The sequence below is a fragment of the Phodopus roborovskii genome, unplaced genomic scaffold, assembly GCF_943737965.1.
Source record: "Phodopus roborovskii unplaced genomic scaffold, PHOROB, whole genome shotgun sequence".
Taxonomy (NCBI): Eukaryota; Metazoa; Chordata; class Mammalia; order Rodentia; family Cricetidae; genus Phodopus; species Phodopus roborovskii.
This window is the reverse complement of record NW_026126407.1, coordinates 12533937-12822294: the sequence shown is the minus strand read 5'-3', so window position 1 is coordinate 12822294 and position 288358 is coordinate 12533937. Positions and strand designations below refer to the sequence as shown.

General features: G+C 44.2%; 3 protein-coding genes across 10 annotated transcripts; 2 read left to right on the top strand and 1 right to left on the bottom strand.

Annotated features, from left to right (window-relative positions):
• Positions 1-18310: 18310 nt before the first annotated feature.
• Ccdc42 (coiled-coil domain containing 42) lies at positions 18311-30205 on the top strand. Its single transcript, XM_051180331.1, has 7 exons — positions 18311-18496; positions 18792-18897; positions 19321-19425; positions 21837-22034; positions 27453-27674; positions 27877-28035; positions 30089-30205. The coding sequence occupies exons 1-7, from the start codon at positions 18414-18416 to the stop codon at positions 30164-30166; spliced, it is 951 nt and encodes a 316-aa protein (XP_051036288.1). The 5' UTR covers positions 18311-18413; the 3' UTR covers positions 30167-30205.
• A 79939-nt stretch (positions 30206-110144) lies between these two features.
• Myh10 (myosin heavy chain 10) lies at positions 110145-232286 on the top strand. Of its 5 annotated transcripts, none has more exons than XM_051180318.1 (43): positions 110145-110296; positions 116833-117208; positions 137566-137722; positions 149308-149335; positions 161148-161250; positions 161775-161804; positions 167625-167717; positions 177290-177353; positions 179580-179678; positions 181077-181220; positions 181516-181611; positions 182946-183064; positions 183739-183891; positions 187414-187587; positions 189549-189722; positions 190297-190411; positions 193865-193927; positions 201747-201940; positions 202032-202153; positions 203440-203509; positions 203689-203849; positions 204144-204252; positions 204341-204472; positions 205709-205915; positions 208437-208574; positions 208975-209098; positions 210492-210663; positions 211736-211948; positions 215210-215354; positions 216203-216409; positions 218599-218703; positions 219413-219565; positions 219929-220177; positions 220672-220884; positions 222323-222535; positions 224601-224762; positions 225156-225284; positions 226597-226685; positions 227374-227497; positions 227576-227784; positions 228846-228954; positions 229814-229986; positions 230660-232286. In XM_051180318.1, the coding sequence occupies exons 1-43, from the start codon at positions 110238-110240 to the stop codon at positions 230802-230804; spliced, it is 6114 nt and encodes a 2037-aa protein (XP_051036275.1). In that variant the 5' UTR covers positions 110145-110237; the 3' UTR covers positions 230805-232286. The 5 variants fall into 5 exon arrangements, with proteins under 5 accessions (XP_051036275.1, XP_051036276.1, XP_051036277.1 ...); XM_051180321.1 differs by lacking the exon at positions 110145-110296 and adding an exon at positions 110403-110563; XM_051180319.1 differs by lacking the exon at positions 161775-161804 and having other exon boundaries at positions 110146-110296.
• A 4900-nt stretch (positions 232287-237186) lies between these two features.
• Ndel1 (nudE neurodevelopment protein 1 like 1) lies at positions 237187-286350 on the bottom strand. 4 transcript variants are annotated; one of them, XM_051180330.1, is made up of 10 exons: positions 271153-271329; positions 261502-261599; positions 259965-260118; positions 257166-257314; positions 254431-254567; positions 251749-251922; positions 250386-250477; positions 244828-244979; positions 241562-241596; positions 237187-238367 (listed from the first exon to the last, which is right to left on the bottom strand). In XM_051180330.1, the coding sequence occupies exons 2-10, from the start codon at positions 261585-261587 to the stop codon at positions 238360-238362; spliced, it is 987 nt and encodes a 328-aa protein (XP_051036287.1). In that variant the 5' UTR covers positions 261588-261599; positions 271153-271329; the 3' UTR covers positions 237187-238359. The 4 variants fall into 4 exon arrangements, with proteins under 4 accessions (XP_051036287.1, XP_051036285.1, XP_051036284.1 ...); XM_051180328.1 differs by lacking the exons at positions 241562-241596; positions 271153-271329 and adding an exon at positions 286225-286350; XM_051180327.1 differs by lacking the exons at positions 241562-241596; positions 271153-271329 and adding an exon at positions 276380-276495.
• Positions 286351-288358: the final 2008 nt, after the last annotated feature.

Here is a 288358-nt window from a genome sequence, read left to right as displayed (position 1 = left end):
ACACATACATGAATGCAGGCAAAACAGTCACACAACATAAAATACTCTTTAAAAATCTTCCATTTAACAAACAAGAAAACAAAATCATGGCTGAGACATCACCTCTGGCCTATCTTCTTACCACAAATTTGGGGTGTTCTCTTCTGTGCCAGAATCTCCCAAGCTTAGCTATCCCTGCGAGTCTCCCAGGTGGGGGCCAGAGCCCCCAAGTGGTTCTGATGTGGTTAACCAAGTCTTTGTCCACTTGGTTCCTCTTTCCATGGCTATCTGGATCACCAGATGTTTTCCTGGTTACCGCAGCCAAATGCTGTCATTGATGCTAGCTCATTTAATCCTTACTCATGAGATGTAGTCACCATTATCAGTGACAAAGCTAATGGGTAGCTCACTTGAGGGTCCATAGCAAACAAGCGGCAGAATCTGGTGACTGACTTTAGGACCTGAGGCTTATTTTTGACTTTGAAGGTTGAAAATACTATTTTTGAGGAATTCTTTATTATATATTTCAAAGAGCTACGTAAGAAAAGAAAAAATAATGTTAATCTTCCCTCATCCTACAAGTAGACAAAAGCATATACTTTCCTAAATGTTGTGTGAACTCTCCCTGCTGAGATGAACAGACAGATATCTGTCTACTCAGACAGGGTACCATGACAAACCCAAGTAATGGTTCTACTCAAGTCTAGCTTGGTGAACCAAGGAGTTAATTAGTTACTTAAGTGTGGGTAACTCACAAGTAGCTACACCAGTGAAGAAACTGTCTCACAGCATCCATTAACTGCCTAGATATTCTTAGGGAGGGGCTGGCGCTTGTGACCCCTTCCCCACCAGCATCTATCAAATGGCCATATGCCTTCCAGGATCCATGACAAGTCTTATTAGGTCCATCCGTGAGCAGGCAATCCTAGCAGCTCAGCGCTCAAGAAGACAGAGGCCAGCATTCCTCTCATTCTCCACACTTGGAGGTTTATCACGGAGGGACAAAAGTAGAGTGTTTATTATGTACTTTGGATCCCTCTGCTTGGAGTTTTCTCCCATGTGATACTAATATTTCTTCTTTCAGTTCGTATTGCTGAAAACAGGACGGGGAGAGGCTAGGCAAGGAAAGCAGATCTGCTGGATGCTGAAACTGGAGAGGATGCAGTGTGGGGACTGATGCCAGCATTCATGGATCTCCACTTGCTGAGAACAACTGGTCGTATCCTAAAGAATAATAGGAAATTCTCTAATGTCCAAGCTTTGGTTTTAGTGTTCCTCCTTAGTTTCAGATGTTTCTTGGTGCTGGTAAGGTCATGGCTGCGCTTTTCCCCTCATTTCCGAGTGGTTATTTCTTTAGGTCCCCCAGCTGGTGATGAAGATAATCCCAGGGTCCCTCAGCTCTGCCCTCCTGCTGGTGGCTAGGGCAGGGTCTTGGGTTAGTTCCTCACCTGCACTGGTCTCTTTATGGTCTTGGGTAAAAGCATTTGGCTACATGGGTGGTTGTGGGGATGCTGGTATTTGCAGCCAGAAGATGGCTGGTTTGGACCATCTGCTACTGGCTCTCCGTCTCCCAGGCCACACTCTGGGTTCGGGTAGGGTACGGGAACTGAGCTGTCGATCAGACTAGCACCAACAGTAGTGCTTTCCTGGCATACAAAGCTAATGATGCCACTCTATTTGTGTGGCTATGGAAGCTTGAACTCCATGTTGCTGCCGTAGCAAAACCTGGCTGGGAATCAAGCTGACAACTTAGAAGGAAAGGGTAGACTAAGAAGTGGTACTCGAGCCATTGAGACAGGACAACTTCATTTAAAGTGGATATTTCAAGAAGCGTGGGGCAGATGGGACATGTGAGTGCAGGGGTGTTCAGAAAATAACAACAACAACAAACTTCATGGAAGGGGGTGGAGAGATGACTCGGCATTTGGGAGTACTAGCCTGCTCTTCCAGAGGACCAGGGTTCAATTCTCAGCATTCACATGGCAGCTCACAGCTGTCTGTAATTCTGATACCCTCACACAGACATGCATGCAGGCAAAACACCAATGTACATTAAATAGAAATGAAAACAAAACAAAAACCTCATGGAGATTGCAAAATAAGCCAGCATATGGTGGGAGCAAGTGCAGGGTCCAAGACTGGACTTTGAGACTTTGAATTATGATTTACATTCTGTCAGTTCCTCAAACCTGTCAGCCAGGTGCCACAAGATCAAAGTCCATGTGATCCTTAGCTCCTAGCTGATGGCTCTCCAAGATGGCAAGCATGATGATATTCCAACAAGTCTTGGTTCCGGCTAAGCAGAAAGTCAATATTGAATGAGCCACAAGCTGCTATGTTCACATTTACTCAGAGTGAGCTTTGTAGACTAGGTAATCCTAGTAGGGTGGAGTGTTAGGGAGAGTGGTCAAAAGGACTCTGCAGCCCCACAACTTTAGAAAATGATGACAATTATTGACACCTCTTAGAAATTTCTTCTTAGCAACTCGGGGCTGTCAGGAGCTCTGTAGTCACTAGCTCTGGTTAGCTCTGTTTGGTCTTAAGTTCCCTCAGGCACTTGGCAACACAGCCTCTTCCTACACGGCACAACTGGACAACACCCAAAAATGCTCCCTAGAAGACTTTTAGGAATCACTGAAGTTAGCAGGTTCAGGGTGACCTGGTGCTTAGGGACAACTCTGAGCCACTAGACTAGTAAACCTCCCCGACATTGTGCTAAGAGCCTGGCAAAGTTTATCTCATTTAGCCAGAGCACCAACTTTATAAAGTGTGCTACAACCATGGCCTCATGATATGAGTGACATGACTAAGTTTCAGAAATATATAAGTGCCAAGTCACACTTGTCTGACTTTGAAGGGTCAAACCTCTCAACTGCTATACTAAACTGATTAAGTAAAGTTGCTAATTTAGAGTAAGTAATTTAGAGTAAGTTGCTAATTTAGACAGGCTACTCTGAGTAAGGAGTGGTTATCTGGTGTAGGAACACAGCAAGGGTTTCTGGAAATATGTGAGCATCCTGTTAGCCAAAAAAAAAAAAAGAAAGAAAGAAAAAAGAAAAGGAAAGAGGGGTGGATGCATAGTGGTTGAACTTTGCCTCTTTGCCAAACACTAACATGCAATAATGTTTGCAGTCTTTTTGATTTTTGAAGCAGGGTTTCTCTGTGTGTATCCCTGGCTGTCATGCAATTTGCTCTGTAGACCAGGCTGGCTTCAAACTCACAGAGATTCGCCTGCCTCTGCTGCCCAAGTTCTGGGATTAAAGGCAGGCACCACCACCACCCAGCCTACAATATTGTTTGCAATCGCCTCCAGTAATGTTCAATTTACAGCCCAGGGAAACTGAGGTTCAGAGAGGTTAACTTAGTTGCCCAGGATTGCAATAATTAGATGGTAGACCCATAGCGTGGCTGGAGATTCGACACAGCAAATCCCACAGCCCTTCTTTGGTTCTGATGCTGTCTCTGGGAGGCAAAGATTTACCAGCCAAGCAGTTCTGATGCTCTCCTGAGGCCTGTGCTGTAAATGGTGAATCTGAGATACACAGGGTGTGGCAGACTGAGATGTCTGTTTTGAACTGACCATGGTAATGTCCAGGAGAGAAGGCGCTGAATCCTGAGAGAGGGAAAATGCTAAATGGCAACAAAATCAATGGAAATGAGTCCCAGTTGGCCTGGTTATTAACTAAATAATGAAACAAAAGATGAGAGAAGGTGTTAACAATCATGGGGGGGGTGCTCAGGCAGCTGTCAGTGCTTGATCTTAGAGGAGCAATGCACAGACCATAAAACCAAAGGCACTACAGTGGCTGAAGGGTTGGCTCAGTGGTTAAGACCACTTGCTCTTTTTCCAGTGAACCAGAGTTTGGTTCCCAGCCCAACTGCCTGTCCACCCAGCTGTAAGGAATCCGATGCCTTCTGACCTCCATGGGCACCTGCACACACCTGATGCACACACATGCATACACATAGATAAAAATAAAATTTAAGATGGTCCCCCAGAGAAGGGGAAAGAGACAGAAGCTCCTGAGCAAATTGGGAGCAGGTGGGGGGGGGGGAAGAAGGGAGGAGAAAGGGAAGTGGAGAAGAGGAGACGAAGGAGAACATGAGGAATCAGCAAGATTGAGTCAGGGATAGAATAGAGAAGAACAAGAAAAGAGATACCATAATAGAGGGAACCATTATAGGTTTAAAGAGAAATATGGCACCAGGGAAATATCCAGAGATCTATAAGGATAACCCCAACTAGCAATCTAAGTAATAGTGGAGAGGCTACCTTAAATGCCCTTCTCCTATAATGAGATTGATGACTACCTTAAATGCCATCCTAGAGCCTTCATCCAGAAGCTGATGGAAGCAGAAGCAGACACCCACAGCTAAATACTGAGCTGAACTCTTGGAGTCCAGTTGCAGAGAGGGAGGAGTGATGAGAAAAGGGGTCAAAACCATGCTTGGAAAACCCACAGAGACAGTTAACCTGAGCAAGTGGGAGCTCACAGACCCTAGTCTGCTAGCTGGGGAACCAGCATAGGACCAAACCAGGCCCCCTGAATGTGTGTGTCAGGTTAGAGGCCTGGACAGTCTATGGGGCCTCTGGCAGTGGAACCAGGATGTGCATGAATGGACTTTGGGAGCCCATTCCCTATAGAAGGATACTCTCTCAGCCTAGATACATGGGAGAGGGCCTAGGCCCTACACCAAATGACAGATGATCTCACACACACACACACACACACACACACACACACACACACACACACAGAGAAGACCTCACCCTCCCTTGGAAGTGGATGGGGGATGGGATGTGGGGTCAGTGGGGAGCATGGGAGGATGGAAGGGAGAGGGAACTGGGATTGATATGAAAATAAGGTTGTTTCTAATTTTAATAAAAATTTATATCAAAAAAGTTAAAATATCATCTAAAAAAATTCATTTCTGAGCCCTAAGCACAGTCTATAGGCTAAGGTACCTGTCCTCAAATTTGGGGCCCTGCAGATGGTAGGTGAGTCTGAGGAGCAACCTATGAGAGTTGATGCTGTCCGCTTGTGGTTAGGACTCCAGCATGGGGATCACTGTGCTGAGGCAGATAAGCACCTTCAGTGCGAGGACCTTTTCCTAAGGCATTCTGTAAAGCTTTGCACAGGTCAACCAATCCCCACTGGCTGCAGCCCTCTGCCCTTTACAAGCCTGGAGAACCATTTTTCCACCTTTCCCCTAGAGGTCAGACTGTATAAGCTCAGCTGGAAGAGTCACCTAAAAACAACGAGGGGGAAAATCAAGGGGGAGCTGGGCTAGGAGGAATGGGAGTGAACCACTAGGGGGCACCAAACATACGAGGATTCTCGCTTCCCACTTATTTGGACAACCTGGTTTCATGCCCTTCCCAAAGCTCCAGCATATTGTGCAGGGCTACCTTCTGAAGTCCTTTAGCTATCCGAGGCTGGGAGTATAGGAAAACGTGAGATGAAGAGTTGAGTTATATTTGTGAGAGGCAGGAAGCGAGTCAGAAAGGGATCTGGAAATCTGCAATGAAGAGTCCCATTAGGATTGGCCTGTAAGAAACTGGTCTTACCAGCTCTGCTAGTTGTATACCTGGGTATTCTTTCCTGAGGACACAGGCCAAAACTGTTTTCATCTTGATCAGAGTGGGGTGGGTCAGTGCACTGTGTCAGAAGTGACAGAATGTCCTAGGATGGTTGAGAGGCCACACGGGGTCAGAAACACAAATAATGAACCAGTTTGATAGTTGCTGGCCGCCAGCTCCTCAGGCCCTTCCCCTCCTACATGGCTTCCTCAGTTTTCTGTGAATGATTTTAAAGAGGCTTCATGACGGCTACAATGAGTCCAATCTCACTAATCGTTCAACGGATCCTCCATGGAATGGAAAAGAGATTTGTTGCCAAACAAGTCGAAGAAAATCCCGAGGTGCTCCATTCCCACCGAATTAAAATCTCTTGCTTTGGGGGTGGCTGAGACAGCTCAGTGGGTGAAAGGGCTAGCACGGCGAGCTCAGAGGCCTGTGGTCAGAATTCACACAAGACAGCAACCTTCGCTAAGACTCCGATGTGGCTTGCATTCTTCAAACTTCACCTTGGGGTGACATAGATACCGGTTCTGGGATACTGAGAAGCGGGGGTCGTGCTAAATCTAACCGTGGTGTTTTGAGGTGGCACTTCAGGGAGGTCATTAGGATTATGTAACTTGATGGAGGTGGCTTTCCTGTGGTGGCCTTAAAAGAAGAGAGGGCCTGGAAGCGGTGGCCCACGTCTTTAATTCCAGCCCTTGGGAGGCAGAGGCAGGCAGATCTCTGTGGTTTACAGAGTTAGTCTTAGAACAGCCGAGGGTATACAATGAAAGCCTGTCTCAAAATAAATAAATAAACAAATAAATGGAGATAGAGAGACGGGGGTGGGGAAGGTAGAGGACACCCACATAAGTGATTCCCTCTACTGGTTCCATACTAACAACAGGACACTGTCAGGGTAGGTGAGATTGCAAAAGAAATTCACCCAGGCCCTAAAATTGGAGCCAAACGGTCAAAAAGAACCATAGAAAGAAACACAGTTTGGCTCTGGAATTGGAACCAACTCTGCTCCTGACTCAAAACTAGCCAATCACTGAGCTAGAAAAACTGACCAATCCCAGGGATCTCCTCAAGCTGGGGGCTCCCCTAGACTGGGAATTGTTTTGTTTTTTTAAGACAAGGTGGTGGCACACGCCTTTACTCCCAGCACTCAGGAGGCAGAGGCAGGTGGATCTCTGTGAATTTGAGGCCAGCCTGGTCTACAAGAGCAAGTTCCAGGACAGGCTCCAAAGCCACAGAGAAACCATATATATATATATATATATATATATATATATATATATATATATATATATAGAGAGAGAGAGAGAGAGAGAGAGAGAGAAAGAGAGTTTTACCATGTATTACAGGATGGCTTTGAACTTGCTATATAGCCCAGGCTGGATTCAAACTAAAGTAAATCCTCCTGCCTCGGCTTCCTGAGTTCTGGGATCACAGGTGTATATCACCACACCTCATTTATACCACGTTTTTTGATAATTGAATCAGCATCAGAAACATCACCTTAATTTATCTACTCAATGCCATCACAGTAAAAAACATTCACTGAGCTTCACTATTGTTTATTTTATTGCTTTGATTGGAAGTATAAATGCTGATTCTAGAATGTTAGTGGAATGGGGAAAGCTGATTCAAAAGTAGCTATGAAGGCTGAAAAAGGAAGCTTAATAAAGCAAGACCTGATCCAAAAAAATGTGAACACACATGGAAAGCCTCCATGTATAAAGGCAAATCAATCCTGCCTCATAATATATACCAAGATGGGCTCCAGCTGGCTCAAAAATGATAAAAATATTAAAAATTTACATCGTGAGGTAAATGAGCTGGGGCAGTGCAAAGATGAATAGAAATGGTTTAATTTAAGTTATAAGAGCTAGCTAAAAACAAGCCTAATCTATCAGTCAAGCTTTCTTAATTCCCGTGTGGTCATTTGGCAGGCAAGAGAGAAAAGTCCACCTACAGGGACTAAAAGGCTCATACCTCCATACTAGGCAAAAACTAACTTTTCAGTATATAACTTTAAAAGACTTTTTTGAATTATGAGAACGAATTATTCTTTCAAAGTAAAGATTTTAAAAAAACTGTCTAATTAGTAGTGGTTGGAGAGATGGCTGAGTGGTTAAGAGCACGGGTTGCCTTTCCTAAGGACCCCAGTTCAATTCCCAGCACCCACACAGCAGCTCACATAGAGTTTGCCTTAGATCTGAGACAATTCCTCCTCCTCTGTAGCTCCAGTTCCAAGAGAGCTAATGCCTTCATACAGACATGCATGCAGGCAAAACACCAAAGCAGATAAAATAAAAATAAATCATTTTAAAAAATAAATTGTCAGCCAGGCTGTGCTGGCACATGCCTTTAATCTCAGCACTTGGGAGGTAGAGGCAGGCAGATCTTTGTGAATTTGAGGCCAGCCTGGTCTACAGAGAGAGTTCCAGGACAGCCAGGATTGTTTCACAGAGAAACCCTATTTCGAAAAAACAAAAACAAAACAAACAATCAAAAAAAGCTGTCACTGGGCAGTGGTGGTACATACCTTTTATTCTGGCAATTGGGAGGAGGCAGAAGCAGGTGGATCTCTGAGTTCAAGGCCAGTCTGATCTACAGAGCTAGTTCCAGGTCAGCCATGGCTTCACAGAGAATTCCTGTCTTGAAGAACCAAAAATATATAAATTAATAATAATAAAATAATCTATTTTTCTTTGGCATTCCTAAATCTTATCATACTATGTCTACATGTGGTTGGACTTCTCTTGGTTGTTATTTTGGTTTGGCTTTTCCTACAGATGAACTTCTCTTTTTAGCAATTTATCATCACTTTAACCCAAATATTCACACACATCCCTATCCCTTTTCCCTGCATGAGAGGCCCCTTATCACCAGGACTTTACAGCTCCTTCCTCTTCATCCTGGTGTTATGCTTTGAATATGGTTTTCCCCCAACAGTTTCATTAGTTGGAAGCTTGGCCTCGGTGTTGAGACAAGGACTTTAAGAGAAAGGGTAAGGAGATTGTTACTGGCTCGTCCTTGGACTCTGGTTTCCTTTCTTGATATGTAACATTCCCCTCATGTAAGAGCACTCCTCATAAGATCATCTTGTCACCAGTCTTAATAAATAAGTCACTTTACTGGACTTCATGTATTTTATTATAGTGACACAAAGTAGACTCAGGAACTAGATTTTATTTTACCTCTTTCTGATGTCCCCTGGAGAGTCCCTAAAGACAGTCTTTTCCTTACAGATTGTTCTTAATTTCTATTCTGCCAGTCAACACTTGGTTGGCATGGGTTTCATGCGCAGTATGTCCATTCAAACCAGCACAGTAAGGAACTGCCTGACTTGGGCTTAGGGTTAGGGTGTTCCTCTCTTCTCCCTCTGTTTCTGTGCCCTTGTTGATTATTTTCTTGTGGCCACACAGAGGCTAACACACACACACACACACACACACACACACACACACACACACACACACACGATCACTTTCTGTCTTGCTACCATTTCCTTGGGTTTTCTCAAATACAGCATCCATCAACCTCCTTCCCCCTCAGCCTCATCTCCATGACAGGAGACAGGAGACAGGAGCCTTCCCTGGTTTGCATTCTTGTGGGAATCCTGTAATTAGCCTTGTTTCAAATCCTGGTGCAGCCACGGCTGAAGATGAAGTTATCCTCTGATTTTCCTTTTGTTCTTTTTCTCTCTCATATAATAAGAAGTTTGGGATAGACTATCTCAGATTGTTCCAGCTCTGAAATCCTGTGAGTCTACATGGTAAATGAAGAGGGAACAGGTAAGGGATACTGAGACACTTCACACTGTTCCCAAGAAGGTAAAGAGGCTTAGTTGGGAAGTACCCAAAGAAGGAGAGTTATCAGCGGGAGTAGATGCCAAGTTTAGAAGGAGGAATGCCAATCAATATTTGGGGGATGTAGAGAAGGGGGAGGATGTGGGCAAAGGTTCACAGGAGGAAAATGACTCATCAAAAACAGGCTCAGAAATCAGGCATGATGGTGTACTATAATCTCAGACCCTAAGGCAGGAGGATCATGAGTTAAGCTAACTTCGGCTCAAAAGTAAAGCAAATAAAAATAGTAAAACAGTGGGTCTAGAAATATGACTCAGCTGGTAAAATACTTTCCGATAGTGCATGAAGCCCTTGGTTCAATTCCTAGCACCCCATAAATAGGACATGGTAGTGTGCATCTGTAATCCTAGCACTTAAGAGGTAGAATTGGGGTGAGTGTGTTGGGAGGGCAGAAGTTCCAGGTCATTCTTGACTACATAATAGTTAGAGGCCAGCCTGTCATGCATGAGACTCTGAAAAAAACAAGAAACAAATAAGGAGGCACGGAACATGCCAAAATGATGAGCAAGTATGGGAGTATACACATCATTATTATTCAAAGTTATCATTATTATTCAAAGTTATCATAAATACTGAAGTATATGGCCTTTTAGAAGTTTGTTCATGAAATAGAAATTTTCCAGAAACCCTAAAGACACACCATCTCATGTAATAACCCCACCTCTCCTGAGCCCAATTTCAAACTTGACTTATCACCCACCCATAGTAACCCTCCCTGGTCCTATGCCCCTCCCTTCACCACCACCATGAGGGAGCGCCCACGACTCCAAATCTGTTGTTTATTGTTTATCATTTCTAGTTCTTTGCAGTTTCATTCCACATTCACGTGCAACATTTTATTATTTTATTGTTTTTAAGACAGGGTTTCTCTGTGTAGCCCTGGCTGTCCTGGAACTTGCTCTGCAGACCACGCTGACCTCAAATTTAGAAAGATCCGCCTGACTCTGCCTTCCAAGTGCTGAGATTAAAGTCTTGTGCCATCACCGCCTGGCAAATATCTATCTACTTATTTATTATTCATTTATTTTTAATTAGATATCATGATTGAAAATGAGAAATGTGACTATGGAATACAGGCAGCAAAGTCAGGTGTTCTTGCTGAAAACAGAAAGGAAAAGGCAATGGACAGGGAAGCCCCTCTGCCTTGATCCGTCCCTTGTGATGAGGTCACTGCCAAAGCCTTCCACAGTGCTCATCTGATGCCAGGAGAAAGCCATCCTCCTCCAACTGAGCTCAGGTGGAGATGGTGAGCTCAGCGGCTGATCTGTTAGTCTGGACCCTTGAGGATGCTCGTTTTACAAACACCAGCCCTGGGAAATCAGGATGACCAGGGAGCCAGCCATTCAGCATGGCAGGGACAAGCCACAGAGCCCACTCCAAGACCAGGGCCAGCCTGCAAGTGCACTGGAAGATGAATACAATGGGTCCCCCTCATGCTGTCCCTGCAAGTGCCTTTGAAGCTGCCTCTCAGTGGGGCATCCTCAGCCTCAGCCTCAGCAAGCTGCTGAAAATGAAGCAGAAGAGCTGCTCTGTGAAAAGATGGCTGCAGGTGGATGCTGTATATCTTGTTACTGGTGTCCTTTTGGTCATTAGCAGAGATTTAAATGATAATAATAATAACAGCTGTTTTCAGGGAGGGGCACGGCATGGAAGCCTACCATCTACAATGCTAACACTTTTAAAAATGTGTTTAGGGGCTTGGGAGATGGCTCAGCTGCTAAGAGCACTGACTGCTTTTCCAGAGAACAAAGGTTCTGTTGCCAGCACCCACAAGGCAGCTCACAACCTTTTGGAACCCCAGTGCCAAGGGCACTTAGTGGGCACTGTGTGTGTATGGGGCTTAGACAAAACACCCATCACATAAAATAATTTTTCCAACATAATATTTTTATTGATTATTTGAGAATTTCATACAATGCACCCCGATCCCACTGGCTTCCAATTCCTCTCAGGTCCAGCCATCAATTGTGAAGAGCTACATTTCAGCATCTTTGTGACAATTTCACCACTTCTTGGCCCTTTGATTAAAATCAAGTGTAGTATCTTAAAATATATTTTTAATTTAAAAATATGTCTTAGAGCCATGCGGTAGTGGTGCCTGACTTTAATCCAAGCACTTGGGGGGTTCAAGGCCGGCTTGGTCTACAGAGTGAGTTCCAGGACAGCCAAGGTTCTAAGAGAAACCCTGTCTTGAACATACAAAGTGTGTGTGTGTGTGTGTGTGTGTGTGTGTATAGGTCGGAGGACAACTTGTAGGAGTTGGTTCTCTCCTTCCACTTTTTTTATTTAACATTTTCTCATTTATTTTTCATACTGATCAGTTTCTCCTCCCTCCTCTCCTCTTGTCCTCCCTCCCGCTCCCCTTCCACTTTTATGTGAGAATTGAACTGAGCAAGCACTCGCTTAGCCATCTCGCCAGCCCAAGAGTCTCACCATCTTCTACCACCCAGCCCTTCAGGGAACATAACTAAGCCCTAAATGTTGCCATAACAAACAGATTAAAACACCACGCTAGTCAACATTAAAAATACTTTGGAGGGAGAAATGAAAGGGGCTTTATAATTCTGCTTTAGAAATTACATGTCTCTGTAACTCATTTAATTCACAATTTGCTTTCCTTTTATTCCTCGTAAAAATCCATGAATAATTAGGAATCCTTAAGAAGTGAAGAATCAAAACTACAGATTACTCTGAAATGTGTGAGGCGCTGTGTGAATGCTAACATGAACGATTCATGAAGCTGGCCTGTTACACTCTTCCCTAAACAGCTCATCTCTGGGCTGCAGTCAAAGACTTTGTATTTTAAAGCCAATGATTTTTTTTTTTTTTTTTTTTTTTTTTTTTTTTTTGAGACAGGGTTTCTCTGTGTAGCTTCGGAGCCTGTCCTGGAACTCTGGAACTCTCTCTGTAAACAAGGCTGGCCTTGAACTCACAGACATCTGCCTGCCTCTGCCTCCTGACTGCTGAGATTAAAAGCGGTCACCCACCACCACTTAGAGCCAATGATAACGTTCAAGCTTCAGACTTTCAGACAGGGCCCCAGGTTGGGAGAATCAGCAACCAATGGGATGCTGGGAGCTGCCAGGAGCCAACTGGCTCCTACGCCATTTTCCCATGCCCACCCACAGTCACTTGTGGTGGTGGTGGTGATAGCAAGAGCAGTACCTTGCAGATATTATCCCCACATGTAGTCACCAGAACCTGTGTGCCTTTTGTTGCTTCTGGATGGTCAAGACCTACTGCCCACAGTCGAGGTGCTGGGTGGAGATGGTTTTCCTGAGAAATGCTTTTTAGAGTTTGTCTTTACAAGTCAGACTTTCACCCAACCTGTAACCAAGTTAACGTGCTGTGGGGTCATTTATAACCATATGTTCAGTCTGCTTATGCTGTGTAATCAAGCCATTCAGCATTAGTTAACTTCTTTATTATTTTTAAGTACATATGTGTGTTTGCCTACATGTATGTCTATGCACCACATGCATGCCTAGTGATTGTGGAGGCCAGAAGAAGACATTAGGTCTCCTAAAGCTGGAATTACAGAGCAACAAAGTAGGTGCTGGGAACTGAACCCTTGTCCTCTGGAAGAGCAACAAGGGCTCTTAACCACTAAGCCGTGTCTATGGCCCCCAGAATTAACTACCTGCTAAGGAAAACATTGAAATCCCCCTTACTACACTCTGGGCTTGTATAGTTCACTCCTACAAGCTCAGCTGAATCCGCAGCCTGAGTTCTACCATGCTCCCTAGTCTTCCTCTGTGGCCCAGTCATACTCCTGACTCAGATCAATGTATTTGTTTGTGAGATGTGGTGGCCAGGTCTAAGACCGTGTGCTGAAGTCAGGAAGGCATTGAAGGCCCAGAATGCCAGCCATGTTAACAACATGTGGGTTATAGGGATAATACCTGATGGTGACTTTGTGTTCTGTTCTGAGTCAATAAGGCCAGAAAAGCCATTTCTCCCTCATGATACTCCTGTTAAGGATTCATGAAAAATAAGCCCCACATTTTTGGTTGTTACCATATTTACTGTGTTGTTCATTATATAAAGAAGAGGGCCTTTGTTGAGGATGCCTCCGGTTCTCTTGGATTGAATTTCTTCTACTCCTTAGATGAGATTTCTTTTTGATTAGAACAGGGGACACCAAGACTGAAAAAAAAAATCGGGCCCACTCTTGTTGTGGAAATTATTTTAACTATGTAAAGATGTGTCTCATTTGTTTGTGCTGCAGAATATTACTTTAACTGTGTAAAGATGTTTATGCTGCACTTGTTTAATTATAAAAAGCTGTGTTGCTGTTTCACTTTGCCTGCCTAAGGCACCTGATTGGTTCAGTAGCTAGGCAGAAAAAGGATAGGCAGGGCTGGCAGGCAGAGAAAATAAGTAGGAGGGGAAATCTAGGTAGAGAAGAGAGAAGGCCAGGGCAAGGGATAAAGATGGGGACACTCCTGGGGCTGGAAGCCAGACAGACGCCAGCTAGCCAGACACAGTGAAAAATAAGTTATACAGAAAAAAAAAGAAAGATAAAAACTCCCAAGGAAAAACATAGAGGAAGAGAAACAGGTTAAGTTACAAGAGCTAGTAGGACAAGCAAAGGTAAAGCTGAGCATTCATAACTAATAAGTCTCCATGTCATGATTTGAGAGCTGGTTTGTGGCCCCAAAGAAAGCCTGGTACACACCCTTGTGCAAAAAAGACCAAGTATTGGTCTTTTACACATCACCACAGCAGTAGACATAAGTGTTTGGTGAGTGCATGGTCACCTCTGACACACAAGACTGGGTGATGGGTAGAGTTTTGATTTTATATTGTTCAAACAATGGATAGTTGAATAGATCCATTTATTACCATTATTAAAAAGGAGCCCCATTTTACATTGCTGTGTCCCAAACCATGGCAAGGATACAGAGAAATGTACTTGTCACCAGTTGTGGGAATGTAAAATGATGCAGCCATCATGTGAAACAATATGGTGGATCCTCAGACATGGAAGGCAGAGTTGTACCAGGCATGGTAGTGCAGGTCTGTAATTCCAACACTTAGAAGGCAGAGGCAGGTAGATCACTGAGTTTTAGGTGAGCTTAGGGCCTGCTGTGTATGTGTGTATAAGAAGTAAGGTTTTTCTTCCCGCTGCTGGTCTTGTCTGCCGCCGCACCAGCCCCAATTAACACACTGAGCCTCTGTATTAGATATAATGCTGTTGGCCAGGTACTAGTTTCTTATCGACTAGCTCTGTCTTAATTATTAACCCATTTCTATGTATTTCCACGTGGTCTTATCTTACTGGGGAGAGCCTGCTGGCAGTTCTGCTCTCTCCATCTTGACTCCTCCTTACCAGTTCCTCTTTTCTCCTTGTCTCTTAGTCCCTCCTATCTTCCTTTCCTAATGGCCGGCAGTGCTTTATTCATTAACCAGTATGAGAAATATATTTATAGAATGACATTTCTCATCATTTGTGTGTGTGTGTATGTGCTTATGAAAATTAACACCACAAGACAATATAAACATACAAAATGGAGAGTATAAATTTTTAAAAACTGATTCTGAACAGCTTGACCACCCCATGCCATTCCCGTCTCCAGGGCTCTTGTGGCGACCTCCCCCAGCCTGCCTGTTGCCCGCCTCGAAGGCGCACACGCTGCATCCTATTAGGCATGCTGCTCTGTGGCCCCCTTTTGTCACTTCATCTGTCACCGCTACTTCTCATGTCCCTGCACACAAATCAGCTCCATTCTCTCTGTAAATTACATAGTACCACATTAAATTCAAATCATCAAGATTAACCATCCCCTTGAATTTTCACAGTGCATGATCACAGCATCTGCCATTGTGTTAAAAAAAAAAAAAAGAAAGAAAAGAAAAACTTAATTTTCTTGTCGTTTTCACACTAGCTAGAGCATCCAAAACAATGTTAAGTGGTTGTAGTGACAGCAGAAAGCCTGTTGCATCCCTAAGTTTAGCAAGAAAATCTTTGACACAAATGTTAATGCTATCTCTCAGGTTCAGAGTCTTTTACACATGTTAATAAAATACTTCTCTCTGGGTAGCCCCAGCTGGCCTGGGACTCACAGATATCTTATCTTCCTACCACTGTCTCATAGGGCAGGAATCAAAGGTGTGTACCACCATGCCCGGCAAATTCACAAGTTTCTTTTAAAAGGGTAAATGTAGAAGTTTCCGATGCCACATTGACATCTGTCACAATTGCAATTCTTCTCTTGAGAATGTCAATAGAATTGAGTTTATTAATAGATTTCCTAACATTTGAGAATTTTGTATGCTGTTATTCTCTTTTCTTTTAAGAGGGAGGCCCCAGTAAATGTATCTTGAAAGCAGCACTCACCCTGGAAGGGGCTCAGGGATCTGACCACTATGTGACACAGACTCTCCCAGGAGAGGCAGGAGACTGTGTGAACTAAATTACATTTGCTAAAGCTGCCACTAAAATTGTACATATGAGATACGGTTGGCCTATTTTCTTTCTTTGTCTACTATTGGGCTCTTTCTTAAGCTTTGCTTTCTGCTTACCCCAAATGCCCTTTTCAGTTCTCAAAAAGAGGACAGCACAGGCTGTTTGGATGCTTTTCAAAGTAATTTCTTTTTCTTGGAGACACAGCAAAATAGTGCCCAGCCTGTTGCAGTGCAGGGAGCCATCAGGGGGATGGGGGGAGACAGTGATGCACTTAGGAGCAGAAGGAACGTCTGTGCATTTTCTCTTTTCCTTCAGCAGTGGTTGGGCCAACCCAGATGAATACAGTGGAGCTACAAGATGGAAGGGATTTGGACCCCTGGTCACTGCTGGAAGAACATCCTCTAGGATATCTGGGAGATCATGTACCCAGCACTACCCCAGCATAATACTTTCAAGATGTTAACCTATGTCTTTTATTTTCTGCTATTTTTTCTTCCCCTTTTCCCTTTAGTGCTGTGTGTGTGTGTGTGTGTGTGTGTGTGTGTGTGTGTGTGTGCCAAACCAGATTCTTGTGGGTGTTAGGCAACCCCTGTACCCCTAGGCTAGGTACCCCAGATCACATTCTCAGAGGATAATGGGACAGGACAGAAAGCCAAATATCCCTATTGGTTTCCAGCATCTAAACCCCTTAGATAATTTACTTAACCAAACTCAATAGATTTTACCTCAGAGACAAATAGCAAGACAAAAAGGGCGGTGGGTGGTGATATGGGGGAGGCCAGGGAAGGTAAGATGAGGGTGGAAAGAGATTTCTGAAAGAGAGTGTAGGTTGGGAGGCAGAGCAAAGTTGAGAGTACAGCCTCACTCTCTAATGCCCAGGCAGGCGGTAACTACCAGCTGCCCTCCAGGGTAAAGGTCTGGAGTCAAGATTGATTCATGCAAGGCACCAAGTGAAACAGCGCAAAGAACCTGGAGACCCAAGGGGGCTGCACGGGGAGGAGAGGATGTCTCAATTCTTGTATTGACCAACCTGGCCCTGGCCCACCTGATTTGACAGGCAGAGTCCAGAGTAACAGATGAGTCCAGGAGCACCCAACGTCCTCAAGGGCTGGCACTGTCACACCACCCCTCCATACTGAGCCACCACCTGGGGAGAAAGGGGGAGGAAATAGAGAAGTTCCTAATGGACTGTGTCAGACTATTTGGATAAAGAACACACACACACACACACACACACACACCTCTGTGAAATTTAAAATCGTTTGTCTAATTGCCATCCCTTCTGGGTCTATCTGAGACTTGGGATTAAGGATTTAGGGTGATTTGGGGGTGATGAGGGGATGGGTGGGTGTTTCTAAGTGGGTGGAGTTTTTTCTGTTGTCCCAATGAACAACAGAGGGTGGAATGGGGTAGGACAGGAACGGGCTGTGCACCCTACCCCTCTTCCTCACAATGGGGACATGCCAGGTGACCCACAAAATGGCTCGCAAGCTCTGTCCCAGGGGACACATACATGGCTTACCAGCTCTGTCTTTGGCTCTGGTGAGAGCAATCCAATACCAGCCAATCCCATCTTGAACTCTATATTTAGAGAGGAGGAGCAGGGCGGGGTGAGCACCAGGTCCTGGTGCGAGCAGAGGTCCCTATAGAGGTCCCCACAGTGCTATCTCACATAGGGCTCCAACTTACACAGGCTTAACCTCGAATCAAATAAGTATTTATGCATGTGCCCCGCGGAATGGAGGAAGGCAGCCATCATGAAATAGACCTGCCAATCAAGGGGACCTTTCTATTACTGTATTTTGGCGTCCCACCCCCTTTTAAATCTCAAAAGTGCATTGTGTCTGTACTTAATAAACTCACTCTCATGCTACAAGGGTCCTTTCCACATTCCCAGTGGCCACTCTCTGTATCTGCCTTCCTATCCTTGGCGCACTACTTGGTTCTAATGCGTCTCAACTTCCCACCTTCCACACTTCTCTGCCCACCTCACACACTCCCCCTCTGGGCTTGGCTAAATACATTGTCTTCTCTTCTGCTTTTCTACTTTGTCATCGTCTGTTGCCCAGTCTCTCCTTCACCCTCACATATCCCTAAACCTAGGAAGGAAGCTGCAGGAGCCAGCTTCACACATCCCGACTCTCCTAACAAACGTCCCTTCTCCGCGGTGGATGGCCATATCCGGCCTCCCTGCCTGGTAAGGGAGCCACCAGAAATATAACCAGGCCTAACTTCTTCCCAGAGTTCCTCAAGGGTGCAAGCAGGAACAGAGGTGACCTCAGCAAGAGGGTGGGGTTAGTAGGGACATAGGTCAGAGGGCAAAGTCTGGGTTCCAGATACGAGCAACAGAACCAGGCAGTTTGTTGCTAAGTAACCAGATGTCCTATTACCAGCAAGAGCACACCATACTAAAGCAGCCTCTGGGGCCTTCTGCTGTGTCTCTAGGACATCCACTCTCTGTGGGACTTGGAAAGCAGGAGAGGAGGGCAAGAACCCAGCCGCCTCTCCTGGGTGCCCTGTGGCTCTGCCACTCATCGTTTCACTCTGAAAAGAAGGCCGGCTGGGCTGTTAGGTAGCTGCCACCATGAGTTTGGGCATCATGGAAGAGGAGGACCTGGCCGAATATTTCCGGCTGCAGTATGGGGAGCGACTGCTTCAACTGCTGCAGTGAGTGTTTGGGAGCCTCACCTCCGAGTTTGGGACCACCCAGACCCACCCACGCCCCTCTGCCGGCTCTTTCCTACAGCCTAGTATTTCCCAATGGCCTGACCAGGTCGCCATTTCTCGCTCCCTCCTGAAAGCCCGCTTAGCCCTCTCTCCTTAGCACACTGCTCCTTCACTAAAGTGAGAGCAGAGACCCCCCTTTCCTTTCCGTGGGCATCTGTCTCCCCGAGTTAACTCCCTACCTCAGCCTGCTCCAGCCTCAGGAGGTTCTTGTCTCTCGTTCGCACTTCTCGGGCAGGAAGTTCCCAAATGTTGAAGAGCAGTCAGACTCTCCGTCCATCCGGCTCCTGGAGAAGAAGAAAGAAGCCAAGATCATGCACCATGCCATGGAACACAAGAAGCAGGTGAGGCGGGGAGCTGCGGTGATAGAGGTAGGGGTGCAGGATCGGAAAAGGATTGCCTGGGCTCAAGGTTAATGGATAGTGGCGCCCCGTTTTGTGGGTGGAGTGGTTAGAGCTGGGATTCTAGGTGGTGGTTCTGGTCTCTTTCCTCCCCAGAGAACAGAAAGGGTGTGAGTCTCAGGGGAACCAGGGTCCCAGGACACTACATGAGGATCACAGTACAGGATCGGGTGCAAAATACAAGCCCTTCTGTAACGACATTTTGTTTGAGGTTGGGGACTGGATCTATTCGGCAAATGCTATCCCACTGGGCTGCTTCCTCAGCTTTTCTAGATGCTTCTGGGCCAGAGGATAAAACACTAAGAATCTTTCTGAGCACCAGTGTCAGAAGGCTCCCTGACTTACACCTTCCCTCATCCCCCAAAGACATTCCAGAGAAGAATGGAAACGCTAAACCTGCGCTGGGAGGAACTGGGCATCAAAGAGGAGCAGCTCAAAGCCCACATCCAGAAGTTTGAGCAGTTCATTCAGGTATGAAGCGGTGTGGCTGCAGCAGGCTGGAGATTTACACTCTGCCAACGGTGCCTCCTCAGCACTTGGTTTTGTGGGCTCCTCACACCGGGTAAAGGGCACCATCTGTGTTCAACAGCGTCTGGTGCTTTCCAAGGCATCTTCTACACACCATGCTGTTTGTAACGTCCTATTTGCCAGCCAGTGTCTGCTCTCTGGTTGGCTCTTCCTCATTTCCTTGTCCGTACCTGACACATTCTGCCAAGTGGATGGGTGGACGGGTGGATCAGCAGGTGTGATGGAGAGATGGATGTGCCCCTGCCAGAGATGAGTATTTGTGGGTCCAGCAGTAAGTCAGAGGGCTTTGATCTACTCACTCTCTCTCTCCATCGTTGTCCTTGTGTTGAAAACGGGGGACTGATGAAGGCAGGGAACTGTTGAAGGACCATGAATCAAAGAACCTAGCAAGACACCCCCTGTTTGAAGAATTTCTGCCCTGGGTTGGGGGTTGGACAGTGTTCTCCCTCTTCCTTCTAAAGTCTCAGGGACCTGGGGGGACCAGATAAGCAGGAGTGCACATGAGCTTAAAACAGAACTGGAAGGTCTGTACCCAGCATGGATGACGGCTTCCTCGTGGTTACATAGACCTCTCCCCTAGTCCTTCCCTACCTGTATACACCAGCCCCAGAGACACTAGAGCTGCATGCAACTAAGACAGAGTTGCGCACAGTTCGTCAGAAAGAGTGGCTGAGGGCCCACCAACAGTCAGCAAGACCAGTTGTGATGATCTTTTGTGACTTGTTACAAAAGATGGCTGCAGTTAGGCTCAGTAGATAGTCCTGTACAACACTCACCCTTAATCAGTACTTGGAAGGATGAGCTAGTGGTGCTAAAATCCTGATTGGGCCGGCAAGATTCCTCAGTGGATAAAAACACTTGCCACCAAGCCTGACAGCTTGAGCTAGACCCTTAGGACCCACATGTTGGAAAGAAAGAATTGACTCCCATAATTTGTTCTCTGACTTCTAGACATGCACTGTAGCGTGTCCATACTCATACACATGCACACAGAAAAATAAAGAAAATGTAAACAAAACGAAACAGAGCAGAACCTCCCCAGACAATCCTGGTCAGCAATCCTGGACCAGCACTAGAGAAGGCCTGAAGGGTTGGGCCCTGCTGTAGGGGGGCCATTGCTGCCCTCTCCTGGAGGAACTCTGCTTTCAAAGTCTTCATTCCACTGTAGGCACAACTGTGCAGAGCAGGGAAGTTAATGATACAGACACTTTCTTCTGAGATGTAGCCTACCTGGACCAGAGCAAAGTTGATGGAGTATTTGGGAGGACAGGAAGTTTGAGGATTAAGGACTATCTGAATGTCTCCCAGGCAGTCAGCAGCTACAGAATCTCATAGAACTTGTTGCAAATACAGACATCAGTAACTTCTGCCTCAAGCAGGTCTCTATAATTTTTAAAAACTTTCCAGTCACTCAGATGTGACCGATTTAGGATCCCTCAGGCCTCTCTGATGCTTCGTGGCACTCACCTGGTGCCCTGCTTTGTGGTACTCCTCCATGTCCCCTAAATGTCACCACCCTATGGGCTGATCCATGCGGAATCATGGAGCCACAAAAGGAGCAAGGAGATACCTGGTGACACCTGGGGAAGTGAAATGGGTGGCTTGCCCCTTGTCCCGAGGGAGGATGCTGTGGATGGGAGGGGCAGCCGGACTGAGGTAGCTGAGTCTTGTCTTCTGTGGGTGCAGAACTGCCTGTGTCGTCTCCTCCAGCCCAAGCCCATGCCAATCTGAGCTGTGTCCTCCACGTACCGATCTGGTGTTACTGCCTTGGGTTTGGTAAGGCAGAGAGGGCAGTCGACAGGTGGAGAAATGGAGGCTCTGTCAGGAGAGCATGTGGGCTTCCCAACCCTGGATGAGCCATCTGCCCCATGACAAATGGCCACCACTAAAAACAGAACCACAAAAGCTTTGTCAAAGACTTTCTGCTTCCACCCAGCCATCCTCTGCCTCCTCAGAAGTAAGAGAGATCTTCCTCTACCTTCCTTTCTGTGTGTTCTCTTCCCAGCCCCCACTCCCTGAAGCCCAGGGACCAACTCCCACAGCATCTGAATTTCCTGCTTGTATGCCCCCTAGATCCCTCTCCTGACCTTGAGCTGAATTTCTGCACTCACAGCCTCCTCCAGCCACAGAAGCCCATTAGCTTTACTAATTCCTTTCAAATAACCAAAGCCTCACCAAAGTCTTCCTTCACACCTCCTCTCCAACATGGGCAGCCTGGCAAGCTCTGCCTACCCTTCCCGTGGTCTGATCTCAGCAGGTAGAAGGGGCTTGGGGTGTCACCAGCCCCAGGTAGGCCAGGATCTCAGGGAGAGAGGGTGAGGCTTGCTTGACTCCTACGGCCTCCCTCATACCAGGAGAATGACCAGAAACGGATCCGAGCCCTGAAAAAAGCCAACAAAGAGCGCGAACTGAAAAGACAGCGTCTGCGGGAGCTGGCCAAGGCCAAGCAGGAGATGGCCACTCTGAAGCTGGAGCACCAGAGGCTGAGCGTCAAGCTGCAGGACTATGCCATCTTCAACAAGTACCTAGAGAAGGTGGTGGAGAACTCTGAGGTGGGTCCCAGGGTCCCAGCCCTGCAGAGCCCCCCACAGCACCCTTTTCTTCCCCCAAGTTAAGGGAATAGAGCTTAGCTCCAGCTGGCTAGGGTTTGGGGCCCTTGGAATGGTTATCTTGCTCTGGGGAGAGGCAGCAACCCTGGGGGACAGTCAGTCAAGATCCCCCAATGGGTGGGAGGGCCCGATGGTATATCTGTGCACAGCTATATGTGAACTGAGTGTTTACATATGCATTTGTGTATGTCTGAGTCTGTGTGTGTGTGTGTGTGTGTGTGTGTGTGAGAGAGAGAGAGAGAGAGAGAGAGAGAGAGAGAGAGAGAGAGAGAAGGCAGGTGGGGAGGAGAAGAAACATGATGGGAAAGCACCTCCCCTCCAAGGACGTCAAGCAAGCTAATTGTGAGTTTGCACAGGCAGCCTTCTTTCTGTTGCCAACCACTGGGAAGAATAAACAGACCATCTCTTTATGGGGAGATAGAGGCTCAGGAAGGTTAAGGCACCTGCTCACAGCTTGGAAATGGCATAGCTTGTGGTTTTCTCCACTCTACTGAGGGCCCCTCCGGGCCATAGGTGCCCCACCCGCTGCCTTTGCAGGCCCTGTCACCCCAGCTCAGGTCATTTCCAGTCCCCTTCCGGCAGCACCTCTTGCAACATTTGATGTTGGCGTTGCTCCTCTGTCAACTCCTTCGGTCTTCTGCTCCTTCCTTCCCATGCTCCTCTGGGGTCTCCTCTTCCCAAGTTCTTCCTTTAGCAAGACTAACTCTGCCTGAGACTTGGCACAGTACAGCCAAAACTGTGTTTCCTCCTTACCCCATCCCCCTGGTCCTGTAGCCATCAATCAGATAGGGTCTATTCTGCCTCCTAAGTATTTCTGGAATCCAACCCCTGCCCCTTCCTCATTCCTCATGCTGTGTGCTTCATCTGGTGTTACCTCTGCCCTTTGCTCTTTTGCATTCTCCAGCCTCCTCCTCCCTCCTCATTCTCTTCCTCCACCTCCTGTTTCTCCTCCTCCTCTCTCCCCACTCCTCACACTGGAAAGCATAGAGAGAAACTTAACCTTTCAATAACTGAACACACAGCTTTGTATAATGTTAATTTTCCCCTCATTTCTTCTTCTCTCTCTCTCTCTCTCCTGAAATAAAACACTACTGGTAATTTAAATCCCTTACATGTCCATCCAAATTTCAATCTTTCTGTCATGTCTTCGGGAGTCACCAGTATCATAATTTTTAAATTGCTCATTTTCATACATGTTTATATTTTGTGACTATCAGCTATCCATAAACTATGCATTGTATTACGCATATCCTTCTATGTCTCGGTCTTTTTTGTTTTTCCAATTGATTTTATTTTCATTTTCAAGATCTTGTCTTTTAGATTTGTTTTTTATTTATTTTGTGCATATGAATGCTTCAGCCTGCATGTACGCTTGTGCACCAAGTGCATTCCCGGTGCCCTCTGAGGTCAGAAGAGGACACTGGAGCCCCTGGAACTGGAGTTAAGATGGTTGTGAGTTACCATGTGGGTGCTGGGAACTGAAGCCATGTCTCCACAAGAGCAGCCGGTGCTGACTTTTAACAGTCATCTGTCCAGCAGTGTTATTAAATATTAAATATTAAAAATAGTATTTTTAAATGACACATGACTGAATACGTCTGTAGGATACAATGAGATGTGTGTGTGTGTGTGTGTGTGTGTGTGTGTGTGTGTGTGCGTGAGCGCACACACTTCATAGTGTTCACATTGGGGTAAGTAACTGACATATTCATCACCTCAAGCATCTATGATTTCCTTTTTGTTAGGGTATTCAGATCCTCTGTACTATTTTGAAATATACAATTCAATATTGTCAATCATAGTTAGCCTACCATACTACCCAGAATATTAAAAATTATTTTCTTCCAACTGCCCATAATCAGTTAATGGTACTTTCAGGAACTTTTTGTTAATGAGAAATTTCAAACAGACAAAAGTGGAACCATGCATTCTAGAGAACACTTATCACTCATCACCTAGCTCCAGCAAAGGCCACGGTATGACCCACACCTTGCCACTGCCACCATTGTGCAGCAAATGCTATTTCTTCAGCCATGGGTAATTCAGCATGTATCTCTAAAGATGAGAGGAAAAAATGCAAAACAAACAAACAAACAAAAAATAGCCCACATCCTAGCTTCAAAGACAAGAAAATAGGGCCTGGCATGGTGGTGCATGTTCCCGGCACTAGGAGAGACCTGGGTTTGATTTCCAACACCTATTTGGTGACTCACAACTATCTGTAACCAGGGGAGCTTATGCTCTCCTCTAGCCTCCTTGGGTACTACATGCATAAGGTATGCAGACAGACAGACATACACTTGGGCAAAACACCCATACACATAAAGTGAAAATAAAAATTTAAAAGTACACCAAAATAATCAAGACCACAATGTCATTGTCAAACCAGTTAAGTTATTCATTAGTAACAAATACATAGCTAGTTGATATTTAAGTGTCCCCAATTATTGCAATAAGGCCCTATGTGCACTTGTTTGTGGGGATTATTTGTTTTTGTTTTTTGAGAAAGGCTTTCTCTGTGTAGCCCTGACCGTCCTGGAACACACTTTATAGACCAGGCTGGCCTTGAACTCACAAAGACCAGCCTGCCTCTGCCTCCCGAGTGCTGGGAATAAAGGCATGTGCCACCACTGCCTGGATTGTTTGTTTAAATTTAGCTTTGAGATTATAATATAATTGCATTATTTCCCTTTCCTCCTCCCAAACCCTTCCGTATAGCCCTCCTTGCTTGGGGTCAAATTCATGACCTCTTCTTTCATTACTTGTTATTGCATGCATACATATTTACACATATATATGTATATGTGTTCAGCTCTGCTCTGTCTATATAATGCTACTTGTGTGTATGTTTTCAGGGCTGACCATTTGGTGCTGGATAACCAGGTGCTGTGCTCTTCCCAGGGGAAGACAGTTTCTCCCATTCTCAGCATTTCTTAGTTGCCTGTGGTTCTTTATGTGGAGTTCAGGCCTTGTGGGCTTCCCCCCCATCAACTTTGCCATTTCTAGAATTGTCCTGTTGCACTTGATTTGTTTTAATCAAGGTCCAAACTAGTTTTCCCATACACCTTCTTACATTTCTTAAGTATTATGGACATTACACTAAGCAAAGTAAGGCCAGACTCAAAAGAGAACGCTAGCAATAAGCTCGAAACCAGGTAAAACTAGTCTTTGCTGGAGAAAAATTGTTATATCGTGTTAACAGACAAAAGCTTTACTACAGTTCCTCATGCTGCTGTGACCCCCAACCATAAAATCATTTTGTTGCTACTTTATAACTGTGGTTTTGCTATTGTTATGAATCATAATGTAAATACCTGATGTGCAGGATATCTGATATGTAGCCCTGTGAAAAGACCATTTGACTCCCAAGGGGCCGTGACCCACAGGTTGAGAACCAGTGACATAAGGCGCTGGACTTTGTAGAGAATGTCTTTGGCTCCTAGATTACTGTGGGTCTTAGGAAGAAGCTTGTTAAACTCTTTTTGAGTCGGTGTCTCACTCCAGGCTAGCCTCAAATTCAAGATCTTCCTCTCTCTGTCTCCCAGTGCTTGGGACTGCCATGCCCTCCCTCATCAAACTCTAGATTCTTCATAGTGTTCAGAATGACAAATTAAAATGTCAGCAGCCTCCAAAACTGACCCTTTAGTGTCATTATGAACTCTCATGGATTTTAATCTATGTTTCAGTGTTTTTGTATTTATTCTTATTGATGTTCAAATTGTTCCCTCCTTGGACAAGCTGGCACCTGAGGCTTTTGACATCAGGATACAATTGCAAGATTCCTTCCTGGTAGCTCTGATTGAATTAATTCTTTTTAACTTTGTGGTGTTTGCTGAAAGAACTGTAGGAAATACAAACAGGATATGGGCTCCCTCTTCTTAAGACTAAAATTCTTCATGGATAAAGTTCATACTCTTTTCCTAGTTTTCTGGAGTACTCTGTCTCTCTGTCTCTGTCTCTGTCTCTCTCTCTGTGCACACACGTGTGCACATGCATGCACTCACATGTGTTTCTAGCCACTAAACCCTGGACCTTGTACATGCTAGGTAAGCACTCTACACCCCCAGCCCTCATTTTAGTTTGACACTGGATCGCACTAAGTTATCCAGACTGGCCTCAGACTCACTGTATAGCCCAGTCAGGCCTTAAACTTGCAATCCTCTGGCCTCAGCCTCCCAAGAAGCTGTTGGGTATCCTCCCCACCAGGTCCAACTCCTCCTCTCTGTCTCTGAACCTCAGGCCATTTGTGTTAACTTGCTCTACGTATTCTGAACATGCCCCTAAGCCTCCACTCATCTTTACTCAGGCTTCTCCCTCTACCTGTGACATGCCTTGCATCCCCCACCTGCCTTTGTTTGCCTGCTTCTACTTGGTTGCTTCTCATTCAGCCTTCCTCTCCCCGGAATACTTTTCTGGCTGCTCCTACCTCCTCCAGCACTGCCTGGAGTGGTCTTCCCCATGAAGCTCATTTTGAGAAAACACCAGCCTGACAGTTCCTGGACACCAGTCTGCCACTGACAACTGAGTGGGAGCACTATGATAACCCCTGGGGAGGCACATCAGTGTCATGGAACTGGAGGTCACATTGCCCTCTGTGGAGATGCTTGCTGGGCAAACTCTGTGCTTCTTGGCTCCGCTAGAGCAGGTGATCTGGATCTTGCAAACCCCCTGACCCAGTGGCCAACCCTCTCCAGCCTCACTTGTGATGCAGATGATGGTCAAAGGCTAAAGAGCATCCTGTAGGGAGTGAGTGCCTGGGCTCTGTGCAGTCCCACTCCTCAGTCCCAAAGATGGCTTATCATTGACTAGTTGTCTATCTGTCCTCCTTGTACCCAACCACCCTGGAGGCTATAAAGTTCAAAAGAACCGGGGTCTGGTTTTTTTATCTCCCGCTCTGTCAGTAGCCTTTTAGCACAGCTCCTGGTATGTGCATGGCCCTTGGAACATGCTTGCTGAATAGGATCATTGTTGCCTTAAGAGATAAAGCATTTCCCTGCAGTGGCTCTCAACCCTAGTTGTGCCTGGAAGTACCTAGAGATAGTTTGCAAAATTCCAATCTACCACAGACATGCTATTGATCTGAATCTCTGGCAGCTAGCTGTCTTGTCTAAGGAACCCTAGATGATTCTATTATGCAGCTGGTGTTAGGAATCTCAGGTCCAGGTAAGGAACCCTCCAACATATGAGGCATAGCCCATACAAATCCAGAGTACCAGACATTCTCACAATACTCATGTATGGCTATGGCTCGCCTGCCCTGGTGTCCAGGTGTCCAGGTCAGAGGTGGTGGGCTGACATGGCTGCATCAGGCCCTTGGGAGCCAGCTATTCATTGACCCAAGCCCTTTGCCCCCCCCCCCAGTTTGAAGAGATCCATGAGGTGATTGCACGTTACAAGACACTGGTGAGCATGCACCATGACCTCATGCAGTCAGCGCAAGAAGGCCAGGAGAAGATCGAACGTGCCAAGGCGCGGCTGGCCCGTTACATGGAGGAGAAGGACGATGAGATCCTCCAGCACAACAACGAGCTAGCAAGACTGCAGATGCGCTTTGACCGGGCCCGCAGCGACGTCATCTTTTGGGTAAGCAGCAGGTCCAGTATAGGGCTGGGGGAGGGGGTCCTGGCTCTGGGTACACAAGGTCTGTATGTGTGCACGTATACATACAGATCACACACACACACACACACACACACACACACACATGCGCGCGCGCGTGCGCGCGCGCGCGGAGGGGATCTCCCTCTACTGTGCTATACTTACAAGCTGCCACACCTCTCCCCAGGAATCTCGCTGGGCACACATCCAGAACACAGCAGCCAAGAAGACCCTCCTGCTCGGCACCATTAAAATGGCGACACTGAACCTCTTCCAGATCGTGAGCAAGCAGCTGAAGGAGACCACACAGGTGTCCCTGGAGGACACACACAAACAACTGGACATGGTAGGAGGGGGATGCAGAGCTGGGTCCAGCAGGGTGGCAGGGTCAAGGAGGTTCTGAATTGGCCAAGTAAAGGAATGAATCAGGCAGAGCTTGGCCTTCAAATGTTCACAGTGTCAGGACTGTGGGACTGGGGGATAGCTGGGCACACCCAAAATCTCCAACTCAGTCGATCTAAGATGAGCACTCATGAATGAATTTGCATCTTTCCCCAAGCTATGCTGCTGGTCAGGGCTCCACACATTGAGACCACTGCATTAGCTCTAAAATCCTTGTTGGCTAACATGCCTGCTAATTCATACATGCTAACAACTCCAGGAGGTTTCAGGTGGGCTCTGTTATTCGAGGGAGGCTGTGTGCTGCCTTCTCCACTTGGGCCTAGGTCTGGAGCAAAGCTGGGCACCTTCCTAGAAAGCTGATTGCATCCACCCTTCAGTTTATGTTCAGAAATAGTTTTTCATTCTCTTAGGTTTCCAGGGAAACCTACTGCTAAGGCTCTGAACTTGAATCCCCATGCTTGTATAGCAAGCACTTTACCAACAGAGCCACCTACCCGATCTTTGAACTAGCACGGCTGATTAAAATTTCTCCTTTGATTGCATTGTTGGACACTGGCAAATCCCTTGAATGTCTGCCTCAGTAATAGGTAGACTGTGCTGTTTGTTCCTGTTGCTCGTTCTGTTCTAACAGGATAACAAGGGAACCCTGCTATGGTAAATGGCACTATGTATACAGAAAGAGACAAGTGCCATCTCGGTGTTATGGCGACCTGGTTTCTGAGATCCCCTGGTGTGCTCAGCTCCTGTCCTGCAACTGTTATGGGGAAGGATGCCCTGGGAATTGGTGACCTGCCACTCTCTGTCCTGACCTGTGTATTCCCTGAGCATTCTGAATCCTTGACAAGTTTTATTTTTCTGAATCATACTTCCAGAAGTTCTCCTGGCAAGGAAAATCTGGGCTTGATTTTCCTTGCCAGGAGCACCTCATGTTGCCCAAAGGATATCTTAAGAGACCCATCTTCATTCCCACAGAATATAAGCACATTGTCAGGAAGTCAAATGGCCAAGCAGCTAAAATAATAAGTATAATGCATGAGAAAGTATAAGTAAAAGGAGAGGTTGAACACACATTCTGCCCTTCTGGGTCACCTTGTGAAAATGAGAAACTGGGCTGGGCGCGCAGCTAAGTGCCCAGCATGTGCCCAGCATGCGCGAGTCCCTGGCTTCCATCCCCGGAATCAGATATTTCTTCAGAGCTGTTGTGTGTGGAGTCCAGCTGGGTCTTCTTAGCCTCTGAGTCTATGCTCTGTCACTCTGACCACAGGCTTTTTAAAACAGAAGGCTGTGAATAGAATTTAAATTTCCCCTGAGGACACAAGATCATCACAGTGAACATCAGGACTGGGTTCCCTCAAGCGTGTTAATGTTGCCTGAGGAGACTTTACAGTCCTGTCTGCAAAACACCTTACCCTGAGGCCAGTTGTGGCCAGCTTTCTTGTCTTCCCTGTGTGTGACTATCTCTAAGCAGGTCCCAACTCCAACCTTACTCTATCTCTAGCTTGCTGTTAGCCTTTGAACCTGAAATGTCCCCATAGGCTTGTATACTAAGTGCTTATGAAGCTGGTTTGGGAGGGTGCAACCTTTGCCAGCAGAGCCTGCCTGGTAGACCTGGGTTTGAGGGTGACAGCTGATCCACCTGCTTCAACCACACCCTGTGCTTCTCTGTCCCCTCCATGTGACCAGTCACTGCCACATGCTCCTACCGCCATGGACTAAGCCACTCCGCCAAGTCTTCTACAATGGAGTGCAAGCCTCTGAAAGCATAATTCCCCCTTTAAACTGCTTCTGTCATGTATTTGAGCATAGTGAGAGAAAAGTAACCAGTGTATTTGCTAAGCCTGATTCTTAAGGTCACATAGAACATCTGTGAAAGGAGACAAAGCCACCTCTGGAAGTTAAGAATGAGATGGATGAACTTCCTTTCAAGGAGATGCTCCATCTTGGGATTTAGGGAGTATTTGCTGAGTGAGGTTAATGCTGTCCCTTTGTCTTGCTAGATCCAGCAGTTTATACAGGACTTGTCAGATATCTGGACAGAAGTAAAGAAGAAGGAACAGCAGCAAATCCGAGTGTAAGGAAGCGATGTGTTTGCTCTAAGACAGAGAAAACGTGAGAGAGAGGCCATTCCTACTGAGCTTGTGGTCCGGTGCCCTAGTCCAGCTATTGACGACCAATGGCTTCCTGATGACATTTCCCCTGTGGTTTCCCCTGTGGCCTCAGTCTATCCCAGTCCTAAAAGCATTAAAGGTTATAAGAAGTTGACCCTGAAGTTGCTTCTCCTTTTGAAAATCGGTTCATGGGGGAGAGCCAGTGAGAGGAGAGCCCCACAAGCACCCCATCTAAGAGCTGGTCACTTTTGGCCAGAAGTCCCTTGGGCTTTAGACTTAACCTCAAGTTGAGCACAGTGCAGGGCCCTTTCTCTCTTCTAGCATTTAAGGAAACAAAACAAACAAAAACAACAACAAAACATGCAAACTGCTTGTTCCTAGCCAGGGGGCAAGGCTCCTTAGACTCTATGAAATCAGCATCCCAAATCAGGGTTCCATAGGTGCTGAATCATTGCACCCCAAAATATGCAACACAGTATATAGTGTTGCCAACACCAGCGCAAGAAAAGCCTGCTGGCTGCCTAGAAGCTAGCAAGGGACCACTAATATGCCCTCACTTGCCAGACATGTATTCTGTGATTCTAGCTCAGAGACAGTCTTAATCCAGAAACCTAGACAAGTCCTCTGCACAGTCCTGATGCTCGCTCAAGCCTGATGCTGTGGTTGATGTCTCTCAGCTACTTTGGGAGGTGGTGCCCAGAGAATCACATGGACCGGGAGTTTAAAACCAGCCCGATATGGGGAGCTGAGCTTGGAGAGAAAGAATACTTGGCTGAGCAAGCATCCATATCTGAGTTCAACCTCCAGCCCCTCCAGTGTAAAAAGCTAGATATGGGTGCACACACCTGTCAAGTCCAGCACTGTGTCGGGGTGGAGACAGGAGGCTGACTGGGGCTTGCTGGCCACCAGCCTAGTTCAGGTTCAGAGACTCTGCATATCAGTGACGTTTCTGTTGCTGTGATAAAGCACCACAGCCAAAGGCAACTTGAGGAAGAAAGGTTTGGGTTATTGTTCCAGAGGAAAAATCTCACCATGGCAGAGGGACATGGCAGGAGAGCAGGAAGCGGAGAGATCACAGCTCTCACCTCAAGCCAGATGCAGAGAACGGAGTACAAGTGGGCAAGGTATTAAATTCTCAGACTTGTCACAGCAATGTGCTCCCTTCAGCGAGTCTGCACTGCCCGTAGCCTCCCTGAACAGTTTCACCAGCTGTTCAAAGGCCCGAGCCTGTCTCTCATTCAGACCACCACAGCCTGTCTCAGCAGACTAAGTAAGGTGCGGGGGAGGGGTGGCAGAGCAAAACAACCTATGTCCTCCTCGGGGCCTCTGCAACACAGGTGCATGTCCTAGCACACAATGTGAGCATACAACACACACATGACACACACACACACACACACACACTACATATACGTGCATACACTGCACATACACATATACACCACAACACACCATGCACATATGTACAACACATATACTACATACATACACCACACACACACCATACACATACACTATACACACACAGAATTGCTTTATAATCTGGAGAAATGACTCAGCAATTAAGAGAACTGGCAGTTCTTTTAGGGGGCCCAGGCACAGTTCCCAGCACCCACATGGTGGCTCACAACTATCTGTACTCCAGTTCCAAGGGCCCAAATGCCCTCTTACGACCTCTTCCCTCACTAGGCATGCACATGGTACACAGACATACATGTCCGCAAAATATAAAATTTTTGTTTTGTTTTGTTTTGGGTTTTTCAAGATAAGGTCTCACTATGTAGCTCTAGCTGCCCTGAAACTCACTGTGAAGACCAGGTTGTCCTCAAACTCAGAGATCCTCCTGCCTCAGCCTTCTGAGTGCTGAGATTAAAGTCATGAACCACTATGTCCAATTTACATAAATATCATTTAATCAAAATATTTGGGTTAAGAGTGGAGGTGTACACATCTTTAGCCCCAGCACTGGGAGGCAAAGGCAAGCCTGTCTGTGTGAGTTCAAAGTCAGACTGGTCTACATAGTGAGACACCTCTCCCCAATTTTAGAAACAAAAAACAAAACTGCTTGGACCATAAATGTTCCAGATTGTAGTATTTTTCATATTATATAATACATACATGTATATGTATGTAATGTATATATATTATCTGTATAGTGAGATATCATAGGGATGAGACCCAAGTCTAAACACTACACTCACTTGTTTTATATATGCCTTGTATGTAGTCCAAAGACAATTTTATTCAGTATTTTTAATAATTTTGTGTGATTCATCACACTAGGCCAGATGTGGAACTCTCCACTTATGTTGCCATGTCTGATCTCAAAGAGTTTTACACTCTGAAGAACTTTAGATTTTGAAATTTCAAGTTAAGGATGTTCAACCTGGACAGAGACGTGCATAGAGAGGCGCAGGTGAATCTTATTACCTCGTCTTATGTGCACCCACGCATACGGCATCTTTACAAGAATCTGACTGTGTGCTGATCAAGCAGTCTCTCTCTATACATGGCTATATTTACATCTGATGCTAGAGCTTGAAGTCTCAGGGGAGGTGGGTGGGAGACAGACAGAGAGGAAGAACTGGGGGGGGGGATGGCTCAGTCCGTAAAGCATGAGGACCGGAGTGTAACCTCAGGGACCCAGTGCCATGCACCTGCAACCCCATTGCTGGGCGACAGAGGCAGGAGAATCCCTGGGTCTTGTTGTCCAGCAAGTCCGTCCAGCCAAGTCAATAAACTCCAGGTTCAATGAGAGACCCTGCCTCAAAAAAAAAAAAAAAAAAAAAAAAAAAGAAGCCAGGGAAATATCTCAACAGTTAAGACTGATGGCCAGAGTTCAATCCCTGGGACCTTTTTGCTGACTTTCACGTGTGTATGCTGGTGTGTGCATGAATGCACATGTGTGCGTATACACATACACTAATAAATAAGAATATAATAAAAAGCAATCGGGGAATACCACTTGATGTCAACATCTGGCCTCCATATAAACGCACATACACACACATGCACACAGACACATGAGAGAGTTAGGAAGATCAAGAACATGGCAGAAATCTTGTGGCTTTTCCCCTGAGGACAGACAAAAACCTATGTCAGCTCTTGTAGCCTCTGAACTGAGTGATAGGAGTATCTGGCAAAAGCTAAATCCTTGGACTCAGAACCGAACAGGGTAGGAAGAGAAGCCAGGGGAGGATCCATGAGAAGAGGAAACAGTGTACTCCATCACTGAGGCAAGTTAACAACAGAGCAGCAAAAACACATGTGAGCCCATCAGAGCTGCTGCTTCCCACCACCCAACTCTCCCTGGGGAGCCATTCTCGACCCACCTTCCCGGGAAACACCCAGGAAAAGGAGTGCTGGATAATGTAGCTCAGCCTAGTGGAGCTGACACATCTGAGCCTCCTCACTTCCACAACTGAGGAAATGGAGGCTTTCACTTTTCAGAGAGACCTGGAGTCTGGGAGGCTGTTGCAGAGCTGGCCCAGTCTAAACAAACCTCTCTCTGGAACAGGTTGGAGGCCAGAGGGAATCTCAAACCCAGGATGGGTTCATTCACGGGAGTGCTCAGACGGAAATGAATCATGGCTGGCCAGAAATGGGTACAGCGAGTGGGGGGATATGTCTCTGAAACAGCTCCCACAACCACTGGGCCCCAGGCTGGGGCTGGGGAGGCGGGAGAATGTGGAGCCGACAGTTTGTCCAACTCCCAGATACACAACACCCTCTGTCCCTCAGCTTCCTGCTGTCCCTGTGAGGTGGTGTTTGAGAAGCCAGGCCTGTTAGGATTACACACACTTCCTGGTGGGCCAGGCCCCTCAGCCCCACCCCCACCTCCAGTCCTGTGCCAGGAGCCACAGTCTCTCTGCCTCCCTCCTTCCACTGCACAGCCTCCTCGCAGAGTCATGTTTCTGGCGTGAGTGAAGTGGGGAACCAGGAAGGGTCACACTTGGAATGCCTGTGATCACACAAAGCTCATCTTAACCCTTGCATGGGCATACTTGTCTATACCTCCTTCTGATTCTGTTGCATTTTCAGGCTGAAGATAATACCCAGTCCTGCGGCAGAGGAAATTCTGTGGGTCTAAGCAGATCTCTTGAATACAAGAAGCCACAAACGTATAAACTTATTCCCAAACCTACAGGAGGAGAGAACAATCCAGAGGGTTCAGAGGCCTCAGTGTCACAAGTGAATGGCTTTCCCATGGCTAGGAGGTGGTGGGGGACAGGAGGTGGCCATAAATAAGCCTCAGACCTCCTTCCGAGAGACCCCTCTGCCACTCCTCAGCCCCTTCTTGGTCCCTCGGCATTGCTACCTGGGACCCAGCATTCACATAAAGAAGCCCAAGGCTACCCAGCCAAAAGACTCAGGCCCCAGATGGATGATACTCCGTTCCAAGAACAAGAAGTTAAGAGGCTGATTGGAGAATTCCCAGCAAGAAAAGACATGAGCTCATCAGAGCAGAAGTAACTGATTGGTTCCAGAGATGAATGGTTCTCATCAGCCAAGGCAGGAAGCAGGGGCTTACACTCCGTGCTAGGGTACCCTGTCCCCCGGCAAAATGTTAGCTTTTCCTCAGGAAAAGGAATGGGGAAGGGGAGGGGAGAGGGTATTTGGGGACTCAACCTTCAGGCAGTGGGGTGGACATATCCCATGTCTGTTACATAAAGCAACCACAGACTCTGCCACTGGTACACACAGGACCAAAAGCCCTGTGGCCTGGGGTCTCTCTAGGGCAGTCCAAGAGACCCTGTGTCTATGGGATTATTCCTCACAGGGTTTATCCCTGGAGTCCTTTGCCACTAGCTTCTTGACAGGTGAAGGGACCCCAGTGCCATTTTGTTACATGTCACTAGTTGCCCAGAAAGCTGAGAATGCTTCTGTCTCTGGACTTTTGATCCTTAAGATATATTCTGGAATCTCCTGTGTGCACCAGCAGGGTGCTGAGGCCACACAGAGTCTGTGGAGAACAGCACCCTCCACCCCCACCCCGACGCCATCCCTGTGCGTGTGCAGAAGAAAGAGCCATGACACTAGCCAGACTAGACTTGGCCTCAGCTTTCTCTCTACAATGGCCAAGAATCCACTCTGCTTTAGCCTTTGAAAGGAGGAGGAAGTAGAGGGTATGGCATAGGGAATAAGCCAGACCCAGGGACGTCCAGGGTGTGACATCATCCTGGGGAGTGGGAGGAGAAGCAGCTGTTTTAAGAATTTTATGAGGAAAAGACCAGCATCTAGGAGCACCCATCAGGATGACAGCCAGCTGCACCACGATGCGAAACTGATTCTATTAGTTTTGTAGCCTGCATAACGGATTGCTGTAGCTAAGTTCTAAACCATACTCCTTAGTGTCTCACAGCAGAGGGATGCTCATCTGGCGCTGGGGGTGGGGTGGGGTGGGTTGGGGACTTTACTTCCTTGCTCATGCAGGCTGTTGACATAACGCAGTCTCTACAGCTGTGGGTCTGAGGTCCTATTTCCTGGCTGGCTGTCAGCCAGGGTCTACTCTCTGCTCCCAGAGGCCAACTGCATTCCTTGTTACATGTCCCCCTTCATCTTCAAAGCAAGGGCAGCACATGGAGTCCCTGTTGGGCTTTGAATCTGCCTCTTCTGGTACCAGGCAGGGCAGCTCTCCCGCTTAGAAGCACTCCTGTGGTTAGATCAGGCACACCCAGATTAACTTTGCAAATAACTGAGATCCATGCCGGGGCAGCCTCGGAATCTGCCTACCACACTCACCAGGGAAACAGGAGGAGGTACCTACCCCATGTTCATAAACCCAGCACTTGGGAGGCTGAGGCAGAGAGATCGTGAGTTCGAGGCCAGTGTGGGCTACACAGTGAAACACTGTCTCAGAAAGAGGAAAAGAAGGGAAAAGGGAAGGAGGGAAATAGGAAAGTCAAAGTGGCTGGAGGAGGGAGAGAGGGGCAGGGAGGGGTTAGATAAGTAATTAAAGGTCGCGATGAGGCACACACGTGTTGACTGTGCCTCATACCCACTATGCCCACTCCTCTATACCCACTAATAGTCACTCCCATTTCTTTTCAGTCTCCAGCTCAGAAAAGCATTTATTTATTTACTTCTCTTCCTACAGTTTTGCCTCTTCTGGATATGTCAACCGCCTAGACCCACCTCAGGCACTGTCTTTCTGTGTTGTCTTAGTGCAGTATTTTTTTACTTATGGTAATAATACATGACATACATGTGTCCCTGCATCGCTCCTCTTTTTAAACTGATTTTGAAGATTATTTATGTCTATGAGTGGTTTGCCTATGTGTATGGCTGTGTACCACCTAGTGCCTGGTGCCTGAGGAGACCAGAAGAGGGCCTTGAATCCCCTAGAACTGAAGTTATGGACAGTTGTGAGCTACCATATGGGTACTGGAAACAGAACCTGCGTACTCTGCAAAGTAACCAATGATCTTAACCACGAGCCATCTCTTCAGCCCCTGTTATTCCTCCTTATGGTTGAAATAATAATCATTATATGGATTATAATGTCTCATTAATTCAATAATCAGTTGATGGGCATTTAGGTTGCTTCTGCTCTATGGCTATTATTAATAATTCAGCTTCATATATTTTTCGCATAGGCTTTTTTTTTTTTTATTTCTGTTAAGTATCTACCTAGCAGTGTAATTGCTGGATTAGATGATAACTCAGTGTTTAACTTTTGAGAAAATACCAAATGGTATTTCATTTTGGGATTTTTTTGAGGAATATATTCACTTCAGAAATTAAGAGCAAATTGGTTTTAAAAAAAAATAAAAAGCCAGCTTGACAAGAAATTGAAGAAAAAAAAAAGTCAGGATTTGATGAGGCAATGATTAGGAACAGGTCAAAATAGGTGATTACAAGACTCAATTTTAGACTTCCCAGACTCCAAGGAAGAGTAAGTCGTTATAATCCAAACCATAATTCACTGTCAGAGGTTAAATAAATAAATAAATAAATCACTTCCCATCCCTTAACACAGCATCCCTTCCCATTTTACGCCGGACTCCACACAGAAGGCAAAGCCAAAGGGACAAACCGGTAAACAACTGGTACAGTTGCTGCCTCCTGGAGCTGATGGCCTCTAAACAAAAGGAATCTAAACAGATGGTTCTAACAAACCATAGTTAGTCATCAGGCAATTTCACCACACCCGCTGCCAAGCAGTGCTTGGTGCCATGGGGTCCCGGAGTGGGAGAAGAACCCAGAACTGACAAATCTTTCTGAGAGAGCCACTCATGAAATGTTTAGGAAGAGATTTGCATAAATAGATGATTTTTAGCCAAGCAGAAGGAAGAAAATGAAGGTGTTTTAAGACAAAAAAGAAGGAGCCCAGGTTTGAGGAAGGGGTGGGTCAGAAGGGGGGGTCAGAAGGAGGGGTCAGAAGGGGGGGGTCAGAAGGGGTGGGTCAGAAGGGGTGGGTCAGAAGGGGTATATAGTTAACTCATGTTGGCAAAACAGCAAAGAAAATGGGAAGAAGAGCTGGGGTTTGGTGGTGCACACCTTTAGTCCCAGCACTCGGGAGGCAGAGGCAGAGGCAGAGGCAGGTGGCTCTCTGTGAGTTCAGGGCTTGGTGGTTAAGGGCAGTTACTGCCTTCCAGAGGACTGGGTTTCATTCTCAGCGCCCACACGGTGACTCATAACCATCTGTAACTCCAGTTCCAGGGAATTTGATGGCTCTTCTGACCTTTGTTGACACCTTTACACACGGCACACATACAAACATTCAGTCCCACACATACACACAAAACCCATATTTTTGAACTTATAAATAAATAAAAATGAAATGTGTAAGAAGGGCTCCTCTCTCTGCTCCATGGCCCTGATCTCACCTCAGAGCCTCTGCTGTTGTCTCTCCATACATCTATGGCAACACATACAGGCAATTAAGAATGCTAAAGCAAGTTTACGAAGAGATGCAGAAAGGCTCTTTCCCCAGGGCAGAAATCAACTGCATCCCTGTATAAGACTCATTTGAATTTCTATTCATGGCAATCAGCTGCATCATCTCCATAACTTAACTTCCGTCTCTACAGAGTTGCAGATGGTTTTTAAAGGAGACAGACAGGGGGAAAGGCATAAGCCTCCAGAGATTCAGATAACCTCGAGAAGGATGCTCTGGGGACCACACCCTTGAAAGGAACCCAGCCAAGCACATGCCCATTTCAAAGCCTTGTGCAAAATTTCCTGGAAACCTGAGGTTGCCACTGTGATCGGGGTGAACTTGGACTTATGTGGATGGATATTATGGGAGGTGCTGTAGTTGAACTGAAGCTATGGGATTCAAAGGTTTCTTTGGTTCCTGACAAGCAGATCCAGACACTATGGGTACTTGGGACCCTTGAACCCAACTTAAAGCAATGAAAGCCTTAGTGTTTCTTTCTTTTCCTTTCTCTCTCTCCCTCTCTCCCTCCCTTTCTCTCTCTTTCTTCTGTTTCTGACACTCATTTTTTTTTAATTTTATTAAAAAAATTATTTCTCATTTTACATACCAACCCCAGTTCCCTACCCCCTTCTCCTGCTCCCCCCACCTCCCCCTTCTCATCCCTCATCCACTCCTCATAGGGGATAAGGCCTTCTTTGGGGAGTCAACAAAGTCTAGCATACCAAGTTGAGGCAGGACCAGGCACCCCCAGCCCCATATCAAGGCTGAGCAAGGTATTCAACCATAGGAAATGGGTTCGAAAAAAGAAATTAAAGATGATATCAGAAAATGGAAAGATCTCCCATGCTCTTGGATAGGTAGGATCAACATAGTAAAAATAGCAATCTTACCAAAAGCAGTCTACAGATTCAGTGCAACCCCCATCAAAATCCCAACACAAATCTTCACAGACCTTGAAAGAACAATACTCAACTTCATATGGAAAAACAAACAAACAAACAAACAAAACCAGGATAGCCCAAACAATCTTGTACAATAAGGGAACATCTGGGGGCATCACCATCTCTGACTTTAAGCTCTACTATGGAACTACAGTAATAGAAACAGCTTGGTACTGGCATAAAAACAGACACATGGGTCAATGGAATTACACCGAAGCCGTGGTATTTCTAAGGTTCTGAATTTTCCATTCCCTAACTCTCACTTATTTCATTTAGGTAGCACCTCCCTCCTTATATTGAGAGGCTGGGAAATTTTAAAGATGAATGGTGGGTTTGTTGGCTTTTTAAAGTTTTTTCTTAATTCAGAGTCAACACCAAAGCCCTTACTAACTAAGGCTTTGAGGCCCTCCACAGCGGGCTCCCTCTCCCAGCTGTCCTCTCTGGGTTCACCATCCACTCTCCCCTTATCTCTACAGTCTCCTCCACTTCCTCCAGCCCCCAGGCAGACTCACACCATAGCCTAGGTGTTTGCTTGCCCCCAGGGTGTAGATTTTCCCTAACCCTCCCTCTTTGAAGGCAGTTTCCCAGGGGGTCTGCTAAGAGCTACTACTTCAAATTCCAGTCCTCACCCTGATACTCCACACGTGTCTATTTTTCTCCATAAACACATCCTCTTCTAACACATCGCACAATTGACTTGTTGATTCCATTTCCTGTCTCTATTATGAGAACGCAAGCCGCAAGAAAGCAGGTGTTCCTTTTGTTTTTCACTCTGTAGACCAGGCTGGCCTCAGTCTCACAGAGATCCTCCAAAGGCAGGTGTTTGTTTCTTTTGTGTTGACTGTAGAACCCCCACTACCTATGCTAATGTCAGGAACAAAGATCAAAGGATGCTGGATGGGTGAATGGGTGAGGTGATTTAGGGAACCCCACCACACTGGCTGATGCCACCACCCTGAACACCTTCCTTGTTAGGGAAGACACACACAGCAGGAAGCCTTGGTAGCTACAGAGAGACTATAGAGTGGTGTGTGGTAGTTATTTTAGCCTTACTAGTAGGCTTATCTGTGTTCTAAGTCACACTGTACTCTGCCTTAATTCAGGACATTACTCTTCTTTAAGGAAAGGTTAGTATTAATCACTCTATAAGGCAGATGTTACCATAAATCTCATTTTACAGATCAAGAAAAGATGATTCAGAGATCTGGCTGACTTTTAATGTTCAGGGCTGGAATGATGGCTCAGTGGTTAAATGCACTGGCTGCTCTTTCAGAGGACCTGGGTTCAGTTCCCAGCACCTAGATAGTGGCTCATAACCATATGTGACTCCAGATGCAGTGGATCTGGCACCCTCTTCTCGCCCCTCGGGCACCAGGCATGGAAGTGGCACCCATACATTAAAAACAAAATTACTTTTTAAAAATGAGAAAAGAAAGAAAATTAATAACTAATGTATTGAAATTCAGAAAGACTCCCTTCTCTATTTGTGACTACTCTATTTGTGACCATTGCATTTTATCCATCACTTTTTAAAGGATTTTGAATGGCTGACTCCACTTACAAAGCTAACCCCTTTTTAGACATGCAAATTACATTCAAAGATGGTTATTGTATTCATGTTTGTTTTTGTACATTATTCATCTGACTTAACAGCATCTTTTGAATTAGTCACATTCAATTATTCATACAATAAATCAAATGTATAAATAAGATAAACTTTGCATTCTCTTAAATACTCCAATACAATATTTACTTCTTTCAGAAGATCAGGAAGCTTTTTAGTTTAAAACTGTGCATCTAAATCAATTGAATACTTAAATTTTAATTGGAATTTCAAAATTTTTTTTTGCTCAGAGTTGGTAAATATTCCCAAGCACTATAGATATATAAACGTATATAGATTAGTTTATATAAAACAATAATATCATGCTTTGTATTCCCTTAAACATTATACTCCATTTAATTAATTGATTGATTAATTAATTTGATGACAATGTCTCTGTATTGCCTTAGCTAGCCTGAAACTCACTACATAGAACGGGCCTGGCCTCAAACTTATGATTCTCCCACCCCAGCCTTCCAAGTGCTGAAATGACAAGTGTGTGCTTCCTGTTCTTCATGCCTGGTTCTTTACTTAATGTTAAATCTCTATGGATTTAAGAGATTCTTATTGCTGGGCACGGTGGTGTGTGCCTTTAATGCCAGAACTCAGAAGTCAGAGATAAGTGGATCTCTGAGTTTGAAGTCAACCTTGTTTATATATTGACAAGGACAATCAGAGCTACAGAGAGAGAGAGAGAGAGAGAGAGAGAGAGAGAGAGAGAGAGGGATCGATCATTTCCAGTTTGGAGGACTGTTTTCTTGAATCTCCTAGGATTACATAAAAACACTGTCTTATCTACCATTGCTGTGCCTATCATCCAGTAATTCAAAGAAGATGCTGTATAACCCAAACTGCCTAGACCTAAGTCACTCTACCCTGACAGAAGGTCTGCTACCTGATTTGACCTTACATGCCTTTGGCTTTTAAGATTATCAGTCACTTCTGACAGTGAAGACGCTAGAACCAGATAAAACCGTGTACTTTTTTCATAATGGGGTCTTTAGATCACACATATCTTAGAGGTATTAAAATCCATTAAATTGCCTGGCAGTGTTGGTACACACACCTTTAATCCCAGCACTCAGGTGGCAAAGGTGAGTTTGAGGGCAGCCTGGTCTACAGAGTGAGTTCTGGGACAGCCAGGCTACACAGAGAAATCCTGTCTCAGAAAAAAAAAAAAAAAAAAAAAAAAAAATTCAGATTGAATCTAGATTGAATCATAGCTTAAGAATCAGCTATTTTCAACTTGTGAACTGCAGTCATCTGTCAGGGATGGGAACGGATTTAAGGGGTCATGGGTTCCTTCCCAGGTTTTGTGGCACCACATCCTGTATTTCCCTGGCCATGGAGGTCAGTCAGGAAAAGAGGGAGACTTCCTTTAGGAATGTTATGTTGGAATCTCTCCTTGTCTAAAAGGGTACAGTTCACACAGATGGGACAGGCGGACACAGAAATAGCAAATGTCCAGTTAGAGCCACTCTAGAGGAAGCCTGGGGGCCCCCAAGCATTTCCCCTTTCATCTCTTCCTTTGATTCACTCTTGGAGAGGTAGGTAGAAGAGGAAACATTCTCATTTTTCATTAATTCACTCAGTAAACACTTATTGCCTGTTATGGGGATGGTCCTTCAAGGGACTCACTGTCTATAAAGGAGTCAAAGCAACAGTGAGTTCGGGCCTGAATGTAATCTGCATTGTACAAAGGGACTTGACAAAGGAAAATCAGTGAAAGGCATTTCAGTATCTAGGAGGCAGAGACCATCAGCATCTCCATTCTGTAACCACTAAGTCCACTGCAGTTACCTGTGCAATATCTGCCCCCAAAATCGAGTGACTTAAAAAGAATCATCCCTGCAGCGCCCTCCCACCCATGATTTTGTGGGTCAGAAATTGAAGCAGAATTCATCCACTCTCCAGTGCGCTTTGCTGGGAATGGAGAAGTAAGATTGCCCACTCACTACAGAGGAGCCCCGGGGCTCACTGTCACTGTCATCTGGGGCACTTCAGTAGTCACTGACATTTCCCATCTCTAGCTGGACAGTAGGACTTTCTCTCTAGTGTGGTTAATGTCCCAGAGCACCAAAATAGACATTTCAAGTGACAGTTTCATTTCTACCACATTCAGTTGCAAAGCCAGCCCCAGGCCCAAAGGGAAGGAAAATTGACATAGAGGTTTGGCACAGTCATTCTGCAAAGGGCATGCAGAATGGAAATAAACACTATGGCCATCTTTGGAAACAATCTTCAACAGAAGTGAAGCTTAAATAACTTGCTAAAGGCCATGGGACTAATTAGGCTCTGAAGCTCCGCAGGAGAAAGGTCAGTCAGACATGCAGAAAGATAGAGAAGGACCTTCCTAATTAAATGATATGAGCATAAGAACCCGCTGACATGAAGATCTGGAGTGTGGTTGTCCAATGTTCTGGAACACTAGGTGGAGAAGACTGAGGACAAAATACATAGGCTGTATTGGGACTGGGTAGATGGCACAGTAGTAAGAGAGCACGCGCGTGCGCGCGCACACACCACACACACACACACACACACACACACACACACACACACACACACACAGTAGCTGGAGGACAGATGGACTTAAACACCAAAGTAAACTATTTACACTTGCTGGGAAATGGTGGTGCATGCCTTTACTCCCAGCACTCGGGAGGCAGAGGCAGGCGGATCTCTGTGAGTTTGAGACCAGCCTGCTCTACAAGAGCTAGCTCCAGGGGAGCCTCCAAAGCCACAGAGAAACCCTGTCTTGGAAAAAATAAAAAAGAAGACTCGCCTTCATTGGCAGTGAAGCAGGGAACCGGGGGAGCCCTGAGTGAAGTCCTGAGCAACTGTGTGTTGTTGACATCGGTGTGGCCACGTCAATGCCTCACCCTCACAGGAGTGACCAAGCCTCATGCAGGTGAGTCTCAAGAGGGACAGCAACGCTTTCCTGATAAGTCTGAGTTCAAGTGAGTGACCAGTGTGCACAAAGACTAGCAACTGCAGCTTTCTCCCACAACGATTAGGGCCTGAGACTCCCCCTCTACAGATGCATCCCCTGGAGACTAGCTAGGCCCCGCCCTGATGGGAGATGTCATTCTGTATATGTTTTTCATACTGGTTAATAAATAAAGCACTGTTGGCCAATAGGAAAGGAAGATAGGAGGGACTAGGAGACAAGGAGGAAGAGGAAGTAGGAAGGAGGGGCAAAGATGGAGAGTCTGGAGAGAGCTGTATGCGGCAGCCGGCTCCCGGTAAGAAGACCACATGGAAATACATAGATTAACACAAATGGGTTAATACTTAAGACAGAGCTAGCCGATAAGAGAGTAGTAACTGGCTAACAGTATAATATCTAATACAGAGTCTCTGTGTATTATTTGGGGCTGGCGCGGCGGCGGGACAAGACTGGCGGTGGGAGGAAAAACCCATACTCCTTACACCGCCCCCCACCCCCACCCCCACCCCCACCCCCACCCCCACCCCCGTGCTGTACATCTAGAGCATGCTGAATCCTGCTTTCCGTGGGCTATCTGCATCTGAGGGTTAGGACCCAAACTAAGTGGATAAGTGAAGAGCTATGAAAGGCTTTCAGCAGAGTGACTTGGTCAGGGATATACCTTAGAAAGACCGTACCTTTACACCATACACTATGCCTTAGTAGCCTTGTGTGCTCCAGGTGAATGGAAGCCACCTGATGATGAGCCACAAAGGCCTGACCTAGATAACACATGTGAGGAGAAAGGATAGCTAGAAACAAGAAACTTCCGAGGACTGGATTTGGCACACAATATTTCATAGATAAAATTTAGCTCTCATATGCTAACTGTCTACAGAGCAATAGAATGGCAAAGGCAGACAAGGTGTTAGACAGTGTGTGGGGGAGGGAGGGGAGAGATGACTCCGTGGTTAAGAACACCCGCTGCTCTTCCAAAGAACTCAGGTTTGGTGTCCAGCACCCACATGGTGGCTCACACCTGCTTGTGACTCCAGTTCCAGGGGCTCCAGTCCCTTTTTGTGCAGGTACTAGGCATGTACAGACTTAAACAAAGGCAAAACACCCATATACATAACATAAAATTAAATAAATCATGAGAGAGAGAGGGAGAATGTGGAGGGTATGACCGAGGTTGGACTCCAGCTCTTTGCACTCTGCTCATCCAAACATAATGAGAGTGTTTGTGGTGGAGAACTATAAAATGAGGGAGTTATAGTAACTTTATTCTGGGTCTCATCAGCTTCAGTATGTAGGTACCTGCAGAAACGAATGTTTTTCATCGCTGTGATTAAATACTGACAAAAGACCTCCTAAGGCTGATCGGCTCCTGGTGTTGGAGGTTCTAGAAGCCATGGTTGTTTGTCTTGTGAGCTTGGGCAGAATATTATAGCGGCAGGATCGTATGCAGATCTTTATCTCATATCGGGTAGGGGACAGAGAGAAGATGGATGCTGATGCACAACTGGCTTCTCCTTTTTTCCTTTTACTCTGCCCTAGACCTCCAGTCCATGAGATGGCACAGCTCACATTCAGTCTTCTCCTTAATCCTCTCTGGAAACACTTTTGCAAACATACCCAGAGATGTGCCTTACCGATCCCTTACGGGAGTCTGTAGTCTTGAGGGCAATGGAGATCAGACATCTTAGCGTCAGTCCCCTGAGTTGGCTTGAGCTAACAAAGTGCCCACTGTGGTGGGTTGTCTGCATCCTTCCTGCCATGAGATGTTCTCTCAGACAGGAGCGAGATTTGGGACATGTCAGCATTCCTCAACCCTCCTAACCCTGCCACCCTTTAACACAGTTCCTCATGTTGTGATGAACCCCAGCCATAAATTGTTTCATCGTTACTTCATAACTGTAATTTGCTACTGCTATGAATTATAATGTAAATATTTAATGTGCAAGATATTTGATGTGTGGGGTTGCAAACCACGGGTTGAGAACTGCTGGTCCATGTGGAGTCAGATAGAGGCTGAGTGTAGAGGAAGAAATGAAATCTTACCCAGTGCCTCCTTCCCATACCCAGAAGTGCTCTGAATGTCTCTCTAGTACAACAACTTCTAAAAGGAAGCAGGGCCAAGAGAACAGAGGGTCTGATGCTCAATTCCATCAAAGGGCTAACTTTGAAAAGACACAACCTATAAAGGAAAGAAAGAAAGAAAGAAAGAAAGAAAGAAAGAAAGAAACCTGGTTCCTCTGTCTTTTAGTTTCTCTGGCTACAAAGGAGCCCCACCTCCACCCCCTCTCTGTTAGCTGCCCCCTGGGGTTTGTATCTCCTATTCTCCTGACACACTTCATGCTAAGAGAGCTCATTTTGGCCTCTTCAGAAATTGGACTCTAAATTTAGAATTGGCCTCAAAACTTCTGATCTTTGAGCTCAACTTGTCTGGGCTGCGACAGGCACCTCTTACCATTGACGTTGTTCCTATTTGGTTCCCTGGTTGTCTTAGAAACATGGATTGGGATAATCTGTCACAGCCAAGAACTATGAACCAGAACCCACGCAGATACCCTGGTAGGACCCTGTGCCTGGTCTTTTCTGGTAAATAGTGTTCCCTCCAAGCAGAAAACTTCATCTTCTAAGAGCTGGTCCCTTGGTCCCAGTCCAAATTCCTTCTGGTCTCCCTTCCATCTGTTATAAGTTCCTTTCCTGACTTCTCATCTCCGGAAGAAAGAGGTAGCTTCGGTTTGTGCCTCAGTCCAGCTGCTTGCCATTAACCCTTGACCTTCAGCCACAATTTTACCTGGGGCCTCGCCTCACACGGTCAAGTCAGGAGAAGGCACTGGGAGGCGAGGGGCCTCCGTCTCCACAAGGTGTTTCTCCATATGCTGATTCTAGTCAGTGAGTGTCCAGCAGACCAGAAGCTTGTTCTGAGTCCCAGGATCTATCCCCCGCCCCATTCCATACCTCCCTGGGAACCTCACTTGCCTTTCTAGCTGGCCCATCTGCCCACTGTTACAACGAAGGGCCAAATAAACTGGCATCTACATTCACATCCTTCCCTTGTGTGCCCTCTAAGCAGTCCCTACTCCAACCAGACTTCACTGGAGAAAGACTCCTTTAACACAAAGGCACTAGGGAATCTCCTGCAACATCCCCAATGAGCACATGGTCACAAGCATGTCAGGGAGTTCCAGAATCCTTCAGTGAAATCCAGAGACATCACTCTCAGACTCGGAATGATTATGCAGAAGGCCAAAGACATCTGGGTGCTGTCTGTCTGTGGTAGTTTTGAAGGTACATACGCTCTCAATATAAAAGCAACATCGCTAAAACAGTGTTTCCCAAGTAACTTTCTACAGAACACTAGGGCCCCACGTGGGGCAGCGCTTCACAAACCTATTGCCAAGTAAGTTAGGGGACTTTAGGGTCTTCAGAGCCTTTAACAGACTAATGAACCTTGAACCTACAGCCACTACTAGAGACATTGTGTTTAATCCTCCCATCATAGCCTGTTTGGTTTCACTCTTTTGCTATTTTCATATTACAGATGAGAATTTAAATCTCCCAAAAGTTGAATGACTTGTCTTAGAGAGTTTTAACCTGGAACTGCAGGTGCAGAAATTTGAACTCAAGTCCAGTCTAGGGTAAACACTAGAGCCCATAGTCCTTACCCTATGTTACACTTTCTATCCGTGTGAGTCAACTCCAGAAAGACGTTACCTGCCCCCTTTGCTCATGTCAGGGAAAATGGGACAAAGGGCAGGTTTCTAAGTGAGAGATGGAAATAAGAGGGTACCAGATGACAGCATATACAGCCTCAGTATAAGGACCTGTAGCTGTCCCCTAGGTACAACTTACTCACCAGAGGGACACTTGAGCATCTGTACTATTTCTCATAATTTTGTATTATATTTACTTGTTTATTGCATGTGTGCATGCATTTGTGTGCACGCATACACATGTCACACCAGACGTGTAACTCCAGCACCAGGGGATCTGATGCCTTCTGGCCTTCACGAGCAACCATACATACATACATACATACATACATACATATATACACACACATACATACAAACTACACACACACACTTAAAAATAAGAAAGATACAAACTTAGGGGCTATGCTAGTTAAGTTATATTAGTATATACTATTCTTAAGAAGAACTAGAGGCTAGAAAGATGACTCAACAGTTAAGAACACATAACTGCTGTTCCAGAGGACTGGAGTTTAGTTCCCAACACATTCTCAGGCAACTTAGATCTATCTATAACTCTAGCTCCAGGAGATCTGATATCCTTTTCTGACCTTCATGAGGAACTACACACACACACACACACAATTAAAAACGAGAAGAGAGAGTAGAAAAATGGCTCAGTGGTTAAGGGCACTGGTTGCTCTGTCAAAGGACCCCAGTTCAGTCCCAGCATCCACATAGCATCTCATGACCTCCTGTAACCTCAGTCCCACAGGATCTGATACTCTCTTCTGTCTTCTTTGAGCACTGCATACAAGTGGTGCACAAAAATTCACTCAGAGACATATGTACATACATAAAATTATAAGTGAATCTTAAAGAAAAAGAAAAAAGGAAACCTGATAAAATGTTATTTAAAAGTAAAATGAAGCCAGGCAGTGGTGGCACATGCCTTTAGTCCCAGCACTTGGGAGGCAGAGGCAAGTGGATCTCTGTGAGTTAGAGACCAACCTGGTTTACAAGAGCTAGTTCCAGGACAGCCTCCAAAGCCACAGAGAAACCCTGTCTCCAAACAAACTAACAAACAGACAAAACTAAAACTAAAAATGAAAATAAATACAGGGGGGAAATTGAAGGTAGAGTGGAGTGTGGTGGTGACTTCTTTTTTTCTTTCTCTCCCTCCCCCTCCCCCCGTTTTATTTTTTTGACACATGGTATCTCTGTGTAGCTCTGGCTGCCCTGGAACTAGCTCTGGCTGCCCTGGAACTAGCTCTGTAGAGCAGAATGGCTTTATACTCACAGATATTCACCTGCCTCTGTCTCCAGAGTGCTGGAATTATATGCGTGTGCTACCACCTGGCTAGCAGTAACTTCTTAAATCCTAGCACCTGGGAGGCAGAGGTAGGGAGATGTCTTGGGTTCAAGGCCACTCTGTCGAACTCAGTGTTCCATGCCAGTCAGAGCTATGTAGTGAAACCCTGTTTCAAAAAATTATTTTTAAATTTTAATAAAAAATTTTAAAAGGAAAAGAAGAGCCAGCAGACAGGGGATCTATCTGATAACAGTTTTAGCCCCTTGACCCAGCTGACATTTGTAGAACATTTCAACTATCCATTTTATATTCAACAAGATAGAACATGTTGAGCCATAAAAACAGGTCTCAGAAAAATTCAACTTACTGAATCTTCTCCAACAGCAGTGAAATTAAATATGAAACCAATTACAATAAGATGTCTGATAGAGCTCAACTATTTGAAAATTAAGCCCATACTTGTAAATAATCCATGGACAAAAGAAGAAACCATGGTTAGCTGAGTGGGTGAAGGTGCTTGCTGCCAAGCCTGAGTTCAATCCCTGGGACCCACATGGTGGAGGAAAGAATCAACTCCTACAAGTTGTCCTCTGACGTCCACACGTGTCCCATGGCATTCAGATAGATATATAGAATGATAGATAGATAGATAGATAGATAGATAGATAGATAGATAATAGACAGATGTTAAAAAGAAATTACAAGGAGCTGGGCATGGTGGTGCCTGCCTTTGATCCCATCACTACAGAGTGAGTTCCACAACAGCCAGGGCTACATAGAGAAACTCTGTCTTGGAAGAAAGGGGGGGGGGGACCAAAAGGAAAAATAGAAGTACAAATATATTTTTGAACTTAACAATGAAGGCAAATGCAATCTATCAAATTTTGTGGCACACAGACAAAGAAAGAAAATACTTAACTTTACTAAAAAAGGATGATTTGAAGTTCCAGTGTTAAAAACAGATGACCAGAAGATAGACTGAGGTGCTGTCTGATAGAGTGCTTTCTTACCTAGCATGTGTGAGTACCTGGGTTCAATGACCAGGACCCATATGATTTCCCCATGCCAGGGGGGTGGAGACAGATGGGTCCCTTCACTTGACTGGCAAGTTCCAAGCCAGTAAGAAATGCTATCTCAAGAAAAAAATGTGAATGGCACCTGAAGAATGAACCCAAGGTTGTCCACTAGGCTCCCCATTGACATACAAACAGGTACACACACACACACCCCACAAACAGAAAGCTTACAAAAAAGAAAAAGAAATGGTGTGGGGCAGGATAGTGCATGCCTAGAATCTCACTACTCAGGAGGCATGGGCAGGAGAATCGCAAGTTTGAAGCCATCAGGGCCTCTTTGTGACATACCTTGTCTCAAAACAAACAAAAGCTAGACAAAGAAGAGCAGAGGAACCATAAATGGGGGCGGGGGGTACTGCCAAAAGCAAATATTTGTGAAATAGAAACCATTAACAAAGGCAAGAGTTGGTTCCCTAAAAGTAGCAGCAAAACTGGCAAACTCTTAGCTAAGGAGATGGATCCAGGACAGGGGAAATGAAAAAGGAAAGGGAGGAAGAGAGAGTGGAGACAGGGAAGTAGAAGGGAGAGTAAGGAGGAGAGAGAGAACGAGGAGAGGAAGATTAAAGGATGAAAGAAGAGAGATCACATCAGAGACTAAAAACATTAAAAGAGAAAGTATTGTGCTGACCTCAACTTACAGAGACCAGCCTGCCTCTGCCTCCCAAGGGCTGGGATTAAAGGCGTGCACCACCACAGCTTGGCTCTCTACCTTATTTTTTTGACACAGGCTCTCTCACTAAACTAGGAACTTGCTGTTTTGGCTGGACTCATTGGCCAGTGAGCCCCTGGGGTCTGCCTATGTCCATCACCCACTGCTGGAGTTAGTGGTGCACTGCTGTGCCCCGCTTTTTATGTGGGTGCTGGGGAACCAAGCTCAGGCTCTTATACTTGTGCAGCCAACACTCTACCCACTGAGCCATCTCCCTAGCTCTCCAGATAGCTCTTAAATTAAATCTCTTTCTCTCTATCCTCTCTCTCTCTCTCTCTCTCTCTCTCTCTCTCTCTCTCTCACACACACACACACACACACACACACACACAAACACACAAGTAACTATTAGAAATGGCAGCTACATTAATTATCTGGCATATAAGGGTCATTAGAATACGTGACACGAAAACATCAGGTTGTATACTTTAAATACATGTAATTTTATGTATCAATGGCATCTCAATAACCGTTTAGAAAAGAAAGACTTTTCTAAGCAAAACTGGTTCCCTGGCGAATTCTCTCAAAGGAAAAGAATTCCACCAGGGAAGGAAATAACACTATTATCAGCCAAATTCCTTCAGAAAATAGAGCAGATGGAAACACACCCCAATTTGTTTCATGAGATTAATATTAACTGATACCAAAATATAACAAAGAACATATAACCAAAGAGACAATCTTGTCTCACTCGTGACAGTAATTCAACAAGATGAGTTTCTGCCACATCAAATGTTCAGAACAGATCACAAGAAAGATTCATCTTAGACACCTGGGTAGCAGGCCAGCAAAACTCCCATCTCAGCACTGTGTTCCCACTATCACTGAGGTAGAGCAACGGGACATAGTGAAGTGCTTGCTGATGCTGGCCCTTGTGTGACAGAAATTTGAAAAGATACTGCTGTGGAACAATCTTTGAACCCTGTAAATATGTATTACACTCACTGGCTAATAAAGAGCTGACTGGCCTAGAGCTGGGCAGGAAGAGACTGGGCGGGAGAACCAGACTAGAGGACACTGAGAAGAAGAGGGCAGAGTCAGAGAAGTTGCTAGCCAGACACAAAGGAAGCAGGTCATGTACAAAATGAGGTAACAAGCCATGAGCCATGTGGCAGCAAGTAATGGAATGGGGATGAGTTAATTTAAAAAGTAAGCGTTAACTGGTAGCAAGCCTGAGCTATTTATTGGTGGAGCATTTATAATTAATATTAAGACTCCGTGTGGTTTATCTAGGAACTGGTAGGCAGGAAGGAAAAGTCAGCCTACAATACACCAAAGCTGAGAGAGTAGTGTGGGGACCACCATTCTCACTTCTGCCCATAGCTTCCTTCTCCAAACAGCTTTCTAGCATGTCTACACATCCCTTTTGATAGTCAATAGCCATGTGGTCTGTAGGAAAACTCAGTTTCAGCTAATCTACAAACAAGCAGTCTCCAGACCTTTCTGTTACATGTGTGCTATGTTCAGGTCTCATGGTCATTAAAGGTCTACATGGTAAAGGCCTGGATCCCAGAGAAGCGCCATTGAGAGGTAGAAGCTTTGAGAGAGGAGAGGTCTTTAGGTCACTGGAGACAAGCCCTTGAAGGGAACACCAGGATCCCAGCTCACTCTAGTTCATTCCAGATATAGTCAAGTTGACAACCAAGAATAGCCATCGCACAGGGTTAAATGTGGCCTTCCACCCTGGGACCCAGCACCCTTTCAAAGATATCCACTACTGTATCTGTTATCTATGACTTTATGACCACGCACCCCCTAGTTCATCAACTACACAACATCCAAAAGCGGCCCTTTAAGATCCCTACGCAGTGTTGCTCTGAAGGGAGTAACAGAGGAAGCCTTTGCACGTGAGCCCACGGAGCCAATGCTGCTCCTGCTAACTCTGCTTCCTGGCAGAAAAGCTTCGTGTCCCATCCCTCTGTCCAAGAATCCTACACCAACCTAGCCCTGAGAAGCCACAGAGGAAGTAATGTCTCTTGTCCTCCTCTATTCACACGGGGTATTCTGGTCTCTGAAGATATGGTCAGTGAATGACATTTTTTCGTATCTCGAAACAGTGTTTGTTGATGATAGGGTTTCACTATGATGCCCTGACTGCCCTGAAAGTAGTCTGTAGACCAGGCTGGCCTCAAACTCAGGTATCTATCAGCCTCTGCCTCCTGAGTGCTGGATTAATGATATGCACCACCACACCCAACTAGAAGATGTTTTTGAGAAATACTAGGATCATGAGGGCTCCATGCATTGATGAGTTCATAGTTAAGGGACTATTGGGGGAGGATGGAATCTCAGGATGTGGGGCCTAGCTGGAAGCAGTGACTGAGGACATGCCTCTGAAGAGTGTATCTTATCTAGAGCCTCTTCTTCCCTCCCACACCCTTTGCTGCCATGTACTTCCTGCCTCATCACAGGCTGGAAGCAACAGAGCCAAATGAATGAAATCTCTGTAACAGTGAGCCAACATAAATGTTTGCCTCCTTGAAGTTGTTTGTCACAGGCATTTTGTCATAGTGGCTGAAAGTTGACTCTTACACATCCTTTTGAGATGGCCTGTCAGTGTCTGGGGACATATCTGGTCAGCATGTATAGAAACAGACTCAAACCCTAGTTCCCATCTGGGCCACAGGAATATCATCTCTGAGGCGTCCTGTAGTCAGTACCCTACCTAGCCTCTATGGTCAGCTCAGAGAAACTTGTCTAAAAAGAGAGCCATAGTTTGCATAGGGCATTAGTAAGGAGTGTGTGTGTGTGTGTGTGTGTGTGTGTGTGTGTGTGTGTGTGTGTGCGTGTGTGTGTGTGTGTGTGTGTGTGTGTAACCTATGCAGACAAAGAGGCACACACTTTTTGTGCTGAGCTGGGCTAGGAGGCTGGGCAAAGCAATGCTTTGCTCTCTCAGCCTCTGTTGGTTATCCGGCTCCTGTCTGTGCCTCCCTGAGGCAGAGGAGCCTAGAGCTTACAGCCATGTCCTTGCCTTCTGAGCCACCTCTGGCTTCTTACTTCCCACTGGCTGGTCCCTTCCCTGCCCAGGCTTTACTCAAGCCTGCTTTCCCTCTCTGGCTTCCCTTTCTAAGTCACCCATTTCTTCCTTTCTGCTAAATTGTTTTGTTTATGTATGTGGCATTAGCAAGCATCAACACACACACACATTCCTTTCAGATCTCTCTCTCTCTCTCTCTCTCTGTGTGTGTGTGTGTGTGTGTGTGTGTGAGACTTCCCCAGCCAATCACTAAGTCCTTTAGGTTTCTGGAGCAAGGTGGGGGCCCCAGAGAGGGGCTGGAAGGGGTTTTGAACCGGACAGACTGAGTGCTCCTAGGGCCAACGCAATTGTAGAATTTTGCTTCTTTTTTATCACATATATCATTTTGCCATATATGGTTACTGAGAGCTACTGGCAGCGAGACTCCTGCCCAGATGGTGGGCTCCCAGAGTGAAATGAACTACATACCAGCTCAGGCAAACAGACCATCGCTCACCCGACCGGACAGGTGGGTGGGCCCGGAGAAGGGTTATATATAGTTCTGAACACATTCCTTCACTAATGCGTCTTGGCCCCCAAATGCACAAACAATCTCCAGTTCTGGCTCTTTTTTACTGAATTTGCTAATTGCTATTCTTCTATAACCAAGGGAACGACCAAAAATTTCGGGAGGAATGTTGGGGGAGAGATCTGCTAGCCCTCTCACTCCCTTGATCTCCCAGCCTCCCCCATCTTTCCCTCTAATCTCCCTCCCTCCTAGGCGCCCTGAAGTCTTTCCCATCACCACCCCCATCTCAGAGAGCCCCTGCTACCTCTCCCCCTCTCGCCCCTTGCATTATTCCCCGTTCCCCTGGTAACAACCCCTTGCCCAGGTGGAGCTGGCCAGGTAGAGAGGGACTACAGAGGCCAAGAAGAATTCAGAGAAGTTGGGCTTATGGACAAAATCCCCTCGCTTCCAGATCCAAGAAGGCTCACACTCTTCCCACCCCATTAAGTCGGGCAAAAGATGCCTCCAGCATTGCCTGGGTGCAATCGAACCTGACTTGAAGGTGGAAATCTTGGCAACACAGGAAGTTGGCCCTTCAGATTCTAAAAATACCCAATCCAAATCCGTGGTCCCCCAAAAGCAGAGCAGAAACAGTCCCTGTCTTCCTCATCTTTTGGAGCATCTTTTCCCTCTGAGAGCTTCCCTTATATACCTAGCCTGAGGCTGCAGGATTCCCCAAGTTTACCCTCTCCCAGGTTTCTAGAGCACTAAGTGCAAAGAGCTTAAGGAGCTCTTAACCTTGAATGGGCAGGCGCAGCAAGCCCAACGCTTACCTGATAACATAGGGTTTATTGACTGCCCCCCAAACTCCCAGACAGGGTCTGTCTGTGTTACAGCCCTAGCTGTCCTGTAACTTACTCTGTAGACCAGGTTGGCCTGGAACTAGAGATCTGCCTGCCTTTGCCTGGGATCAAAGGCATCCACTACCACAACCCAGCAAGTTTATTGACTCTTACGAAGGTGCACTTTTGGATGCTCTCAGGGTGCATCTAAATCTTGGATGTTGATGTCAAGGGCAAGGAGAACACCAAGCCTCCTGGCATCCTGAGAGTGAGCACACTACAAGTAAAATATGTTTTCTAATTTGCTGCAAATGAAAGATTCTGCTTACATCAGTGCACTCCCTGGGCCTCTAGCTCAGAGCACTCAACCCTATTTCACATAAGCACATTAGTAGCTTTAAAAACAACCAGTGCCTGAGTCCATCCTGGAGACTTTGATGCTAGGGTCTGGGCTAGACCTCAGGCCCATGATAAGATACCCAGTTGACCTTCCTACCAGTAGATTCTGTACCTGTGTGTTCAACTAAGCTCAGCTCAAAAGTCCAGAAAGATTTGTTTTTAAAATCCATAAACAATGACAGAAACCTTGGTCAGGGCATACATAGCTCTGTGGTACAGCATGCATGAGAGGCCCTGGACTCCATTCCCAGCACAGCCAGAAAGGAAGCAAAGTTGGAATCTGTGGCACACACAGCCCTACCCTGAACCCTTTTGAGTAAAGAGATGTGGTATTGGCATTCCCAGCTGTACCCTCCGACCATTTGACACATCCTCCATCTCTCTCCAGCACCCATTGCTTAAGCACTGTTTGTGAATATCCTGGGTGTGTTGTGAAGTTAGGCCTACGGTGATTGTGACTCTCCTAAATGTGGACAGACTGTATTTTTCTTGTCATTATTCTGTAAATAATGTAATATAATGACTGTCACATAGTGTTTATATTATGTTGAACTTAAGTAATCTAGAAATGAATTGTTTGTTTGTTTTTCATTTATTTGAGACAAGGTTTCTCTGTATTGCTTTTGAGCCTGTCCCGGAACTTGATCTGTAGACCAGGCTGGCTTTGAACTCACAGAGATCCTCCTGCCTTTGGAGCGCTGGGATCAAAGGCATGCGCCACAAATGCCTAGCTCTAGAGATGATTTTAAGTATACTGGGTATGCATAATTTATATTCAAGTACCTTTATATATTTAATTAATTTTATTTTATGTGCATGAGTGTTTTGCCTGCATGATTGTCTGTGCATCACATGTGTGCCTGGTGTCCATGGAGGCCCAAAGAGGGCTTCTGATAGCCTGGAACTGGGGTCTCAGACAGTTGTGAGCTACCATGCTGAGTGCTGGGAATCAAACCTGTGCTCCTAACCACTGAGCCATCTCTCCAGCCTCAGATACCTATATATTTCATGTAAGGAACTCAAGTGGCACGTATTTTGTTCTCCACCCATGCCCCATCTGCCAAAGATCTGTTTCCAAACTCTTCCCAGGTGATTCTGATGTGTGCCCAGCAACAGAGCAGGCTGGTTCATCCGGAGCCCACTTGATTTCCAAGTCAGGAGGACCAGGACAGCCTCAGATTCCCCAGGTAAACCAACTGGTCAAGAGATTAAGGAGTCTTGTTGACTGATGAGGAATTGCTCATATGGTCCTGGTGTTTGTTTGTGTGCGCACCCTAGGCCACAGTCTGCATTAGATTTCTTCCTAGTCATTCTCCAGCTAAGTTTTTGAACAGGGTCTGTAATTGAACCCAGAGCTTTCTAATTCAGCTAGAGTGGCAGATCATTGAGCTGTAGGGATCCTCCTGTCTTCCCCACATACACACCCCTATTCCCTACTTACTAAGGCCAAGTCTGGATGATTCTTGTTCTTTGTTCTGATGATTTCATTGAGAGGGAACCTTGCCTCTTTGTGCACACAGAGAGTAAATAAATACATTTCAAAAATTAAAGAAACCACATGAAAACGAGTACTGTTTCTTGATCATATCCGATACAGTGTAAAGGACATAAGAACCCCTCACAGTAGGGGGTCCCCAAAAGCTGACTCTGAGCTAAGCATGGTAGTGCATGCCTCTAATCCTCAAACTCAGAAGGCTGAGGTAGAAGAATGAAGAGTTAGAGGCTAACCTGGGGTACAAAGGGAGACCACCTTAAAAAAACAAAACAGACATTGGTGGCGCATGCCTTTGATCCCAGCACTCCAGAGGTAGAGGCAAGTGGATCTCTGTGAGTTCAAGGCCAGCCTGGTTTACAGCGCTAGTTCCAGGACAAGCTCCAAAGCAATACAGAGAAACCCTGTGTCAAAAAACAAAAGCAAACAAACAAAAAATTCAAAAAGAAAACCAGAGTTGAGGCTTCAAATCCTTATGGATCACAACATTCTTTTGAAACATTTTCATTAGAATTTTTAAAAACATACCAGAAGAAAATGGAGCCCAGACCCCACACATCCAGCACTCAGTTTCAACAGTCCTCAGTGTAGCCTGGCTTCTTTAGTCCTTCCCATGATTATTCCTTCTTTTACTGGAATATTTAAAGGCAATATCAGATATTATTTCACCCTTAAATGTGTCAATATTTATCACTGGCAGATAAAAACAGCTCTGAGCACAATCATGCCAATAGTACATCCAACAGAAATAATCCCTTCATAGCCAATCATCTGTGTTCAGTTTCCCCTTGTTATATGCAAAATGTTTTCTTCAGTCATTTCAAATTGGGTCCAAACACAGTTTGTACACTGCATTTGAGTCTTTACCCATGTTTCTACTCTCCTGCTTCATGTCTCTCAGGCATATTTTTTTTTTTTTCTGGTGAAACTGGGTCATTTGTCCTTTGGAATTAGTCGAACTGGCTGACTGACTGTAGCTCTGGGCAGTTAAGAGGTTTTATATTTTGTTTTGTTTTGTATGTTTTCTTTCTTTCTTTCTTTTTTCTTTTTTTTTTTTTTTTTTGAGAAAGGGTTTCTCTATATTGCTTTGGAGCCTATCCTGGAACTTGCTCTATAGACCAGGCTGGCCTCGAACTCACAGAGATCCTCCTGCCTCTGCCTCCTGAGTGCTGGGATTAAAGGTATGAGCCACCAACGCCCAGCTCAGTTAATAGTTCTTTAAACCTAAAGTCCTATATTAAAACTCAAGGCCCAAGATGGTGTCTGAACTCTGAAAGCACATGTCAGAACTACTAGGGAAGTGTTTTTAACATTTTGGAATTTCTGTCCTTTCTCTTGGTAAATTCTATTCCTCAAATCTAGGATAGAGCCTAGGAGTGCGCTTAGAATTTATTCAGTTTGAAGCGGTTCAAGTGACTCTCTTATACACACTGGAGCTAAGAATTACTGACTTTGCCAGGGAAGGTGGCACATGCCTTTAATCCCAGGCCTGGGAAATCAGAGACAGGCAAATCTCTGTGAATTCAAGGCCAGTTTAGTCTACATAGGAAGTTCCAGGCCAGCCAAGGCTACACACAGACACACACACAGACACACACACACACACACACACACACACACACACACGATGGGGGGGGTAAGTGAGGGAGAGAGACCCTGTCTCAAACAAAACATCAAAGACCAAAACCAAAATAAAACAAAAAGAATTACTGGCTTTGATTGTGCCATTTTCTCAAAGGACTATAGAGTGTATAGAAATAATAATGATATAAAGGAGGAGAAAAAGAAATGAGGGAGCTGAAAGAGGAAGATGGGGGAAGGGAGGTGTAGGAGGGGGAGAGAGGACAGAGAAAAAGGGAGAGGATGGGGGTGGGCGTGGGAACAATACTTACGGAGTCCCAAGCACTAAGTTAAATTGGGAATGCATTAGTGAGAGAAGTAAGAGATTCAGGTCACATGTTTGCTAGTTTAGATGAGGGAACCAAAATGCTCACTTTATAAGTGAGCATGATGTAATGTAACAGACTTCAGGTATAAGGCCCAGCCAGTGTTCTAGCCCCTGTCCAACCAAACAAACAAAGCAGAGGCCTCTGAATGCCCAGAATGGGATTCTCCCTCCCAGAGGCCTGTGGGTACCCTCTGCCTGTTTGTTCTAGGTCCTGCCTTGAAGAAAGGTTCCAGCTTTTCTTTAGATAAACTCGTAACAAGTCTTTAAAGACTATCCATTTGAAGCTAAATGTAGGGGCATATGCTTACATCCCCAGCATTAGGGAAGCTGAGGCCAACCTGATCTACAGAATGAGTTTAAGGCCATCCTAGACTACAGCCTGTCTCAATAAAAAACAATAACAACAGCAGAAGAAAAAAACATAACATCAGTTTAAAAAGATATCCACTATGGCTGAGTATGGCAGGTTTCTCATTATTCTCAGTTATGAGTAAATAGACCTTTAAACTTTGACACTGGAAACCCATAAACAGGAAATTGAGAGCTGGCAGGATGTCATTTGCCAAGACTTACACCTGAGTTCGATCCTTGGACAAAACTTCTACAAGTTGTTCTCTGACCCCCGCTCAAGTGCCAAGTGCCCGTGCACACTCATACAATATATTTTTTAAAAACAGAGGAGGAGGATTGCAAGGCGCCTACCACCAAACTTGGTGACCTGAGTTCTCTGGAACCTACATGGTGAAAGGAAAAGACAAGTCCCTGAAGTTGTCCTTTGAGCTCCTCACATGTATTGTGGCACATTCTTACACACACACACACACACACACACACACACACACACACACACGCATGCACACACACGCATGCACACACACGCATGCACACAAAATAAAATGTAATAAAAAAGTTAAAAGAGTAAATTCAATTCATTAAATTATGAATTATATAAAACAGACTGGAAAAGCCCATAAACAAATATAAATCAAAAGAAGCAGTTTAAAAGAAAACATTGGCCAGATAGTTGAAAAATAAAATTTTTGAGCACTTTATTTTATGTGTATGGGTATTTTGTTTCCATGTATATCTTTGTAACACATGTTTGTCTGGTTCCAAAAGACAGCATGAGATCCCCTGGGACTGGAATACAGGCAGTTGTGCCCTGCCATGTGGGTGCTGGGAGCTAACTAAACCCAGGTCCTGTGGAAGCGCAGTCAGTCAATGCTCTTGACCCCTGATCCATCTCTCTAGCCTATGATGATGTTATTTTTTTTTAACCTACATAAATAAAAATGCCCTCCAGGTCAGTAAGATCACCACAAGCAACAAGTGGGGTGAGGAAGCATGACAACAAGCTAAAGCAGTGACAGAAAGGGATTCTCCAAAGGCAAGCAACAAAGTGTGTTTGCTGTGGGATGAATGTGTCCAGCAAATCGATTGCCAAGAAATGTAATCCTCAGTGAAGTGTTGGGAGATGGGCCTCTGGGGAACGTGCTTGGGTCATGCAATCCTTCTTTGACATGAGAACACAGTGTTAAGGTGCCATCTTGGAAACAGCAACTGCTGGCACCTTGATCTGCAACTCCTTGTCCTTTACTGCTATGAGAAATGCATGTCCTTCCTTTAAGTCACCCAGTCTCCAGAATTCCATTATAATGGAACAAGACCATTTAAAACACTGGCCAAATGCAACAACAAAATTAATAAAGTGCAAGTTCAATCAGCAATGGACATATTTTTTTTTCATTTGCCAATTGGGCAAAAATTGTGAGCAGCTTATGAAGGTAAGACCAATAAAGTTCTCGTATGTGTCACTTGATCAGATTGCAGGTCCGTTCCGGATCTGCTGAAATTGTAAATGCCAATGCCCTTTGAATCAGAACTTCCACTTCTAGTACCTAATTAGAAGAAATAGCAACATGTTCTGCCACAGAGCCAATCACAAGGATACTTTTTCATGAATCCATTTTCATCCTAACTGGGTTTCCACAATGTGCCAGACACAATGAATGTAGGCTAGGAACAGCATAGAAAAAAGGCCTTACTGGTTCACTGACTTTTTGAGGCAGGTTCTCTCAAGTTTGGAAACTACAGGCATGTGCCACCACATGTGACTCAGAAAAATGTTTTGTTTTGAAGAAGTTGGAGTGTCAGTGAAGGAAAACCAAATCAGACAGAACAAATGAATGACCTCACTAACAAATGACTAAACAGAATACAGTTAAGTATCAGTAAATGCTGAGAGAAAATACTCAACACAGCTTATTAGTGAAGAAAAAAACAAACTCCCTTAAGAGAAAAATCACTTTGAATAAAAATATTTGTTCTAAGGCCGGGCATGAAGGCACATGCCTGTAGATCTAGAAAAATGAAACAGGAGGATCATGAAGAGACCAGCCCAGACTACAGTAAGACCCTGTGAGATGACTCAGAGGGTGAAGGTGCTTGCTGTCAAGCCTGACAGCCCGAGTTCGATCCCTGGCACCTACATGGTCAAAGGAGAGAACCAAAGTCCCACAAGTTTTCCTCAGACCTCCACACCCATGGCATGGTATATGTGCCTACATGCATACAAAAGTGAATTAAATATATACTGATATATGTCTTTCCATTATGTGGAATATTATGTATTTTTAAAAATGAGTAGTTCAATGAGATAGTTCCATATGGATTAGCATGGCTAATTCTCCAACCCACAAATTTAAATCTAAAAAAAAAAAATGTAATATATTAGGTTTAAAAAGTACCAAGTGATATATATATGTACATGTATATAATAAAATGAAAGTTCCAGAAGCAATCAGCAGATGGATAACAGTGATCATTTTAGGCAGGCAATTAGAACATGAAGGGAACGGCCAAGAGAATTTTTGCTTTTTCTGTATGATTTAAATTTTTTATGAGACTGTTTCTGCAAATGCCTCACATATTAAAAAGGAACAAAATAGCTGTTACAGAACACAAAAAATGATGGAACGCTTCCCAATTCAATTTACAAAAGTAGCATAACCCTGACATTGAAACCCTTAAACGTTAGTGCAAATAAAGACGGCTAGAGATTGATTTCAGTTATGAATATGGATGGAAAATTCCTATGTAGAACACTAGCAAATGGAATCCAGCAGTATATAAAAGCCATGACTAAGCAGGCTTCATTCCAGAATCACAAGGATGAATGAATATCAGGAAATCTAGTAACACAATTTATCAAGACGATCTGTACTGTGCTTGGCCCCCTCACCCTTACCCTAGCCCTGCCTCTCCTGCTACCCACACATGATAAATCCTGAATCCCCTGGGCTAAGTGGTGGATCTATCTGGCATTTTTCTTCTCTTTAGACTGTCCTTCCTAATGTAGGGCCCCCAAACTGTCTGTCTAACTTCCCCCAAATCCATTTCCAAGATATCTTGGATCTTGTGTCGGAGTGTACACAGCCCTAGACCTGAGGGAATGCCAAGGCAGGGCAGTCTGTGGAAGACTGCAGAAGGTTTTATGTAGGGTGTCTCTAGCCATGGACACCAGGCCCCTCGTGAGGTGTGATGGAGGTGGGGATAGAAAAAAAAAATGATGTCCTGTGGCTGAGTTTCTGAGCCTCCCAGTCTAATCTCACATGATAGTCTAAGAAACAGAAGAATCTCTAATCTGAACCTGATGTTGGAGATTGTTCTGCAGGTAAGTAGGTAGATAGGTGTCATGGTTACTGTTGTATTGCTATGAAGAGAAACCATGACTAAGGCAACTTATGAAAGGAAGCATTTACCTGGGGCTTGCTTACAGTCTTAGAGTTTCAGAGAACTAGTTTATAATCATCATGTCTGGGACCATGGTAGCAGGTAAGGTTGTGGAGCGGTAGCTGAGAGTTTACATCAGGTCTGTAGGCAGCAAACAGAGAGAGATGGAAAGAAAGAGAGACAGGCACACACACACACACACACACACACACACACACACAGAGAGAGAGAGAGAGAGAGAGAGAGAGAGAGACTGGGCCTGGCAAGGACTTTTTTAAAACTTCAAGCCTGCTCACATTGACACAATTCCTCCAACAAGGCCACATCCACTTCAATAAGGCCATATCTCCGCCTCCTGAGTGCTGGGATTAAAGGTGTGCACCACCTCCACCCAGCAAGGCCCTGTCTCCTAATCCTTCCCGAATAGCTCCATTAACTAACTGGTTACCAAGTGCTCAAACATGAGCCCATAGGGACCATTCTCATTCAAAGCACCACAGTAGGTGACAAGGATGTAGCTCTCCAGTTAGATGCCTGACTTGCAACTTCTAGATACTTAGAAAGCCAGCAGGGTAGGTTCCACCTGTACTCTTGGCCCAGGGATCACAATTCTGAGGAGCAACCCAGCAATATTAGAACTCAAGAAAAAAGAGTGATGCCAAAAAACAGAAAGAAGAGAAATGTATGAGGAAAGATGGAAAAATAGACTGTCCAGAACTCCTTCACTAGGGACTTAAGATCCATTTACCAATTCCTCCTTTTGTAAGTTGAAATATCAAGGTGAGGAGTAGATTAACAGGCATAGTGGCTCACAAATAGTGTGTATTATGCATGCATGTGAGCATATAGAATGTGTATGTGCACAAGGAGGCAGGTGTCTTCCTTTGCTACTCTTCATCTTATTGCCTTAAAAGTCTCTCCCCGGGCACTGGTGGCACACACCTTCAATCCCCAGCACTCAGGAGGCAGAGGCAGGTGAACCTCTGTGAAATCCAAGGCCAGTCTTATCCTCAAGGAGAGTTCCAGGACAGCCAGGGCTACATAGAGAAAACCTGTCTTGAAAAACCAGCTAGCTAGCTAGCTAGCTAGACAGATATAGAAAAAGAAGTTACTTTACCTAAGCTAGCAAGCTTCCAGGATCCAATTGTCTCTGCCCTCCAGTTCTGGGGTTACAGGCACACAAAACCATGCCTAATTTTTCACATGGGTGCTGGGGATTTAAACTCAAGTTCTCAAATATGGCACAGCAAATATTCTTACCCTCTGAGCCATCTCTCTCTAGCACCTCCCCCCAGGAACTTTTCACCATGAAATGTAGGTAGGTACCAAGAGCCTGTCCTAGCAGCAGGCCCATAACAGCAGAGAACTGTACAGCTGGAATTCCTTTCCCGGAGACATCAATTTAGGTCTTGGATTGAGAATCGATGAGGAATTAGAGTGAGGTAAAAGTAAACAAATCACCGATGACTCAGTCTTGAAAGGAAATGTCCCCATCTCCATCCCTGGGTGAGAGCAGGGAAAGTTAGTTGCCTGGAGAGGAGCATATGGAGCAGCTCTGCAGGAACGCTAGCACAGGGTGAGCATGACATTGTCTCCCTGCCTTCTCTTTCTCACAGTCATTGTTGCCCTCTGCAAGGCTCGCAATCACAACCCAGGATGGAACCCCAGATACTGGTGACTGTAGGATGGAACCCCAGATACGGGTGGTGACTGTATGTGCTTGAAATGACCAGATCAAATGACATTCAGAAGAACTGAATATTTCAGCCAGTGTGCTGATGGCACATGCCAGTCATTCTAGTCCTGGTGGGGCTGAAGCAGGAGGATTGAGAATTTGTGGCCAGCTTTAGCTAAGCTACAAAGAAAAATCCTGCTCCCCGAAACCAAACCAAAGCAAACTCTGAAATTTTGAAATATCACTCTCAAAAACAACATAAATGTCCCCAGTTGAGTGTCTTAAGTAGAGATTTCCTCATGAATCCATGGCATTTGATAGATTAATTATTTTAGACAAGTCTCTGACTTATGTATTTTAAAGTTTGTTCAGCTTTCTCAAAGGGTAGTTGGCAATAAGATGTGTGGGTTCATGACAAACAACTCGATGTTTTCTTCTTTTTTTCCCCCTGTAATTTTTTTATTGATTGTTTGGGAATTTCACATCATGCACCCCAATCCTACTCATTTCCCAGTCCTTCCATATCTACCATCCACCCTTGTAACCTCGCCCCCCAAAAAAATAGAAAATAAAAATTAAGGACCAGGCAGTGGTGGTGCATGTGTTTAATCCCAGCACTCAGGAGGCAAAAGCAGGTGAATCTGTGAGTTTGATGCCAGCCTGGTCTCCATGGCTAGTTCCAGGGACCAAAAAAGAAAAAAGAAAAAAAGATCTTGCCATGGAAGTTTTGGTATGTCACAGTGTACCACACTTTTGTCCTAACAGCTTTACTTGCAAATTTCATTGCAATAAGTCATCAATCTGGTTCCAGTTTTGGTTTCTCCTACATCATTAATTCTGGACCCTCACCCAGACTCCTCTTAGATACCTGCTGTTGCTCTGAGACTCTACAGCTTTGGGTCTGCAGGACCAGTCCCCTTACACACTTCAGTAGCTCATAGATGGGGTGAGTGTTGGGGGGTGTTGAGGTGGATGTTGGGGTGGGTGTTGAGGTGGATGTTGGGGTGGATGTTGGGGTGGGTGTTGGAGTGGGTATTGGGGGGGTGTTTAGGTGAATGTTGGGGTGGGTGTTGGGGTGGATGTTGGGGTGGGCCAGCTCAATGCCCTGGATCTGGGCCTGGGTGGTAGCTGAGCTTGTCAGCAAGCCAGCTGTTCTGCACTGCCCAAGCAAGGAGATGTTTTGTTTTCTTAAAAATAAATAATAAAATAAAATTTTAAAAAGGAGACAAGGAAGGAAGAAAATAAAGGAAAGAAGGAAGAAAGAGAGAATCATGAGGCTAGAGAGAGGCTCAGCAGTTTAGGGAACTTGTTGCTCTTGCAGAAGATCAGGGTTCAGGTCCCAGAATTCACATAGGAGCTCACAACCACCTGTAACTCCAGTCCCAAGGGATCCCATGCCCTCCTCTGACCTTCCTGGGCACCGGGCAAGTACATGGTACACAGATATATGTGCAAGCAAAACACACATACACATAAAATAAAAAAAAAACTGAAAAAAATAGTAGAATCACTTTATTATCATGAGCAAATGAAAACATCACATTTCTAGACTAAAGCGGCCACTCAAACCCAGAATGCTGTGCTTTTCAGCAAACCTCTGTACGGCTCTACGGGCCATTCTGAAGGTGTGGCTCTTTGCTTAGGGCCATGACACTTTCACTGTCAATTTCATCCTTATACACGTAGTCACCACAGAAAAGAAAAGCAAGCGTGTTCTATCTTCTCTCGTGGCTCTTGTCTTTCTGCCTTCTTTCCATCCTCTGGCATTACCTGAGGTTACTCTCTCTAGGTGGCCTTCCTAAACGATGTATGCCATCCCCACATTCAGCCGTTTGCATATATGTATGTATCTATCAACTTAATGTTTTATATATGCATACACTGTGAGATGTTTGCCATGAGCATGCTAATTGACATACCCTTGCCTCAAATTGTTAGCAGGTTTTTCTTGGGTGGGCGTGCTGAGAACGTTTAAGGTCTACTGTGGGCTGGAGAATGACTCATCAGATAAAGAGAACCAACTTCAACCTCCACGAGTGCTCCACAGTTCTGTGACCCCTGCCCCTGCACAAGTTTAATAATAAAGTTAAAAAAAAAAAAAAAAAAAAAAAAAAAAAAAAAAGGAGCCTAGCCAAAAGGAGCAGCCTCAGGTTCGGGGAGTGACCCTCTCTTGAGGAAGTAGGGTGGAGGTTGGTAGAGGAAGACGCTTGGCCTTTGCACGCACATACATGGGTGAACATTCTCCACCCTTCCATGCTACTCCCTTTTTTCTTATTTTTATTCTCAATCGACATACAGTAGTTACAACTATTTCTGGGGTCCAGTGTAGGATTTCAATGCACATGTACAATGTATAGTGATTGCATCAGGGGAGTTGGTGGATTTATCACATTTCTTTGTGTTGAAGTATCCAAAAGTCTGTCTATAAAGCCCCTTTGAAATATTCAATAAATTATTGTCAGTCATTGTTGTTCCACTATAGTATCATCCCTGGAGGACAGCGTTCCACCCAATGACCCTTTCTATTTTGTAACCAATGAATCTTTTGTAGGAAAGCACTTTGAGACTACAAACATCTGGCTCTTTATTAAAATTTTTATTTATTCATTTTTAAATTTATAGCCTCAAAATTTCCTGTTTTATTACCATGTAACTTCTTATACTCTGGAGGGTGATTGTGTAAATGTGGTAAGCATTGAAACTGATTTTTTTAAAAGTGTGTTTGTGTGTGTGTTTGTGTGTGTGTGTGTGTGTGTGTGTGTGTGTGTTTGGTGTTTTGGGTATGTATGGGGGAGAGCATGTGTGTGGAGATCTAAAGTCACCTCGAAGGAGTCAGTTCTCTCGTCCACCATGTGGGTCCTGGGGATCAAACTCAGTGGTAGGCTTGGTGGCAAGCACCTTCACTCACTAAGCCATCTCACTAGCCCTAAAATAAAAATTAAATGGCAAGGACCTGAAGTATAAATCCTCCACTGAGCCCAGACCTTCAGTAACTCATCACTAGTATCCTTTGGTAAAGCACATGCCACTGAGGTTCTTGGGGTGTGTGTTTGGGGGTGAGGCTGGAGGTGTGGAGGTGGAATGTTATCAATCCTGGTGGGAATGGGAGTTGGGGTGCATTTCCCCAAAAGGAAATGAGTAACAAGAAGAATGGAGAGAAGATTTCCCCCATGGAAATAGCTTTAGCTGGGCAGTGGTGACTCATGCCTTTAATCCCAGCATTCAGGAGGCAGAGGCAGGCAGATCTTTGAGTTCAAGGCCAGCCTGGTCTATAAAGCTAGTTCCAGGACAGCCAGAGCTGTTACACAGAGAAACCCTATTTTGGAAAAAAAAAAAAAAACCCCACAAAAAGAGACTGGCATTGGCACATGGATTTCCCGGAATGGAAATAGGTACCATAAAGTAAAGGCATAAGCTCCCCAACCCAGTGGGCAATTAGATCCCTGTCTGCATGCATTTAGAAGCCAGACCACTTGGTGGGGTTGAGCTCAAACAGAGCTATGGGCAAGTGCATCCCGCTGAGGGTGCTATTGGAGGACAGAAGACCAGTGGGTGACAATTCCTCTCAGAATAATGCAAGTAAGAGACACTATGGAAAGAGCATGCTGTGATTTGGCTGGAAGGTCTTCCCAGGGGTAGCCACCCACTTGTGTTGGGGTGCTGGATGTAATATGGGTAGCTAGCCATCTCAGAGCCCTCTGGAAGCTCCATTTTTTAAATTCAGGAAGTATCTGCCACTTTACACAAATTACGCTTAATGCCCTCGTTCTCTTTTGCTCCCCCAGGCTTTCTCTCTCCACTCCTCAGCTACAAATCTACAGACTCTGCTTATCATTCTCGTACGTGTGGGCTATTTTAGGAAACTGTTTGGGTATTGGCAGCTGTCCCTGGCCTGACCAGAACACACCTCCACAGTCAGACACATTCTGCAGATTTCCAACAAAGCAAATATGTTGGTTTTGGCACAGATTTGCCCCAACATATCAGACTATATTGCTTGGTTGACTAGGAGAAAATATGCAGGGAAAACACATTTTATGACTTTAATTGTTATTATAGGTGCTTTCAAAAAATAAATCTGTGACCTGTAATATATTTAAGTGAAAGACCTCACATCTGGTTCTGATTAGCTCTGGAGTCTGTTGGCTGACTTAGCATGGGAGCCTTTTCTGGAAGTCAACTCTGTGTCTGGGGACTTTGTTTTCACCCCAAGAGGCACAGTGGAGACCTTGTTCCTACACAAAGGCATTAACTGTGAGTGTGACCCCTCATGAACGTGGCAATGCTAACCAGGCCCCTCAAGGCAGAGTCCTGTCTTGGAGGAGCACACAGGCAAGGCAGAAGGACAAGGCCTGGATAGAGAGGGTCTCAGGGCAGTGTGACAAACTAGGCCCTGGATGCCATCACTTTAACCTCCATTCACAGAGGCGTTGGCACAGCCAGCATCGCTATCCTTATTCAGCACAGGAAGACAGAAGAAAGGGTGAACGCGGTGGTAGAGTTGGTGTCATTTCTAACAGATTCTTCTCATGAGACAGGGAGTGCTGTAATGAATGCATTTCACTTTCTTTATGGGGAAGATGGCAGGAGAAATGACAAGAAGTTGGGTATGCTACTGTGTGCCTGTAGCCCCAGCTTCTGGGAAACATAAGAGTTTGAGTGTAGCCTGGGGAATATAGTTAGACCTCATCTCAAAAAAGTAAAAATTTAAAATGTCCATAAGGATGTGCTGTAATGAATCCAGCAGCTGCACTGAGGCCAAGGACCTTGCCACCACCATCCTGCCCAGTGTTAACCTGACTTGTACTCTTTGAGTCAATACACTTTGACCTAGCCCAGGGACTAGGCTGTGGGAACTCAAAACTGAAATGACATAGTCTCTGTCTTCAAATTGTCACAGTGAGAGTATACACTTATAAGGCAATGTGAAATAGAAAGATAATGGTTATAAATGGGTGTGGCTGGAGAGGCAGTGCCTGCCTCTGTCTGGACATTAGAAAGGACTTCACAGAGAACGAGTTTTGAGCTGGGAGAACGAATGTAAGTGTGGGGGATTTGCCATGGGAGAGAGTTCCAGGCAAAGGATGAAGTACACAGGGACAAGGAGGGTAGGTTGTACATTCAGAGATGAGCAAGCAGCTAAGTCTAGCTGGAGAGTAGAATATGATGAGATGTACAGGAAGCTTATAAAAACCCTTTCTGAGTGGACTTGTTACATGGATACAGTTCTAATCCCAGTTTACAAAATTATTTCTATGGAAATAGAGATAGAATAACAAAAAAAAAAAAAAACAAAAACAAAAACAAAAAACAAAATTTTTTTTAAGGCTGATAAGGCCTGGGGAGGCAGCTCAGTTGATACAGTGCTTGAGGACCTGGGTCCAGCACCACACATATAAGAAACCCCGCCCACCAGTGAGCTCCAGATTCAGGGAGAGACCTTATCTCCAGCCCTAATAAAAACACATTGTTGTATTTCTTTGAAAACAAATTGGTAGACATTTGGTTGATGAAAAAACACCCAATGTCCACCTCCCATCTCAACACACTTGCACATACGTATGCACACACACACGCATGAGAGAGAGAGAGAAAGGAAGAATGCAAAAAGAAAAAAAAAACCCCCACTGCTTGATTTGGTCTTTAGACATGTAAATGTCTAAAATTTGTGGTTGAAACTGTGGCCATGGTAGGAATTTGAGGACAAATAGACGGGTAGAACACAAAAGCAAGGGATGGACCAGGTACTATTTCCAGACTTGTGAGTGTGTATCTGCATTCAGATCAGTGTCGAGCAGTGGGTTCTTCAAAGGATAGTATTGGAAGACTATTTGGAAAAGTTGTTAGATTCTTTCCTTCCTCTTTGTTCACAAAATAACCAGGTCAGCAGGGTCTTGTGCTGAGACGCTGCAAACTCCTTTATAGCTATGTTGTGGTTAGTGGCCTAACTCTAAGTAATTACTGAACATCTTAAATGGAGCTCATGCATGAAGGGATCACATTTTCTGTCTGAATGGACTGAAGTTTAAAATTAAACAGTTACTTGTGGTTAGTGGCAACCACGTTGAAGAATATAGCTCTTTACAGACTAATAGTTCTATTAATACCATAGGAAAGAAGGCCAGGAGAGATGGCTCAGTGGTTAAGAGCTCAGGATGTTAAGAGCACTGGCTCTTGCAGAGGCTCTGATTCAATTCCTAAGCATCCACATGGTGGCTCACAACTGTCTGTGACTCCAGTTCCAGAGGATCAGAGCCCTATCTGACTCTCTTAAATACCAGGAATGCATGTGACATACAGACACGTCTGTATAATTCATACACATAAAATGAAATTTTAAAACGATAATTTTGGTAGTTTGAATGTAACGGTCCTCAGTAATCTCATAGGGAGTGGCACTATTGGGAGGATACCACCCAGCGTTTCAATTGACTTCCTGTTGCCTGCAAGATGTAGGACTCTCAGCTACTTCTCCAGCTCCACGTCTGCCTGCGCGCTGCCATGCTCCCTGCCATGATGATAATGGACTATACTAGCTGGTTTTGTGTGTCAATTTAATACAAGCTAGGGTCAACAGAGCAAGGAGCCTCTGTTGAGGAAATGCCTCCATGAGATGTAGGTGTAAGGCATTTTCTCATTTATTGGTCAATGGGGAAAGACCCAGCCCATGGAAGGTGATGCTGTCCCGAGGCTATGGGTCCTGAGTTCTATAAGAAGGTGGGTTAGAGCAAGCCAGGGAAAGCAAGCCAGTAAGCAGCTCCCCTCCATGGCCTCTGCATCAGCTCCTGCTTCCTGGTTCCTGCCCTGTTTGAGTTCTTATCCTGACTTCCTTCAGTGATGGACAGCAATACTGAATTTCCTCCCAACTTACTTTTTGGTCACAGTGTTTTGTCACAGCAATAAAAATCCTAGCTAAGACTTGGACTGAACCTCTGAAGGTATAAGCCAGCCCCAACTAAAAGTTTTCATTTATAGGAGTTGCCATGGTCATGGTGTCTCTGCACAGCAAGAAAAACCCTAACTAACTGGGGTTATTTCCTGGGAATCCAGGAATGGACCTGGCCAGAGTCCATCATTTTGGCTGGTATTTAATTAAAGCTTGCTTCAAAAAAAAATTATAGGAAAGAAAAACTACTATACCAAAGCATGGAGGCACATTCGTAAAATTCTAGTAGTTGGGAAGCTAGGGAGGGAGATTGAGAATTTGAGACAAATTTGGGCTGCCTTGCCTCAGAAAAGAAGGAAGCCTACCAGAATAAAACCTAAGTATATATTTATGTAATCTTGAGGCAAGAGTAATTTTGTTATAATATCAGAAACAGAAACCATAAAAGAAAAAAGGCTTTAGCTACATAAACATGAAAAACTTTAGAGTACTTGAAATTTGGCATATTAAAATATATGTATTTTTAAAAATTATCTTATCGTAGACCAGTAAAAGACTAACATTTTGTGTATAAATATTACTAGTTGGTTATCATTAATTATGAGTTGGTCAATAAAAATGAAAAGAGCAAAAAAAAAAAAAAAATGAAAAGAGCTCAGAAGAATAAGTGAAAGGCATAAATAAGAAAATGATAGACGTGTGAATGGCCAGGGCCAGAGAGCGGGGTCACCAGATGAAGGTGGCTGTCACAAAGCCAGGCAATCTAAGTCCACTGCCCAGGAACCTCGTGGTACAGGGGTGAGTCAACTACAAGTCGTCCTCTGACCTCATAGGTGCACCATGGCGTATGTGTCCGTGATTTCTTTAAGAGACTTCTATGGGGGCAGGGTACATCAACTGTAAGGTGTGCATGTGGCCCAGGGTTGGGAAGTAGGTATTTTCCTACCTTGTGTGCACAGTGAGTGTAAACTGAGCACTTGAAGCAGCTTGGAGAGGAATTTAGCAATAAAGACCAAATCATATGTTTTTAGGTCAAATTTCAGTTGTTTGCTTTTTTTTTTTTTTTTTTTTTTGGTTTTTTTTTTTTGTTTTGTTTTGTGTTTTTTTTTTTTTTTTTTTGTTTTTTTTGGAGACAGGATTTCTCTGTATTGTTTTGGAGCCTGTCCTGGAACTCGCTCTGTAGACCAGGCTGGCATCAAACTCACAGCGATCCTCCTGCCTCTGCCTCCCCAGTGCTGGGATTAAAGGCATGAGCCTCCAATGCTCGACGCCAGTTTGTTTTTCAATCCATCACATTTATTTTACATAAATTAGGATCCCCAGATTTTGCCTCCACAATAGACATCATCCAGGTGCCACGTTAAATTTCCACACAGCGCTGGGGAGCCAGGGAAAGCCGAGTTCTGGGAGTGCCAGGAGGCCACAACCCCTACCTACTACGCTCCTGTGGTTCCCTAAACCCACACCACCTCAATTTCCTAAACTGTGTGTCAAGTGCATCCCTGGCAGCAACACCTAGCCCAGCCTCATGCAACTGATACTGTCTCCAGATGTGGAAACAGACCCCGAGTTCAGAGTGAACAATGCACAGCTAGAATTGCAAGAGGCTGAGACTTCAGGGCTACAGAAGACACAGAGACCTCTTACAGGGTGCCTGCCTAAACAAAGACACTTTTATCCCCACCCTGCCCTCCTGCTAGGAGCCACCACTTACAGGAAACAGAAAAAAAAAAAAAAAAAAAAAAAAAACGGGACCACAGTATACTGTGACTGACAGCTCTCATAGATGCTTGCTCTCTCTTCCTGGGCCCTAAGATAAAGAGAGCAGGAGCTGGGTTTTAAAGATTCTGACAGACTCACGGATTCAGTGGGGGCGGTGGGGGATGAGGGGGTGCTGAGAAGGGTAGAGCTGTCTGAAAAGGAATTTGGGGAATTGAGTGTCCTCAGACTTTTCCATCTGCTTCTCCACAAGGACCTGCCAAATGACAAGGGAATGCTGTGTGTGTGTGTGTGTGTGTGTGTGTGTGCCCCGCCTTGTCTTATCCATCTCACACACTGAGCTGGGGTGCAGGCTCACCCTGAGGGAGGGGGAGGTGGGTCCCTGTGGAGGGAGATCTGGAGGCTGCTGAGCTGGAGACAGTCAGTGCTCAGGGAAAAGAGTGGGCGTGGAAAGCCAAACACCATTTGGTCTCCATCAAGGCTCAGAAAGCAACTTAGGCCAGCACTGTAACCAAGAATTGGGTTTATAGCAAAGCAGTTGGCAGCTGGGACATTTTCCAGAGCGGCCGGACTTGCCTGAATGCACAGGTCAAAGGCTGGAGACCCTATATCAGAGCGATCTCTCCTGGGTCTGGCAGAGCAGAACAAAGCACAGTTTGCTGGGCTAAAGACACAAGTGTGAGGAGGTCATTGTTTGTTTGTTTGCTTGTTTGTTAAAAAACAAACTGCAGGCCTGCCTCTTTCTTCATATAAATGTCTTTTGCTCTTGTTTCTGTGTTTTAAAGACATTTTTCAAAAGTGGCTATTTAAACACAATCATGTCTGCTCTGGTGAGCCTTCGCTGCTGTTGGTAGAGCAAGGCGCTAAGCCAGGAGGTATCCTGTTAAGGCCAGGGGTTGTCATACTTCCTCCAGGAAGGCATTCCCTGGATGTTTGTTTAAAACATTCCCAAGTTCCTCAGCCCTACTCTGTTGGAGTCTCCAAGCCTGGAGACAAAGCTCCGTCTTTCACATAAAGAGATATGCTCTAGGTAAGGCAACCCAGGCATGGCTGGTAGGTGACAGCATACTTTTCCAACTCCCAATTTTAGACAACAGGGAGGCTGAGCCTATGGTCGCTGAGTCCTCCTGTCCTCTTTGTGTTCCCGACATGCTGTTCAGCAGCTCCCGGGCTTATGTGAACTCCTTCCTAGGTCTGGGATACACCAAGAGCTGCAGAGGCCCAGCAGTGGGGTAGAGGACTCGGCCCTGAACAGGGTGTAAGATATGGGAGTCTTAGCTTGGCTCCATGACAGATATGTGACAGGGCATCTTTGTGAAGCCATTAGATTAGGACTGGACTTTTCTGGGCCTCACTTCTTCATTGGTAAAATGGAGACCATAAAGCAGGTCATTGGCTGTCCGGTGAGCGTTCTTAAGGTCTGACTGGTAGAGATGGGCATCTTGTAGACCTCTAGTACTCACTGAGGCAGCGTAGAAGAAATGCTCCAAGCAATGTGAAGCTCTTTGCCAGCACGCCCCAAGAATGAACCAGGAATGTGGCTGTTAATTAGTGTCCCAAGAAAAATGAACATGGTTCTACAGTTAGCAAAGGAAATGCTTGATTAAATTGAATTAAGCAGTCTTTTATTTAGGGCCTCTCTGTGTCTTTTATTGAATGTGCATTGTGACTTGCCAGGGTGAGAGAGCATAAGTGTGTGTGTGTGTGTGTGTGTGTGTGTGTGTGTAGGTCAATCCAGCAGTGGGAAGCATCCCTTCTTATACTTCCCTTTGAAGATTATGGTAATATATGCAGGTATGAGTGACTTACCGAGTTGCCTGATCAAATACGTACCAAAGGAGGAGGGGCTTATTTGGGCTTAGAGTTCCAGGAGGATACAGCCTATCATGGTAGGGAAACCATGAAACCACGACAAGAAGAGAGTGAGGTGACTGGTACACCCCAGCCACAGTCAGGAAGCAACTTCAAGACCCTCCCCAGTGAGTCACTCACCTCCATCTCCAACCCCAGCTGGGGAGCAAGTGTTCAAACATGAGTCTAGAGGCACAGCTCACAGTCAAACTACAACAATACATAACACATAGTTGACTCTCCAGTCCCTTTCTGTTCTTGTTCAAGTTCAATCCATCTTCAGAACTTTCTCATTTTCCCAAACAGAAGCTCTGTTGCATAGTAACACAAACTCCCCATTCCCCAGCTAATTCCTATAAGAGAAATCCCAAACGGCTTACCCTGTAGCACACTCAAGGTTCATCAATGTTACAGCAACTGTTAGACTTCCTACTTCTCAGGCCAAATACTTTCCTCATTACATGAATATACTACACTTTGCATCTCTTGATGGACATTTGGGTTGTTCCTGTCTTTTTTGGCTGTTGTGAAGTTCCCTCCTATGAGCAAGGAGGGGTATATAAAAATATGTCCAATTCAGAAATGACATGGCATCTCTTGGGTTAGAGTTGTGTAAAAACACAGCCTTTTGTGATTCTGAGGGGAAGGTACGAAGTGAGAACATTCCCGAAGTTTCCAGGAATCTGTCTGCTCTGAGTGATACTGTGTTGTGGTGGTTAGATCAGATGGGTCTCTGTAGGGCTGAGTTTCTGCAGTAGGTAAATAAATGTGATACACTAGATGGGCTTTTGAGCTCTGACATTCTTTGGCCTAATGACTGAAGGGTGAAAAGGGAATATGAGCTTGCAACAAGGAATCACTTCACATCTAGCTCCAATGCCAACATTTTGATTTCTTTTTTCCAGTGTTGAGTGCTGGAACTCAGGGCCTCATATGTGCAAGGCAAGACTCTACTGCTGAGCCTCATCCCCAGCCTCTCACTGATGGATTGTGCACGGTAGTCTACTGCTGAGCCTCATTGGTGGATACGAGGACCCCGGCCCCTGTAAGTATTTATCTTTAATTGTGTGTCTATATGTATGGAGGTGGCTGGGTATGTGCTCTTGTGAGTGAAGGTGCCCTTGGAGTCCAGAAGAATGAGTAGGATACCCTAGAGCTGGAGTTCCAGGCAGTTGTGAGCTTCCTGACATGGGGAATTGGGAACTGAACTCAGGTCCTCGGCAACAGCGGGAGGAGCCATCTCTCCAGCTCCACCTCAACCCACCCACAACTTTCTCTAATGCTTCAGACTCCACACTTCTTCTCTAGTCCCCCCCAGAGATGTTCTGCCTCCAGAGCTGGTACCCCAGTGTTGGACTTGCTCCAATCTCAGGGCCTTCCCCTCTTCAGTCAGCATCAAGGCTTATGAAGAGACCTTTTTTATCTGGCCGTTCTTTCCTCTGGTCCCAGTGGCCTCCCTATAAGCAGAGTCCTCCCACAGGTTCACACCTGCACCACTGAAGGGGAACTTCAGGAATTCCTACTTTCCTGTGGGAGATGAGGACTTTTCCACTTTCTTCTCAAGAGCAGAGTCTACCCTCTCCCGATAGGAATCTCTGGCTGCTGTTTGAATTTTAAATATAATAACCAGGTTTATACATTAGGTAGGCTTTGCCTAGTTGCCTTGGCAACAGCTCTCTCTAACTTGGAGCCCTTGCCATAGCACACATTCCATAATGATAACATCCCACTGATCCAGAAGGGAAGAAACCTCAGCCTTTCAGAATGGTGGAAGTCTGGGAGGAACCTCAAGGCCAATCAGTACCCTCTGAACCCCTGAAATAAAGTCAGGAACTCTACCTGAAAAAGACAGAAAAAAAAAAGAGGCATCTTTAGATTTTAGAAATTGTATTGACTCTTTAAATTTTGTTATTGTTGTTGTTTTTCAAGACAGGGTTTCTCTGTGTAGCTTTGGGTGACCTAGAACTCCCTCTGTAGACCAGGCTGGCCTCAAACTCCGAGACAGGCCTGCCTACCGGTGCACTACCACCACCTGGCTGATCCTTTAAATTTTTTTTTAAATTTATTTTCTTCTCTTGTGTATGTATGCACTATGACATGGGTGTGGAAGCCAGAGGACAGCCCCATGGTGGAGTTGGTTTTCTCCCTCCATTGTGTGAGCCCCAGGGATTGAACTCAGGTCATCTGGCTTCATCCTCAGTGGCAAGTACCTTACCTGCTAAGCCATCTTGTTGACGATAAGAATGTTTTTAAAACCATCTCTGTATGTGGAGGGGATCAGATGACAATTTGGGGGGAGTCAGTTCTCTCCCTCCACATTGTGGGTCCCAGGTCCTATGGCTTTCTATCAGACACCTTTACCTACTGAGCCATTTCAGTGGCTCTCAAGGATCTTTATTTTATTTAACTCATTTTTTTTTTTTTTTTTTTTTTTTTTTTTGAGAAACTAGGCACTCAGGAGTTGGGGGCAGGAGGATAGAATCCAAGGCCAACCTGAGATCCCATCTCAAAAATAATGTATTAACATGAATTAATTGTGAAAATCAATTCAGTCCAGTGTAATATTTCACCATATACGTACAGTGTATACTGATTGTACCCAGCCTCTCTTTCACTACCCCTCCACCCTTTCCAACTTCCAACAATTCTTTATTCAGCTACTCTTGCTAACTTGCACTTGGCATTTATTCTTCTTTAACACATCTTCACAGTGAATAAAAGGCGGGAGGGGCTGAAGACAGACACATTCTGCTCTTCACAGCATTGTCAAACCATATGGTAGCTTGAAGACAAAAGAGACAGAAAAACTGAGCAACAAAACAAAACCAGGCATAGTGCTGGAATGTGACTTTTGTTTTGTTTTGTTTCAGAGATAGGGTTTCTTTTTGTAGCCTTAGCTGTCCTGGAACTGGCTTTGTAGACCAGGCTGGCCTCAAACTCACAGAGATCCACCTGCCTCCTCATCCTGAGTGCTGGGATTAAAGGCACATACCACCACCATCCAATCCTGCCTCCCCACCCCACCCCCAGCGGAATGTGACATTTTTGACACATTCCAATCAAAATGAATGAAACACTCAAGGGTTGCTTTTTTGTCCAGATAAACTTCAGTTATCTGGAAGGCACGTTTACATTTGAAGAATTAACAGCTGGTGCAGCTTCATAATTGAGGAAGCCTAGGTACTAAACTAAAACAACTTATGAAGGTGTTCAAAGATTTCCAGTCTGTGCTTGCTTTTGTGGAGTGCAAATTGGTGAGCAGATGGGGTCTTGGCTGTGACTAAAGAGTTACATTTTATGAGAGTTAGATAATTCTGTATAGAAAGATTTGATGGGGTTTTTTTGTTTGTTTGTTTTTTGTTTTTTGTTTGTTTGTTTGCAATGTCTGGGATCAAACCCAGAGCCTTGTGCATGCTAGGTAAACACTCTACCACTGAGATGCCTCCCCAGCCTCAAAGTTACACAGTAACTGCTGGGGGGGAGGAGTCATCATGTTTAGTGGAAAGTGAGGGATAGCCTGCTGTAACTTGTGGTGTGAATTTAGGAAGGTAGCTTTAACAGGTCTTTCATCATGTGAATGCAGATGTCCAGGCGTGACGTGGGGCCTGCTCTGTGTGGCTCTGTACGATCACATAAGCATCTGTCTTTCCAGAAGGCAAGTCCTGTTTCTGACATTGTTTTGTTCTGGGGATGAGGTCATATCCACACCAAGAACAGGGATCCAGAGATGACCACTGGGGAGCCTCACAAGCTGACTGAGGTCTGCCCAAAACTGCACAGCCCAGAGGCAACCTGGACACTCCCAAGCCAGACTGTGTATATGGGAAAGAACAAGTTCTTTGCACGTGGTTCATGGGTCTGTAATTAGTACAGTCATCATGGAAACGAGGATGGAGGTTTCTTGAGAACAAAAAATAGATTCACCATATGTGGCAGTTTGAAAGAGAACAGCCCCATTGGGCTCATGTATTTGAATGTTTGGTTCCCAGTTCGCGTGGAGCTGTTTGGGAGGGATTAGTGGGTGTGGTCTTGTTGGAGGAGGTGTGTCACTAGAAGTGGACTTTGAGGTCCAAAAGCCCACATGGAGTCCTAGTCTCTCTCTCTCCCTCTCTCTCTCTCTCTCTCTCTCTCCCTCTCCCTCTCTGTCCCCCCTTTCTGTCCCTCTCTCTGTGTCCCTCTCTCTCTGTCCCCCCCCTCTCGCTGGCTCTCTCCAGCTTGTGGATCACATGTGAGCTCTGGCTACCAGTTCAGCCCCATGTCTGTCACCATGTTACATGCTATGATGATCATGGAACCGTAAGCAAGCTCCCAATTAAATACTTTCTCTTATAAGCCACCTTGGTCCTGGTGTCTCCTCACAACAACAGAACAACAACCAAGACACCATATGACTCAGAAATTCCACTTTTGGATGCTTACCCCAAAGAATCAACATTAGGTTTTCTGAGAGATATTTGTCCATCAACAGATGCATGGCTAAAGAAAAAGTGGCACGTAAACAGTGGAACACTGTCAGCGTTAAAAAGCAGGAATTGCCTGTCATTCATGACAACATGAACAGACGCAGACAGTGTCACACTAATAAAATAAGCCAGGCAGAGAAAAATAAACTCTAAAATATTCGAACTTACAGAAGGAGAGAATGATAAAATGGTGACTTCAGAGACTAGTGGTTGGGGGGCATGGGAAGATGCAGCTTCTAGTTAGCTCCAGCTATCACCTTGACACAGCCCAGAGTTATCTGGGGATTGCCTCTATTGGTAGGGCCTGTGGCCACATCTGTGGACTATTGTCTTCACTGATTAATTGATAAAGGGGGGGTCCAGCCTACCTTTGGCACTTAGGAAGAAGAGGCAAGCAGATCTCTGAGATTTTTCAGGCCTCACAGCAAGTTCCAGGGACTTCCATGTGTACATAAACAGACTCTTGTGTGTTTCCCCAAATATAGGTGGCCCGGAATCTCAAGGCCAATGTAGTATAAGGGGACAAATTTGTAGCTCTTGTGAACATTTCTTCTCAAGGTCTATGAAATTTATAGAAAAAAACCTGGTAAAGCACAAAGCTAAGGAGGGTGGACTCTGAGCTCATGTGATTTATACATTAAGTAACAGTGTGACTGACTTCACGTCAGGACACTTACTTGCAACTTGAGGAACTGAGCCATTTGTAAAACAAGAGTCTCCTTTAGTTTCCAATTAACCATACTGGGATGCTAACATGCAATTTTTCCAGTGGCTATCTGCCTTAGCAGAGACCCCAAGCTAAGAACATACGATGTGATGTCAAATATTCATGTACTCTCAAGGAAGGTTCCAAGCCATTTATGCAAGCTCACTAAAAATGGAGCCAAGGAAGTCACCACTGAGGATGTGGGGAGGGGGTGGTTGGAGAAAGGAATATTTCATTCAAATTAGATGTGGTGTAAGGGGCAAGAGGCTTTGCTGTCCTTAACTTCAGGACAAGTGGAAGACTTTCTGCTGCTTAGAGAGTTTGCATGAACATTCTAGAGTAGCTTTCCTTTGGCTACCGACATATTGGAAAAACAAAAGATAAAACCAATTCAGGGCAGCTGCCCAGGGACAGGCTATACTTGCATTGTGACCAGTCACAGATGAGTGGACTTTCCCCTGGGCTCTGTGCACCCATGGAATTAGCCCATCTTATGTGATCTTGAAAATGGATGTCATCATAAACCCCAAAAGAGCTATGCTGTATGAAATGAGTCATTCACCCCACCCCCTGCAAGAGAATACGTAGTCTATATATTCTATAATGCCACTTACATAAAACCAAACCGATTGATAGGTCCAGGAAGCAAAGGGATTAGGATACCTGAGGATGGAGCCTGAGCAGAACCCAGGCATGCCATAAGTGGCCAGTCAGAAAGTTACATTGCTAAGACCAGAAAGTGATGCCCAATGGGATGTTCTCTGGGGAATAAAAGAGAAGGAAGAGGAAGAGGAGGAGGAGGAGAGGTCCTTGTCACAAAAAAGACGCACCTGCTACCACCAGCAAAGCACTGGAGCCAAGTAAGACATTCCCTGCCTTTTGTTCTCTCATCCCACTCCAGTCTGGCTTTTGCAGGAGCCTGAGGCTGTCAGGTGAATGGAGGAGACATGGAAGATTACCGTGTGGAAACCAAGAAGATGTCAACTGTGACTCTCTTCCCTGCTGCGGATTTCCAAACCCCGGGGCAGGAGAACAGCCACTTGATGCTTCAGAGACTGAAATTTTGATATTAGATTTGATCTCAGTTTTTCATTCTCCAATGATGAATAGTTCATTAATTCCTGCAAGACGGGCAGCATGGAAAACCAAGTTGTTTCCTGTTTGGCATACCAATGAGTCTGGCTCCTTCAATAGCCAGGTATTCTTTTAACACAGAGACTGCCTACCTGGCCAGCCGTGCCTACTGAAGATCAAAGGAGCTGTAGGGTGTTCTTAATGACCTCCACAGGAAAGGAAGCACAAACAGACGCATCGCCAGCTAGAGGATTCTAAAGGATTCTGAAAGGAAATTATAGGCACCATACACTGAACTAGTTAAGAGCATTGTCTGGATTTGAACCCTGGTTCTTTCATTCCTGGTTGGATGACCTTGGGCAAGTTGCACAATCTCAGGGCACGTTGATTCACTTGTTTTCAAAGATGGGAATGACACTAGACAAGTTAGGCTAAGCTATTCTACAAACACGAACCCCAACAATTCAGTGGCTTATGGCAGCCAAAATTATTTTCTTGCTTATTTCACAGTGACCTAGCTGTGGCCACCACTGTCCACTTTTAACTTTTTCTTCTGGGACTAAACTGAAGTAGAAGCCCTTATCTGGAACATTTCTGTTAGCATGGCATCAAGAAAAGAGAGGCTGGTGGTGGATCTGTGAAATGGTCCTTAAGGCTTTCTCTCTCTCTCTCTCTCTCTCTCTCTCTCTCTCTCTCTCTCTCTGCCTCTGTCTCTCTCTCTTTCTCTCTCCCTTCCTTTCTTTCTTCCTCTGTCTCTCTCTCTCTCCTTTTCTTTCTTCCTTTTTTCCAAAAATAACATTTATCCCTTCTGTTTACATTTCCTTGGCCAAACAAATTTACAGAGCTAAACTTCATGTCAACATGGTAGAAAGCTGTGAGTCTCCCACAGAGGTGCAAGAGAATGTTTGGGACAATAATTTAGTCTACTGCAGTACCTATATAAGAAAAATGCTTCAAATATCTCATGACAAGACCCTGCGAATGCTGTGTAATGCCTATTTTACTAGTACACCATTTTCTACTTGCGTTTATTTTTCCTTAGTAGGCCAATTGCTCTCAAACCCTGATTTAAAACAGCCCCTTACATCAGGAACTGTCCAATTTAGCAAGAACCACCAAATGCCAGGAAGGAACGTGTTTGAACAAGCAGTTGGAATCTGACCCAAAGACTGATTCAGGGTGTCATCGAAACATTTCAGTGAAGGGGGAAAAATGCTATGTTCCTGGTCCACTCAGCATGCCTCCCTGAAAGACAGGCATCAAGGTAACAGGCCATCATGTCTTAGCTATTTCAGGATGACTAGGCTTGTGTAGCACAGCCTCTGCAAAGCTATTCTTAACTTGCTTGTCTGGAGGCAGACAGTAACAGCTCCACTTCTGTCAAATGCTTAGACTATGGAGAGAGCGAGCCTGGGCCCAGAGCCAGCCATCCTGTTTCCTCTTAATGTTGGGAGTAGCATTATCTGGGTCCAGTGTGTAGCTGACAACTTTTCCATGAATTTCTAAGGGCACACAGGCTGTCCTGTGATGGGGTGTGGCACAGGTAAGCTCATTCTGGCATAGGTTTGGTTTGGGGTTTTCAACTACATGGTCAAAATCTGAAGCTGGGAGCTGACACTGCATCAGGGGAAGGAAGATCTGTGTATACATGTGTGTGTGCGTGTGTGTATATGTGTTTTGTTTTTTGTCTGTTTTTTGTTTTGTTTTTTACAGATGTGTTTTTAACACAGGATTTTATTAGCCCAGGGTTCCCCAAGTAGGCTAGCTTATCTGGCCAGCAAGCCCCTGGGATGTGCTTGTCTCTGCCTCTGCAGTGCTGGGGCCGTAAGTATGAGCCACAAGGCCTGACTTTTAAACGTGATCTCTGGAATTGAACTCAGGTCCTCATGCTTGCAAGGTGAGCACTTTGCTACTGATCTTGCTCCTCAGCTGTAGGCAAGAGGATTTGGTCTTGTTTTGTTTTCTCCTACGTGGCTCTTGAGCCTCAAATCCAGAGTATGGGGGTCTCAAAGACTCTTCTCAGCTTCCACGAACCTCCCAAAGCTCTGCCATTGAGAGGGCTCTGACTACTGCAAGTAGAAAACCAGAAGGAATGGCTTGTTTCAGAGGTTTTTATTATGACAGCTTTGATCTTATTTCCTTTCTTTGCATGGCTTCCAGACCATTCTAGAATGCTCTCCATAGCTAGTCTTCCACCTTATCTCCTTTCTCCTTAGCAGTTCAACTCAAAACTCCCAGCATTTATAGATTGTTTACTGATGAATGAAACAGAGTCTGACCGAGGTCTTTGGACTCTGTCACTCACAAGCTCCATTAGTCAGTGCTCTGTGTTAGACAAGTGCAGAGCCATGGCACTTTGCAGAGCCAAAGGTGACAGCATTCACTGCCCAGAGCTAGGGAGAGCTAGATGTTTGTGATGTAAGTGATAGAGGCACCTAAAGAGGGTGACATTTGATCCTGTGGATTGAATCATGTTCCCTCAATAAGATTTGTTCGAATTCTAATGTCTGCTGTCTGTGAATGTGGTGATATTTGGAAACAGGGTCCCTACAAATGGAATCAAGTTAAGATGGGAATCATTTGGGATTAGTGGCTGGCACCCCAATACAGAAAGAGAAGTTTGGGTACCAATGTAGATTCATGCTGAGTGCCTTGTGACAACAGAAAGAGTAGGGAGGTGCATCTCCAAGTCAGAGTTTGCCAGTTACTGCTGGAACCCAGTGAAAGCTAGAGAAAGTAAGGAGGGAGCATCTCTAGGGCAGTGGTTCTCAACCTTCCTAATACTGACACCCCCCCCACCATAAAATTATTTCGTTGTTAATTCATAATTATATATGCAACCCACAGGTTGAGGACTATGCTGTAGAGCTTTCAGAGAGAGCACAGCTTGCTACCACCTTGATTTTTATATTTCTGGCCTCCACAAGTATAAGAGACAAATTTCAGTTGTCTTTGAGGTACCTGGTTTGTAGTGCTTTGTTATTGCAACTCTGGGAAACTGGTGTTGATGGCAGGGTTTGGGGTTGTTGGAAAATACTCTGTTTGGACAGCCACAGTGAGTAAATGCAACAACTTTTGAAAGCATATGGAACCTTTGGGAAATAAATTAGTGTTTTAACTTGACTATAGCAAAGGGAAGAGGTAGGAAAGGAAGAGCTGACCCGAATGAACTCTGAGGATGGAGATGCAGACCCAGACCTTTAATGCAGGCTAAGGAGCTGGGGAGCCTTGAGTGTTTCTGATTGACGCCGTAACTGTGCTTAAGATAAATACTTTCATTTTTCAGGGGTCAGATATTGCCATGCCAGTTTCTTTTTTGTCCTTGCCTGGTTTTGATCCAAGGCAGGGCCTGATTTATCATTGCATCCTTAGCACGAAGCATGGCGTAGGTAACATGTTGTGTTATTTAAGGTGTGCATGAGGGAGTCATCATTTTGCTCGAGGAACCAGGAAATTCACTGATTTACCTAACGGGAGCACAGAATGAGAGGGTGTATTCATTCCCCGGAGTTGCTGTAGCAAATGATCACACACGTAGCTTCAAACAACAGAAATTCATTCTGTTCTAGGGGCTAGAGGTGACTTTTTTTTTTTTTTAACTTCATTACATCTACAGTGAATCTAAGACAAAGAGAAAGTCACATTCACAGGTATCAGGGCTGGTGACTTCAATATATATTTTTCTGGGAGAATCTTAAATAAAGGAATAGTTGGTTTCAACGACTCAAGCGGCACCATCCAGAGTTCCTCAGTGCTTAAAGGCTTCCTGGCTGGTGGCACTGGAAACCCATAGATATACTCACACAACAATGGCACCTAAGAGGCGAGACAGAGGGGAGGCAGTGAGCAGCTGTGATTCACGTTCACAGAGGCTGAGGGGGTAATACATCGGGGAGAGAAGAGCAAGGCATGGTTGTCAAGTGCTACTGTTTTGCTGTTGTTTATCTCCTCAGAGATTGTGTGTTGGAAGCTTGGTCTTCAGTGTGGTGACACTGGAACCCCAGATTAGGAGGTGATCCTTAGGTCTGCCGGGGCCTGTCTCAGGATCTCAGGATCGATTGTGTGACCCCACGCTCTTTCCTTCCTGCTTCAGAAGATGATTCTGTCTCCCACAGTGCATCCTACCACTGTCCCTTGGGCCTTAGCCAGAGGCCAGGCCATGTTATTCAGACTTTTATACATTTTTCTTTAGAATGTTAACCTGTCTCAGGTGTTTCGTTAAAGTAACACAAAACCGATGAAGAGGAAATGAGATATTTGGGATGAAGGGCAGAGATAGGGTCAAGGGTGGCGCTGATGGAGTAGTGCTGTTACATGTCCTGCACACCTTGTTACCTGGTTGGGCTAGATCTCGTTAAAGGGTTAGGTCAGGAACACATGTCCAGCATCAGGCTCGAGAAAAGCCTTTTTATGCAGAGTTTGGTATCTTCTGCCTGGACTGGTGGTGCAGGATCTGCCCCCAAATTCTGTTTGCCATTCCTCTTCTGATATTGGGGACAGTGCTGTTCTTTTCCTTTAGAATAATTCTCATCACCACCAACTCCAGCTCCCAGTGTCTTCAGGTATTTCAATAGTAGGCAATCAGAAGAGCTCATACCCTCGGCCATTGTGTCAGGCTCAGGGAAAGGCCTCTGGATGTCTAGTGAGTCCTAATGCTTAGACTTTTTCTGGAACTTTTCCTGAGAGAGAAGTGCTCTTTTCCACTTGGCAGAAGGGGTGCAAAGCTTGCAGGATGTGTGGAACTGCTAGGAACTGTCTGTGCCACCACATGAGATGGCCTGCTGCCTCAGAAGCAAATAGAGATAGAAGAAAAGAGAGTTTAGAGTGGTCCTAGCTTGTACGAATGCATCTGGTCCTGGCCTAATAAGAGTGTCTTCCCAGGCACTCTCCAGAATCCACCTCTGGGTTTCCTCCTCTGATTTAGCCGTGTGGATATGATTTCTTGGATATTTAGGAGAGTCTGTATTCCATTTCACAGTGCTGCTGCTCTTGGCTGCTTCATCTTCGGGCCGTGGTGAACCCAAGCAGCCTCTGACATGTTGGACAGGAGGCTATCGGATTCTGTTTCTCCTCTTGCCCTCAAGTATCATGTTAGATGAAAAGAGAGACTGTTAGAAGTTCCTTGATAACCATTTACCCAAAATCTCCTCAAGCTATAGCGATGTGGACCACCCTAAACTTTGTTATGAACTGTAAACATAAGTTACATTTGTTTATTCTGTGGAATATTTGTTTAATGATGCAAAGATTGTTGCGTTCTTTTATGTTGCATTTGTTTAACTCTGTGAAGCTGTGTCACCTTGCCTGTCTAAAACACTTGATTGGTCTAATAAAGAGTTGAATGGCCAATAGCAAGACAGGACAAAGGATAGAAGGGCTGGCAGGCAGAGAGAATAAATAAGAAGAGAAATGTGGCAGGAGAAAAGGAAGAGCAAGAAGAGGAGAGGAAGACACCAGGGACCATCCACCCAGCTACACAGCAAGACGTGGAGTAAGAAATTAAGAAAGGTATTTAGAGTAGAGAAAGATTAGAGCCCAGAGGCAAGAGGGACACAGGATAATTTAAGAAAAGCTGGCTAGAAACAAGACACGCTAAGGCCAGGCATTCATAAGAAGGGATAAGCCTCCATGTGTTTATTTGGGAGCTAGATGGCAGACTCAAAGAGCCAAAGAGTTTAAAAAAAAAAAAACAGCAAGCAACAACAATGAACTCTGTATCCTGCCCTGGCTGAGACATCAGTTGCATTAATTATCCTTGGCTTTACTTGACCCCATGTAAGTTCTTTGCATCAATGCTTCTTAGCTTTTTAATCTCATTTTATCTTTAAAGCAACCATGAGACAGAAGCAGGACTGATGCTATAGCTGATGTTATTTCCAACAAAGTACAGATGAAGAAATGAACCCAGTGACCTGCAAGAGGACAAACCTGGAGAGTGTGCTGCCGAGCTAATAGCACAAAGCGGGGCTAGACCCAGTTCATCACTTACCCAACACTCTCTTCCAGAGATACTGATTGAGGATTTGTAAAAGCCAGGGTCCTTGGGAGTTTTATTTTGACTAGTTTCAAAAGAGACTTTAAAATAAGTAAATAAGGATCAGGAGGTCAAAAAGATCAGCAGAAAGCTAAAGATGTCTTGAACAAAAGACACCCAAAAGACAAGAGAGCTTGGAAAGCTGGGTTTAGGGGAAGAGTTTTGGAAGGCAGATGGTACTACACTGAGGTGGGGATGGGCTCTGCTGAGAATGATATATTGTACATGTAGTGAGTGTGTACAGGTGTGTGTGTGTGCGCGCGTGCTATGGTATGCATGTAGAAGTCAGAAGACAACCTGTGGGAGTCTTTCAACAGGCGGGTTCTAGGGATTGAACTCAGGTTGTCAGGCTTGACAGCAAGTGTATTTAGCCACTGCACCATGTTGCTGGTCCCAGTGATGGAATGATTTCTCTCTCTCTCTCTGTCTCTCTCTCTCTGTCTCTCTCTGTCTCTCTCTCTCTCTCTTGGCTTTTTGAGACAGGGTTTCATTGTAACTTTGGAGGCTGTCCTGGAGCTAGCACAGTAGACAAGGCTGGTCTTGAGCTCAGAGATACACATGTATCTGCCTCCCAAGTGCTGGGATTGAAGGCATGCGCCCCCACGACCTGGCTTTGATATAAGACTCTTATAGTAAGGGTTATAAGAAATAAGTAGAGCCTTATTGATCCCTGGGCCCAGAGATTGTTGGCAGTGCTTCTACCACATTTAGTGGCAGAAGCAGGTACAGAATCTACACAGGTCCAAGGAATTGGACATTTACTTAGTTTTCACCGGGAGCATTGTAAAATAATTGGAATAGTCTTTGACTTAATATGAGCAGTCTCTGGAAATGGACAGAGTGACCGATAGGATTTAAACTGTAGGGGAGAATTCATAAGACCTATCAACCAAGTAGAGTCATTTATTTGTGAACAATTTTTTTTGAGTGTTTGCTATGTTGATTAATATTATAAGCATTGATAGCATAGTGGTAAATCTAACAGAAAAAAAGTTGGATAGGGAAAGATATGCTAAACATCCTGGCTGTCCCCAACAGTTCAGTAGTGCCATTATCAGGACAGGGTGTCCAGTAGGCCAATTTGAATGCAAGTGTGATAGCATAGCCAAGAACCTAAGTGTTCAATTCTCCTGGCACTGGACTGAAATCATAACCACAGGACTGGTGCCTTCTGACTCCAAGTTATTGAGGAAATCTAAGACTTTTTACTGCAAACCACAGCAGGGCCTGAGAGATTAGAGAGAAAGACAGGCAATTTTAACAGCCTCAAAGATTTCCTGCCTTCCTTAGGCAGGAAAGGCATGTGGAATCATGGGAATACCACTGCAGTACTAGAAGGAGGGCTGTCTACAGTTGGAATTTACCCTCAGTTTCACTCACTCTGGCACTGTAACTTGAGAGCCTCTCCCTAGATTCCTCATCTTCAAGAAACTGAAAAATTTATGATCTTAGAAATTTATGTCACTATTTGGTGGCATTTTCAATTTTAGTTTTATTGTACGGTAGATTCAAATAGCTACAAATAAATTATTGACCTTAAAAACTAAAATTGCTACCAGCAGGAAGTAGTTTGGAAAGAACAACGCCCAAATTCCCAAATATTGTGTATAAATGTTTGTTTTCATTTAATTGGACTTTGTTATATAAAATTAAATTAAAAAATTATAAAAAAAACTCAAATTGCAAAATGTGTGTGTGTGTGTGTGTGTGTGTGTGTGTGTGTAATACATTTTTGTGCAAAAATAATTCAGTGTATACAATCTGTATTTATATGTGAATAGGAAAAAGTATGGGAGGATTCCACAGCAGTCCGGGTAGAAAATCTTATGGCCCAAGACTAAGCCTCTTCCAAGCTCAACATTGTGTCTGTCTTAGGGTTTCTACTGCTGTGATAAAACATCATAACCAAAAGCACATGGAGAGAAAAGGGTTTATTTCATCTTATACTTCCAGTTAATAGTCCATTACTGAGAGAAATCAGGGCAGGATGCGTGGTGGTGGGAGGGAACGGGGATGAGGGGTAGGTGGGGACAGAGACTGAAGAAAAAGCCATGGGGGAGTGCTGCTTTCTGTTTGTCCTTTGTGATTTGTTCAGCTGCTTTCTTATAGAACCCAGGGCCACCAGGTCAGGGGTGGCACTGCCCTCATTGAGCTGGGCCCTCTCACATTGATTATCAATCAAGAAATGCACTATGTTGGGTAGTAACGGCTTATGCCTTTAATCCCAGCACTCAGGGGGCAAAGGTAGGTAGATCTCTGAGTTCAATGCCAGCCTGGTCTATAAAACAAGTTCCAGGACAGGCAGAGTTACCCAGAAAAACCCTGCCTTGAAAAAAAAGAAGAAGAAGGAAGAAAGAGAAAGGAAATTAAGGAAGAGGAAGGAAGGAAGAAAAGAAATGCACCACAAGCTTAACAATAGGACAATTTGGTGGAGACATTTCCACAAGTGAGGCTCCCTCTTCCAAAATGATTCTAGCTTGTGTCAAGTTGACATAAAACTATCCAACACAATTGACTCCTTGTCAACTTGACACACAAGTACATCACTATTCAACTAGATTCCTTCCTTTCTTATTTGTCTCCAAGATGGCACGCCCAGTATAAATCATTCCAGCTTTTCAAAGTCCCACAGTCTTTACAAATTCATATTCTCTTTAAAACACTCAGAGTTCAAGCCTCTCCAAAATATCCATAGTCTCATAACTGTAGGTTCCTATAAGATTAATAATTAATAACAATAATAATAATGAATTAAATATTTTCTTAATCCAAGAAGGAAGAACCAGGACACAGTTACAATCACATCAAAGCAAAACCAAACACCAACAATATAAAAAGCTCAGTGCTTCACACTTGGGGCCCACTCATACTCTGGGCTCCAAATGGCTCCACTTCTTGGACCTACTGTGATAGTTTGAATGTAATTGGCCCCATAATTTCATAGGGAGTGGCACTATTAGGAGGTGTGGCTTTGTGGAGTGGGTATGGCCTTATTGGAGAAAGTGTGTCACTGTAGGGGCAGGCTTTGAGGTTTCCTATGTTCAGGATACGACACAGTGTCTCAGTCAACTTCATGTTGCCTGCAAGATGAAGGTTTCTCAGCTACTACCCCAGCCACACGTCTGCCTACACATCACCATGCTCCTCACCATGATGATAATGGACTGAACTTCTGAAACTATAAGTGAGCCACCTCAATTAAATGTTTTCTTTATAAGAGTTGCCATGGTCATGGTGTCTCTTCAGAGCAATAGAAACCCTAACTAAGATGCCTGCCATTTATGATACACACAGCTTGTTTCCTAAACTCAGGCTAGGTCTATTCCATGGTTGCTGCTGTCCACGGTGGTTGTCCCATGATAATAGCATCTCCAAAATGTTATACAGTGGTCTTTGCAAATGAGCTGTACCTTCATCAATACCTTTTCCTGAACTCTCTTTAGGGACTCTGTCCCTACCACATGGTGCCAAGCGTAAATTTCTCTCCATGACCCCTAAAATGCTGGAGCTTTGACTGCAATTGAGGCTGCAAATTTACCAATGTCCTCTCCCAACCCATCTTCAAAGACTCTCACCCTGCCACATCTCTCCAAGCCTCCTCTGCTATCTTTGATCCATTCATGCCTTTAAAACAAGTATCAACTGTGTGACTCATACTAACAAGTTCTACTGCTATCATGAAGTATAATCTTGACCTCTTCTGGAACACAGCTTCTGTGTGCTGACCCTGAGAAAACATCTTCCAGATTTTCCCTCAATGGTGCTAATTTCTTCTTAATCACAGCTGACTCTTCAGCCTCTACTGACCAGTATTGACTGTCCTAGCAAAGTAAAGTTTGAGTTTAGTAGGTATTATTTGTTTTTTTTGTTTGTTTGTTTTGTGTTTTTTTGTTTGTTTTGTTTTTAAGACAGGGTTTCTCTGTGTAGCTTTGGAGCCTGTCCTGGAATTCATTCTGTAGACCAGGCTGGCCTCTAACTCACAGAGATCTGCCTGCCTCTGCCTCCTGAGTGCTGGGATTAAAGGTATGTGCCACAATTGCCTGGTCTGACTTTAGTAGTTCTTTGTTTTTAATTGTTTAATTTTAATTTTATTTTGTATTTTTTTTCTTATTTTACATATCGATCCCAGTTCTCTCTCCCATCCTTCCATACCCCCTCCATCCCCCTCCTCTGTCCCATTCCCCATCCACTCCTCAGGGAGGATAAGGTCTTCCAGGAAGGATCATCACAATCTGTCAAGTAATTTTGAGTAGGGCCTATGTGACTTTAGTTGTTCTTAATTCAAAATAGCCCCGACAGTTTTTGAAGGACTCTCAAATGATGCTTTGAAATTTTATAAGACAAACCTCCATTGACTGCATTTCTCTCAATGTTCTTATTCTCCAAGCACCAACAGAATAACACACTGAACTCTGAGCACTCAATGGCTTTTCTAGCCCAAAGTTCAAATGCTACTACAGCCCTCCTAAAAACACATGGTGAGGCCTGTCACTGAAACACCCCACTTCTGGTACTGATTTCTGTCTTAGTTAGGATTTCTATTGCTGTGATAAAATTAATAAAACACCATGATCAAAACCAACTTATGGGAGGAAAGAGTTTATTCCAGCTTGTAACTTTCATATCATAGCCCACCATTGAATGAAGTCAGGATAGGAACAGATACAGGGGTTACAATGGTGTGCTACTGGCTTGTTCTTCATGGCTTGCTCAGCCTGCTTTCTTATGGCACCCAGAACCACCAGCCCAGGGATGGCTGTCCTCACAGTGATCTGTGTCCCCCACATCAATCATCAGTAAAGAAAATACATCACAGGCTTAACAGCAGTTAATGCAATCTTGTGGGGACATTTTCTCAATTGAGATTTCCCTTCCAAAATTACTCCAGTCATGTCAAATTGATATAAAACTGTCCAGCATAGGGACACATATATGCAATCTCAACACTCAGGAGGCTTAGTTAAAAGGATCAGGAGCTGTAGGCCTACCTGGGTTATTTTGCAAATCCCAGACCAGCCTAGACTATATACTAAGACACTGTCTCAAAAAGCAAAGGGTCAGGGCTGGAGTGATGGCTCAGTGGTGAAGAGCACTGGGTGCTCTTCCAGAAGACCTGGGTTCAATTCCCAGCATCCATATGACATGGCAGCTCACAACTGTCTGTAACTCCAGTTCCAGGGAATTTGGCACCCTCACACAGACATACATGTAGGCAATACACCAATGTACATAAAATAAAAATAAAAAAATAAATAAATCTTAAAAAAAAAAGCAAAGGGCTGGACAGATTGCTCAGCAGGTAAAGGTGCTTGTCAGGCAAGCCTGTTGACCTGGGTTAGACCCTCAGATCAGAACCTATATAAAGGTGAAAGGAGAGAATTGACACACAAAGTTGTCCTCTGAACTACATACATATGACATAAACACACACACACACACACACAAAATAGTAATGATTTAAAATTTTTAAAAACAAATCAAATATTTTGACCTTATAAATCATAATAATGGGGGGGTAGGGGGATTGCTCAGTGGTTAAGAACACTGACTACTTTTCCCGAGGACCCTGGTTTAATTCCCAGCACTCACATGGTAGCTCATAACTTTCTGTAACTCCCGTCCTAGGGGGATCTAACACCCCTCACACAGACATACATGCAGATGAAACACCAACGTATGTAAAATACAAATAAATAAATTATTTTTTTAAAAGTCACAATGTAAGGAGTTGAGAGATGATTAATAGGACTTACTGCACTTTCAGAAAACCTAAGTTCAGACCCAGTGGCTCACAACCACCTCTAGCTCCAGATCTGGAGAATGTGACACCCTCTTCTGACTCCTGTGGGTACCACATGTGGGATACACAGACAGACACAAAAACAAAACTAAAACATCACTATCATTTTTAAAACCTCAGGCTAGTTATGATGGTACAGCTCTTTAATTCCAGCACTCGGGAGGCAGAGGCAAGTGGATCTGTACAAGTTTTAGGTTAGCTCTGTCTATATAGTTACTTCCAGGCCAGCCAGGGCTACAAAGTGAGACTTTGTCTCAAAAAAGAAAAAAACAAAGTATTCCTTGTCTATACAGAAAAACATTTTAAAATTTAACACACACACACACACACACACACACACACACACACACACACACACACACACACACACACACCTATTGAACCATTTATAGGTCCAGGAGTGGTGATTCAGTCCTGTAATGCCAGCACTGGGCAGACAGAGGCAGGGGGATCTCTGAGTTCGAGGCCAGCCTGGTCTACATAGGAAGTTCCAGGTCAATCAAAGTTATATAGGGAGACTCTATCAAAAAAAAATCTATCAACCATTTTTCAGGTGGATAAGGAGCTGAGGGAGATTTTTATTTTTATTTTTTATTTTCCACTTTATAGAAGTGGAAGTACTTGATTCTGCTGAAAAACAATAAAAGGAAATGTTAAATCTTAGTTCCTTTTTTCTGGACTCCAACTTGCTATTTAGCTGAGGATGGCCTTGAACTTCTGATCTTCCTGGCTCTACCCACTTAGTACTGGAATTACAGGCCTGTGCCACCACATCTGGTTTGTACAGTTTTGAGGATCAACCTCAAGGCCTAGTACATACTAGACAAACACTCTACCAACTCAACTGTATACCAGTCCCTCTTTTAAACACACATTTATAGAAGTATCTAAACACATGTAAGAAATAGTTTTATGATGTCTCTGTTACCACCTTCTCTTAGTCAGTGTTTCTATTGCTGCAATGAAACTTCATAGCCAAAAAGCAAGTTGGGGAGGAAAGGGTTTATTTAGCTTACATTTACACATCATTGTTGATCACTGAAGAAAGTTAGGGCAGAAGACTCGAAACAAAAGAGGAACCAGGAGGCAGGAGCAAATGCAGAGGCCATGATGGATGCTGATTACTGGCTTGCTCATCATGGCTTGCTCAGTGTGCTTGCTGAACCCAGGATCACCAGCCCAGGGATAGCACCACCCACAATGGACAAGGCCCTTACCCATACATCACTCACTAAGAAAATGCCCTACAGGCTTGTCTACAGCCCAATCTTATGGAGGCATTTTCTTAATTGAGGTTGACTCCTCTCAGATGACTTTAGCTTGAATCAAGTTGACATAACATTATCCAGCACACTCCTATTTCATCAATTCTTTTTGGTTTTTCTATTTTCCATGCTGGAATTGAACCCAGGGCATTGCACATACTAGGCAAGCATGCTACCACTAATTTACATCCCCAGCCACCATTCACCAATTCTTTTTCCTTTTTTTCTTTCGTTTTTGATTCAGGGTATTCACTATGTTGCCTTAGCAGTCTTGGGGCTTTCTATGTAGACCAAACTGGCCTTGAATTTAGAAATCTATCTGCCTCTGCCTCCCAACTGCCGGTATTAACTGTTGTGAAATATTATTTTAATGTGTGCCACATTTGTTTATGCTCTGGAACTTTTGTTCAGTGATGTAAAGTGTGTTGTTTTGTTTATGCTGCATTTGTTTAACTCTGCAAAGCTGTGTGACTTTATTTGTCTAAAACACCTGATTGGTCTAATAAAGAGCTGAATGGCCAATAGCAAGGCAAGAGAATGGGTAGGCAAGGCTGACAGGCAGATGGAATAAATAGGAGGAGAAATCTGGGAAGAGGAAAGAGTAAGATAGAACACAGAGGGGTGAACATCAGGGGCCTGTCAGCCAACTACACAGCAAGCCATGGTGTAAAAGTAAAGTTTAAAGAAGTAAGCAAAAGATAAAAGCCCAGAGGCAAAAGGTAGATGGATTAATTTAAGAAAAGCAGGCTAAGGCCAGGCATTCATAAGTAGGAATAAGCCTCCCTGTGTGTGGTTTATTTGGGAGCCAGGGCCCCCAAAAGAGCAAATTGAGTTAAAAAAATCCCACCACACCAAGCATTGTAGGGAATATTTTAAGGTCAGAGGTCAGGTGTGGTAGTACAGTGGTGCATGCCTTTAATTCAAGCATTTAGGAGACAAAGACAGATATTTATGCATTTAAGGCCAGTCCAATCTACATAGCAGATTCCAGACTATAGTAAGACTCCATCTCAAAACATAATAACAATGAAGTTGGGGTTGTTTTGCTTGTTTTTTACATTGTGAGTCTGTGTACTTAAATCCTTCTAATGCCTCACTTTATTGCCATCATCCTAATTTTGACACTGAACTTGCTCCCATCTTTGGCCAACAGGGTTTCCTCACATTACTTTTTCAATCCTTTTGTCACAGCTTGGTCATATTTCATTTTCTCTTCCCGTGTTTTCTATTATGACAAAACATTCCAAACTTGTATGTTTTCACTCGGATGTAAATTCAGGCTCTTCTCTAGAAGCCCTGGTTTTACCAGTGGGAAACCCAAGCTTATAGCCCTGGGGATTCCCATCATTTTAGGACTTTTCAGTGGACCTAGTTGGGACTTTATTTTTAATAAAAAAAAATTATTTATTGTCAACTCATCTGAAAAAATTATAGTTCAATTTCAGTACTATGAAGTATTAACCTCATCTGTCTTGGATAGATACCTATTTCTCCTGCACGGAATAATGAAATAGAATTATTCGTTTGCTTTATCCCACAGTATAAGCATAGAAGCTTCAGGATAAGGCTGCCACCGTTGTTGTGATTACTTAAAGTGAGTCATGATTTCTTTTGCCTTCCTTCCTTTTTGCTTTTCTTTTTCTTCTTTTTGTCTCCTTGTCTGTTCTAGATAAGTTTGCTCACTTGTTTGTTTGTGTCATTAAGATTCTACTAAGACCATAACTGACATTTCTTCGCTAATGTCACTTGAAGCAGGAAACAGTGGTAACAGCTGAAAATAGTTAAGATAGCATGGTCTCACTAAAAGGACAGACACAGAGGCAACGTCCACAGGCCTATAACCCCAGCACATGGGTGGCTGAGACCGGAGAGTCATGAATCAAGACAAGGCTGAATTACAAAGGAGGAACAGTCTTTAAAAATCAAATGAAGGAAAGGAATTCTTTGGAGCTGACGAGATGACTCAGTGGATAAAGACGCTTGCCACCAAGTGTGGTTAGACCCCCTAGGCCTCACACATTGAAAGGACAGAGTCAATTTTTCTAAGTTGTTCTCTGACTTCCACATGTGTACATCCAGTCTTGCACCTACATGTGAATGTATGTGTGCACAAATATAATGAAGTATGTATTTATTTATCTATCTATTTATTTATTTAAGACAGGGTCTCACTATGTAGCCTTGGCTGCCCTGGAACCCACTATGTAGACCAGGCTGGTCTCAAACCCACAGAGATCCATCTGCCTCTGCCTTCCAAGTGCTGAGATTAAAGGCATGTACACACTCTACCTGGTGCAATAAATAATATAATATAATATAATTAAAAAATATCTATGTGTCTGTGCCCATGAGGTCAGGTGACTGTAGCAGCCAGAGTTGTCAGATCCCTGGAGCTTGAGTTATAGGTGGTTGTGAACTATCAGGTACAGATACTAGGGATTGAGTTCAAGTCCTCTACAAGAGCAATAAGAGCTTTTGAAGATGGCTCAGTCATCTCTCCAGAACCCAATAAATGTAATTTTTAAATTATAAAAAGTCCCTTGAAATAATTTTTCTTATGTGGTTGGACATCAACTTGCATAATTTTTTTTAAAATTTGCTTTAGTTTTTAAGAACAACCTGTCTTGCTGGGTGTTGGTGGTGCACACCTTTAGTCCCAGCACTCGGGAGGCAGAGGCAGACAGAGGCAGACAGATATCTGTGAGTTTGAGGTCTACAGAGCAAGTTCCAGAACAGGCTCCAAAGCAATACAGAGAAACTCTGTCTCAAAAAACAAAAACAAACAAACAAAAAAAGAATTCGCTTTCATAGGTTTTATGTAGGCTACTGGGTGGGGTGGATGTTGTTATTAACAGTCTTACCCAACTATGAACTACAATAATAAATAATGTGGCCAATATATGTCCATTCAGTGGCATGAATTATGGTGATAGCCAATGAATTTCTGATTTAGGTCCCACTCCACAGGCTGAAACACATGACTGGCCAAGAAACTGTGGTTGGTGAGCTCACACATCTTAATGGCGAACCTACTATTATTATTCTGCTAAATGGTCATGGTATCAAATTGCCTTCTAAGTTCATTCTTTATACCCACGGATGAGTTTACCTCTCAGACCTCATCAATGGAGTTTCTATGTTGAGTGAACAGTGGTTAATGCAGAAACTTACAACTGATTAAAGTGCAAAGAGTAAGTGTTAGCAGAGAGCTTAGCAGTTAGTAGAATGTCTATATCACACACACCTAGAGATCTGAGAGGACTGGAGCTAAACTGTCTTCTGGACATGACAGAATACTGCACTCACGGACTCACAGCAACTGTGCTGCTGGCACAAGATGAATCAAGCCAAAGTTCTAGCATGAAGGGGAGAGGGGTTCAGGAGCCTCCACCCCCAATGGAGGAGTACAGTTTCTATATCTCTCCATGCTAGGTCTTCTCTTTTCCTGTACATGTCTTATAAAAATTTGTAGTTTTCATTTTGCAAACACACACATGCCACACACCGTTCATAAATTCTATGCATACCTTTCTCTGCTTACTTCTTTGGAATTCCTATTTTGGGGCTGTGGTGGTTTGAAAGAAAATGACCCCCATAGTCACAGGGAGTGGCATAATTAGGAGGTATGCTGTTGTTGGGAGGAGGTGGGCTTTGAAGTCTCAGAAGGCAAGCCACACCCAGTGTGGCACTCTCTTCCTGTGAATAAAGATGTAGACTCTCAGATCCTTCTCCTGCACCGTACTTCCTGACATGATGATAATGGACTAAACCTCTGAACTGTAGGCTGGCCCCAATAAAATGTTTTCCTTTACAAGAGTTGCCCATGGTCATTGTGTCTCTTCACAGCAATAGAAACCCTAACTAAGACAGGTCCCTTCCTGACCCCTGCCTTTTAGAGGACTGCACTTATAGATGCAAGTAACACATCACAAAGAGCTTACAATTGCCTTAGGAAATCGCAGTCTCGCTGTCTTAGTGAGTTGACTAGCCTGCCATCTTTCTCCTAACTACCACTTTTCAGCCTGTAGGGCCACATTTCTCATCTCATGTCCTTAGGCCTGGAAACAGTGAGGACCATGTCTGCTGCTGTGAATGTGTATGTCTTCAGCTGCTACCAACAATGGAAATGGGCACGGCTTTGCAGTTTAGGGAGGATTTGAGCAAGGAAGAGTGGAGACAAGAAAACTACTGCATCAAATCCTTCTGCCTGGCACATATATAATGCTGGGGATTGAACTCAGATCCCCACGTTTTCATGGTAAACACTTCAAATGAGCTGTCTCTCCAGCCCTTGCAGTAGCTTCTTACAGAATAAAACAAAATTTCCTACTAAAGCAGAGTGAGCCTATTTTCTACTGCCTAGCTTAGAAAGTTTAGCCCATCTGATAAGTTAGAGATAGTATCTGTGTAGTTTTTTTCTTTTAGTTTTTGTTTGTTTGTTTGTTTTCCAAGACAGGGTTTCTCTGTATAACCCAGCCTGTCCTGGAACTAGTATTGTAGACTAGGCTGGCCTCAAACTTTGGTTCTTCCAGAGTGCTGGGATTAAAGGTGTGTCCCACCACTGCCCAGTTCTTTTACCATTCTTTTTTTTTAATTAATTTATTTTTGTTTTGTGTGCATTGGTGTTTTGCCTACATGTATGTCTGTGTGAGGGTGTCAGATCCCCCAGGAACTGTAATTGCAGACAGTTGTGAGCTGCCATGTGGATGCTGGGAATTGATTGCTCTTAACCACTAAGCAATCTCTCCAGCTCCATCCTTTACTATTCTTATGATGAGATGAGTTGAATATTTTTGGTGGTATTATAGCCAGGACCACCTTCCCATGGAATAACACAACCCACAATGAGCTAGGACCCCCTACATCAATTAACAATGATGACTGTCCCTTACAGACATGTCCATAGACCAACCTGATAAAGACAACCACAAAATTGATACTCTTTCTCAGGCCGAGGCTTTGTCAAATTGATAGTTAATGCTAACAAGGACAGACACTGAGGAAGAAGGGGAGATAAGTTACAGTGAATATAACAAAAGAGATCTGTATTTCCCACACATCTCAATTGCATCATAAACTACAGTTTTTGACTCTGCTGGTTCATCATCTCCAAATCAAAAGTCTGAAGCTTTTGGGAAGTAAGACCATGATACCAGGAGGGAAAAAGTCCACACATGACCTCATGCATCTCAGGTTGCTGTCAAAATGAAAGCATATGAAAAATATTGAATATAATTGCCTTTGGACTATATGAATAAAGTATACATGAAACATAAATGAATTTCATGCATACACTTGGATCTCATCTCCAAGATAGCTCAGCATGTGTATGCAAATATTCTAAGATCATAAAAATTAAAATCCAAAACGCTTCAGGTTCTAAGCATTTCAAATAAGAGATAACCCAGTCCACACTCTAATAGTTAAAATGTGGCCTGTCACTCCAATTTACATGTTGAAATGTTACCCCCGATTGAATAGGTAGGAGGTTCAGTAGGTAGTTGGATCATCAGAATGGGGCCTTCATGGGGGGGGAGTTATTATAAAAAAAGACTCCCAGAATCTCTCTCTGTCTTTCTGTCATGGGAAGACACTGGAAGAATTGTCGTTCTAAAGAGGACGCTCACCAGAATGCAGTCAAATTCTTACCTTCTTAGACTGCAGCCTTCAGGACTGTGAGAAACGAAGCCACACACTCTGAGTATTCAGCAGCCTGTGCAGACAAAGGCACACACTCATGTCACAGGACTGTTAGAGGGATGGCGTGAGACATGTAAAGTGCTTAACACAGTGCCTGGAATATGAACACATGTTAGCTGTTTGACATTTGATCAGAAAACAGTTGCTTGGGGGCGGGGCTGGAGTGGAGCTCAGTTGCTAGAGCACTAAACTAACACACAGGAAGCCCTGGGTTTGAGTCTCCCTTGGCACTGCCTGAACTTAATATGGTGGCACATGTCTGTAATCCTGGTACTCAGGGGTGGAAGCAGGAAGATCAGGAGTTCAAGGTCATTCTTGGCTGCACAGTGATTTCAAGACCAGCCCGGGATGCCTGAAGCCCTGGCTCAAAAAGTAAGACCGTTGCTGGGCGTAAAGATGGCTCAGAGGTTACACGTGATTGTCTTTCAGAAGACTTGGGTTCTATTCCAGCATCTACATGGCAGCTCAGATCCATTGACAACTACAGTTTCAGGGGATCTGACACTTTCTTCTAGCCTCTGCTGGCACCGAGCACACATGTTGCAAATATACATGCAGAAAAAACATCATACACAGAAAATAAATCTTTATAAAAAAAAGTATTTTTAAAAGATATTGTTGAGCTGGATGAAAAAACTAAACACAAGGATGATTGACAGTTGGAATGGCAACAGTCTTTGGTGGTAATGAACAGCTATGAGCATCTGATGATTCCAATGTCCCTGTGCTTTCCAGGACACAGCTACCTGCTATCTGGACCCAAACTTCCCTGAGCAGGAATCAGTGCTGGTCTGGCACATGGATCCCCTGATTATACTTGTTTGGCAGTTTTAACTGAGGAATTCATATAATTTGGGATGAAATCCCTGGAAGTCCAAGTTTGCATTTCAAACTAGGCGATGCAGCCACATTTTCCAATGAGTAACTCCTTCGAATATAACTCCTGGCAAACGATCCCGTGTGTATCAGTGAGAAATGTGCCATCATATGTGGTAAATAGTCAGCCCTCTGCTTGGGGCTTGCCTCATCCATGGGAGCTGGGGTATTTTGGAAGCTTGACCTCATTTGCAAACATGTGTCTGCACATACCTTTGGTCAGATGCAACTTTTCCGTTCCCGATTTAGCTCCTCATTTTTCTCCCCTGAAATGAAAGCCGTGACTCTGAAGGGATGGACTTTTAATAGATCCTTATTCCAGGTATGTTCTGGGGGAGCTCCCCAGTCTCTAAGCTAACTTCCTGTTAACTCAGGATGAGCCAGGCTCTGGAGACAGCAGGAAAGTAGCAGAATGATAAGGGCTGTCATTAGCGGGAGGTTACTTGCCTGTCAGACAGGGTACAGTGGTTTCTTCATGCTTGCACTGTGACAGGGACCTAGAGAACTTAGTGACTTGCCTGAGGCCATGAGCTATTACACACGTGCAGGCTGCCTGTTTTGTAAGTGCCTCTGTTTAACCCCTGCACCAGGGCTTGCTTATCTGTGTCTTTCCTGTTTTTACAGCATTAGCCATGAGCCTTTTGCTCTCTGGGTGGGACCTGGAAAAAGTTTTAAGCATTTCGCCACTGGCAGGCAGTGAGAGTAAGAGGGGGCTTCTGTGGTTGTTAAATAGATGCTTTGGGAAAAGTGTGGACAGCCCTTCATGTAAATCCCCCACAGGCTTCTAGATCAGGCTGCCATCCCTGTAGCACCCTGTGTCCACTCAGCCTGGATTAGGTGTGAGTTCTGTCCCTCAGTTCTTTCCCATCAGGCCTCAACAGCCTGCTGAAACACGTAATCATTTTTTTAGGGACTTTATTGAGACCCGCTGTATTTATTTGTCCAGTGTACAGTTCAGTGTTCCGTACGCAGGAGATGTCCCACCCAAACCTTGCAGCTGATAAGGATGGCACGCAGAGGACTGTTGGATGGGCAGTGGACAGGAGACTTCGGACTCAGTCCCAGCTCCCTCCCTGTCTCCACACTTCATTAGCGAAGTGATGACTTGGGAAGCGTCTTTGGTTTCATCTATGTGAAAAGGTCTGGGTTCTGTGAGTCCTACATATTTATCTGAAGGGAGGGCTGGGCTCTTTTTGGACAGGGTTTCTACGTCTCCTGTCTGCCAGCCACTCGACTTTCATAAACCAGGTATGGAAACAGTGTGAGTGGGCTCCCAATACTGTTTCCTAGTTTGACTGCAACTGCAGAGCCATGACACTTTAGGGAGCCGGGCTTTTGCTTCCTAGTGATCCATCTCATATTGTTTGAGTTATTTTTCTCACCTCTCTGACAAAATACTTCACAAAAGCAACTGAAGGAAGGAGGGGCTTGCTTTTAGCTCACAGTTTGAGGATACTGTCCATCGTGGCAGAAAAGGCACAGTGACAAGAGCTTGAAGCAGCTTGTCACATTGCATCTGTAGTTAGAAGAGAGGTGAAGGCTGGTGTTCAGCTTGCTTTTTCCTTTGTATTCGGCACAAGGCCCCAGCCTGTCGAATGGTGCTGCCCATATTTAGTATACACCTTCCCATCTCAGTTCATCAAATCCACATACACCTCACAGATAAGACTAGACATCAAGTAGACACTTGATACTAATTATCACACAGACCAAGAGCTCCAAAGAGTCAGGAAGCAAAGAAGAGTCTCTCAGACTTCCAGACCTGGCTATACTTGGGGTGGCTCCCTAGGCCATGGGAAGTTTGGGGACAAATATCTGGACATCACCATGATAAGCTCAAGGGGAAGGGATGTTGATGACTATTCTCTGAGACCCATGGTAGAATTGGCTACATGATCTGCCAAGACCCAGGGTCCATCCTCATACAGACTATTGTCGTAAAAACCCAGCCATATGCCGGTCAGTGATGGTGCACACCTTTAACCCCCAGCACTTAGGAGGCAGAGGCAGTGGCCAACCTGGTCTACAGAATGAGTTCCAGGACAGCTAGAGATGTGTAGAGAGAACTTGCCTCAAAAATAAACAAACAAAGCCACAACCCAAATGTGGATATGTGTACACTGTGTGACGATATATTGCTGTGATTGGCTTAATAAAAAGCTGAATGGCCAATAGTTAGGCAGGACTAATAGAGACAGTGAGGTCATAATTAATAAGTCTCCATGTGGTTATTTGGGAGCTGGCAGACGGGGCAGAGAAAGACTCATCACACCCAAGCAAACAAAAGAACCAGTCATCGTTTTAAAGTGCCTACAATATTGCACTGTTGAGTTAAGAATTGAGAGGGGACTGAGGAAATCGAAAGCCTGAGACACCTATGTTTTCATGATTGTCCTAAGATATTCAGCGCCTGTAAACATCTGAAAAACTGCCTCCTGCTTCTGGCCCACACAAAAAAAGAAGCAAAGAAACAAATTAGAAAAGCGAATATGAGGAGGCTAGAGAGCTGTCTCAGCAGTTAAGAACTCCTGTTGCTCTTATAGATAACTGGGGTTTGATTTTCAGTCCTCATGGTGGCTCACCATCATCCATAACACTAGCTCCAGTGGATCAGATGTCCTCTTCTGGCCTCCTTTGTACCAGGTATGTATATAGTGCACAGATAGTTGATTAACCTCATGGTTATTAAACCTGAAGCTACAACAATGGTCTGCCCATTGAATTTGACTAAGCACAACAAATTAAATAACATCACATACTAATTAACCACACAAAGTATATATATCGCAATGAACTTCTATGAACTTAAAAATAGCCGTTCTGAAGCTGTGGAGCTTCACAACAGATTTTGCACTTTCACTATTGAAAATATTTTTATGTACATATCCACCAGCAAAAATGGAAAATCCATGATAGCATTAGAACTTGAAAACAATGATTTTTAATTGGCTATACATTGTAACGCTATATTCTTGATGCATTTGAATTTGGTAAGATGATTAAAGTGAGCACACATGATGTGGTTTTTCTTTTTTAGGTGGAGCTACTAAAACTTTTAATTAGCTATGTGGCTTGCAACGGTGGCTCACTGTCTATATCTGGTCCTGCAACAGGCTACACAGGGATATACACAGATGGAGAAAATCAAGTTATTGGGACTAGTCATGAGTGTGTTTATAAAAGTGTAGGACACAGGGCAGGATTGTTTTTAGTTCATGAAGCCATGAGGAGGAAGGGTATCAACCTAAAATGTGTCATGCATTGTGCTGGGCACTATAAATACCCTCATGTGTGATGATAGGCATTTAAATATCTTCACACATTGCTTGGCACTTTAAATATCTCATGTAATCCTTGCAACAGCAATCTCCTCAATCTGACCTTGTCTCTCCGGCCTGCTGGTTCCTCCCTCATCCAAATACATCGCCTCTTAGCTGCATGGTTTGCTGCAGCAGACATTCAGAACTCCCCTCCCAGACTGTCTTTCATCTTCTTCCTATGGCCAGATGATTTCAATAAAACATGAACTTCAATGTCACTCCCCAAATTAAAATTCTCTCACAGTCCCCCATTGTCTTCTGCCATGTTATTCCACATTGCAGTGCAAAGGTGATATCTGACTCCTGCCTACAACCCTCCTGGGCTTTCTATCCCCTACCTTTTCTGTAAGAATCCCCCTTTCTTCATCTGGTTAGCACTTTACTCTTCAAATTATGTCTTTAGTATTACTTCCCCTGAATCACTTTCCAGGGCTCTTTCTCTGCCACTCTCCTGGGTGCCCTGTCTTTATCACCTGTCCTCAGGTCCTGATGTGCTTCTGTGATGAACTGCTGTGACAGTTCATATTCTTCATCAACTTGGTTGGACCCTGACATCTAGATCAGTAAAATGCACTTCTAGATGTGTCTGTGAGATCATTTCAAACCTAAGAGGAAAATACCCACCTTGGGATGGGCAGAGCAGTCCAACAGACTAGTGGCTCAAATGGTACAAAGATGGGAGTCATGGGCTAGTCAACATGAACACTCTACTCTTCCAACCGAGATTACCTACTCCTGCCACATCATCTGTGGACACCAGACTGAGCTTCTTCAGTTGTTGGGTTATGTCCTACTGCATATATGTTTCTCTTATTGGTTGATGAATTAAACACTGTTTGGCCAATAGAGGTAGGAAGATAGGCAGGACTAGGAGACGAGGAGAATTCTGGGAAAGGTAGGCAGAAGAGACCTCGGAGACACCATATAGCTGCCAAAGGAGTAATAGCCAAGACCACGTGGAAATACATAGATTAATAGTTGTGGGTTAAATAATTAAGAGGGAAGTAGCCAATAATAAGCACTAGCCATCGGTCAACAGTTCTATAACTAAGATAGCATCTGTGTGCTTATTTGGGGCTGAGAAGGGTGGCAGGAGCTGACGGGACAAGAAAAATTCCAGCTACATTCAGCCTCTTAGTGTGAACTCACACCAGTGAATCTCCAGAAGTCTTTCAGGACTTTAGCCTCAGGTGGGCACCACGTCAGTGGTCCTTCTTGGATTGAGGCTTCCTTTTGCTGGATTCTTTAAGTCTCCAGAATAAAGATGGCTACCATTGGACTATTTGTTCTCTGATAGTGTAAGCTAATAAAATAAATTGCCTCCTTTATAATCAATTCTGTTCCTCTAGAAAAGCCTGAATTTTGTTGAATTTTTTTTTTTAACTATGTAAAAGTGTGTTGCAGTTAATTATGTAAAGATGTGTTGCTAGTTTACCTTTCCTGCCTAAGGAACCTGATTGGTCTAAAAAAAAAAAAAAAAACCTGAATGTCCATCAGTGAGGGAAGAGGTATGTATAGCCAGAACTTCCAGGCAGGGAGAGTAAGTAGGAGGTGGAATTTAGACTCAGAAATAAAAGGAGACAGCAGGAAGATGCCAGGGGCTAGCCAGTCAGATATGGAGGAAGCAGGAAAGCAGGACATACAGGTTAAGGTAAAAAGCCCTGAGGCAGAACGTAGATGAATAGAAACAGGTTAAAGTAAGTGGGAGCTGGTTGATGGCCCAAAGAAAATTCCAACTACACCTAAGCAATGAACATACCATATCGTGCACTTGCATCCTTTTCAGATTAAGGGCTTTTATGGAAAACTGCTTTTAAAAGCTATAGATCTCCCCAGGGGGAGGAATAGTGCACACAATAAATTCTGCACATAATTTCGGAATTCTTACAACTCTGTAGGTTTCCTTGTACAAATTCAAGATAAAAAACAAACCTCTTCTATTATCATTGTTTGCTAATAACTGTCATATTTCCCACTAGATCACAATCTCCTGAGAGGGGCGTGTCTGTGCTATTACTGTAATCGCTTCAGTACTCGCCATAGGCCCTAGGCACAAAGGATAGTCAATGAGCATTTGTGTAGCTTGCTGTATTAAGGTCAAGGATGACCAAGCCTGCCTTTCCTTTATTTTTGAGTGTTGGGGGTTTGCCCAGGGTCTTATGATCCTAAGGACACTCCGACGTCCACTCCTGCCCCAGGTTTTATAAATCAAGTAAACTATGACTTAGCCAAATTCTATGTGATTGATAGGAAATGTTGAATTATTAAGTTTCAGGAACTTCTTGTCGGTTTTCCTAGAACCTAAGGAAATTCTGGAGGTTTCTTTTTTTGCTCGTTGGAGTTGTTTGTTTTGTCATTACCCTTTCTGTTTTAAAATTCTCTTTGAACACTCAATGACCCTTTTACCTTTCACCGTCAGGTGAAAATGGCTTTGGTAGACTGAGAAGGGAATACCACAATAGTGTATGTCTCCAGTTCCCACAGTTCCCACAAATCACGCTCATAGGATGGACTTGTCTATACTTCTTACAGACTCCTCCCCACCCACCCCAAACTTTCTACTGCTTTACTGCCATAACAGAAGCAACTCATCTCACAAACACCCTTCTCATATCTCTGGGATGATTTGCCATGAATCCTCTTTCCTCCCCCAACAAGTAACCAAGGTCCTGAAAACTTTATGTCTATGAAGGCTGGGGATAGCTCAGTGGGACGGTGCTGTGGAATAGTCTTCATACGCTGTAAATATGTATTGTTGTCATTGTGAATAAAGCTGATTGGTCAATGACGAGGCAGGATTTTCAGGGCAGAGAGAATGCTGGGAAGAAGGGGGTGGAGTCAGAGTAGTTGTCAGCCAGACAGAAAGGAAGAAGGAATATACAGGAAAGCCAAAAGCCATGAGCTTAATAGATTAATAGAAATGGGTAATTTTAAGTTGTGAGAGCTAGTTAGTAGTAAACCTGAGCCATCGACTGAGCATTTATAACTAATATTAAGTCTCTGAATGGATATTTGGGAGCGGCTGCTGGGACACAGAGAGACTCTGCCTACAGAAGAGCATTTAACACACTCAAGGCCCTCAGTGTGATCTCATAACTGAAAAAAGAAAACAACAACAAAACAAACAAACCACAATAATGACCAGACAAATACATTCAGTGAGTAAATCAGGTCACCAGGGAGGGGTGTGTGCTTTTTCTAAAAATGAGCAACAGGGCTTTTGGATTTCCAGAACTTTAAATTTTTATAGAAAAGCTGGAAATCTAGGTTTTTGTGGGCTAGCTCCTTTTCCTTTGTTTAAAAAAAAGAACTTTATTGAGGTATATTTACACACTTACATAATTCACAGAATGCAATACAGTAGTTTGAGATCTTATTTTTTTTTAAGTATGTCTACCAAATTGTGCAACTGGTACAATAAGTCAGTTTTAGAGCATTTTCCTTACTCCATTTGGATCTCTTATGCTCATTTACTGTAGAATCCTGTGTTGTACCTCCTTCCTGACCCCAGATATCACCTCAGGCAAGTGCCATATAACTTTCTTTCTCTAGCTTTGCCTTTTATGGGCATTTCATGCAGATGGGATGGTTCAGTATGTGCTTTTGTGTCTGGCTTTTTTCAAGTGAGCATAAGGTTTGCAAGGTTCATCTATGTTGCTTGCATCCATTGTTTATTACTTTTTATTGCTGGATGGCAATCTATTGTATGGATCTACCACTTTTGTGTATCTCTTCATCAGTTGATGTTCATTTGGGTTGTTTATCTCCTCTGGCTATTATAAATGACGCTGGGTGAACATTTCTATGTATGTACATTTCTTTTGTATCCACACAGGATCTCTCCCAACCTTTTTTTCTCTCTCTCCCTCTATCTCTCCCCCGCCCCCAAGATACCTAAGGATACAATCGTGGGGTTGTATGGTAAATTTATATTTATTTTCTTTTTTTCTATTATGGAAAAAAGCATGCAACATGTTAACTTTTAAAGAAAATGCTTATTTTCTAAAGTGGCTGCAACATTTTTCATTCCTGCCCTCAATGACTGCAAAGTTCCTGTTTCTCTGGGTCCTTGCCAGCATTTGCTATGCCCTTACTTTTTCTCTGTAGTCTAGTGGGTGTCATTTCATTACCCTTAACTTTTTCATTGCAGTCTTGTGGGTATGAAGTGGGAGCTCACTGTGGTTTCAATTTATAGTTCCCTAATGACTAACAATGTTGGATAGCTCTTAATTTCCAAATATTGGAATTCATTTTTTAAAAAAAAGTCATCTATCAGTTCTGTACACATGAAACAAAACAAGCTCACATGCTCCAGCTGCCCCAAGGGAATGAGTTTGGACTTCTGACCCAGTCCCTGCCAAACAATGGTCTGTGAACTTTTGCTTTTAGAAGTAAAAGCAGCCTACGTCACTAGCTGAAATTACTACAGATAAAGACGAGGGTTTCCTCACTCTTTGTAATGAACTTGTACTTTAGGATTTTCAACCTATTAATCCATGTCACATTAGTTTTACTCAGTAACCCATCAATTCAACTTATTTGATAAATGAATCTTTCAAGTACATGCCTGTATTTTCTTTTAGAGATGAGGTAATTTGTCAAAGACTAAGCTTTAGGTATAGTGTTGGCAGAGTTGCATTCAGAGCCAGGTCTGATTCTAAGTTCTGTGTTTCCTTTGTGCTGGTGAGGGCTAGAGTTGGGGGAGCCTTTCTGGGATGGAGACTGGGGGCCTAGGTTCGAAATAAGGGAGAAGGAAGCAAAGAGGCAGATCCAGGGAACTTGGAAAGAAGGATTGAGTGATGGGTTGTTGAAGCATGAATGGGCAGAAGATAGATTTGGAACCTGTTACTTCTGTAATTTCCCTCCTATCTAGGCAGAGATGTGGTGCAGACAGACATCTATGGACATCTTACTCTGATCATGCCAAATCTTGTTTGATCCCAGAAGAAAAATGGGACCAGGCTTGATTAGTACTGGGATGGGAGATATCTGGCAGAGGAAAACACAGAAGAGACTCCGGAGCTAGAAATATACTTGGGGACAGTTTGTTACTGAGTTCTCATCAAGACAGGTGTCTTTGTGAGTTTTAATTCTGGTGAATTTCTTGTTCTCTTTGTCTGATGGTCCATTGAGATTGTTGTAAAATTATGAGGAAGTTTTGACATTATGAGACACACAGGTCTGACAGCTTACTGGGACAATTTATGTGGCTTCTCTAAGCGTGGAATGCTGCATTTAGAAATGACTTCACTGGGTGACAAAGCTTAGACTCAGTCCTTATAGATAGCCACGTCTTTTCTAAATACCGAAACAACGAGAAGAGGGCTACCAGTGACATGTTTTATACAGCTAAGTTATACTCCTCTGCAGACTTCACAAGGACAGAACTCTTCACGCGGTGCCAAAGTCACAAGCCACCTGGACAGAGGGCAGCCACACCATCGGGCAGGTGGGGGTGGAGACTGCACCAGGATGTCCACTTGAATTGCTCTGCATTCAGCCACCTTGGAGCTTTCTCTGAATTCCACCAACCCTTTCAATCATTTCCTGACTTGTTTTCGATTTTTTTTTTCCGACTTTAAAAAAAAAAAAAAATCAGTCTAGAAGTTTCCCAGGAATTTAGAAGATATCTATTAAAACACACATATATCCAATACTAAATACTAAAAACTGTATTTTTTTGAAAATTTATTTTTATAAGAACAAATAACCCATTTTTGCTCTTGCGGTTTTTTACTTTATAATATTTGTACTCGTATAATTAAGAGTCGACTAGATTCTACAGACTTTGTTTTTTTACTTCAACTTCGCAGTTTCCTTATTTTGGAATCCCACCCCCACCTAGGCATTTTCTAAGGCATTTGAACCACTAATTCTTTGGCTCTAGGGGATATGACAACACCGCAGGAATCTGCAAACCCTACCCAGCTCCTCCTCCATAGAGAATTGGAATGAATGAGTGAATGAACATATGAACTAGTGAAGTCGTCGCTTTCACGTCTCCTCCGCCAGACCCTTTGCCTAAGAGGTTGAGCAACCAGGTTTTATCCGCTAGCAAACATCCAACTGTGGCAGGCCACGAGAGGAAGGTGTGCGGCGGGCGCCCGGAAAAAGCATCAGCAGCGGGGACCTCAGTGGCCTCAGTGTTCAAGCCGACTGCAGCCGGGTCAGGACAGAGCTCTCGCGCATGGGCTGAGCTGCACCCATCCCCCACTGCAGGTGAGCCGCACAGCGGCGGCTCCCACCCCCTGAAGCTCCAGGGTGACGTCAGGCCTCAGGACCGCGCTCCCGCCCCTCCCCTGCAGGCAGCTCCGGGGGCCGGCAATTCCTCTGTGGAAGCGGTTCTGCTGCGGGGAAGCAGTGGCTGCGGCAAGCGGACGGGCCTTAGAACACTCGAATGGGCTCCAGCAAGACGCGATCAGAGGGAGACGGGGGCTTTTGCTGTGGCACACCTGCCCCACTGTCCCCCAGCCCCGTCTAGCGCAGCGCGCACGCCCCAGCAGGGTCGGCGCCGCTGCCTCGCGGGACCGCCCGGCTCCCAGTTAGTCTCAGCTGTCCATCTCCCCCCAGGCCAGCCAATCGCCCTCCACTGCCCCGGCCGCACCTCCCGGCGTCTCTGACAGGCATGAGGATCAGCCTATGAGACTGGGAGTCTGTGGGCCTCGGTCGGGAGCGGGAGCCAATGAGCATCATTCCAGGTGGGTGGAGGGAGCCGGACTTGGGAAGGTAGCTTCGTTCGGGTTGCTAACGTCTTTCCTGGGAGATGGGCGCGCAAACCGACCAGTGGGTCTGGGGGCGGCTGTGATGGGCGTGGAGCTGGCCCAATGAGGGTGGGAGTGGGTGGGGCAGGCGCGAGCGGCAGTGCTAAAGGAGCCCGGCGGAGGCAGCGGTGGGTTTGGAACTGAGACGCTGGATCTGTGGTCGCTGCTGGGGACGTGCGCTGGCGCCACCATCTTCGGCTGAAGGTGAGAGGTGCGGTTGCCTGGGTCCGAGTGCGGTGTCCCCGGGAGCGGGGACGATTGGGCGACCAGGAGGGAAATAATCTGGGCTGGGGGAACCGGGCGACTCTGGAGCACAGAGCCGGAGCTCTGGGAAAGGCTGACTGGGCTGTGGAGAGCGGACCTTGTGGAGGTGACGGGACCCCAGTGTATGGAGATGGAGAGACCCCCACCCCCGGAAGGATAGGCAGTGAGGTCCTTGGGAGTGAGACCCCTGCAGAGATCAGGGCTAGGGTGTGCGTGGGGACGATCCCTGGAGGGGATGAGGATGGAGATTTGGGGGTGGATTGTGGAGATCAAACTCGTGGTTGCATTGGAAGCGTGGGGTTGGGAGGTGAGTGCCCTAGTAGGAGGCCGGAGGCATTCGGCGTGTCTGTCCTCTTAGGGAAGGACTGAGTCCTGGGCTGTGATCTCGGTGCTAGGGGCGCGGGGAGGAAGGGGCCCTGGGTGGGTTGCATGGTGAGTTAGGCCGAGTTAGGCTTCCCCGGGAGCGACTGAGGGGTTCACCGAGGACTCGGAAGGCGGACCCTGTATCTGTGAGATTAAGGGACCGGTGGGATGAAGCTCTGCGTGGTCTGGGGAGCGTGCGGCGGGCGAGGGGCTCCTTAGCTGGGCGAGGGGAAGGAGGGCGGGAGTTAAACGGCGTGCCACGCTTGCTGGGGACGGTGGGGAACTGGGAGGTGGACGCCGGGCGAGGTCTGCGGCCGTTGGGGGGAACGAGGCGGGAAATGTGGCCCGGGCGCGTTGTAGCGGAGCGGCCGGGAGTGGGGAGTTGATGGGGGGGGGGGAGCCCTCGCTTCTGGATCGCTTTATTGTGTAAGTGATCTGGTAATGGCTCGCCGGAGAATCTCTCTCCCTGGCCTTCTGCAGTTGGGGGAGTCACACCCTGATCCCATAAAATTGAAGTGGAATTGGGTCGGAGGGAAGTTGAAGCTGTGGAGTCTTGGCATTGGCGGGGCTTTGTGGGCCTGTGGTGGGCGGATGCGGCCCAGGGACCCGAGAGGCCCCCACTCAGGCCTGCCTGGGAACTGGGGCCTTAGGGAGGAGGTGGCCACTCTGCGGGTCTGACCGAGCTGGTGAGGTTTGGGTAACGGGGTGTCTACCTACGACCGTTATCTCTTGTTTCTTGGGGCCTCTGCAGCTCTCTTCAAGATCACTGCGGTGGATGGAAGGGGGTGGGGTGGGTTGGGGTGGGGTAGGGAAAGCAGGCGGGGTAGATCCAGACTGCGGATGGAACAAAGACTGCTGTTTTTGCTGAATAAAATACTACTAAATGTAATACTTTGGCTATGCTGAGATTTTATTTTTTTAAACATTGGAACTAAGGATGCTTTGGATTAGGTTTAATTATTCCTGATAGTATCTGACTCTGGAAAACTTTATAATCTATTCATTGTTTCATATCCTTAACCAGTCCGCCTCTATTTTAACTATTCTTTTGGCCTCGTGCTTTTGATGTTTAAGTGTGTCCTGTCTGTCTCCGGTTCTGAAAAAGTGGCCATTTTATGTATCTCCTTACTTCTGCATCTTAAATTCCTTTCTCTCCATCCTTATCGGCAGAAAGCATGTGGTGCAATTGTGTGATATACCACAAGCTTTTGCAGCAAAAGGATGTGACCTGTGAGTGCTTGGCTATGTATTTGGTCTCCTTAGGGAAATCATTACAATGAAGAGACTGGATAGAGAATGAGATGGAGGAAAATTTGAAGGGCACCGTTGTAGGGTGAACGACCATATGCTTCAGCTTTTGATGTACATTGTTGTCACATATAGAGGATTAAAATCTCTGGTTTAAGATCCAAGTTTTGGAAACATTTCATTATTTGGGAGCTAGTGCAGGGTTTCATAGCAGGTCTTACCTTTGTGTCTGTGATTGTTTGGTTAAGTAGAATTTTGATAAACTGAGAAATGCATGCAGCCACATAATGCCAGTGACCTCAGTAGTAGACAGCATTACACAGATTGGGGCAGTCCTCATTTACTTCATCTGTTTCAGAAGCATCTTCTGGAGTGGCTAACTGGCATTATTTTATTTGTTCTTGTGTATTCAATTGAATTGTTTTCCTCTGCCCATGGACTACCTTGGGTGTTGGGAGGAGTTGAGAATTTTGCTAGGTGGCAATGCAATGAATGGGAACTTTGACTTTGACTCTGTAGGAGGCAAATTTACATATATGTATATATGTATATATATATTTACATATATATATATACATATATGTACACCGATAAACGATTTCATTATAATTAGACAATTACTTCAGGTGACAGATAACACCTCCAAATTCTTTTCATGCCTGTCTACTCCAGAGGTTCCTTTTTATTCCCCCTTTTCTTAAATGTAGGCATTTTCCTTCCAAATATAAAGTCTATGCCAGATAGTGAAATGTGCTTATCATTTGAAACTATAATCTTCAACCCATTATTAGTAGACAGGATGTTTTAAATTGTGATAACAAGTAATATGCTACAAGTAATATGCTAACAATAATATGCTACATGTCCTTCAAAATTTATTCCCTGTCCACTGACTTTGATCACTGTAGCCTGGTCTCTGGGCTTAAGTCTTCCTCTGCTACTTGTGACCTCTGCTGTGTGACCTTGGGCCCCTTACTTGTCTGTTCCCAGCATTCTTTGGATTCTTCATTTGTGAAATGGAGTTATCAATGGAAGCTACCTTGTGCCCCTCTAGTGCCTGGATGTAATTAGGGATGCATAACAAGATTATTTGTTTTAAAACTTGTGATATTAGCCGTTCAGCAAGGCAAAATATTTGCAAGTTGTACATGTTAAATGGCAGTTTTAAATCAGATCTAATACCAAGTATGCAATGGAGTACAAAAATGCAATGTACTTGGTAAGCACAAGTGAAGAGTGAAACTAACCGAAGTGTCTTCACTGGCCTCTCTGACCCTATGAATTAAACAGCCTCAGGAGCACCTCCTACCTGCCTGGTAAGCCTTGTAAGCTAGGTAGGTCGAGGAGACTGCCAGAAGAGCAGCGAGGAGGCTAAGGAGAAGGAAGGATTAAATTGCTAGACTGACCTGAAAAGAAAGTGTGGAAGGGTAGCATTTGGGTCAGGAGGGAAGGTTGTGGGAAGTTGAAGTGAATTTTAAAGATAGGGGCCATTTATGTAAGGTAGATCTGGATTCTCTGTTATGTACCAGGGACCAGGCTATCTGACCAACACAACAAAGGACAGGTAACCATCCCCACGGGGTTTAGCTGCAGAAAAATCTGGAAGTGTTAAAAATAAAAATAATTGGTGATCTACTGCTTAACTAAAGACCCAATGAATTTAAATAAATGAATGAAGTTTGGGGTGGTGGTGCTCACCTGTAAGCCTAGAACTTCAGAGGTGGAAGCAGAAACTTTAGGAGTTCAAAACTAGCCTCATCTACACACTGGGGCTTTTGAGCCTGGGGCTCAAAAACCAAAAAGGTGTGTTATGTTATCTTTTCCCCAGAAAGCTGGGAGCATGTAGTGATTACAGTTTCATAATCCACTATTTTTTTACATTAAATTAGCATTTCTGCATCTTAAATGTGTACCAATAAATTTTAAATGTCCCCATTTAATAAATTAACAAAAAAATTACACAATTTACTTTTTCTGGACCTGCTACAGAAACGACTTGCTAAGTTATTCCAAATTTAAGATGATTTCTACACCCATGGTAAGTTAATGAATGCAGACTTGTGCCCTATATGCAGTTTAACCAACTAAGAATGAGATAAATTGATTTCGCTATAACTGATTTAATTAAAAGTCTAAAATGTGGCCTATTGTTTGCCCTCAAATTCTCCTGAGATGACTCCCACACTTCTTACCACTGTGCAGTCTAAACTGGAAAGACATGTTAATAACTAGCTAAGCCCAATCCTCACCATACTTCCGATTTTATATGTGTCCACAAATATTTTCTGTATTGCCCTTGCTCTTGTATTTGCCTAAGATGCATGTGGGTTTAGATTATAAAATGGGATGGCAGCTCTGTTTGTAGTTGGGAGAGAGAACTGTGGAAGAGTGATTGTCAAAGTGGTCCAGGAACAATAGCACTATCATCAGCTGATAGAAATACACAGTCCCCGGCTGGAGAGACGGCTTAGCAGTTAAGGGGACTTGTTTCTGTAGAGGATCTGAGTCCGACTTCTAGCACCACATGCTAGGTGCACAACTGTCTGTTAACTCTAGTTCCAAGGAATCTGACACCCCCTTCTGGCCTCCATGGGTGCCAAGTTTCCATGTGGTACATATACATACATGCGGGCAAAATTCTCTCTCTCCCCCCCCCTCTCTTTCTCTCTTTAACAGGGTAGCTAGGTATAGTGACACATACCTCTAATCCCAGAACTCAGGAGGCAGAAGCAGGTGGATCTCTGTAAGTTTGAGGCTAGCCCCCATATTTCTGGTAAGCTGGGGTAAGGGGAGAAGCTGAAGAAATTTGATGAGTAAAAGTCAGTACTTGGTTTCTTGGGTTGATTTGGATGAAGTCTTAAAAAATTCCTGTGATGTTTGGAATACCATGGACTTTGGAGTAATAGCAAGAAATGTTCGATTCTAGGAAGATGCTGTCAGGAAGGAATGACACCTGACATCAGAAAGGTGTCACTTTTGATCCAAAAGGCTAATTCCCAAGTGTCCCAGTATGGGAGAGCTGTCTCACTCTGACATGCCCAGAGATTTGCTTATGCACTAAACAAATCAATTGCATTTTGAGCTCTGACTGTTGTGGCTTTAAGTTACTAATGATTCTTTTTTTTTATGTACTGGTTAGATCATTTCTGTAATATTAGGCTGGCTTTGGGGCCACACACTTAATGGAAGACAAGGTGTGTTATAAGACTTTTCTTCTGGAGACGCAGCACATGTGTCTACTCACCCCAGACAGGGAACCCACAACAGACCAAAGTACAGATACCACCAAAGTTCAACTTGGTGAACCAGTGAGTTTTGTTGTGGTTACTTACAGGACTGAGTGAGGGGTTACAGGAGCAGAAATGACTCAAAGACAGCTGCATCCCCAAAGCCCAGCCCAGCATGGGTGACAGCTCACAAAGCTGGGAACCTGGAACACAGTGCGCACAGCCTGCAGGCAGCTGCACAGGCTGGAGAGTGTCCTTTCCAGGGGCCTCAGTTGGTCTGAACCTCTTCCAGGCAGTTTGGCTGGTTTCTGCTTCCTCCAGGCAGCTGGTCTGCTCTCCAGACCCTTCTTTGCTTCTCAGCTGGTATGAGGGTCTTCTTTATAGCCTGGCGCTGCTCTTCTGAGGGGGACTCTGCTTTTATTGCCTACTCTGGCAGGGAGGGGCCTAGTGAATCTGCTCCATTTCAGGGATTTCCTGAAGTTTTGAGTACTTTCCCTTCCTGCTTAAGGGGCTTCCTGAAGGATGGAATGCTTTAAACTCAGAGGAAACTGTTATACAACACATGGACACTGGTGGGAGGTGAGGGTAGTGGGAGGTGGCGATTCCAGAGTGGGAGCGGTTGTTGGGCAGAGATGGAGACCTGAATAGGTGTCACCTACTTGAAAGGCTTGGTTGAAGCCAAGTTGTAACTGTCTTCTGTGGTCCCCATCTAACAGATTAAAGGACCATTGTGAGGCTATAGGGGGATTGCCTCAAGTCTTGTCTGAAGGTGAACCGGAAGGCATAATTTAGCTCTAATTCATTCATGTAGTCGCTTCCTGCTTCTGTACTCTGGAGATGGAACCCAGGGACCTTGTACATGCCAGTCAAATTCTCCACCATTGAGCTACACCCTGGACCTGATTCTTTACTCTCTGGCAATCATAGTGTTTTTGTAGCTATGGCCTGTGGTCACTTACAATAATTCCAGTACCACTTCATGGGCCTTTTTTTTTTTTTTTTTAAATGTATCTTTGTTTTATTTTTCCTCTTTGGCCTTTCCCTTCCTAACTCCTTACTTAATTTGCGGTGAGGGTGAAAGAGGAGAGAGCAAGGAAGAAAGGTCACACTGAAACCTTGTTGTTTGCCTTTGCGTTTGGTAACTGAGGGCAGATCTTGAATGGTCATTAGACAACCAGAGTCATGATTAGTGGTTACCCCTGCCGTTTACCTTGGAAAACGGGATAGTGTGGCTGTGGGGAGGGAGGGACACTTGGTTCTTTAACTGCATGTTTTATGGTTATCAAGGGTTTTGCTCTAAGCTTCTTAGAAAGTTGAACTTGTAAATTATTTTATATTTCATAAGCATCTAATTTTGCCCTTCCCTTGTAGAGGCAATTACTTTTGGATCCATCTGTTTACAATGGCCCAGAGAACTGGACTGGAGGATCCGGAGAGATATCTCTTTGTGGACAGGGCTGTCATCTACAACCCTGCCACTCAAGCTGATTGGACAGCTAAAAAGCTGGTGTGGATCCCATCAGAACGCCATGGTTTTGAGGCAGCTAGTATCAAAGAAGAACGGGGCGATGAAGTTATGGTGGAGCTGGCAGAGAATGGAAAGAAAGCAATGGTCAACAAAGATGACATTCAGAAGATGAACCCACCGAAGTTCTCCAAGGTGGAGGATATGGCGGAGTTGACGTGCTTGAACGAAGCGTCTGTTTTACATAATCTCAAGGACCGCTACTATTCAGGACTTATCTACGTGAGTAGTTATTCTCAGTGACCCTGGGAGGGTAACCCGGGAAGTTGTATAATTTACACTATACACATTGCTGTAACTGTGGGAATAGAGGTTCCCACATCCTTTTGGCATTATGTTTCTGTTAAAGATAGGAAGATTCTTGCTTAGACAGTTCCTGCTCTTCTTCAGATTTTAACAGTGCTTAAGTTTGAGTGATTCAGTCTCATTAGATATGATGACATGGTGTTCGAAGGCTTTGAAAGTGCCGCTCTGGAGGATATCATGTGAGGGAGTTTGCGGCAAAAAGACCAGGGAACTTAACGATAATTGAGAGTTGATTTATAGGAGGAACCAGACAACAGAGAGTAGAAAGACAAGGAGTCCAGCCTCAGAGGTCTCAGTGGAGAGCGAGGACAGCTTCATTTGGATGAAGGGGAGTAGGAAGGAAGAATGTTGAGGCTTTTCAGAGGAAACAGTTGGGGGTAAGAGCGAGGCTGTGGTTGTCCTGTGGTTGGCATTTATGTTGCCATCACTGATCATGTCTTTGTATAGATGTTACTAAAAATAACTTAGGGTAAGGCATAGGAAGGATGCTAGATACTGCAAAGAGTCTAGAATGGGCTGGCTATCAGGGTTCATGCGTGTGATTCCAGCATTTGGGTGGGGGGTGGGGGGATTGGCAGGAAGATTTCCATGAGTTGGAGGCCAACCTTGGCTAAAGAGTAAGACCATGTTTCAGAAAATAGCAAGGGCTGGAGAGATGACTCGAGGGTGAAGAATACTGGCGGCCCTTCTAGAGGACCCAGGTTTGATTCCCAGCACCCACATTGGTTCACAACCTGCAGTAACTGCAGTTTCAGGGGATCTGCTGCCCTCTTATGGTTTCCTTGGTCCCAAGACATACAGGTGATACAGGTGACAGTGATTGAAGGTGGAACGGTAGCATGGCTGAAGCTAGGATCAATTTAGAAGGGAGAGACACAGCAGTGGCCTGAAATCGGGAAAAGGCGGTTGAGTTTTATATGTAAAAATAAGTTACTTGAAGCTCACAATTAATTCAAGACTCAGTCAGTGGGAACTAGTTCTTTAAGTAATATTACCAAGCACATGTGCCATGTAGGTGCAACACAGTGCTCTGTATTTGTGAGGTGTCCTTATAAGGGAATGAAACAGGGTTGTAAAGTAGGCTAGAAGCAGAATGGGTATCCCAGTGGGCCAGCGAAGGGCTCTGGCAAGGTAGCATCTGGAGTGGAGTCTGGCTGATAAAGGGAACCAGCAGAGGAGAGGCCGGCAAATGAGTAGCTTTGAGCTCCCTTCACCTCCTCTTCCTTTTCCTGTCTGTGAGGATGCACAGAGAGTAGAGGAGGGAGGGAGGGAGGAAGGGAGGGAGGGAAGGAGAGAGAGGAGAGAGGCTGGGACTGGCATGGGCTTTTAAAACCTCCAACAAGCACATATTCTAACCCTTCCCGAACTGTTCCACCTTGGTGACTAAGCATTCAGATACTTGAACGCACAGGGCCATTCTCCTCCAAACCACAATGAGCAAGGGCTGTGGTTTTCATACCACTAAACAGAGTTCATGAGACACTAGTGTGGACTTTGGACTTTGGAGGGCGCATCAGTTTTGAACTGAAGCTTGGTGCAGTGACTTAGGCGAAGCTGGAAAGGTGGCAGGCATAATCAAGATGTTCTGGAGGGCCTGCAAAGATAACGTCTCATGTAAAGTACTGCTCGAACAAGCATGGGGACCCACGTTTGATTCCAGAACCCACAGAAAAGCTCAGGACAATAGCACAAGCTCATAGTCCCAACGCTGGGGAGGTGGAGATGGAGGGTCTCAGAGCTTGCTGGCCTCCCATCTAAGACTAATTGATGAACCTTAAGTCCCAGTGAAAGAGCCTATCTCCAAAACTAAGTACAGCCGGGTGGTGGTGGTTCATGGAAGCAGGGGCAGGAGGATCTCTGTGAGTTAGAGGATAGCCTGGTCTACAAAGTGACAGTCAGAACTACAGAGAGAAACTCCATCTTGAAAAACAACAACAAAAATAAGTACTACTGTCTTGAGGAACAACACCTGAGGCTAACCTATAACCTACACACACACACACACACACACACACACACACACACACACACACACACAGAGTTTTACCTTAATTCCTTCATTGGACACTAGGTGTCTGCGAGGAGAGAGAAGGGAGATGGAAGGGGAGAGATAGTGCATTGGTACAAGGGAAAGAGTAAAGTTGAAAAACAGCTGAGGAGGTGACTTAGTGGATGAGGCCCGTGATGGGTCCTCACAGTCACATAGAAAGCTGGGTGTGACTGCCCATGCCTCAGGGGTCAGCATCAAAGGCAGAGCCAGCAGGATGGGCTGGGGGCAGCTTGCTGGCCGGCCAGTCTAGCCAGTCAGGGAGCAGGTTCCATGAGAGACCCCGCCTCAAAATATTGAGGACGTTGTGTTGTACATACATATATGCAGGCAAACGTTCAGACACATGAATAAAATAACTCTTCAAAAATAAAACTGAGAACAATAGAGGAGGATACCTGGTGTCGTCCTCACAAGTGCATATACATTCATGAAATTTGTAAGCATCCCTCGTGATAACCCAGTCTTTGCAGCTGACTGAATTTTTTTTTTTCCCCTCCAACCTAACTGAGTTTCTTTTCAAATCAGGGCTTCTAGGTCTGTAGAGAAGGGCAGTTTAAGTTTTTTCTTGAAGTATTAAGTTCACAGCAGGAGGATGGAGAAAGGTTCCCACCCAAAATTCTTCTTGGAGCGGTTGACAGTGGGGCTGGGTGAGCTGCTGCCACTGCTCTTGCTGTACTTGTTTGGAATTAACTGGGTAGTTGAAAGGCCATGATAGAGACAGATAGGCTGTGCTTTGGCCATGTTGTGTGGGTAAGATAAAACAGCTTCCTTCAGACAGGCGTGGCTGTTAGTAGGCTTGGTGTGCTCTCTCTCTCTTTTTTTTTTTTTTGGACTTATTCTCCCTGATAGCCAAATTCTCAGATCACTAATTTTCATCTTCCCTCCCACAAAAAACACATAAAACTGTAAAGATCTCTTCAATACTGCCTCAACCTCACCTCACAGATTTGAGACGCAGTGTCATGTTACTCAGTTTTAAGTACTTCCTAATTTCTGTTGACCTCTTCTGTCTTTGTACCAATAGAGTTGTGGTTTTAACATTCCTAAGAGTGTCTCCCGCCACCCGCCTCTGGTTTGCTTGCTATGTTTCTGCTATTTTTGAGGCAGGATATCCTTGTGTAGATGGCACTTTGCTGGTCTGGAGCTTGTTACATAGATCAGGCTGGTCTTAGATTTGCAGCAATTCTGCCTCTGCTTCCTGAGTACTTGGACTACAGATTGGGGTTTTGGTTGTTTTATTTATTTATTTATTTTGTAGTGTGTGTGTGTGTCTGTTATGTACATGTTCATATATGTGTACATGCATGTATGTGACTGAAGGCTAGAGGTCAACATCAGGTATCTTTCTCAATCACTATTTACCTTATTTTTAAAAAGTATTTATTTTCATTTTAAATGTGTGAGAGCTTTGTTTGCATGTGTGTACATGTGTTGTGTGCATGCCTGCCTATCTGCCTGTGGAGGCCGGAAGAGAATTGGAGTTAGAGGTGGGTTGTGAGCTGATGTGTGGGTGCTGGGAAATGAACCCAGATCGTTTGCAAGAGCAGTAAGTGCTCTTAACCACTGAGCCATCTTTCCAACCTCCATTTACCTTATTCTTTGAGATAGGGTCTCTCACTAAACCTGGAGCTCATCAATTTAGCCAGACTGGCTAGTCAGTAACCTCCAGGGATCTTCTGTCTCCAGCCCTACTATACCTAACTTTTAAAATGAGTATGTTAGGGGTCTAAACTCATGCTTCTATGGTAAACTCCTTACCAGCTAAGCTGTCCCCTCAGCCCAGGTTTTTCGCTTTTGAAGGCATTGCAGGTTTTTGTTGTTGTTGACCAGGTTAGACTCAGATTCATTGTGTAACAAAAGCAGGTCTAGAACTCCTTATCCTGCTCTACCTCCCAGGTTCCTGGATTAGAGGCATGTGCCACCATGCCTAGTTTCAAGTGTGAGTCTTTATTTTTACTATTGATTTTTAAAAGTAATCATAAAACAAACATAATATTCATATATCAGTCCATATTTTTGTATTTGTTTATTTGTTTGTTTGTTTTGAGATGGAGTCTCACCATGTAGCTCTGTCTGTCCTGGAACTCACTATGTAGACCAGGCTGGCCTCAAACTCATAGAGTTCTCCCTGCCTCTACCTCCCAAGTGCTGGAGTTAAAGGTGTGCACCACCATGACTGGCTAGATCCTTATTTTTATTGAAAATCCTTTATACTCTTAGTTTGGGTTGTGTTCTGTATGTTTGTAAAGATTGTATATAGTCTTTGGTCGTTTGGTGTGCAGGTCTATATATGGCCACTAGATCAGGCTTTTAATTGTACTGTTTAAACTTTTATAGTCTTTATTTAGGATGTTAATTTTTTCACTACATGCTCTGCCTTTTTAAAAATATTTTAGATTTTAAAATGCTTATTTTACATTTCAATTCCCACTCCCCTCCTGTTCTCCCCACCTCCCTAACCTCTCAGGGTAAGGCTTCCCATGGGCAGTCATGAGATGCTATTACATAGCGACAGGTCCTAGCTGTTGAACCGCTATACGTAGAACCAGGCTACCCACTTAATTCGGGGCCCACCTGTCTCGGTCTAATTAGCATGGATGTTATAGTGCTGGGAATTGAGCTCAGTGATTTTGAGGCTGGGGAGACAGTTCAGTCAGTAAGTGCTTGCCACACCAGTATGAGGACCTGAGTTCAGCCTCTAGAACCCATGTAAAAAAAACCAGGCATGGTGGTACATACAGACCCCCGGGGCTGACTGACCAGCTAACCTGGTCTACTTTCTGGGCTCCAGGCCAGTAAGAGACCTGGTCTCAAAAAACAAACAAACAAAAACCAAAACCAAAAACAACAGAAAAAAAAAAAACAACCCCAAAAATAAAACAGAAAAAACATGTGTCAGTTATGAGAGAAATGTGTTAAAATCTCCCAGTGTGCTTTATTAACTTACAATATGCACCTGTTTTTATGTTTTCATGTAAATGAGCCTCATGCAGTGTGTGTGATTTTTGTTTGCTTGGCATTACATTTTAAAGATGGAGCCACACTGTTCTGTGTTGATGGAGCTCAGTAGTTTTCATAGGGTGGTCAGTGAGGTTTCCTTAAATCCTTTACAGGGGAGCTGACAGGTCTAAACCTCTTTCATAGTCATTCTGTCATTTTCCCTTTTGTTGACATCCTCGAGGTCCAAGGGCAGCAATGACTCCTTCTCATGGATAAAGGTAGTGACTGCAGGCTGTATTCACAGTGCTTTCCCCTTACTGAGCTTTATGGGTCGTTTAAAGAAAAGAATCCAGTTTTACTTGAGAAAGTCCTTGACAGAGCAGGAAAAATGGTGAACGTTATTAGATCTGAACCCTTGAGAATACATCTTTTTAATATCACCCGGGTGAACTAGTGCTTCTGCGCTGCAGAGACGTGTGACGAACAGCATGTGCGTTGTAATCCGAATTATAAGCTACACTTGCTACCTGTTCATTTTTATGTGATAGAAGGATTGAGAGGTAAATTGTGGTTGCTTATGCAGGGGTATTTGGCAGACATTTTCTAGAAAATAAAGTGAAGCTGTTACTTGAAAGAAAAACAAAAAAGCGGACGGTATTTGTTTTTGTAGAATTTGAGGTTTTTGTAATCGTCCTTGTTTTGTTGAGACAGTTTCCTCTTTCCCAACCAAGTATCAGTGAGTCTGATTTCCTTCCTGTGCTCAGGCAACACAGCATAATCACAGTAGATTAAATACAGACACAGATATGTAACCAGGATTGCTCTGAAGTCATGATCCTCCTGCCTCAACCTCCTTAGTGTTGGATTACAGGCATGTGCCACCACATCTTGCAGTTAAAATTTGATTAGATTTGGGGGAAATGTCTGTGTATACCATTGTGAACCTAACAGCTTGTCCATACATACATACATACTTACATCATGCACACACACATGCACTTTATATGTGTGTGTTATCATTATTAAACACGGCCTTGTACATGCTAGGCAAATATTCCACCACTGAGCATTTTCCCCTCTCCCTCCTCTCCTCACTAACTTATTTTTCCTGTCATACAGTGAAATGATATATAATAAAAGACTTGGACGATCAAACAAGTCATATTTTTCTAAATTAAATCTGTGATATCATAAAATTGTGTATGGTAGAGGTTCAACAGTAAGATAAACCATTGAGTTTTAATATAATAGTCTAAGTTCTCTGATGAGGTTACAGATCCACCTGCCTCTGCCTCCTGAGTGCTGGGACTAAAGGTGTGCACCACCAATGCCCCGGCAAGATTTTTTTTCTTACAGCCCTGCATGGTTATCTGATAAAAATATCAATCACTGAAACATAGTTTCTTCTCCACTGTATGAAGTGGCCTTTTGTCATGTCAGGTGCTCATAAATGTTCTGACTCCCTCTTCATTAATTTGGTGTCACAATTTGTCTCATCCAGTATAACAACTCCCCTCACCCCCTTGAGACAGGGTCTTATTATGTAGCCCTGGCTGGCCTGGACCTCACTCCTGCCTCTGCCTGTGTGTGTTGGGATAAAGAGTCTACCACCACACCCAGTGAGCCTCTCATTTTAGATTGTAACAATTGTTTATGGTTGGAAGGTCCTTCTCATTTCAACATAATTTTAGTGTCACTTGTCATTTTTACAAACATACTGCATTAAACCCTGTTAAAAATTTAAATGACAACTTTTACATTTCCCAATTTGGGAAAGAAATTAGATATTTGCAAAAAATCCTAATTAATTCCTAACAAACTCATTTAAAAATTTTTCTTCTATTAATTATTTTCTTTACAAAAGCTATGTCCATATTTTTAAAAAGCATTTATTTATTTATTTATTTATTTATTTATTTATTTATTTATTTATTTATTTAGATCTTAATGTGTATGAGTGTTTTGCCTGCATGTCTATCTGTGCACCGTGTGTGTGCCTGATGCCCAATGAGTCCAGAAGAGGGCATCAGATCCACTGTAACTATTTACAGATGTTTGGAGTGGCCCTGTGGATGCATGCAGAATGAAACCAGGCGCCAGTGCTCTTTCTTAACTTCTGAGCCATCTCTCCAGCCCCTATGCCTGCATTTTGTTAAAGTTAATTTCTGAGTGTAACGAGTATGGTTTTTCCTCCCACCGCCGCCTGGTCTTGTCCCACATTTCTTCTGCCTGCTTTATTATACTGTCTAGGACCCCTGGTGTAATATTTGAATAAAAGTGATAGGAGACATTTTTTTAAAGAGTATCATTTCAAATCTCAGGGGAAGCATTCAAAATTTCAAAATTAAGAATGACATTTGTAGCTGGGTGTGGTGGGACACACCTATAATCTCAGCACTGAGTCAGGCAGACTTCTGAGTTTTAGGTCAGCCAGGTACACAGTGAGACTCTGTCTCAAAGCAAAAATACTCTTTGTCAACCTAAGGAAAAATTACATTCTAGTCTTAGTTTCTATCCCAAATAGTTGATTTTTTTTTTTTTTAAAAAAAATGTTGATTGAGTTTTAACTTAGCAAATATTTTTCTATTGTCAATGAGATAATAGTATGAACTTTTTTTGTTATTTGTTGATTATTTCAAAATGTTAAATAACCTTGCAAGGGCCAAGGGTTCTTATGTCTTTCCTCTGATTTTCTCTCTCCCTTTCCTAGCTAATATTTATGCTATGTGTATATATCTTCATGAGTGAGAATAACTCAGTTTTCCTCTTCTGTAATATGTTTGTGGACTTTTCTGTCCCACCAGCCAGCTCTAAATAACCACTCAGAGACTTATTATTAATTATTATTAATTATGAGTGCTCGGCTGGTAGCTTAGGCTTGTCTCCAGCCAGCTCTTACAACTTAAATTAGCCCATTTCTATTAATCGATGTGCTTCTCCAAAGCTCGTTTGTATCATCTATAAACTTCTTGTGGCTTCTTCCTTGTCTGGCTTGAGATTCTGAAGACTCTGTCCTTCTTCCCAGCATTCTCTCTGCCCCTAAAATCCTGCTTAATCATTGGCAATCAGCTTTTTATTAACCAATTTGAGTAATACATTTTCACAGTGAACAAAAGGATTATTCCACAGCAGTGCTATTCTTGCTGTATTTTGCTGTTATTAGGAATGTGACTCTGTGGGAGAGTGCTTGTATAGCTCCTGCAAGGAGGGCTGCAGGTCCGTCCTCAGCACACCAGAACCTGTGCTGGTTTTATGAGATGAACTGGTGCTGCTTCGTCTTTTTGTATAAAAGAGTTCAAATAGGACTTGTCTTAGGGTTTTCATTGCTGTGAAGAGACACTGTGACCACAGCAACTCTAATTACAGTTTTAGAGGTTCAGTCCATTATCATCCTGGCAGAGAGCTTGGTGGTATGCAGGCAGCTGTGGTGCTGAGGCTGAGGCAGCAGGAAGTCGACTGATTGTCACACTGAGTGAAGCTTGAGAAAAGGCCTAAAACCCACCCCACAGTGACACACTTCCTCCAACAAGGCCACACCCCTCCTCATAGTGCCTCTCCCTTTGGGGGCCATTGTCTTTCAAACCAGCACAGGACTCAGTTCATTTAAAAACAATGACAGAGTTTTCTTTAGGGATAGGTTTATTGTTTCTTTATTTTTTTTCTGTGATAGATCTGGAAATTCCTGGGCTTCATTTTCATTTTAGTTGATAATTATATCTCTCTAGAAGTTTGTCTGGTTCTTGGACTCTTAAATTTATTGATGTGAGTGCTTGATAATATTTTCTTGTGGAGAGCTTTTAACTTTTAATGATTTTTCTCTTCGCTCCCTTCTCTTTCTGTTTTTCTCCAATACTGGGGCTAGACTAACGAACAGAGTTGTCATGCACACTAGGCAGGCATTCTGCACTGAGCTGTATTCCCGGCCCTTCATTCTTGACATATTAGTGTTTTTTCCTATTTTTTTAAATGACTCTCAGCTGGGCAGTGGTGACGCACACCTTTGATGCCAGCACTTGGGAGGTAGAGCCAGGCAGATCTTTGTGAATTCCAGGCCAGCCTGGTCTACAACAGCTAGTTCCAGGACAGCCTGGAAAGCCGCAGAGAAACCCTGTCTCGAACCCCCTAGATATTTGATTTGTTGTAGTCCTTTCTATTAATTCTTCCTACATATGTACTACTTCCTTATCTACTTTTCACACAATTGTTTTTACTTTCTGTGGATTAATTATTCTGTAGATTTTACTATAAATACTGCATTGCTTTATTTTTTAGTAGTCATTTTCTAGTATATGCTTTAAAAGCTATACATTTCATTGTATTGCTTTGGCAGTATTCTGTAAGTTTTATTATGTTGCTTTACCATTCCATTAAGAATAATGAAAATGCTTTCTTTGATCCTACGGGCTATTTAGAAATGAATTACTTAATTTCCAAACAGAGAATTTCAGGCTTACTTTGTTATTTCAACATAACCCCCCATGATTAGACAGTATGGTTTGAAAGAGCTAAGTCCTTTGATAACTCCATAGCTTGTATTGAATGGTGGGAGAAGGTGAGCTTAAAAATCGTACGTCCTCTGAAGTTATTGGGCCTAGTAGTGTGTATATACAGTGCCTTTTGATCTTATGTTATAGGTCCTTCACCTCTCTCTATGTCTCAGTCTCTCTCATTTTGAGACGGCACTTCTCTATGTAGCCCTAGCTGTTCTAGAACTCACTCTTTAGACCAGGCTTCTAACTCAGAAATCTGTCTGCCTCTGCCTCTGCCTCTGCCTCTGCCTCTGCCTCTGCCTCTGCCTCTGCCTCTGCCTCTGCCTCTGCCTCTGCCTCTGCCTCTGCCTCTGCCTCTGCCTCTGCCTCTGCCTCTGCCTCTGCCTCTCCAGTGCTGGGATTAAAGCTGTGCACCACCACTGCCTGGCTGATTTTCTCCTTTTTAAATCTGCTTTTCTGTTAGTTACTATGAGAAATTTTCCTCTTTTTAGTCCTGTCAGCCCCCACTCACACTGCTAACATGTATATAGAGATGAAGAAATTTTGTAACTTTTTGGTGAGTCATCATGATCTCTGTTTTTAGTGACAATACATGCTAATTTGACTTCAACATTAATACTCTGTGTGTGTTTATGTATTCAAGTGTGTGTGTGTGTGTGTGTGTGCATGCATGCATGCTGGTGCAGGCCAGAGGAAGATACAGGGTGTCCCACCCCGCCGTTCTCTCTCTATTTCTCATCACATAGGGTGTCTTACCGAGCCTGGAGCCAGGCTGACAGCCAGCAAGCGTGTGTGCATGGGTGTGGAGGCCAGCTGTCTCAGCCCCAGCAGTGCTGGCTTACAGTGCCCTCAGTCCCACCTACCTTCTCCCTTGGGTTCTAGGGAATTCAGTTCAGGTTCTCGAGCTGCTGCCTGCCAAGCCATCACCCTAGCCCTGGCATTCGAATGATTCATTGTTTTCCAATCTTTCAGCATCGATTTGTCCTTAGACTGAGGATATGTCTCCTATAAACTGTTTGTAGCTGTTATTTTTGTTCCAAGTTTGACAACATTCTGTCTGGTTCTTTTGAGACATGGTCTTACTATGTAGCCCAGGCCAGCCTTGAATTCTTCCTGTCCCTGCATCTCAAAGAATGGCAGTTGTGCATCATTACCCCAGGCTTCCTGAGTCTGACCATCTTTATTTCCTTATTTTAGGGTGGGAACTTATAACTTATTCAGTAATGAAGTAGGAATTGATCAACAGATTTTAAAAGGAGAATGAGAAATTGAAGTAATCTGGGCAGGCTGCAGCAGGCTGCTTATCAACAGTCTGACACTATCTCGTTTATGTACATGGAATATAATGACCAATATGTACCATTTAATCTATCGCCTAACTTGTTTACTTTGTGCGCGCACGTGTATGTGTGCGTGCGTGTGCGTGTGCATGTGCATGCATGCTTTTGGAAACCTCAGAAGCCATCCACCTTTTTTAAAAATAGTTTACCTGTTATCTATCATCTATCTACCTATTATCGTGTGTGTGTGTGTGTGTGTGTGTGTGTGTGTGTGTGTGTGTGTGTGTGTACATGTGTGCAGGTTTGAAGACAGCTTGGCAAGATTTGGTCTCCTCTATAGTATGGGACCCAAGGATAAAACTCAATGTTGTTGGCAGTCACCTTTACATGCAGAACCATCTTGCTGGCCCTTCATCTTGTTTTTTGAGATAGATTCTCACTGGCACCTGAGACAGAGTAAGCTAGAATGGTTGGCCAGCAAGCTCCAGGGATTCTTCTGCCTTTGCCTCCCCAGTGCTAGAATTACAAGCATGCTTTTTGACTTTTTATGTGACTGTTGGGGCTTGAACTCAGGTCCTCATGCTTGGATGGCAAGCATTCTATTGTCTTCCTTTTATATTACCCTCTACCCTCCGCTTTCCTCCCTTCTGCCCCCCTAAGGATTGTTCATTGTTTTATTTTTTTCACATTTCATACTGGGGGAAAAGGCTGTGTATGTGTGTGTGTTCTGCCTGCGTGTGTGAATATGTACCCAGTGTGTGCCTGGTGCCCATGGAGACCAGAAGAAGGCATTGGATCCTTGGAACTAGAGTTACAGATGGTTGTGGGCCACCCTGTGGGTGCTAGGAACTGAACCCCGGTCCTCTGCAGGAGCAGCCAGTGGTCTAGACTACTGAGCCATTTCTCCAGCTGCTTCTCTTTAGCTTTCTTCTTAGTGGTTATGCATTCTTATTTGTATTCTTGGCCCACTCAAGAATGATGTGACAAAGTAGAAATTTACTGAGTTGTATTCTTCCCTCTCAACTTATGTTATTGTTGATTATTTTAATTTTCTATATTTTAAAATCTACAAAACACTTATTACTTTCTAGTAGTCAATATTTATTAGCTTTATCTGTTTATTCTTTCTGTTGATTTTCATTCTTAAAATACTTCTTAGTTTGTTGTTTTGATTTTATATATATTTATTATTTTTTCTGTTTTTTACATATCGATCCCAGTTTCCTCTTCCTCCCTCTCTCCCTCCCTCATTACCTCCTTCCCTCCCATGCTCCCCTGTTGTTTTGATTTTTTAAAAAGTTTTTTGAGGTATTCTCCCTGTGTATCATAGATTTGAATGCTGAAATTACAGATGTGTGCTATTGTATCTGGCTCAACTTATACCTTTTCTTTTAGGAAAAGTGTGTGTGTGTGGTCGGTAAAGATGGCTCACTGGTTAAGAGGGATTGTTGCTCTGTTGTGAGTGCTGGAGTTTGGATTCCAATCCACAAATGCCTCTAACTCCAATTCCGAGCGATCTGATGCCCTATTCTGGCCTCTGCGGACACCTGTACACATACGCAAATACATCACAGAGATACACATGTGAGAATGAAATCTCTTTTTAAAGAAGGAGAAAAGAAGAAAATAGTCTAGTAGGTAAAGTGATTGGATTCCCAACACCCATGCACACCTGTAACCCTAGCAGTGGGAGGGAGGGATCAGGAGGACCCTGCGCTTTCTGGATAGTCAGCTTAAGCCAGTCCGTGGATTCCAGCTTGAGGGAGAAATCTCGTCTCAAAAACTACGGTGGAATTTCTGGATAGTCAGCTTAAGCCAGTCCGTGGATTCCAGCTTGAGGGAGAAATCTCGTCTCAAAAACTAAGGTGGAATTTCTGGAGAGATGGCTCAGCAGTTAAGAGCAATTATTACTCTTGCAGAGGATCTAAGTTCAATTCTCAGCACCCACATTGGGCACAACTGCCTGTCATTCCAGCTCCAAGGAGTCTGATCTCTAACCTCTGAGGACACCCACACTGACACACATGTACACACATACACAAAATTTTGAAGTAAAGTAAATGACCTAATTAAAAAATAAGGATCTCTATGAATGAGTATGAGGCTAGCCTGATCCACATAGTGAATTCTAGGCCAGCCAGAGCTTCATAGTAAGACCCTGTCTCAAGAAACCAACAACAAAAAACACTAAGAAAGACATGATGTCAACCTCTTACTCACACACACACACACACACACACACACACACACACAGAGAGAGAGAGAGAGAGAGAGAGAGAGAGGGGGGTCTTTGATATGTCTGAAAAGTATCTTTCCTGTTTGTTTGAGACAGGGTCTTGTGGTCTTGTTCTGTAGCCCAGGCTGGACCAAACTTCCAGCAGAATTCCTCCTCCAGCTGGGATTTCACACCTGGCTCTATTTTAGGTTTTCTTTACTTTTTCTGCACTTAAGATGCTGAGTTGGCCTGGTGGGCAGTATGAAGACATCACAAATGGTGTGGGTACTGTGTTTTGCCTTCCATCTTTCTTGGAATTTAGCTTAGGGACTGGAGAGATGGTTCAGTGATAAAGAACACTTACTGCTCTTGCAAAGGACCAAGATTCTGTCTCCAGCACGCATGTGACATGCTCCACAGTCTTCTGGGGCTTTCTAGGGGGCCTGATGCGCTCTCTCTTCCGGCCTCTGGGCTCTCACATGCCTGTGGTGCACAGATGAGCAGGTGTCCATGAGCGTGCACGTGCACACACAATGGTTTAGAATTTTGGCTTATAGTTGAAAAACTTCTGGAGTTTTTATTATGTGTATTAAGTGTTTCACCTACATGTGTGTATGTGTACCACCGTGTGCCTGGTCCTTTAGATCAGAGAGCATGTTTGATCCCTAGGAATTGGAGTTAAGAATGGTTGTGAGCCAACATGTGGGTCCTGGAAACGAAGCTCAGGTCCTCTGCAAGGGCAGCAGGTACTCTAACTGCTGAGCCATCTCCCCAGCCCTCAGCTTAGAGTTTTACTGTTGCTCCTTTGAAGGTAAGTCTGTCCTTCCCCAACTCCAGGGCTAGTCCTAAGTTTCTCACCTTTGAAACCTTTCAGCAGTTTCATAGTGATGTGCTTAGTAAACTTTACTTTTGTATATTCTGCTTAGGTTTGTGGCGCTTATGGATTTGTGGCTTGATGCCTCTTGCAGGTTTTGGAAAATTCTTGGCTATTTATCTCTTGGAATCTGCTTCTGCTCCACACTGCCCATCATACATCTGTGTCTCAGCAAGCCACACCCCACTCACTGGCTCTTACCATCTTCCATACTGAGCCTTGTTTATCAGTGCTTAAGTCTGGTGATTGCTTCTGATTAAAACGTCTATCCAGGTCTTTGTTGTAGTTATCATTTTATTCAGTTTTAGAATTTTCTTTTGGATTTTATTTGAATAATTTCCTATTCTCTGCCTGAATTCTCTACTTTGTCTTATAATTGGTTGCACACTTTAACATCCAAGATAATAATACTGGCCAACAAAAGTGTACTCTAAGAGGATGGCAGGATGGCTCAGCAGGCAAAGCTGCTTGCTACCCGTCCTGATGGTTTGACCCCTGGGACCCACACACACAGCAAAGGAGAGCCACCTCTTGAATGTTGACCTCTAACATCCATGTTTGTGCTGTGTCTAACCTTCCCTGCCCAATGTAAAAAAGAAAAAAAGACTTACTGCCTGTACTGGCTAGTTTTTTTTTTTTTTTTTTTTTTTGTGTGTGTGTGTGTGTGTGTGTGTGTTTTGGTTTTGGTCAACTCAATACAAGTGGAATTATCTGAAAAAGTCTCCAGGTAGGGTGGTGGCGGTGCACACTTTTGATCCCAGCACTTGGGAGGCAGAGACAGGTGGATCTCAAGGCCAGCCTGGTCTATAGAGCAAGTTCCAGTACAGATAATGCTACACAGAAAAACCCTTTCCTGGAAAACAAAAACAAAAACAAATAAATAATAGACTCACAAGAGAGCAGAAGTAATCTCACCACACTTTGTTGCTTTATGTGCTTGTATTCCCTACCCCCAGCAATAAGGGTTAGTAATTTAGTTATCTTCCTTTGTCATCCACATTCATTTGCCCTCTGTGTATTTTGATTAGTTTTATCTATTATTTTTCCTTATGATCTCTCTCTTTCTTTCTTCCTTCCTTCCTTTCTTTTTAAACAGAGTGCCTCAGTAACGGAGGCTCTTTGGTCACCTAAGTTTCCATCTGTCTCTGGCTTTGTTGCAGGGACTTTGGGGAGGGGGGACTTGCTTGGCTCATAGTTTGAAGGTATAAGCCTCTCAAGACAGGGGGTGCTATGGTGGTAGGAGAGAGGCATTGTGCTTGCACTCAGGAAGCAGAGAGAGATGCATGCGGGACCTCAGCTGCAGTATCCCTTTTCCTTGTTCAGGACTCAGCCCAAGGGGACGGTGCTGGCCACTCAGGGAGGGTCTTCCCTCAGGTGAATCTCAGGAAACACCTTCTCATGCTCAAGGTGTGTCTCCAAGGTAACTCAAAATCCAGTCAAGTCGACAGTCCAGATGAACATCACACAGGGTCCCCACGGAGCTCAGACTGGCCTGAAACTCACTGCATTGTCCAGGCTGGCCTCGAACTCTTGGCAGTCCACCTGCCTCCGCCTCCTGAGTACTGGGGTGTGCCCCCACGTACTCTCCACGATGTTTCCTACTTTCTGCAGTGAGTTTTAGTCTTTCGTTGCTTTGGCCACTGGCTCTTTTCCTCTGATTTCTGGTGCAGTATGGACTGTTACGCCACATTATATTGCAGGTGTAAATCCACCCCCTAAGGTTCTCTTGTGGCTTATTTGTTAGACTTCACACATAACTGCTTTCTCTAAATCCTCTATCTTTTCCTTATCATGTAGTGCATTCTTGTTTGTTCCAGTGTCTTTGCTTTTTGATATAAATGCGATTTTTATCTAGATACGGTGCTTGTAGATGGTATAGGTGAACTGTCGTTGCCTCCCCCAACCCTGCCCCCAACTGCTTTTATCTGAGAGCTACAGTTAGGATGTTCCCTAGCCGATGCCCTGACCCTGATGAGAGACTGTTGTGTTTCTGCTTCCTGGCTTTAGCCCCTGCACCTGCTTCCATTTCCTTCTCTAGTCCTTTGATCCTCTGAAACAATGCATATGCAAAGCTCCGCTTTCTTAAACACAGCCTCACACTTAAAAGACTTAAAAGATATTTCTGCTAGTGGCCTACAGGGAGGATGGCATTCCAGGCTGCAATATAAACATACCTAGAAAATTGTGAATTTTTGTGTGTGCGCATATTTTATATGTCTCTTAGGTAAGATGTGCAATCGTGTTGTTACATAGGCTTTTCCCTCAGGCCTTCTCAGTTCTTCAGGATTTTCCTGTGGGTCTGGCAATTCAATATGGCCAACTGCTCACTAAGCATCCCGCTTGGCTCCTCTGCTGTCCTACAGTCTCAACACATTGAAAGGAGAATAGTGTATCTTCCTCACAAAACCCGTTATCTTTCCCTTGTCTCAATTACCGTTCCAGTCTCTCAGGCTTTAAACCTGCACTCCTTGGCCCTTCAGTGCTCTTCCTGTGGATCCCTGTGTCTGGGAAGCCTGCATCCAGCTTCCTGTGACTTACCTCTCTCTGGGCTGCTGCTCTTACTCTCATGCAGGCTGTGCTGTTGAGCCAGGATTGTCCAGCAGCCTCCTTTGATCGTATTGCAGATGGCTGCCAGATTTGTGCTTGGTCTAAAGTGCTTCTTGCTCCCACTCACTCTCCACTCCTCATCACCTATGGGGGACAGAGTCTAAATTGTTCAGCGTAACTCTATGCCTTTCTCACATTCCATTGTACAAACTGTTTTCAACTATGCAGGTCTGCTCAGTCTGTCTCTGTAGGAGTCTGAAACCTCCGCTGTTTTAATAGGACTTCTTTATCCCTCCTTTGGACCGAACAGCCTCTAAGGGGAGAACAACAGCATCAAAGACTGTTATGTCTCGTTTCATAGCTCCAGACAGGATGTCATGGCTCTTGGTGCCTGGTCTCTGCGGGGTGCTCTGGCCAGGGCTCTCTCCATCGGCAACACACCTGTTTACCACACTCCTCCCGATTTTGCTGCCTCTTGGTGTGACTGGCTTGTTTAGTTTGTGCCTGCTGTTTTCACACTTAGAATGTGTGCTTCTCGAAGGTGCTTAATATCTGTGTACACATTCAAATACTTAATAATAAACTATTTGAACTTGCAGACCCATGTGTCTGTTGAAGACAGAAGAGATACTGTATTAATTCAATAATCAGTTTATGTGGGGGAAAAAAACCCCAATATTTTAGCTAATTTCCAGGTACGAAGGGTTAGTACGTTAACAGGATTTCTGTTTAGCCATTGTTACATTTGTCTTAGTCAAATATGAAATGCTAATGATTATTTAATGTTTTCTTTCTGATGACTTAATTCATATTTGTGAGACTTACTCATCTTGGTAATCGTTGACCTCAAAAAACTGCCTGAGACATGTTGAACTGGGTTCTGATTAAATGTGTCCTTGTTACGATCTGTTACTGTGCCATCCATACTTCGGAATATCATTCTTAATCTGTGTGTTTTAACTTCGAGAGTTTTGTTTGTTTGTTTGTTTGTTTGTTTCCCATTACCCCTTAAAAACAGTAAGTGCAGATGCCATAGTGTCTTGATAGGCTATGACCTAACTTTTAAATGAAAAAGTGCTATGTTATGTTTAAAGATTTGTTGATGTGTGGGCATGGCTTACATTACTATATATATAATGTAAACACATTAACAACTGAAATGCCATCCTTTGTTTCATCCTTAATGAAATAATTTAAAAATTAAGTCTATTTTGTAACAGACACATTAAAAAACAATGACGTTTCCATGCATGCATACTTTGTGTCAAATATATCTGTCTCAAACATTTATTATATGTATAATTAATTTCCCCCAGCTTCTAGGAATACATGGTTTATAGCCATTATCAAGTAACCCCATAGTGTGGTAGCTATGTTGTTGCTGTAAAGTCTGTTTTTATTATTTTTAATTGTCTTTTGTCATCTGAGACTGGATTAGTTACATGAGAGGCTCACATGAGAAAGTGTGAGAAGGTGGTCTGTGGCCAGGCACTAGTTAAGGTTACCCGTGCATATGCAAACAAGGTCCAGGGTCTGAGGACTTGAGCAGTAGTGAGGGAGGCCTTGGATCCAGCCAGCTGCAGGCAAACAAGGGCAGATTCCCATTCCATCAGGTCAGATGCAGGGTATTAGCCCCCTCCAGGCAGGCGCCATGGCTGTCACGCTTGCAGTAGTGAGTGACTCAAGGAAACCATGAAGAACAGTGACAGAGATGGCTCTGGCCACTTAAATTGCTTTGGCAAGCTCTGCTCTTGTTTTACATTAATAACTGCAGCATTCAAGCGAGAGTGGTCTCTAGAGGGCTTTCTGCAGCAATTGCCAAAGGTTTCAGCCCTTATGGACACAGCTGTTCATTACAGTCCCCCTCCGCCATCCCAGGGGAGCTGGCCGCACAGCTCCAACCAACATGCCTGTCTTTCAGACATTGCCCGTCTTCTTTAAAAGGGTTGTTGTTTTTATTTTATTTGAGTGTTTGGCTGCATGATATATATATATATATATATATGTAGCACGTGCATGCCTTGTGCTGGGGAGGCCAGAAGAGGGTGTTGGTTCCCTGGAACTGGAGTTACAGATGATTAAGAGCTGTTATGTGGGTGCTGAGAACAGAAAGTTTTTCTCTCCAAAAGCAGCAAGCACTCTTAAGAACTTAGTCATCTCTCATCTCTCTAACGCTTTATAGCATCTCCTCGTTGGTTATTTGGTCTAACCAAGTGAAGTAACCTTAATGCAGCCGGACATCCATTTCCAATGCCACAGTTCCACCCCAGAGGCCTGGCACATCTGGAGCCTGACCTCCCTATCTTTGTCTCCCTAATAGTGAGTTTTTTTAAGAATAATCTTAGGAGTCAGTATGTGAAAAGATAAACCAAGTCATAAGTGTCCCACGTGCCATTTCTTCTTTTTTGAAATGTATATTGTTTTTTCTAAATGTTTTATTATTTTATGTGTGATTATTTTGTCTGCTTGTATGTGTGTATACCACATGGGCCTGGAGCCCACAGAGAGGGCATCAGGTCCTCTGGAACTAGAGTTACAGATGGTTGTGAGCTACCGGGGTCATCCGCAAGAGCAGCCAGTGCTCTTAACCGCTGAGCCAGGTTTCTAGCCCTAGTGTCATTTCTGAGTGATGACCATCCTGTTGGTCAGAAATGTTTCCTGGAGTCTCTAACCTTCACAAAAATTCATAAAAGTTGTTGACAAGTATTTGGAGTATGGTGACAATGCATATCATATTAGAAACACAAAATGTAATGCTTATTATCTCATTGTAAAGTAATAAACCCATAAAAAAATTTAACATCAGGCCAGGTGTTGGTGGCACATACCTTTAATCCCAGCACTTGGGAGGCAGAGGCAGGTGGGTCTCTGATTTGGGGGCAGACTGGCTTATAAAGTGAATTCCAGGATAGCCAGGACTGTTACACAGAGAAGCCCTGTCTCCACCCCGCCCCTCTGAAAAGTTTACACCAGTTTTTTTTTTTTTTTGTGAAAAATATTTCTCAAAATGAAAAGAGCTGCAGAGTAAAATCTTTTTTATTTTTTAGTTCTCTTTTATGTTTTAACAAAAGAGTTGGATTATTGTGTCTGCTTCTGTGTCCAATTTGTGTATGAGGTTACTTGAAGGAAATTCTGCCTTAAGCAGATGTTTGAGAAAAATTGCTACTTGGGGGATACAGTAGTTTAGAGCACTTGTTGCTCTTCCAGAGGACCTGGGTTCGATTCCGAGCAGCCATTCAATTGCTCACAACCATCAACTCTAGTTCCAAGAGATCCATGTCATCTTCTAACCTCTATGGGCACCAGACACGCAGACACGCACATGGGGCATATACAAATTATGGGCAAAACACTCATACACACAAACTTAAATAAATCTACAAAGAATTTTTTTTAAAGTAGTATTTTATCACTTTTCAGCTAAATTAGGAATATTTTTCCTTGGCCTTATAGCAAAACTTAGCAAGTGGAATTTTCTTCAAGAAAAAGAAACTTGGGATCTAAACTACATTAACAAACTTTTCTGAACTTGTGTTTGTATAAGAGAGTACATATAAAAAGAAAGGGCTGATGTGCTTTGAACTCTGAAGTTATGAACCATTGCGCATGTATTTACAGGTGAGGGTAAGTTACAGAATTGACTGCAGAATAGTACCCCAGGTAAATGCTGCCTTAAACCTCCCTGAAGTTTATAGGAAATTGTCCTGGTGAGATGACCTGATGGGGGCTTGCGGGTAGATGAGTTGCTGGAAGAACAAAGATCTCTTGTTTAAATTGCTGTGTTGTTTCTGGCTTATGGTTGGATCTGACTGATAATTATAGATTTTGTTTGTTTTGACTTTCATGTTTCTTAACTTTGTATTCGTTTTTATTCTAGACTTACTCTGGACTCTTCTGTGTAGTCATAAATCCTTACAAGAACCTCCCAATTTACTCTGAGAATATTATTGAAATGTATAGAGGGAAGAAACGTCACGAGATGCCGCCACACATCTATGCCATCTCAGAGTCTGCTTACAGATGCATGCTTCAAGGTAAATGGAAACACTCGAAACTTGTTAGATAATGCTTTCTAATGCCTTAGTCTGACCTACAAAAGGTTTTAATTTTCCTTTTAAAATTAAAAACATGGGCCAGGCATAGTGGTACTGAGGAGGCGGAGGTAGGTGTATCCAGCCTGGTCCTCAAAGCAAGCTCCAGAACAGCCAGGGCTACACAAATCAATCGATAAATGAAATGTTTCTTGTTGGACAGTTACTAGTGTTTAAGATTAAACACTATGAGGCTATTTACCATAGGAAGCTAAAATACAGTTGCTGCTTCATAGCAATACTTCATGTCCTTTTAACATTAAAAAGCATCAAGTTTTTAATATATGTTTGATCTCTACCACAAACTAGTACAAGTACTACTCCATTGTATTAGCCTTTTAAACCAGTAGGGAAGGGCTGGGGAGGGTGTGGTACAGTAGTAGAACATTTGCTTGGCATAGTTCAATCCCCAGGTTCAATCCATCCCCAGTACTGCAGAATTATATGAAATAAAAACCAGCTGAACTTGTAGTGCAGGCCTATGATTCCAGCTGCATAGGAAGAACATAAATTCAAGACTTAACCTGGGTACAGAATGAGTTCAAGGCCAGCCTGGGTAATTTAGTGGGATGGGCTGGGGGTATAACACAGAGGCAGATAGCCTGCTTGCCTAGCATGTATAAGGCCTTGGATTCAATCTGTAATACTGCTAAATAAATACATATAAAACAAATAAGAATAATAGGGAAGATGGATACATTATTAAGTGAGAGAGAATTGTAATTTCAATGCATATAAAGAGAACAGAAGTCTTACTTAAAATGTATTAATTGTTTTTGGAACAGAATGAATTTTAGACATGTGTTGAGTTCTTCATTTGAACCCTGACTTTGCACAATGGTTTGTGGAGGGAATTTTCTTTCTTTCTTTCTTCCTTCCTTCCTTCCTTCCTTCCTTCCTTCCTTCCTTCCTTCCTTTCTTTCTTTCTTTCTTTTTCCTGAAAGTCTGGCCTTACAGAGTCCCTCATGAGACAAGAGGTGGGGGAGTGCTCCCTGTAACCAAGTCTGTGATCCCGTTTCCAGTGCAGTCCTTGCCTCTCTGGTTCTTGGATTACTATAGAAAAGGAAAGTTCCCAGAAGTCTGGGCGAGGGCTCTCCTGCACATGATTCTTCTGAGCACAGTGCATGTACCGGGAAGGATTATAGAATCCATTGTTAATGTATGAAGATCAGTTTAAAAACAATGTGACATATATGCTATGTCATTTTGACTTATCAGCAAAAGGAACACTGAACAATTTTATCAGACAGTTGAGATCTACACCAGTCCACAGTCGCTTGTGTGATGTTGGGTTGTATTGAAGCTGCTGATAAATATATGCAGTTGCCTGGGCTTGTCAGGTTGTGCACCAGAGGGGTGTGTCTTTTCTTATCAACGCTTCTGCTGATTATGTGAGGATGTAGGTCTGCCTATAAAGTTGGTGGGTGACATGAACTCATAGAGATAGTTAAGTGCATCTGAGGAAAGGACACAGTAAATTTTTTGCCAGGTTGAATGGAAAGCTGATTATAATACTATAATAGCTTAAGAGAGTAAATGTTATAGTGAATGGTTTCCTAGTCAGCTTGACAAGAGAAAGATGTGAGCATTTGATAATATTGTCATTACTAATGCTAGAATGGACAGTTCATTATAAATTGCCATGAGCTAGGCATTATAATGTGTAGTATATAAATTTATAACATTTATTCATATTTATCTCTAATATACTGAAGCACAAAAAAATTAAATAACTTGACCAAGAACATGTAGGTTGAATAGCATGAGATAGGGTTAAAAACCAGGTAACCTGGCTTTTTTCTTGTTGTTTTGTTTTGAGATAGAGTCTCTGTAGCCCAGGCTGGATCCAGACTCACAATCTTTCTGCTTCATCCTCCAGAGTGCTAGGATTATGGTTTTGAGCTTCCACACACAGCTCTTATTTAAAACATTCTTATCGACATTAAATGGAATTCATTGACCATATAAACAAGTTTAAATATGATACAGAAAACTGCCCTTGCATTCCTTTCTGTGAGGAAGGGGCTGCCTACTCCTGCTTATGCACTACCAGACACAAGAAGGAGGAACAGATAAGGCTCACACAGTCCTTCCAGTCTAGGCCTTCAGTTACCATGTGATCAGACAGCCGCTTGTCAGAGAGCCTGAGAGGGGACCTTGTGGATAATTTAGAGCATGGGGCTCCTCTCAACTTTGGTGTTAGAGTTAATTCCCCCCTTTAACCTGCCTAGGTCTTTTAAAATTCTGTTTCTTTCATCCATAAAGTATCATGGCATGTGTAACTGTTTTGGGCACATATTCTGCATCTGCAAGTTTACTGATAGTAATGTTGAAAGTTTTGTTGTTGCTGTTGTTGTTTTTAAGAAGCATGGAGCTGGAGAGATGGCTCAGTGGTTAAGAGCACTGGCTGCTCTTCCAGAGACCCAGGTTGAATTCTTAGCACCCACATGGTGGCTGAGAACTGTCTGTAGCTCCAATTCCAGGAGATCTGGCACCCTCTTCTGGCCTCCACAGGCACTGCACACACATGGTGACAGCACATGCAGGCAAAACACCTACACACAAAAATAAATGAATAAATCATAAAAAGAAACAACTTATTTTTCTAAGGTTTGAATGCAGTGTATCTGGCACATACTGGATGCTCAATAAATATTTGTTGAGTGAATAGGCAGAAGAGCTCTTGGGCATGGTGTGTGTGTGTGTGTTGGGTTTTTTGTTTATTTGAGACAGGGTCTCTCTGTAGCTGTGACTGTCCTAGAACTTGCTCTGTAGACCAGGCTGCCCTCTAGCTCACACTTGCCTCTGCCTCCCTAGTTCTGGGGTGTGCACCACCCCTGCCCAAATGGGTGTGAATTTGCAAAAAATAAAATAAAATAATAATTACATGCTCAGTAGAAGCTAGGACAACAATATTGACACAACCAGATAACAAAGCAGTCTGACAGAAGACTAGATGCAAATAAGGAGGAAGGGCTGGAACTGTGAGAATTGGAGACATGGAGTCTTAGGTTCTGGGATAGAAACAGTCATTTGGAAAAACACACCTGAGCTAAAGAGAACACTTACATCTTCCCGGCAGGATACAGAACGCAGGTGACTCATGTAGGCAGACAGGCCAAGGTCAGAGGATCTTCATGGAAAGAAACTGTTAGCACCCAACATCTCATTTGTAGTAATGCCCCTCAGAAACCAGAGGCCTGCAGTCTATCTGCACAGGCTCACCATCCTCCGGCCGCTCCCCCTTCCACTCCAGACAGCTTCCTGCCAGGGCCTCTTGATCTAGCTGCACGGAACAATGGCCTCAGAGGCCTCCTTTTTGGTATCCCGTAACTATTTAAGAGTGTACTGCTTTTTTGAAGTCTCAGAATGAAACCCAAAATATCTTGTTCTACTTTGTTTCTTGTTGTATTTGAATCTGGGTCAGCATTTTCTCCTTTTCCCTCCCTGGCAGTCTAATGGAGCCCGGGGTGTCCTCACGCTCTGTAGCCAGGGATGGCTTTGAACTGCTGATCTTCCTGCTTTCCTTTTTATTTTGTCTCAGGTAACTCCCACTCCCTGCTATGCCAGCTTCCCCAGATATTCTGTTCAATGTCCATTGATTTTCCTTCCAGGATTTGACTCCTGGCTTTCTCCTTGAGTATGTTGTTCGAGCACTCCATGAAGGCTACCCCATTCTGTGTCCCAGAAGATGGGAATTGTGTCCTTAACTGCTCCATATCTCTACTAATTGGAAAAGCTGTACCCTTCCCTATCCTCTCAGAGCTATTGTCTCTATTTCCCTCATTCTTTGATGGTGCTGATCACCCCCCCCCCCCAGCTTTGCTGTGACTGTTAGGAGCTCCACAGTTTTTCATGAGACACCCATGAAGAGGCTTCATTTCACCTGTACCACCAGTGTCTGTGGTGGCATGGCAGACCTTTGCATCTTGTTGAATCACCTGGTTTATTTCACAAATTCTATTGTGAAGGCCGTTCAGATTGTTGGTGTACTCGGGAAGTCTAACTGTGCTTGCTTCCTGTGGATCCCTGTGTAGCTGTCACTCAGAGTGACTTCATGCTCTCATTCCAACAGTCTCCTCATATCCTAGCTCCTCTGTCACACTATTGGTTGTTGTACACATTTGTCAAGATCCGCATGCTGGGTGAGGAGGCTGTTTGTGCCTCCTGGCATTCTTCCCTGGGTGCTCACGCCCCTGGAGTTATGTTCATACAAGCGATTGGATTGATCCTGCTGACTTAATGACTCTACCCTTAGCATAGCTTGCTGGCTCTGCCTGGAAAGAGATGATTGACATTCTTTGTTAATGACTGTTTGGTACCCTGTGCTTCAGACCTCTGGATCCTATGTGTTCCTTGGCTTCCCATATATCAACTTATTTCTCATTCTGAGAAATTAGAAGTCACCAGAGAACTGTCTCAGACCCCCCCAGCTAGATTGGCAAACCATATACTGTTGTGCCTGTTGCTATCCAAGGCCGTTCCTTCGTCTCTCTCCAGGAATCTCAGGGCCGGTTGTCTTGAGTCCCTCTGTCTTCTGCCTTGCTTTTGACAGCTTCTAAGCAGCACTACATGTGCTAGTCATTTCCCCTTACTTAAAAAAATTAAGTAATTATTCATCACGTTTTCTTCTTCTTACTGCCAGATTTTAAAGCATTGTCAGGGGTTAGGCAGGAAGGCCACCACAGTCTGGTAGAAACTTGAAAGCTCTGTCTTCTCAAGGACTGTAAGAACAAGGCTGTGTTTGAGAGTGTGAAGGTGGCCTGGAGAAATAGTGGCCATGGTCATCTGGAGAGACAGGTGGCATTTGCTTACACCATTGCACTGCATCAGATATTTAAACTGATGTCTTTGAGAATACAATTGGATGGGAACCAAGATCATAGAGGGAGATGCCACATGCTTCTCAGAATTCAGCCTTAAGCAAGGGATAAAAGAATATAGAAGATGGAATTTAACAGTTTAGCAAGCAGGGTATGGGACAGCTATCCTTCAACCAAGAAGCACATTTTCAAACTTGGAGCAAATTCTGAAGCAGGCCACCAATAAAAACCTACAAGAAGAAATGATGGGCCACATTCTCTGACCATGTGTAATGAGATAAAGTATTAATGCTAAAAAGATTCCCCAGTGGTTAGCTACCATGAGATTGTGTGTAATGGGTTTTTATTATTTTACTGTTAGTCATGTACTTGTATGGGCTTTGATGACAGAGGGTATCAGGAAGTATTTTGTAGGTTCTTGACCACAATACAATATCATTAAGGGGAAAAAAAATCCCAGAAAAGATGGGCTGGAGAGATGGCTCAGCACTTGAGCACTGCCTTTCTTTAGAGGACATGAGTTCAAATCCCACCATCCACATGGCAGTTCATAACTGTCTGAAACTGTAACTACAGTTCCCAGAGATCTGACACTCTTACACAGTTACACATACAGATAAAACAACAAGGCACATAAAATAAAAATAAATTTTTTAAAAAAGGAAGAGTTGAGGCAAAAGTCACATTAAGAGACACATAGAAATCTAATTTTATAAAAGTCAGTGAAAATTTATAGCAGAGTTAGGCCTTTTACATGACAAGGAATACAAAAGATATTTTATGACCATTTGTGGGCCTGTGTACTGTCAAGTGAGCTATTCTGTGTTTTATTCCCAATAAAAAAAGCTCTTTTCAAAAGCATAGCAATAAAGAGAACCCAAACCAAAGGGAAGTGTATAAAAAGACTCCTGCATTGAACTAGTAGGTAAAACCAAGCTGACTATAAACGTACTGTAAACTAGAGGGTCCACCAGGAATAATAAGGCTATAGCATCATTAACAAAGAGCTAGTTGACCCATAATAAGCTTAACCAGAGCAATGCCCTTGGAGGCTATTGAAGGGCTAGGGAAACTGGAAAAAAATCCATCTTTTTATCTAAATCACAAGGCCTGGTCAATTAGAGACAACATCTGTTACATTTAAGGCCTAGCCGATTCCTGTTCTCTGAGTGAATTTATTTTATGAATGGAGGATGATGGCCTCAGTCACTCCGGACAAATCCTAGACACCACCTGTCATTGGGCCAATCAGTGGTGACTTAGAGGATGCTCTTCTGTGGCAGGTGCCATGCTGAGTGCTGCTAGTGTGACAGGCATTCATACCCTTCTCTCCTGCTCAAGGCATGAGCACCGTAAAGAAAAGAATTGCTGTACTTCAGAAATGACCCTTGAAACTTAAACTGAGAAACTGAATATGAGTTTCCTACATCCGGAGAATTAAAGGCAAGAAGTTCAGGAAGTCACAAAACCTACAACACCAAGTATCTTGGTCCCAACAATAATTGTATATGTCTTTTCTAAGAAAAACATCTCAGGATGGCCAAATAATAAACATTTGAGGATGGGCAGATACCTCAACCTACAGCATGCAAAAAAGAAGCACCCATTACAATTATAAGTACAATTATAAGCAAAAATAAGGAAAAAGGGGGCAGGAGGGATGGTTCAGTGGTTGAGACCACTGGCTGCCTTGCTCTTCCAAAGGTCCTGAGTTTGATTCCCAACAACCGTATGTTTGGCTTACAGCCTTCTGCAATGGATCTGATGCCCTCTTCTGGTGTGCAGTTGTGCATGCAGACAAAGCACTTATACACATCATAAAACACAAACGTGTATGAACTATGAAAAAGGAGCATCACTTTATACCAGGAAAAGGACTCTTGTATAGATAGTACAGCTGTCTCTGGCCTCTGTGATAAGGAAGTACACAGTAGGAGAGTTCCCTCAGCTTACAAAGCATGAGATGTAGGGGAGCCCTTCTAGTGCGGGACTTTTATGTCATTGGGGAGGCAAACAGTGCTAAGTATTATGAAGAAAGCTAAGAAGTAGGAAGAGCATAGAGAATGAAAGGATTGGTGGAGTGAAATTGACTTCACTGAAGAATTATTTGAAAGGCATAAACATCTCTGGCTTGCTTATGTTTTCAGCAATGCCTCATTATAGCCAATGAGAAATAAATGCTAGGAATGAATACCTAACTGTCATTTATAATTTCTGGATGCCATAATCATCTACAGTTCAGCCTTTTGGGTGTTGACTTCCTTTGTTAGTACGCTGCAGTTGAGCTCATTAACCAGTAGTTCACCTCTCTTTCAAGCTGAGTATTAGTTTTGTTTTTTGTTTGTTTGTTTTGTTTTTGAAGTTTCCTTGAGGTTTTGCACTAGACAGTCATCTCCCCTCAAATAGAAGCACCGTTCTCTTCCGTGCCTTTAACTTTTATTACTTCTTGCTTTTCCATAATAAAAGGAAGTAGAACAGATATCCTTGCCTTCATCATGGTCTTAGATGTACAACATTCACAAGATGATAGGAGCTATAGGGGTGTTAGGTAAAAACCCTTTATGGACTGGAATTCCTTTGTATTCTAGTTTGCTAAGTAGTTATTTATTTTCCCTTTAAAATCATAAATTGATTTTACCCCCAAATGCTTTTTCTGTATCTACTCAGTTATAAAGTAGCCTGCCTTCCTTCCTTCCTTCCTCTTTTTCCCTCTTTCCCTCCCTTTCTTCTGTTTTTCAAGACAGGGTTTTGTAGTCCTGGCTGTCCTGGAACTTGCTCTGTAGACTAGGCTGGAGTTGAACTCTGCCTCTGCCTTCTGAGTACTAGGGCTAAAGGTGTGTGCCATCACCACCTGGCAGTGGTTTTTCTTTTTTAATCTCTTAACCTAGTGTGTTAGATTAAGGATAAACACCACTTGCCCATTATTTGACTTGTTTTATTTATTGCTGGATGTTATTTGCTATCATTTTGTTAAGAATTTTGTATGTTTATTAAATATATGATTTCTATTACATCTTTTTTTTCCAGGTTTAGCATTTGGCTAAAGTAAGTCTTGTCTCTTAGAGTAGGCTGGGAACTATTTCTTCCTCTTCTTTTCCCAAAGACGAAAGAGTCAGTATTATCTCAATCTTAAATAGTTCATAAAATGTACTTTTTCATGGGAAGGATTTTAATTACAGTCAGTTTCTTTGATAGTTATGATAGGGCCCTTTGGGTTACTAGGGTTTTTGTTTGTTTTTGTTTTTAAGTAAGGTTCCCCACACTGTTTTCAATCATGTTGCTTTCTGTTCTTTTCATTTCCTCTCTTGGGGTTCATTTGCTCCTTCCTAGGATTTTACAGTGGGAGCTGAGATTGTTGATTTGAACATCCCACTGTCGATCGTGTGGTTTATGTCAGTGATACTAAGTGCCTTCTCCTGTGGTTTTTGGAAGGCGCTTTGGAAAACGCAGAGCTTGCTGCGCTAGCACACATATCCTATTTAGAAGGCTAGTTGGATTTTTGAACTAATTTTTTTTTCATTATAAGTACCACTGTCTGGATACATGTAAGGTCTTTAGGTCATTGTGCCCTGACACAGTGTTTATGCCACTTGAAGGGATGGAGGGGGAGTCAGTGAAACAGCCCAGATGAGGGGACAGTGCCACAGAGTTGCCCACATGAGGGGACAGTGCCACAGAGTTGGAAGGCTCTTGGAGGTTTCAGGCCCATTCCCCCTTTGTACTTAAAAGAGAAACCAGGGCTCAAATTTAGTACAAGGTCAGAGACAGTGAACTGGATGAGTCTGGGTAGAGAGAGGTCATTGTTATTGCTGATGGAGGGGTGAGTGTCCATCACAGAGCAGGCAGGGGTCCCAAGGTCTTCAGTTCCAGACAATGTTGGGGTGTGAGCAGATCCAAAGGAGGAGCTTTTACAGGTGCATTGGGAGGCCATTTAATTTGATTATTTTATGTGTATTTTTATTTCTTTTTCTTTCCTTATCCCCCCGCCCCATTTTTCTTTTCTTTCTTTTTGTACTTGAGCTTAGGAGTCTCAAACATGCCAGGTAAACACAGTTCCACTGAGCTACACCCCTTACCCAGGATTTTAGTTTCTTTAATGTGGGGGGAGCCCCATCCAAGAAAAACCGTTTTTGTAACTTGGTGTTTGGTGTTGTATAAGAATTGCTCAGGCCAGGAGAGTTCCAGAGTTCTGGAGGTTCATTTATTGAGTGAGCTCAGCATGGTAGCATACAATTTTAACCCCAGCAGGGTAGCAGAAGCAGGTAGAGCTCTTGAGTTTGAGGCTAACCTGGTCTATAGAGAGCATTCCAGGACAGCCAAGGCTACAAAGAGAGACCCTGTCTCAGAACAGTAGACGAGCAGACTTGGTAAAGTATGCTTCTGTTCTGTTTGTCACACAAGTCATCTTTAATTCCCTTGTCATAAATGTCCTTACATTGTCACGTAACCCTGTCCTTCTAGGCATTTAAAACGTTAGAGACATAAGTGGAGGTAGAAAAGTGCCTAGGTGGAGAGGCAGCGGGAGCAGCGGTCACTAGATAGTCGTACAAGCTAGGCCTAGAACAAAGGTCGCAGCTCCATCTTGCCAGCACCAGCATGGCGCCCAACACTAGATTTCTTCCTGTGGACTTGTATGAAAAGCCTGATGGTCCGACAAGGCTGGTAATGCCCTGAATAAAAGCCACACATCTTAGGGCTCAAGCAGTGCTTCCTAGTGGGGAGCTAATGGCAGGACTGTGTGTCTAGTCCAGTGCACACCTCCAGGAAGGATGCGGTGAGGAACCCAAGGGAGGGAATAGAGATGCATTGAGAAGGCAGAGCCTCACAGAGGAGGTATCTGAGTCATTGTGGATCTAAGGACAGCTGGGAGGAGAGGCCACATGGGGCAGAAAGTGAATCTCTAATGTGAATGTTGCCTGTGGCAGCCAGGGTGAAGGCTAACACCATCATTAGATGATAGTAAGAATTAATTATTGGGCCAGGCATTGTGGTACGCGCATGTAGTTCTGGTACCCAGGACTACACGCCACTAAAGAATAACAAGTTCAGGGCCAGCTTAGTAGCTGCCGCTACAGTTAAAAATAAAACAAACAAACAAGCAAAAAAGCAACAAACACTAAGGAATGGGAGTGAGGAATTGTTCATGCGTATAGGGATATAGGATAGAAGAAATCATTTTAAAGTTCTATAGCGCAGTTGGGTGACCAAGGTTGACAAATAATGGTAGATTACAGAATAGCTAATAGACAAGATTTTGAATGTTTTCAGTATAAAGCAATGGTAGCTGTCTGAGTTAATGGGTATACCCCCATCACATCATGATATGTTTTATATACATATTTATATATACACACACACATTGAAATGTCACATTGTATCTCATGTATATGTACAATTGTAAGAATTTTTTTTAACCTATTTAAAAAGATAGTCCTGAGGCCAGGCAGGTGAGTGGTATACTTTAATCTTGGGAGGTAGATCTCTATGAGTTCAAAGCCATCTGGTTGGCAGAATTTCAGGAGCCAGGGCTACATTGAAAGACTCTGAGAAAAAAAAAAAAAAAAAAGACTTGAGGGGGGTTCAGGATAGAAAGATATTGTTTCTGTAACTCAGTTTAAATATAGAACACAGGAACAAATTTGTTTAGTTTATTGGGTGCCTGGTGGCATCTACCAGAGGGATAGTAAGCAATAAAGTAGCTACCTATCCCAGGACCTGTGACCTGCAGTGCCCCTTGAAGTAGTGCGTATTGTTCAGTTCTGTTAAGAACACAACATTTGGGATGTTGTTCCGTTGTCTCATGCTTTTCAGAGCAACTAAATCACTTCAAAGCATTAAAAACTGAATAATCATAAAACAATATTAGGATGTTATTGTGCATTCCTTTGTTATATTTGGAATCTGTTAGTCACCATTACAAGTGTCCAAGAAAAATGGTTCAAGGGAGAGGTGATTTATTTTAGCTCACATTTCAGAGGCCTCTGTCCTGGCTGGCCAGTTCCTCTGCTGTGGGCCAGAGGCATGGGCATATTGAGCAAAGCAGAGTGAGGTGGAGAAGCTAGGGACCAGGCCTTTTTCTCCAGGAAATACATCCAAGCACCTGCTTTTCCCAACAAAGTCCCACTTCCCAATAATGCTATCGTATTATGAGTCTATCAAGAGATTGATCCATTGACAAGATTAGAATCCCAGTCACTTCCCCCAGGCCCATGAGCCTCCAGAGAACTTCCCAGATTCCAGCTGTAACAAGTACAGTTGAATATGGTAACACATGCCTGTAATCCCAGTGCTTAGAAGGTAGAGGCCAGAGGGCCAGTGTCTTAGGTCATCTTCTATCACATAGCAAGCTCAAGGCCAGCCAGTGCTACATGAGACCATGACTCAGAACACCAAAAGCCGGGTATAACTTGAGTTGAGACATTGGTTAAGCCTCATGTAGGCTGTTCTCACTAGCAGTATGTATTTATGACATCATCCCAAAAGCAGTGTTTTCCTATCTGAGCCCTTGCTACCCCAGAGAATGTGACCCAGCAGTGGGAGATGAATTAACTTGATTAGGTTTAAGACTATGTGATAAGGCTGTGGCAGAGTCAACTTTGACTTGAGAGGATAATTACTATTTTATAATCTGTTATTGCAACTCTGTTATATGAAGCCATATAAAATCAAGCAAATAGTCACTTTTTGTTTTATTCTGTTTTATAGATCGTGAGGACCAGTCAATTCTTTGCACGTAAGTAAATGTTGATTATTCAGAATTGATTCTGATTCTTTTGGAAAGTTGAGAATTACTTTCTTGTTTTGGGGGAGGGAGTGAACAAGGGTGTGACTTAGACATTGCCATTATTCTCAGGCTAAGAGTGTATAAGATACTCACATCTGCTGTTACTGCTTGGCTATCAGCTAAGACTCCTCACATTTCGTGAGTTAAATCTCTGCAATTCACCTCTTTAATTTGTATGTCTAAGTGTAGGCTGGCTGGAGAGTCTAGCAATATATTATTTTTACTACTAAATGTTTATCAGTCTCCTCTGGCACCTGCGTACTGAGTGCCACTGGATAGAACAGTATCCAGGACTGGACACATTCACGGTGTGCACATTGGAAAGAGGCTTTGGATGTAGTGTGGACCTTGGGCTGGAGATCATTTAGGCTGCTGTAGTGACAGAGGCAAGGCGATGGTGAACCTACAAAGAAGCACTTGAATTTAAGTGCTGTTCAGTTGAGGATCCAGGCTGGAGAGATGGCTCAGTGGTTAAGAGCATTTACTGCTCTACCAGAGGACCAGGTTCAGTTCCCAGCACCCACATGGCAGCTCACAACTGTCATTAACTCTAAGGTCTTGACACCCTCACACAGACATACATGCAGGCAAAACACCAATGCAAAAATAGATAAATAGATAGATAATTTTGTAAGATAGAAAATAAGTAGATTTCTTGATAGAATTAGGCTGTCTCCCTACATGAAACTGGGAAAGGAGCACGCTCAAGAGGGAGGCGCCAAGCTTGGTTTGAGCCACATTGCTGGAGGGCACCTGTGCTCGTCATTAGTGTGGAAATACACTGAGGAGAGAGGCCTGTGCCGAAAATACGGAATCGGGGAACTGCAGCATGGATACTGGAAGCTGTGTGTTGTATGTGGGGCCTCAGGACAACCAACACTCGGGATAAAGCACAGGAAGAAGAGATGCAGACTCCAGAATGACCCAAGGGGAGGTGGCATTGCTAGGGGGTGGGGTATTGCCAGGGGGCGGGGCCTTTACAGAAAGTGGGAGTGCCCAGCGAGCCTGCTGCTTCCTGATACTGAGTGAGCGGAACAGAAGCCATAGAAGATGGAGGATGTTAAAAGGACTTGAGCGATGTGTGTTGGGAGTGGGAACTAGAAGTCAGCCTGGAGCTGGGAGAAAAAGAAATTAGGGAAAACAAACAGAAAACCAAGACATACTGTTCCTGAGGTCAAGAATGTGAACGGAATAGTAGCTGACTAATAGTGAGAGGCCAGCAGAGGGTTTATATCTCATTGGTGCTTCTAATGTGGCCAAAATAGATGCAGTTGAAAAAGAGGGTGTTATCAAGAGTAGTAGGAGGAAGGAGTATTTGATAGGCCTGGAAGGCACCACAGCTCTCCTGTGGCAATGTCCACAGTCCCAGTGAAGGTCCATGGGGTAGAGATCTGGGAATTGAGAACACTGTCCTATGTTGCCTCTTTTATTTCCAAGACAGGGGGGTCCCTTGGCTGTCCTAGAATTTGCTGTGTAGACCAGGCTGGCCTCAAACTCAGAGATGGGCCTGCCTGTGCCTTTTTTGGTGGGTGAGATGGGGAGGAAGGAATAGAAAGCTTGATATTTAGTATGTGGTGGGAGGAGAGAGGTGTGCGAGAAGAAAAGAGAGAGTCTGCTTTGTCATGAATTTTCTTCCAGCATCATTTAGCATTTAGCATCATTACATAAAGAACTCTCCCTTGAAGCCTCCTGGCTCCACAGCATGGTCAGTCCTGTGAGGCCACTTGGCAGTTGCTTGCTGCCTTATAATGCAAACCTAACCACCTGAGTTTGATCCCTGGTGCTCATATAAAGGTAGAAAGATGGAGGAAGAGAACCAGCTACACACACTGCCCTTATTGTCCACACATATCCCTTGGGACACATACCCAAACACTTAACACACACAAATAATAAATAAAGTTACCTGTTTAAAAAAAAAAAAAAACCTCAGCGAGGTTGCATGGTCCTGCAGGCTTCCCAGCAACTGTTGGAGGACTGACTCACTTGGTTGTCCTATCACATAGGGCAGACTTAGCATCTCACTTGGTGTTCACTCCTGCCTCTGTAGCCAGCTGTGGGCAGCTGGATAACTATTGGGACAGAGTGCCATGACGTCTCTCTAGAGTCTCTCATCCTAGCTTTAATGGCACAGCTGTATTCCAAAAGCAGCAAGAGGTACATGCTGAGATGTCTACTGTGTCCCTCTCCCAAGCCTGACACAGCCGTGGCCTGAGTCCACCAGGGAACCACCACAAAGTGAAATATAAAACAATGAGCTATCGCTGTGGTCCCCCTCTGGGTGCTGGCATGGAAGCACAAATCTAACTCAAAAAAGGCGTCAAACTCAGTTCCCTCTACATTGTGTTGTTTGGAATTGGGGTGACTTTGCCTTCTTTCCTATTACTGGCAGTTGAACCAAAGGGCCTTGTGATGATGGACAAGCATGCTCCCTCAGAGATAGAGCCCAGCCCTCTTTTTATTTTGAGATAAGTTCTCACTAAGTTTCCCAGGCTGGCCTTGAACCTGAAATCCTCCTGCCTCAGCCTCCCAAGTAGTTAGGACTACAGGCTGTGCCACCAGGCTGACCTGCATGACCTTTTTGATGAAAACCTTTGAAAATATTTGAGAACAACAGACAGCTTAGGAGGGAATGGCTGCTGTCAGCAGAGTGAAAGGCTGGTAGCTTCTGATCTTTGGGTGCCTAAATGGCCATCACAGGCATTAACATTTGTAATTAGATGGTGGCATCATTCAGAGTGGGCTCATAAGCTAGTCTCCTGGCAGCTGAGTCATCTCTGCTTGGCTCAAGTAGCAGCTGTTAAGAACAACATTTGCTTTCTTTCACATTCTTTTTTCATTTTAAAGTTCATTAAAAATTCAGTATAAAGAACTTAAAAAAAATTCACACAGCAAAATTAACCAAACCCAAAGTCTATACATCTCAATGAACTTCTATATAGTTAGAACAGCCATTCTGAAGCTGTGGAGCTTCACATTGCATTTTATAGTGTCTCTATCAAATATATATATGTATTTGTACTTGTATGAACTTATCCAAAAGTGAAAAATCTGGACAGAGTTAAAACTAGAGAAACAATTAGCTTTATAGTCTCTTATGATTCAAGTCCTAAAAGTGAACCCGTTCTATTTCAAATTATTTTCTCCCAATGTCTTACCATTAATATTCTCACACCTAAAGCAAAGTTGAAGGAACTATAGTGAACACCCATATATACTCTACCCAGACTCAACCATAATATTTTTACAATAGTTGGTTTATCATATCTGTCTGTTTGTTCATCCCTCTACCTATCAGTCCATTTTTCTGTTTATATTGGAAGGAGGGTAGTCTGAAGCTTACATATTTACTCAAAGGGCTAGATAAACAGGAAAAAAGAGAAGCTTTGTTTACATATAAATAATGGTCACTGATGATAGATTGGTTTTTGTCAACTTGACACAAACCTAGACATACCTGGGAAGAGAGAGCCTTTAAAAAACTTTTATCACATCACTACCATTTATTTATTTATTTGCCATGTGTGCTCATTCAATAGAATATGTGTGGAGCTTAGAGTACAACTTGTGGGAACTCCTTCTCTTTATCTAAACTGTAGATTCCAGGCACTGAAATTCAGGTCCTCAGGCTTGGCATCAGTGCCTGTGAGTCTTTCTTCCAGCCCAGGAAGAGGGAGTCTTAATTGAGAAAATACCTCTGTAAGACTGGCCTGTAGCCAAGTCTGTGAGGGGGTATTATATTAATTAATGCTTGATATGGGAGGGGCCAGGTGGTCCTGGGCTGAATAAGAGAGAAAACTGGGCATGCCCCGAGGAGCCGTGAGTAAGCCCTGTTCTAACCTTTGTGGACCCTGCTTCAGTTCCTGCCCTGACTTCCTCTGAGGGAGTGTTACCTAGAAGTTTAAGATGAAGTAAGCCCTCTCTTCCCCAACTTGAATTTGGTCACTTTCTGCACAGCAGCAGAAACCTAAGACAGAGGCGTTACTGCAGGGGCTGTCTGAACACACACGCACGCACGCACGCACGCACGCACGCACGCACGCGCGCTTTTTAATGCTTTTGATTGATTTGGTTAAATGTAGATCAGATTGATTTGCCTGAATGTACGTCTGTAAGAGAGGGTGTTGGATCTCCTGGAGCTGGAGTTACAGACAGCTGTAGCTGCTGTGTGGGTGTAGGGGATTGAGCCTTGGTTCTCTGGAAGAGCAGCCAATGCTCTTAAGCTGCTGAACCATCTCTCCAGCCCCCTGACAGATCATATTCTAACCTTAACTGTAACGGTGTGGAGGAGGTTAGGGCTTCAGTTGGGAATCTCGGAGGATCACCACAGCTTTTCCCGATAGAGGCTCAAGGGCAAATGCACATGAACAGAGGGTCTGCCAAAGTTGAGGGGTGTTTATTTTGGTGCTGCCAGTTGTTTAGCTATGGAGTTTAAAGTAGTTTTCTCTAATTTAGCAAGCCAAGGTACCCTTCATTTAGTGCTTTTCAAGTCCAGTTTAACAAACTGGTACACTTTTCCCTATATAGATAGTATTAGTTGAGACCCTATCTCAAAAAGGGAGGGATGTTCTAGGCAAGGAAAAGAAGCTAACATCTTTACCTGTTATCCCTAGCACATGTCACTTTAAGACCCATAAAGTGTTATGTGGAGCCAGTGTGAATGTGGTAAAGGGGACTTGAACACAGCCAGGCTCCATCATAGTCTCCTGCCAGTCTCCATCATACTCTTCTGCCAGTTTCCATTTTAGTCTCCTGCCAATCTCCATCATAGTCTCCTGCCAGTATCCATCATAGTCTCCTGCCAGTCTCCATCTTAGTCTCCTGACAGTCTCCATCATAGTTTCTTGCTAGTTAGCTGTCTTCTGAAGGACTAGTGTTTTTGTCTTTGACAGTTTTTCATGGGTAACTATAATGTTGTAAAGATTTTTAAATATAAGTTGTTTCAATTTAATATTGGTTTAAATTTTAAAGAAAAGGATATTGTTTATAGAAATATAAAATACATCCTGAAAATAACCAGAAACTGGGAAACTATGGGTATCAAACACAGATTATTACTTTTAAACTAAAGTTTAAAAGTTGAGAAAACTTGATTGCCTATGTGTGTGCTCAGTAAATGTTGGAGGAGTACATGAATAAAAAAAATACAATGTTGATTTTAAAATTAATAGGAAACCATTTATTACTATATTACTCATACATTTAAAAAGTCCTGACTCCCAGAGTTCCAGCTGATTAGGATTGCCTGCCCATCTCAGAGTGCCCGTCAAAGAGATAAGTAATGGTGAAAAGCAGAGGGAAGAGGTCTGTTGACTTCCTTCTCCAGCCCATTTCCAGGCCTGTGGTTTAGATTGAACTAGAGGAACTGAGCCTGTCCCAGGCACGCGGTGAAGCAGGTGTGATCAGTGTGGTCTGCTTGGTGGCTGTCTTGGTTGGGTCTGCAAGGTGGCTGAGGAAGCCCTAAGGCTTGAAGGGTACATGCAGTCTGGTTCCTTTGGAGAACTCCTGTTTGGGCATGGTGTCATGTGGTAATAAGTCTGCAAGGCTCACAGTCCTGGAAAGCAAGGTGAACGCAGGCTTTTCTGGAGGCTTGGGGCATCTTTTAGAGGGCCTGGGACAGAAATTTGTAAAAGCAGACAGGGAGATGCCTCAGTTGTGTTTCTCTCGGCACCTTCAGCCTTAAAGGAGGGAGTGAGATACTACAGGGATCACCAACTTGTAGACAGCCACGCTCTAGTGGTTACCTTGCCCAGGCAAGCAAAAGGAAAGGAGACAGACACAATGTTAGTAATCTTTCAGGAACAAGTGAGGAGCCTGTGCTGCTCAGAAAGAGCTGTGTCCAGGCGCTGGTCATTGTAGGTGTGTGGTGATTTCCAAATTGAGGTTATTGAAAGCAAGGACTTCAGGCCAGAGATGCTTTGGATGAGACACATCCAGAGAATAAAAACAAGGACCAACTTTCTGTTTGGCAGAATTTGGGTCCAGAAGGGATTCAAAGAACCCAAAGTAGCCATGTGTTAGTCGTCTGCTTTTGTTTTTATTTTTTATTGGTTTTTTGTTTCCGATTGTACATCCCTTTGAAGAGCTAATGAAGGCCTGACTGCTTGAAAATAGGTTTAAAATTCCTGGTAGCCAGTGTTCCTAGCACTTCAACAGACCGAGGCACCTTGTTTGGCTTTAGATTAACTTTGTACTTCGACTCACATGCTCTGTGCAGGAATGGGCTGCTCAGTGCCAGATGGCCTCCTGCCTTACTCTGGCAGGGCGACACCTGACACCACTTCAAGGCAGATGCTGCATTACACTTCATTTCTCGGTGGAAATGAAGCCAGAGTCTCTTTGCTGCACCCTGTCATGTCGCCCACTCTTCCCAGGTTGTCATCTCTGCAGAAGTCTGCTGGACTTTCTGTTTGCCTCTCTTTCCTTTCCTTTTTCCCAATAGTCTTACACACTCTTCTTCTTACGTCATGTGTGTGGGTAGGCCTGTATGTTTGCCTACTGTATGTGTGCCTGTGCTCCTCTTGTGCCTAGCGCCCATGGCCTGAAGATGGCATCAGACAGAGTCTCTGGAAGAGCAGCCAATGGTCCTAACCCATGAGCCATCTCTCCAGCCCCCTCCTACCGCCATTTAGGATGCCACTCCTTCAGCTTCTGTCTACTGAGATGTGTCATTTCCCGTTGTGTTTCATTTTTTGTTTTTCCCCAAATTGTGTTCTAATTTCTCTATAGTCTCTCATGTTAACATAAATCTTTTTTGTTGTTGGTTACTTCCTGTTAATATATCTGCATTGTCACCATAATCATCGTCATTATTCACACCACTGCCAGGCACAGTTCTAAATGCTTACATGTTGTTTCAGCTGCATGAAATAACTTCTTGTCATTTTAATTTATTCACTAAGTCTCAGAGGAGCACATAACTTACCTAGAGCACAGGAGGCAGGAATGCTGTTTCTTGTTTTCCTCTTACTATTTAACAACAGAGGAAGGGGAAAGGCTTATCTGGGCTCATGGCTTCATCCCCTGCTTGGTTGGTTCCATTGTTAGGGGCCTGTTGACAGTGCAGAGCATTGCGGTGAACGTGCACAGCAACAAAACTGTAAATGAGACAAGCAGTACTGGGTTCCAGCATCCCTTATTTCAAGGATGTGACCTCTAAACTTCCTCTCACTGAGTCTCATCCCTAACAGCCAGTAGTGCCACCAATCACAAACCAAGCCTTAATGTGTGGGCCTTTCAGGGACACTGGGTATCTGAACTGATGGTAAAGGGAAGGTTGTAATCCAGGCAGGTCATGTTTATTCCATAGTTCACATTCTTAACCGTGTCATCAATACTATAAATTCATAAAGCAACTTAGTGTAGGCATTCAAGCTACCTAGTGTTTAACCAGTCAATGTCTGAGTGAACACTACATGTAATACCACCCATTAGTAACAGTCTGTTTTTTCTTCTATCACTTTGTATGTAGGAGCTTTGGTTCCCATATTACAATGGACAATCGAGGAGTCACAAATACTACTCCTTGGAAATCAACAACAGTGAGGTTTTAGAATACCTCTGTCTTTGTAGTAGTATCTTTTTTCTTTGCTTTTTTTCCCTCTGTGTTTCTGTATATATGCACTTGTACATGTACATACATGTGCACAATCTCAGGTGTCAGTCAGTCCTTGACTCTCTGCTTGTGATTCTATGCGTGCACTAGGTTAACTTGCCCAAAAAAGTTTTCCTATCTCTGCCTCCCATATAACTACAGGGATGTTGGGATTACAGACATGTTCTGAGATTTCAAACTCAGGCCCTTGTACTTGCGTTGCAAGCTTTTTACCTACTGAGCTATCTTTTTGGCCCAAGAAGCAGCATTTTCTATAGGAAAGCTCCATTAGACCTGGCAATGTGAATTTCTGCAAAATTCATAAACCTTTGTTGAAGTACAGCTTTGTAATTGTGACAGAGAACAAAGGCTTTGGGTACCCAGAAAGCATTGAGGGCTCGGCAACTACAGAGACAGACGAAGCTGAACAGTAACAATCTTAATTTCAAGACAAGTCATCATTACGCTAAATAAAAGGTTTATTTCTTGAGTGCAATAAAATATTACTGTTGTTCTTTTGTTACAGTTATAAGAATAAAAGCTGGAGAAGGGGATGGGGGTGGTCCCGAGTAAGGGCCCCGAGTGAGTGGGGTCCCAAGGTAAGGGCCCACATGGGAGAGCATAGCAGGTTGCATAGCCGGTGAGGGTGACCCAGGCGGGAGGGAGTAACAGGCAGATAGAGCTTGAATGAGGAGTTTATTTAGAAAGGGGAGCGAGGGAGAAGGGAAGAGACATAGAGGCACCCGGAACAGAAGCGGGGGGGGGAGAAAAAGGGGGTAGCTGCTGGCCAACCGAAAGCAGGAGAGAGAGAGAGAGAGAGAGAGAGAGAGAGAGAGAGAGAGAGAGAGAGAAGGAGCAAGAGAGAGCGTATGTGGGCAGGGGTCTGGCTTTTAAAGGGGTCCTTTACACCTGCCTGCAGACTAGTACTCATGGAACCCTGGGCTGACCAGAGTACTGCCTGAGTTCGTTCTGCCAGGTGACAGGCAGACCAGCGTAATGCCTGAATCCTTACAATTACCTGCTTGCAACCAACAGTCAATATAAAGATTAGCATTGAAACACTATTTTGAATGAAGTTCACAATAAAAAGAGTAAATTGTTTTATGGCTATTAAGAAATTATACTTCAGGGGCTGGGGAGATAGCTCAGCAGTTAAGAGCACCACTGGTCTTCTAATGTGTTGGTTTTCAGCCTTCCTAATGCTGCAACCCTTTAATACAGTTCCTCATGTGTGGTGACCTGCAACCATAAATTTATTTGCATTGCTACTTCATAACTGTAATTTTGCTGCTGTTATGAAATGTAATGCAGGGTATCTGATATTCAACCCCCGTGAAAGGGTTGTTCAATCCCTCAAAGGGGTCACGTCCCACAGGTTGAGAAACACTTTTGTAGAGGACCTAGGTTCAATTCTCAGCATCCACATAGTGGCTAGCAACCAGCTATAACCCTATTTCCAGGGATCCAGCACCCCTTTCTGGCCTTTGTGGGCACTGAATTCACATGGTATATAGATATACATGCAAGCAAAACTCACATACACATGAAATTAAAAAAAAAAAAACTTTAAAAGAAGAAATTATACTTGATTAAAATCCAAATAATTTACCACGAACTCCTGGGCATGTCCTGAGTCTACTTGAACCGCACAGGCTGCCCTTCTCTGCCTTCACCTTTAGCCAGCAGGTCCCAGAACACAGCAAGTTCTCTTCTTGGACCCTTTGCATGTGCCTTTCCATCTGTCCGAATGCATTCCGGTCTTCTGATCTGCTAGTTCATAACTGTCTTGGAGAAGGTGTCTCCCTGAAGAAGGCTTTTCCTCAAACCTCTCCTTTCAGTGTCTGCCTTACTTCCTTCAGAAAATTCAGGGTTTGTGCTAATTCTTTCCCTCCCCTAAACTTGAGTTCCACAAGGACATGGCTTTATTCACAACTGCTATCTCTAGTCCTTAGAAGAATGACTGACCCACAGAGGGATTGTGAATGGCTAAATAAAGTCATAGAAACTTATTACGGCCAGTCGTAACCAGATGGTTAATAAGGCGATGGAGGGGCCGCGTTCGTTCCTTTACTCGGCAGCATTCATCACACTCAATCTGCTAGGCTCGATGCTGGGCCGTGGAGGGCAAATAAACCTCCTCTTTGCTTGTTTTGAATAAAAGGGTTACCTGAGAGATGAAGACCACTGTTTTCCTTAAAAGTCAGGTTGTGTTGGTGCTCTTTCTCAGAAGCCTGGCTGCTTTGGATGGGGCGGGCAGCTGGGTTTCAGGAAGATGGAATAAGTATAGTGGAGCAAAAGTATCTGACGTGTGTCTGTGGAACAGACTTCAGAGAGTAGTTTCCTTTTCTTTTCCCAAAGAATGGTGCTAATGGTTGCTAATTGTATTTCAAAAATCCTTACATTGTGTTGTGGACCATGAATAGACAATATGTATGAGAAAAAGTAGGCAAGGGGAAGATTACATCTCAGATTGCTGGAGACTCCTAATACAGGGATGTGAGCCAAGTCATCTGTGAGGGGTGATTATATTATCTCAAACTATAATTTTTTTCATGTTGACTAAATATTCATCTGTAAAATCTGAAACTTACACAGGTCTAGAGGAAAATGATACTTACATAAAATGAGAATGTAAAGGATGTAATATTCTTAAATGCAGGTATTAGTATTCAGGCATCTGTTCTCTGGCCTGCCCTTGGGGTTCTGACTGGATACATCCTCAGCTGCAGCCACTAAGAGCACCACCTGTAGACATTAACTATGTTTTTATAAAAGGTCCCTGCCCACCTCTCATCTCTTGGTCCTTTTCTGCCTGTCTCTCTGTCCCTCCCCCCTTTTCTCTTTGCTGCTCCTGTCCTCAAAGGCCATTCTCTCCCCCCCCCCTTTCCCTTTCCCCTAATAAAGAAGCCCTCCACATGAGCTCTGTCACATGGCATCTCTCTCTGGTGCTGCTGTTTAAATTACAACAGCAGGCTTTCTAAAGACAGAAACTTTATTGAAAGTTTGGTAGTTTGAGTACCTAAGAGGAGATGTAGAGTAGAGGTGGTCAGTGTATTAGTCAGGGTGCTCCAGAGGAACAGAACTGGGGTGTGTGTGTGTGTGTGTGTGTGTGTGTGTGTGTGTGTGTGTGTGTGTGAGAGAGAGAGAGAGAGAGAGAGAGAGAGAGAGAGAGAGAGAGAGAGAGAGACTAGTCCAGCATCACCTGTCTCCTGATGGAAAGGCCAAGAATCCCATGGTGTTCACTCCAGTAAACTGGATGTCTCCGCTGGTCTTCAGTGTGTGCAAGAGTCCTGAAAAAGCGGGTTCTAGCGCAGACGAAGGGAAGCTTTAGCAGCAGGACAGTTGCGCTTTCCGGTGAGAGTAATGGCAGGAGGACAAAAAGACAAAAAGATTCCATCTGTGTCCTTTCATGTGGGCTACCATGAGAAGGTGAAGCCAGATTTTAGGTACCTGCTGACTGCAGATGATCCAGATTAGGGTTGGTCTCCCACCTCAAATGATCTAATCAAGAAGATCCCCCACAAGTGTGTTCCAGCTGCTTGGGTTTTACTTGATTGCAGATGTATGCAGTCAAGTTGACACCCAAGGTCAGCATCACAGGTAGCAAGTGGTTAGTGTCTGGGATCATCAGATTTTGGAACTAGGAGGCAGCAGATCCTTTGCCTCCATTTGTCAGAGTTGCAATACGAAGCCCAGTGATCATTTCTTATTCCAGTCCCTAGAACTGGTCAGTAAAGATTCCTTTGCTCAGTCCTCATGTGGTTGAGACTGAGGTTAAGAGCTGGGAGACAGGGCAACCAGTAAGCCTGCTGGAAACTTGAGGTTATTCTGATAGTACAGTTCAGATACAATTCCAAGGAAATCAGTCAGCTTTTGCTGGGAGAGACTACACTTGAGTGCAGGTGAACTGAGTTTAAAGTTTTAGAGATTAAATGTCTTGTTGTAATTCAAATATATTTATATAAAATCTTGTATATGTAATATATAAAGGTTTATTTTATATAATGTTTTTATATAATCAGCTATATGATAATGTAAAGAGTAAACCATTGTTGTATTTTCTGGGTAGATCTGAACTGTTCTGAGCAGAGAGGTGAGGATTTCAGCGTCCCTGAGTACACATGTGCTCAGCTCTCTTTTTAAACTAAGTGATGTTATTTCTTCTAGGGGTGAATCGGGTGCCGGGAAGACCGAAAACACAAAGAAAGTCATTCAGTACCTTGCCCATGTTGCTTCTTCACACAAAGGAAGAAAGGACCATAATATTCCTGTAAGTCTTTGCTCTGTTGCTTTCTGTCTGCACAGCTACTCTGTCCACTGCTCTGGCTAGCAGCTCCCTGGCCACACACCCAGCAGCCCTGCGTTTCCTTGCATTCAGGAGGAGCCAGGCATAGTATGGAAATCACCTAGGCTTTCTGACAAAGCAAATGGGAATTATGGCTGTGGCTTAAGGCCCAATTTCTGGCAGAGATTGGTGAGAATTGTTATAAATTAATGAGCAGTGCCTATGAAGATTTCTTATTGCCACCAAATGAGTATTTGTAAAGACTTTAGTGGTTCTTTCTCCAGATTGCAGCCTGCGGCTGCTGCCTATAACAGCTCTAAAGGTTGGGGGTTGGGAGGTGGTGTCTGTGGGGAAAATCTATGGATGATAGAAAAGATGAAAAACACAGAATATGTGTGTCAGTTGGTGAACCTCTCGTGTTTTGAGACGCTGTGGTAGTTGGTAAGCTTTCGCTGCACGCTGGCTTGGTGCCTTGTGCTAACGTGTGCTTGTCTGTTTGTAATGAGCAGCAGGAATCGCCTAAGCCAGTGAAACCCCAGGCAAGTGATTTTCCTTCTGCTTCTCAGTGTTGAGTGCCTGCCTTGATTGCTGTCTTTAGAGTGAGCCTCTCCTAGAAACATGTAACACCCTTGGTTCTGAGTGGAATCTATTCTAAAATGAGATTTAATGTTAAGAACTTATTGCTAAGAGTCTTATTCTTTCACAAAAGGCAGCATGCACTTCTGCTTCAGATTTGTGTTCTAGAAAATGTGAATATTTTCCCTTTTATCATGACATTGAAATGCGTGTTTATGAAGCCTTTACACTTAGATGATTTCATCTGTCATTAGGTGAAACTATCTTACTATCATAGCAAACACATGAAAACTTTGTTTTATGCTGTATTTAAATTTTTTAAATTGGGGACACAACCTTGAAAGTTGTACCTTTGGGGCAACTAAATTTCTAATAAGTTTTTATGTCATTTATAATTTACGCTGTGTGTGCTTTAGCCCAAAGGCTTGCCTTGTTGTATTTAATATCCTCAATAAATTAAATTTGTGTGTGTGTGCTGGGCAAGTAATGGAGGAGTTACCTTCTGCCTGCCTTTTAGCCCCACCACAAACCAGAGCAGGACTTCCTGCTTCCCGGGAGAGGGAGGACAGAACTGAGCCAGAGTCCCTGAAGAGCAGGACATGGCTTTGGACCTGATGGAACAGTTAGGTTTATGATCTCAACAAGTATGATGATGTCATTAATTTAAAGCAAGAAGCAACGATGTTGTGTCATACAGTTGATCTATTAATACGTATAAAAAAAGATGATACATACCCAGAGGAACTGTCACAAATGCTGAGACCTCTCAAGTGTCTTTCTTAACATGTAAGGTGAGAAAATGCCCATCATTGGAGCTCAGTTTATCTATAAGCCTGTGGTGGTCTTTTGTGACTTATGCAATCCAGGTCAGCAGTATAGTTTAGGAGGGTTAATGAATGAGTCATGCATTAGGATATTTTAAAGGCATCTTTGGTATTTGGAGGAGGACAACATGGACAAGAAACCAGCTTTTCTTGGTGCATTCAAGGTGTACCCTCTCTGACCTCAGAGCACTAAAGAGATAGCGTTAAATAAGCAAGATAACTATTTAGATTTTCCAGGCTCTCTAAAAGACAGGAGCCATTGTCATGTACATTTTGTTTTCGATGTCATTGTAAACTACACTGCATCCCAGTTGTATGTGAGAAGCATGCCACACTTGGATATCTCAGGGGTTCCAGTCCATCCCTGGAAGCAAAGTTCCCCAAGGAGGAGGCTGCTGCTTTGGGCTGCACTGTCCCTGCTGAGTTGCACGTTTCTGCATGTGTTGGCTGTGTGCATAAGCCCCAGGGATGCCTTTCCACATTCACTGCTACCCTAGTTGAGTCCATAGCTGCTATGTGATGCATTTAGAAATGTGTAAGAATTGCTTCCCAGTTGTTCTCCAACATATGAGCTTATACAGTAGTCCATTGGTGCCTGACTGGGATTGGCTCTGGGCCCCGATCCTTACCCTCCTCATATGCCAAAATCCTCAGATACTCAGGTACCATATATAAAATTGAGTTTGTGTGGTCCTCTTGTGTAATCTTTAAGTCACACTAAAGTACTTATAATGCCCATTACAGGATAATGGGGAGCCTGTATGTCTGGCACAGATGCTACCCCCAACTCCAAATATTTTAGTTACATTCTTGGTTGAATTTATGGGTGCAGAGCCTGAAAGGGCTGACTGTACCTTGCAAAGTCGCTAATTTTTTTGTTTGTTTCGCTTTCTTCTCTCTCTCTCCTCCTTTATTCTAATGGCTTCTGAATTTACACTAAACTTTATTGACTAAATACTGCAATATAATCATACTATACAGTTTGCCCATTTACACCCATAGCTGAGTGCTTTTGTGTATTCACAGTTACACAATTCAGCATCATCACAAGTACAGGACATTTTCATTTGGTCTCCCTCTATCTACCAGCAGTCTCCTCCTATTTCCCCCTGTCCTGGCAACCACCAATCCACTTTTCCGTTTCCAGGCTATGTGTCTGTTGTAGACACTGTATATGAATACGAATTGTTTTCTCACTTTTTTCACTTAGCATAATGTTTTCAAGGTTCAGCCCACCTTGTCTCATTAGAAGCAGAGCAGTCTTTTTTATAGCCTGATAACATCCTGTTGTATTAAATATGCCCCAGTTTATTTGTCCACTCAGCAGTTGGCAGATATTTGGGTTGCTTCCAGTTTGGGCCATTTTGAACATTTAGGTACTTGTTTTGTAGAACATTGTTTCATTGCCCTTCAGCACACACCTAGAGTAACATTGTTGGATCATGTGAAAACGGGAGAGCAAACATGAGTGTTTGTTTCTCGTGTCCTCATCCACGCTTGGCAATGCGACGTCTGCCCTCTAGTATAACCACCCAAGTGGTACGGCTCGTCTTTATGCTTCCCTTACAAATACGAGTAAATAAAAGAGAGACTGGCTTTCAAAACTCACGTTACAAAAGTAAGCTTCAAGGAAAGATTTATCTGTGAACTTTTAGATATGTTTTAGAACATAATTGAAAGTTATATTTGGCTTTACACCCTCAGTGCCACCCACCAGGCAGCTGCAAGCGCGGTACCACCGAGGTTTCTCTCCTGGCAGGTCGCGCAGAGGTTTTACGTGTCCATTGCTGCACCAAGATTCAGTATGAGGCATTCAGAGTAGATTTGGAAATTTTTAAAACTTCGCCATCCACTAAGCTTGTGCCTTCAAGCCAGTGCACCTGCCTCTCAGCATCTTCAGGTGACCGTACCCTTCCTCAGTGGCCTAAACTGCCCTGAACCAAGGCAACGGTGACATAACAGACATGGAAACTAGAGCCTGCTGTTTGAAATTGGAGTCTGATTTCCATTTGTGGTGGAGGCCCCCTTCCCTCACCCTCCTAGTGGTCTGGATCACTTGTGCTTGGCCCTGCAAAGGACAGTGAATCCTTGCCCCGTGTCTTAGTTTGGGTTTTTATTGCCGAGAAGAGACACCATGACCACAGCAACTCTTATTAGGAAAACATTTAATCGAGGGGCTCACTTACAGTTTCAGAGGTTCAGTTCATTGTCCTCATTAGTGGAGAGCATAGCGGTGTGCAGGCAGCTGTGGTGCTGGAGTTGAGGGTGCTACATCTTGTAGGCAACAGGAAGTCAGCTGATTGTCACTCTGAGTGAAGCTTGAGAAAAGACCTCAAAACCCACCCCACAGTGACACACTTCCTACAGCAAGACCACACCCCTCCTCATAGTGCCACTCCCTTTGGGGGCCATTGTCTTTCAGCCCACCACACCTCCTGACACTTGTTGGCTGACCTGGAGTTTTGAAAGAATATATTTAAGCATTTCAAACTCATCTTCTATCAACTCTGTTGTATGTACAGTATAGGATAAACACAAGAATACAGCTCTCACCATGATTAATAAACCTCAAAACAATATATAACTAAATGCTTAGAATTTTGTAAATGATTTTAATAATTTGAATTTAATAATTCATCAAGAACATTTATTGATATCATATAAAATAGAAGCAAAGATGAGTGCTTGCCTAGTTCTAGTGGCGATGTAAATAGTCCCTGTTCCCTGGCAGTTTTTAGAGATAGAAGTATCATTTTACTGCCTGTGGTAGTAGTTTTCTATTAGCTTTGTATAAGATCTTTACTTGATGTCTCAGTATTAGGAGACACAGACTTTGGGGACCTCAGGCCAGATCATAAGTTTGCCTTTGGCTCACCTACCCCCTTCCCAACACTCCTGTCAGTTTGACCTGACACTGACATAAGGGAAAGGAATTAGTGAGAGAAATGTGCCCCAAAGAACCCCTGTTGCCATGCTTAGGGCCATGAAGCCAGGAATGCTGTACATGTTTCTCAGTCTTTTAATTATGACTCGGCAGGATGGTCCATGATTTTAAAGAAAGAATCTGTATTTCAGATTGCACAGTAGGTACTTCCCTTACCAGAGCATCAGCTAAATCTCTGCGTTCTAATCCCACAAATTCAATTGAATAGCAAAGGAGAGAGAGGGCCTTTGGAGGTTCAGATACCTGGTACAAAGTCAGTGTGCTACAAGCATTACAAGATCACAGTCACGAACATGTTGATGGACATGATGGCTCACAGAATGGTAACAGACACTCTCCCCACCCTCCTGCAGAGTTAGGGATTGAACCCATGGCCTGATACATGTCAAACAAACACTCTACCTCTGAGCTATATCCCCAGTCCTTACCAGATATAAGTCATAATAGCTCTCAGTTATCAAAACTAGTTCAGGATTCCAACCATCTTTAAGAAAATGTAGAGGCTGGGAGTGGTGACATGTCCCAGCAGTCAGGATGCTGAGAGATGGAGGCCAGCCTGTTCTGCATAATAATAAGTTCAAGGACAGCCAGGGTTGCTTAATGAAACCCTGTCTCAAAAGAAAAAAGAAAAATTTGTTAGCATACAATAGACAGAGATTTACATAAAAAAATCTAATTATTTATGAGCCAATAAACTGTAAGATTCACTGCACAGAGTGAGTTACCTAATGCCCAGAAAGGGAAGTGATAGAAGGCAGTGAGTACAAGACAGGATCAGGTCTTGACTGCATTCAGCTGAACACAGTGGTAGACTGTGGTGAAGGCATGTGAGAATCTGGGTAGTCCAGATAGACATCGGTAGCACATTTGAATGTTTGTGGGTACCTTAGAAACACTGCTCTGCCCTTCAAAGTGCATCACATCCCAGAATCCCCACCAGGGGCATGCAGAAGCCGTGAGGTCTTCAGTTGGCCTTGTTGATGCCCCAGATCTGTGAGTCGTGAAGTAATACCAGGGCGTGCATTGTTCCTGTTTTGAGATTTGATAGTGGCGTGCATCGTGCATCACTTGATGACCACTAACTTAAAGTCCTATGTGAGGCTCTTTATATTTCTTTTTTCTTGCTTAGAGAATCACATTTGCCAGGGGCTTGTATTATTCATTTTCTTTAGGTCTAGAATGTTGTGGACAACGTAAAGTATAGGGATAAGATTTGTGTTGGGACAGATTTATTCAGGTCATAAAAGATAATTCTGAAATTACATTCCAGAAACACAAGATCACTTTGTAGTGTTTTTCTTGGCCAAGCCTGACAACATGCTTTCTCTTGCAGATGTCTGTTAGGTTTCATGAACTTACACCTCTCATTTGTGAAATCTGTTTTGTAGTCAATTTACATAAAGATTGACTAAAGTGTGTGTTGTGCCAAGTGGTCTACTTATTAGTGAAGTGAGTGCCTTGCCAGATTGACGTAGAGGTAGGACTGATGTCCCATCTCCACCATGGCGATGGAGTGAAAGCACTGAGGAGGATGGAAATGCACACCAATATGGTGGAGACCATTCTGTCAGCCCCTTAAATCCTTCACACGAAGCAGAAAAAAATTAACAGCATTAGTACTGTATTCTTAACCAGAGTGTTACACTCAATTTCATTTCATGGAAACCAATTATGAAGTTTTATTTTCTACATAGTTTAAATTATCTGTCCAACACATTTTTCTTCTCCTGGGACTCCCCCTCTAGATGCTGGGTTTGTTTGTTTTTGTTTTGTTTTTGGTTTTTGGTTTTTTTTTTTTTTTTTTTTTTTTTTTTTTTCCTTTTGTCAGAACTCATTATCAAAACCAGGAACAAAGCCAGTGAGGGTCACTGGAGGCAGCAGAATGAAGTCCCGGGAGGAGGGTGGTTTTGTAATATTTTTTTCATCCCAAGGACTGAAGTAAAGACACAAGATTAACATACATCTGTTTTTATTTATGTGTGTGTGTGTCTATGTGTATGTGTGATGTCTTCTAGGGGGAACTTGAACGGCAGCTTCTACAAGCAAATCCAATTCTGGAATCGTTTGGAAATGCAAAGACTGTGAAAAATGATAACTCATCTCGCTTTGTAAGTTGAAAAGCCCAAATAAACTTAGACATCCTCGGGTTTCTCGTTCCATGCCCACTCTGACTTGAGCAAATGAATTGCTTTTTCTTTTTAGATTTTAAGAAAGGCGAATTAATAGATGCAGTACTACTTCTGGTAGCCACATATGACAGTAATTGTAGTTGTGTTGTGTAAGAACTCTGCGCTGCTTCTTTTACTTTTGCCAGTCACTGTTATGGAATTGGCACAGATCGTGGTGTGCTGGCTAGTTTTATGTCAACTTCACAGTCAGCTGAGAGACAGAGCCTCAACTGAGAAAATGCCTCCATAAGGCTGTTCTATAGGCAAGCCTGTAGGACATTTTCTTTATTAGTGATCGATGGGGGAGGACCCAGCCTATTGTGGGTGTTGCCACCCCTGTGGTGGTGGACCTGGGTTCTATTAAGAAAGCAAGCGGAATATGCTGTGAGGAACCAGCCAGTAAGCACCAAGAAGCCTGGGCCATGGCTTACTTTCTTAACTATTCAACTGTAATTCCTTGATAGCTTTTCTTTCCTCTCAGCTTGACTAGGACTTTTCTATTATCTAAGAAACTTTAATGCTCAATTTTTTTGTACCTAAGTTATTCAAATTTGACTTTTTCCTTCTCCCTCCTGAAATATTAGTGAAAATCAAAACACCAAGAGACATTTTAATTCTAGTCATTTTTTCCAATTTTTTATTAAAATCAAAATTTTAATGAATATTTTGGGGGACATGGTATCATTGTTGCATGTTTTTGAAAACAATGTGTAAAGCAGTGGGTACAGTTTTCGGCGGTGTGGAAGAGCTGTCACAGAGGCCTAGCCTAGTAAACACAGGTCTCTAGCTCTGTGGGTTAGACAATAGAGATGTGTTTTTCTGAAGCCTGGAAGTTTGAAATCAAGGCATCAGCAGGTTTGGTTTTCTGTAAGCCTTCTCTCTCTGTCTCCTCCTTCTGAGGAGGACACCTATCCTATTTAGTTAGGGACATTTCATTTAATTATCATTTGAAGACCTTCTCCACATACAGTCACATCCCAGAGTACTGGGTTAGTACTCTAACAGGAGGTGGGGTTACCACCGTTGGTCTGCCTCAGCCTCAGAAAGCTGAAGTGTGGCAGGCTTTCCACACTACACAGGGGATAGCAATCTATTTGCTTAGAATATTGTTTGTTCCTAGTAAGAAATATTTGAAGATTTTTCTCAATCCTAAATTCACCCAGGGATTCCTTTTGCAGTGTTTGCCAGTGTAGGTAAGAACCACCGGTGCCTGCACTTAGAGAAGGTCCGGGAGACTTGAATTAGAGGCCCACCCTTCCCTGGATGGTCCGTCCACATTAGTTTGTGCCACAGTTGAATCTTGAATTTTCCCCCTTGGAAAGCCCTGTGTTTAGTGGGATGGAGAAGTAGTGAGCTCCCAGTTTTGGTATGTGATTTTTTTTTCATGAAGATTTTCAAGTACAGCTTTGTAGAAATCCTTTATTTTACCACATAAATCAAGCTACCCATCTTTTTTCATCCCACCCCACTCCCTGCCCATCCCCAACTGCACTCTAAATCCAAGAGAAACTGCAATACACAGTAGTCCTATTTTTGCCTATAAAAGAGAAGTTGGTACTAGAACATTTATTGAAAGTTTACATATCAGTTCTTTTTGGTGATCTAACACTTTGGGGGATTTGTGAACACAGTGATGGGGCCATCTTACAGTGAACCCCAACTCCGTAGAGGGTTCTCCGTTGTTTACATGCAGTGGGTTCTAAATTGACTACTCTTTTTTTGGTTTGTTTTGTTTGTTTTTTGAAGTAGGCCTTCTCTGTGCATCCCTGGCTGTCCTAGACCTTGCTCCATACACCAGACTCACCTCAAACTCAGAGATCTGCCTGCCTCTGCCTCCCAAGTGCTGAGATTAAATGCATATGCTACCACCACCCAGTTTTGTTTTGTTTTTTGTTTTTTATTTTTTTAATGTGTAGGGGTATTTTTATTTTGCCTGCTTTAAGTATGTACCATGTGCCTGTGCACCTGGTATCCATGGAGGCAGGAGGAGGGGGTCGGGTCCCCTGGACCTGGAGTTACAGATGGTTGGGAGATGCAATATGGGTGCTAGGAATCAAACCTGGGTCTTCTAGGTGAGCAGCCAGTGCTCTTAACCACTGAGCCTTGTTGTGTGATGTTTTTACTCTTTTGGCTTTTTGAGAGGCCCACCACCCAACTCCCAAATAAATCACACACAGAGGCTTATTCTTCATTACGAATGCCTGGCCTTAGCTTGGCGTGTTTCTTGCCAGCTTTTCTTAACTTAAATTATCCTGTCTTTGGCCTCGGGCTTTTATCTTTCTTTATTCCTGTACACCTTTCCTCTCCTTCTTACTCTGTTTCTGGCTGTGCTGCTGCCGGCCCCTGAAGTCCTCTTCCTCTCTCTCATTCCCAGATATCTTTTCCTCCCAGATTTCTCTTCATATTTATCCTCTCTTCCTGCCAGCCCTGCCTATTTCTCTCTCCTGCCTCACTATTGGCCGTTCAGCTCCTTATTACACCATCAGGTGTTCTAGACAGACACAGCTTCAGAGTTAAACAAATGCAACATAAAAGTCACACACCTTAAAATAATATTCCCCAACAAGTCTCTTGCTGAGTCTTAATTGGGCTCTCCCCAAGAGACATTCAGCTACTGGGAGAGTGTCGGTTTACTGTTGGTAGAATCTGTTGGGTCAGGAATGCTGATAAGCATCCTATAATACACAGTTCCACAACAGAACTGCCTGGCCCCAAATGTCAGTTATGCTGAAGTTGAAAAAAATCTGCTCGTGACAGTACATTCAAATTCTAGGTCAAACCAAACTAGCACTCCTGGAATTTATCTGTAAAGGGTACATGAGGGCACTGGTTGATTTTTGTCAATTTGACACAAGTTAATGTCACCTGGGTAGAGGGAAGAGGGATTGCTCTTCTTAGATTGGCCTGTGGACAGTCTACAGGCATCTTCTTGATTAATGATTGAAGTGGGAGGACCCAGCCCACTGTGAGCAGCGTCATCCCTTAGAAGGTGGGCTTGGTATATATACTAATGCAAGCTGAACAAGCCAGTAAACAGTCCTCCATGGTCTCTGCTTCAGGCCCTGCTTGCAGGTTTCTGCCTGAGTGATTAAGGCCATAATCTTGTAGGAAACTGTCACTCAGCCAAAAAACAAAGGTCTTTCCCAGTTGTTCTTGTTTTTGTACAGTATTGGGGACTTCTTTGGTCAATTGTTTTCAATTTCTTAGGAATGGTTTAGTGACTTTCTGCTAGTATAAGAGGTTAGCTACACAACACTAAAACAGATAATCTGGTTTTAGTTGTTTCATTAAAAAAAACTATAATTAATTTCACTGATTGTGTACTGTTCAGTTAAGATATCCTTTCTGTATTCCTCCATGGGTATTGACTTTGGTTATTGGGGGACTTGAAAGTAACCCATGATCATGACTCAATTTTAAACTTTGCATATTGCTTTATTGTGAAGTTTAATTAATTATTAATTATTCTTTGCCAAGCAATGCTGCTGTTCAATTGGTATATCCATGAATGCCTTCTAGAGCTCTAAGATTTAACATACTCTAAATGAAAATTTCTCTTTTGGAATTTGTTCCATTTTGTCTTACGTCAGTAAATTGAATCAAACAGCTGCTTCAGCTTAAAGCAAAATAAAAACAGCAAAACCTAGAAAGTCAAAATGCCTAGGAATTCAGACCTTTTTGCTTGCCCACTGCCCAGCTGGTAGTGAATCCAGGTGGTTAAACCTCCGGAATGTGTTTGAGGTCTGCCCACATTTCTCCTAGCTCCTAGCTGTCTGAACGCCATCTGAGAAGTCGTCTGTTGTGTTTGCAGGCTGCATAGCTCCCTCACAGCTCATAGTTGCCAGTGATTACACTCAGTCTTCTCACCACAGTCAGTAGCCACAGTGTGACTGTGGTCCCTCCCGTGAGAATGTGAGAGCTCAGCCTGCAGGGACCTTGCCTGCCATGTTCCCCGCTGTCCACTTGGTTCCTGCCACTAAATGCCAGGTGCACTCTAGACCTGGGGAATGTCTCATTGGGCAAACTAGAGTCCTGCCTTGTAGGACTCACCTTCATTTTCGTTGAAACATTAATATTCTCGGTGACATGTCATATCTTGTAGTTTGCTCACTGTGTTATACCCCCCTAAGAATGTGCATGTTCCTGTTTTAGGAGTGTGGGTTGGGGTTATGTGGAAGGCATTTGGCTCCATGAACAGGACAGGCCTTGGGTTAGGATTGGTGTCATCCAGAAGTGATGTGTGATGTTAAAAGATGAGTTGTGTGTTCAGTAAGATCTCATGCAGTCATTGTTTATGAGCCACGTGCGTGAGGTAAAAATATTTGAAACTGTAAACTCCATGAGCTTTAGAAGCCATTTGGTTCCATTTCTTTGATCTGATATAGCCGCCTAATTTCCTGAAGACTATCTTTCTTCTAAAGATGCTAGCATGTGGTTCGTGTTAAGGGATTCCTCGGGAGGGCACTACCCGTATGAAAACAATCACCCACAGTTAGTCCAGCACTATTTATGAGAAGTGAAATGCCTTCCAGATGGAGGCCATTTATAGACAATGGCTTTCTCATAATGGGACTTTGAAGCAGGCTTCGGCTTACCATGGTTGCTTGGAGCCGCAGACAGCTCTCTCAGAAAGCCATTTGCACGAGTACTTTATTTCTTGATTAATTGTGTTCCACTGTTAAACCAACCCGAGCTCGATTGACAATTCACGGCTCTGCTGTGCCCTCTGGTAGGTAATTAGCCTCCAGTAGTTAGAGCAAGGCGAAGTCATGAGAGTTTCCCCCTGATTTGATTCTTGGATTATAATGAAATGAAGCCACAGGTTTACACCCTCACATGTAATGCAAACATTTAAAAACCTTAGTCCTCTGACCCAAGCTGTCCCTGAAAGGTCAACTGCTGCTTGTGTGACAGTATCAGAGATGAGGTACAGTCTGTGCCATAAAACCAGCATCCAAGATGAGCCATGGCACGCACACTCCCCCTTTCAGAGCCAAGCCTTCCGAGGAGCTCCGGGCACCAGGCCTTCTGGGCTGACTGGAGTCTTGACATCTTATTCATGCTTAGGTAGAGAGTGCATTTTTGGTCAGGTCAGTCCTAATACTCCTAACACGACTCATGTTATCCTGGTAGTTTCTGATAGCCATTAAGTTAAGTAACAGGCCACTTAGTTCACATGCAAACTCGTTTTAGTAACAGCAAAGCTTCTGGAGTGGTTTGAAGATTAGGGTAATTGAAACATTTGAGGTGGCCATCTGGCTTTTGGATTAAACCCTAGCCACTACTCTCAGATGATCTTTCTTCTCTTTAAGGAAACTGGCTGCCTCCAGATTGGAATTTAAAATGTACTACATCACCATCCATGCTCACGTGTTTAAAGTAAAACACGGCTCGTATATAATCCAGTTAGTGCCAGACTAGGGAGAGGAAAATAATTACAGAGTGTAAAACGAACCTGCCTTCCCCTGTAGTACCTGCTAACTAATAATTCATTAAGCTTAATTACTCCTGATGCTTTTATAGTCACTCCAGAAAATTTCCCAGAAAAGTTGGCCATTTCAGAACAAATGTTAACTAAATAAAATAATTCAACTTTCTTTATAGAGTTTTCCTGTTAAAATGAAATTCCCAACAACTGGGGTTAGTTCGGCATTTGGAAGGCCCCAAGTTTAGGCTTTAAGCTAGGGAGGAAGTGTTTCTCATGGAGACAGAGTTCTAGGTTTCTGTTTAGAATGCTCTGAATGGGCATTTCCAACAGGCCATGTGCAGCCAAGATAGCTGTGAATGTTGCCCAGGGCCGAGTGTGACTGTGACTACTACACAGTGGGTGCTCATATTCATGGCCTTTTTCCTTGTTTGTTTTTTTATTGGTGAGATTCTGGTTGACCTCAACTTTATGAAGAGAGAATAGTTAGCATGAATTTCTTCACATAATATTCTAGAGATAGAGAACCTACATAAAACTGGGACTTGTTTCTCAGTTTAGTCTGGATTTATGTTTCACTAGAAATGTTCATTTGGAGTGAGTGAGTGAGTGTGTGTGTGCGTGCTTGTGTGTGTGTGTGTGTGTGTGTGTGTGTGTGTGTGTGTTGAGGTGAATGCTTCTTAACTTAGAGATTCTGTCCTCCTTTTGTCCCCAAAGGCAAATATTATCTCTTATCCACCCAAGTTCTTGGCAGCCTTACCTGGGATTATGGCACATCTTCTTGCCTGCTTTTCACCTAATTTGCCAGGATATTCAGTGTTATAGGGAGTTTAAGTTTTGGGTTATTTGAGGATATTCAGTCAAATGTTGGGTTTTGAAATGTCACTTTATCACATTAAGAGTCTGCACATAAATGTCATTTGGCTTAGGAGCCGGTAGTTTTTCACCTTCACAGAATTGTTGTCTTACGTTTTTGAGATTAAAATCAATTCTAGAGCTTTGACTTTTAGCATGTGCTGATTTTAGAAATGCTACGTCATGAGAGGGATATAGAGAAAGCATAAAGGACAGGACGCCCTGGTCCCCCTCCTTCCTTCACTCCTGCATCCTTGCCTCACTGGGGTCTCTCCTGACTCTATTTAGTTCTTTATATTTACTCCAAGGATCATTCTCTGGCCCACACTGTAATGACTGGAGTGACTGTGGACCCAGTTAGGAAAAGAAAACGGAGCTAGGGAGCTGATGAGGGGATTGGAACACTGCATGCTGGGAATGCTGATGTTTACCCAAGTAGGTAACCATGTTGAGCTAAATTATTTTAGAAACTCCTCTCACAGGTAGCATTACCTATACTCCACTGTGTGTGTCCCTCCCCACCTTGTGGACACAGCCATGCTAAGCATGGTGTGAGGTGTTCTTGTGTGCTGACCTGTTTTCCTTTGGGTATGTACCCAGGCCTGGTGCAGCTGAATCATGCAGTAGCTCTATTTTTAGTTAAGCAGTGTTGTGCTGTTACACACACTGGCGTAAGCCGCAAGTTTGTGTTCCTGGACTGTTTTCTTCAGCAGGAATTGGGCAACACCAGTGATTTTGATGACCCCCCTGCGGTGTTTAAACCAGAGACTTGAGAACTATTTGCTTGGACAGTTCTGGCAATGTGTTGTGGCCTTGGAATATGAGCATTGTCTTTTGACTACTGTCTCTTAAAATAGCAGTTCTTAGTTAACTCAGTGAGCTAATGTATGGATGGAACAGCTGTTTAGAATTTATGGAGAATTTTAACCCACTTTTATAACATCAGGATTCAATTTTAGTTTGAGTTTTTTTGAACAGTTAACTATCCATATGGAGTAATGGTTTAACTTTTATTCTTTCTTGTGGGGAGGTTGGGGGAGGGAGGTCCTTCCCAGGAACAAAGACAAAATAAACTTATCTTTAAGATGGAATAAAATGCACTGTCTTGTAATTACCATATGGATCCACTGAACCGTTTTCTAAGTCTTAGAAACAGATGAAGTATTAGTGATCTTATTTTTATTCTGTGTTGAAACATTGTGCTGTTGCTTCATCCAAGGAATTGGGTCATTTATTTATAAGTGTTACCAACTATGCTAAAAAGATTAAAATAATAGTTTGGGATGTAGCAGAGTTGATGGCATGCTTGCTTAGCTTGTTCAAGACTCTGAGTTCAAGCCCTAGCACCCCACCCCTGAAGTTTAACATTGTAAGAATAATGGGATCGGGGCCGGAAAGATAGTCCAGTGGTTAAGAGCACTTGGTGTTCTTCAGAGCACCCCCTGCAGAGCTCACAACCTGCAACTCCAGTTCCTGGGGATCTGATAGCTTCTGCTGGCATCTCTGGACTCTTGCATACATGTGGCACACATAACCCCGTGTAGTAGGCACACACACAACACATAAATAATAATAAAAAAGAATAATGGGATTGCCTGAGAGACTAACTGTGGTAACTAACGCTTCTTGTCTTAGCTACTGTTAGTGTGAGGAAACACCATGACCACAGCAGCGAATAGAGGAAAGGGTTTAGTTGAGGGCTTTCTAACAGTCACAGCATGGTGAGCCCAGTGGCGGCAGGCCGGCAGGCAGAGCGCTGGAGCGGTAGCTGGGTGCTCACATTTGATCTGAACTGCAAATTAGAATACGATAACTTTTCAAAGCCCACCCCAGTGGCACACCTCCTCCAACAAGGTCACACCTAAGGCTTCCTGAACAGTCCGCCACCTAGGGACCAAGCATTCAAATATATTAGCCTGTGGCAGCCATTCTCATTCAAACCAGCAAGGTCCTTTGTTTCTCAATATGTAAGACGGTGTGAAAGAAGGCTAGAGATGCCTTTTGTAAGCTACTTTTAGTGAACTTCGAGGGACACAATTGAAAAAACCACATTTTGTCTTATATGTTCTTGTATGTCAATGTATCTGATAAGTAAGGTTCACAGATGCCAAAGACCTGTATATGTGATTCATATAGCAACTAGTCAAAGTCCTTTCCATCCCCCAACGTTTAGAAGCAGCTCCCTGGGAGGAGGGCCTGCAAGGCCACTGATGGATATTAGTATGTTTTCACCCATGTCAGAGCTTCTTCCGTTGTAGACTAAGCCCCTCACTCACTGCTCACAGTCCTGTCTTAGGAAGTATTCGATGTGGCTTTTGTGTCTTAGAAACCTAGTAAGCCGTCTCGGTCTCACCGTTGCTTTCATTCTGTCTCTGCTAGTGTGAGTACTCAGTGTAATAACTACCAGAATTATGAAACAACCACTGCTTTCTCTTTCTCCAGATGCTTTTGTCTGTTTGTGTGAGAATGCTGGGGCACAAGCTCAGTTTGTACTTGCCAGGCCATCATTCTGTCACTGAGCCACATCCGCAGCCTTTTCTTTCCCAAGGGTATACAAGGGGGTCAGGTTGCTTAGTGTTTATAAAACCATTTGGCATTTTGGGAGAAATTATTCTGCTTTGCTACTGTTTGTAATTGTGTTCCATCACTCTCCACTCTTTAATGGATTTCTATTCTCTTGCCAAATCATCTCTACTATTTAAAACTTGGGACCACACGGTCCAAGTCTAACTGTGATGTTCCTCTGAGTTTCCTCCTGCCTCAGACTATTCAGAAAAGCTCTCAAGTTCTCCCTGCTGGGGGTCCACTCATTTGCTTTTTTCCCACCTTTTAAGATTTTACTGATTTGTTTTTCATTTATGTGTATGTGTGTATATCACTGCCCTGTACATGGGTGCCTGTGGAAGCTAGAGAAGAGTATCAGGCCTGAGACTGCAGTTATGGGTGGCTGGGAGCCTGCTGTGGGTTCTCAGGACCAAACTCAGGGCCCTCTGAGCAGTAAGGGCTTTTAGCCACTGATGTGTCTCTCCAGCTCCTCTTGTCCTTTAACATTTCTAGATTTACCATGCCACAGTCTAGGACAGTGGTCTATACCGCTTTTCTACTGCTGCTTTTTTACATTGATGAGTTTTTTTTCTTTGTGTTTAAGGAGGCTATGTTGTCTTGTTACTGTAGTGCTCAGGTCCTCTGTGTCCTTATTTATCTCCAGTTCTCTCTCTCTCTCTCTTTTCAGGGCAAGTTTATTCGGATCAACTTTGATGTAACTGGCTATATTGTTGGGGCCAACATTGAAACATGTATCCTTTTTCACAATTGCAGTCCAGAATAATGGCTTCATTTTCCTGCAACCTTAAGCAGCCATCTGTGATAGCAAACCTGATGGGACTTCAGTGACATTGAGACACATGCAGGTACTTTCAGCTACTGGTTACCAGCTCTAAAATGGTGTGGATATTTTGTTGTTTTAGCCATAGAGGTTAGAAAGATGGCTCAGAAGTTACTAGCTCATGCTGCTCTTGCAGGGGACGCTGGTTTGGTTCTCAGAATCCAGGTCAGGAGCTCACAACTGCATGTAACTCCATTCCCAGGGGAGCCAGCGCCCTCTTCTGTCCTCCATAGGCACTGCATGCACATGGTGCACACACATTCACACAGGCCCCCACATGTACTTATAATTAACAAATCTTTGAAGCCAGCCACAAACTTGTGGCCTCCATGGTGTATGACTGGACAGCTATGGTTGATCGCCCACAGTTTACCATATTCTCATGATGATCCTAGGCTGTGCCCCGATTCAGTGAGGCAAACCTATGAAATTATGGGGTTAAAGTAATTTAATAAAGTTATAGCAAAGACAGAGCATGTCAGATACATAGAATAATCCTAAGAAATGTCATTGCATAGAATTGTCTGAAGGGATAATAGGTATATACGAAACAAATTTAGGGGGACTGGGAATATAGCTCAGTTGGTAGGATCTTTGGCTAGTCCTAGATTTGACCTTGTCATACACACAATTCCTGTTTGATTATAATACATAAGCAACAATTAGTGAGATCATAAATAATCTCCTATAGTAGAAATTGATTTTATATAGATGAAGGCTAGGTGGAAACGTTCCTGTGAATCAGGAATAGAAATGTATACACCCAAAGCCAGGGCGGGGATGGTGCTCCCGGGAACTCGACACTTAGCTCAGTGCATACTATGCTGCTAGTGACATCCTTCATCAGACTGTGCTTTCCACCACATTGTGACATGGTGGAGTTAGCCTGAGGCATTTTGCACTTAGAGAATTAATTCATTTGGTAGCCCCCGGAAAGATATACCCCCCCCCAGAAGAGGTTATCCCTTTGCAAAGCAATGAAACAGATTCCATGAGCACCCAATGTGCCTGTGGACCCTTCGACACTACGGCAGCATCCAAGCACTGTGCAGAGGACCCCAGCCAGTCTCACATTGAACCCTGAAATTCGGGTGCTGCTTCCATGGAGTTCTGCCCTGGGGAACCCAGCAGGTGGGTAACATCATGATTTAGGCAGTGTTCTCTCAGCTTCAGTGCAGGGAACAAAAAAACCTTTGGTCAGCGTAGCAACCATGTCATCTGATCATAGCTACATGCCAAAACACTGTAAGAACCCCACATGCAAAGATGGAGGGCTGGCACCTAGCTCATGCGGGTTTTTATGGGGGGGGGGGTCGCAGGAGCTGAGTGCTCAGGCAAATGTGGTTTTGGATCACGTCCTCAAGGTTAAGCTTGATTGTCAGCCTAATGGGATTTAGACGTAATAGAAACAACTGTCCAGGCAGGCCTGTGAGGGATTGTCTCTGCAGAGCTAAGTGGGAGAACCCACTTTCCATGTAGGCGGTACCGTTCATGGGCACAGGTCCTCGAGAAAACAAGCAGAGAACAAGAACTCACCTGTTTCCTGTGGATGCACAGTGACCACGGGCTTCATTCACCTGCTGCCACAGCCTCCCCACCGTGATGAATTCAAACTGTGAGCCAAAGTAAATCTTTCCTTCCTTGAGCTGCTCCTGTCCGGAACTGTGCCACAGTGATGAGGAAAGTAACACGCGGCAAGCCTGTGTTCTTAGCTCTTCATTCGTTGACTGCGTCCTAGCTCGGTGGTCTGTACCTGTGGCTCCTTGTTTCTACACTTGTGATATTCTGGTGTTAGATACCACCTACCTTAAGCAACTATATTTCGTTCATGTTTAGTAGCTTCCTTCACTTCCCATGTAGTTCTGTGTTCTTTTAACATACTCCACAGTATCACATGGTAGGGGGAATAGCAATGGGGTTGAAGGAAACACCTGTAATCTCTTCTGTTCCCTCCCAACCCACTGAGTCTAGAAAATTAAGAATTATAAGCTGCTTTTTTTTTTTTTTTTTTTTTTTTTTTTTTTGGTCTCATCTAAAATACAATTCTTTAGATTGGTTCACTGTATCAGAGTTGATATGTAGCCAAGAAAGAAATGTTCCCTGCTTAGTAACTATATCCTTAACCGGCTCTGCTCAGACCTTCTGGAAAAGTCTCGTGCTGTTCGTCAAGCTAAAGATGAGCGTACGTTCCATATCTTTTACCAGCTGCTATCTGGAGCAGGGGAGCACCTGAAGTGTAAGTAATGGGTCCCTACTGTTCCCGACTGCTGCTCCTAAGGAGCAGTTGTGCTATATTGGCTTTAGAGTTGGACATGCTGGTCCACACCTTTAATTCCAGCAGTTGGGAGGCAGAAGCCAGCCACTCTCGAGTTCAAGGTCATCCTGGTCTATATAAGAGAGTTCAGGTCAGCCAAGGCTACATAAAGAGACCCTGTCTTAAATTAAAATCCATCTTTGTGTGATTCTCTTCCAACATTGATAGTGGAGTTTGGGGGGGGGCTGAGATAAATTTACTTAATAAAATATAGAATAAAAAAGCTTTTATTCCCTGACTTACAACTAAGTATAGACTGTATTTGCATTGACACTAGAATGAGTGAGTAGTGGGTGTTTGTTTATGTGAATCACAAGGACTGCAGACAGGGCTGGGCAGAATAGAAAGTACATTTTTGGTTAAAAAACATTTAATTTGAGAAGAACTTAAAGACAAGTATGGTCTAACCTTACCACTCAGGAGTCAGAGGCAGGTGGACCTCTGAGCATTTGAGGCCAGTCTCGTTTACATAGTGAGTTTCAGGCCAGCCAGGGCTACATAGTGAGAACCTGTCTGACTGAGTCAGAAATGCTGAGAGAAGATGGACGACGTTTTTATTCCTTGAGTCCTAGATTCAGTGTTTCTGCACACCTACTATACACATTTTATTTATAAATAAATATGTGTGTGTGTGTAGTAGCTTTACAATAGATGCATGCTGCAATGAGACTTTCCTCACCTCTAATGCTGTGAGTACACAAAACTAGAATCTACTTAGGGAAAGCTTCAAGGGGTAAAAACTCAGCATCACACAGTATTGCTACAGAGTCCAAACACTCAAGATGATACATTAGAAGAGAATAAAACTCTGAGGCATTCATTTGCGGACAGATAACGACTCTGCAATTGGAATGAATCAAAGGATTTTCAAAGTGTTGAAAGAAGGTGTGGGGAAGTAAACAGTTCCTAGTAGAAAGTCAATGTGATCTAGTTAAGAATCGAGAGAGCTAGTTACCTGCTAAGATGAAAATGCAGAATGAGAAGAACATCAAAGCTTTCATTCAAATGATGCTGAAAGTTCTTAAATCTATGGATTTTACTTCTTTCTGAGCCACAAATAGAAAATTGTACAAATCACTATGCACCCCCCCAAAAAAAATTACAGAGGTGTTTAGATGTTCACATCTTCTTTCCTTCCTTCATTGAAACAAATACTGGAAAATTGTATGTTTACACGTTACATGAATTAAGAAGGAAAAGCATGCCAGCGATGGATTGAATGACAGGCTCAATCTCCTGCGTTCTCGGTGTTCATATGTAGAGTGTTTTAGTCTGTTTATGAGTATGGATTACATTTTATTTCATTGTATTTCCTTTTAGCTGACTTACTCCTGGAAGGTTTTAATAACTACAGATTCCTCTCCAATGGCTATATACCTATCCCTGGACAGCAGGACAAGGATAATTTTCAGGAGACCATGGAAGCGATGCACATAATGGGCTTCTCCCACGAAGAGATACTCTGTAAGTGTGTCCTAACTCTCTGCCCTTTACTCTTAGAGCACCTGTGAATTTGCTATAAACAGCTCAAATTAGAAAATAACTGGGCCGCTAATGAGCCTGCCTTTGTTTTATGAAACCCTGAAGAATTAACAAAAAGTTACTGGAGCCAGTTCTCAGCACCAGAGAAGCTGGAATATGTCTGCTCCATTTTGATGGATTTTCTTTCTTTCTTTCTTTCTTTCTTTCTTTCTTTCTTTCTTTCTTTCTCTCTTTCTTTCTTTCTGTTTGTTTGTTTTTTCTTTCCATCAATATAAAGCAATGCTTAAAGTCGTGTCTTCAGTGCTGCAGTTTGGAAACATCTCTTTCAAAAAGGAGAGAAACACTGACCAAGCTTCCATGCCAGAAAACACAGGTAAACTGATGACCACTGCTTTCCTTTTTCCTTTAGGTTGTGGCTGGAGGGTGGGGGGTGAAGGGTGGGGTGGGATAGGCTCTCACTATATTCTACACGCTGGCCCCAAACTCTTAAATCCTTCTGCCTTAGCCTCCTGAGTACAGATAAGCAGTATGTGCCGTACTCACTGGGAATCTAGATTTTTCTAATATGAAATTTTTCTGTTCTTAAATGTTGAGAATGGATTTAAATAAACACTGGTCAGGAATAAAAGTTTGCACACCAAGAGGATGTGGTTGCAGGTATTGGGAGTTGCCAGATTGTTTCTGAAGGGTAATGAACCCCTATAGCCTGGAGGCTTTACAGGGACATCCCCAGTGGTCAGTGAGTGAATACTGACATAAAGTACATCAGCCACCCTTGACATAGTCTTTCTGCAGTAGGAAGATGGCTATTTGGTAAGGTGCCTGCTATATATGCTGTGCAATGGACCTGAGTTCCATTCTAGAACCTACATAAAAATCATCAATGGGTCACACACTTGTAATCAAGCAAGATGGATGTGAGCAATCCAGCTGACAACCCAGCCTAATGAGTAAGCTCTGAGCCAGTAACAACACCCAAGGGTGCCCTGTAGCTTCCACATTCACGTGCACACATGTACACATACATACACATGAACACAGACCACCCACCCCTGCCCTGAATCCCTTTTTGGTAACACGTTTGAGGTTTGTCAGTGTTTATTCCTGTGTGACTCCTGAGGGACTGACTCTCCTCCTGTGTCGGGGTCACTATCTCTTGTTTCTGAGACAGGGTTTCTCTGTGTAGCCCTGGCTATCCTGGAACTCGCTCTGTAGATCAGGCTGGCCTTCAACTCCCAGTGATCCATTTGCCTCTGGTTTTGAGTGAGTGTTCAATTAAAGGAGTGCAGTACCATACCTGGGTCATGGTCACCATTTTTTGACCAGGCTATGGGCCTTCTTCCTAGAGCTTCTGACCACTGGGACCCTTTCGTGTGACGTTTGGTCACACAGTTAGATTAGCAGAAGGGGCTCCATCCACCATGTGCCTCTCACCTGGTCACATCCAGCTTAGTGGAGTAATTTAAGATTTAAGGTAAGACATGTTACGGTACAGTTTGGCTTTAAGATCTTGAAGTGAGCCATAGGAAGGCCAGCAGAGCAAAGGTTTGCTGTCTCTTGCTGATGTGTTGTTGATCTAGAAGAACAGAAACCATTTTAGCAGACCTAAAGCCTTCAAGACTTGACTTTCTAGAGTTTTCCTTTGCTTAAATGCTGTGATTGGATTGTGAGTAGAAATGGAGCATTTAGGAAACTTTTCCACTGCAGTTGCACAGAAACTCTGCCACCTGCTTGGGATGAACGTGATGGAGTTCACTCGGGCCATCCTCACCCCCCGGATCAAGGTTGGCCGAGACTACGTACAGAAAGCCCAGACGAAAGAGCAAGTGAGTGTGATGGTGACTGCTCTTACAAATGCACTGACATGATAGGCTGTGGGTGTTTCACCTTCTGCTTGGCAGGTACCAAACTGAGTTAGTAAGAGCACATGGAATTACCTTGGTATTAAATGAGTTTTGTCTTTTCTGTAGTGATATATTTCCCCAAGGAATTTTAGATTGATTTTTATAAGTAAATTTGAAATGTCATCTCCAGTTGTCCCCTAATCTGGTAGACAAATCTTTGTTTATAGCAGCCAAACAAGGCCAAGTGTACTACTGTCTCCTTACTGGGTGGTACAGCAGCGTGAACAGAGAGGTCATACTTACTGTTTAGTTGTGCTGGTTTTAAGGACATTAAGCTTTGATTAAGAAGGTTGGAAGGTGATTAAGAAGGTTGGAACCCTCTAGTGGCAAACTGCCAAGAAACCAAGTTGCTGAGAGTTGCTGTTGCCCCGAGCTCTAAGGCCAGGGAGGAGGGCTTTGCCCATTCCCAAAAGTGATTAGCCACAGTTCTCATTAAGTATACTAATGCCTCTATTGATGTGTAACATTGAGATATATTTAAGCAGTAAATGCCATTTGAAGGGTGAGTTCTGTGTAGCATTGAACACCATATTACAGCTACTAGTGTTTTGTTGAGACTACTTCCTGGGTAAAAGGTTGATATTATCTAATTACAGGCAGATTTTGCAGTGGAAGCATTGGCAAAAGCTACCTATGAGCGTCTGTTTCGCTGGCTCGTTCACCGCATCAATAAAGCACTGGATAGGACCAAACGCCAGGGAGCTTCTTTCATTGGAATCCTGGATATTGCTGGTTTTGAAATTTTTGAGGTATTCATCTCCCTCCCTTTTGCTCTTTTTTTTCTTCCCCCCTTTTTGTTCATTCTCCTAACAAATGTTAGGTTCGCTTATGTATGCAGTCAGAAATAAGCAGGTACATACATTCCTTGCTCTTTGATTAGAGCCGCAAATGACCACTCAGTTCACAGAGTAAAGAGCTGGGGAGACACCGTGAGGCTGCGTGCTCAGGGCTTGAGTGTCTGAGTGCTGACAGACATGCTCGTGTGTGAGGTAGGGGTGGGAAGACTGGGTGCTACCCAGGGCCTTGAGATCACTAGTGAGTGTTCTGGACAAGAATGCCAGTTCAGAAAGCCTTCCCCCTTCTGGATAGAGTCCACTATGGTCCTATAAGGGAGAGTATTTATCCAAGGCTAGAAGTTGCTGGAAAGCCACTATGTCTAGATAGAGTTGACCAAAGGAAGAGGGGGCCGGAGATGTAGAGGTAGAGCCACCTCCAGGAGGCCAGAGCGAAGGTGGCTTGACTCAGCAGTACATGGCAGGATGAGGGCCTGTGTCCTGCGAAGGCACATTTGATGATGGGGTTTAATACTCCATCATTGACCAAACACCACCAACACAGCAAAGACTTCTGGGCACACATCCGCTGTGAATTTTCAGAAGTCTCCACAGCCTCTGATAGACTATGTAGAAGGCATAACTCTTAGGTGCTGCTGCTATGATGAACGTGTCCCTTTTGCCACCATTGTGTTTTGAATTGTCCTGTTTTAAAATGCTGTCTAGCCTCATAAAAAGTGGGTCACTGTGGTAAGCCGTTTTCGCCATTCAGTTTACACCACTACTGTCCAAGTCCTTAGTATGGATGATGCGTAAATAACTTTATAGTGGCTGGGTACATTTAAAAATACATTAAAAAGCAGTCTATCGCCGTTCCCTATGTAAACAGTGAAAGAAAGACCCCCATTTATAACAGATGAAGCAGATGAAACATCTCAAAACGAGCATGGAGGAGCCTGTGCAGGCAGCCTGACTTCTGGTTTCACCCCTGGAAATGAAGTATGTAAGATGCTTGCAGGGTGGGCAGACAGATGCCCACGGTGCTGCATGTAGCCAGGAGGCAAGAGCAGAGACAAGATGGGGACCTCGGTCCCCTGACAGACAGACTTCCAAAACATATATGCCGGTTTGATCTCTGGCTCTTCAGCTTCTGGAGCAAATTCTGAAAATAACAACTTTTTATATTGTGCAACAGCAGAATTTCAAACCTTGGGGGTTCTTCCATTCATATTACACATCCTATTAACTCACTGGGAGAAATGTCAGACGCATAGCAAATATTCACAGTGGGGTTCTTAAAACTAGACCATCTGCATATAGCCATGTGGTGCATACATGCTGAGCATGTATTCAATCACTGGGCCTGGAGACATGACTCAGCAGTTACACTCCCTGCTCTTGCTCAGGACCTGGTTGGGTTCCCAGCACCCACAGGACTGCTCACAACTATCTGTAACTCTGGTACCTTCCTCTGGCTACATCAGTCACTGCATGCATGTTGTCTGTAGACATGCATGCAGATACATAAAATAAAAATATTGAAAAAAAATACTGATGTCTTTTAGCCTTTGTAAAGGTTGGTGAGGACTTAATTTGATAATTTGACATATAAGGAGATGGGGGTTTATAGACTCAAGTAAATTAGTGAAAAGTGAGGGGGTTTTGAAAGAAGAAACTGCTTTTAGATTCCATAGAGATTGTAAATAACATAAAGGTTGATTAGGAAACACAGCTCACAAATTGGCTCAAGTATGTATAATTTTTATACTGAGATTTTTTTTTTCTTACAAGAGAAAGCATTTAATTGGGGGCTGGCTTACAATTTTAGAGGCTTAGTCCATTATCATCATGGTGGGGAGCGTGGCAGCAGGTGTGGCTACGAGGTATAGCTAGGAGCTGCATCTAATCCACAAGCAGAGAGGGCTGGGCATAGACAAAGAGACTGGGCCTATCTTGGGCTTGTGAAACCTCAAAGCCCATCCCCAGTGACACACTTCCTCCAACAAGGCCACACCTTCTAATCCTCCTAATCCTATCAGAGAGTTCCAGTCCCTGGTGACAAGCATTCAGATTCAGCACTAAGAAGTATAGGGAGCCATGTCAGAGAAACCCTGACTCAGAAAACCAAACAAAACATAATAATAAATAGGCTGAGTGTGGGGATGCACACCTTTAATTCCAGCACTCAGGAGGCAGAGGCAGGAGGATCTCTTGAGTTCAAGGGCAGCCTGGTCTATAGTCAGGACCCTGTCTCACCCCCTCCTCCAAAATAACAGGTTCCAACTTGGGTATCTTCCTGAGTGGTAGAGTGCTTGCTTAGGATGCTTAAACTCAGGGTTTACCTTCAGCTACAGTTGTGGGGCTGGAGAGATGGCTCAGCGGTTAACAGTGCTTGCTGCTGTTGCAGAGGCCCCAGGTTCAGTTTAAGTCATTAAAATGTAGTTGACGGTTTAAACATAGATATTCATTATTTTTAAAATCTATTGCATGTAACTGAATATAATAGCATGTCATAAGCCCAGAGGCAAAGCAAAATCCATTTATACAGACAGGAACAAACCTAATACTTAATTATTAATGTAGTTAATGAGACAGTGTTGGAAGGCAAGCAGTGTGTCCTCCCAGTATGACCTCATTCTAAACAGCAAACCAGCTTTCTGGGCTGTGGGGTACTGTGTGGCCTTTCCAGACCACAAATCTATTCCATGGAGACCAATTGAACCTCTAATTTAAAGCCACTTTTTATAACGAAAGAGGTTATGGGTACATTGTACTTGTGTGAACAGCATGGAATTAGAATATGTGTTGTACTTAATAGGATGAGTAAATTAGGAAAATTACATATCTTAATCTATCCACCCAACAGAACAATAGGAGGGGGCCGCATCAGGACAATGGCATTAATGAATGAAAGCTGCTCAGGTGCACTTGACAGCAGCAGGGCAGTGTCACGCACCGTTGGTATTGGCTACGGTCAGACACCTGATAGGAGGATGACCTTCATAGAAAATCGGAGGAGCCTCACCCTTACTACGAGCATTATGTGTTAGGCTCAGGCTGTGCTCCCAGCAACAATTCATAACCTGATTCTTATTCATCTTTTACATCACTGTGGTTGGTGTGTGTGTGTGTGTGTGTGTGTGTGTGTGTGTGTTTACATTCATGCACTCACAGAAGCTGATTCTCTTTCCACCACATGGTTCCCAGGGATTGAACTCAGCTTGTCAGGCCTGGCCTTTTCCCACTGGACCATCTCACCAGCCCTCTCATCTTTTCAAAAATGCTGTGACAGCTGGAGTAGATAGGAGTAAGAAAGAGGCAGATGGAGAGAAAGCCCTCCCCTAGTGTCATCAATAGCAGTAAACAGTATCAGTAAACAGTAAACATTAAGGGTATCATTGATGCCGAACAAATAGTTTTGAATGAGCTTTTGGGGTAACTAGTTGGCTAAGTATTCCTGTCTTCTCTCCCATGTTTGGACAATCATTCAACCTTTAGCTGAACTCCTTCGAGCAGCTGTGCATCAACTACACCAACGAGAAGCTGCAGCAGCTGTTCAACCACACCATGTTCATCCTGGAGCAGGAGGAGTACCAGCGTGAGGGCATCGAGTGGAACTTCATCGACTTCGGTCTCGACCTGCAGCCCTGCATCGACCTCATAGAGAGACCTGTGAGTGCTTCCTTCCTGCCCTGCTTCCTGTTCTTTAAGTTTCTTTCTGGCATAATCTGAGACAGACAGTCTAGAAAAATGACATTATGGTAACGCAGACTGTATATAAGTGTTCTTGCAGTTGACGCCTCCATTATGTCTCCTTACATGTAGCTCCGACCACCCTGTCCTTGTGTTTGTACATGTGTTAGATAATGTGCTGTGGTCCCTACAGACTGCAGCGACCAGTCTGGTAGTGACACTGGTGTGTACCGGTCAGAGGCCACGTGGACCTTCCACTTGGCACACATCCTTTCTGGGTAATACAGGGATGCTTAGCTAAGAACAGTATTGTCACATAAATTCATTTTTTTGAATAATTGAATTCAAGCTTGCCCTTTTGTAAGCACTTTTTATTTGGACAGTTTTGTGTTTTGTTTTTTGAAATATGTTGGCAGGGCATCCTTTCGGCAGATAGATGTTTAAGGACAATCTTAGCATCGGAATTTATTTTCTTTGTTATTTTCTCAGTAGCCCTAGCTGCCTGCCACTGTGACCATGGCTCCTCCAGGGATAGCAATCTTGGATACTATGGATTTTCACCCCTCTTTAATGGATCAGGAACCCTGAAAAATCTTTGAGAAGGAGCCAGGATTTCTATGTCCTATGCACCTTGCAGTCCATCCAGTCAGCCAGTGCCTGTGCCTGTCATATCATCACTTTGCTAAGTCTAAATAATAGACTTAACTATATAACCTCTACTTGTCTTTCAAATAACATTTGCTTACACAGCTAGCTCTTCACCCAATAAATACTTGGAAAATGGATTGTAAAGTTTTGTACAAAAAAAAAAAAAATGTCCAAGAATGCTATACATGTGAGTTGAGTACTGTGTCACATGCCAGCTATGCTGGCACTACGGCAGTAAATGATGGCCCAGAAACACTACTGAGTGGACCACTGCTGTCTACTTTATTAAGACATAATTCACATATACAACTCATCTGTTAAGGCTGCAAGTCAGTGGTTTTGTACTGTATCATAACATTGTGTGACCATCACCACTAATCCTACACTTTCATAACCTCATCCCACTAAAATCCTCATACCCATTAGCAGCCACAGGCACGCACACACGCATGCATGCACACACACGCACACACACAGCATGTTACTGCTGATGATGTACTTTCTGTCCTGGATTTCCCAAGGCCTTTTAAAGTGATTGGTAACTTATGTTATCATAATTTATCAGTCACTGTCTTGCTGCTGTGACAGAACAAAGCCACCTACAGAAGGAAGAGTTTGTTTGACATATGGTTCCAGGGGGATAAGTGTCCATTGTGGCAGGGACAGCCTGAGAGTAAACCTGGGACGGTGTGTGCCTTCGAAACCTCAAGCACTTCCTACAGTGAGGCCAGGCTTCCCCAAACAGCACCACCAACTGGGGACAGAGTCTGGGGACATTTTCATTCAGATGTCCACACTGCGATGTACTTGGTAATAATAGCTTTAGGTGTTTTACCAACAAGAAATGATACAGCTTATTTAATCATTACTTAAACAAAAACTTACGTTGCTTAGCATGTAAAGTGTCTGAAGTAGCTGGTTAGTTTTGAGTTTTAGAGTATATCCAGCCGGCCACTGAACATAAAATACTCATTTTCATCTTCTGCCCCCTCCACCCCTCACTCAGTTCCTTTCTCGGTTCTGTCTTTGATGCTTTTCTGGAGTGTCTACCTCTAATTAGTTTACTTGCAATGCACATATTTCAAGGCTTATTTGGTAACGTACATTTCTGCTTGGATCATAGTAGCTTATGACCATGTTTGAGTTATTAGTTTGTTATGGCTTGGACATACTTTCCTTCCTAGTGATTGGTTTTTTCATAGATCTTCATAAAGCTAATCCTTTTAGCAGTGAGCTGTCACCCCATAGAACCGGTGTCAGATCTGTCAGTCCCCACTGCCTTTCATTATCAGGCCAATCCTCCTGGCGTGCTGGCCCTCCTGGATGAAGAATGCTGGTTCCCTAAAGCCACAGATAAGACTTTTGTTGAAAAACTGGTTCAGGAGCAAGGTTCCCACTCCAAGTTTCAAAAGCCACGGCAACTGAAAGACAAAGCCGACTTCTGCATTATCCACTATGCGGGGAAGGTGAGTGCCCTCTAGTTGAACAGCTTGTTAGGGTGCTGCTCGGGGGAGCTGGGGAGACGGCTCAGCAGGTGAAGTGCTTGTTGCCTAGCATGGGGGCCTGAGTTTGGGGCTTCAGCACCCGCATCAAAGTCAGACATGGTGGAATACGCCTGTAACCCCAGTGTGTGAGGCATGGTGGAGAAATAGGTCACTGGGCTCGCTGCCCAGCCAGTTTAGCTGAAATGACAGGCTGTAGGGTCAGCAGGAGATGCTACTCAAGCTGTTAAGTGGGGAGTGATGTATAAAGATAGCTAAGTGGACTTGGGATCCACGTGTGCATGCTTACACCACACACATACACACAGAAAGAGAGAACTTCTGAGCAACCTTTAGTCCTAGTATATTTTATAGTATAAGGTGATGATGACCATGCATCATGTATGTTTTAATATATTATTACAGATACCTGACCATGGAGACAGTCCAGTTTGGGGATTGTTTAGTGAAAGTCTCTGATTAAGACTTAGGATGTAATTATTTTCATGTTTGATTTTGTGTTCTCCATTTCATGCCACTTGGCTTTGTTGTGGGACAGGTGGACTATAAGGCAGATGAATGGCTGATGAAGAACATGGACCCTCTGAATGACAATGTGGCCACTCTCCTGCACCAATCGTCAGACAGATTCGTGGCTGAGCTTTGGAAGGATGGTGAGAATGAGCTTGTGTCTGTATTTAAGCTTGGCCTGAATCTTCTGTAGTTAAGGTTTATTGATGGTTCTCTCACATACATGTGTGTTTGTATATATCCATATGTTTTTATTACTTTAAAATCTTCCCTAGAGCAGGGCTGCCGTTATATCAGAAGTTGCCCGTCTTATGAATACTTGGATTAAGAAATAAATAACAAGCTACCTGCCCCCTTAGTCAGATGCTGTGAAGAGTATGGAAGCATTATGCATTCAGAGCCACAAGAAGCTACAGGATCCCTCAGGCTCCCCAGTGACAGTTGAAGTTATGACCTAAAGGCTCAGGCACAAGCAACCCAAGAAGAACCTTTTCCTGGTGCTGAAACAGGTCTAGCTGCATCTCCCATCGTGTGCATATATGCACATGCATGCACGCAGGCACACACAGCAGCTACAGAGTGAATGCTTCAGTGTCCTGCATACAGGCCAGTTGCTTCTGTTTTCATTACTCTTCATAGTTCTGCTGTGGGTAGAAACTTCAAGTGTTTTCTGGTGAATTTTACCACAGGCTGCATTTTACTAGGATATGAAATGCTTGTATTTCTTTAGACCTTGTAGAAACACGCCTAGAGTTTATCAGTCAGCCACCCCCTTCATCCTGATTATGTCCCTTGCTGGACCTCAGGTGACCACCACTGACTCAGTAACCAACTCATTTCCATTTTCTTGATAACATCCCAAGGAGTATTAGTCCAGCCATCTTCTCAGAGGTAGAGAAAACGAAACACAAGAGAGAGAAAGGGATTTTGGCAATTAGGCGAAGGAAAGAGATTTAAAAAAAAAAAAAAAAAAGGATGAAGAGAAAATCTCCAAAAACAGTGACCTTGTGAAAGGCAATCTACTCAAGAATGACTATGTGTTCCAGTGTATGAGAGAGTTTATAGGGTGGGGCAAACCATTCCCATGCATGCCTGTGCCCCGGGAAGAAATGTGCCTAAGACTATAAAGGGGGAGGGGGCTTTAGGAGAAGGCTGTCTCTCCTACAAGTACACAGTGTCCATTGCAATGGCCTAGTTAGTCAAGAGTGCTGTCTGAATACACAGCAAAGGCTTTTGGTCCTTGCTCGGTCCAAAGTTTCAGAGTAGGGCTGTTCTGGACTGTGAGGTGTTAAGTCTTATCATCATGGGCTCTGAAAAACTGAGCATGATGCAGGAGAAAGGACCAGGCTCGGGTCAGAGTTGGCAGTGTGGGTATGGAAAGTCTCTCAGAGGAGTGCTGTATAGTGTTGCCTGTCATAAATACTTGCCTGCCCCAGGGGTTGGGTCAAACTCAGCCCCTCTTCCTCCTAGGTCAATGAACAAGTCAGATTGGATTGGGGCAAGAAAGCCAGTAGGGTGATCTGATGTGGGAATGGGAAGCCAGCACTCGGGAGTCTGTTCTGTTCTGGCTATACAGTAAGGCTGGGCAGGACAGGCAGTAAGCAGGGAGTGAGGCTGAGGTGATGTTTGAGGCCCGGCTCAACCCTAGTACCCTGACCCAGATGGAGAAATGCTTAGATTTCACTGAACAAAGGGCATCTCCATAGATGTGTTTAGTCTAAATGTAAATATGGTGGGTTGTTTCCTGGGTAGATGGGGTGACACCCCCCTGGAAGGGAAGGATAGGAGGTGACAGGAAAGAGTGGGTCTGGAAGGAACGCAGAGGGAAAGGGCAGAGAAGGCCTACAAAGGCCCCAGGGACCTAGTGAGAAAAATTAAGTACTGGGCTCACACTCTCTCGTTGCATGAACCCCCTCTGACCTGTCTCTTTTCTTAGCAAAACTGTCACGTGAGACCCTGGCTGAGCGCTTAACCTGTGTACATAGCCACAGTGGTACTCCACTGAACATCTAGGAGATGGTCCGAAAGCATGAAAGATCCCTAGCCTGCCCCAAACAGGCTTGTCAGGCAGTAAGGAATATGGAGAAACCGGGTTTGTCTTTGTCTTTGCTCCCAGCTCCCTGGACTTCCTCCTCCCACCCCTACTTTAGTTGCAGATACTGGCAAGGGTCAGGTTTTAGAGTCAAAGACATGATGGGTAAGGAGGAGGCTTGAGTGATGAATGCACAAAGGGTCACAGACAATGGGACTCACAGCCAGGGCCATGTGTGAAGAATCTTTCCCCGCTCTCTTTATGAGTGCTAACGTACCCTTCAATCCTACTCGTCCGTGCTTAGTCTGACCATGCAGGCTGCGCTATATGCTCAGCTGTTTTTAGCCCTTGTCCTGCTGCAGATGTGTGGCTTGAGTACAGTGGCCACTCTTATCAGAATAGAGTGAGAAGTCTTATCTGTTGCCCACCAGCGTAGGTGGACAGTTGGTTAAATCTGAAACAAGAGAGCTCAGAGGCCACATGCTATTGTAGAGTAGAATACAAGTGGAAAGGCATCCCAGGCTTTTCCAGGCTTGAGGCCAGTGGGTTTCACACACAAGGTCAGTGGCAGGCTCAGCAGTTGGATGAGGGAACCAAAATTCGAGATAGTCATTGTCCCTCAAGATGTTAAGATCCCTTGGGCTAAGAGCAACTTTTTCCTTAGGAAAAAAATGGCCCTGGTGAAACATGTAATTATTTCCTTTTCATGCCGCTGGAATGCAAGAACAGGAAACGATGAGTTGACCACAAATGGAGAATATACGATGGATGCTTGCCTCCGGCAGCATAGTCCCTTGAGCTGAAGACACTGTGTGTTAAAGTCCAGTTTGTGTGAGAGTTTCGCACAGTTTTCTCAAGGCCAAACCAAAAGGAATAAGTGTATTGATGGCAGCCCTGCCCTAGAGATTCATAGTGCCCTGCTTTCATTAGAAGCTGTTGTTTGGGGATCTTTCAACCAGCTGCATAGGAATTCATGCCCTTCCTCATTATTTATGTATATAAACAGCAACAGCTAAAGCTTGTATTGTTGTGTACAGTGCCTCCTAGGGCACTTTCATGAGTAATGGCATGATCAAAACTTTAAAATTATTTTAACATTTGCTATTTGCTACAGCAGAACTTTAGTAGCTAACTAATCTTTTAGAAATTTGTATTTGAAGTGAATTATGTTTCCAAAATCTGTACTGGGAAACCTTGGCAGTAGAAGCCACTGATTTTGCATTTATCTTAGCACTCTGACTTAACTTCAGTCTTGCCCAGATTTACCAATTGCAAGACAGATTAATCAGTGCCTCCTTACTCTTAAACATCGTCAGTGTGACGTGATGCTCACACCTGAAGGTGGGAATATGCTTCCTTAATTCAGCTTAAATTTATTATATACGGAACTTTATCCAAATGCACAGATTCTCGAAACAGTAATTTTTGCATAGGATCTGCCCTGGGCTGGCTACTTTGGTAGCCCCATTTCAGAGTTTACTTGTGATGTCAAATGTCTTTCACACTAACTGAAGTGTTTGTGTATCTGCTCTTCTGTCCTGTTTTCACTGTTTCTCTGCTTTAGAGATTCAGAATATTCAGAGAGCTTCTTTCTATGACAGTGTTTCTGGTCTTCATGAGCCGCCAGGTGAATGTATACAGCCTGCAGGACCTCCAAAACACAAGGGTTTTAAGGCCACAGGAGAAATGGTGTGGGTGGGGGCTGGCAGGGTGGCCTGGGAGGTGGGGCTGGTTTTGGGGTTTCTGTTCGTTTTGCTCATAGGCCTGCATGAACATCCCATTTCATGCTCTGTTTTATTATACTTCAAGGCAACTGTTTGAGTGCATAAACAATTCAGTCGCTACTGCCTATACATCGCTTCTTATTTACGCATAGCACTTAGTGTTGCAAATTAAAAGGTATGTCACTACCTTTTCCAGTTGCTATTTTGATACACACTTCTCCAAGCAAATTGGTAGGAACTGGTCTGCCAAATGGCATCTTTTCTATTCCTGAATGGCCCTTTAGGTTCTCTGCTCTTAGGGAATTCTCGAAAGGGAGTTTCTCCCTTTACTGCATTTTGTGAAAAAAATGTTTGTGTTTACCTCAGGGTTGTGGGTCTCATCATTGTTCCTTTGGTTTGGACTTGGGATGTTATCGGCTGTTGGCCTTTTCTTTTGAGCTAGCGGCACTGGACCTGTCTATTAAGCTTGATGTATTCATTTTTACACTGAGGCCCAGTGAAATGTTCTTAGAATTTATACTTTGCTCTTAACATTGAGCTCCAAATGTTTAGATTCTGTACTCTGTATCCTTAGCCCTATTTTCAGGTATGTCTTAGAAGTGACTAAAGGGTCCCCAAAGCCCAGAACAATGTGAAACTTACCCAGTCTTCCAATTTTTTAATGAAATTGCAAAGTAGCAATACTTGAAGGTGAAGTCAGTTTCATCTTACAAAGTGTATGAATTTGGAACATAAGAATGCTAAAGTCTAAACCCATCTCAGAAGTCACTGTTTAAAACGTTACGGAGCTGTGCTGTTTTAATGCTTGCCCTCAGTTGGAGCTGGCATACTGTGAAGGAAGCCAACTGTGAGCCTGGAATGGGAGCAAAGTCTAGGAAATGACAGACAGCACTGCCCACAGTGAGGACTCCTCACAGTGCTGAAAGCAGAAACCTTTAGCCCAGTTGTCTTTGGCCCTGGGGAGCCTGGAGGATGCTGAGAAAGGCTAGAGGAAGGCAACTTAAGCCTTTTCAGATTTGTGTGGTCTTACGACCTGTGCTCTGTCAAAGGTTGGCATTTTGAGAAAGGCTGAGGCAGAAGGATCACTTGTGTGAAGTCAGCATGGGCTGTAGAGTTAGACTCAGTCTCAGAACCACAGAAAAATTAGCAATAACTGTTGAGGACAGCTTAGAAGCAAAGTGTCTTCTCTAAGAGTCTTTGAAAGAGTCAAAGCCTGTTGTTGGGCCCTCTCATTTCCCCAGCAGCTGGCCTGCGGAAACATCCCATGAAAAGCTAGAGGAAGTCACCGAGTGAGCTGCAGCCCCATACACCAGCCTAGCCCTGCCCCTGTGAGACTTGATCTGTCAGGTGCCCAGACCAGGCATTTGGTTGTGCTGCCAAGATCCAGTGCAGAGCCCCTCTTTGGTGCCTTCATTTCAGTAAACAAGCAGCTCCTCGCCACATTCCCACCACAGCACTAAAGGCTGTCCCTGGCTCTGTCTCTCCTGTGTTGTGAAGTGGCTTTTGGTTGCACTCCTCAACTGAACTGAAGTGGCAAAGCTGTCAAACTCCTCAGAATCCATCCATCCATCCATCCATCCAACATGGCTATGTACAGGCCTTGTTTATGGGTCTAAGGGGCTCCAGGGGAAGATGAGGGGTTCAGAGATGAAAATGCTGTGTCCTAGGTGCTTTCCTGGAAGACAATAGCAGAATTTCGAGGACTGATTGTGGATGGCTGGGACTTGCTGATGTGTGAAGAAACCCTGGCAGTCCTGCACACTAATCTGGATGCTGTGCTTCCAAGCGTGTTTGTCACCAGGACTATGTGGACCCTGCCCCCAAAACAAAACAAACACCAACCAAACCAACTGTAGTCTTAATGTTGAGGAAATAAGTTTCTAGGCTTTCAAGGATTAAAAAACGAGCCCCTGGGTAAAGAGATGTTGAAAAACATCAAAGCACGTGGAAGAAGGAAGGACTGGAGTGAAGGGGTCCCTGTCATAAACATGTAAGTCCTGCAGGCTCCCGAATAGCCTCAAGGGATGTTCTCTCTGTATCTACTGTGCAAGTCCAGATTTCTGAAGACAAAGCAGATATGGAAGGAAGGTGCAAGCAGAGAGCAGGACCTCAGAGTCAGTGATGCAGGGATTACTCAGAGCTTCTGGACTTGACATTGGGTTCTAGTCATCAGCCCTGGCACTGAACTGTCCTGACATGTCCTTCACTTACTGTACCATTTAGGTTTTGAGCTCCACATGTGCTAGATTGCAACCAACAGACCTGAAAAGATACCGGGAGAGAAAAAATAAATAAATAAACAAAATGTGGGATGTGCCACCAAGCAGATCCCCACCGGCCTTCCATCTTGCAGAGAAGCCGTCTTGAGGTACAGTAGCAGCTCTTACATGGGCTGAGAGGCAGACTTGCCTCAAATTAGGGGAAAGGCTTTACTTCGGCTGTGTTTAAAACCTGACCATGAAGATCTTCTGATTCCAAAAGCAGTCTTGTCCCTGTCCCTGTCCAGTACAGTATAAAAAGAGCCTGATAGACTGTAGCCCAGCACTGGGCAGGCTACGGCAGAAGGATCATAAGGCCAGCCTGAGCTACACGGTGAGACTTCTTAAAACGCTTTTTAAGAAGCCATTGGTGGAAGCTCCAATTAGAAATAGCAACAGGAATGACAAAGCAGTGTTCAGCACTGAACCTGCAGATTCATCTAGTGGCCACAGTTACCTGTTCTAAGTATCATGTTAGGGTTAGGGGTTTGGGTCTGTCCCAAGTCTGTGTGCTTTGTTAAATTAGCATCATTTGCAGTGACTGGGTTTTGTTGTTGTTGCACATACTTTCTTTTATCCTGAGTTTTATCAGCAGTTGAAAGCTCAAGGGAGAATGTCATTTAGGCACTGTATCTGGGGTGACTGACAGCTGACAAGGACACTGGGCTTTTAGTGTCCCCAGGCGTATAGAAAGTGCCCTAGCTTTTTTTGTTTGATTGTTGGTTTGTTTTTTTGTTTGTTTGTTTGTTTGTTTTTGTTTTGTTTTTCCCCAAGACAGCTTATTCTGTGTAGCCATGGCTTTCCTGGAACATGGCTGTGTGTAGACCAGGCTGGCCTCTAACTCAGAGATCCACTTGCTTCTTGCCTCCCACATGCTGAGAATGAAGGCGTGCACCACCATCCCCCAGCATGCCCCAGTTCTTGATGTTCAGAGATGTGTGTATTGCTGTGGCTGCATCTGCAGCTGCTTTAATTAGGAAAAGCAATAACTGTTGTCTCGTTAACTCAGTGTCCCCAGGTTTAGCGGATAGATAGGCAGTCAAGCTGGACCACCAGTGGCAGCATAAATCCTAGCATCAAGCTGACAGGAAGGGGCAGATGAATAGTCCGTGGCCCTGTGTGAGAAGGGGCCTCCAAAGGGTGTGGGGAAGGAGGGAGAGGCATGCCAGTTTAGCTCACCACTACTGCAGTGTCCTTGAGTCACGTGATCTTATCTACCGCTCTTCCTGGAATTTTCCTAAAAATTTCTACCTCTGCTAAAATTATTCTAATAGATTGGCTCTAAGCACCAATTATGTACTGGTTGTAAATCTAATTGCTGTGTAGATATCATAACGGTGTTATTTGATGCTGTCTCTGGGAACGCACAGCAGTTAAGTATTCAGTTGCTGAAAACACTGCAGGGGACCTGAGGCTTGCCTCACCCCTGCTGGAAGTCCTTGCCAGGAGAATATAGTCCATTGCTTAACCGTCCCCACCTGCCCATTAAAATGCACAGACAATAGGTTCCCCCACTGTTCTGACTTACATTAGGTATAATAAATTTCAAATAGTTCAGAAAGCTTAGTAAGCACTAACATTTTTGGCAGATTTTGAAAAAGACATTGAAAAGATCTTGTTCCTCCTCATCCCCTAGGAAGAGCCAGTTAAGAATCCTTTAGAAAAACTGGTGATGGCAGTTTTATGGTAGATAAATGACAAGTTCCATTTTATAATTATGAATATAAAACCCATCTAACTTCTGACTTTTAAGTTTTATAGGATAATTAAAGTATAGGGCAAAACACTTTGTTTTCACCTTCTAGGGAACTCCATAATGGCTCTAAGTGCACCCCACCAGCCCCTAGCTAGGCTTGGCAGAGCAGTGGCCCTGCGGGATCTTGTTTCTGGATCTTAAAATTTCTGCCTTTCTCTGCTTCTGCTCTCATCATTTGCATAAGAAAAGACCCTTCTAAAATGGAAGTTTATCTGAGTGGCAGTTTTTTTAATAAAACCATCATTTAGTGATGTGCTTCAGGTCATTTCATGACTCTCCTAATGTGTTTCTCTGTTAACCATGAGACAGTTTCTCAGTGGAATCCAACCCTGAGTTTTCAGTGGTAAATTTAAAAAATCAAAACAGCCTGAAAGTCTAAAGCATTAATTTTTGGTAAGCCTGAATAATTTTAGAGAGTAATCCAAAGCTATTAAATGTGCAATCGGACCGATGGTGACTGTGCTCCTGATTGTGGGCATTGTGCGCCGGACCCTGTGGTATACAGGGTTACTGCTCCCACCACTAGCCTACCGCTGAGGATGTAATCGGATCCTTGGAAAGTAAACATGGCACCATCTCTCTTGTGGTAGTGATAATTTGTTCTTCAGTACTCTTTGTTTTCTACCAGCAGCTGTTCATAGATATTTATTAAATAGCTCTAGGTTCCCGTGCCATGCTCTGGCCTGCACTGGGTGGTCAGGATGGTAGTAACACAGTCATCCTGGTTAGCAGTCAGAGGTCAGAGTGGCCATGGGGACAGCTCCCAAGCCCCTGAGATGAGAGGTGCTGGTGAAATGTCCTCCCTGGAGAGCCGAGTCAAGCAGAGAAGATGCAGAGAATGGTGTGGGCTGTTTTCTCAGGAACCTTTCTCTGAGATTCAGAGGGAGAAGAGGGACTAGCCTGCTGTGCCTTGTGAGCACTGTGGGGACAAGAGCCAAAAAAAGAGTTCTCTGAGGAAGTTAAGGAATGGAGACTTAGCAGTGTTAGGGAGTAGACCATGTGACTAGGAGAGGAGGCCAAAGAGAAAGGATGCACAAGTCCTGGTACCTTGGAGGTTGCCGCAGTCTGGCTGGCTGGAAGGCGGGCGTGTGGAGAACGCCAGCAGTGAGCACTTGCAGCACGGTTCAGACCCCACCTCACCACACCGCACATCTCTTTGGTTCTGTCTCAGAGCAGGGAACTCTGATTTGTTGGGATTGGAACCTACCACCAAATCACACAGCTCATGGGTGGCAGGTGTCTCTGACTCTGACTCAAGTTACACTTCTATTTGTACCCTATGTGACAGACTGGGAAAAATTCCAGTTTCATCATTACACTGGGATAGAAGGTAAATGGAAGGAAGGGTGTGACAGCCAGGAGCAGAAGGTAAGCGGGACGGAAGGCCAGGGAAAGAACCGTATAGCGTTGCAGAATCCCGGTCAGCAGGAATGGCAGTGGCCAGGCAGGAACAAAAGGTTGGTTGAGCAGCTGTGCAAGAGGACTCGGAGACTCCCGGCTTTTACCTGGAGTGAGCAGTGTTCACACTGGGACAGTTGGTGGTGGAGGATGGATCGATATTATTCCTTTGTGTCCCCTTCCTCCTGGCCATTGTCCTCTTCCTCCCTTGTCCAGCTTACAGAGTGGTCCCAGGCCCTCATCTTGTCTGTTTTCCCCTGGAACACTTGAACAGCTATGTTGACTATCCCCAGTTTGCCTTTGTTGTTCCCTCGTCTCCTCCCAGCAGCCACTCATTTACTCAAGCCAGAATTGTAGGAGCTGTCCCTGACACGTCTCCTTTTCATACTGAATTAACCATGCGCACAATGTATCCTGCCATCAGAATATGCCTTGACTCTCCTCGGCCATCTCCTCTGTCATCCTCTAAGGGCCTAGGCCTTCATGATGCCCCTGCTCAGTGTCTCCTTGGCTCTCCCTTCCCGCCCTGCCCTTGTTTGCCCACTGTCTCATCCTTAGGCTTCGCGTAGTAAATGGGATACCCAGAGAGAGAGCCCTTAACTGCATTTCCCAGCATCTTGCTGTTGTCTTTCACTGCGTTCTCCACTTTGTACCTTAAATACGTTTTGTTCTTTCACTAACACATGAATTAAGGATGTTAGTAAGTCTGGTGACTAGGTGCTAGGTAGCCAGGCATATGTAGTTTAAAGTCATAATGAAATCACTTGGCTGAGAGCAAGGCTGGAGACAAGCAGGGGGCTAACGTATATGCTCGTTCCTTACCACATCCTAGAGAATTTCATATGAGTCTAGGTCCCTATTGTGCCAAGATGGGCAGGAGAAGGATAAGTAAATGGAAGTCATCTTGGATAACAAGATTGAAAGAGCAGGGGTTGGGGGGATGGGGCTGGAGAAGCTGGGAGTGAAAGTAGGCAGGGTCATTAAAGCCAGAAGTAAAGAGTTTAGGAGTCTGCTGTGATGGTCAGCAGATAAACATCCATTGCCTTAGCAACAGGTGGGTCACTTCCCCGGGCAATACTGGGTAGGATGGGGAGAGTAGGCTAGAAGCTCACTTCCTGGTTGAGCAAATACTGGGAAGATAGTGGAGGAAGGTGACAAGTGGCAAGTAAGTGAACTCTGGAAATAAGCTGGACTGGTGATAGAGAAGGAAGTGGACTGCAAAACTAACGGAGGCTTGTACAGGACAGGCAGTGAAAGGGATCCAGGCTGAAGACAGATGAGTGAGTCCTCAGTGAGAGATGGCAGTGAGCTCCAGGGCACAAGTGCAGGGTCACCTGACCCTGGCCTCGAAGCCTGGAGCCACACAGTTCTTCTTATCCATCCTCCAGTTTCCATTCCAGGCCTGCCTCAAGGGTACTTTACCCCTCTTCTGTAGAAATCTCACTGGAATGGAAGTCAAGGATCAACTGAGATCTTGCACATAGAACCCCTACCCAGGGGCGGGTCCCCACAAAGAAATGAGGTGGCTGTCAGACTTGAGAATATTATTAATGACAGGTCAATTCATGTCTTAATTTCTCATGAAATGTGTCAAGGAAGTATATAGCATCTTATGCAGCAGGTATGCTAATGGCTGGTATCTTTTGCAATCTCATTAGAAGGATCTGTTGTGTAGATAGTAAAAACACCATCTGCTTTAACGACGTGGGAAAGTCTGAGGAGGTTCAGTCAGTGGCTTTCAGAAGTCCTTCCTGGTTTGTGGTTTTTGTGTTACTTGGACTTTGAGGAGGCAGCTGAGGTTCACACATTGCTCAAAATCAAAGTGAGGGAATCTTCCTGCATTTATTCCTTACTGAAGATGCACCGGCTCAGGATAACTCAGGCCCCTACACTAAGTGGATCTATACAGTCAGTTATCTTTATGAATATTTGACGAGCCATTTCTTCTTGAGACTTCTCCCAGCATCAGTCTGTGTATCAATAATGCCAGCCAGAGATCCTTCCATTTGCCGAGTAATGGCAGATCTCACAGGCAGGACCTTAGCAGACACAGGGTTCCTGAGCCTAGTGCAGTGGAAGGCACCTGCCCCCAGTGTGGTAGGTGGGGCCTACAGAGGCACTGCAAAATCCCGCCATGTCAGTGTGTGGCTGTTAGCGCCTCGGCTTGTGCGGTATCTGAATGTGCTGACTGCCTTTCCTAGACGGCACCTCTCACCATCTGTTCACAAAGCTTGTGCTGCTGAACTATCACAGTCTTTCCTTCCTCCCAGCCCTCACTCGGGTCACAGCTCTCTTCTCCTCCCTCCCCAGTGGACCGCATTGTAGGTCTGGATCAAGTCACTGGTATGACTGAGACAGCTTTTGGCTCTGCATATAAGACCAAGAAGGGCATGTTCCGTACTGTTGGGCAGCTCTACAAAGAGTCTCTCACCAAACTGATGGCAACTCTCCGAAACACCAACCCCAACTTTGTTCGCTGCATCATTCCAAATCACGAGAAGCGGGTATGTGTGAGGCAGATCGCATGCTTGTGTTCTGAGTTGACGGGGCCAGGTTACTGAGATTCAACTAGAAAACTGTTGTTTGCTTTCTTAGGCTGGAAAACTGGACCCACATCTTGTGCTAGATCAGCTTCGCTGTAATGGTGTCCTGGAAGGGATCAGGATCTGCCGCCAGGGTTTCCCCAACCGGATAGTCTTCCAGGAATTCAGACAGAGGTATCACTGACCTTTACCTATTTTGTCTGTGTCCAAGCTTACCATAGTAAAAAATGAAAATGCTGGTATGAGGGTTAGGTTCCCCTGTGTTCCGTGCAAAACGAAGTTCTTGTCCTAATGTACAGAGAGGCCACACTTCTGAGTGCTGAGACATACTCCATCTTCAGAGCCTGGAAATTAGCTAGGAGATGAACCAAATAGCTAGAAATATAACGTTCTTCAGATACGTCTACTTGAAATTTCAATATGTATTTTAATATAGCAGGTATTTTAAGGATAGTTGAGTGGTATGTGTTAAAATACAAGTAAAATAAAAAGTTTAAAGCACTCCAGTAATGATTCTGAAAGTATTTTGGGATGGTTCCATCTTTCTTCAGTAAGTGAATCTGTGCATATACATTTTTCCAGTGTACATGTGTGTATATAATGGCAGACCTTTAAGAATAATAGAAAAGTGAATAGGTTAGAAAACGATTAAGATAAAAGCCAAAGGGAAGAGACTGCTGTGCAGTAGCAGTTGATGCAGACTTGGTGGGAAATGCTTTGGGAAGCAATTTCCTAAAGTTGTTAACTCAGTTACTTTTTTTCCCTTTTCTTCTGGAAATAAGATTTTGAAATATGCCCATTGTTGATCCACAAAATAATTACGGGCTTCCAGGTCAAAGAAAGGTCGGCATCTATCTCGCCCCGCCCCCATTCCAGAAGAATCAACTCAAGAAGCTACTGGCAGTCCTAGTTAGGCACTCGCTGTCGAGGAGGAGTCACTTTTTATTGCTAGGAAAAGAAGACACAGGTGGCATTTGGGCACCGAGTTATAATGGCTGCCTGCCTGCTGCAGGGTTTTTCTTGCTGGGGTGTGACTGTTCACAGTGGGGTACCGCATTTTAAGCACAAACCTCAGTGACCATATGTCACTGCTGAAAGTCACCCTGTTGTCTTCTGAGGTTCCACATAGAAGCTGGTGGTCATTGCTCTTTAAGCCTTTTCTATTACCTGATAAATGCTTACACACTGACTGGCTGCTGAAAGTGCAAAGCCAGGTCCTCTCATCTTAAAGATGTGAACATTTTGTGGGAATTGAAGAAAAACGCAAGGTTTTCAGTACCAGCTTTGATCCTTCCCTGCCAGACCCCTAAGCCTGCCCTTTGATTGAGAATGAACCTTGTTTTTACTCCACTTCTAAGTAGGAACTGGACCTGCAAAGGCCGGGGTTATCACTCGCCCATCTCTTGCTCTGCTCTAAATCTGTGGGCTGCCTGTCATTGTTTCTCCTTTTCTTTCCCCAGATATGAGATCCTAACTCCCAATGCTATTCCTAAAGGATTCATGGATGGCAAACAGGCCTGTGAGCGGATGGTAAGATTGCTTTTGTTGTTCTTTTTGGGTCTTTGAGACAGGCTCTCTATTTATAGCCCTGTCTGCCCTGCCTCTACCTCCCAAGTGGTGGGATTAAAGGCATATGCCACTATGCCTGGATTCTTTATTATTATTATGGCTTTCCTGTAGCAAGAATAAGCAGGATACTTCTCTCTTAGATCCGGGCTTTAGAACTGGACCCAAACCTGTATAGAATTGGACAGAGCAAGATCTTTTTCCGAGCTGGAGTTTTGGCGCACTTAGAAGAAGAAAGAGATTTAAAAATCACCGATATCATTATCTTTTTCCAAGCTGTCTGCAGAGGCTACTTGGCCAGAAAGTAAGTGGGCCCGTGAATCCTGTGCCTCTGAAGCATACCCTTGGGCTGGGCACTGTGTTTGTACCATGACACAAGAGGGCGTGAGACTGACAGGCTCCACCCTTATGGACGGTGCATCCCATGGGAGCGGCATCTGGGTGAAGAGATGCAAGTCCTGTGCAGTCACCAGGAAAACACACAGGGCCAAGCAAAGTAACAAAGAGGTCCTGGGGAAGCCATCCCTGAAGGACATCTGCCTTAAGATGGCCTTCCCATGAGCACCTGTGAAGGTGTGCTTTCCTTGCTGTTCTTCAGGGCCTTTGCCAAGAAGCAGCAACAACTAAGTGCCTTAAAGGTCTTGCAGCGGAACTGTGCGGCGTACCTGAAGCTGCGGCACTGGCAGTGGTGGCGAGTCTTCACCAAGGTAGGCTGGGCTGAGGTCTCCCTCACGCAGACTTAGATCATCGCAAGTGTGGCAGGGCTGTGGTGATGAACTGTCCAACTTGTCACAGGTGAAGCCTCTCCTCCAAGTGACACGCCAGGAGGAAGAACTCCAGGCCAAAGATGAGGAGCTGCTGAAGGTGAAGGAGAAGCAGACGAAGGTGGAGGGGGAGCTTGAGGAGATGGAGAGGAAACACCAGCAGGTGTGTGCACCTTCCTCTGCAGGGCACGCTATCCTGCCTTCCTGCGGACAGCAGCTCACACGTTAATTAGAAACAGCCACACCCACGCAACATGGTATTAGGGGATTTAAGAGCACGCTTTTTCACTGCAGAGTTAACAGCCGCACTGAGTCTTATGGTTCAGATTTATGTAAGCTGAAATCCACCGCACCTTTCCTTTCTCGTTCTTTGAACACACTGTGGATTTTGCTGGCCGTGAAGCCCGTGTCCAACCCTGTGTGGGGTGGGGCTGCCGCTGCTGCCTCCTCATGTCTGCTGGTGAGGGAGAGAGAGTGAAGGGCGGCGTGGCTGAGCCAGGGCTCCACACTCACTTCTCTAGCAACAGGGACCTCGAGGCGGTGCTCCCCCAGGCACTGAGTGCTCCCCCAGGCGCCAAGTGCTCCCCCCAGGCACCGAATGCTCTCCCCCCCCACCCCCCAACCCCCCCCCCACCTCCTCCCCACCCCCCGGTGCCAAGTAGTGTCTCTGAGTGACTGCAACAGTTATCAGTGTGGAAAGTCGAATATGTACTCGATAAACGGCAGCCATCGGTAGTTCCCAAGAACTTTGTTGTTTTTGTTTGTTTTCAGTAGCCTCACTTCATAGCCCAGGCTGGCCCCCTCATGGCAACCTCTTGCTTCAGCTTCCTAAGTGCTGGGACTAGAGTCATGAGCCACCACAACTAGAACCTTTATAACACTTTAATAATCCCATCTCCTGTTTATCTGTCCCTTCCTAACTTAATGGACAAACTCTACTTCTTAAAATGGTAAGAAGTTGGTCTTTATTATTCAAGATAACTTAGGGCAACCAAAACAACCAAAAGTATTTTCACATAGTTTATTTTATACATACACACACACACAGGCACAATTCAAAGTTCTGCCAGATGTTGTTTGTTTGCTTGTTTTGAGGCAGGGTCTCTATGTAGCCTTGGCTGGCCTAGAACTTTTCTGTGTAGACCAGGCTGTCTGGGAATTCACAGATCTTGCCTCTGTGTCTCATATTCTTAACTTGCTATGTCTGAGGCAGTGGGCACCAACTGCTGAAATGGTGGTGGATCTCTGGTGTGAGCACCCTGGGTGAGCCATGGCTCTGGACCCTGTGTGTGTGAGCACCCTGTGTGGGCTGTGGCTCTGGACCCTGTGTGTGTGAGCACCCTGTGTGTGTGAGCACCCTGGGTGAGCCCTAGCTCTGAACCCTGTGTTGTGCTTTCAGTTGCTGGAAGAGAAGAACATTCTTGCAGAACAACTTCAAGCTGAGACTGAGCTCTTTGCTGAAGCAGAAGAGATGAGAGCAAGACTGGCCGCCAAAAAGCAGGAGCTGGAGGAGATTCTCCATGACCTGGAGTCCAGGGTAGAAGAGGAAGAAGAGAGGAACCAGATCCTCCAAAATGAGAAAAAAAAGATGCAAGCACACATCCAGGTGCCTGTCTCAGTTCTTAGCACTGTATACTTTGGGTTTGAACATGTGGATTCCTGTGGCTACTGAGAATACGTGTTTACTAAGCAGGAATTCTGTGTTCTAGTGTAGCATCTTACACTGTAGAGAGTAAAGTCAGAAGCCACCCACCGTCTAGAGCATTGCTTAGAGCCAAGGTGCTTCTTTATGTTGTCGGTCTAGTTCTTATACTCACTCCAGTGATTATGTGAGCATCTCCTAACTGGCTTGGTTCATAACAAACATGCAACATGCATGGTGAACAGTTAACCCTGCCCTGCCTTGAACCATAAGCTCTAGTCACAGAGCACAGAGCACAGCTACAGATGGCACAAGCAGTGAGTTTCCTGTCTGTGTCCTAACACACACACACACACACACACACACACACACACACACACACATCTCCCTTTTTCCTTGCTGCCGTCACCACTGCACCTAATGACATGCCCTTCAGTCTCTGTTGTCATCATCTGCCACCACTGTTTGATGAGCCAGCATCATTAACATTCTTATTGCATACCTCAACTTTGCAATGCACAGACAACCAGATGTCTGTCAAAATGACTAACACAGTACGAAATCAGCCATGTATGTCCATTCTTCAGGACAGTTTTCAAATATTCTATAAGTTAGTGGAGTACTACAAAAGTTGTGCAAAGTATATGTTCCTTAGATGTAAATCTAAGATTTTATGGAAGAGATAAGTGAATTATTTACAAACAGGGTATTGTCAGACCTTAGCAGTCCTATTCCGTCTTACTGGCCCTTCCCCTGTCATTTTGGTTTTTTTACACTAATTTTAACCACTTCATAAGAAATGCTTGCATTTCTTTACCTACAGGCTCCTGTTTTCTTCATTTAAAACACAAATATGTCCTTGTACAAGCAGTTAGCTTCCTGCTTTGTATTTTTATGGTGTAAGGTTCATGTTCTCCTAAATAAACACAGGCTTCTACATCATGTTTTAATTTACTTTTTCTTTTTCTGACCTGGAAGATTCATTCAAGTGCAATCTAAAAATATTAAGGCATTATGAGGTTTCAGGTTTTTGTTTTGGTTTAGGTTTTTTTGTTTTGGTTTGTTTTTTTCCTGTAACATGTCAGAGATTCCAAATTGACTACATGGCCCTACGAACCCCATTTTGAACCCCTTGCATTGTTTGTTTTCCTCTCTGCCTCTGAGACTTTGGGTGGTTTCTGATCGCCTTTTTAACTAGGACTTTTTTATGGTTTTGAAGATGAGTTTCTTGATTTCAGCATTAATATGATTATCGTAGAAAACCTAGAACATACAAAAGCATTTAGAGGCCCTCCAACCCAGCTCTCCTACTCCCATCACTCTTCTCAAATTATTTGAAATAGTATGCAGATTTGTTTATCCAGTGAAAGTATAGTGGAGATACTGCTGTGTTGCCTAGTGAGTGTGTGCAGGAAAATAGTTAACAAAAGCCAGGCAGTAGGGAGCCAGGAACTGGTAGCCTAGAAAGGAGAGAGAAGACAGAACAACCTAGAGATCGAAGGAGGCTTAATACGCCTGTCAGTCACAGCCTGTGAGACTTATATGCATTCCGATGCAAGCAAATGGCTTTGTTAAAGAGCCTTTATTTTATTTTTTAGAGATATAGCCTGAAGGCTTTTCAGATGAAATAGCATGCTTGGGGTTTGCTTTAGAATCAGCCAAAAGAAGGGGGAGGTCCCCATGAAGGAGATGGGCCATGAGTTGACTCCCTCACATTTCAGGTGTCACTGGGGCTCACTGGGCTGCACTGTGCCCTTGGAGATGTACGTGGAGCTTTTCTGAGAGGTCATCGTCACACCTCACAAGATTAACTCTGAAATTAACCATAAGTAAAACCTTTACGCAAGGTTATTCTTGGGTTAATATGTACACCATGTCCATTCATAACATCATTATTATCAAATACAATGATATAGGATGTAAATAAACATGTTAGGGTTCGATGAGGAAACACTTAGAATTCACTCAGTTTCACTGGACGAGGTATGCTGGTACGGTGCTACTGTCTCGTAGTTTATACTTTCTATTGCTGCTGATTATTGTACAGTGCAATTTTTAATTACTGTGTGTTACACCCTCTCACAGATGCACCAAAGCTTAACTGCTTGAGCCATTTCACATAGTTTCTCAGGTATTATAAGCAGCACTGTATGTGTTTGGCTTGGTGTTTCTTCTTCCAGGCTGGCTTGCAAGTCAAGATCCCCCTTGCCTCAACCTCCTGAGTGCTGGAGTTACAGCTATTGCCGATACCAAATCACCCTGACAGTTTCCTACTGTTGTATTTGAAAGCACGATTGCTGAGTTGTCATGTCAGTTTCCGAAGGGCTGACCCAGTTTGTACTTGTTAAGGCACAAATATGTGCTTTGTAGTTTGCAATCCCATTGAACGTACAACAGGAGCATGTCATTGCTCCTGTGTGCTCTTGCTGTGTGGGTGAATCTGACGAAAGAACTGTGAAGACTGACGCAGGCTTTTCTTTACCAGGACCTGGAAGAACAGTTGGATGAGGAGGAGGGAGCCCGGCAGAAGCTGCAGCTGGAGAAGGTGACAGCAGAGGCCAAAATCAAGAAGATGGAAGAGGAGGTTCTGCTTCTCGAGGACCAGAATTCCAAATTTATCAAAGTAAGACCATTTCCATAGGGCACCACTGTTAGAATCCTGAAGAGAGCTTGGCACACTCACCCAAATGATCTCCAAACAGAAAGAGCGGGAAAGTTCTGCAGAAATGTAGTTGCATTTACTTTCTCTGTAAGGCTTCCAGTCTGGACTTCTGAAGACAGACAAATGTCCTTACAATCTTTTCCCAGTCTGTTCCATGTATGCCACTTGTGGCTCACCTGGGGCTCAGGCTCTGAGCACAAGGCAAAGACCAGGCAGCCACCCGCAGGAATCAGCCCACTGGAGCAGCAGAGCCCAATGACCCACTGTTGCTCACATCAGAGAAACTTTCTGTTGAGAGTAAATCCAAACACAGGGTACAACTGTGCATGTCTTTTCTGAAATCTATTGTTTTTCTACTTAGGAAAAGAAACTCATGGAAGATCGCATTGCCGAGTGTTCCTCTCAGCTGGCTGAAGAGGAAGAAAAGGCAAAGAACTTGGCTAAAGTCAGGAACAAGCAAGAAGTGATGATTTCAGACTTAGAAGGTTCGTGTCAGCCAAGACACTCAGAGCAGGGTGCTGGGGTTGTGCTGGGTCAGGACAGTCGTGGGCAGTGGCCATGGTGGCTGCTTGTGCCAAGGACTTCAGTGTTAGCACAGACCTCACTGGTCATGTCACTTAGTGTCTGATGGGATAGAATCAGGGTGGTTTTCCTTCTTTTGAAACTTGCCTTTGATGGACTTAGCTGCAGTGGAATTTACGCCTGTGGCATTCTGGGCATTTGACCTAAGCACCGCATGCAAGTACGCAGGTGATAAGTGTGAGTGGGCCAGGGCAGGGCTTGGTGGGACAGAGACAAAACCTCAGAGGAGCAGCAGCAGCCTCTCTGGCTGCAAAGAAAGGACAGAAGCAGTGAAGGGCAGGTAACCCTGTCCAGGGTCCAGCAGCTAGTGAGTGTGGTCTGCTCAGTCCCCGCAGAGTGACCCGCTAGCTAGCTCGATCCTCCCTTTCTTCCTCCCCCACCCCCACCCTTCTTTTTGGTTTTTGAGACAGAATTTCTCTGTGTAGTCCTAGTTGTCCTAGAACTCACACTGTAACCCAGGCTGGCCTCGAACACAAAGATCCACCTGCCTCTGCCTCCTGAGTGCTAGGATTAAAAGTGTGTGCCACCACACCTGGCCTCCCGCTAGCTTTCTTAATGTATACTTTTGTAATGGAGGAAAAAATGGGGATGTGGGTGTTTCTTTTTTTTTTTTTTTTTTTTTTTTTTCCTTTAATATTTGGGGGTTGGGGAGGATTTTTACTATTTTGTGGGGATGGGTGGGTTGATTGGTATAGATAAAAGATAGACTGTCAGTATAAACTTAGTTTGCAAATTCCTTTGTTACCCTTTGGATCCTCTGCTAAAGAGGTGTTCATGAGGCAGATGAGTCCATCCAACTGTTCTGTGGCCAAGGGCTCCTGCTAAAGAATTCAGAGCTCACAGGCCACACTGCTGGAGCAAACCACGGGAGCAGAAGTGTTCCCCAGTCCTTACTAAGGAGCTGCACTGTGGCAGAGAGGCTGGGGAGACACGGGGCCCCTCCCACCCCTCTGCCTCACCAATGCTTCGTCCAGGGCTGGGGACTGGGGCAGTCAGTGACTGGGGTAGCCTCCCATTAGCTCCCTTTCCAGATCTGAGTATAGCGATGGTGTGAGAAGGTTCCAGTTCATCTTGGCTCTTAACAGTGTGGACTCACTTCCCCATAAGGGACATCTTTAGACGTGACCCAACTAGTCTTTAAAATTCTGTCCACATACTCATTCATCTCAGCTCCAGCCAATCTTGGTAGGTCTCAGACGACCAAGCACTTGATTCAGGCTATCAAGACCGTGGCCACATCCACTCACTGTGTGTGTTCTGCAGTATGGTGAAGGGCTGGTCTGTCTTGCCTTGCAGAACGCTTGAAGAAGGAGGAGAAAACTCGACAGGAACTGGAAAAGGCCAAACGGAAACTGGATGGTGAAACAACCGACCTACAGGACCAGATCGCTGAGCTGCAGGCACAGGTGGATGAGCTCAAAGTCCAGCTGGCCAAGAAGGAAGAGGAGCTTCAGGGGGCGCTGGCCAGGTCTGAAGTGCCGGCACTCTGGGGGGACAGCTGCATGGGTAGGCCTGTGCGCCTGCATCTCAGACCGTGTCTGGGAGCATGGCGGAGAACCCCAGAGAACAAGATACACTTTCTTCCATGTCGGTTACAACATAAGTTCATGAAAAACCCAGCAGTACATAATTTATATCAGGGCAGCAAGATCTCATAAGCCACTGTCAGTATCACATTTCAGTCCTGGGAGGGCCACACCAGACAGCAAGCTCTTTACCACACTTAGTTTTCTCTACATTGCAGGTTAGTTTCTGTGTTTTGGAACATTGGAGAAAATAACATTTCCGAAATATTTCCTCTCTTATTCCATGATCTGCTGTTTAGTCCAAAGCCATTTGGATATTTATTTCTACTAATGTCTCCTTTTTAAAGACTTAACTGTGTGGGTACATGGTCTTGGAGCTTAATTTATAACATGTTTTAATTAAGAATAACTTGCAATGGTGCTGGAGAGGTAACTCAGCTGGTAGCATACTTGCTTGCCATGCACAAAGCCCCAGCACTACATAAGACTGAGAGTAAAGGAGCCTGCCTGTAATCCCAGGAGGCAGAGGCTGGAGGACCAAAGGCTCACAGTCATCCTGGGTTCAATGACACCCTGTCTCAAATTTGAAAAAAAAGAGAAAGAAGAAAATCTTATGACAAATGTTTCTGGCCCCTGTCACTGTGAGTCCAGCCAGATACTCTCTGACCTGGAAGCAGGCCTTCTTACTTGGGGGACTCCAGAATAGAGTACTGTTGCCCATCAGAAAGGCTTGCCAACACCTAAACCATGCATTTAAGTCTGAAGATGTGCCAGAGAAAGCAGAAACTGAAGCTGGGAAGGCCTTGACCACAGGTTTGCTCTGGCTGGTGGGACAGCCCCCTCTGACAGTGTTCTGGCCATTTCACTTCAGAGGACATTTTAAAGTAGAGAAATGGAGCTCTTCGCTTGGACTCCCACTGCTAGTTTGGGGTGTCACTAGCATTGGTGGTCAGGGAGGAGACATGGCCCATGTACACAGCACCTGAGTGAGTCTGTACCTGCATCTTTTGACAGAGGAGATGACGAAACCTTGCATAAAAACAATGCACTGAAAGTCGTACGGGAGCTGCAGGCCCAGATCGCTGAGCTCCAGGAGGACTTTGAGTCTGAAAAGGCTTCGCGGAATAAGGCTGAGAAGCAGAAACGGGACTTGAGTGAGGAGCTAGAAGCTCTGAAGACAGAGCTGGAGGACACTCTGGACACCACAGCAGCCCAGCAGGAGCTACGGTGAGTGTGCCGGGCTGCCGGGTTTCCCTTCAAGATGCCATTCCGATTGCCTGCTTCCCTTGGAAAGATAGATGACAAGGAACATTGGTGACGGACGAGGTGGCTGAGGTCAGAAGGGCAGGGCAGCCATACTCAGAAGAACTGTGAAGAGTTTTATATAGAGGACAAGAGACAGGACCAGAGGAAAGGTGAGGTAGACACAGAAAGGTGATGGAATGGCCTGGCACCTGCAGGCAGATGAGGAGGAGAGGGTCCAAACAGATGAAAAGCCTAGAGAGGAAGCTCACAGGAAGAGTGCTTGCTGAGCAAGCAAAGGCCCTGGGTTCAATCCTCAACACTAAAGAAAAAAGGAGAGTGAGAACAGGCTCAAGCATGAGTGTGTACTAGACGGTGTCTCCTCCCCCAGGGCATGAGTGTACTAGACGGTGGGGTGGGCAGGCAGGGGCTACACCCACATGCATAGGTAGATACAGCCTGAAAAGGTTCACAGGTAGGAACCTATAATTATCACCCCATAGAAAGTCACAAGTCACCTGGGCATTGGTGGCACACACCTTTAATCCTAGCACTTGGGAGGCAGAGGCAGGTGGATCTCTGAGTTCAAGGCCAGCCTGGTCTACAGAGCAAGTTCCAGGACAGCTAGGACTGTTACACAGAGAAACTTTCTTGAGAAATGAAGGGGGAAAAAATCACAACTCAGGTTAGGCAGGGCCCTGGCGTGTAGATGTCCTCTGTGAGCCTGTCCGGACACTGTCCACCTTGCTGGTTTTGCCTCTTACTTGATGCTGCGCCTTCCAGGAACCCTGAATCCAGGCAGAGGGGAACCCACGCTGCCTAGGCCAGTGATTCAGCTTGTTATGCAAGCGTGCACACCCACACCCTGCCAGTGGCTCTGGGAGGTGGGGATGGAAGATTGCCCCAGTATGACACTGCAAAGTTGGATAAAGTGGAGTCAAGGGGTCGTTTCGGAATACAGGAATCAGGAGAAATAGGAATGGTACCCTGCACCCAGAAGAGACAATTAGTGTGCTGAAAAACAGCATTCTCCCCATTCCTAGGAGGGTTAGGATGTGACATCTCAATCTACTCATTGTCCAGGAACCAGGCCTGGGGAAAATAACAGATATCAGGGTGGCTGTGGAGAAAGAACAGTGAGTCCAAGGTCAGACGGGGGCTTTGGGAGCACTCGGTAAAGACACTAGCAGCCAGCCCAACACATCACCCAGGATTTGGGCCATGAATGTACAGTAGAATGTATAGTTCTAGCTTGCTTTTCAAAGGTTCTGCTTTATAAAAGTCTAAATTTGCAGGGGTATCCACTCAAAAGGCCTTTTTATTTTTATTTTAATGGGGGTTGAGGTATGTGCCCATGGGTGCAGATGTGCAGATGCCTAAAGACCCAGATGTTCAGATCCCCTAGAACTGAATTTACAGGGCAGTTATGAGCCACAGGGTGGAGGAGCTGGGAACCGAACTCAAAAAGGACATCGCAAGAGCAGTATACACTCTTAACCACAGACTCAGGTTTGTGGCCCTTAGATGGGCTTTTAACCACAACTCTGATCCTTTCTCTTATCATCTCTCGAGAAGATAAAACTGTACTGGGTATGGCTGGTCACACATGTACTTCCAAGTACCTGGCTGACTGAAACAAGAGAGGTGTCACAAGTTTGAAACTAGCCTGGGCAAGACAGAAATTCTATGTTAAAAAACGTGAAATGATGTGTCCACATTTACCAAAACCAGCGTGTGCTCAGTGGTGGCACACACCAGGCCTGGCCTTGGCTCTCCTGCCGCCGGTGGGAGGGTGCTGTGTTCTCACTGAGGCCTGACAGCGTGCTCACTGGCCCCTGCCAGTGAATTGTGGTCCTCTGGGATTCTCTCCCGTGCTGGAAATCCACATGGAGTGGGGTGGTTGGGTCTGGGGGAGACAGGAGCTAAAGAGTTCTGCAACTTTTGGATCCACGTAGAGACCAGTTTGGATGGGGCTGAAGGGGTGATGAGCTGAAGGGTTTGCTGGAAGTCTGAGGGCTAGCTCAGAATAGGCCAGACCAAGTATCCAAGGACTTGTGAACTGGGCTTCGGTGACTCCTCTGTTTAGACTACTTGTTGTTTTTTTGTTTGTTTGTTTGTTTTTTGTTTTGTTTTGTTTTGGGAGGGGTAGGGGGTGAGACAGGGTTTCTCTATGTAGCTTTGGAGCCTATCCTGGCTCTTACTCTGTAGCCAGCCCAGGCTGGCCTCAAACTCACAAAGATCCACCTGCCTCTGCCTCCCAAGTTCTGGAATTAAAGGTGTTGGCCACCACCACCTGGCTGTTTAGACTACATTTAACCTCAGAGCTGACACTCCCTTCTTGGCAGTGACCTCTGCCCTGTGGTCTCAGCTCGCCAGTGGGTTATGTGTCTGAAAGCAAACAGCAAGTCTTCCAGAGATGCCCTTCAGCATGACTGTGGGGCATCATAGTCATTACAATCGAGACATGCTAATGTAGGTCTCAGCAGGAGTGGGTTCACCTTACTGGTTTCAGTGCAGAGAGGTGAGTAGTTCAAGGGCCTCCCGCGTCACAGGCAAGAGCTCTACCACAGCTCTACTGCAATTCCTGGTTTCGGGCTTTAAGCCATGCACTTGAGCATGACATTCAGGTTGACACATGAGCCAGCCCTGAGGGCATGGGTGTGGGAGAGCTGGCCCCACTACTCATCAGTCATGCAGCAGCGTGGGCTAGAGAAAGAGCCCCCCCCCACCTTCCACCTGCAGCAGGTAGAAGAGCTGGTCCTGCCTGCCCCTCACCAGCTACAGCTGAAGGACAGACATTAGTTCCCTGTAGCTGCTTCACAAAGATGGTCAGAAAGAGGCTTGCTTGCTTATGGTATGGTGCAGGGTCCTCATCCACTTTCATAACCTTAGCTGCTCAAACCTCTGGATCCATTGACTTCAGACTGAGGCAGGCAGCTTCACACGTTTTAATGGTTCCTGACCTGCATACAAGTGAGGCCAGACGGCACAAAAGGACTTGATAATCCTTACATATATCACAGTGAATAATGATTCTAAGTCAACATGGAGGGCAAGTTACCCTGTTTCTAGAAGGATTTCTGATGCCATGGTAATGAACATGCCCACTTACTGGAAACAGCATGTCTGGTGTCTGTCAAAGGACTTGCCATAAGGTTTACACTAAGCTCAAACAGCGAGTAGTAAATACATTTTAATTTAACCGGTTACCATTTCTGATCTTCATGCTCTAAAATGTGTTCCTAGCACAAAACGTGAGCAGGAAGTAGCGGAGCTGAAAAAGGCTCTCGAGGACGAAACTAAGAACCACGAAGCTCAGATCCAGGACATGAGACAGAGGCACGCCACGGCACTGGAGGAGCTTTCCGAGCAGCTGGAACAGGCTAAGAGGGTAAGGGGCCCTGTGAAAATCCCATCCTCCCAGACAGACCTAGTCTGTTCATCTAGTCATGATGCTGGTCCAGCCCCAGCAGCACTCCGCTGGTCGGTCCCCTCAGCGGAGGCCAGCAGCCACTGCACGGCTGTCAGCTCCTCCCTCTGCCTTCCACACTTGCACTGTTTTCATTCCTCCCCGTGCTCCCCTCAGCCTCATCCCCGCCTCATTCTTCCCCACACGCTGCCCGCCCACCCGCCGCGGGGCTGCCTCTCCTCTCCTCTCTCGTTTCTAGTTAGTTACAGGCTGCCCTTCAGTGTCCAGGGCCATCGTGTCAGTGGTTAAGTGAGGGCCAGTCTCTGCTGAGTCACTGTAAAGTAACCTGTCATTGTCATTTAAAGAATAAGGAAGCTGGGGCTCATTAGCATGAGCTAGGGTCCCCCAGCTCATGAGTGCAAAGGCAGATTAAAGCCAACTTGTATGGCCGCAGAGCTATGGGTAGCGTCATCTCAAGCCTCAGCCCTGCTCAGAGAGACCCAACCCTGTTTCAAACCCAGGTTAGTGTTTGGAAAAACGTTTTAACTGACAACTTGTTAGGGAGTGCACATAGTTCATTCCCTCTGCCCTATATGGACAAGAATTACACAGTACGATGAGTGCCTTGTAATCCATAATTAGTGTCCCAACAACTCGCAAGGTGTTCCCCATCCAGAGCCCTGGCTGCTCGGGCCAGTGGGTGTTTTCAGGCAGTCCTCCAGCACACGATTGTAGGCTCATTGTGGGCCTCTGGAATTCTGCAGACACACACAGGGATTTTTGCGGAGTGTTGTAAGACAGACCCTGAAGAGTTCTTCTCCCTCTCCTAGTTCAAAGCCAATTTAGAGAAGAACAAGCAGGGCCTGGAGACGGACAACAAGGAGCTGGCGTGTGAGGTGAAGGTGCTCCAGCAGGTCAAGGCTGAGTCAGAGCACAAGAGGAAGAAACTGGATGCCCAGGTCCAGGAGCTCCATGCCAAGGTGTCAGAAGGTGACAGGCTCAGGGTAGAGCTGGCTGAGAAAGCAAACAAGCTACAGGTAAGCTGGAGCCTGCCGTGTTGTATTAGGTACCTGGAAAGTGTCATCACAGTTAAATATGGCAGCTCGAGTGTGTGTGTGAGTTGTTTAGTCCTGCCTGATGCGGCTGTGAATTGTGGCTGAAGGTGAGTGTTCTTAAGCACACTTTCGCCTTCCCTGTTACTCTAGTAACAAGAGCACCCTGGCTTTACACACGAGTGTTTAAAGTATAAACTGATACAGCTTCTTTTTCCTACTTTGATAGTTGTGCATTGTAAGCCCTAAAACTGAATACTTCTGGGGCCCCCAAAATCAGTGTCTTTTTCGTTTACCCTAGAGAAATAAGCCACACACAGGCTCAGCTTAAAGCTGCTGGCTGTAAAGATGTGTGTGAACAACAGATCAGGGTCCCCTTCGATGTCTAATGATGGACATCAGCGCAGCCAGTTAAGCGACTTTCAGATGGGGCTTTGGTTGCTGCTACTGCTGCTGCATGAACAAAACACAGAAACCAGTGGTCCAGTGGTTTGCTCCAGGGAGGGAACACAGGACAGGGAAGGAAGCTGGAGCTAACAGACCTTGTGGTGGCCAGCTGTGTGTATCTGGGGAACCTCCAGCCCAGCCCCACAGTGTGCACTGAGTCCCTCCAGCAGGGTGGCGACATTGTGTCAAGTGTCACCCTTCAGGAATCCCATCAGACACTCAGCAAGTGGTGGGTCACTGCTGACATGTGTCCTGTAGGTACTCGGCCTGGGAGGACAATAGGTGCTCACCCGCCCAGATAGTCTAAGCAAGTGTGCTATGCTTATCTTTTAGGGAATTCTTTTCTGCATCCTGGCCAGGGATGTCACAAGCAGGCCTTTAAGGAGAGCTGCCTCTGGCCTGCTGTGTACAAATAGCTGTGTGTGCCTGCATGTGTGGGCTCTGACGGCTCTCTGAAGGTTTTCTTGAAAGGGAGATGTTAGAGATGGTATTCTGAACTCTGCATGGCAGAGTGACATAGGTTGTTTCCTGGGAAGCACCAGGCTACTGTGGACGTAGGTGCTTCCCACATTTCTTCTTCACCCAGCTCCACTCCCTAGGTAAGAAAGATGAAGGCCATGGAAGCTAAGGGCCTGCTCTTTGGCCTTTTTTGTGGCTCGGGTAGAAGGGGTTCTTAACCCCAGAGCTCTTCCTCAGCCCCTGTACCCAAGAGCAGTGAAAGACAAGTTCTCTAAGGGCATCTCTAAAAAGTGAAAAGAGAAGCATGGTTGTCTGGTTAGGTATGCAAATGTGTCCTCCATATACTTCCTCTACGATGGCACAACCAAAAGACAAATGAGGACGAGGGTGGCCTGCCATCTCTTCGGAGTCCCTGCCGTATCCACAGCACTCACAAAAAATAAAGTAAGAAGACATCTTAGACCATGGAGACTTTTTCTTCTCCTTTTAGAAAATGTTTTTAAGCTTTTAATTTTATATGTATGTGCACAGCCATTTCTGTGCCTGATTCCCACCAAGACCAGAGGAGGGCACTGGCTCCCCTACATAGGACTGGAGTTACAGACAGCCCATTGTGAGTACCATGTGGGTGCTGGGAACCGAACACAGACCTTTCCAGAAAAGCAGTGGGTGATTTTACCCGCTGAGCTATCTCTCTGGCCCCTTTTGGAGACATCTTTTATTGAGGAGGAAAGGGGGGAAATACCATATTATATACCTGATTTTAAAAGCTGGAAGAATTTTGGGATGATTACTAGTATTAGTTTTGAGTCTCTAAAATCATACTTCAAGTTCTGTAAGAATGCAAATTCTATGTGCCCGTAGTATGTGCCTAATGTAGATTAACACAAAAGAAAACGTCTTCTGGCCCAAAGTGGTTCTTCACACAGCAACTGCAGTGACTTCCAACAGATGTGGTTTTATTCTTTTGTCTGTTCGTGGTTATGACATCAGAGTGCCCCTGCCCATTCAGTGGGAGACTGTGCTGAGGTTGTGGAGCAGGTCTTAGCACAACTCCTTGAGTAGCATTCCTTGAGTGTGCTAGTTAAAGTCTGTCTCTCTCTCATACACACACTCACACACACACACATACACACACACACACATACACACACACACAAAAGCAGCACACACTTGCATACACATGCTCTGCTCCATGTTCTCTGGCAGCTGTGGTGTTAGGTCATTTTCTCACTGTGGAACTGAATCTCATCCTCACCTCCTTGCAGAATGAGCTGGATAACGTCTCAACCCTTCTGGAAGAAGCCGAGAAAAAAGGTATCAAATTTGCTAAGGATGCAGCTGGTCTCGAGTCTCAACTACAGGACACACAGGTATTCTGGCAAGGCATGGAGAGGGTATGGGCTAGATTTTCAAACACAGAACTTTTGGCCAATTGATAGGATGAAATTCTGTCAGAATGTTACATGTGTGCCAAGGACATCTGACGAATGCATTTCTGTGATAGAGCAGCTGATGAGACTAACGTTGTTTCGGGGTTTCAGATGAGGGGCTCAGGATAGAGGGGTAAACGTCTCAGATGGAGAGCAGAATAACAAGTTCAGCACCCAGTGGCAAGGCACAGCCTCGTCAGTAAGACGAAAGGAGGCAAGAGCCCTGTCACAGCTTTAGAAATGCTGTAACATTTCTAAAATGTCTAAAAGCACAAAGACATCTTTGCATCTGCATTTTGGGGAAGCAGTCACGCTGAAAATAGAAAGTGTGACAGAGTGATCAGCGAGAAATGCCTTCCGAATGCTGGGACCGGGGCAGGGGAGTACAGAGGAGACTGTGGCAGGGACTGACACTGGCGTGTGGACAGCACAGTGGTGTGGCCTGGGCCAGCATGGCCTTTGAGTGGGGTTTGCCTTGCAGATGGTTACAAAATGGTCTTGTGTGTTTATTAGTGTCACTAGGTATTCTTGTCCCCAGAGGAACTTCCTTTTATGACATAACTGCCAGGAGAGCTTTATTTTCTTTTGGTCTCTGGAGGGACTCAGGGTTGATGATGGAGATAACCTTCACTCCCTCTTACACACACAGGAGCTCCTTCAGGAGGAGACTCGCCAGAAACTGAACCTGAGCAGTCGGATCCGGCAGCTGGAGGAGGAGAAGAACAGCCTTCAGGAGCAGCAAGAGGAGGAGGAGGAGGCTAGGAAGAACCTAGAAAAGCAGGTGTTGGCCCTGCAGTCCCAGGTGTGTGTCCTTTTCAGGAGCAGTGGTGTCCTAGATGTGTGCCACGAGCGGTGACCGGCCGACCGGGTGGGGCTCTGTCCCTGCATTTGGGGCAGTTAATTAGGCTGCACTAAATTAAGCTCCTTGTGCTTTTTTTTCTTTGACCCAGCCAAAGGCTGATGTCCTCTTCGTTAAGTCACACCCTTTGAAGACAGAACTGTGGCCTCAGCTGGGCTCCATTTTACAGCTTAGCTAAGGGCTCCTTTTCCAGGGTTCACCTGTTGGGATTGGTTTATAATACTGGAAACCAGAGTTTCCATTCCTGAAATGCAAAAGTGAGACGAGCTCTTACACCCACCCTGTTTTTCCTTACCCAAAACCTAGTTGGCTGACACCAAGAAGAAAGTGGACGATGACCTGGGGACAATTGAGAGTTTGGAAGAAGCCAAGAAGAAGTTGCTTAAGGACGTGGAGACACTGAGCCAGCGGCTGGAGGAGAAGGTCCTAGCGTATGACAAGCTGGAGAAGACTAAGAACCGGCTGCAGCAGGAACTTGACGACCTGACGGTGGACCTGGACCACCAGCGCCAGATCGTCTCCAACTTGGAGAAGAAACAGAAGAAGTTCGATCAGGTGACAGAGACTGCACCTGTGTCCCAGCCCCTGAGACCCCCACATCCTGAAGAAGCTGTCACTTTGGTGTTGGTTTAAGAAAATCTTTTCTTATTTAAAAGTGGTACATACTGATAGTGTTCAGAAAGCAGAAGGCCCATGAACCCTGCACAGGGGAATAGCTACCATGCAGGGTTTTTGGGACAAGCACAGGCTTGAGAGTGTCTCATCTGGGAACATGCGTGTCTATAAAATGATACTCTGTGGACAGCACTCAAGGGTCAACCTGAAATTCATTATTGTTTCACAGAAGCCCATAGTTATGGCCTATACACTGTGTTTTGACTGTGGCTTATTACATGAAGGCAAGTGTAGAATCTTCCATGTGTAGCATTGTTGGCTCAACAGCTTTCCAAGGCCATGTGGGGATGGTCAGCCTGGTGGTATTCTTGGGGTGAGCAAGCCTGTGCCTTTAGTGAGTGGCGTTTTCACTGTGCCCGTCTGCTCTTGCACAGCTGTTGGCGGAAGAGAAGAGCATCTCTGCTCGCTATGCAGAAGAGCGGGACCGGGCTGAAGCTGAGGCCAGAGAGAAAGAAACCAAAGCTCTCTCCCTGGCACGGGCTCTGGAAGAAGCCTTGGAGGCCAAGGAGGAATTCGAGAGGCAAAACAAGCAGCTCCGAGCAGACATGGAGGACCTGATGAGCTCCAAAGACGACGTGGGGAAGAATGTAAGTTGTGCATGGCCGCAAGACACAAAGAACCACACAGCAAGGCCGTGTCCTGTAGGCAGATGGAGGCCAATCTGTTTTCTCATCTGGGCCAACATACATGCAGAATCCTTTTTTTTATTTAATCTATTTATTTTATGTATGAGTATACTGTCTGCATATATGTCTCTGTGCAGGCCATGTACATGCCTTTTGCCCTCGAAGGCAAAAGAGGGCACTAGATGCCTTGGGACTAGAATTACGGGTGGTTATGGGCTGTAAATTGAATCCAGGTCCTCTGGTAAAAGCAGTCAGTGCTCTTTACTGCTGAAGCCATCTTCCCAGCCCCCTCCCCCAGATGTAGATTCTTGCAGCAACCCTAGCAGGTGTCCAGATTTTTATCCTCACCCTGGCCCTCCCTGCCCCAATCCCTCATGGCAAAGGCATCTCTCAACAAGGGGATTTCAAGTCTGCATCACCAGTAGTTATCAAATACCCCATGGTCCCCTAGGAGATGGAGGTTTGTGGGCACTGAAGCACATTTCCCCGCTCCCACCCGGCCTTCCCTCTGAGGCTGGTGTGCTTAGAAGTTTCTGTGTGTTCTACCATGTGTGCTTTCCCCAAGATTCCCTATGCTTGTTCCCTGCCCTGTGCCCTCCCTCCTGGCTCTGCCAGCTTCCATCCTTACTCTGATGTTCCTTGTGCCATCATCACGTGCACTTGTCACCTGCACTTGCCTGTTTTGTTGGCTTTGGAAAGTATGAAGCCTACTGAAAAGAGCAGGTGTCATCTGCATGAGGTGTGGGCCATCTGACCACACTAGATGATAGAAGACCACCCTTGTCCTGCTGGGCCTTCTGCATTACAGCTCCATGACCAAGAAGAGTCTAGCCAGAGTAGATACAACCCTGTAAAAGTGAAGAGAAATGCAGTAGTGGTTCCATAGTCATTTTCTCTGCCATAACCAACACTCATACATTCTTGTGGTTTTTGTGACTGCTCAGTTACCAAATGCTACTTCCTAGGTCTTCCTCTGTTCACCCCTGTGAAAGCTAACATGACCATGGACCCCAAAGGGAATCTGTGACAGTGCTTAGGTCTGCTTCAGGAGGTTGAGCAGGTCAGCTGGGACAGGGGGTAGAGCACTCAGTAGGCTCGTGTCTGTGGGGGACACTCTTCAGGGAACAGTGTCCTGTGGCCATGCCCTGATTTTCAGACTGACTCCTCCATCTTTCCAGTATGGGCGGTCTCCTCTGAGGCTCTTGTGGCCTCACACAGCAGGCAGGTGCCCCCAGCACACTGATTCACTGACCCCTTAGCATCAGAGCTGTCTGTCACACACAATGGCTGAGTTTAACACGTGTGAACACAGAAGTCAAAAACTGCAATTTTAAGTCAGGTCACTGAACAGAAGAACCGCAGCCTCTGCTCACCAATTCTGATGCTTCCTGTGACTTAGGTCCACGAGCTTGAGAAATCCAAGCGGGCCTTGGAGCAGCAGGTGGAGGAAATGAGGACCCAGCTGGAGGAGCTAGAGGATGAGCTCCAGGCTACTGAGGATGCCAAGCTCCGCCTGGAGGTCAACATGCAGGCCATGAAGGCCCAGTTTGAGAGAGACCTGCAAACCAGAGATGAGCAGAATGAAGAAAAGAAGCGGCTGCTGCTTAAGCAGGTGGGTTGAGGGAGGTGTGGCCTTCAGGTGTGGCTTGTGTGTTCTGATAGCTGGCCCAGCTGTCAGCCCTGTAGTTCATGCTGGGAAGCATTAGCTGGAGAAAAACATTGGCTATTGAAGGACTTGGCTGTCACTGGTTTAGATTTTCTCTCTCTCCAATGTCATTGCTGCTTAGTTAGGCCATCTGTCAGAGGAAAACATTCAAGGTACTCAGGTATAGGGAGAGGGAGGGAATTACTCAGCAGATAGAGGCATGCTACAGATCTTTACCACTCAGGTCCCAAGGCTCCGTAAATCTCAGATGACTGACAGACAGACAGACAGACAGACACACACACACACACACACACACACACACACACACACACACACCCCCTGGTGGGATGTGATCAAATCCATGACCTTGGACACACTAGGCACTGAGCTATATCACCTGCCCTTAAAGGGTTCTTCATGAGGGAAAGGGGTTGATAATTTTTTAAACTTATTTAAAAAAAAAATTATGATTTTTAAGTCTTATAAAGAATCGTGTGTGTGTGAAAAGTTTCTTTGAAAACTAATTTTGGATATTTTAAATGTCCCTTGGAGTTCATGGGAACAAGTCTTGATTTATATTTAATTTTATTTTACTGGTTTTGTTTCATTAACATTAACTTGATTGGTTCTTTATTGCTGAGTAAGCTACACAAACTTGGTGAACTAACCCCACATATCTGATGTCGCCATTTCTGTGGGGTAGTAAGAGCTGGTCCAGTGTGTCATCTTGCGGCCTGGGCTGTACTGGGGGAACTGTGCACATGCTCTCACCTTCCCAGCATGGGCAGGGACCTCACCACTTGTCATCAGCCTAGCTGAAGGCTGTCCGTCCGTCCTGTGGAGACAACCTTCCCAGCCCCATCCCTTCATGCTGTTCTAGACATGAGTCCTCAAGTCCAACCCACACAGGACTTCGGGCTCTAACTCTTGAGGACAGTCATGCAGGAATTGGTAGATATATTTGAAACCACACTTGAGAAAGTTCGGGGCAGTTACTACACCTAAGGAGCCTCCTGTTACGCTGGATGCAGTCACAGTGGTGAGACTCACCGTGGTGGAACCCACTGTCCTGCTCCTCCCCCGACCTTGTCTTCTGTAGAAGGAGGTGCAACAGAAGCCCTGGTCTCCCTTTGGAAAGGACCCCGTTCTTGATGTCACCCAGAAAGCATCTCTCTTCCCACATGGGGCAGGGTTTCCATTGCAGTTCTTGCCAGTCACTCCGCAGTTCACGACAAGTGATTTGCTCAGATCCCTACTGCAGGATCCTGGGTACTTCTGAATGAATGGGAAAGCAGGGACAGCCCCAGGAACTCAAAAGCTGACCCAACTCCCATCTCAATGGTTCCCTGTGTGGACATTTTCCATTTGTTGTTAGTGATGTAGCATTAGGACCGGATTAAAATGATAAAGAACATTTTTGTCTCTGCTCCACACAAGGTACAAGTAACTAGTACTGTCCATCCTGTGGTATAGTTAAAGCTTCAAGAAAGCCCCTGAAGGGGTGACCACGGGATGTGTTGCCCTACCCTCCAGCTCATGTTCATCTTGTATTCATCTCCTCCTCCTCCATCCACGTTCTCTATAGCTCCTCGTTGCCCCTTTTCTGCTGCACAGCTGCTAGCCTCCTCTTTGCTGGTATATCAATGGGCTTCTGCCTGGGTCTGAGGCCCAAAACCTGAGTGAGCCTGAATCCCAGGTTTGCCAAACACAAGTCAGCACTGAACAGGCCTAGCTGCCTATAGCTGGTGCTCCTCTGTCCCCTGGCCTGCCACCCTGCACCCTCTGCATCTATCCCACTTATTAAATCATTACCTCATGCCTGCTGTCTCTCGAGTCACCTAAACATTGGGTCTAAGGTTTTCCTTCTTGGGTCTTCAGGTCGCCTCCAGTAGGCATGGCCTACTCAATTCAGCCCTCGGCTTTTCCATTAGTAATACATAGGGACTGCTTGGTGACAGGAACCTCTACGGAGTGACAAGCTGTAGTTGCCAAAGTAGCCACTGTAACATAACCTAGCACTGTCCTTCAGGTACGGGAGCTCGAGGCAGAACTGGAGGACGAGCGGAAACAGCGGGCGCTTGCTGTGGCCTCAAAGAAGAAGATGGAGATAGACCTGAAGGACCTGGAGGCTCAGATCGAGGCTGCCAACAAAGCCCGAGATGAAGTGATCAAGCAGCTTCGCAAGCTTCAGGTGGGTGTAGCAGTGTGGCAGGCCCCAATTTTTGTGTCATGTGGCCTTACTAGGACCAAGCATGTGGTTTTCACACAAGATGAAACTGAAGCTGAGAGAAGAGAGAGAGAGACAGGGAGAGGGAGAGGGAGCACCCAACTGTATTACTAAGCTGTTGTCCCCTTGGCTATTGGATTTGCTTCGGAGAGACAGAACTGACATTGTGCTTGTCACACAGCAGGTGACCTACTTGGTCGTGGTGTGTTTGCTCCTGGTGAGGGTTTTACACGGTATTCACAAGGGATCTCGGGCTGTGATCCTGTGGTAGCTTCATTACTTTGTGCTTTTTAAGATAAAACAATACAGAGAATGAAAACTACTCCCTCAACGACTTTGCTCTCTAACCTCACTCAGGCTCAGATGAAGGATTACCAGCGTGAACTAGAAGAGGCTCGTGCATCCAGAGATGAGATTTTTGCTCAATCCAAAGAGAGTGAAAAGAAACTGAAGAGTCTAGAAGCAGAAATCCTCCAGTTGCAGGAGGTATGTCTGTATGGTCGTCCATGTGTTAGCAAATGTTTGTCCTTAGAGGCACTCTGAGATCAGATGAAGTGCATTTTATCACCTTCATAGTGTGATTTCAGTTCAGCTCAGGTGCCAGCACGCATGTATATTCCTCTACCCGCTAAAGGCAAGATGGCTGATTAGTAACTTTTCCACAGCCTTCTAGAGGTTGCCTCTCCCCCCCCCCCCCCAAAGAAAGAGGAGATTATTTAATGAAGCATGGAGTTAGCCCTGCCCAGTAGGGTTGCTTTTTCACACAGAAGTACTGTTCTTTTACTGTAAGAGACATGTGCTTCATTCAGTTCTGGAGCAGAGCAATTAAATTCATCTTTTCCTAAGGTCTCCATAAGTAGCAGGTAGTATAGAATTCTGCCCATGTAATAAGTCACCCTTGAGTGTATTATTCTGTATAAATTTTCAAGATCTCCTCAAAAGATAGTGAGCCTAAACTGCCATGACAACAGTTCATATAAGAAAACCCCAGTACAGGTAGGCATACAGCAGCTGGGGAAAACTGTCAGTCAGGAGGAGCTGATGAGAAAAGGCATTCTTTGGGCAGCAGGATTAAAAAAAAAACTAAAAACTGGACCAAACATGGGGCAGAGCCTGGGTTTACCCTGCACACCGGCTTTTGGTCCTTTCATGTTTTCCATTTTATGGCCTTTTGTGTTTATTTCCCTTGGGTTATTTTTCTCTTCCTGCACGATGTGTATGTGTGTGCACCAGGGAGTAAACCAAGGTCTCCAGCACGCTAAGAACACACACTCTGCCACTGAATGGATGACTCCTGAGCTTGGAGACTTGGAGACTCTTGTCTAAAGAGTCACACAAAAGACACACACTTGCCTCTAAAGTTCTAGCTTTGCTTTGCCCCCTTATTATGATACAGGGTGATTTCACTGTCACTTAATTCTGTATTTTTCTAATTTCTATTAATGGCTTCTTTAATCCACTACTTTAAAAGTGTGGCTGACATTTCCAAGTACTTAGTTGCTTTCTAGTTCAGCACACCATGGTCAGTAGCCCCAAGGCCTAGAACATGCTATGATGGTGTGGTTTCCATGGGGCTCAAGGTGTTTGTGCTCCGTAATAGTAAAGAACAGGCAATTCTAGAATATAGCCAGGCCACACAAGCGACAGTGAAACTTCCTGGGTTTGTTTAGAATCTGGTAGCACGTCTCACCTCAGCACTTAGCCAGCCCTTTCCTGTAGACTGCAGTGTGTGGAGAGCCATGACTGGCGCATGAGAGGAAGTGACAATGACAGGCTCTAACTCAGTAAACTCATTTAGGAGCTGGCCTCGTCTGAGCGAGCCCGCAGACACGCAGAGCAGGAGCGAGATGAGCTGGCTGATGAGATCGCCAACAGCGCCTCTGGCAAGTGAGTCTCTGGGCAGCAAGCCGAAGGGCAGGTGTCTAGGAAGTGTTGGCACTCAGCCTACCCCCTCCATGCCCTCAAGCATGTGTGCTCACAAAGGCTGCCGACAGTCACCTGACATCTAAGTGTGAAGTGGGCTTATCTGTTCAGGTCTGGTTAGACACAGGCACTGCCCATCACACACGACACACACGTGTGCAGACAGACACCTCTGCCAGTCCCAGTGGCCTCACACACAGCAGCCATCCATAGACTGCACTGGACTGGCGCTTCACTTTCAGATTCACTGGCTTGGTTACAAGTAACTTGCTTGTAACCTTCCTCTGAAATTTTTTGTTTGTTTGGATTTTTAATCATTTCTTTGGCCCAGTTAAGTTACTTTCTCCTTGGGAGTCCTGGAACATCATGACAATTTGTGCCAGGGATTACACAGTCTCATCTAAGATCCTGGCTGCATTCTGGAGGCAGAGGTAGCAGCAAGGTCACTGGGGAGTCACCACAGTGGTTCAGAGGCAGTGCCGGGACCAGGAAGACAGATACGGGCAAGGAAGAGAACTGGGCGAGGGCAGGGCTTGTCCATGGATCAGGGGTAGGTGTGGGGAGAGTAGCAATCTGACGCGTGCTCAGGTCATAGTGACCTCACGGTTCCCATGCTGTGCCGCTCTGTGCTGATGCTCCTTCCTATGTATAGGTCTGCCCTGCTGGATGAGAAGCGGCGCCTGGAGGCTCGGATCGCACAGTTGGAGGAGGAGCTGGAGGAGGAGCAGAGCAACATGGAGCTGCTCAATGACCGATTCCGCAAGACCACTTTACAGGTACCATGCGGCCTGTCCCCTGGGAGCAGTTGTACTGCCTCTCTACACAGGTTATCTGAACCATCTCTCCTCTTGTAGGTGGACACACTGAACACTGAGTTGGCAGCAGAACGCAGTGCTGCCCAGAAGAGTGACAACGCCCGTCAACAGCTGGAGCGACAAAACAAGGAACTGAAGGCCAAGCTGCAGGAGCTAGAAGGGGCTGTCAAGTCCAAGTTCAAGGCTACTATCTCTGCCCTGGAAGCCAAGATTGGGCAACTGGAGGAGCAGCTGGAGCAGGAAGCCAAGTGAGATGCTCTTGGGGGCCTCAGACTACCTTCATTGTTTGCTGTAGACCAACAGGGCTCCAGGCCATATCATGACACACATCTGCCCCTACATAGTGCCCAGTACAGGGGACGTGGTAACACGGTACAGCCTGCATAGGAGGTATTCTTGAGCTGTGAGGGAAGAGCTCAGAGGCTAGGGCTCTGCCTGGTCCCTGCTGGAAGCCATCCTGTTGCCCTGTGACTTCCCAGCACCAGCACAGAGGGGACTGCAAACAGCACAGCATTTCCCTCCCACACAGTCAGTGCCACACCAATAAAGCCTGGTGAAAACTGAGTGATGCACAGGGCAGCACAAACAGCCGGCTACAGCACTTTTACCTGCCAGGGAGGGCTACAGCAGCCCACACACCCACCTTGTTAGGGAGCATGAGACCCAGAAATGGGGGACCTGTGTTAACAGTCCAGCCCCCTCCCTACCCTACAATCCCAGAATTGCATTCCCACTCCAAAGGCAGGAGTGTTTGCCAACATAACCTGTGAGATGTGGTTAAGGCTTTTACTGACAGGTTTTAACTTGCCCTTTCACCTGACCCCACTAGAGCCAGAGCAGAGCAAGGTAGGAGGAAGCAACTTTGCAGGGACCCTCCATGTTAAGTCACCTCTCAATGGGCAGCAGCCCCAGGGGACTGGGTGTGGTGATTTATTTCACTATGAGTGTTGTGTGGGATTTGGTGTTTTCATTACAGTCAGTAGTACGTAAATTCTAAGTTTGAGATAATCACTTCATAAATTAGGTGGCGTGAACCACCACTGCTGGCTGCTTTTCCTTTCCTTTTTAAGTGACCATAAGTTTGTTTAGATTAATAGGTGCATGTGACTTGCTACTCAGGACACTCAATACCTATGTGCATAGGAACAAATGGGGTGTTGCACTGAAAGGCAATCCCTGTTTCAGGCTTCTGGGGGATCTAAAAAGGCATTCCAATATGCATCATTTTCCAAAGAAAAATAACTTCAAAAATATTTCCCTATTTAAAATTAATTTCAAGACTTAAAACCACTGTGGTCATTTTTGACAGGGAACGAGCAGCTGCCAACAAACTAGTCCGTCGAACAGAGAAGAAACTGAAAGAAATCTTCATGCAGGTTGAAGATGAGCGGCGACATGCGGATCAGTATAAAGAACAGGTAGGGGAAACACATGTAGGGTGAAGGCCACCATGCTAGAAATGCCTCAACAAACAAGTCAGAATTAAGAAAACATTTTTGAAAACTCTTAATTGGTGAGGTGTGAGCCCTGGCCTGGATTTTAAAGTGATATTCAGCTTCCTCCACTAAAGTGCTTCACATGCAAACACGTTTCTTCCAGTTTTACTTTCCAGTTTTACAGTCAGCAGCCAGGACACTGGATGGAGTAGATGGTAAACAGCAGAAACTGGGGGTATATGAAGAGCATATGCCCACACGCACACACCCGAATAGACTCACAATGCTGGTCACCCATACATGCCTGTAATCCCAAAAGAGATCAAGGAGATCCGGTCAAGACCACTCCTTACCTGCAGCCTGTCCATTGCCTTCCCCCTTCTGTCTCTGTGCACACTGGGTAGAGGAACACCCTCAGGGCCTTTGCTTCCATGCTCGCCAGCTGTACCCTTGAGGCACTAAATAGTCTAGGAGCAAAGGAGCCACTGGTGGGGTCTTAAGAGGCAGGTGCAGACTGCACTTCCCAAGAGTAGCTGTGCTGGAATCCAGTGTGCTGTGGGGAACAGCCAGGCTTCATGGGGGTGAAGGCATCTGGACAGTGTCTTTGTCCACAAACCCCATCAGTCACATGTGTGAAGATGGAAAACTGGGTTGGTTCTTCTATAGAAACCCGAGTTCCTGATTGTGCAGCTTGCTCTTTAAATACTAGCTTTGCTAAGTGAAGGTAAACAGAAGGGCCTTAGACCAGCCCTGAAACGTGTGCTATAAGATGTCACACATAGTCATGCAGACCCTCCAGGTACAGGTTCACTGTTTGCCTTTCATTCATGCAACCCCCAAGATGGAGAAGGCCAATGCCAGGATGAAGCAGCTTAAACGCCAGCTGGAGGAAGCTGAAGAGGAAGCTACACGTGCCAACGCATCTCGGCGTAAACTCCAAAGGGAACTGGACGATGCCACTGAGGCCAATGAGGGCCTGAGCCGTGAGGTCAGCACTCTCAAGAACCGGCTTAGGTGAGTGTTCAGTGAGGACATGGTGGCTGGCAGACTTGATCTGTGGGGGCTCATGTCAATTCCTCTGGAATCCCTGCAGTCACAATTTATGTACGACCTTTGTAGTAATGAGTGGGGAAAGCAGAGGGGCAGGCCCGCTCACTGTCAGCCAGACCAGTACAACATGTAAATCTGCAGCCTGGCCTAGTATTGGTCCACATCAAGCCATCCACACTGAAAGAGGACACCGCCTCCACTCAATCAGGATTAAGAGCTCCTGATCAGCCCTGATACATCACTGTTCCTAATCAGAACAGTGAAGGAATCAAAAAGCATAGCAGAGTGAAAGGTATACACACACTGCCCAGAAAAGCCAGTGAACCAATATGGTGGGCCTCTATCCAGTGGGCAAAGGCTACCGGTGTCCTGCTTTTGTGTGGCCAGTGAACTGAGACTTGGTTTTTTTAAAGGACTATAAAATACAAAAGCAAAGCTTAAGGTTTTGCTATCTGGCCTTTTCAAGGATGGCTGTGGGGCGATGGAGCCTCACCTTAATCCATGCTCCTTACCATGTCTACCGGAGGTCTTTCCAAGTAGAGCACCACCCCCATCACGCCTGCAAGGCTGATGTCCCAGGCTGGGGCTTGGGTTGAACAACCCAACAGCCACATGTTCTTGTGCATTTCTCTTCCAGGCGGGGTGGCCCTATCAGCTTTTCTTCAAGCCGATCTGGCCGGCGCCAGCTACACATTGAGGGTGCGTCACTGGAGCTATCCGACGATGACACAGAGAGTAAAACCAGTGATGTCAATGAAACGCAGCCACCCCAGTCAGAATAGACACAGGAGGCTGGAGGGGACACAGAGGGCAGGCCGGAAGTCAACCCAGCGCTAGCCTGCTTGAGCCCTGCACTCGGGAATGGCAAGCTCCAGGATTACTCACAGGAAGATCAACCATGTCTTAAGGCTTTGCTGCCTGCGCAGACTGTGTCCTGCTTCAGACTAGGTACAGTTTCCCCCTTTTTATATATACACCTCCACCAGACATGCGTATTAAAGACTGTCTCATCGTTGCATCTATTCTCCATATATTCATCAAGAGACCACTTTATGACACATTAAGAGGAGGTAACCCTTTTTGAAACAAATTCTAGACCCTTGTTGCCAGTCGCTGGGCCTGGGGCCCCAGGATGGTTGCTCAGTTGCTCTGCATGCTCTGTCGTCCTGACAGGTACCTTAGTTCTGTGCTCATGTGGCCCTGACCCCTCAACCACATCCAGTCTCTTAGGACATTGTGAACCTAAACCTTCGCTTGTATCATTTCCTTTGAATAATGATCACTGTCTCAGTGAGCAAACTGTGAAAGGGGCTTTTGGAGGCGTAGTAGGGGTGGGTTGGATTGGGGAAGCAGCATCAATTTGGGGTTACCCTGCCCATCTCCCAAGGGGTGGCCCTGCCTCTCAAATTTACGGTGTCCCCGCCATCTCATGTGATAGAGTCTTTGGCCCAGGCCTGTCTGCACACAGAGAGGACAGTGGCTACAACACAGCTAAGGCTCCCCAGGTGGCAGGCATCACAGTGACTTCTAGGTGATCTCCAGAAGTGTCTGGCTTGCTGGGATGAGTGAGCAATTCACTCAATTCAGGAGTGACCCTTGGGATGCTCACAGTCCTCTCCAAACTACCAGACCTTCCTGCTGACCTTGCAAATTCAGCCACTGCTTTGAGCCCAAAACGGGAATGTTGGTTTTGTGTTGGAGGTGTGTTCCAAGTTTGTCAATGAGGCTACATGACCTCAAGAACAGATGCCATCTGCCTGAATGTTGACATGCCAGTGGGTGTGATCCTTCATTTTTCCTTTTCCCTTCCTTTGGACAGTGTTACAATGAACACTTAGCATTCTGTTTTTGGTTGATAGTTGAGCAAACTGACATTACAGAAAGTGCCTTAGACACTACAGTACTAAGACAATGTTAAATATATTATTTGCCTCTATAACAACTTAATGTATTAAGTTTTGACTGTGCTTCATATCATGTACCTCTCTAGTAAGTAGTATAAACAAACATTCAGTGACAGCAAATCAGTGTTAATGACAAATCCCGATCCTTGGCAATGTGCTTGAAAACACAGACCTTTTGGGTTAAAAGCTTTAACATCTGTTAGGAAGAATTTGTCACGTGGGTTTGGAATCTTTGATTTCCCCTGTATGGATTGTACTGGCTGTTGACCACCAGACACCTGACTGCAAATATCTTTTCTTGTACTCCCATATTTCTAGACAATGATTTTTGTAAGACAATAAATTTATTCATTATAGATATTTGCGCCTGCTCTGTTTACTTGGAGGAAAAAGCACCCGTTGAGAACAAACAGACCTCAATAAACAAGAATAATCATGTGAGTGTGGAGTCTGTTTCCTCACCTTCTGTTCTGTTTTACCCTCAGTGACCTGACTGGAGGGGGGTTATTCACACCTGATCCATGAACCAAGCCCACCAGGTCCCCAGAATGTTGGACACCTGAAGGCAGGGAACAAGGAAGGAGCGCTTGCTTGGCCCCACCAGTGAAGATGCACAACATTTCTAAGGGAGGCATCCCTGGCTGCTCCTCACAGGCAACCTTGCTAGTATGGACCATCTGGGGTTACAGAGAAACCCCAGGGAGGCATGAGGTGAGCCACAGTACCAAGTGGACTTCCGTGTAGGCCTAGTAAGCATGCATACCTAGCAAGATGCATTTAGGTCTCTTGTAACACAAGGACACAGGAAACCTGTCCCAACCACAGGAGAAGAAAGGTAAAACAAACTCTGTGGACCAAGTCTAGTTCCTGGTTCCACAAAGACATTAAGTAGAAGGAAGAACCACTGATCACTAAACAATTCATCGCTTTGTCATTAAATATAGTTTTAAAAATCTCTGTTGGACACTAGGCATGATTATGTACATTGTAAGTGAAACGCTGAGCTGATTCCTAGCCTGCTGGCTTGAAGACACACTGGAATTCAAAGTCCTGATATCAGGAAAACTCCAGTCCTCTGTTTCTCATCAGTTTCCTCCATAGCTGGAACTTAAGCTGTTTTTTTTTTTTTTTTTTTTTTTTTTTTTTCCTATCTATCCAACTGCCCTGGTTTGACTGACCCACAGCCTGTTACCCCAAAGCCAATGTTACTGAGGGACAGACATTAAATACAAAAGGAAGAACACTAGAACGCAAGCCTTCCTCCTCCAGGCTTGACCCCACCCCCCACACAAAAACAAAGCTAGACTCTGGAAGGGAGAACTGGAGGCTTCTCTTTCCCCAGTATCAAGAGGTCTGAGAAAGCCTCTGACCACTATGGACTGCCTAGCCCCTCTGCTTCCCTACCTTCCTGAGAGACTAAAAACAGTCTCCACTAAAAGGTTATCTGTCCTAGACCAGCTCAGGACCAGACCCTGCAATCAGTCCACTCCTGTCTGGTAAAACAGTTAACTGTCAGGAATGTGACATGAAGCTATGGACGGGTATGTTTACCTCATGGTACTGGTCTCAATACTAGCTGTATTATATTGTCTATATGCTATGCCAAGAAGTGAGCAAAGATCCTTCAACCCTGTGAGACTAGAAATTCATTTTAACTCATTACAACAGAGGTCTTCATTTGTTTTCAAAGTAGGCCAATCAACGGGCTCCATTCAACTGACAATGTCATGAAACCCTTTAAAGATATAACTGGTATAGATTCTAAAATGCCCAAAATCTCATGCAGCTCACAGTCATGGCAGTAGGTGGCACTTGGGATGTAGCTGTTGTTGCCTGGCTCGTGGTAATTAGTAAAGCTCAGCATAAAAACGTCAACCACTTAGAAAATTCTGGAAGTAACAGAGGAAGGTGCTTTTCAGGAATGGCACATCACCAATATCACAGAACAAATGATGATGAAACTGCTTGGGAAAACATGGACAAGGGCAACTCCAGGTAAAAAGAATGATTCAGAATGAGGGCTCACAGCGAAATTCTAGGAATCCCTTACAAGTGCCAGGTGTGGTGGGACATGCTTTTAACCCTAGCACTAGGGAAAACAGCTACAAACCTACCGAGAACTTGTCTCAAAAGCACAAATGTGTCAGAAAACATTCAAAATTTTCAGTAACATAGAACACTGGTCACTCTTCCAGAAGATCCAGGTTCAATTCCCAGTACCCACAACCATCTTTAACTCCAGATCCAAGGGGTTTGATAACTTCTGGCCTCCAAAGGCACCAGGCTTGCACATGGTGCACATACATACATCCAGACAAAACACCATACACAGGAAGTAAGAATTTTTGTAAAGACCTAGTTGAGCATTTCCATAGTTCTAGTTGCTACATTGTTCTCAATGGCTCAGAAAACAAAGAAGCATCTAACTAGTGTCTCAGGGTCTGTAAAACACATGACCCTCTCCTCTTGCATCCAGGGCTGGGGGAGAACCTAGAAAACTGCTTTAATACTCGGGGGTGGCTATTTGTGCAGGTGAGAGCAGCCACATGTCTGCCTCTCGGCACATGTCTCAGGCCAATTTGCACAGTAAAAGAAAATTTGTGTTGTTACTTTGATTTTTCTTTAGTTAATTTGGGCAACTTTAGAGGCAATTTTAAAATCTGGAGAGTAAGCCACCTATATACTTTCCATCAGTTGATTTTTCTTTTTAAAGCTTTAGTTGCACCTCGTGTTGCCACTCTAAGTGCTTTTCCCAAGGGTTATCTCGGCACTGCATGACTACAACTGGATCTATAATGCTAAGCCATCCTACCCATCAGACACTAAAACTTATTTTACTTTATTGAAGTTTATCCCAAAAGCAAGCTTTTATAGCTACCACAGTTAGGCCAGATTAAGACATGGAGAATAACAATGAAATTAATGATTTAAAAATACACCCCCCACAACAGAGGGATCAATATTCAGACATTTTGTTCCTAGCTAAAACTTATGAAAATAAACAAATGTTTCCTAGCCCTGTCCTTTAGTGCACTGAGCAGCAGGGCTTGGCCACTAAGCCTCCCTTAAGTGTGTCACTCACAGGTGATACGGGCCCACACTGCCAACCCCCTTAAGTGAGCCCTGCCCTCCTGCCAGACATCCATCCACCCATGACCACAATCCACGCAGGGTTCTACGTACTGCATGGCAGTAGAGTATGATCCCTGCTTACAAAACGCCAGGTCAGTGAAAAGTTTAAACTTCATTCCAGCGGGTCACATCTACCTCAGGGAAGGGTTCCTAAGGAGCTGACAGAAAAGGCCAGCAGAATTCCTGTGGGTGCAGATGGACAGACAGCAGGACAAAAAAAAAAAAAAAAAATCACAAAACAGCACAAATCCCATTTGGGCCCCCAACATAGGCACTAACCGATCTGTTGTTTTCACATTTGCCTTTTTAAGAAGCCAGGCCCATATATAAACCCCAGAGCTCAGGAGGCTATGGCAGGAGGAAAGAATGCCCAGGTCCAAACTACACAGTGGGTTGCTAGGCCTCCAGTATGTGACAGAAAATGGTCCCATTTCCAATCCTGGCCTTGCCCTGAGCTGTCCCTTTTGCAAACTGGGGGGAAGTGACTACCCTGTGCTCATTTATACAGTCCCCCTGGCCTCACACATTAGATTCCAGGCTCTGAGCCAACAAGTGGACATTAGGAGAGACAAGATCAGCACTTCAAATGGGAAGGCTGCCACAGACCCACCTAGCCCAGCAAATTCTCAGTCCTGAGGATTCAACAGGTACCCACAAGGAAAGCAAGAACTCAGGCAACAACCTTTAAAGCGGTGGTTCTCAACCTGTGCATTGCAAACCCTCAAGGTCACATATTGGATATTTACAAAATGATTTATAACTAGCAAAATGACAATTATGAAGTAGCAACAAAAATAATTTACAGCTGGAGGGGGTCACCATAACATGAAGAACTGTATTAAAACGTTCCAGCATTAGAGTCAGACTTAGGCCAGCAAGTACAAAGTATCCTTGACCCATCCATCCCACAAAGGAATCCTCATGGGGTTCTGTGAAGATGGCTGCTGCTACAAGGGTGCTTAAAAAAAAAGTGGCCATCTGCTGTTTCTTCAGACCTGGACCCACAGCAGCAGTAGCATCCCATCCCCCCATCCCTGAGAGCAGCAAAAGCCAGAGCTGCCTGGATAAGCCCATGGATACTATAAAGCTTCAGAACAGCTAAGAAATCCCTGGGAGCCAGAGATGAGGACTCAGCCTCACCCCTGCTTCCACAAAGGTCTGCTAATCGCTCAAACCTCTGACCTAATCCAATCCTTCCAAAGGCAGTTTGGCAAGAAGCTGAAGGTGACTGCACATCAGTGAGATATTATACACCATTTTCCACCATTAACGGCAATCAATGAGACGTTCGGACTGCATTCCAGCATTTACACACGTGACTGCAGGCCTCTTGGTGAGTTAGCTTAGGACAAAATCTCCAAGGACAAACAATAAGCAGATATTCTTGTCATTTGTTAACAGAAAACGCCTGACGGTTCTCCTTACTTCATGTTTTTCCTATTCAGGGATCTGACTCCCTTCAATTCACTTGGTTTTTTGCTATTGTTTATGGTTTGTTTGTTTTTTTTTTTTTTTTTTTGGGGGGGGGGAGGTGGAGACAGGATCTCTGGGGCTCTCACTATGTACACCAGGCTGGCCTCCACCTCAAACTCTCATCTACCTGCCTCTGCCACCACTTGCAGTTTTAAACTATGAAGTACGCTGTTGCGTTTGTGCTGCTGTGAGCAGGGTTCAGACACAACACACACAGACCCCATTTTGCCATTTCTTCAACATGGTATGCTACCAAACACCTGGAACTTTTTTTGCTAACACCAACCCAAGGAAAGAAGTGTGAGAGAAGCCCATGCCCATGTAACTTCTCTAATCCCAAGACTTCTGCACACAATGTTGTATACAGTGCAACTAGAGACCAGCTCCTGGGTCTATGCAGGTACTCCATGCCCTGGAAACTCACCAGTCCTGGTCTTCTCTACTATCCTGTGGGGTCTGGACCATTCTCAGGCTGCCCCTAAAATGGTACACGACTGGAAAAGTGGGTGAATAAGGCATCTCCTGCGGTCTCAATCTTCTGTCTCATTTCATACCTGTTTGCCACCACACATCCCATGTGGGGGAAGAGACGTTCAACAGCCTTTGTATGTCCTTTTCTCATGGGATGGCAGGAACCAAATAAAGCAATCTCGGCCCTTTTTTTCTGTGAAATTTATTGTTTCCACATTAAAAGATTTTTTTTTTTTTTTTGGAGGGAAGTATCTTCTTTTAACCACATGATGATCCTATACAGCTGCCCAGAATAGGACACCATCATAAGTCGTTAATTAACATGCCATATGAATCTGAATAAATAAAAGCTACAAAGCCCAAGTTATATACAAATATCTTAGGCAATAATGTTTACAAACCTATATACAATAAAACAAATGTAAACAGTAAGTGCAGCATGAGAATAACCAAAGGGTGCAAGGGACAAACACTTCTGGCCAGTCTGCCCCCAAGATCTGGCACCAGCCAGCCCCAGAATCAGGCCCCTCAATCTTTCCCAATGCAACTGGACGGACCTTCAGAAGAGAAAACAAAATGCTCTGAGAGATCACTGAACTGAGGGACTACAAAGCTGGTGAGGAGGTTGCCACCTGCCTCCTCTGAGTCTGAGGCATACAGTGGCTCAGCCCTGGAGTACCCAGGTCCCAGATGCCCCGCCTCCTGCAGCTCAGACAGCATCTTGCTGCTTTAGAGAGCAAGCCTATGGGATGGAAGTACAGACAAAATTACCCAATTCAGAGGCGCTCCTGACTCTGAACTATAGGGTGAGATTGAGGGACACATGATTGTGAGCACTGAAGATGCATGGGTGGGAGTTTAGAAGGGTCATGTCAACCTGATTGAGGAGAACTTCTAGAAGATCTGCAATGTCCTAAACATAACTAAATTCTATCAGCACAGCAAAATGGGGGCTATGAGGCAGATGTGATAAACGGGTACTTCCACATCCAGTGATCGAGTAATACACGTATGTATCACTTGTGACCCACAAAAGTGCAATCATGTGAAACCAACGGCACTACGGCAAGAAGAGAAAATAGCCAGTATTGATATCGCGCAGAGTCCTGGGGCTGGGCAGAGCCCAGCAGCCGCCACTGCATGCAGCCTGCCCTCTGCCAGCGGTGAAGAGGCAGACAGGGGCACAGGGCTGGACCCAGGTACCGAGGGGCGAGGCATAGGTGTCCTGGGCTGCTAGAAGAGGGCAGGGGCCCCACATGGAGGCCGGGCACTCACACACTGAGAGGCAGCATACCCGGTGCTGACGATGGGCGTGAGGAGCCCAGCCCAGGAGGAGGAGGAGCTGGATCAAAGCCGTTTACTGCCCTGTTGGGTGACCAGAATAGCAAGGGAAGAAGAGAAGAAAAAAAAAAAGACTCATTTAAATCACTCTACACATAGGAAACTTGGTTGCTTTCTGTAACTAGTCCTCTTCCTTGCCCACTGTAGAATCCTGAATCCCAAAATAGCTGCCCAGAAGGCACTGGTAACAAGAGAATAGACAGATAGTTCACCATCCTGGGGTACTGAGACCATGTACTCCTTTTCTAGACAACCCTGTCATATGGACCACTATCACCACAACCTGATTTTTTTTTAATTTTTTAATTATTATTATTTTTAAATTCTATGTGCACTGACTGATGTTTTGCCATGGGTATTGGGTCCCCTGAAACGGGAGTTAGTCGGTTGTGAGCTGCCATGTGGGTGCTGGGAATTGAACCCTGGTCCTCCTAAAAAGCAGTCAGTGCTCTTAACCACTGAGCCATCTCTCTGTCCCAATTTTTTTTTTAAACCATCAAAAGGTGTAAATGTCTGACAATAGGGAGATAAATAATTATACAACAAAACAAATATAAGTACAACTATTAAGAATATTTTCTACAGTATTTTTAATAGCAAGGGAAAATATTCAGTATGTATTAAATGATACAAGGAAAAAGATGTAGGCTATCAAAACTGCCTATTTTCAATGTGATATTAAAAGAAAAAAGGAAAATGCAAGCAGTACATAGCCTAGGTTCTATTCCAGCCTCTTACACAAACACTATGGATTTATGTAGTTAAGTCTAGAATGAATAACCCTTTAGACAAATACATACATAAATACACATGTGGATTATATTACATATACACATATATGTAATGAAATCATCTAAATCATAGAAAGAAATTTTAACAAAATATTCTTCTCTGGGTTGTAGATAAACTTTACTAGTTTATACTTTGCAAATCTAAGGCAATACCAGTATTACAAAGGGAAAAAAAACTAATGTTTAACAAGCAAAACTAGATAGGAAGACTTGGGGGTTTTGTATTTATACACAGCAACCCAGCTCCACACAAGGGCACCCAGCAAGGTGAGGGACACCCCTAAATCCACCCATCAGCATGCAGACACAGGAAGCAAGGGGGAGGGAAAGGGGAAGGGAGAGGTACAAGATCTCAGGGAGCAATTTCAGCCTTTCTAGTCAAAGACACTTGCTAGATGAATCCATCTTATTAGCAACTTTAAGGGACCACACTTTACCATTCTTCCCCACCACTATCATCTACTTGCTTATGGAAGGATCCAAGGAGCTAAACACAGACTCACAAAAAGGTATTCCCTAAAAAGTGAACCACATATTCCCTGCTAAGACCACTGGTTCATAAGCAGTCACTAATGGCACACAGAAACAGACATGCATAGAGGATCTTGACCAAGAATCCCAATTACTTTCAGGAAACAAGAGTTCATGTTTCAAGAGACTGAACACAGCTCATACTTGGAATGTGCAAACCAACAGCAGCAGAAAAGACACTTGATACACCCTACTCCCCAGCCCTCAACCCCATGCCTTGTCCTACTTCCATGCTAGACAGCAGAATTTTCTCTCTTTAAATCTTTTCCAAAAGCTGCATGGCTATGCTTCTTCTGAGGCCTAGGACCACAGTCTGTTTGCCAGTGTAGCGATTGCCTATCTCTCATTTGCCTATGTAGATTCAGAGCTCCCAATGCTCTCCAACAACTACAGAAAGAACTACACAGGAGACCTAATATCCAACACATGAACCTTGATCCCTGTCCTCGGTAGAGGCAGGCAAGCTATAGTACAGAAAGCCTCCAACTCATCAGACAGGGACACACTACAGGTTGTCAAAAGTTTGTCATATGGCTAACTGGGGTGTGCAAAAGCAGCAGCCATGAAGACAGTCCCACACAGAAAAACAAGTATAGAACTAAATTAATGCACTTTAAAGTAGCATCAAGTCCATCTCCATTGTTACAGAGGAAAGCAAACCAAGATCCAGTTATTAGCCCAGGCTCACCCCACCAAGCTATTATTAGTGAGTCGTTCAGCCCCAACTACCTCAGGTATCCCACCCCTTCCTAGCCACTTCTAGTCACAGGCTACTCAGGAGCCCTCAGAGAGCAACCACTTCCATGGTCCCAGTATGAATGAGCTCTAGTGGGAAGCCAGTAGCGTCGCTGTGTGGTAGGAGAACCTGGAGGTGGGTTGGACAGAGGGTCTCACCTAGCACTTCTCTTCTGAATCAAGAGGCAGGAAGATAAAACCAGAAGAAAAGAAAGCTGACCTCCATGAGTGCTTTTAGTCTAGAAGGGCTCGTTCAGGAAACTGTAAAACTTACTCAATGAAGAAGGTTCCCAAGAGAAGAAAAGCCTTCAAATACACCAGGTGCAGGTATAGGGAAATAAATGCCCAGTGGGCCACACAGAATTAAACTCCAGAAAGGTGCTTTAGCAACAGAAACTGTGCTCCGTGGCCAGCCAGAAGAGCTATCATCTAACAATAAAGAAAACAAAGCTCAGCCTGTTGAGGAAGCAAGATGAATGCTCCTGAAAGGATAGTGGGAGGACAGAGGGCAGCTTGCGCTGATTCTCAAGAACAGGACAGAATGGACATCCAGAGCCCAGCTCTCCCTGTGTGTACACAGAAGCAAATAGCAGTCCCAGGCTGCTCCAGTCCTCGACCCAGGCTATGCCAACAATCAAACAGTTCAGAAAGGGAGGGTAGAGTCTACACACCTCCCATTTACCACCCCAGTTTAATATGGAAACACAAAGGCGAGCACAGAACAAGGGAGTTCACTATCACCAGCTTCTGATAGGAGAACACAGAAGGAAGCCCTTCCCCATGCAAACAGTGAGATATAACCCTGCCTTAGAGTAGGGAGTACCACCAGGCTGATTCTCACAGCCACTCAGGACCACAACACTGAGGTTTTATTTTATTTTGTTGAAGTAGCGTCTCATTCCTGCCAAGCTGGCTTCAACTCCTATGCTCAAGCCACCTTCTACCTCAGCCACCCAACTAGCTAAGACCACAGACACACAGAACTAACAGCAATAATGTAATCAAGTCAACACAGGATCTTGAAAGCTCACTCATGGGCCAAAAGTTGATTAACCCGAGTCAGCCCCATGCAGTTAGTAAACCCAGTTTGTTAACGTGTCTTCCACCACACAGCATGAGTAAGACGGAGAAAAAGAGAGCACAGCAAACAAATTGAGTTACCCATAAACAACGCAGGAAATATGACTCTTTCTTGCCTAATTAAAAAAAAAAAGGAAAAAAATCATTAAATGGCAATACAAATACTATTTTCACACCATGCCCTGAAATGAGCCCACGCCTACCTACAGGTATGACCCAGAAAAACCTGACTGGTCGGCCCACCATTTGCACCATGTGCAAGCAATACATATGATTAGAGTTAATGGAAGAAAAAAAAATGTTTTAGAGCAAATTCAAGTAACATACAAATTTAGGGTAGAATATGAAGAGTGTCTGGGGTGGGAAAAACTAGGGCAACTAGGAACAGCAGCCTCCTTCTGAGGGGCTGGCAGAAACCCCAGAATACAAACTCCTGATTCTAAGAAGTCCTGGGATAACCAGAATATGCAAGTACTTCTGACTCACTTAAGGCCATGGACCCAGTTTAGGTGTATGTAGTTTCATGTGACAAGGCTTCAAAGAAATGAAGTAAACACTCAAACCTCCCAAGAAAATCCACCTGTCAGTCTGCAGTCACACTAATAAGCTACAGTGATGGAGCTACATACAGAGAGACTCCTCAGGAGCAAGGGGCAAGCAAGGAGAGCACCACAGCCAAGGGTTTTAACACGGGGCTGTTCACGTGCTGAAGTCCCAAGCCACACTTCCCTTATTTCCACAAAGACTGGCTTTTACTTGACAAGTCAGAATAATGTATCTGGGGGTCAGGCTATTTGCCCTTTCCTCTTACAGTTGGCACACAGCATCTTGGTTTTTATCCAGTCAATAGGTAAAAAGCCAGGCTGACCATAAGAAAGCCAGAATGAAAGCAAAGCAGCAAGAAGCAGCAACAACTAACCCTCCAGAGCACAGTGAAGAGACAAGGATTCCCGAAACAGCAGTAGGCTAACACTGCAGTGTATATCCACAGACCACTTGTTAAATAAGCAAACACTGTACCAAGGGCCAATCCATAAAAGCATTGTTGGTAGAAACAGTACAACATAAAATTTTTGTAATTTAAGACAAAACACAAATAGCAACTATCTGGTTCTGTCAAGAAACACGTTCCCCACTATTCAGTTCAAGAAATAGGGGAAACGCTGCATCTAGCTGTCCCTGGGGGCAAGAATTCCGGCAGAGCTCCACAGTCATTCCTTTCAGCTTAAAACTGATGCTCAAAATCCAGGTTCATCATCTCTGAGCAATGCCTGCCCTGATACTCTGAGATGGGAGCAGTGAGTCTCAATGATAGTCTATTCCTCCCTCACTATGACCACCTACCAGCACTTTCCATACAAAGGCCCCTGCCTAACCAATCCATCACTAGTCCATGTCTCCTCTCACTGTAAGATGCTACCTGCCGCCCACCACGAAATATAATTCCAGAGACAGAGAGAGTCTAATAACTACTCAGTTGAGGTAATCACACACTTTCAACACTTCTGAAGACTTCCTCTCAATTTCTTTGTATGTTAGGGAAATGACCAATAAGAAATGCCTGTCCATGTCATGTTGTTCCAGAACAGTTCAAAAACTGGCACTCCCAAGCATGATGAAAAATTAATTTTATATTTATCCCACCTGAGGAACCCTAAGAGACAGAACAAAGTTCTGACTCATATATTGATATTTTATAATGTGCTTTTAGTAGGAAGTCCTTGTTATAACCTTCATGAGACCAGAATATACACTATAGAGGTGAACAATAAAACTCTTAAGAGTAGACTGTAGGGGCTGGAGAGATGGCTCAGTGGTTAAGAGCACTGCTTGCTCTTCCAAAGGTCCTGGGTTCAACTACTAGCAACCATACAGTGGCTCACAACCATCTACAGTGGGATCTGATGCTCTCTTCTGGGATTAAAGTTGCAGATGCAGTTAGAGCACTCACACACATACATAAACAAACAAACAAATAAATAAATATAATCAATCTATCTTAACAAAGAATAGACTGCAGGTGTGGTGGTACATGCCTTTAACCCCAGAACTAGGAGGTGGACCTCTGTGAGTTTCAGGCCATCCTGGTCTACATAGTAAATTCCAGGCCAGAATTGAACAGAAAAAAACTGTCTCAAAAAAAGAAAATAGCAGACTATATAGAACAATCAGGTCTTCCATATACAAGCTGTAACTATTTAAGACATCAGAAAATAGAAGTGCCTTTAAAAATATTGTGAAACATATAGAGCTGTCCCTGCTTTATTTATTGTTGGTTTCAAAGCTGCCTATTCCATTCACAAGAGACAACAGCAAGGGATCATGACCACATCAGCTGCTGTTCTAGCAACAACTACCTAAGGTAACATGATCAACAGACAGCTTATAGGTCCTAACTAGTTCCCTATATTAAATCACATCTGTAACAAGAAAACAGCTGTTCTTATTAGAGAGAAAACAAATAAAATAGAATGAAAAGTACTGCCATGGAAAGATACTGGCAATGTAAAACAAAACAGGCAAGGACAAAGCAATATTTAAAGTATACTCTTGTAGATGTGTTGCAAAAAGCTTATAGCAGATGATCTACTTTTACATGCCTGAAAATTAACTCTAAATAATTACAAAAATAGTGTAAAGGTAGAAAACTTACCTTCACATACTTCTATGTCAAATGAATTTTTTTTCACTAATGACATACCAATGCTTCAAGCTTAAAAGCTTTTTATAATTTGAATACACACACACACACACACACACACACACACCTCTTCCCTATTGTTTGTTTTTGTTTTACTGAGACAGACAGCTGACTGAAAACTCACTAGATATACCAGGCTAACCTTGAACTCTGACCTGTATTAGAACCAGTATCTAAATACTTTAAGGACTTTGTATTTTTATAAACTATTCAAATAAATGGTTTGCCATACAATCTGAATACAAATAATTGCAGAGTTCTTCCCTTCCCTTGAAAGATTTCCTGAGAGAATTTCCCAAGCTGTAAGCACCTGAAGAGCAGGCCCACAGCAGCCCAGCACATTCTCCTGAGCCCAGCACAGGTCCCTTTAAGAGTCTACCCCCTCCCCCCAGAACAGGCACTGTAGACTCCAGGGGCAGCAAACTTCCTTGAGAACCAGAAGACAACAACAGATCTCTGTCCTCTGGGATTTGAGTAAGATGATCCCAGGGAAGCTCATCAGCACATTTGGATTTGTAAACTTACTAAAATGATCAATGAGTTCAAGGATTGGGGCTGTAGCTCAGCGGTAGAGTAATTGTATGGCATAGGCGGTCCTAGGTTTTATCCCTAGAACTGCCCAAAAAAAAAAAAAAGGCAGACTTACCCTTTATGGAAGAAGGTCCCTCGTCCTGACCTTGGGCACTCTGGGCCATTGCTATTCATCACCCCACAGTTAACGCTCCCTGGGACATATGGTTTTCGTGATGCTTGGTCTTTTGCAAAGTTCCTGCAAGCTGCTAATTTGGATTCTAAAGCCTACAAAGAAAGGAGGAATGGCTGTCAAAACATTGTCCATACAGAAAATATTTGCATTTCAAACCATTTCTATTTCAGGTTTCAACCCTTACCTTCCAGGATAACTGTCATTAATTAAGCCATAATCATTTGTCTTTCTAGTAGATCAAAGGACATTTACACTGATCCCCTTTCTAATGAGCTCAGAAATTTAACTTATTCCTCTCAGTATCACTAAGAAACACAGATATAATCCACACCTTACAACTAAGAAAACCATGGCACCAATAGGTAGGGGAAAACCCCAGACTTTTCAACCCATCCAATATTTATTTGTTAAGTTCTACAATACTGGGGACTTGGCGCATTTGTGTAGCAAGCATTACAAAGAATTATCACTAGCTGGGTGGTAGTGGCTCACACCTTTAATCCCAGCACTCAGGAGGCAGAGGGAGGCAAGTCTCTGTGAGTACAAGGCCAGTTTAGTCTACAAATAGAGTTCAGGACAGCCAGAGATGCTACACAGAGAGACCTATCTTGAAAAACTAAAAAAGAAAAAAGAATTATAACTAAGAATGTTTTTAATGCAGTCCACTCTTTATATAGGTTTTTCAGTCTATTTTTTTCCCACTGTATCAGACAGATCTATTTCCACTCTCACATAAAACGAAGCCATTTTCTCTGGATAGCATATTGTAAACTGTCTATAATTAATTCACCTGTAAATGATACTGATCCTTCATTATTTACTTCTACATCTAGTATCTTTCCTTTATACCTGTCACAATACCTGTCACCAAATATCTCTACCAGCAAACAGATGCTATTTAAAAAAGAAAGAAAGAAAGAAAGAGAAAGAAAGGAAGAAAGAGAGGAACTTCTCATTTCTCCACACTTGGATATCATGAAATCCCTCCTTCCCAACAAAATTCCTCCCAAATCAAGTTATTTCTCCACTAGCCCCCTAAAAAAAAAAAAAAAAAATGAAAAAATAGGCCATGTCAAAAAAAAAAAAAAAATTAGCCCATTCCAATTTACAACACTAAAGGAAATCCACACCAACATTTCAACAAAAAATACATGAAACAGCACAAAAAAAAAAAAAAAAAAAAAAAAAACCACACACACACAAAGCCCTGAAACTTTTTTCTTCTGCCCCTTTCTTATGAGCTAGTTAAATAAAGACAGAAATAATGACCTTCGAGGATGCTCTGAGGAATATGCATCAGTGACTTATAAATACATGCATCCACACTGACAGCTTTAATGTCCTATATTCAATGAAGGGACTTACTTTTTCAGCCATGTAAACAGTTGCTGAGCATCTGTCACATGGCTGGCAAAAATTATGTTTCAGGCATCAGCGATACACACAGGTGGGAAAAGCACTGAGTCTTTTCGAAGGAAAAGAGTGGTTTAGAGATTAAGATTCAGAACTATCCACCCAGCAGTAGGTAAAAACATGGCTGTGAATATTAAGACCATCATTGAAATAACAGACAATTAAAGAAAAAAAAAAAAAAAAACTCAACAAGATGTGAAAGAGAAATGGGCAGATGGATGAAATAGCAGAGAAAAGAGGACATTTGGAGCAGGGGAGGAGCACACTGTAAAATCCAGAACAGCACACATTAGATTTGACCACACTGACACCACCAGTAAATTTAAATCAGGGAACAGAGACCAGACCAGAATGTCTAGAGGACATATGCAGTCAAAATGCCAACAAGGGTGATGGTCAAAAAGAGATATAATATGAAGAAAAAGAATGGCCTTTATTTTGGGTTTTTAAAATTAAAAAAGCCAGGCATGGTGGGAATCACCTTTAATCATAGCACTTCAGAGGCAGAACCAGGCTGGTTTCTGTGAGTTAGAGGCCAGCTTCATCTACCTAGCAAATATTTGCCTGTCAAAGCTACATAATGAGACCCTGTCTTTAAAAATCAATAGTATATAGTAAGTAACCCCAAGCACTAAGCAGGCAGAGATAGAAGGAGCATGAGTTCAAGGCCAGCCTGGGCTATAGTTAAGTCGTGGGCTATAGTTAAGTCGTAGGCCAGTGTGAAGTATGTTCCTAGTGGACAATGTTTTAAAGAAAGAGGAAGGAAGGAAGGAAGGAAGGAAGGAAGGAAGGAAGGAAGGAAGAAAGGAAGGAGGGGAGGGGAGGGGAGGGGAGGGGAGGGGGAGGGGAGGAGGGAAGGGGAGGGGAGGGGAGGGGGAGGGGAGGGGAGGGAGGAATGAGACCGACCTGAGAACACTGCACTAAGTGGGCAGAATACTAAACATTCAAGAGGCTCCAGGGACCCAACAAGACAGCCTAGATAAAGGCATTTTCCTCAGCAGGTAAAAGTGCTTGCCATGTAAGCCTGCCAACCTGAGTTTGTTCCCTAGAACTGATGTTTTAAAAAAAACAAAGGTCTGGGGCTAGAGAGGTGAAGTTTCAGTGGTTAAGAAACTATACTATTCTTCCAGAGGACCTGAGTTCAGTTTCCAGAATCCACATCAGATGACCTGTAACTCCAGCTCTAGGGGATCTGACCTATCTAACCTAGTAGAGTACCTGCATTCACATGCACATACCCAGACACACATACACATAACTAAAGAATAATAAAAATAAGCTGGGCAGTGTTGGTGCATGCCTTTAACCCCAGCACTGCCCAGTTCATTTTTTAAATGTATGTACGTGCATGCCTGTGTGAGTGTATGTACACCATATGTAAGAAGGTGCCCAAGAAGGACAGAAGGAGTCAGATCCTGGAACTGGAGTAACAGGCAGTTATATGAAACCTTATGTTGGTGCTGGGAGCCAAACCTAGGTCCTCTGAAAGCACAGCAGTGCTCTTAACCACTAAACCATTTCTGCAGCTCACTAAACTTTTAAAAAAGACTCTGGATTTAATTTCCAGCATGTGCACACGTACACGTGTACACACACACACACACACACACACACACACACACACACACACACACACACCCCTACACAGAGACAGCAAAAGAGAAAAATTACATATAAAATACGCAGTATAGCTGGGCATGATGATGTGTGATCTCCAGAGGCAGAGAAGGGAGGGAAAAGGATATCTAGCCATGGACAGTCTAGGTACCTAAGACCAAAAAATTTTTAAAAATTGTCCTCCTTTACGATTATATGAAAAATGACATATACATGAGCATCATATCATAAATGCTGCTTGACTAATTTTCAATTTACAGAGCCAAACAATAGGAACAGGTGGGAGGAGGGAGAGAAGAGGAAACTAAGATGTGATCTAACAAATTCAGAAGACAATTGAACCAAGTTAATGAGAGCTAGGAATGAAGCTCAGGAGTGGAATATACACTTACTATGGCCAGGAGTCCATCTCTAACGCAATAAACAAATAAGTAAATAAGTAAATAAATTTATTTATTTAAAATGGATTGAGAGGAGTCAGGTTAAATTCCTTTTTTGCTTAAAATTAAAGAAAATAAATATATAATTTTAAATTATGGGAATAAACACCACAACTCTTACAACAAATAGTATTAAAACCATGGTTACCTCAGGAGTGAGGAAAGAAAGCTGTATGTGCTACATGAATAATCTAAGCCAATTACTTTTTATACTAACTTTAAAAAGAGAATTGGGAGCTAATGTGAAGGCTAGAAAATAGTCCACGTTAAGATCAAGGATCAGGGCAGCAAACACAGGACTTAGACTCATTCTTCCCCACACCTCTATCTTTGAGTCAAAGTCCTATGTAGACCAAGCTTGACTCACAATCCTCCTGCTTCAGCTTTCTGGAGTGTTGGGATTGCAACTATACACCATCACACCAAGCCCATTACTTCTTAGATAATGTACAGTCCAATTTCTGCTTTTTTCATAAAGTGTCTTACACAAATATGGGGGAGGAAGACACACTGAGTTAAGCACTGAATTCAGATTCCAGAACCCACATCCAAAATCAACATCTCAAGCATTTATAATCCCAGCAGATGGCAAGTGGAAGATGGAAGACTGCATGCTCACAAGTCAGCTAGCCTGATCACACAGAGCAGTGAGCTGTAGACCCTATCTCACATTAGTGGAAGGCAAAGATAAATACACAAAACTCTTACTTCCACATGTACCATAATGTGTGTGCCTGCATTCACACACGAACACACACACAAATAAGTGAAAGACTGACAAATAGTAGGAAGTTACAAGGACTGATGATTAAAAGGAAGCCAATGATGGAAATACATGACTAATGCTAGACATACTGACTATACAGCAATAGAAGAATAGAATCACAAGATCCCATAATGGTGTCCAGTAATCCACTTGTTTGGCTATTCTAGATGGCTGGTCTCCTTTATAACCAAGACAATGACTATGAAATAACAGTGACAACGAATGTTAAGAGTCCTGAAGGAGTAAGAAACAAGAGATAGCAAGACAGCTGATAAAGACTAACAAACAGCACTGTTCATGATAAGATCCAAATATTGGACACAGTGAAAAACGGAGTAAAAAGGGTACATCCTACAGTTTCAACTACTTGGGCAGCTGAGAAAAAAGATCACCTGAACTCATGAATTTGAGATTAGCAAGATGCTATATCAAAAAACAAAAAGGCATTCAAAGAAAACTCAGTTTCAGGTTGGTGAGGTGGCTCAGCAGGTTTATACCTGTGGCCAAGCATGACAGCCTGAGTTTGATCCTAGGATCCATGTAGTATTAGTGAAAAGTAGACATGAAAGTTGTTCTGCCTTCCACATGTGTAAGTGTGTATGTACACTCATATACACATGCACATGCACTTACACTCTTTTTAAAAACTTTCTATAAGGAAAAGGAAAAGAAAACCAGAGCTGTAGAGTTGGCTCAGAGGTTATGAGCAGTGGCTGTTCTTGCAGAGAACTCAGGTTCAATTCCCAGCACCCACATAGCAGCTCACAACCATCTGTAACTCCATTCCCAGGTATCTGACACCTTCTTCTGACTTTGGCAGGCACCAGGTACATGGTGGACAGATATACATATAAACATATAAAATAATTAAATACATCTCAAAATTAGTAAAGAAAAACCAGCTTCATATTTCAAAAGTCAAGCTACTGAAAACAAGCATGAATAAGACACTGAAGCTGAGGTAGTCCAAAAGCAATAAGACTTAGACAAAGAATGGCTAGCAATGTCTAAGTCAGATACTGTCCCACAAAATACAAGATGAAGGATAAGCAGGGGCAAAGAACAGGATTTGAGGAGCTGTACTGTAGACAGGACAATAATGGACCCAAACCCTTCCAGAAATGCCTTCTTAAGCCCAAGTGCTCATCAGTGGGTGGATGCTAGTGTTTCTCAACTTCATCATGGTTCTCACCAAGGGAAAGAAACAGTTCAGCACTACCTCAGCAGTGGAAACACCGAGTGATAAATAATTGAATGCTTACCCCTACTTTCCTCAAGAGATCCCCCACGATGTTTAGTGCTGATATCCTAGCAGAAGGAGTTAGTGGACTGGTTCCAAAACCATTTGGTATAGCTACAGAAAAAGAAAAGCAGAGTGATGACATCAGCAGCTCCTTTTACATTTGACTTGTGTTGATATTACAAAGCAGAATACATTTGAAACAAAATAGTACGGTTTCAAGATACAGACACCATGGTAAAAGATTAACCATGTGGCAACTGGTGGATAACTCAAGATACATCAATGTGTCACTACTCCAAACTGCTGAAAAGACAAAGATCCTTAAGCATCTCAAAGGTATTGCTGGAGATCCTAAAAACTGAACTGTGAGGGCAGAGGGCTTCCCACTTTGTCCTTAACAGATACTACCAAGATGCTCCACAAGAACATCTGCTACATATGAACTCAGAGACTGGCAGCAGGTGCAGTCAGTCCCTGCACAGATCCAAACCAGAAACAGTCCCAGCGCTGAGAAGGGGAAGCAGACATGAACCCCTTCCCTAGCCAAGAAGTGATCTCCAACTGACAACTGTCCACATAGGAAAAGTTAATTTCTCCAAGGGAGTCTCACAGGGTCAATATACCACACTTCAGGGTAGACCCCATGCCCAGCAGTATTAGATGACCAACACAAAACAAACTCAATAGTATTTTTGAAAGTTTTGTTTTGTTTTGTTTTTTGGTCTCATATTGCTTTGTTTGAGGTTTTTTTTTTTTAAACCTTATTACCTTCTGTAATCTTTAACTTTTTATCTTTTCTGTGCTTTCAAATTTTCTACATGAAACTGGGAATATAGGCCAATGTGCTTTTATCAAGCACACCCACAGCTCTGGGTTCAATCCTCAGGTCCAAAAAAAAAAAAAAGAAAGAAAGAAAAAGAAAAATCTGCATGAACATCTATATCTGCAATAACCAAAATTAAACTTTTAAAAATAAGAAATAAATTTTAAAACTTAAAAAGTTTTAACTTGCCAGGCATAGTGGTGTACACCTTTAATCCTGGCAGCACTTGGGATTAACAGGCAGGCATATTCTGAGTTCAAGGCCATCCTAGCCTACAGAGTGAGTTCCAGGACAGCCAGAGCTACTAAAAGAAACCCTGTCTCAGAAATTAAATAACTAATAAAGCTTTTAACTTTGTAAAAATGTCACTGCACCCAAGTTGCTCCTATCTTCACTGTAGGCATCATCTATCCCATCTGCTACACATCAATGGCCTAGGAAAACAACCCTTCCTTTGCTTCACAGACACTAGAGTAACTACAACTGTAGCAGCTCCTGTCCCATCAGCAAATGCATTCAAACTGACCATCTAACAGAGCCTCAAAGAGAAAACACCAACCTTTTGGTGAAGGAAAACTGTTTTCTGTTCCTTTCCCAACAGGTGTTGCCGGCAAGGAGAGTGAGGCTTGGACAGCAGAATCCATCTTCTCACAGTCCAGAGTCGGAGAGCTAGGAGCAGATTTTCGGGTCACTTCCTGTTGTCGTTCCCGAACTGCTAGCTCTTGCCTTAAATCTGCAAAATGTTGCAAACAAAAGCAGGAATCCTCATTAGAGGGAACAAATATATACTACAACTAAAACATCATGATGACATTTCCCAAAACAAAGCATCTGAAAATTTTCAGCTCAACTGTCAGCTCTACAATTGAAATGATCTCTTAGAACTTAAAAACATGGGCAGTGAGATGGCTCAGTAGCTTAAGGCACTTGTTACAGAGCCTGACAACCAGAGTTCAGCGTTCCATCCTTGAGACTGATATGGCAGACTCCGAGAACCAGCTCCTACAAACTGTCCTCTGAGACACACATTTAAATAAGTAAATATATATTTTTTTAAAATATTTAAATGCTAAACCTCAGAGCAATTGATCAGTGAGAGCTGGAGAGATGGCTTTTCCACAGAACAACTTCAGTTCCCAATCCGTGTCAAATGGCTCATAGCTGTCTATAATTTGAGACTACAAAAAACAATGAAGTAAAAAGTTTTTTATGTTTTTAGGCAAAGTCTCATTACGTAGTTCTGGTGGTCCTGAAACACCCTATATTGATGAGGCTGGCCTCAAACTTATAGCAATCCAACCCAAGTACCACGATTAAAGGCACGCACAACCATACCATAGCTTTTTTAAACAACCACTATGAAATCTTTTTTTCAATACTGAATTCTTAATGTTTCCATTTACACAACTAACGTGCAGGATTTCTGCGTATGTTAAAAAATAGGAAGATTTGGATCTCTGTGAGTTCAAGGACAGCCTGGTCTATATAGTGAGTTCCAGGATAACCAGGGCTATGTAGAGAGACCCTATCTCAGAAAAACAAAAACAAGCCAGGCAATGGTGACCCACACCTTTAATCCCAGCACTCAGAAAGCAGAGGCAAGAAGATCTCTATGAGTTTGAGGCCAGCCTGGTATAAAAAGTAAGTTCCAAGACAACCAAGGCAAACAGAGAAACCCTGTCTCAAAATAAATAATATTTAAATGGATATTTTTTAAAAATCAGCTAACACAGTCTTTTCAGCTCCAAACTTGAGAGTGTAGAGACAAGCAAATTTCTGTGAGTTGGAAGCAACTATGGTCTACATAGTGAATTCAGGCCAGCCAAAAAACAAAATAGGTAAGATGTTGAATGCAATTTTCTGTGTTTTTTACCACAATCAAAAATAAGTATGGGGCTGGGAATGTAGCACAGAGAATAAATAGAGGGCACTTGCCCAGCAGGCATTAAGCCCCACCAGCTCAAAACAAATGAACAAAGCAATGAGGACACTGGGTATAGCACAGACAGACAGTGCTTGCTTGCCAGGCACAGACCTTGTGTTCATTTCTAGGACCTCAAAACAAAAGCTATCAATAAACAATACCAAGTTAATGTTTTATATGTTACACAATCTAACATAGTCCTACAAGGGCTGGAGAGGTGGCTCAGCAGCTAAAAGAACACTCACAGCTCTTCCAGGTCTGGGGTTTGAGTCCCAGCACCCAAATGGTGGCCCACAACCATCTGTAACTCCAGTTCCAGAGATCTGATGCTCTCTTCTAGTTCCCTAGGACACCCAGCATGCAGGTGGTACACACACATGCACCCAAAACACCCTTACACATAAAATAACCCTACAAAAATAAAAAGAAATCTTTTTAAAATTCTAATTAAAAAAAAAATAAAACAAACTTCAAATGTCATCACCCTCAGGAAAAGGAAAATAAAAAGGCATTGCAAATCTATGAGATGACATATAATTAAAACACACTTCCTTTAAAACATCCTCACTCTTCCTCAGAAACACAATAAAATTCAGAATATTATAAAGGGAATGAGCAAGAGCAGCAAATGCCCCTAATTGCTAAGCAGTCTATCCAGATCCAAAACCCTGTTTAAAAACTTGTGATGGCATGTATATTCCTATATTAAGCAGAAGAAAGGGAACGTGAATGTCACTGGTCTGCTCATAGGAAGTAAGTCAGCAATTATATAAAGGAGGATATAAGGATATATTTATGTACAATCATAAAAAACTGAACCAAATATGTCACACTGTCAGTGAGCTTTCCTTCTTTATAATACTCTGAATTTTATGGGCTTCTGGAGACATAAATTTTAAATAAAATGTGTACTAGCTACATAAATGTGTACATAATAAACAGCAACATATACACATACATGGTTCCATGTTGATAACATGAAGCAATACTACCTTGGGGAAAAACCTCTCTGTGCCTCACTTTTCTCATCTATAATATGGAGGGTTAATAACTACCTCTTAGCACTAATGATATGGGTGTGAAATAATTACCAGGTGAAAAGCAATATGCATAGTGACTTAAAGGTACATAAATGCATGTGAGACTAGAGCTTCATAGAAATTCAGGACTAGAGACATAGCTCAGAAGCAGAGTGCTTACCCAGCATGCTCAAAGCCCTGAGTTTGATTTTCAGCACCATCAAAAGGGTTGTTCCTTGCCTTACTCAGGCTCAGGGACAAGGCAATGGATAAATACTTGCTAAGTTCTAATACTTACCTCTTGCTTCATCTTTTAACCTTTGTACTGAGACCAACAAAGATTCCTTTTCATCGAGTTCACTTTCTAAAAATGCATTTCGTTCAATGGCCTGATTTAGCCTTTGTTCAAAGTCTTCCAGTGAAACTATTGTTGCCCTTTAAAAAAGAATTAAAAGTCATGAATTAAATAGTATGTACAAACAGCTAGTACAAAAGGTCGTTCCTAACCTAGTCAGTCTGGCCCAATTTGAAGAATGATCTCACTCCATTCAACAAAAATTAGCATGTATCCACTCTGTGGCCTCCCATTCCCTGCTATCTGCTACATAAAATTCCCCAACCTAAAGTTAGAACTCAGAATGCCAATTCCAATCTTATCAGTTACAGTCAGCTGCCAAAATGTCTCTCTAAAGCCTTTTAGTCTTTGGCCCCTGACAATCTCCCCTCTCCTGCCTTAAATCTTTTTTCTCATCTGGATTACTGCTTCATGGTTTTACAACTCCTCCTTACTTAAAATTCTCACTATTGTTTTCTCAAATCAAGATCAGATAAGACCCTTTGTAAAGATTTTCAAACATAGCACACAGGGTTACTCACAATATGGCCTTACATTCTCATATCCTTCAACTGTTCCTAGACCTGTCCATTAAAGCAACCTCTTACTGTGATACTTCAAACACCTTCTTGCCTCTCAGCCTCTTCACTGTCTCTCCACCTAGTTAACTTTTCTTCTTTGTAGACTAGGCTCTCCAGTACCCACAGGTGCTATAGCTGCTCTGGAGCAGCATATACCATTCTTCCTCCTGGAGCATTTATCAGAGTAGGTGTTCTTAGGAGTCAGCTCCAAGGACAGTGACTAGCATCATGTCATTCAACAGTCAACTGATAAATACTAAAGAAAAAGTACTAGGTTTGGGGCTGGAGAGATGGCTCAGAGGTTAAGAGCACTGGCTGCTTTTCCAGAGGACCTGGGCTCAATTCCCAGCACCCATGGTGATTCACAACCATCTATAATGACATCTAGTGCCTTCTTCTGGTGTGCAGGCATACACTCAGGCAGAACACTGCATACACAATAGATAATTCTTTTTTTAAATACAAGATGATAATTATAAAGTAGTAGGAGTTAGGTTTAGAATGGTTAGGAAACAATAACAGAGTCATGAAAATCTGACATCAGCAACAGCAAGCCACAGTAGGATGAAAGCAGTAATTAAAGGACCCACTGGTCAATATTAAAAGAGAATGGTCAAGCCACGGTGGTGCACACCACGCCTTTAATCCCAGCACTCTCAGGAGGCAAAGGCTGGCAGATCTCTGTGAGTTCAAGACCAGTGTGGTCTACAGAGCCAGTTTCAGGGCAGGCTCCAGAGACACCTGTCTTGAAAAATCAAAGCAAAAAAAGAAAAAGGAAAGAGACAGAATGGGAATACAACCACTGGGTCCAAGCTTAAGATGTACAGGCCTATAAAGCAGGAGGCAGACACTGAGAACACACAAGGAAAACAGAATATGTGAGGCACATTTCTGCTTTGCTTTTTGATGTTTTGAGTCAGGATCTTACTCTATAATATGGCAGAACTGGAACTCACTCAATAGCCTCAAACTCACAGAAATCCTGCTGCCTCAGTCTCCAAGTACTGGGATTGCAGGTACAAACCATATTCAGCTGAGACACTGTTGTGAACTGAGGCTGGGTCTATGATCAGTTATGGAACAAACCTTGGCTAAACTCTGGCTATTTCTCTTGGCTGTACATTTAGAGCCTTCAGTTATATCACAAAGGTTTGATATTTAGTAACTAGCCCTATTTAGCAAGATCACCCTAGCATATAACCACTAGCCCCATCACCATAGTAACCTTTCTCGTTCTCATAACTTCTGATCTTTCCACTCATGTCACCATCCATTCTTTGTGACTTTCTATATTCTGCTTGCAAGAACACCTGGTCCTCAACCATTCTCTCACCTCCCCTGCCCCCTTTCCTACATCATTGCTCTGCTGACTATATAAGCTCCGGGTAGAAAAGTGAAATTTGCCACTTGATCAGAATCTTGTCTTGTGGTCAATTCCCTGTGTCTCTTGCCCCCACCCCCATACCCTTCTTTTGTGTCTTTGGGTTCTTGGTTGAAGTCTTGTGGGTCGAGGTAAGACCCATCATAAATTTGGGGAAAAAAAACAAAAACAAAAAGAAGCAAAGTGTGGTGGTGCACACTTTTAGTCCCAGAACTCTGGAGGCAGAAGCAAGCATATCTCTGTGAGTTCAAGGCCAGCCTGGTCTAGAGAGCTATCTCAAAAAACCAAAAATTAAAAAAAATAAAAATAAAAATAGAGTACTTGCTGCACAACAATGAGGACCTGAGTTCAGTTCCCAGCACCCACATACCAAACTGGGTATGATTCTGTGTGCGTCTGTAATCCTGGTACTATGAAGAGCAGAGAATTGTGAAAGTGCTTGGAAGGACTTTATTAAGGAGGATAAAGGTTTTAGGGAGATTTGTTTTTAACCTGGTCTGTAACTTGCTATGTTAACTAGGCAGGTCTCAAACTCACAGAGATCCACCTGCCTCAGTCTCCCATGTGCTGGGAATATAGGTGTGCACTACCAAGCCTGGCATGTTGTTTTGTTTCAGTTTATTTTTTGGTTCCTTTCAATTCAATGAGTTACACAAACAAAAGGTACCTAAGGTCCAGGTGAAAGCTGGAGCTGACAACTGGCTATCCTCATGAAATGCACAGACAGCATCCTTTACCTTTTTGCTCGCTCCAGGTCATCATTGGCCTGCTCCAGCTCTCTCACATACTTATGCAGTTGCTCCTTAATGGCTCGGGTCTGACTCAAGTCATCTTCTAACACTGAGACCTGCTTGTAGCTCTGTGCATACTGATGCTCTAGTTTCTCCTGAAAGAAGGGGTACAGAGAAAGATTCATGGTTAATATATAATCATCTATTAATAAAACAATTTCCCCAATTAAAGGGGGAAAAAAGATCAAAAGACTGCACCACAAACTGAGTTGATAGCATACCTCCTCCTTTTTGCAATATTTTTAAAACTACATGGACAGACCCATTCTAAATGTCTTTAATTCAAGTAAAACTTATATAGTAACTATTCCCGGGTAATGAAAATTAAAATATAAAGCTGGGGCTAGAGATGACTCTGAAGTCAAGAGGAAGTGATGCTCTACAAAGGACCAAAATGTAATTCCTAGCATTCACATCAAGTGGCTCACAACCACCTGTAACTTCAGCTCTAAGAGAGCCAATGCTCTTTCCTATGGTTCACAACCACCTGTAACTTCAGCTCTAAGAGATCCAATGCTCTTTTCTAGCTCCCATGGGCACTGTACTCACATGACATAGCCACACAGACACATAATTTTAAAATTAAATCTTTAAAAAGAAAACATAAACCTGACTGGGTAACTTCTACAGTTTACAATATAAGTGCAACCCAACAAAAATAATCTCAAGAACCCCACAGGCCCCCAAATCACACAGGCCACTGACATTACTCTTAGATGGACACCAGAACTTGGTATTAAAACCAAGCCAGGCAGTGGTGGCATGTGCCTATAATCCCAGCACTTGGGAATCAGAGACAGGTGGATCTCTGAGTTCAAGGCCAGCCTGGTCTACAAAGTGAGTTCTTGGACAGCCAGGGTTACACAGAGAAACCTTGTCTCAAGAAAGTTAAAAAATAATATTTTTTTTTTAAAGCCCTACTACTGAAGACACAGCACATATTAGTTATAGCACACACACAAGTCAGGCTGGAACTGAACTGAAAACTTCCTCTCTGTTTGACTAGATTCACAGTGCCAGAAGCTACCATAAAGGTAGCTGGCGTTACCCAGCAGAGCACCCCACATGCAACAGTACAGATCTGCCAGGTCAGATGTGTCCACTAGTACAGTAACAGCATGAAGGTTAGAAGAGTAACCAACCACTTTTGGATTATCTTTGAAGCCTGCCTCATGGTAGAGAATTCATGCCTGGTATTGTAAACCTGGTCAAAAGATCACAGGCCCTAGTAAGGAACCTACTTAGGTGTTTGTTTGTTTTGCTAAACAATATGCCTGTTTATACCCACAGATTAGTACTAATTCAACACTAGTCAAAGAAACAGACTATTGAGTGTTCATCCCTAAATGGGCCATCTCTAACAACAACAACACCATGCCACCCCACCACCAAGGCTCAGGGAACACTACAGAAGAGGGTGAAAAGAATGTAAGAGTTCTGGAAAATGTTGAAAATGTTGTCTTTTGGGTACAATATGACCTTTGCAATCACTGCAGCTACAGCTACCTACATAAGACCCATATAAAAGCAAGCTAACAAGATCAGCTAACAATACAACAGTAAGAACTAATTATACTCAGTGGGCTATAGGAAGGGAAAAGACAAAGGAAGGGGGTAAGGGACATGTTGAGAGTAGCTGAGAGGAACAGGAGAGGGAAACCGGTAGTGGATGTGATCATAATACATTGTTTACATGAAATGGTCAAAGAGTAAATAAAAAATATGTTTAAACCACTCAGAAGGCAGAGGCAGGCAGATCTCTGTGAGTTCAAGGCCAGCCTGGTCTACATAGCAAGTTCCAGGACAGCCAGGTGATCTCAAAAAAAGGGGGGGGGGATATTCTTAAGCCTCTAAGGAGTTGATGACAGGAAGAACTGAACCCAGGGCCATGCACATATGTTAGGCAGACATTCTACCAACCAATGAACCCCAGCCTCAAGGCCTAAAAACTCCTTTTTGAAGGAAAATTTCCAACACAAATTAAATCCCAAAACTCAAGAGGCTATAAACAATACCCTAAAAAAAAAAAGAAATTCCTATAAATATAATTTTAAGATAATACACAATAAAGCAAGCAATTTACCTAAACAAATAACCAAGAAGTTTTCATAGAGGAAATAAAATATAGTGGAGAACATGACAGGCAAAAAGCTTATAACCATAAAATTCCTATGAGAACTTCTAAACTCTGAAGCACCTCTTGGTTCTATTTTTGAAAATAAAAAAAAAAAAAAAAAATCTAAAATCTATCTTAAGCTTTTTAAAAACATTTATTTTTTGCCAGGCATAGTGACACATGCCTTTAATCCCAGCACTGGGAGGCAGAGGCAGGTGATTTCAAGGTCATCCTGGTCTACAAAGTGAGTTCCAGGACAGCCAGAGCTGTTACACAGAGAAACCCTGTCTCAATAAAAACAAACAAACAAAAATATGTATGTGTGTGTAGGTTGCTTACTTCTTTCAGTACTATGGATAATACATTTCTCATATTTTTATATATTACTAAATTTTATGTAGTATATGTATATGCTCTTGCTACATCACATGTGTGAAGATCAGAAAAACCACTTGAAGAAAAAGGTTCTCAAAACTCTTCTACCCTGTGGGGCCCAAGAATCAAACTAGGTTTGTCAGGCTTAGTGACAAGTGCCTTTCCCCATCAAGCCCTACATTCCTCATCTAATAACAGCCAAAACACTAGACAGTAAGTACTCCACCCAGGGACGTGGGTTCTGCCACAGTTACCTTTAATGCCTCCACTTCATACTTCAGTCTTTGGTTATCAGCTTGCAGGTCTCGATTTCTTTGTTCAGCCTGTACTAACTGAGCCTCCAACTCTGCTTCTAATTCTCTGCTTCCTTCTTGGAATTCAACTAGCTCATCCCGAGCTTCCTGGAAGCTAAGCAAAAGCAAAGTGGGAAAGATGAGTTAATAGCTGAGTCCTCTCATATAATTACATATCAATTCCATAATTTCTGACTAAAAATTAATGTTATCATAAAATATTAAAAATGTATTTTTTGTTCCATATATATTCAGGATTCAATAAAAAGTAGTTATATGCCCTCTGCAAAAAAATCCTACATAAACCAGTAATTCACAAAGTTCTACATGGCTCAAAACCACCATAAAACTGCGAGAGGCACATGTATTTGTACTAAAGTAACTTCAACTGGGCATTAGTTTCAATTCTAATCAATAGAAATCAACAGATACTCTCCAATTACAACGGCTGGTACAGATCTAAGCATCACTCACTCGTCACTAATTCAGAACCACTAATAGATTATTTTAATACTACAAACTAGCTTAATATTTAGATAACTTTTTCAATAACTAGTTTTTCTCTCTAATGCCATTACTTAATTTTCTACATTTAAATGTATCCTAAGAAGGGGTTCACAGGTTACCCTGCTTCTGGCAGAATCTGTAACATTAGAACAAATGAAGAACCTCTGCTGGACAGAGCATCTTCATCCCAGGAAAGAACAATGGAATCTGATAAAGCTTAGCTAACTTTGTCAACCAAAGGAGGAATATGTGTTTTAGTAAGATTTCAAAGCTAGAGAGATGGCTCAGTGGTTAAAGGCACTGGCTGCTCTTCCAGAGGACCAGAGTTCAATTCCCAACGCCTACATGGCAGCTCACAGCTACCTTTAACTTCAGTCCAAGGTGATTATAATGCCCTCTTCTAGTCTGTATGGTCACCAGGCATGTACATGGTGTACAGACATACATGCAGACAAAACACCCATACACAAACAAATCTCAAAAAAATAACATTTATTAAATAATAGGAATTTAGTATAAGTTTTGAGGCCAGAGAGCTATTTTCTTCCCAATGAAGTAAATATTATTTTATAAAAGCAATTTTATAAAATGTTCCAAAGCTTGGAAGCTCAGCTGCCTCCCAATACTAATAATGCATGCCTAAAAAGACAAAAAATCTGTTCTAAACATCTCAAATGAGCAAATGGTGAGGGAGCACCAGTACACACACAGAAGGTCAAAAACAGCCCTAGACTAGTGACAAGGGACAGGAGGCAAGCGATCAGAAGAAAGCACAGGTGGCACTAAAGCTCCTGCTTTTATAAGTTGAAGAACATGAAGATTGGTGGTAGTTTTATACTATTTAAATACAAACATTGTTATGACTATGGAATCACAATCCTAAATCTGAAACTCTTAAATTTAGCCTTATACTCCAGAAGAAAACACATGTGCAAGCTATATATGGCATATTCCAAATCCCGCCCCTATTTTAATAGTTTTTAAACACTACCTTTGCTTATACTTCAAGGAAAGTTCCTTCCAATAAGCAGTTTCTTCCTTTAAACTTGAAAAATCTGGTATATCTTCACCATCCATGATCAAGAAAGCCTGTGACAGTAAGGACAAAGAACCCAAGATGTGAGTGAAAGCATTGCATTTGGTAGTTTCAAAGGTTCTAGGGGTGGCTGGAACTTTCCTAAAACTTAAGCACACATCCTACCTCACTCAGGGACAACCAACATTATGGATGAGATTATGACAGCAGATGACATCAATAGGGTCAGAGGGAATGAGGTATTTTCAAATATAGCACTGGGTTCAGGATAATTCAGCAGTTTATGGCCAACTGGTCTTCAGGGAATTCAATGACAGAAACAACTGTCAGAGAATTTACCACTCCACATGCTTCCCTGATGTATAACTGCTTTAAAACACCTGCAGTGGATCTGGGGAGTGGCTCGGCTGTTTAAGTGCTTGCCTAGGGCTTAACCTCTAGCAACACCTGAAATCTCAGCACTGAGAACTGCAGACAGGTCATTCTCAGCAACACAGAAAGTTCAAGGCCAGCCTGGGTTACATAAGACCCTGTCTCAAAAGGAAGTGGGGAGAAAGGGGGGAGCAGGGTTGGGAGAAAAAGGGGAGAGGGAAGAAAGCAAGCTGCTTAGAACTCTCATGCCAAGTGAGACTACTGCATCAGGCAAGACCCACATTCTCAAATCATACTTTTGAAAACACCCTCAGTCATCCTTCAATCCAACTTTACTCCAAAGGTCACTCATCTCCAACTGCAATCATCTTTGTCTCAGTTCTTCCCCCAAGGTACTCACAAAGGGAGGGATCTAGTTAGTTGCTCTTGCCATTTCAACTGGCTAAAACTCCCAAATGATCATAGGACAGATTAACAACACCAAGATGACTTGCCTACTCCAGATTCCTGCCACATCTTTCTTACAATCCCCCTCTTCTGTCCCAGCACCACATCCACCCAGCAGATACACAGTAAGTAATGTCTACTGAAGTAAACTACAATGTGTGCTGGCCAGTGAGGACTGAAGAACAATCTAAAACAAACTAAGAAAACCTTGGAAATGCAGAGAACTCAGAGATCATCTTAACAATTAACAATTAATTATGTTTAGCAAGAACTCAGCCACAGCCCTCAGCACATACAGAGCTCCAGATCCAGGTGTGTATACAAGAGAGGCATGAGAGTGATGTCTAGTGGGCATAAAACATAAGCTCAGTTTAATTCTTTTGAGGCACAGTGCCAATTTTTCCTTAACCAAGTCTTTGCTAATCATACCATCTATTATTATCTTAACATCTAATTAGTAAATCTCCCAGTAATCTTAAATTGCCAATCACCCTGGAAGCTCTTTCAAAGAGACAGACTCTCAACACACCTTGTATTCCTTCATGGCACTGAGTACAACAGACGGCTCAGAGAAGGCACCTAAAGCTCCAATCATTTACTAAATACTAATAAGGTTTAAGTACTATTTACTTATGTATTTACTGACTAATTACACTATCCTCTAATCTGATTACACCTATACTAGCACAGATTTGTCTGTATCACTTTTTTCTTAGATATGTCTTTATAGCATGACAGTATTTACACATGAACCACATAGGGCTGGGAGTCTTGCTGAGGCTGGATTCTAAGGCTCCAATTCTGACATTAAATTACTTATACAAACTGCTCACTCTCTTAGGGCTTCAGTTTGTTTCATCTAATAAAGGTGTGGGCTATACTAGGTAGCTAACTATTTCAAGTATATGTACTGACTAATAAATACTGATTGGTTCTACAATTCTGTCCCTTTGTCGAAATCCCAGAAATTCCCACTTCACTTGCCCAAATACAGGTCACTGCTTGACTTCTGGTCAGTCTATGGATAGGATGGGCTCTTCAGCAGCCAGAGGTACTCAATATTTCAAAAGATCCAAAGTACAGGCATCACCCTATAGTATCAGAAATTTGTGAGGGTTAATACCAATGTCTTCTTAGGTAATTTAACAATCCAGAAGAAGACAGAATTAGAGGAAATAGTGGTAGCATGTAGAGTTGAAGCAACAATCCTTGTCTCCTCTTATACTCTACATAAGATCACTGTGATAAATTTGAATCTATGAACAAGGGCCAGAGAGAGCACTCAGAAGTTAAGACCATTTGCTGTTCTTCCAGAGGACTGGGGTTCAATTCCTAGCACCCACATAGCAGCTCATAATCATTTGTAATTCCAGTTCCAGGGGGTCTGAGCCCTCCCTTCTGGCCTCTGTGGGCACCAGGCATGCTAGTGGTACATGCAGACAAAATACTCATATGCATGAAATAATTAAAACATGAAAATAAGAACAAATATTCCCTAGAGCTGGGAGTACAGGTCAGTGGTAGAATAGGCCCTGGGTTTCATTCCTATTACAATAAACAAATAAATCCAGCCCTGCACCCAAATTTGGATTAATTATCTGAATAGTGATAACCATGTGTCAATGGGAAGCTCAAATGTCCAGTTTTTAAAATAAAAGCCAGTGAATTATGGATTTTTATATTGTTATAAAGACCAAAGACAGCAAAAGAAGCAAGGTTCCAATGCTGCTAATGCTGTCTTCCACAAGAAACAAATAAAAAGAAATTAGAGGCTAAGTCTCTCTAGTTAGTTCCTTATTCATAAGGTCTATGTCTTATAAATTCTTCCATGTCACTTGAAATAAAGGACCTGGAAGGCACAGGCTAAAGGACATAGCCAAGACTGTAATGAAGTCTCATGATAAAGCCTAGGCCAATAGCCCAGATAACCCAGAGTGGCTCAAATAGAACAAGAAAAAAAAAAAATCACAGAATAGGTGTTATGACTACAAGTTTGTTTAAATTACAGTGTAAAAGTGCTTACTCTTTAGTCAATTAGCAAAGTTGTAACTGAATGCTTTGGGTGCTCTCTCTCTCTTTCTCTCTCTCTCATACTCATACATACACACACACACACACACCCTACACTTACCTCTGGGGAGGGAGACAATTGAGGACTGTCTTCATTCACATATAAAATTTTTAATTCACGATTTCAAATATAATATCTTTCATCTTTTTTAGAGTTTTGTCTTTATTTTCTATGTATGGATTTTTTGGTCTGTGTACCATGTGTGTATCTAGTGCCCACAGAGACCAGAAGAGGACATCAGATCCCCTAGAACTGGAGTTACAGATGGTTATGGGGGCTGGGAACTGAACCCAGAACCTCTGGAAGAGCAATCAAAGCTCTTAACCACTGAGCCATCTCTCCAGGCCCCAAATCTAAAAATTTTAACTTGACAGATTAATACTATTTTTAAATAACTGGGATAAGTCCATTAACCACAGCCATCAATGAATTTTCTATTTTCTATTAAGTTTTGTATGTTGTTTCCAGGATTTGGAAACCATTTTACAGCCTGATTTTGGTAGACCCTGATGATATCTTAGCCTTGCTCTTCCCCAAATGAATATTTTAGCCTATTCAGCAGCCATTCTAGGCCCATACTTTAGATGGGTCTTAGATTTTTTTTTTTTTTTAATTTGGTTTTTCGAGACAGGGTTTTTTCTGTGTAGCTTTAGAGCCTGTCCTAGAACTTGTTTTGTAGACCAGGTTGGCCTCAAACTCACAGAGAACTGCTTGCCTCTGTCTCCCAAGTGCTAGGATTAAAGATGTTCATCATCACCACCACCACCATCACCGCCACCGCCGCCACCACCACCACCGCCCGGCAGACTGCTCTTAGATTAAATATCTTTGAACCAAGCAGGGACATTTTCCTTTTTTTTTTTTTTAATATTTTTTATTTAAATTTGAAACAAGCTTATTTTACATGTCAATCCCAGTTCCCTTACCCTCCTCTCCTCCCCTGTGCCCCCCCATCCCATCCCCTTTCTGCTCTTCAGGGATCTTCAAAGTCTGCCATATCATTTGGAGCAGGGCCTAGGCCCTCCCCCATGTGTCTAGGCTGAAAAAGTATCTCTCTATGTGGAATGGGCTCCATTCGTATACTAGGGGTAAATACTGATCCACTACCAGAAGCCCCATAGACTGCCCAGTCCTCCTAACTAACACCCACATTCAGGGGCTTTGGGTCAGTCCTATGCTGGTTTCCCAGCTATCAGACTGGGGTCCATGAGCTCTGCCTTGTTCAGGACAGCTGGACATTTTCTTTTGAGCTTTAAAGATTTTGCTATATATACAGTGTTCTACCTGCATGTATGCCTGCACACCAGAAGAGGGCACCAGATCTCATTATAGATGGCTGTGAGCCAATATGTGGTTGCTTGGAATTGAACTCATAACCTCTGGAAGAGCAGCCAGTGCAAGATCTTAACCTCTGAGCCATCTCGCCAGCCCTCTTTTGCTCTATACTTTTGTTACTATGTAATATTTGATATTACTGTGTGTACCAAGCACCAGTGTCCTCATGGGCATTTATAGTGGCTGCTAATGCCTCCCTGGACATCTAACATTTATTTTAATGTATGGTGTTTGAATGTAAAACCAATCCTTCTACAAGTAAGGCCAGGATCAACTTCATCTATAAATTTTATCCACCTGTCCATTCATTTTTCTGTGTGGAGGTCATTTCTGTTATTTGAACTCTGATACACAGAACAAAGGGACTATGATGGCTGCTGCTTGAAGAGCATTTAGCTCAGCAATGGTCCCTGAGGAAGAACACTGTTTACACTTGTTCGTCTGCTGTAAACTATGTATTGTCTCCAGCTTTTGGTTCTTGCATGGGAACATATTGTTTCCACATTTCCTTAGGTTGCACAGAAAATATAAAGTTGTACATATTAGTAGAGTTCCATGTAAAAGTGATATATGAATAACTATATACTACTTAAATAGAGTTAAACATATTCACCTCTTCCATCAGTTATCAGTTCTCTCTAGTGGAAACTTTCAAAAGCTGTCTAGTTCTTTAAAATATACAATCCAAAAGTATTATCTAAAGCTATATATTCCTTATTCCTTTATATTATTTTGTGTCCTTCTATGTATGTGTTCCTATGGGGTTGGATTGTCTGGGCATGTTTATAAGCAGATTTGCATGCATTTGTGTGCATGTATGTATAGCCCAGAAAACAAGCTCAGGTGTCATTCCTCAGGAATACCATCTACTTTTTTGGCTTTTTTTTTAGTGCTTTGTTTTTTTGGTGGTGGCAGTCAACTTTGTTTGAGAACTAAAATTTACCCACCGGGTGCGGAAGCGTGCGCACACACGCACACATGCACACACACACACGCGCGCGCGCACACACACACACACACACACACACACACACACACACACACACACAGTGCTGAGATTACAAACTCCCATGATCACGCCTGGATTGTTTATAAGGGTCTGAGGACTGAACTCAGGTCCTTTCAAGCACTTTACCAACTAAGCACCTCCCCAGTCCAAAAGGATGTGTTCTTAATACAACAACCAACTTTTCCGCCAGGTGTCCCTGATGACACAGGTCTGGGTTTTGGGGGAATGGGAGTGAGGGTGGGGGTGGGGGTGAGGATGGGGTGGGAGTGAGGGTAGAGGGTGGTTGGTTTTTCAAGTCAGGGTTTCTCTGTGTAGCTTTGGAGCCTGTCCTGAAACTAGCTCTTGTAGACCAGGCTGGCCTCAAACTCACAGAGATCTTCTTGTCTCTGCCTCCCGAGTGCTGGGAGGCGGGCGCCACCACTGCCAGGTTGACATGGATCTGTTTTTGTGGCTTTTGTTTTGAAGGTGTTTGTTTTATTTTTTGAGACAGGGTCTCACTATATAACCCTGGCTGGCCTGAGTAAAGCACACTGTCCTCAAACTCAGAGATCCACCTTCCTCTGACTCCTGGAGTTTGAAAAATGCACCATCTATCACAGAACACAGGTTTTAAGCAGTCTTTACATGAAACTTCTTGAAAATATAGTTTTAGCTGTTATATCATCTTTGTCCCAATACTTCAGTATCAACTAATTCTAGCAAAATTTTTAATGTTTTTATTACTTCACAAGTGATTCTCAATTTTCTTGCTAAATCTTGGGTGAACTAAATGTTTACTATGGTTTTTCTAATCCACAAACTAATCTCACAGCTTATTTTTGGCCCTTCAAGCTGAACCATTACCTATGCCAGAATTCTTTTATTTAAACGATCAACATTAGACGTGGTGTGGCGGTGTAAGCCTGTAATTCCAGCACTGGAGAGACAGAGGTAAGAGACTTAGAGAGACAAGAAGATCAACAGGAGTTTCAGGCCATCCTCATTTACATAATAAGTTTTATGTCAGCCAGAGCTACACAGCAAGACCCCACTTCAAAAAAATTTTTTTATCCAGATTAACAGCATCTAATCAAGAATAAGTCAGAGGGGAAGGCTAAAGGTGCACTTCAGTTGGTAAGGTACTTGCCTAGCTAGCATGCATAAAGCCCAGGGTTCCACCCTCAATACTGCATAAAGCAGAGTGGCTCAGCAGATCTGTCTGTAATCCTAGCCTTCAGCAGGTGGAGGGAACAGAATCAGACATTCAAGGTCATCCTTGCCTACATTTGGTTGGAGGCCCAGCCTAGGCTACATGAGACTTTTCCAAAAAAGTAAAATAAATATTTACGGGAACAGTGATGGCTTGCTGTTAAGCATGCTTGCTGTTCTTCCAAAGGGCCAGTGTTAGGTCCCAGCCCCCACAGAAGGTGGCTCACAACCATCTGTAGCTCCAGCTCCAGGGAATCAGATGCCTCCTGCCTCTGTGGGCACTGCATTCACTTAAACATACCCACATGCACACACACACACACCTAAACAGAATTAAATACAATAAAATAAATATATCTATTTAAAAAAACAAGTAGGAGAGGGCTGAAGAGATGGTTCAATGGTTAAGAGCACGTGCTGTTCTTGCAAAGGACAACAATTTGGTTCCCAGCATCCATATCAAGCAGATCACAACCCCCTGCACCTCAGCTCTTCTGCTGGCCTCTACAGCCATGAACATTCACACATATACACATACACAAATTCTAAAATGAAAAATAATTTAAAAAAAAAAGAAAAGAAAAATAAACCAGAAAATCAGCCTGAAGCCAAACTATACACTATCTGGGTGACCAAGGGGTTACCCAACTACTCAGTACCTCATTTCCTTACCTATAAAAACAGAAAAATTAGTGTGTTTTTAAGACTGAGTTACTATTTATTCAACACTCGGAATGAAGCCTGGTACATAGTGAACACGGCATAAATGTTAATTCAATGATAAGAAACTAGTAGGCCAGAAGCAGGCTGAAGTTAGACCACAGACAGAGTAAACAGACTTCCACATTTAAAAACATGTAGGAATCCTCAAATGCATTTCATTACAGAAAGGTCTCTAAAACTTCTCTCCTGCAATATGCTTTATGAGCTAGATCAAAAAAAAAAAAAAAAAAAGCAGGGTTCTCACCCTTTAGTTATAGTGTTTGTTGATCCCTGTCTGACAACGCCCAGCTTTATCCCACTACACCTATTCATCAACTTTATCCTTCTAAAAATTAGGTCTTTTATAAATAACAAAATGTGCTACCACTGCAGATAATTCCAGAACTGTTTCAGAGACTATGTGGAGTTTGCCCCCAGTTACATTGGGAGGATGTGCTCACTGTCATTTGAGATTATGTAAATGGAGAAAAGTAAAGCTGCAGAAAGTTTGCCAATGTCAAATTTTTCACTGCTTTAAAAAACTGCTCAAATGGCACACCTACAATCTTCTGAGGCTGCAATGCAGGCAGCCAAGTGTTCTCTGTTCATCTCAATCTTCCCTTAACACTATGTCTCAGAGTGTGAGTCTCAAAATTATAACTTTTAACACAGACATTATCACACTTTGTAAACCTTCAGCTGACAATTAACTCACTTGGACTCTAAACAGCCTACCCAACATTCCTTATGGCAAAGATACTCTGTGCAATATTAAGGAAAATGCTTTTACACGACAGATTAACATATAATCAGAATGAAGTCGGTCCCATCAAAACTTTTCTCCCTTATGAAGTGCCTAGAAGCTCAAATCAGAAGTAATTTTAACTTTAGTCCTCAGTCCTCAAATTTATTTTAACATGGTTTAAAATGCAAATGAGCTGGGCAATGGTGGCAGACACCTTTATTACCAGCACTTGGGAAGCAGAGGCAGGCAGATCTCAGTGCGTTAAGAGGCCAATCTGGTCTACAAAGTGAGTTCCAGGACAGCCAGGACTGTTAGAGAAACCCTGTCTCAAAAAACCAAAAATAAAAATAAAATACAAATACAAATAAGTTTTGTTGGTCTCATGAAAGCATATTCAGGTTTATTTTATTTCAAATGCTCTATATCCAACTTCAACTTATCTAATTCAAAACAGAGCCACTGCAGATTTAGCAACTTCTACTTCGATTATGTCCATCTCTAATGGGGGCTAAAAGTTTTCTTTGTTCCTTATGCATTCCCAGTCTAAATGAAGTTTTAGCAAAAACTTGGAAGAGACACCCCCAACTCGGTGTCCTTTGGCTTCTCTTGACTCCTCAGTTTAATGCTGCGTTTTACCCTATCAACTTTCTGATTTGGCAGACACTGCCCTATCTCTTAAGTGAAGTGGAAGCAACATAATTTATGAGACTAATAACCTGTCACTCATGAGCAAGTGTCAGGTAAGGTTTTCTAATAACTGAATGGTGGGGTTTTTTGTTTTGTTTTGTTTTTGTTTTTTCTGGTCAGTTTACTCGAAAATAAGTCATTACTAACTTCTGGTATTGTGTTTGACAACCCAGTGTTCTGGCTTCTTTCTGACTGAAGAAGGTAAATAATAGAAAGAGAAACCGGAACCCTGAGCCTAGAAAGGTAAACTCTGATCCAAGATAAGCTTCTCACTAGTTGGTGGAACCCAAGTTTAAAAAAAAAAAAAAAAATCCCTTAATCGCCCCTGCATCTGGACTCAATTTCCCCATCCAGCAAAAAGTTACTTACAGAATCCGACACAAGTGCAAACAACAATATGTTCCAAAATGTTTACATACGCTACAGGAACGGACCATAACAATGAAAAGAACCCTCACAACCCTCACTCGCCTTCAACTTAAGGGGTTAGTTACCGCATCGTTTCCCAGAGAAAAATTAGAGGCGAGTCCAAGCACCGGAGCCGGTTGGTGACACTTTCCCCAACTCCAGAGCGGGTGATTAGCAGTTCGGGGCGGGCAGTCACGAGACTGCCAGTAGCTGCCAACGCGGGCTGCTCCCGCTCTCGCCTCGGACATAAGGGGCGCTGGGAAACCAAAATCCAGCCCGGCTCCTAACCACCCTGGCGGCTCAAGGGAATCCAGGGTGGGTGGAGCGAGAAGCTGGGCGCGCCGCTGCCACCCCAGCAGGGCCACTCCTCGAGCCGTCAGCGCCTCAGCCCCCCAGTGCCACGTCCTGGCCCCTGCCCCTCCTCTGGAAGCCCGGGACTCGCTCTCTGGCAGGTGCCCCTGGCAGGTGCCACACCTCCGACAGTGAGGAGGGGACAGTTAGAGCGGATCAACAGTTGCTCTAGACCAGCTGCCCCAGAACCCGAGCCTGGCTCGGCCCAGCGGGGCCTGAGACGGTCAGGCCGGCTCCCCAGGGGCAGGCCTCGGCACCGCCCGCCCAGCTCGACCCCAGGGGCTGCCTCACCGCCAACGTGTCAAAAGCGCATGTTCGCCGCCGCTCGGCCGACGTCTCCGCTCCGCTGGCCTGGCCAGGCCCGCCCAGCCCTTCAGCTCTGCTCCCTTCCGCAGCCCTGAGCTCCACTCCGCGTACCCCCGCACCGGGCTCCTCCCCGACACGTCAGGGGCTCCCTGGGTGTCGGAGGCCATTCTGTGACGCACGGGGGTGGAGTCTGGAGCATGCGCAGAAATACGGTGCGGGGAGGAGCTGCGGGAGGCAGGCGTCACACGGTGCCGACCCAGGCCCTGCGCGCTGACGTCAAGCCCGCGACACAGTCCTGCGCAGGCGCCCCCGGCCCCTGCAAAGAGTGGGTTAACCCTCTGCGGTCTCCGGAAGCTGTGCTGTTGTCGAGAGTAGTTCCCCAGGGTAAAGAGCGAAGCAGGAGTAAAGGACAACTGGCTCATAAAGGAGACAGGAAAGATACGCAACTGTCCATAGAGTGGAAACTTCAATGGTAAAAGGTATTTGGGGAACAACGCTCAATGTAATTCTAATTTCTGTGCTCTTGGGATTAGCTTTGAAGTTGAAGACACAGCAACATAGCGTAAGACGAGCTGCAAGGTGAAGCCTACGAAGCTTTTTATACTTTTGAGAGAAGTGAATATAAGCAAAAAGGTGCAAGATGAATTTTTAAGGAGAACTCAAATCGATGAGGAGCAGAGGAGAATTAGTGGCGACTAAAGCACCTTGAATCAGACTGTGAAGTATATAAGGGGTTTTTTTTTTTTTTTAATTATGAGTTCACTGTGCTGTTCCACTGGCAGTTTTACCGGTTGTTCACTGCCCTGCATTGCTTCATCATAGTAACTCCAAGTTACTCTCGTTGTACAAGAAAGAAACAGCAACATGAAGTTGTTGCCCCAAGGTCACTCAACTACAATGAGAATTCAAACTCAGGAACCATACTATTATCCACTACTATTCGGACATGAAGTGAAGCAACGCCACTAACTGAACTAGACTATGATGCTGAGTGCTTTGTGTACATTACTACCCTTTAGCCCTCAACAACCCTATGAGGTTGGAGTCATTAGCTCTATTTTCTATATTGTAACCTAAGACTCACAGGCCCACCTGGAACAGCTTGGAAACTCAAACTGGAGCTCTGCTTTCCTGCCTGAAGCTGTCTGTGCTTCATCTAACCAGATCTCAGGCAGGGAAATAATCAATGAAGGCTTTCCCATAGACGCAGAAAGACATGAACATTCCACCCGGAAGAGGAAAAGATAAAGCCTTCAGCTTCTGTCCTGCCTCCTGGCAGAAGTGCTAAGAAACACACTGAGTCACCTAATGACAAGCCAGGCCCTACAGAAAACATTGACATCATCTCCCAGGCTGCTGCCCCTCCCATTTGCTCTGGCCCAAGGACTGGTGTTTATCAGTATCTTTGTGTCATCCCCATCTTAATGAATGGGCTTAGCTTGGCAGAACCCTCAGAAATCAAAGGCCCTTCTCTGATCTTCCTCATTAGCCCAGGAGCTGGAATAGGGTCAGAGTCAGCAAACTGCCCCACCTTCTATTATGCCAATCAGCCTCAAAGGAAGCACAAGTTATACAACCAGCTTTGTAAGGGCAGAAAAAGGGAGGACTGCCATACCCTTCTGCCTTGGTAAAACATTCCAAACTAATTTGCATAGGCTCCAGCAAGAGGTCTTTCTTATCCTGAGTCAGAAAGCTCAATGTCACAACCTGAGAACATGCATAAATAACACAACATCTCTGCTACAAATTCCAAAATACAAGAAACAGATCAGGTTCCACCCTTCAAACGGGTGGAGGGTGATCAGCTATCAGAGGGAGCTCTGGGACCAAGTCAGGTCCAACTAGTGAGAATGCTAGAATTTGACCAATCACATATTCAAAAAAGGTAATCAGGGTTTCTGTTGCATCGATGAAAAATCATGACCAAAAAGCAAGTTAGGGAAGAAATGGCTTATTTAGCTTGCACTTCCATATCACTGTTCATCATCAAAGGAAGTCAGGACAGGGACTCAAACAGAACAGGAACCTGGAGGCAGGAGCATGGATGCAGAGGCCATGGAAGGTGCTGCTTATTGGCTTGCTCCCCCCAACTTTCTCAGCCTGCTTTGCTATTGAACCCAGGACCCTCCCCCCCAGTAACCACAGCTGGGCATTGGTGGCACATACTTTTAATCCCAGCACTTGGAGGCAGAGGTAGGCGGTTCTTTGTGAGTTTGAGGTCAGCCTGGGCTTCGGAGTGAGTGCCAGGATAGGCTCCAAAGGTATACAGAGAAACCCTGTCTTGAAAAAGCCAAAAGAAAATAAAAAAGAAAATGCCTTACAAGTGGATCTTTTGGAAGCATTTTCTCAATTGAGGTTCTCTCCTTTCAGACAACTAAATCTAGTGTGTCACATTGACCTAAGACTAGCCAGCACAGTAATACAGTGCGTACAAACGTGCTATGAAAACATGAAATGTAACATGATTAATAAATCAGGTAAACAAGACACCTTAATCAAAGGCTCACTGGGTTTGCTGGTGTATGCCTGTAGTCCCAGAAAGATCCAAGCCAGCCTAAATCATGACATAACAGCACCCTGACTTAAAAAAACAAAGCACGCACATACACAAAAAGAATACTTCATTCAGTCTAATCTTTCTTATCCCTTTAATCCATATGGTTTTTGCTAATCCTTAAGGGTACAGATAAGGTTGAATGAGGAATACTCAGTAGCCATCTGATGGCTAATGATCTGTCTCATATGTCCCCCTGAAAGTCTCTCATGCCTAAACCCCACAGATCTCCCCGTTGCTTCAACTAAGATTTCTAGGATGATTTCTGTTTGTCATCTGTGCCATGCTCTTCTAGTCACTGAAGCACGAAGTCTTAATGATCCCCCTCACTGGCTTACAATTCACTTATGTAGTCACCACGTTCAAACCCATTCATTTCCCACTTCTTTCTCCCTGCGTTGTCCCCCAGTCTAAAGCCTCCAGTTTACCTGGACTTCCCACCCCCAGCACCCCTCCCTTAAATGGCATCTTGTTCCACCCGAGCAGTCTTTACAAAATATCCCTAGAATTCCACTGTATACAGAGCATCACTGCTTCAAAAGTTGACTGGTCTCCTTGTTACTTTTGTATGAAAGATGAACTACAGTCTAGTGGTCAGAGCCCACAGAGCAGCTCCAGCCCACTGTGACAGTCTGCATCCTGCAGTTCCCCTGAGTCTAAGCATACTGACCATTATGCCTCCTGTAATGATCTGAATGAGAATGGCCCCTAGGCTCATATATTTGGATGTTTACTTCCCAGTTGGTGGTCTGTTTAGGGTTAGTTGCAGGCTTGTTGGAGGAGGTGTGTCCCCCAGGGAGGGCTTTGAGGTTTCAAAGGTCCAGGACAACTCGAGTCTTATTCTTTCTCTCTGACTCCTGCCTACAGACCAGGATGTAAGCTCTGCTACTCATCCAGGGCCATTGCCTGTCTGCTGTCATGCTTCCCGCCACGATAATCATGGACTGACCCTCTGAAATGATAAGCAAGCACCCCATTAAGTGCTTCCTTCAATAGGTTTCCTTGGTCATGGTGTCTCTTCACAGCACTAAATAGTATCTAAGACTCACTCCCAGAGGAGAGTTCCCTTCCTCTCAAGGACCATTTTATCCCACTGCCCTGTGAACTGTGGTTACTTCCGAAGCTAGATCTGCCAGCTTTCCGTCTCCCTTCTTTAGTCTCATTTACAAGCTTCCTCCTCCAGGAAGCCTTCCCTGATACCCAAAACACAAATAGAGTGCCACATAGTTCAAAGAAAACTTACAAGTACTGCCATCAAGATGGCTGAGCTTGTTAAGTTGTTAGCCTACAATGTATGGCCAACTGACTTTGATCCCCTGGTTCCACATGATAGAAGGAAAGAACTAACTGTTCAAGTTGTCCTCTGACTTCCCCTCCCCACCCTGTCCATAGAGTTTATATTCTAATAGAGAAGACTGTCATTAAACAAATAAAAGCACAAAGAATGATAGCTAGGGCCAAAGGACAAAGAGAGGCAGAAAGTGTTCCCTAGCCAAGCATGGTGATTATGCCTACATACCTAAGAGACTAAGGCAAGATTGCTGTGAGTTCAAGGCCAGCTTGGAATACACAGTAAAACACTGTTTTCTCTCTGGAGACAGAGGCAGGCTGATCCCTGGGCGTTCGAGGCCAGCTTGGTCTACAGAGTGAGTTCCAGGACAGCTTCCAAAGCTACAGAGAAACCCTGCCTTGAAAAACCATAAAACAAACCCCTGCTCTCTGGGTGGAAACAGGACATAATATCCATGGGATTGTTTTTTCTTCCATTAAGTTGTCAAGACCCTTTCAGCAAGAGGATCCAAAAGATATGTAAAACAAAATTTAAAATATGCATATGTGTTAGCTAAAGGAATATATCATATTTTTTTCACCTTCCTGGCATGGAATAGGCAGGCACTCAATAAACTTAGCTGGACGGATGACTAGCTACCTACAGAATGCCAGAGTCTTTGACCAGAGAATGTATTTCCTCTTCCAAGATTGTGAATGACACTTGGTTGCATTTAATAGTTTAATGCCAAAATGCCCAATTCCTAAGCCTAGTATGATGGCCTGCATGAAGCTGAGGTAGAAGGATTGTTGGAGAATAGCGTGGACAACGATAGTGAGCACTCGGCATCTGTTCTCAGTTCCAGACCTTCTTCCTGTTTTCTCTTTCCACTATGTCTGATGGAGAATGCCATCTGCTTCTGGCCCTTGGACCCTTTGTCAAGGGCTATTTTTCACCCTCTGCAAGTCTGCAAGTATCCCTTGCCGAAAGGGGGCTTTTGGGGAGATGGCCGTTTCAAGAATGGGGTCCTTTGTGCAGCCTTGGCTGTCCTGCAACTCATTCTTTAGACCAGACTGGCCTCAAACTCACAGATCCACCTGTTTCTGCTGTGATTAAAGGCGTACCACCACCATCCGTTGAAAGGGGGCTCTTGAAAGCAAGAAAAAGGGAGAGCATTTAGGTTGGGGCTGCAACAGACCTTCCTCTCACAGGCCTGCCCTGATAGCTGCTCCCTGGAAGGGAAGAGTCCTTTTCCTTAACTGAGAAGATTACCCAGGGCCTCAGGAGAATCTCTGCCCAGCCACTTACCTTCCCCTGGTGGGACCCGATATACTACCATTGACCCATCACTCCTGGGGTCCGTCCTGATTTCTTCCCCAGCCGCCTACCTGGCTTTAAACTGTGTGACTTTCCTGGCTGCAGAGGCTCCAGTCTCCCAAGCTTCAGCCTTCAGCCCTGGTTCCAACCGTAGCCTATACCCTGGAGTGGCAACTACCTGCCCAAGAAAGAATTGCCAACACTGTTCAGAGCTAATTTGGTTAACACCTGGCAACAACAAGAATTGTTGACATCACATTTACATAAACACTGTGACTGTCCCTGGAGGGGGAAAAAAAAAATGATACCTGCTCACATACCTTACACAGACAAGGCGGGCACCTGCTTTGCCTGCTTCCAAACCGGAATGAAAAGAAATGGAATGTTTCTAACCAGCCTGGGCTAATTGTATCACACAATCTCAGCCTAATTCCCACTACTGGGTAAGCCAATGAGTCAGCTACTGGCACCCAGAGATTATGCATTCATCCATTCAACAAATATTTATTGAGTGCCTAGCACTGTTCTTAGCCCCAGGGAAAAGCAACCAACAACCTGGAGGTTTTCTAGGTTTTATTTTTATTTGTTTGGATTTTTTAAACAAAACTAGTAACCCAGGCTGACCTTGTACTCAATCATCCTGCCTCGGTTTTCTAAGTGCTGGGATTCCAAGTATGTATCCTGCCCAACTTCCTTTGGGTGGGGTGGGGGGAGAGATTGTGTGTGTGTGTGTGTGTGTGTGTGTGTGTGTGCACATATATTTCTGTGAGTGTGCTGGATCTCCTAACTAGGGTTACAGGCAGCTGCAAGCTGCCATTTGGTTGCTGGGAATTGAACCCACCTCCTGCAAGTTTTCTAACAATGAAAGAAGAGAAACAGAAAGTGCCAATGTCACATTAGTATGTCAAGCAGTGACATTTACTGGTGAGAACAATTAGCTTTTCCATATTTTGCATTTAAGAAAGGCAGAATTTAGGACAACATATGAATTTGCCTCTTGTCGTGGTGCCTGGCATACACTGAGCACTGACTGTTGAAGAAATAGAAAGTCTTCAGATATTTTAAGACCCAACTCATTTCCATGACTCTATTCTGTTATTCTATCTTGAACCTTTTTCTGTTTTTCTTTCTTTTATAAAATTATGCTAATGCTGGCTGCTGGTGGTGCATGCTTTTAGTCCCAGCACTCGGGAGACAGAAACAGGTGGATCTCTGTGCCAGCCTTGTCTACAAAGTGAGTCCCAGGACAGCCATGGGTTTTACACAGAGAAATTCTGCTAAAAAAGAGAGAGAGAGAGAGAGAGAGAGAGAGAGAGAGAGAGAGAGAGAGAGAGAGAAAACTATCCTTATAATTTAGAACACTAATAAAACAGTAAAAAGTGAGTGAACAACAAGACATGTTAATGGGCTGAAGAAATGGCTCAGCAGTTGAGCCTCTTATAAGAGAACCCAGGTTTAGTTCCCTAACACCCACATGCTGGCTCACAAGCATCTGTAACTACAGTTCCAGGGGACACACACTCCCCTCTGACTCCAAGAGTACTGCATTCACATGGTGTGCAGACACACATGCAGGCAAAACTCTTGTGCACATGAAAGACTTAGTGAAAGGAAAGAAAGAAGGTGAAGTAGAATCATTTGATAGCCAAGCTGAACAATGTGTTGATAACACGACGTTACAGAAGGGTATTAGTAATGAGAACGTCCCCCCCATGTTCAGCTAAATGAATAAAGTAGGTAATAATACATATAGGATTCCATTTCCGCATAGAAAAACGTACATTGTACATTAGAAAAAAGGTCAAATGATGTCAATTAAACATCAGCAGTGTTCATCTTCAGAGCATGAGCACAGCTTGTTTCCTCATTCCTTCTTGCTCTCTCTGTCTGTCTCTTTCCCTCTCCTTCCTCTCTGCATTTTGATCAAAAATATATTAAGTGGGTAATGATGTTTCATTCTCCTACAACAACACAACATCTAAACGTAAAGTACATTCATTTCCTCCACACCCTTTGCAGTTTCTTAAACTGATGGGTTTAAGACTTTCTTTTAAGGCAGCCTTTGAGGCAGGTGTGCTGGCACACACACACTTGTAATTAATTGAAGCAGTCAGTGGGCTAAGGCATGAAGTCTGAGGCCAGCCTGGGCTGCAAGACAAGTCCCTGTCTCAAAATGAAGCAAAACAAATAAACCAAACCACAGCGTTTGAGCTGGTGCCTGCAGGAGGTATAAGAGTGGCCTGGGCCTTCCTGAGGTTTCACTGGGAAGTTTCCCAGTTCTATTGACTTGTTCACAAGAATTCACCTTCCTGCCATGACTCCCTAATTTAGCCCAGCCTGATAATATGCACAGCTCATTACCTTATATGTAATTACTTATGCTCCAGTCTAAAGATGTAACATTTCCTCCCTAAAATCTTTCAGGGGTTTTGTTTGGGGTTTTTTGTTGTTGTTGTTTGGTTTTTTTTTGGGGGGGGGATAAGGTGTCACTGTGTGTAGACCAGGCTAGCCTGGAACTCAAAGCTGCCTCTCTCTACTTCCAAGTACTGGGATTAAAAGTGTTATATGGAGAACATTTTCTGCTCAGAACTAGGAATCTGGCTTATTCAGGGATGTTCATACCACAGAAGCTAATTTTGATTTCCCCATGCTGAGTTGCAGAAATGAAACATCCCAGGTTTCATGTTCACCACAGAAGAATGTCCCTTCTATAAAAAGAAAATAAGTGTCCCAGCAGAGGGGACAGGCCAAGCAGAGGGGAAATCACTGCAACACTTCAGACGGGGTAGGATGAAGAGAGAATGGAGGGTTCCCTGTCCCCAGTGTGTCACTATTTCAGTAATCTTCTAAAGATCACATGTGAACAGAATGGCTATAAGATAGACAAGGGAGGGACATGAGAACCAGAGGCCCACACACAGAGGTGACCAAAGAGTGGCAAAATCCACCCCCAGCCAAGGGTGTAGGTAGGCCTCACCCCTCTCCAAGGCTCCACACCCTGCTTTGGGAACCCAGGCATGTCTCTGCCGAGCCGAGCGCCACTCCTCTGCTCTGCCTTAGGAACAGAGCCTTCTTTTTTTTTTTTTTTTTTTTTTTTTTTCATCCAGGCCTAACCAGCTGCCTTGCTAGTTAGTGACTTTGCTTGGGTTATTTCCCATTTATGGACCTTAGTTTCTCCATCTATGAATTAAGCAGGTTGAACTAAATGGCAGTTATTGACAGTGTCCATGAATCAGGACCCATTATGTCACCTATCCAAGCATTCTCCTTGTAGGAATGAGGGCTCTCCCTACATTTGTCCAGACTGCTAGACATGGTGACTGGACCAGTCTCCTAGATAGATGGTTTAGGTGGCCAATGTCCCTTCCTCTGCCCTAGGGAAATGCTGTCCTTGAAGAATGTATCACTTTAAGTTCCTCTAATACCCAGTGTATTCATTTCCTGTGGCTATGGTAACAGATGACCTCAAACTGGGTGGCTTCAAACAACACATACTTATTCTCTTGTACTTCTGGAAGTCAGAGATTCCAAATGAGGTGCACAGAGCTATAAAATCAAGGTATTGGCTTGGGGGGGGGGTGGGGACAATCAGTTCCTTGGCTCTCCTGGTTTCTAGAGGCCACAGGATAGGCTTAGGGCACATCACCCCATATGTTGTGTCCATTATTGTCCATGTGGACCCCCTAAATCCATCCTCTAAGGATCTTTAGACCATATTGGGTTCACACATCTAATCTAGTTTAATCTTCCCATCTCAAAATCCTTAATCATATGTGCTAAGTCTCTTTTGATGTACACAATAACATACAGGTCTGAGGACTAGGGTGTTGGCATCTTTAAGGAGTTATTCTGCCTCCCACATCTGACATCCACATATACAATCTTTGCCATTTGTGCATATCATCTTACCTGTCTAAAAAATTAACTGAACCCCACCTTCGTGTCATCCTAAACTGCCACATCAAAGAAGCCAAGAAACTGACAACAGTCATACCCCCTTGACTTGAGAAAAGAAATGCATAACTATCAAGATTTCAAATGTTTACCTCTGTACCATATAAATCACTCCACATGCCACCAATAGCACAGAGGCCACACTTCAGGGAATATAAATAGGATCCGGCTTCCTGGTTTTACAGAAAAAGTTAGCATGTCTGAGAATGCACACCAGAAAAACCTCAGGCACTCCCCCAACTTCTCCCTCCTGTCTCTGTACTGACTAATCTCAACTGGAGGGTATATCAGCTTTTCTGATAAGCATCCCAGTCATTCAGATAAGCCCTGGCTTCTTTCCCTTTTTGTTAGCTCAGAGGTACTCAGAGCTTTGTCTTCTCTTCCAAGAATGAGGTTTCCTATTGTCTCCCCTGACAACCTATATCTGGGGATCTGACTTATCTGTGTTCAACAGTAGCCTGTTTACTTGACCCACATCGGGACAGCAGCCAGCTTGAGGGAAGACTAAGCCAAAAAGTGGGGGGTCAGTGGCCAGCGGTGACTTTGTACAATGCCCCTTGGCATCTTTCCCAGCTGCAGAGTGAACTCTGAAACTACTTTTGAGAAGACAGAGTTCTTTCTATAAACAGTGTGGGATGACATAATTATCCTCATCTTACATAACACTCAGCATATAATAAAAATAACTATCGAATGTTGGATACTTACTATGGGTCAGACCCTGTGGTGAGTGCCTCACGGACATCACACCAACCCCGTGAAGTATGCGGATAAGTGTTCCCACTCTTAGAGATGAGAAGACTCGGTGTCAGGGAAGTTAAGGCAACTTCTCCAGGATTACAGTTACTATGACAAAGCTGATTTTCAGAGAACTTCAGAAATCCAAGAAGAGCAGTAACAACACTGAAATTGAGCAACCTGCCCAAGGACATAAAGTTAGCAGACTCAGCCCAGTGCTGGTAGCACACAGGAGCTAGAGGCAGGTGGAGCTCTGTGAGTTCGAGGACAACCTGGTATACAAAGTGACTTCTAGGAAAGGCTTTAAAGCTATACAAAGAAACCTTGTTTCAGGAAGAAAATAAAAAAAGCAGGTTCAGAGACAGATTCAGACCATTAACCTCAGACCAGTCCATTTCTGCCTCTCTTTAGCTATAGTTTCTTTCTTTCTCTGTTTTGGTTGGTTCGTTAGTTTGGTTTTTTGAAAGTTTATGTAGCCCTGGCTGTCCTGGAATTCACTCTATAGACCAGGCTGGCCTTCAACTCACAGAGATCCACCTGCTTCTCCTTCCCAGGTGCTGGGGTTAAAGGTGTGCACCACCACCACCGCCTGGCTTGAAGCTACAATTTCTTTAACTGCCTACGAAGTGACTTTCTTTTTTTTAATCTATGCATCATTCATTCCCTGATGCTTTTGCCCTTTATCATTTCCATGCTAAAGGGAAGCAGTGAAGGGGCTCCCAGACGAACCCTTCTCTATGCTCCCCTCTGACACAGAACACGAAAAATGCCTATGAATCTACCTGCATTAATTTGGTTAGTAATAATTATTTTAAAATATTTTTAGGTTTTTTTATTTTATGTGCATCTTGCCTCCACATAAGTCTGTACATAGAATATGTGCTTGGTGCTGAGGAGGTCAGAAAATGGCATCAGATCCCCTGAAACTGGAATTGCAGGTATTTGTGAACTACCATGTAGGTGCTGGAAACCAAACCCAGATCTTCTACCAGATCAACAAGTGCTCTTAATAGCCGAGCATCTTTCCAGCCCCTGAAATTAGTAGTAATTTAACCAAAAGAGGATTGAAATTTACCTCCAGAAAATAGATTGAGCAGCTACTTCATGGAAACATGATTAGGTGAGGTCATAAAAAAGACACTTATTAATGAAATTCAGCCTAGAGGAAAACTGGCTTAGCGGTTAGTAGAGCCCAGAGGACTGAACCCAGTTCTCAGCACCCAAGTCAAGCAACTTACAACTGCCTATAACTCCAGCTCCCAGCGACCTAACAAGCTCTTCTGGACTCCAGGGCACCTGTACAGATTTCCACAAATCCACAAACAAAAACATACATACTCACATAATTGAAAATAAAAAATAGAGTTGAAGAGAAATCTCAGTGGTTATGAGGACACACTGTCCGTGTAGTGGACTCTCCCCAGCACCCACGCTAGGTGGCTCACAACTACCTTTAACACCAGCTCTGGGGAATCCAATACCTTCTTCTGGCCTCCAGGGACATTGACACACTCATGCTCAGACCCACACATATACATACTTAGTAAGAAAATAAACTTTAGGCTGACCATACTGACAAGCGTGTCTTTAATCCCAGCACTTGGAGGCAGAAGCAGGTGGATCTCTGAGTTCGAGGCCAGCCTGAACTACAAAGAGAGTTCCAGGATTGTCAGGGATGTTACATAGAGAAACCCTATCTCAAAAGACAAAAATAAAGAAAAGAAAAAGAAATAAACTTTAAAAATAAATAAATCTTTTTAAAAAGAAGGTAAGTATCAGCTGGGTGATGGTGGTGCACATCTTTAGTCCCAGCACAGGGGAGGTAGAGGCAGGAGGATCTCCGGTCTGCTGAGCAAGTTCCAGGACAGCCAAGGATACACAGAGAAACCCTGTCTCAAAAACAAAAATAAAAAGTAGGTGAGTACCATCAATATGTAATCAGCTAGGCTAATGGTATGTACATAAATAGGATGCTGTACAATCACTATAAATGATGCCTCAGACTGTGGGTGACAGTATGATTTAGCAAGTGAATGGCTCCACTTCTAATTTATCAATATAGACCTACAGGAAGAAAGATTGGGAGGACGTAGTGGTAAGAAGCTCTGGGTGAGCTACACTTCCTTTTTTGTGTTTGTGTTTTCTGTTTTCTACAATGAGCCCATATTACTTTCATAATCTAAGGGATGAAGGATAATCAAACACTTTAGATGTATCACTAGGAGTTGATATTTTCTGAAGCCTGATCCCTGAGTCTGAACATACAAAAAGGGAATATAGCTCTATGCTGGAGACCTTGCCTAGCATTCGGGAGGTTCCAGGTGCAATCCCAAGCAGGAGAGGGAGGGGGAAGAAGTAAGAGAAAAGAAATAAGGGAGGAAAGAGAGAAAGGAAACAACAGACAGAAAATAGCCCTTTCCAGAGCTGGCTATGCAATTTAACAATGATCCTAACTTAGTGGATATGAATAAATAGGTGATCATAGAGGAAATATAAACGGTCAATAAACTGCTAACAAGTTCCTGCACGGCACTATACTTGTATACAAGTATAACTGCTATTTACATCTGCTATTTACCACTGATTCAGACACAGACTTCACAGTCCAGGCAGCAGGTAAGCTTTTGCCAACCCTGCCCAACAGGATAAGTTGAGAAGACCCAGGAGAGGTTAGATCATTTCACCACAAAGAGAAAGGGGGTGTGAGGAGAAAGGAGGCCTTCAAGTCCATGATGCCTCAGCCCCTGCCATGGGTAACCCCTCAAAATGCTGGTAGCCTCTCTTATACCCTCCAGGCCGGTGGAGGCGGTCAGAGAAGGTCAGAAGGTCAAAGAATCCTTTTTTTGTTTTTTGTTTTGATTTTCAGGACAGGGTCTCTCTGTGACTTTGGAACCTGTCCTGGAACTAGCTCTTGTAAACCAGGCTGGTCTCCAACTCAAAGAGCTCCGCCTGCCTCTCCCTCCCCAGTGCTGGGATTAAGGGGCTTTTGTTTCTTTGTTTTTTTTTTTTTTGGGGGGGGGCCTCACAGTTGGAGGATACAGTCCATGCTGGCAAGGAAGGGAAGGCAGCAGCGTGAGGTAGTTGATCATGCTCAGGAAGCAGAAATAGATAAGGCTGGTGGTGCTCAGCTTGCTTTTTGTGTGTTTCCTTTATTCAGTTTGGGATTCCATCCCATAGGATGATGCTACCCACAATCAAGGTGGGTTTTCCCTCTTCGGCTAAAGCTTAGGAAATTCTTCAATGGGTTTCCTGACCACACAGCCTCATCAGGATGTGAGCACCCTACACACAAGCTCAATAGCCAAACACACACACACACCTGATTATTAAATAAAAACCTGAGGCAACTATCAATTCCAGTAGCAAAAAGTAAAATTTAAAAAAGAACGTTATCACCATTATCACTGTTGTAATTTTAAAAAAGCAGCACAAGAGAGAAAGATACTACGTGACAGAGCTCAAGTGGAGGGATTTTCATTAGGGAAAGGAATCATAAAGCAAAAAGGGGAGTGGGGAGATCAGCCTCTAGGGACAGGAGCAGAGAGAGAAAAGAGAGGCAGAAAGGGAGAGAGAAAGAGAGGCGGATGAGAGGTAGACAGGTGGTGCGCTTAGTGGCTGCAGCTGAGGGTGTATCCCGTCAGGACCCCACAGGCAGACCAGTACAGATGCCTGAATACTAACAATCACCATCCTCACAGTTCAGAGAACAACAGCAACATAAACATGCTGGGAGGATGGGAACAAAAATATGGGTAGCTGATAAATGAGTTCTGTATCCTTGCCTTTTATTAACAGAAAACTAAAAAATAACCATGCAGGCCAGATGTGGTGACACATGCCTTTAATCCCAGCACAGAGACAGGGGAATATCTGTGAGTTTGAGGACCATCCAGGACTACACAGTGAAGCTGTGTCTAAGAAAGGAAGGAAGGAAGCAGGGAAGGAAGGAGGGGGGATGGAAGTCACAGGACAGTAAATCGTATTCAACATTAAAGATTGTATTGAAAGTCTGTACGTCAATTGGGTATGATGGCTCATGCCTGTAATCCTAGCGCTGGTGTGTGTAGACAGGAAGGCAGGAGTTCAAGGCCATCCTCGGCTACACATCGAGTTCCAGTCGGCCTATGCTACATAAAAATCTGTCTCTGAAACAAGACATTTATGTTGAAGCCAGGCGAGAGTGTTGAAAGGGGGCGAGGTGGTACACACCTCACTCAGAAGTCACAGGCCGGAAAACAGAGACAGATTCAAGGCCAACCTGGTCTGCACAGCCAATTCTGGACCAACGACTTGAGACCCTGTATCAAAGGGGGCTGGGAGCCCAGAGAGATAGTGAAATAAATGGTTAAAAGCATTTGCTGATCTTGCAGAGGACTGACTCCGGTTCCCAGCATCTACATGGAGGCTCACACTGTCTTTTAACTCCAGTTCTAGGGGCTTCTAAGGGCACCTACAGTTGTGTGCACATTCCCACCCTCAGACACACATAAAAATAGATAAATTCTTAAGCTTATATGTCAAAGTGTTCATATTTAGGGGTACACTCATGAAAATTTTCAGTGTGTCTGTGCCATATTGTTTACCAAATAAAATATTATCATGAAAAAGTATGTCTAGCTTCATTTAAAAAATGAAATAAAGATAGCCCCAAGCCTTGAAAAATACAACCTTACAGTGTAGAAAACATTTTCACAATCATTTTTCTACAAGCTCTATGCAAATTCAAGTAAAATAAAGATGCTTTGTCATCTGTCACAAGAAAACAGACTGAAAGAAGCAATCAGCCCATAAGCAGCTAAGGATTTAGATGTAGACAAGACATCAACACAAGTCCCTCCCTTGTTCAGCCCAGCATGACAGCAGTGGCTCACCCTAACTGTGACTCCATCAGCTCCAGGTAAACTTGTCTGAACCCAAAGAGCTCCCCAGCCCCTGAAGAAAGACTAGCAGGCATCCCAGGAAACAGAAACCAAATCAAGGCAATCAGAATCCAGACAAGGGAAGACACTGCACTTTTAGAAAAATCTGCCACAGCAAACTTCTAGTGTCACCTGCCACTAGGGACACAATGTTTACAAACAAACATTGGCCTGTGACCACCATATGGACAGAATGGGTCGTCAGACACCAGAAGCCTCCACTCTGCTCTCTCTCAGGCTAGGCCCAGGCTACCACCCAGTCTGTCCCCCTCACCCCAACTCCCCAAAGTCACATCACATGGCACCTGGTGGCAGGTCCTCAGCTGATCTGGTTCACAGCAGCACGTGGGGGCCACTGGGGGCCAGCTGGAACAAAGCAGAAGTCAACAGGAAGAATGAGACTCAGTCATGCCTAACAAGAGAGACTCTGGGACAGGAAGTGGGTTTGAGCCAGGAAGGCTGGGGCCTGCTGTCAAGAAGTGAGGTAACCCTGCCAGCCTTGTTACTCAGCTGGAGTTGAGCAAGACTCAGAGCTTGGGAAAGGGAGTAATGAATTCCAGCCGTGGGTTTGCAGACCGAGCTTCAGGGCTCCTCACCTCTGCTGCATATGTGTGAGCTGCTGGCTTTCCTCTCGCCCACTTTCTTGCCTTTGCCCCTGAATTTGGGATGGTAGAGTCAACTGACAGAGCATGCTGAACCCAGTAAAGCACATATTATACCATGTGGGAGCTCAAATTAGGGCTGGGTGTGGCTCAATGGTAGACCACTGGCCTAACCTGGGTTCTGTGCCCAGAACTGAAAATCAAAGCAAACCACAGAGAGAGGAGACGAAACAATCTTTAAAGTCAGGTAGCTCAGACTTTGCATTGCTACGTCTCATGTTCCTTCCTCCCATGAATTGCAGGTAACTCCAGTACCACCAACGCTTGGCAATGTTTGTGGCTTAAATGGGACAATGTGTATAACTGGCTCCATATAAGTCCTGAGATACAGTGAGTCCCTTGAGCTGTCAATATTGTTCCTTCTCTGCCTTTCCAAGGCTGGTCCATTTTCTAAGTCTTTATCAGATCACATGGGCCCATCCACATCACTTGCCTCCACAGTGACTGCATACTCCCATGCCCATTATTCTTACCAAGTACAACAGGAACTACTGATAAGAGTGGGCACTGATAACATAGTGAAGTTACTGGCTGGTTATGTTTAGCCTATAAATGTCCGTCTAATGAAAAACAAACAACAATGCCCTATCGGCAGTTAAGGACACAAAACAAGACGCTTTCGTGAAAAGTCCTTTCCCATGTGGGTGTCTTTCTTCCCAAGGTTACCCAGGGAAAGCAGGAGCTGTGCATATTTGCCTCTCTGTGCCCAGGAGGAGTCAGCAAGTACCGGAAGTTAGTCTATGCATGTTTGTGGACCTGTTGATCCAATGGAAACATGGCCCCTATTTAAAGCTGTTCTTAGTCAACCCAGTCCTCCAGTAAGAGAACCGGGCCCAATGTGGCATGGTACCACAGACAGGTAGGCAGACTCTAGGGTTGCACAGACGGCAAGGGAAGTATAATCTTGAGTGACAGTAATACAAATGATAGCCCACAACCTAGGTTGGAGAGAGGAGTGCATTCATGGGTTAGAACAAAAGTGACTTCATCATGGCTGGAATGTATCCAGTTTATTTTAATATCAAAGGGTTGGATGCATTCCTGGGACCAGGGTCTGGTTGTACAAAGCCCTACATTTGACTCTAATGGTTTTTTATCTATTTGTGGTTTGTTGGGAGACTATACAGGAAAAACCAGCTGGGGTTACTCAGTGGCAATCATGGTGGCTATGACTCAAGATGTCTGTGGTCACGTCAAACTGAACCCATACTAAAGTATCAAGCTTAGATACCTGAGCTGAGCTGAGGAATCCATAGCAACAGGGCTAGAGTTTTGTAGGTTAGGGCAAAGCTTTACACGAAGGCAAGGCCAAGGCCACTCTGGTATGCCTTTAGAGCCATTCTCACAATCCTCCAAAAGCTCTGAAAGATGTGAAAAATCTGTGTTCTAACCAGGTGGTGCACACCTTTAATTCCAGAACTTGGGACGAAGAGGCAGAGGCAGGTAGATCTGATTTTGAGGCTAGCCTTGTCTACAGAACGAGTTAAGGACAGCCAGGACTACACAGAGAGTCTGTTGCCCCCCCCCAAAAAAAAGAGGAGGAGGAAAAGAAAAGGGTGTATGCCAAAAGCTTCCAAGCTGCCTGAAGGCCTCTTGTCATTCACCCGTCCACCTCCAGAAGAAACCTGCTAAGCCTGCTAACCCCAGCACCCCCTCAAATCAGGTTTGCTACCTGCTGACCAAGAGATGTGGCTCCTGGCTCTCTACCCTCATCTCCCTGACCCCCTTCTTCTCAGATGATGGCTGTCCTGACAGCTGAGATGGGTTCTATCTGATG

Bases quoted from the DNA above. Each gene is read 5' to 3' on its own strand.
- Ndel1 (XM_051180328.1), bottom strand. From the start codon at position 261,587: ATGGATGGTGAAGATATACCAGATTTTTCAAGTTTAAAGGAAGAAACT. The intron at 260,119-261,501 runs GTAGTGTTTAAA...GCTTTTGCTTAG, and splicing joins TCCTTGAAGTATAAGCAAAG to CTTCCAGGAAGCTCGGGATG. The intron at 257,315-259,964 runs GTAACTGTGGCA...CCCTTCTTTCAG, and splicing joins ATGAAGTGGAGGCATTAAAG to GAGAAACTAGAGCATCAGTA.
- Ccdc42 (XM_051180331.1), top strand. From the start codon at position 18,414: ATGAGTTTGGGCATCATGGAAGAGGAGGACCTGGCCGAATATTTCCGG. The intron at 18,497-18,791 runs GTGAGTGTTTGG...CTTCTCGGGCAG, and splicing joins CGACTGCTTCAACTGCTGCA to GAAGTTCCCAAATGTTGAAG. The intron at 27,675-27,876 runs GTAAGCAGCAGG...ACCTCTCCCCAG, and splicing joins GCAGCGACGTCATCTTTTGG to GAATCTCGCTGGGCACACAT.
- Myh10 (XM_051180318.1), top strand. From the start codon at position 110,238: ATGAGACTGGGAGTCTGTGGGCCTCGGTCGGGAGCGGGAGCCAATGAG. The intron at 167,718-177,289 runs GTAAGTTGAAAA...CTCTCTTTTCAG, and splicing joins ATGATAACTCATCTCGCTTT to GGCAAGTTTATTCGGATCAA. The intron at 203,850-204,143 runs GTAAGTGGGCCC...GCTGTTCTTCAG, and splicing joins AGAGGCTACTTGGCCAGAAA to GGCCTTTGCCAAGAAGCAGC.